The sequence below is a fragment of the Haliotis cracherodii genome, unplaced genomic scaffold (genome assembly GCF_022045235.1).
Source record: "Haliotis cracherodii isolate W230 unplaced genomic scaffold, xgHalCrac1.p SCAF_18, whole genome shotgun sequence".
NCBI lineage: Eukaryota > Metazoa > Mollusca > Gastropoda > Lepetellida > Haliotidae > Haliotis > Haliotis cracherodii.
The window spans coordinates 17,958,004-18,201,861 of NW_027266273.1; the positions used below are offsets into that span (position 1 = coordinate 17,958,004).

General features: G+C 40.8%; 14 protein-coding genes and 1 long non-coding RNA gene across 18 annotated transcripts; 9 read left to right on the top strand and 6 right to left on the bottom strand.

The window, feature by feature from the left end:
• Window positions 1–429: 429 nt before the first annotated feature.
• On the bottom strand, window positions 430–16,381 carry LOC139465841 (uncharacterized). Of its 3 annotated transcripts, none has more exons than XM_071247778.1 (8): window positions 16,295–16,381; window positions 14,497–14,632; window positions 13,036–13,172; window positions 11,908–12,040; window positions 11,401–11,540; window positions 7,988–8,062; window positions 7,257–7,378; window positions 430–6,139 (listed from the first exon to the last, which is right to left on the bottom strand). In XM_071247778.1, exons 2-8 carry the CDS (start codon window positions 14,606–14,608, stop codon window positions 5,938–5,940), a joined length of 921 nt encoding a protein of 306 aa, XP_071103879.1. In that variant the 5' UTR covers window positions 14,609–14,632; window positions 16,295–16,381; the 3' UTR covers window positions 430–5,937. The 3 variants fall into 3 exon arrangements, with proteins under 3 accessions (XP_071103879.1, XP_071103880.1, XP_071103881.1); XM_071247779.1 differs by lacking the exon at window positions 16,295–16,381 and adding an exon at window positions 15,998–16,035; XM_071247780.1 differs by lacking the exon at window positions 16,295–16,381 and adding an exon at window positions 15,931–15,974.
• Window positions 16,382–33,965: 17,584 nt separating this feature from the next.
• Window positions 33,966–35,458, bottom strand: LOC139465516 (schlafen family member 13-like). Its single transcript, XM_071247235.1, has 2 exons — window positions 35,338–35,458; window positions 33,966–35,107 (listed from the first exon to the last, which is right to left on the bottom strand). The coding sequence occupies exons 1-2, from the start codon at window positions 35,456–35,458 to the stop codon at window positions 33,966–33,968; spliced, it is 1,263 nt and encodes a 420-aa protein (XP_071103336.1).
• An 8,000-nt stretch (window positions 35,459–43,458) lies between these two features.
• On the top strand, window positions 43,459–47,884 carry LOC139465963 (uncharacterized). Its single transcript, XM_071247986.1, has 4 exons — window positions 43,459–43,554; window positions 44,586–44,987; window positions 46,178–46,441; window positions 47,726–47,884. Exons 1-4 carry the CDS (start codon window positions 43,459–43,461, stop codon window positions 47,882–47,884), a joined length of 921 nt encoding a protein of 306 aa, XP_071104087.1.
• Window positions 47,885–54,200: 6,316 nt separating this feature from the next.
• On the top strand, window positions 54,201–60,660 carry LOC139465334 (uncharacterized). Its single transcript, XR_011653166.1, has 5 exons — window positions 54,201–54,289; window positions 55,333–55,368; window positions 55,840–55,875; window positions 60,224–60,259; window positions 60,625–60,660. It is a non-coding gene; the product is annotated as an uncharacterized lncRNA (long non-coding RNA).
• A 1,497-nt stretch (window positions 60,661–62,157) lies between these two features.
• Window positions 62,158–69,006, top strand: LOC139466078 (uncharacterized). The gene is made up of 4 exons (XM_071248090.1): window positions 62,158–62,296; window positions 62,755–63,494; window positions 65,305–65,337; window positions 67,701–69,006. Exons 1-4 carry the CDS (start codon window positions 62,158–62,160, stop codon window positions 68,529–68,531), a joined length of 1,743 nt encoding a protein of 580 aa, XP_071104191.1. The 3' UTR covers window positions 68,532–69,006.
• Window positions 69,007–72,621: 3,615 nt separating this feature from the next.
• On the top strand, window positions 72,622–84,218 carry LOC139465335 (solute carrier family 49 member 4 homolog). The gene is made up of 11 exons (XM_071247039.1): window positions 72,622–72,970; window positions 76,375–76,465; window positions 78,040–78,203; window positions 78,984–79,047; window positions 79,962–80,053; window positions 80,422–80,551; window positions 81,286–81,394; window positions 82,796–82,863; window positions 82,954–83,072; window positions 83,242–83,424; window positions 84,046–84,218. The coding sequence occupies exons 1-11, from the start codon at window positions 72,622–72,624 to the stop codon at window positions 84,216–84,218; spliced, it is 1,542 nt and encodes a 513-aa protein (XP_071103140.1).
• A 3,069-nt stretch (window positions 84,219–87,287) lies between these two features.
• Window positions 87,288–101,348, top strand: LOC139465336 (solute carrier family 49 member 4 homolog). The gene is made up of 11 exons (XM_071247040.1): window positions 87,288–87,636; window positions 91,176–91,266; window positions 92,667–92,830; window positions 93,280–93,343; window positions 95,175–95,269; window positions 95,552–95,681; window positions 98,066–98,174; window positions 99,572–99,639; window positions 99,831–99,949; window positions 100,267–100,449; window positions 101,185–101,348. The coding sequence occupies exons 1-11, from the start codon at window positions 87,288–87,290 to the stop codon at window positions 101,346–101,348; spliced, it is 1,536 nt and encodes a 511-aa protein (XP_071103141.1).
• Window positions 101,349–106,021: 4,673 nt separating this feature from the next.
• On the top strand, window positions 106,022–120,960 carry LOC139465337 (solute carrier family 49 member 4 homolog). The gene is made up of 11 exons (XM_071247041.1): window positions 106,022–106,424; window positions 112,193–112,283; window positions 113,371–113,534; window positions 114,442–114,505; window positions 115,001–115,092; window positions 115,502–115,631; window positions 116,191–116,299; window positions 116,884–116,951; window positions 119,831–119,949; window positions 120,144–120,326; window positions 120,688–120,960. The coding sequence occupies exons 1-11, from the start codon at window positions 106,022–106,024 to the stop codon at window positions 120,855–120,857; spliced, it is 1,593 nt and encodes a 530-aa protein (XP_071103142.1). The 3' UTR covers window positions 120,858–120,960.
• An 8,570-nt stretch (window positions 120,961–129,530) lies between these two features.
• LOC139465338 (solute carrier family 49 member 4 homolog) lies at window positions 129,531–142,799 on the top strand. Its single transcript, XM_071247042.1, has 11 exons — window positions 129,531–129,879; window positions 130,661–130,751; window positions 135,544–135,707; window positions 138,745–138,808; window positions 139,054–139,148; window positions 139,570–139,699; window positions 140,605–140,713; window positions 141,106–141,173; window positions 141,338–141,456; window positions 141,578–141,760; window positions 142,421–142,799. The coding sequence occupies exons 1-11, from the start codon at window positions 129,531–129,533 to the stop codon at window positions 142,579–142,581; spliced, it is 1,533 nt and encodes a 510-aa protein (XP_071103143.1). The 3' UTR covers window positions 142,582–142,799.
• Window positions 142,800–155,665: 12,866 nt separating this feature from the next.
• Window positions 155,666–156,989, top strand: LOC139466079 (uncharacterized). Its single transcript, XM_071248091.1, has 2 exons — window positions 155,666–155,678; window positions 155,761–156,989. The coding sequence occupies exons 1-2, from the start codon at window positions 155,666–155,668 to the stop codon at window positions 156,954–156,956; spliced, it is 1,209 nt and encodes a 402-aa protein (XP_071104192.1). The 3' UTR covers window positions 156,957–156,989.
• A 1,271-nt stretch (window positions 156,990–158,260) lies between these two features.
• LOC139465842 (uncharacterized) lies at window positions 158,261–167,989 on the top strand. The gene is made up of 4 exons (XM_071247782.1): window positions 158,261–158,373; window positions 158,577–159,324; window positions 162,480–162,643; window positions 164,939–167,989. Exons 2-4 carry the CDS (start codon window positions 158,609–158,611, stop codon window positions 165,016–165,018), a joined length of 960 nt encoding a protein of 319 aa, XP_071103883.1. The 5' UTR covers window positions 158,261–158,373; window positions 158,577–158,608; the 3' UTR covers window positions 165,019–167,989.
• Window positions 167,990–169,711: 1,722 nt separating this feature from the next.
• On the bottom strand, window positions 169,712–215,929 carry LOC139465843 (extended synaptotagmin-2-like). 2 transcript variants are annotated; one of them, XM_071247784.1, is made up of 21 exons: window positions 215,573–215,929; window positions 211,272–211,313; window positions 210,329–210,466; window positions 208,902–208,978; window positions 207,289–207,355; window positions 205,081–205,170; window positions 204,288–204,343; window positions 203,089–203,209; window positions 201,775–201,874; window positions 201,342–201,412; window positions 200,178–200,263; window positions 199,087–199,135; window positions 196,676–196,765; window positions 188,205–188,285; window positions 179,643–179,804; window positions 178,837–178,986; window positions 177,960–178,228; window positions 176,903–177,004; window positions 176,561–176,695; window positions 175,468–175,623; window positions 169,712–175,111 (listed from the first exon to the last, which is right to left on the bottom strand). In XM_071247784.1, the coding sequence occupies exons 1-21, from the start codon at window positions 215,870–215,872 to the stop codon at window positions 175,051–175,053; spliced, it is 2,403 nt and encodes an 800-aa protein (XP_071103885.1). In that variant the 5' UTR covers window positions 215,873–215,929; the 3' UTR covers window positions 169,712–175,050. The 2 variants fall into 2 exon arrangements, with proteins under 2 accessions (XP_071103885.1, XP_071103884.1); XM_071247783.1 differs by having other exon boundaries at window positions 188,205–188,297.
• A 9,291-nt stretch (window positions 215,930–225,220) lies between these two features.
• On the bottom strand, window positions 225,221–227,437 carry LOC139466080 (low affinity immunoglobulin epsilon Fc receptor-like). The gene is made up of 3 exons (XM_071248092.1): window positions 227,206–227,437; window positions 226,023–226,196; window positions 225,221–225,441 (listed from the first exon to the last, which is right to left on the bottom strand). The coding sequence occupies exons 1-3, from the start codon at window positions 227,435–227,437 to the stop codon at window positions 225,221–225,223; spliced, it is 627 nt and encodes a 208-aa protein (XP_071104193.1).
• A 4,380-nt stretch (window positions 227,438–231,817) lies between these two features.
• Window positions 231,818–235,366, bottom strand: LOC139466081 (lectin BRA-3-like). The gene is made up of 3 exons (XM_071248093.1): window positions 235,135–235,366; window positions 233,564–233,737; window positions 231,818–232,056 (listed from the first exon to the last, which is right to left on the bottom strand). Exons 1-3 carry the CDS (start codon window positions 235,364–235,366, stop codon window positions 231,818–231,820), a joined length of 645 nt encoding a protein of 214 aa, XP_071104194.1.
• Window positions 235,367–238,227: 2,861 nt separating this feature from the next.
• Window positions 238,228–241,779, bottom strand: LOC139466082 (lectin BRA-3-like). The gene is made up of 3 exons (XM_071248094.1): window positions 241,548–241,779; window positions 239,975–240,148; window positions 238,228–238,466 (listed from the first exon to the last, which is right to left on the bottom strand). Exons 1-3 carry the CDS (start codon window positions 241,777–241,779, stop codon window positions 238,228–238,230), a joined length of 645 nt encoding a protein of 214 aa, XP_071104195.1.
• Window positions 241,780–243,858: the final 2,079 nt, after the last annotated feature.

Here is a 243,858-nt window from a genome sequence, read left to right on the forward strand (position 1 = left end):
CACAACTGATTTCTACATATTCCACAACTGATTTCTACATATTCCACAACTGATTTCTACATATTCCACTACTGATTCCTACTTATTTTTTATAAAACACTTTACAAGACATGATGATTTACCATTTATATCACATTTCCAGTTTTACTTGTTTTGTATGCAGGGTTAAGATTACATGATGTCCGATGCAAATTCCTATTTTGACCTGTAACATATGTTCACATGTGTATGCGACAGGTGCCACTGGTGAGGCAGGATATGTTCACCTTTTCGTGAACACCTGGTATCGTCACTATTTGATGGTAATTAAAAAACTCATGATACAGTCAGAATCCTGCAATCGACTCTGCTTTCAGCAGAGATTTCTTGCAGCTATGGGATGGCTTTTGTTTAACCTTGCCTATCTGCCAAATACCCACAACACTCCAATGTACATTAACAATTTATTCCATACACACAACAGATACATGTTCATCAGTTATGGCTACAAGAAACATATACAGTGTTAAACCTTTCCAGAAATTTAACAAAGATGACATATAAACATCTGTGGGAATAGAGAATTGAGTGATATGTTGAAAGTTGTACCTAGAGAAAGATAACCTGAGATCAACTCATACACCAAAAACAACCTATACAAATACCACATGGTCCCAGTGACTAGATGCTGCCAGGCACATGTCACAGACTACCAGACAAATCTGTATCCAGGGATGTTACAGATAACAGATGGATCTGTATCCAGGGATGTTACAGATAACAGATGGATCTGTATCAAGAGATGTCACAGATAACAGATGGATCTGTATCAAGGGATGTCACAGATAACAGATGGATCTGTATTCAGGGATGTCACAGATAACAGATGGATCTGTATCAAGGGATGTCACAGATAACAGATGGATCTGTATCCAGGACTATCACAGATAACAGATGGATCTGTATCCAGGGATGTCACAGATAACAGATGGATCTGTATCAAGATATATCACAGATAACAGATGGATCTGTATCCAGGACTATCGCAGATAACAGATGGATCTGTATCCAGGGCTATCACAGATAACAGATGGATCTGTATCCAGGGCTATCACAGATAACAGATGGATCTGTATCAAGGGATGTCTCAGATAACAAATGGATCTGTATCAAGGGATGTCTCAGATAACAGATGGATCTGTATCCAGGGATGTCACAGATAACAGAAGGATCTGTTCCACGGATGTCGCAGATGAATCTCTATCCAGGCATGTCGTAGGTTGATCTGTATCCATGGCTATCACAGATAACAGACCTATCTGTATACCTGCCAGCAGATTAATCTTGCAGACAACGATCAACACACTGTCAGTTCACATAAATACAAAACAAACACAAATAATCCAATGCCCCTATTATACACAATATTTCATTGTTATATATCCACAACGGGCAAACAGTCTAACTACCGTTACTTGTTCTATGGAGAGCCAGACACTGGGACCCATCACCTGTGTTTGTTCTGTGGGGGTCTAGACACAAGGCCCAACTACCCACATGTGTTGAAGGAGGGGTTAGAAAAAGTTCCAAATATCCACATCTGTTCTTGGCAGGACTAAACTAAGGTCCGACTTCCAACATTTGTTCTAGGAGGGACTAGACAAAGGTACAACCAACCACATTTGTTCTAGGAAACGCTAGACAATGGTCCAACAAGCATATTTGTTCTAGGAGGGGCTAGACTATGGTCCAAGAAGCATATTTGTTCTAGGAGGGGCTAGACTATGGTCCAAGAAGCACATTTGTTCTAGGAGGGGCTAGACAATGGTCCAAGAAGCATATTTGTTCTAGGAGGGGCTAGACTATGGTCCAACAAGCATATTTGTTCTAGGAGGGGCTAGACTATGGTCCAAGAAGCATATTTGTTCTAGGTGAGGCTAGACAATGGTCCAAGAAGCATATTTGTTCTAGGAGGGGCTAGACAATGGTCCAACAAGCATATTTGTTCTAGGAGGGGCTAGACTATGGTCCAACAAGCATATTTGTTCTAGGTGAGGCTAGACTATGGTCCAAGAAGCATATTTGTACTAGGAGGGGCTAGACTATGGTCCAAGAAGCATATTTGTTCTAGGAGGGGCTAGAATAGGGTCCAAGAAGCGTATTTGTTCTAGGTGAGGCTAGACAATGGTCCAAGAAGCATATTTGTTCTAGGAGGGGCTAGACAATGGTCCATGAAGCACATTTGTTCTAGGAGGGGCTAGGAAATGGTCCATGAAGCACATTTGTTCTTGGAAGGCCTAGGCAATGGTCAAAGAAGAATATTTGTTCTAGGAACATCTACAGACACAAGGTCCAACTACCAAACTCAGGGGTCAGGGATGAGTTCTCTCCAAAACATGAAGTGTCCAGAAACTACGCCAATGTCATTGGTTATTACTGTTTATGGCCAACCTGCTTTTAGTATACCACTGCTAAGTGTTATTCCGGATGCTGCAGTGCAGTATGCTGGGTACCATAACATGTCTAACTGGTACACGGATGCCAATATGTCAATGTTTAAACTTTTTTCTTTCTTTTTTCTTGCAAAGAGCGACAAATCAACAAAATAGTAAGCCCTAAACTTGTGAGGACACAAGGTCATGCATTCTATGTGGAAAATCCCTGTCAAAATTACTTACACACTGTCATGACTCAAAAGAGTTCTTAAATCGTATGCCAAGACAAATTAAGTGGTATGTCAGCACCCTCATTTCTATGATACAGCAACTGTTACCACAAGCTTAATGACGACAGGACACAGAAAGAGTATTGTAGTTCACAAATATTATACTAAACAGGAATAAAGCAAGATATGAAAGGATATTATGCACACAAAAGAACAAATGTATAAAACAATAACAATATTGCATTTCCACTTTCCAACTATAGTTGTCCGACATTAGACGGAACCTACAAGCATGGCATGTCCAATTGCTGTTAACAAATATTCCTCAGACGCAAACTGATAAATACATTTATCATCCAAAACTGGCTTCTCCAGGGGGTCGCTGGAATGTAATTGCATCACAATGCTTTGCAGACCATTGTGATATCATTGGTTACCATGACGTCAATATCAAAGGAGATCACTGATATCCCTGCCACCGAAGTTGGTTTGCTGTACTTTTCACACTCAAGACACTGGGTATTTCTGTTTACAAACTGAAAGGGTTGGAAGATTTTTTAATGATAAATAGAATCTCAAATTCATGTCTTTCGATATTAAATATATCAATATACTAGTAAGTTGTAGCAGGACCATTTGTGGTACCTGGGTTTTTTAAGCATCCTTGTTAGGTTTTATGAGTGATATGAAACCTAACGAGGGATGCATAAAACCCCATGTATCCCGAGCGATCCTGCTACAACAAATTTATCTCACTGACATGTTTTAGTGAGTGATTGAGTATGCTTTTACGCCGCTTTTAGCAATATTCCAGCAATAACACGGCGGGGGACACCAGAAATGGGCTTCACACATTGTACCCATGTTGGGAATCGAACCCGGGTCTTCGGCATGATGAGTGAACGCTTTAACCACAAGGCTACCCGACCGCCCCCCGACATGTTTTAATATGACATTGTAAATATATAAAAACAAATACAACATTGATAGAAAACAGCTGGTCGCTTAGGCTGAGGTGTTCTTGTGCTGTGTCACTTTCATTGACTCAGAAAAAGCATGCAGCTTTTTGCTTGGAAGCAAGATAAAAGGGATTTATTCTGCCTCTCAGAAATCCATGCACAGCCTATTAGATCATGGCGGGGAATAAGGGATTTATTCTCCCGCTGAGAAATTATTTCCCTCCATGTTGGGATACAAAGTATTTTATCAAGATTACGTGAACCAATCAGATCTCATAAATCTGATATGAAGGTATGAAAAAAAATCGAAAGTTTGAACTTCTTTTGACTCGTGTTGAAATATTTGATATCAAAAGACATGTGGGTGAGGCTCTATATATACCATAAACCAATAACCAATACCATCAAACAACAGAACATGTGTGTACATAGAGGATGTATAGAATGTATTAGAATTATGATACAAATATGCACTGGTAATGCTTTAGTTGTTTCTTATGGATGCTATGCAAACTTCAGGTTTTGATAAATCTTGATGAATTTTTGACAAAAAACAAACCAGGCATAACATCACCATGAGTGAACAAAATACAGTCATGACAGTCTGTGGTTGATAGCATGAGCAACACCCTATGTTGCCAGGTTACGAAGGCACACATCCAAATCCTATGTGAAAATACATTGGTCTCTGGATGTCATGGTACACCACTCTAACCTATTTTCCTTTTAATGTAAAATGTTGTCACTTAACGTAACAGAAGGAAGAAATAAACAATATTAATGAGCTACGAGGAATTATAGATCATCTGTTCCGAGTGAATAAACAGTGTTAATCCTGAAGTCACCAGTCACCAGTCACCAGCAACATTAATTAACAAAAGAAAGAGATTCTGTTATTTCCAAGTTTTGAGTAAGTTTACTTTATATTACTCATTTGCATTTTAAGAGAGAAAATGGAGGACAAACGTATGCAAGATGTCACCCATACAGAGGAACTTCGCTGAAGGAAGCCTTTTATTCAAGTGACGTAATGTAATCAATTTATAAAATTATGAACAATGGATGATGTCACATCGTATGTTTCCAAACAATGAAGCACTGTGATGTCATAAGACTTCAAATGACCAATCAGCATTGAGAATTGCAAAAAACGCACTTGAGCAAATATCGGGAAGCTATAACACACGATCATTCCACCATATGGGTAATATTATACAGATAGGTTGGTTATCAGGTTATAACACGCATTATATTACCATTGTCATGGGAAATGGGAGTTAAACAATCGGATATTATCATCATACTGATAAATATAAATATAGTCATCACATTTATATAAAAAGTAAAGAAAAGTGACCAACACAAATTTTAAAATTTCATTACATGAATACAATTCAAAATCCACATAGTATCCATATTTTCAGATCAAGATACAATTTCATTCATAATGTTCATATATACAATACATTTGTTTATGTAAGATCAGAGAATGAAGTATCAACTTATAAGAAAGCATAATACACAGAATCGTATGATAAAACATATCTCAATATAAAAAAAACATTTTGAAAATGAAGAGACGCTACAGTGTGTAGAACCCATGGACATCAGACAACAGTGAATATTCTTCACAATAATTAGTGCACATCGACATCAGGGACCTTAACTTGTATGGCAGGACAAAACAAACGTCTAATAAACATAACAGACACATTCAAGAATTCATCAAAAATGGAAAAATGTAAGTTCAACACAGGAGTCTGCAATATCATCACCAGATTATCTTCAGCTGGAGATCCTAAGACATGTCTTGATTGACAATTCAAATTACAGTAGAACATGGTTATTAGGAATGCAGATATACATACAAACATTTGTCAACAAAGGTCAATAACGACGCAAAGATTAATTTTCTTACCTGAGTACACCTGAGTTCCTTTTCAATTTAATTCTCGGGCTGCAGTAGTTTTTGATTTTTATTCTGTTACTATTTGAAAAAAACATCAATTTTTATGAATTTGAATATGAAATACATCCACAACTCTGTGAGTGAGTTGACATGTATATGAAGTGAAGGGGGTCGAAACATTTCAAAAGTCTGATATTGTTTATCATGTTTATAACCATGTTGTACAGTAATTGATTATCATAATAGTATTGACCTCCACCTTTTAATAGTTTTGGAGAGAATTTAAAATAGACCACTTCTTAAAAACTTAAACAGCAACACTTCTTTCATGACGCCAAAAATTATCGATGTTTTCGGTTCTTGACACGTTGTGAAAAGCAGCAGCCTATAAGCACCTGTCTTACTGGGGCGTGATGATACCAGCTCTAGGGGGTCATGTAGGAAGACTTGGCCGGGCTCTGCAGTCCGATGAAGACAGGGTTCTTGGCGGAGGAAATGACGCGGACACCCATGTAGGAGATAAAGCCCTCGGTGGTGAAGCCGAGCCCGTTAGAGCTGAGGATAGACTCGTACGCCTCTCCCTCCTTCTCATACTGGGTCAGGATAGCCTCCGCCTCTGCTCTCGCCCTGAGGACAAGCAAGGATGTTGTAGCTCCTCAGTATAGATGGCAAACACAGAAAAGAGTCATCAAAGATGACAAATCCCCCCGGTTCCCACAAATTCAAAAGAACATGTCATCTGACTGTTACTTTAAGTTGAACTTGATAAGAGAATTTCTATCTAATCTGTCTGTATACAAGAGTAATTATTGAGCTATCAAAACAATACTACGGAATTGGGATTCGGAACTTTGTATTTCTATGTCAGGTACACACAACTATGAACAGAAACGAAATGATTACGGACGGACGGGCAGGCAGACAAGGCATTGACTATATCTATCTATACTATGTATAAAAAGCATGCACGTTACAAGGTCAGCTGTTTGTTCTTAAATGATGCACTCAGCAAGATTCCAGCTAAACATCGACCTGTAAATAATTGAGTCTTATCCAGACACATCAGTGACTGATATCATGACCAATGATCCACCTTGTTAGGGTGCAATGACACACTATCCCCCAAGTCACCACCTGATCCATTAAGTAAACTTTCAGGACCAGCATAATAATAAGTGCACTTATAATCCGCCAGATTCCATTCACCAAGTGGATGCCCATAGCGCTACACTATTATTACCCTTGGCAATGGATCAGTGAGCACTAAATTTTCATTCTCAGCTCCCTGGGGAGTATACAACCCAAGCTGCCTGTGAAGGGCTAGAAGGTTAACAGCCACATTACCATCTCATCCTACCAGGTACCCACTCACTGCTGGGTGAACAGAGGCATATTTTGAACAAGATGACCTGCCTAAGGAAACACCACAAGTGGTACATGTGCTTCAGTTGGGCGCAGGACCAAAAGCCCTAGAAACTCTCAGGAGTCAAGCTGCTGAACGTGGTCACCCATCCAACTACTCTCTGAGACTGGCGTTGCTTAACTTCGCCTGATTTGTGATCTGTGCGCTGTGCACAGGACCACGTGCCACCACCACCATAGATGTCTGGGTACCAACTCTAACCCGCGGCTACCCATGGAGGGATTAAGACAGAAATGCTTACAATCGGAGAAATAACAAATCTTTGCATGATGTCAAGATGGAATGTGTTCCGTTACTCCCTGTAAGCAGGGGACTACTCACTGGTTCTCCAGGATCCTGGCTTCAGAGCGGGCCTTGTCCAAGATGATCTGTGCCTGTGTCTCTGCCTCTCTTCTCTCTGTCTTAGCCTCGGTCAGGAGACGAGGACGCTCATTTACAGCAACCTGAAGAATGTACAACTATAGTATAACTACCAATTCATCTTAAGCGATCTGCAGCTGACAATGGAAATGTTCCACCACCTAGATAAGCATGGTTTACCCGAGTATACCCGGAACTGATTTCCACTGCTAAACAGAGTGTCCTAGCAACTGATTTCCACAGCTAAACAGAGTGTCCTAGCAACTGATTTCCACAGTTAATCTGAGTGTCCTAGCAACTGATTTCCACAGCTGAACTACCAATTCATCTTAAGCGATTTGCAGCTGACAATGGAAATGTTCCACCACCTAGATAAGCATGGTTTTCCCTTAAGTATACCCGGAACTGATTTCCACAGCTAAACAGAGTGTCCCAGCAACTGATTTCCAGTTAACCTGAGTGTCCTAGCAACTGATTTCCACAGTTAATCTGAGTGTCCTAGCAACAGATTTCCACAGTTAATCTGAGTGTCCTAGCAACTGATTTCCAAAGTTAATCTGAGTGTCCTAGCAACTGATTTCCACAGTTAATCTGAGTGTCCTAGCAACTAATTTCCACAGTCAACCTGAGTGCCCTTCCATCCAACTTCCACTATTTAACTGTGTACCTTCCTTCTGATTCAGGCTACTGACCTGGATATCTTCTCTTGCTCGTTCCTTGCTTCTGATGGATGACTCATATTCTCTGGGACGCTCGATATTGTTTACCTGAAATAATTGAGCAACAATAAAACACTTACCAATAGATCCCATACAGAAAGTAATGCAGCTATTCCAAATAAGGTCAGACAAACTTACCCACAGGGCTTTCTTGTTTTGGGAAATGTCAAGATGGGGGCAATGGGGGCATTTGGTCAAGTGCTCAAGGGGAACAGTCTATAAACTCAGTCTAGAAACACATTGTAAGAAATGTCACTGACGAAAGGTTACTGACTGACTGAGTATGGTTTTATGCCGCTTTTAGCAACATTCCAGCAATATCATGGCGGGGGAAACCAGAAATGGGCTTCACACATTGTACCCATGTCAGGAATCGAACGTTTTAACCACCAGGCTACCCGACTGCCCCTCACGAAAGGTGAGCATAGCGTCTCATGTCTTGTTACACAGAAGCAGTTCCCCAGCATCATTCTGATGTCACCGTGTTCCATGTGACATTGTGCCATTCAGTTAACTCTGTACATCACCATGCACATACTCCATATCGACACAAGCATATCAGATGGACCTGGCAACTATGTATCGGCATACAGGATGTATATGTTGCATCTGCTTCAGGGAAAAGCGACCGCCTCTGTGGTCCAGTGGTAAAGTGTCCGCCCGGAGAGCGGAAGGTCCGGGGTTCGATCCCCGGCCGCGTCATACTAAAAAAGACTTTGTAAGATGGTACTTGTTGTTACCCTGTCTGGAGCACAGCATCAAGGGGCTAAAACAAGGACTGGTCGGCTTGGAGTCAATAGACTGTGTCTGAGTGGGGTATTCATGTTAAACTGCGGCATGGTGTCTCAGTGGGCTAGCACTTTAAATCAGCATCAGTCTGGACTAATACAAGCAGCCACACACACACACGTACATGCACGTTGCTGTATAAGTGCAATAATCTTGGATGCGACGTTAAACCCCATTTCACTTCACCTCACCTTCAGTGGAAAAGGGCAACTGCAACCTACCTGTCTTGATAAATTGCCAAAAAGAGTAACTTGAAAATATGTGACAAATATATTTCAATACTTCTCTGTGTTTTATTTGTGATGAATGTGATGGAAATATCATAAGTAGTGGCAACATATGAATTTCTGATCTGGGTGAAATAAACATGGAGATTCTGCAGTAACTCAGCAGGTGGACAATAACTTGTAAACCATGAGAACTTATAGACTATCTCTCCCAGGTAATCAATATTGTAAGTCTCTGGGCAAGAGAGTTTCAATATTCATTCATGCTGCACTCAGCAATATTCCAGCCATATGACAATGGTCTGTGATAATTGAATCTGGCCCAGAAAATCCAGTGATTGACATTATGATCATCGATCAACTAAATTGGAAAATGACATGCATGAACCAAGTCTGCGATCCTGACCACCCAATGCTGTTAGTCGCCTTTTACGACAAGCATAGTTGCCTTTTACGACAAACATAGTCACCTTTTACGACAAGAATGGGTTGCTGAAGACCTATTCTCTCCCGGTTCTTCACGGAGAATGGGTGCCTACACCCTTAATACATAATCTGGGTGAACCAGGATTGAACACTCTATCATACGTTTCTGGCATGCCTAAGGGACACAACTCCGCACAGCTAATTATGTCACCTGATATGACAGGGCCAGTATGTCCAGTGGGTTGTGTCCCTTATCATCCATGGAAATTTTGTAAAAACTGCATTCCCTGACAAATACCAAAAGCTGACAATATTAAATTAAATTTAATAAATTTAATTAAGTCAATGGTTTGTGGTATTAACATGATTAACGAAAATAATTATAACATTGTTAAAACATTGCTTACCATAAGGTAAAATACAATAAAATTTGTCAATCATGTCTAGTAACCATGGTAACCTACTATCTCAAAAGCTTTAGTTTCATTGGTGTTTGAACTAGATTAGTCTGTCACACTCAATCACTGACATCAAATATAACTCTCTCTTAATGCATGGTTTTACGATATAGCATATGCATCCCCTTTCTCAATTTTCCAAGAGCACTTGTGATGGCAAATATGGTACACTTAAAATAAATGCAATAATAAAATGAAACCATCACAATTGAGACAGAGACAGCTACGTTATCACCCTACAATGGGATGATGTCACATGTTTCTGTGATAATTGAATTCGCATGGAAAAAAAAATCAGCTATGGTACATCAAAAGTATTTCTGGTAAATATTGATTAAACATAATATCAAATTTAAGTATTTAGAAAAAGATTTTTATCAAGAAAAGTATTCATATGAGATGATGATGAGAAGAATGGTCATACAGATTTCCAGGCTCTGAATCCCAAGGAACATCACTTTTTAACCAATCAGATTGCTGCATACATTTCAATTGAAGTTGATTTTATATGGAACATAGCTAGCAAGATTGGCCTAGGCAGGTTTTGATGTATTAAATATAGATATCCAGATATTTCATAGTGCAAAACTATATAAGTCATCATGTTCAGGTACACTTTCCCTCAGTATCCTTCCTATCTATCTAGTATTAATGTCCTCTGTTGACACAGACTCTTGTTTGTTTGTCACAATGGTACGTGGTAATCGGGCTGATGTCATACATAGAGAATACTACACTCATTCTCGTTAGATACCATTTTTACGAAACGAGTGGACTTTCTATGGTATCTGACCGAGCGAAAGCAGTCACATGAATTACCGGTCCAAGCCTAATTTTACCTGTAATAAACTGGTAATTACCAGTCAACCTAAAGACCTATTCTTGCCTGGATCCTCATGGGTCTGACTATCTTGTTTGGTTTAATAAAGTGTTTGTAAATATCTCTCGTTCTCATGAATTTCTTCAGTTCTGCCTTGTAATCGCAAAATGAATGACGTCTCGCGATTTTTTCTGAATGAAAAAAGTAGTCCCGGTGTGACAGAGGTCACGGTTATCCAATCAAAACGAATAAAACAAGGTCAACCTTGTACGACAAACGTGTGACGTACGGATTTAGTATCTTACCACCTGTATCTTCACCACGTGGGTAATAAATAGTCATAAGGGGTTGACTGTCAGGTCACAACTCAACTTCTCCTGGATTACCAGTAAGTTTTTGTTTGTTTGTTGTCGGTAATATTCCAGCTATATGACTGCGGTCTGTGAATAATCAAGTCTGGATCAGACTATCTAGTGATTGAGATCACGAGCATCGATCCACGCAATTGGGATATGATGACATTCGTCAACCAAGTCATCGAGTCTGACCACCCGATCCCGTTAGTCGCCTCTTACGACAAGCATGGGTTGCTGAAGACCAATTCTAACCAGCTAACCCGGATCTTCCCAGTTCTAGTATTAATGTCCTCTGTAGACACACACTCACCTGGAGATCGGTGATGTCACACTTGAGAACATCGTATCTCTCTCGAAGCTTCTGTCTCACCATCTCCTGGAAGGCTCCTCGCTCGGCCTGCACCTGGGATGTGTTGAACAAGCTGCACGCCTCGTGGAGGGCTGCTGAACCTGCAGTTACCATGGTAACATGAATCCCACATCACATGAACATGATGAAGGATACGCCACATCCTAGAGCTTACTCCTGATATTTGTTTAGTCATTGTCTAAAGCCGCACTGAACAATAAATAATTAAGTCTGGACCAGACAATCCAGCGAAATTTTATAATTTCAATTTGATTTATCACTTATGTACAGGATTAAAATTTTACAAGATGAAGATATGCATGATTTTAAGAAACGCAATATTCCAGTATATTAGAAACATATTGTGATACATATTCCTTAGTATTTCATATCGTGGTATTGCGGTTATACTGTGCACATCTGCCAGTATGTAACATTGTGAGGCATGGAAGTGGAAAGGGAACACACCTGTATACTTTAAAATATCCTTGTAGCCATCAAAGTCTTTAAATTTGAGGATGATGTCCTTGATATGTGTGACCCGGGCCTTGTACTGGTACGCCACGTCCAGGGTGATGGTCACACCATCCTTGTTGAGGCACTGCAACAGTCAGGTGGATCGGTGATGCAGATGGGTGATGCAGATGGGTGATACAGGTGGTGATGCAGATGGGTGATACAGATAGTAGAGGCAGATGGGTGATGTAGATGGGTGATACAGTTGGGTGATGCAGATGGGTGATAGAGATGGCAGATGCAGATGTGTGATAGAGATGGCAGATGCAGACGGTAGATGCAGATAGGGTTTGCAGATGGGTGACAGAGATGGCAGATGCAGATGGTAGATGCAGATGGTAGATGCAGATGGGTGATGCAGATGGGTGATACAGGTGGTTGATACGGATGGTGATGCAGATGGGTGATGCAGATGGGTGATACAGATAGTGATGTAGATGGGTGATACAGGTGGGTGATACGGATGGTGATGTAGATGGGTGATACAGGTGAATGATACAGATGGGTGATGCAGATGGGTGATACAGATGGGTGATACAGATGGTGATGTAGATGGGTGATGCAGATGGGTGATACACATGGGTGATGCTAATGGGTGATGCAAATGGGTTACAAATAGTTGGAAGAGACAGATGACACAGATGGGTGACAGAAGGGTGATGAATATAGGTGATACAGAGACATCACACATGTACACACAGATCACACATGTACACACAGACCACAGACACATCACACATGTACACACAGACCAGACACATCACACATGTACACACAGACCACAGACACATCACACATGTACACACAGATCACAGACACATCACACATGTACACACAGATCACAGACACATCACACATGTACACACAGATCACAGACACATCACACATGTACACACAGATCACAGACACATCACACATGTACACACAGATCACAGACAGATTCCTGAAGCATTTAAACATGGTCATGGCAACAATAAACAACATTCACACAGAACAACATTCACACAGAACAACATTAACACAGAACAACATTAACACAGAACAACATTCACACAGAACAACATTCATCCAACAACTTACTGACAGAGATCTGAAGTTCATCGTCGTGTACACATTGGGGAAGATGATGAATTCAAATCCTGGAGGTCCATTGTGCAAACCTTCATTCTTCACTGTATCTGACAATTTCTTTTGAAACTTGTCATAAGCGATTCCAACTGTAAAAATTGTTACCATAATTACAACATGTACCAAGGGGAATAACATGTACTAAGTTTTCAGACAATAGAAAAAATGTGTTCAATATTCAGTCCAGGTAAGACTTGGAAATGCAGTTCTAGTGATGAAGCAATAAAGAACTGGTAATATGATATCGATCTGTTGGCTGCTTTTCAAACATAATTCTACCAGATTTTTTTTGTTCAACAACAAAAATTTACAAGGTACATGTACTTTATTTGCCGGTCCAGTCGCTATATGGCTGAAATAATGTCTGTGCGACGTTACATTTTAACTCACTCAGTATTTGTCGGTCCACAGGGACTGGCAGTCACATGAATTACCGGTCCAAGCCTAATTTTACCTGTAATAAACTGGTAATTACCAGTCAACGGGACCTGAAATATTTTGTTTTGTTTTGTAAATAATCAAGTCTGGACCAGACAATCCAGTGATTGACATGATGATCATTGATCCATGCAATTGGGAAATGATGACACGCATCACCCAAGTCAGCGAGCCTGACCACCTGAGTCGCCTCTTACAACAAGCATAGTCGCCTTTTACAGCAAGCATGGGTTGCTGACGACCTATTCTACCCCGGGTCTTCACGGGGAGACAAGCATGGGTTGCTGAAGACCTATTCCACCCCGGATCTTCACGGTGGAGACAAGCATAGGCTGCTGAAGACCTATTCTTGCCTGGATCCTCATTGGTCTGACGTGACATAAAATGGTGAGGATTTGCTCATCCAAATGAGGTCTTCAAACCATAAGTCACAACACATAAATCATGTAAATACAATGAGTTTTTCCAGTTTATACACATGAATATTTATGGTAAGGTGAGGATCCTCCATTTTGTCTAACTTCTGATGAGAGAATCAGTCAAGCATGTCCTGCTTGACTGTATTGATTTTGCCATCCATAAACATACATAAATAATCAAACCATTTTACCACTACATGTCGAGGATTAGCAAATATCTTGGTGTTACATACAGGTCACAGTTATAATGGTTATGTTAATAGATTTTGGAAAATTGTCATGAGTACTTGTATGCATGCAACTCAAAAGTAATTGGGGGGCATGGGTGGCCCAGTCATCTAAGGCGCCATTAAGCTGACACGCCGTGATATAACTGAAATACTGTTAAAAGTGGCGTTAAACCCAACTCACTCACTCAAAAGTAATTGGGTAATGGAAAGTTATTTTGCCTATTTTACACAAACATGGAGCTTATCTGGAGGTCTGGCATAAGTTCATGTTGATTTGATTGTTAGCAGGTTTGTGGTTGGTTATCTGGTTGTTGATATTTTCTTACCCTCGTTTGATGCCAGCTTCTTCAGGGATGTGGCTACAAGTGCGATAACCAGAACAGCTATAAGACCTATGCCAATCAAGACAGCGACACAAATCTTGCTACTGTTCGACATGATGACTCCTGGTTATATGAATCTCTGCAAAAGAAATACTGTAAATCTTGAAATTAACGTGAGCGCGTATTATATGCGAAAAATGTGAAAGGCCTTTGCGTGCATTATTAAACATCGCATTTATATAAAAATAAGACATTTTGGATAGCAGGAATACCAACTTAGACATATGCTGAAAACAAACAACTATGTATTTAACACCACTGTTTATTGAGCAGCTCTTGCAACGTATACTGTCAACAATGTCATTCAAACACTAATTACATCCTGTGTATTGTCACTGCTGAGGTCATAACAAGAGTTCTCTTCACTGATCACACCTGCAAGTCCAGACAGATGCCACCCACGCAACACAGTGTGTCTTATGTCTTTTGGTCCCACCGACCTTCACTTTCCGTGCAGACGACTTTGATAAACACACATGGTCATACTCATAACCAGGGTGAATCGCTATAATATAACGGTTGTCCGGTTTTCAATCATATTTTTCTGAGTGTTTTTTTTAAAAATCTTTGATTATATTTTTACGCGGAAGATGATTTTTTTCCAAGGACTACTGTTTTAAAAAAACGTGATTTTCCGCGTTTCCGCAGAGATTTCACATCCCTGAATATTTAAATCAATGTGAGCTACAGTGAACAACCAACTTAATCTGACATCATGTGTCACAAGGGGTAGCTCGGTAGTGTTAGCAACACATTGATACTGAACTATACTATTTATAGCATACAATAGAAATTGATGTAAAAATTAGACAATTTAGTATTAATAAACATCTTTAGCTGTATTATATCGTCAGATCATATGTTTTAGGACGGCAATGTTTATCGAAATTACTCATGCTTTAACGAAGGGTATGGTATCACACAGACATTGTAAATACTCAGATGAGGGCTTATTTTTAAGATAAACTTGCCTTTTATATATGTGAGTGAGATCTTTTACAGCTGTTCTTGTGATTAGCAAGAAAACAATGAATGTTTAAGCATCCAAAACCCCATACCATGGAGATACTATATATAGCATTCAGTGTTTCTCGTAGGTTTAATATACCCCAGTCATCAGGACCAGCAGAACAAGAACATACCAGACGGTGACAAATCTTGCTCTTCAGTTTCAGATTACACATTTTCGTTGACCTTTTGCATCCTTTTCGGAGGGTATGTTGCATATAAAATATCTCACTATTAATGCAATTGCAACATATTCCCATTATTCTAGTCGATTAATACACAAAAAGTTGTTGTTTCCTGTCAGATATGTATGGCAATACCGCCATGGTGTACTGCCCCATCTCCAGAAAAATTACATGTAGTACTTACTATGGGATTATCGGATTACAATGAACGTTATGCCGTGCGGCTTTTCATGTTGATAAGGAATTCGTACCTGTGAAATGCAGTGCTAACCTGCTAACTGCGTGTTGAAGGAACTATACCCTACATGTTTACGGATATGTAATTTGTAATTACTATTGCTTAACCAATGTGTGTTGGTTTCAAGTGTGTCGCAATTCGAGTCTTGACTTGGCAACTCATGCGAGCGCTCGGGTCACGAGAAAACATAACCACTCGTTGCGTCTTGCAGACCCGGCAGATATCATCTATCGTCATATTAGGGTTATTTTTTAGACACGCTATCTTTCCAATCCAAAGCCGTTCACTGAATTAAAAAAAACATACTCACAGCGACAGGATCGACTGTTTACAGTGGTGGCACCCTACCGTTTCCCTGTTGTTGCTGCACAGTTCTTGTTCGAGTTTTACAAACCGGTTTGACACACGCATTATTTCATTGGTTGATCCGACAAGGTCGTACCTTCATTTATCCGTACTACCACGTAATTAACGTTATTCGCCTTGTATGTCTTATTGGGGGTAACCGGTGCCCCTTAATCTCCACACATCATTATTGTGATAAACTCCCGACAGTGTAATGCTTCGTAGGGGTGATGTTGGTCATTGTACGAGAACACAACGATTAAACCTCAGCCCAGGGACGCCACAGGCCTAATCACCCTCATAATTACAATAACAGTAAACGACTTGACATTTGGCGACTGACATGCACAGTTTGTGTACCGTAAATTCTCTATGATCGTCCATCTTTAAATTGACCCCGTCCTTGAGTTTTTTAAGTGTCCTGCTGATAATGCCCCTTGCAACATAGTTTAATAAGCAAAAAGGACGATTATGAGCAATTACGAAGACAGCATTAGTTGTTGCACTACCGTGGTCATGTACTGAGAATGTACCGTGGACTTTAGTGTATACATGCGGTAAAGATCACTACGCACACTCACCAATGAATGTCAGAGTTGATGTGGTTAGATGTGGGGTCCCCACTATCGTAGTTGAATCAGGTCGATACGATCAAAGACGTATAGAGATGTATATATACACGTCTTTGATACGATAATGTTCCGAAGGTATAAAGTGTGTGCCCCATGTATCCTATAATAAAGTGGAAAACGCAACTGATCTTGGTATGACTTAAATTGTGCCCCATGTATCCTATAATAAAGTGGAAAACGCAACTGATCTTGGAATGACTTAAATTGTGAGTGAGTGAGTGAGTGAGCGAGTGAGTGAGTGAGTGAGTGAGCGAGTGATTGAGTGAGCGAGTGAGTGAGTGAGTATGGTTTTACGCTGCTTTTTGCAATATTCCAGTAATATCACGGCGGGGGACACCAGAAATGGGCTTCACACATTGTACCCATATCGGGAATCGAACCCGGGTCTTCTGTGTGACGAGCAAACGCTTTAACCACTAGGCTACCCGACCGCCCCGACTTGTGTTTGAAGACTGAAGACATGATATATAATGTATTACAAGCAGCAGTTGTCTAGCCTGTCTAACAGTCCCTGAATCATATAAGTTTCCTTCCGCCCTGACCTTTATGACACGCAAAAGCTCTAAATGAAGCCAGTCTAGATTTTCCTCAGGTGTAGGCTCAGCAAGAGGGCCAATACATATGCCTGTCATTTAAACCTTTATCTGATGTGTGTAGAATAATGTTATTTTGAATTGGTAAGACCCCAGCACGTGTAGATGCTATTAGTCTATGAATCTCCCTTTTCAATGGGGCTCGTTTTTAATTTAAATGGAGTTTTTGTTTCTATCAAAATTATGTATTTTCTGAGACTAAGCGTTAGTCTACCTGTTGTCCGACCATTAGAAATGTACAGAGTGCTTTTGGAAGACGTCAGGCATGACCATGATCGGTTGTCAGTGCTTTGTGTCAAACCCTGTTTTAAGATTGTACCAGGACAATATACATCGGTATTGTATCATACCATTAATTTATAATGTACATACAGTAAACTACGGTTATAACGAACTGACGGATATAACGAACTTACTTTTTTGTCCCGACTATTTGCTTTAGTTATGCTGTATATATGCTTATAACGAACTACTGTTATTACGAACTAAAATTAGTAGTCCCTTTGATTTCGTTATAACCGTAGTTTACTGTACTTTTATGTACAGTTATTTGAATTGTACCCGCAGTCCCAAATGGATTGGCTGTTGTATAACGTCAGTACGTTAATGAGAATAGTTTAATGTGTGTATAAGGTAAGACTTTCATAATCTCACTCTGTACAAATTAAGATGTTGTCTTTCCAGATAACCCGCCTTTGCTAAAGTCAACAAAGAGATTTATTTGGCGCCCGTACCACGATCAATAATAATGTAACCGTATGCTGAATATTGAAAACGTACTTTATCGTACTCAACTGATCGGGTAGTCTGTCTTACAGACCCTGATACAAATATATCAACTACAGCCCATGCAAGTCTATAATGTTTGGCAAGTCTATCTGAAAATGAAGAGAATCACTGGGCTCCCTTTTTATTATATTTTTATTAAGATAACTGAGCAACTGTTTTTTTCTGTACGATATGTTCATTTCAGAGACTATATGTTAGTCTACTGATCGGGCACTGCATGCTAATGTCAAACTCTTAAATATGTCATCATCATCGTCGTCGTCGTCATCGTCGTCATCATCGTCGTCGTCGTCATCGTCTCATAATAGATTAGACAGACGTAAACTTGCAAATAACTGACAGTTGTTAACCCTAATATCGCACAGTTTTCACAGAAATGATGCGAATGATCATACAGTCGCTAAATCGAAAACCTGTCTTCATCAAGAATATAATTATTAGTTGTGTATACATTATATATAATAATGGTTACTATGGGTGTGTAAATAGAATCTGATTTATATCTGACGAACGATATATTATCGCCAGAGAACACTACGGAGAGATGGTGTTACGTGATTTAGTGGTGGTGTTTTTGTGTAAATTGTATGAATACTCAAAACAACGTACTTCGTCTTGAGTTTGAATATTTACACAGGCACGTGACAGAGGTCTAAACATGTTTATCGAATGCCGTGTTGATGAACCTACACGTTTGCAGTGGGGGTCGGGCGGTAGTGGTATCGCTGCTTCCTGTAAACATAAGGTTATATAGTCCTATACATTACAGCTGGGCACCGCTATCGTTAGATCCGTTATCTATACTACTCAAACAAAGTTAAGGGCCACCTGATTCTTTCATATAACTATGGTTAATTTGTCATACCATTTTGTGTAACATAGTCTATTATTCCTGTTAAGAAAGAAGGCTTCATGGCTACAGTTGTATGCAGGGGAGTGAGTGAATATACGTTTATGCCTTTTTTAGCAATATTCCAGCAATATCACCAGAAATGGGCTTCACACATTGTACCCAAGTAGGGATTCGAACCCGGGTCTTCGGCGCGACGAGCGAACGCTCTACCCACTAGGCTACCCATCGCCCGTATGCTGAGGAGATACCTCATGTGCTAAATCAAATATAAAACGTGTTTATTAGTGAATCAAATATTTCATCTTTGTTATACAACATATTATCAAAAATTATTTACAGATTGCACAAGTAGCGCTTGTTGGAACCTATAGTGGAATTTAGTGGCGGTAATAACTGAGATAGAGCTATTGTACATTATACTTTAAATATGTGGAGGTGAGGTGAAATGGTATTTAACGTCGCGTCCAAGATTATTGCACTTATATAGCGACGTGCATGCACGTGTATGTATGTGTGTGGCTGCTTGTACTAGTCCGGACCGATGCCGATTTATAGCGCTAGCTCACTGAGATACCATGCCGCAGTTTAACATGAATACCCCACTCAGACACAGTTTACTGACTCCGAGCCGACCAGTCCTTGTTTGAGCCCCCTTAATGTCGAGCGTCAGACAAGGTAACAACAAGTACCATCTTTAAACGTCTTTTGGTATGACGCGGCCGGGGATCGAACCCCGGACCTTCCGCTCTCCGGGCGAACGCTCTACCATTAGACCACGCAAGCGGTCTTAAATATATGGAAGAGTTATGTGTCAGTGATATATGCTTGGTTTGTCATGAACACATGCTGCGAATGTCTCTGATGTCTGTTTGTTTGTTTGTTGTTTAACGCCGCACTCATCAATATCCCAGCTATATGACATCGGTTGTAAATAATCGAGTCTGGACCAGACAATCCAGTGACATCATGAGTATCGATCCACGCAATTGGGATCGATGACATCCATCAACCAAGTCAGCGAGCCTGATCACCCGATCCCGTTAGTCGCCTCTTACGACAAGCATAGTCGTCTTTTACTGCAAGCATGAGTTGCTGAAGACCTATGTGTAGTCCCAAGTTACACTGTCTACGTTACAGCATGACCGGATGTTGGTGAGGCCGGATCGACTAAGTGTCACATCCTTTGAAGATGAAGGAGGCTCCTTGGGCTATTGTGCATGTGTGCTGCATCATGAGATCTGTATTTGGATGAGCTGCGCCTCATAGACTGCTGATGCTGCACGTGTAGCAGGGCGTGACGTCATCACACAGATGTGTGTCCTTCTCTTGTCGGCTGGAGGATTGTGGGTCATCTCCCAGTTGTCAGACAGCTTATTTTAACTTAACAATTTTTTTATGATTAAGGGCACATCTGGGTACCGTTGTACAAAGCGATCTTAGGGCTGAGGTGATCGTACCTCCCAAACCTTAACATAGACTTACGGCAGTCATAGCACTAAAGTTGTTTTGTAAAACGACATCCAGATGTGTGATACATTCCCTAAATCCGAATAGACTATTCCTGTCGTCAACAACTGTCTGACAACTGGTACAAAAGAAAACAAAATTCATACACATGTTTATTCTTGATTTATTATTGATTTATACTTTGGATTATCTTGCTCCGTCATAGGAGTTGTACATTATACACATGAAGTATAATACGTAACATATACATAAAATATGACCATCAATCATTATGAATACAGTATTATCTTTGCTTCCACATCAATGTCAATGTACTGTCAGTCATTCAAGTCAGAGTTGGAATGTAACTTGCTGCATCTAGGAATAATTATTGTATTTAGGTCTTCACTCCCTGACGCAGTTTTTCCTTCAGGGAAATTCTGTCTGAACGGCTCGAATGGCAGCAAGTTCAACGTTTGTCTGGATCTTTTGAGGAGTGCGTCAAGGGTCGACGTAGTCGCTTTTAAACATCCTGGTTTAAGTTGTAGCCTGGCGATCAGGAAGCAGGACGAAGACAAGTCGGTCGGTGACAGATCCACTTCTATCATGTAGAACGTAGACTTGCTCCCACAGTTGTGAATGCAGCTCCTGCCATGGTGTGGTATCCATCTTTCTGATCACGTGTCTTATATAACATGGCTACACATTTCAGTAAAACAACTCGGATGAAACAACAAACAGTGAAAGATTAAAATATGAAGTGAAAACAAACATATGTATTGTTGCCAAGGTGCCCGACAGCTGATCAAAAGGTCCACGAACGTGGATTTTTTTATGGCCGCTACAATGCTGCTCATTTCACCAGCCATGTTTCAGGAGTCATGGGTCTGGTAAAACTCGCCGAGACGTGACAGAAACTTCTCAAATCGTCTTTGTCTCACATTGACCACGCCGTTTGTATTTAAATCTTCAATCGATCGTTTGCCAAGATCACGTACACCTTTGGCGTGCAACATCAAGACCGACTTATTCAATTATTCCGGAAATAGGTCTTGAGTTCACGCACGTGATTCAGTCAAAATAAAATTAACTCGCAACTGCTATATATGTATTTGCAAAGTTTTCCCATACCGACGTGTGAGGAGGCGCAAGAAGATAGCATGACCGATCTAGGTGTGTTGGGGCGTAAGGAGATAGGGAGACAGATCTAGGTGTGTAGGGGCGTAAGAAGATAGGGAGACAGATCTAGGTGTGTAGGGGCGTAAGGAGATGGGGCAACATCTAGGGGTGATGGGGCGTATGGAAATAGGGAGACAGATCTAGGTGTGATGGGGCGTAAGGAGATAGGGAGACAGATCTAGGTGTGTAGGGGCGTAAGGAGATAGGGAGACATATCTAGGTGTGTAGGTGCGTAAGGAGATAGGGAGACAGATCTAGGTGTGTAGGGGCGTAATGAGATAGGGAGACAGATCTAGGTGTCTAGGGGCGTAAGAAGATAGGGAGACATATCTAGGTGTGTAGGGGCGTAAGAAGATAGGGAGACATATCTAGGTGTGTAGGGGCGTAAGAAGATAGGGAGACAGATCTAGGTGTGTAGGGGCGTAAGGAGATAGGGAGACAGATCTAGGTGTGTAGGGGCGTAAGGAGATGGGGCAACATCTAGGTGTGATGGGGCGTATGAAAATAGGGAGACAGATCTAGGTGTGATGGGGCGTAAGGAGATAGGGAGACAGATCTAGGCCTAGGTGTGTAGGGGCGTAAGGAGATAGGGAGACAGATCTAGGTGTGATGGGGCGTAAGGAGATAGGGAGACAGATCTAGGTGTGCAGGGGCGTAAGGAGATAGGGAGACAGATCTAAGTCTAGGTGTGTTGGGGCGTAAGGAAATAGGGAGACAGATCTAGTTGTGTTGGGGCGTAAGGAGATAGGGAGACAGATCTAGGTGTGTTGGGGCGTAAGAAGATAGTTAGACAGATCTAGGTGTGTAGGGACGTAAGAAGATAGGGTGACAGATCTAGGTGTGTTGGGGCGTAAGAAGACAGGGAGACAGATCTAGTTTTGTCAGGGCGTAAGGAGATAGGGAGACAGATCTAGGTGTGTTGGGGCGTAAGGAGATAGGGTGACAGATGTAGGTGTGTTGGGGCGTAAGAAGATAGGGAGACAGATCTAGGTGTGTTGGGGCGTAAGAAGATAGGGAGACAGATCTAGGTGTGTTGGGGCGTAATGAGATAGGGAGACATATCTAGGTGTGTAGGGGCGTAAGGAGATAGGGAGATAGATCTAGGTGTCTAGGTGTGTTGGGGCGTAAGGAGATAGGAAGGCAGATCTAGGCGTAGGTGTGTTGGGGCGTAAGAAGATAGGGAGACAGATCTAGGTGTGTTGGGGCGTAATGAGATAGGGAGACAGATGTAGGTGTGTTGGGGCGTAAGGAGATAGGGAGACATATCTAGGTGTGTAGGGGCGTAAGGAGATAGGGAGACAGATCTAGGTGTCTAGGTGTGTTGGGGCGTAAGGAGATAGGAAGGCAGATCTAGGCCTAGGTGTGTTGGGGCGTAAGAAGATAGGGAGACAGATCTAGTTGTGTTGGGGCGTAAGGAGATAGGGAGACAGATCTAGGTGTGTTGGGGCGTAAGGAGATAGGGAGACGGATCAAGGTGTGCGTGGACGGGAAGATATAGGGAACGAGATCTCGAAGAGAGAAGATGGGGAGGGTTTGGGGGAGCTACAACGCTTCACTGTATTGTAGCTGAATACAAGTTACCAATGTCTTCACTCCCAGAATGAAAACAGCCATTCGAAAAGATCAACCCGTGCGTAGCACTCCGCTGGCATGCGGCTTCCTGTCTCCTCCAGGTATGACGTAACTATCTTCTGTGAGTGCAGCTGTTTTGAGTAAAATCGTCACTGAACAACAACCAACTGCTATTCTGGACAGTCAGATAAACAGGCGATCAAGATGAATTTGGTAATTTCAGGCCAGTATTCTTTGCCAGGGACTAGCAAGTCCGAAGCCCCATCACGCGCGCCACTGTTTGACCACGGATTATTAGTGAGGAGAGACCTGTTAAACCATACATAAGTTAAACACAACTCAATTAGGGCACTGACTTGAAGCTCAACACATCTTATTTGTCTTAAACTTTCCACTGTTTGACCAATGGCCTTGTGTGACATGAATGGAATACCTACGAGATGCGGTTCGTTAAGGGGACAGTGGCTGTGTACCTTGTATATAGAGGGGGCAATGGCTACAGCGTGGAGCATAACCGTGTATGTTGTATATGTACTGAGGGGACAGTGGCTATACCGTGAAGTACTACATGTTGTATATTATACACAGAGGGGGCAGTGACTGTCTTGTGTAACATCACTCGCTGATTGTCATACTCAGAGGGGACAGTGACTATCTCGTGTAACATAACTCGATGATTGTTATACACCGAAGGGACAGTGATTATCTCGTGTAACATAACTCGATGATTGTTATACACCGAAGGGACAGTGACTATCTCGTGTAACATAACTCACTGATTGTTATACACCGAAGGGACAGTGATTATCTCGTGTAACATAACTCGATGATTGTTATACACCGAAGGGACAGTGACTGTCTCGTATAACATAACTCGATGATTGTTATACACCGAAGGGACAGTGATTATCTCGTGTAACATAACTCGATGATTGTTATACACCGAAGGGACAGTGACTGTCTCGTGTAACATAACTCGCTGATTGTTATACACAGAGGGGACAGTGACTGTCTCGTGTAACATAACTCGCTGATTGTCATACACCGAAGGGACAGTGACTATCTCGTGTAACATAACTCGATGATTGTTATACGCCGAAGGGACAGTGACTATCTCGTGTAACATAACTCGATGATTGTTATACACCGAAGGGACAGTGACTGTCTCGTGTAACATAACTCGCTGATTGTTATACACCGAAGGGACAGTGACTGTCTCATGTAGTATAACTCACTGATTGTCATACACAGAAGGGGCAGTGACTGTCTCATGTAACATAACTCGCTGATTGTCATACACAGAGGGGACAGTGACTGTCTCGTGTAACATAACTCACTGATTGTCATACACAGAGGGGACAGTGACTGTTTCGTGTAACATAACTCGCTGATTGTCATACACTGAGGGGACAGTGACTCTACCGTGAAGTACAGCATGTTGTATATTATACTCAGAAGGGGCAGTGACTATCTCATGTAGTATAACTCACTGATTGTCATACACAGAGGGGACAGTGACTGTCTCGTGTAACATAACTCGCTGATTGTCATACACTGAGGGGACAGTGACTGTCTCGTATAACATAACTCGCTGATTGTTATACACCGAAGGGACAGTGACTGTCTCGTATAACATAACTCGCTGATTGTTATACACCGAGGGGACAGTGACTATCTCGTGTAACATAACTCGCTGATTGTCATACACAGAGGGGACAGTGACTGTCTCGTGTAACATAACTCGCTGATTGTTATACACCGAGGGGACAGTGACTGTCTCGTGTAACATAACTCGCTGATTGTCAGACACAGAGGGGACAGTGACTGTCTCGTGTAACATAACTCGCTGATTGTCATACACTGAGGGGGCAGTGACTGTCTCGTGTAACATAACTCGCTGATTGTCATACACCGAAGGGACAGTGACTGTCTTGTGTAACATCACTCGCTGATTGTTATACACCGAAGGGACAGTGACTGTCTCGTGTAACATCACTCGAAGGTTTGTCATACACAGAGGGGACAGTGACCATCGTGTGTATATCATGACTACATTAATGCTAATTAAAACGTGTAATGGATAAAACCCTGTCTTACGGATACGAAAACCCGATTCGTTAGTTGAAATCAAGATAATGCAACTTATGCGTTGGTCAGCAAGTTCCCCAAGTTAACTGGATGGTTGGTTTGTTGTTTAACGCCGCACTCAGCAATAGTCCAGCTATATAACGGCGGTCTGTAAATAATCGAGTCTATATGTGATCCAGTGATTAATATCATGAGCACCGATCCACGCAATTGGGATCGATGACATGCATCAACCAAGTCAGCGAGCCTGACCACCCGATCCCGTTAGTCGCCTCTTACGACAAGCATAGACGTCTTTTACAGCAAGCATGGGTTGCTGAAGACCTTTTCTACCCCGGAGTTCCCCAAGTACCTCCAAGGGATAGAGGAGGGGGAATCGTTCCATCCATTGTGACCATAACTGGCACTGTCTGTCTACGATGTATGATGGCTGACAAATTGGTTCGATATGCTCTAGGATTATTGGCAGACAACCCGAGTGTCATATAATAAAAATTGTATTATAAATATTGTTGGCGTTTTATAAATAAATTATCATACGTTGAACGAGAGGGTAAATGTTTCAATGTACGAAATAGGAATGATGTTCACGTAAAATAAAGGGGGGTGGGGTGGGGGTGGGGTGGGGGGGGGGGGGGTTTGGGAGTCCGAAACACCCTTACATTATACGAAAGCTACATATAGTGTACGTTAGGGCGTCTAGAAACGAGGGTTATTACATTCGAGGGTACATTTCTACACATGGTTCACAAGTAGCACATCTTCATGCATGGCGTAGTAAGCACAGTTGTGATCTGATATAATGTGTTATATTTACACTTTACAATTAGGCGAAGAATGTGTTTGCAGATTTGCGGATATCAATATTTATTTGACGCGTAAAATCATTTGGATTATAAGTAATTACAAGCAGAATACTAAATCGAAGTTGTTGTCATAAATATCAGTAGAATCTAACATGGAATAAATGCGTAATTTATTTCGCCTAAGCGACACGGAATTTCAAAAGCTGTACTTAGAAATAGCCGGATACCTCAGTGCTTATAAACAGTGACTTCTTTGAGAGGCATTTACAAATTAGAGTACAAAGTAAGGATATTAGGATATATGGATGAAGGATTTCTTTATTACAATTAGGAGCGACACCTATACCTACACCGAAACGTCGCTCCTAATTGTAATAAAGAAGTTGTTCATCCATATATCTTAGCCTCACACCAGTGTTAAAGCCTGAGGATTTTACGGATCCCAATCAGATAATAGCGCAGACTAACATCCGTTTAACAATAATGTGCACAGTACTGAAATATGTAGTACTTGTACCACACTTAGGTGATGTTTCCATTAAAAAAACCGCAACTATGTCTGTGTAAGGGTACACTTGTGATAGTCCGCCTCCACGGCTGAAAAGCGATCTGTGATTGGCTTGAACTGGCCACGTCTCTCAGTAGCGACTTTGCAATCACATGGCACCAAACCATAAAGACACATAAAAAAACCGATTTTATAAGTTCATTATACCCGACGTTTATCAAGTAATTACTTAAGAAATGCAAATCCGATTTTGTGTAGCTTTATAAATCTTTTGATTAATGAACAATAATATTCTAAAGTATAGGATACGGGTATTGAACGTGTAAAAAAGTGAAAGTTTCATTTCTTGGCTATTATATAAGTCTATGTACCAGTTCTCCAACATGCATAAAATGCAATTATGTTAAAACTGCTTTTGTTAAAAAGCAAAGAAATGTATAAATTATATCTTATACTGTTTGCACCTTAATTGTATTTCGTCTGTACAAAAAGGCCCGTGGCCTACAAGTACTGAAATAAATAAAAAGAAGTTCTTAATATACAATCAAAATTATCAGAAATCATGTCATGGATGTTTTGTCTCACGTCATGTTGCCGAGGTTTTACGATCTTCATGAATTTACGATGGTTGGCAAGTCTGAACCCGATTATACTTATGCTCATTTACGAAATTAATTTCTCTCTAAATACGTTTTATCCTGCTTTATAAAGTGAATCACTCGGAGTATGTCATGTATGGACATTGCCGGGTTGCTGCACTTTTGCTAAAACAAAATGTTTTTATCAAAGCGTTACAATGAGAGCGCGTTTCTCCGACAGTTGGTCAAAGTGTTTCATTGTCTGGATGTCTTGTTCAGATATTTTGTCACTTTTTGCTTGGTTTTGTAAGGGCGACAACGCGATACTGCGACAATGTCCTGCCTAACGTTCAATAATATTGCGTGTTACATTGATATCGTGGTCGACCGCCTCCGTGGTCTAGTGGAAGAGCGTCCGCCCGGAGAGCGGAAGGTCCGGGGTTCGATCCCCGGCCGCGTCATACCAAAAGACGTTTAAAGATGGTACTTGTTGTTACACTGTCTGACGCTCGGCATTGAGGGTCTAAAACAAGGACTGGTCGGCTCGGAGTCAATATACTGTGTCTGAGTGGGGTATTCATGTTAAACTGCGGCATGGTATCTCAGTGAGCTAGCACTATAAATCGGCATCAGTCTGGACTAGTACAAGCAGCCACACAAACACACACACGTGCATGCACGTCGCTATATAAGTGCAATAATCTTGGACGCGACGTTAAATCCCATTTCACCTCACCTCACCTGATATCGTGGTCATGGACTAACCTCGTGACGTTCCACTATAACCAGAATTATGCACGAAGGTAACGGCGATTTTACTTGCTGTAAGGGTAAGAGCTGACTTGGTTGATGCGTGTCATCGTATCCCAGTTGCGTAGATCGATATTTATTATGTCGATCACTGGATTGTCTGGATTTACAGACTGCCGTCATATGGCTGGAATATTTCTGAGTGTGGCGTTAAACAATAAACAAAACAAAAACGCAGACAACGAGAGTCACACCAGAAATATCCTGTAGTGGAATATTTCCCCCTTGTACTGAGTGTGCAACTGGTTGTGTTAGATTCATGATACATAAACACAATCATACCAGATCTTGCCTACGGAGTGGTATTGATGTTTGTGCACAATGCATTGCTCATTGTCGTGAAGAATATTGTGTTATCTATTTGAAATCTAATGTTTGTATGATGTGATAACTATTAGCCATAAGACGTTCGGGCCATTGAGCACCCGTATATATTTCAAATGCTGTGATCTTTAGTTTCTGTTCACCGACCGAAACCCAGCTGAAAATGTACTGTGCGTGCTTACAACCACAACAGGTTTTACCATTATTGAACTATATCAAATCATCATCATATCTGAAGCTTAAGTTAAACTTCCCGGTCATATTCCCTTGGTTTGATTTTACTAATCCGAGCAGAAATTCAATTCACATACATAAAGAAACCCAACCCATTTGGTACCCAACGGATGTCTTTTGCCTACATTTTGTATCCCCAATTTTTTACATATAATTGTTTTGCAGTGCTATTTATAGTTAAACAATGTTGTATTTGTATTACATTGTTTAATTTAGATTCCAAAGAAGCTCATAACATTTAGCTTTTAAATTTAGATTCAGTAGAAGCTCATAGCATTTTGCTTTTAAATTTAGATTTAGTAGAAGCTTATAGCATTGTGCTTTTAAATTTGGATTCAGTAGAAGCTCATAGCATTGTGCTTTTACAATTATCAGTTGTCAAGAATATAGTACTATATAATGTAAGCAGTGGTGTAGAAGTTATTATATTCAGATGCGTGTGGGATCAAGCGTAATCTATAAACCACTGGAAAGATGTGTGTGTGTGTGCTTGTACTGGTCCGGACTGATGCCGATTTATAGTGAGAGTACACTGAGATACCATGCCGCAGTTTTACATGAATACCCCACTCAGACACAGTATACTGACTCCGAGCCGACCAATCCTTGTTTTAGCCTAGCCTAACAGTAAGTACCACCTTTTAACGTCTTTTAGTATGACGCGGCAACTCTCCTACTACTAAACCAATAAGGCGACCGGAAGGGAGTTAGACTATGTACAGGGGCATAAGTGTGCCTCTCTCACCTCACATTACCTCTCACATTACACTTGCGGATCATTACGCCTCATGTTATTAATAAGGCTTTGGTAAAGTCCTCACCATGGTTGGGTGGCCTAGGACTATTAAGTCAGGGCTCCAATTTCATGTCAGGTGTTTTCCAACAGGCTATGCAACAGTTAGGCATAACTATGGTTAAGTCCTGTACATATGATCTTGATCAGACTCTTAAGAACATGATGAAGACTTACTGTTTTAAGGCTGAGAAAAATTGGGACGAAGGCATTCATTTATTGTTGTCTTCTGTGAGGGTGCTTGCTGTGAGGGAGTCAGTACAGGAGTCCCTGGGTTTTAGTTCCGTTCAACTTGTCTTTGTCAATAACGTACGTGGACCTTTCAAGCACTTGCAAGACAAATGGTTTCATAATAGGTCTGAGTTTGTTTCATCATTGTTTCATCATTTCGGGCTCGGCTTTAATTTCTAAAGCTTGTGTAGTTGCTAGTCATAATCTGAATCTAAAGGTGGAATCTATTTCAAATTTCTCACAAAGTCCTACAAAACAAAACAGAACTTTGATTTCTGTGTATTGTAAGTAACTACCGTAAATTTTGTCAGAATTTCTCACATGTGGTAGTCCGTCCCGCTAATGTGCTGGGCAAAAAGGTGAAATTTGTTTGGGACCGGAATTGTTAGGCTGTTTTTGAGAAAATTAAATCCATTCTCATGAATTCTCCTGTTCTCTCAAGCAAGTCATCTGTCATCTGAGCAAAAGCCTCTAGTGTAAGAGTTGATTCAATATGAAGCCAATCAAGCTTGAAGCTTTGAATATCCAGCAACAGCCTAATTTGGAAGCACGACCACTGTTGCTGCTAGGTGAATATCATCACTGCTTTTATATTTGATACTGTCATTGTACTTATATTGCTATTGTTTTTTTTGTACTGCTTCTCTATTGTGTACTGCCATTGTAATTGCTGTGCAGACATTCGTATTAATGTGTAAACTTAGTTTATTACATAACACAATTGTAAATTGTATACCATTTATTTGTTGTTTGTTCACACCGAATTCTTATGCAAGAGAGCTATACAAGGACTTTCATCCAGAGGATCAACTCAGCACAAATATATTTTGTTTGGAGATGTTTGTTTGTTTGTTGTTTAATGCTGCATTCAGCAATATTCCAGGCCTTCGGTGTTTGACGACAAGCAATCAAGCAAGTCACGGAATATGACCACTCGGTTCTCTATAGTCGGCTCATACAAGCATTGGGTACTGGGACAAATTCTTCCTTCCTTGGCATATTTGACGAATCTGGAATAGTTTTAAAAATTACAAACAATAGGAAGTCGAGAATGTCAATTGTCGATTTGTGAAAACAAATAAATCAGTTTTGCATTTCATCAGTTCTGGCTCTACTGTCATGACCCAAACCAGCATCTTGTGTGGCATAGTAACCATGATGACATGATGATCTATTTCAGCCAAACACCATTGTTTTCTAGGCGTTGTAATGCCTTGTGTTTTGTGCATTCACCTGAAAGTACAGGAAAAAATATGCCTTTGTTAATTTTCATATGTTGTAATTGGCATTAGGTGCGTAAAGATATGTTCGACTGTTAACAGAAACCTGGGATGTGAAAGCCTCAATTACAATCTCCAAGCACTCGTCCTCACACGTTATTGTTCCTGTCATATAACTGCTACATATAACAGGTTCCTTGACATCTTACTATCTGAAGAGAATATGTTGACAATCGATCTACGCATACATAAAAACTATTCATCAAAGAACCCCTCAGTTTACTTTAATTAAGTGCATCCTGAGTAAATGACTTGTGATCCATTTAACATGCCAAAGCAATGATGATTGCGTTTCAATCACAAAGCAATGTACCTTTGAGTTTGTTTGATGAGCCATCGCTGAGTTGCAGAGGACGATGGAATCTCTGTGTTTTTATCTCATGTTGATCGCTGTAATATAGTAGTCAATGTTGCATTTGAACAAGAAATAAGCGATTAGCCTTCAGTATGTCTGTAGAAGCAAATCTTTTTATATCAGTACATTGAAATATTTTGAAATAAAATAATCAATATTGAGATGGATTATACAACCTTGTGTGCACCTCTGCAAATACATTGTATTATTATTGAGTGAGTGAGTGAGTATGGTTTTACGTTTTTAGCAATATTCCAGCAATATTACAACGGAGGACACTAGAAATGGGCTTCACACATTGTACCCATGTGGGGAATTGAACCCCGGGTCTTAGGCACGACGAGCGGACGCTTTAATCACAAGTCCACCCCACGGCCCCAGTGTATTGTTTTTACATACTAATAGAAATATTGTATCTCGTTCTGTAACCCTACTGTTTGCAACAAAAATGCCAAAGCTTGGTTTTACCTTTTCATTGCATCCACCATATTTTTTCCTGTTTTGGAGAGTCGTTCATCCAGCAGTAACTGAAAGCTCTCATCACTGTGAGATACATTTGTCCTGTGATGGGTTGAATCAAGATGGAGCATCAGTTTACAGTACATATCAACAGGCACAACATAGTGGGATGCCTTGCCAACATCCTCATCAACAGCTGGCAATAAACGATGGTCGGATAGGGCAGACATCATGATGAAGGCCTTGTGGATTTTCAGACATCGTTCTTGAGACATCAACAAATTACTACCAATACTATATTTTGATGTCTCTTCTTTTAAATTTGACAGTCTCCTGTTAAATGTTTCTGTTGTCTCATTATCTTCAGACTTGATAATTCCGTAGATCACATCAAAGTGTTCATCAGTGAAATAACATGCATGCATCATTGCCTTGGCTACGGATTTGTTGTACTTTCTTTCCTCCTTGTCGTCTATTCCCTCAGCAGTAGAGACGCTGGCAATATCCACTTCAGCATCTTCTTTGGCCTCTATAAAGGTGAGCAGTGTTGGGGGAAGGGATTGGGAGATCAACAGAGCATCACAGATAACACTATCAGGACGAGCTTCACAGTTCTTCAAGTTACACGTTGCAGCCATTGATCTGCCAACAAGTGCGATACCTGCTTTTCCGATGAACTCTCTCAGACGTGACGTGAGGTTCGTGTGCTTCTCTTCTGCTTCAAATGTCTTAAACATTTCTGACGGGAATATTCCTTAAAGGATGAAAAATATTTGCCTGAACTCAATGCAGTGAATCAGAATATAAGAAGGGCTATTCAGAATATTGACTGAAAGAAACGTTTGGATTCTCCTTTCAGAGAAAACAATTGCCATCGTGATATAAGAGGTACATGTAATAAATACAGGGTAAATGAGGTGACATAATTTACGAACCTTCTAAGGGTACTGATTCAAAAATCTCCTCCAGTGAGTTTCCCCTTTCCTTCACAGTCGGTGGAAATGCTGATACTGAGGTGTACTTAATGTCAGTGTATGGGAGGCCAGCAATAGCCGTAGGTTCTGTATGGAGCATACGAAAAGTAAAATACTCATTTTATATTTGTCTGTTTTGTTTGTTTGTTGTTGAACGCCGCACTCAGCAATATTCCAGTTATTTCAACACTTCACCTCATAGTGCTGAATTAACAGTTACGCTGCATACGCTAGAGTAACGTATCACCCATAGAGGAACTCTCATGTGATTGCCTTAAGGGATAACTAGCGAGGAGACTTGACACGTTGAACGGCATAAATAAAAACATACGTAAGAAGACAGACACATGAATCTCAGATCAGCCGAAATTTTTACGACAGAAGGCGACCTCTTAAACACTTGAAGCAACAACAACAGACAGAAGGATTGCATTAAGGCTCATTGATAAGGAATAACCAAAATGAAGTTTAAGGATTTATTTACACAAAGCAATAAACCAAGCTAAAACATTACGGTAAGCAGTTACATTTTAATAAACGCGACAAAATCCATGTTCATACTAAATCTCTGCCAAAGACAGATTGTATGATTCCGACTATTTCATGAACATGCGTTTATGAATCATTCTCAAAATAGTAGAGATACAAGGTGCCTGCCATAAGGTGAGCGTTTCCTGCCCCACCGGTTACACCCATCTCAAACACATGCAAGGGCAAGTCAAAGGTACACCTGAAAAAAAACCACGGGAACAAAAGGTACAAGTCAAAATAGGGAATTTCATCGGACATCATTTTTGTCACTGATGTGTCAAATGTGAAAATGTCCTCCACATGTCTACCACTTTTTTAAAAATCTATACTGAAGCCTTGAATGTTGTAACCTTGATCAAACACCTTCGAGGCTGGAGTTGCATAACACTCTTTAAAATATTGGTATAAAGAACATGCTCGAGTGTACTAAAAGTAGTTAAACGAACTGGCGTTGCAGTAATATGTTTAAGACGTCAACCCTCTTGCCATACAGTCTTGTGGAGAGTATTTTGGGTGACCAAGTCACTCAGAGGTCGGTGTTTCAAATGTCCAAGGGCAAAACAACAGATTCGATTAACATATGAAAAGTTAATACGATTTTTTACATTACAGAATGCTCCAAAACTTTCCGACGCCATTCCTGTGGTTCAACACGGCGGATACAATTGTTCTCATTAAGACGGAATGAGTCCGGACCATCTCTGTCGAAAAACACAACTCCACTTAAAGAAGGCACATATACCTCAAGGACATAGGTGTCTTCTTGGCCTTCCACTTTGTGAAACGTAAGCTTCGGAGACCTTGTTACCGCATCTTTGGAAATAAGGGACCTGTCCGGCGGAAGAAACAACACCTTTGAAACAATTTGGTCCAGTATTTCTGATTTGAGAGTCTCATGATCTGTTTCGTTCAATTCGAATCCTTCAATGGATACCTTTCTTGTGCTGTAGGTGTCTATTTCTCCGTCGTCTTGTTCAGCAACTCCTAGGAAATAGTACCCACCTTCTTTCTGGTTTGCAAAGGATGAAATGTATTCCCTCAGACGAAGCCCCTCCATGATGTAGGGTGCCCATTCAGCCCTCGCCACATTTTGTGCTTTTCGGAAGGATTTCATTTGCACATTGCTCGCCTCTTGCAGTTTGTGGAGCGACTTCTCTTCATATTCCCCACATGACCTGTCGTTACTCAGGATGTAGCGCATGTTTAAAACTGTGGGTTTAGCAAAGCCTTTATTGAGGTTGATGTGTGTCTTGTAGTTTGTGGTAGAAATAGTCGATGAAGGGTTGCACGTAATGGAGAGACAATTGGGTTCTCTTTTCAGCCAGTCTCTGAAATAACTGTCATGGAATAAGGTTCCATCCCCAATCAGTTCATTTAGCCTGTCATCAATCAGTTCATCAAATCGTCCAAGAAACTGGTCGCTGTCGTCCATATGTGTAAAGTATATGAGCAATATGCCACCCCTTGAGTTTCTCAGTGCACAGATACGCTGAAAAATACGATCCTTTTCCTTGTTTTTTCTGTCGGTCTTTTCCAGGTTAACTTGCTTTTGGCTTTTACTTTCTTCACCATCCTCCTGTTGTCTGTAAGGTTTTACTTTCTTGGACGAGCCTGTCTTTGCTTTCAGACTTATCGCTGAATCTTGTGTCTTTGGCGGGCAGATGCTTCTGATGTCAACATGCATTGAGAGGACACGCTGCGAGCTCTTGATACCTCTAACAATGGTCTTGCATTTTGAACAGTCTGAAAAATCCACATCTGGAGTTTAGATGTACTGGGCGACTTGGACGTTTCTTAAATCCTCACCTGTTCATATATGCTATATGTCACAATATATTATTTATGTGTTTTGAAATTATACAAACTCTTGGAGAAATAACATTGTACAAATGAACTAGTTCTCATTTCACAAATTACCATTGATACTTGAGGGCCACTTTCTTTTGCTCATAGTATTTTTACATTCACGTTACCTTCATCATTTGTGCTATGTCCATTGTCCATGGAGGTACGACGCTTTTGATTTTGATCTTGTGGGGTTTCAGCAACATCCTCAAGCTTTCTCTTCTTTCCTCGTTGGGTGGCACCACTCATCGTGAGCGCATACACGTATATGTCGTGGTGCTGTCTATCTGACAATACGCATGTATACGTGGGTCACGATAACAAATGAAAATATTTAGACTGTAACTGTTCTAGATAAGCTGTGCGTGTTTCAAAGCATTATAATACCTCAATGTTAGAATGATAAGATCTGATTGGTTCACGTGATGGTGATAAAAATACAAAATATCCCACCTTGGAGGAAAATACATTTCTCAGTGGGAGCTTCAATCCCTTACACCCCACTTTAAAGCAAAATGCCTCACGCTTTTTTCGAGTCAGTGATAGTCACCTCCACTCATTCAAACAACTATTTGAAGAATTTGATTTTAGTTATTTTACAATGTCATATTAAAACATGTCGGTAAGATAAATTCTTTGTAGCAGGATCACTCGGGGTTCATGGGGTTTTAATCGTCCGTCTTTCGTTGTATAAAACCTAACGTTGGACGCATAAAACCTCAAGAACACTGAGTGATCCCCAAAAAACTTATAGTGCATGTTGTATACAGAGGGGGCAGTGCCTATCTCCGTGTTGTATAACACAGTGTATGTTGTATACAGAGGGGGCAATGACTATCTAGTGTAGTATAACACAGTGTATGTTGTATACAGAGGGGGCAGTGCCTATCTCCGTGTTGTATAACACAGTGTATGTTGTATACAGAGGGGGCAATGACTATCTAGTGTACTATAACACAGTGTATGTTGTATACAGAGGGGGCAGTGACTTTCTCGTGTTGTACAACACAGTGTATGTTGTATACAGAGGGGGCAGTGACTATCTAGTATAGTATATAACACAGTGTATGTTGTGTACAGAGGGACAGTGACTATCTAGTGTTGTATAACACAGTGTATGTTGTATACAGATGGGGCAGTGATTATCTAGTATAGTATATAACACAGTGTATGTTGTGTACAGAGGGGTCAGTGACTATCTCGTGTTGTATAACACAGTGTATGTTGTAGACAGAGGGGGCAGTGACTATCTCGTGTTGTATAAAACAGTGTATGTTGTATACAGATGGGACAGTTACTATCTAATATAGTATAACACAGTGTATGTTGTGTACGGGGAGGCAGTGACTATCTTGTGTAGTATAACACAGTGTATGTTGTATACAGATGGGGCAGTGACTATCTCGTGTTGTATAACACAGTGTATGTTGTATACAGAGGGGGCAGTGACTATTTAGTGTTGTATAACACGCTGCATGTTGTATACTGTGGGGACGGTGACTGCCCCGTGTTGTATAACGCTGTGTTTGCCATCCTGAATGTCGCAAAGGCGTTTAGAATCGCGTGTCATAATACCACTTTACGTGGATTGCATTATAATCGACTATGCACCCGCCTGCCTGCTATAGACCTGCTTCCCTTTTACAACTCATAGCGATGGGGGTAGTCTAGTGGTTAAAGCGTTCGCTCGTCACACCGAAGACCCGGGTTTGATTCACCACATGGGTGCAATGTGTGAAGCCCGTTTCTGGTGTGCCCCGTTGTGATATTGCTGGAATATTGCTGAAAGCGAAATAAATCCATACTCACTCACTCACTTTCACAAACCGCTATGAAATAGGCAAGATACACGTATATGAGCGCATACACGTATATGTCGTGGTGCTGTCTATCTGACAATACGCATGTATACGTGGGTCACGATAACAAATGAAAATATTTAGACTGTAACTGTTCTAGATAAGCTGTGCGTGTTTCAAAGCATTATAATACCTCAATGTTAGAATGATAAGATCTGATTGGTTCACGTGATGGTGATAAAAATACAAAATATCCCACCTTGGAGGAAAATACATTTCTCAGTGGGAGCTTCAATCCCTTACACCCCACTTTAAAGCAAAATGCCTCACGCTTTTTTCGAGTCAGTGATAGTCACCTCCACTCATTCAAACAACTATTTTTTATCACTTTTGAAGAATTTGATTTTAGTTATTTTACAATGTCATATTAAAACATGTCGGTAAGATAAATTCTTTGTAGCAGGATCACTCGGGGTTCATGGGGTTTTAATCGTCCGTCTTTCGTTGTATAAAACCTAACGTTGGACGCATAAAACCTCAAGAACACTGAGTGATCCCCAAAAAACTTATAGTGCATGTTGTATACAGAGGGGGCAGTGCCTATCTCCGTGTTGTATAACACAGTGTATGTTGTATACAGAGGGGGCAATGACTATCTAGTGTAGTATAACACAGTGTATGTTGTATACAGAGGGGGCAGTGCCTATCTCCGTGTTGTATAACACAGTGTATGTTGTATACAGAGGGGGCAATGACTATCTAGTGTACTATAACACAGTGTATCTAGTGTTGTATAACACAGTGTATGTTGTATACAGAGGGGGCAGTGACTTTCTCGTGTTGTATAACACAGTGTATGTTGTATACAGAGGGGGCAGTGACTATCTAGTATAGTATATAACACAGTGTATGTTGTGTACAGAGGGACAGTGACTATCTCGTGTTGTATAACACAGTGTATGTTGTATACAGATAGGGCAGTGACTATCTAGTATAGTATATAACACAGTGTATGTTGTATACAGAGGGGGCAGTGACTTTCTCGTGTTGTATAACACATTGTATGTTGTATACAGAGGGGGCAGTGACTATCTAGTATAGTATATAACACAGTGTATGTTGTGTACAGAGGGACAGTGACTATCTCGTGTTGTATAACACAGTGTATGTTGTGTACAGAGGGGTCAGTGACTATCTCGTGTTGTATAACACAGTGTATGTTGTAGACAGAGGGGGCAGTGACTATCTCGTGTTGTATAAAACAGTGTATGTTGTATACAGATGGGACAGTTACTATCTAATATAGTATAACACAGTGTATGTTGTGTACGGAGAGGCAGTGACTATCTTGTGTAGTATAACACAGTGTATGTTGTATACAGAGGGGGCAGTGACTATCTCGTGTTGTATAACACGCTGCATGTTGTATACTGTGGGGACGGTGACTGCCCCGTGTTGTATAACGCTGTGTTTGCCATCCTGAATGTCGCAAAGGCGTTTAGAATCGCGTGTCATAATATCACTTTACGTGGATTGCATTATAATCGACTATGCACCCGCCTGCCTGCTATAGACCTGCTTCCCTTTTACAACTCATAGCGATGGGGGTAGTCTAGTGGTTAAAGCGTTCGCTCGTCACACCGAAGACCCGGGTTTGATTCACCACATGGGTGCAATGTGTGAAGCCCGTTTCTGGTGTGCCCCGTTGTGATATTGCTGGAATATTGCTGAAAGCGAAATAAATCCATACTCACTCACTCACTTTCACAAACCGCTATGAAATAGGCAAGATACACGAGACCACTGCATCGTTTGCTAATACGTACAATGTACACAACAATGGTAGTGCAGAGTTCTGTCCCTTAGACGTTGCAGGATCCTCCTGACATGGATTCGAATCCTGGATCTTCTTTCTCACCGCGAGGTAACTGAAATACTGTCCAAAGTTCTAAAATCCCAATGATATTATATTGGTCATCACCACATTAATGCTAATTAAAACGTGTCTGTGTAAATACATGGATATTGAAGTAAGTCCTGCTTTTCTTAGTTGTAGGTTTTAGCCCATACTGAAACGTATGAGTTGGTCAGCACCAATAAGGCCAACGTGCATCCTTTCAACCAACTGTTAACAGCCAGTGAACACGCGTTTGATCCACTCAATAGCAGTGGCGAGCTCTCTGCGGGATTGACCAGGTAGTGGCAACTTTAAGATGACTTTCAACTTTTAACTTCGAGCGTTCAGTCCTCCTCCTAAGTACATAGTGTGACTGCTGCGGGAGACGCTCTACGTGAGGTGCGCGCATAGTAACATATGGTGTACAGTTGACTCTGTATAACACACTGCGTACTGCCTGGTCAAAAACTGGAACTGTCAGTCTAGGACGTAGGATGACCGATGGATTGGCTCGATATAACATAGAGCGAATGATAGACAAAACAGGTGCGATATGAACTGCCGGTAGTGGAGAGTATACTTGAAAATTGGATTTACCGAAAACGTACAAACGTTATCGAAATGCTATTAGGCTGAACATAGTCACTGAAACACTTCAAACTTAAGGCCAAAAACACAACGATGATACCCGTATAAAATACATAACGATCGAATATCCATTTCTTGTTTGTTTCATGTTTAGTCACCATGGATTATGGGGGCATACTTTCTTTTGCTCAGCAGTTCAGGAAATATTGTATAATAAATATGAATAAATTAGTATGCTTCGAATGAGTGAGTAGGATGTATACGCCGCTGATAGCAATATTCCAGAAATATCACCGAGAGGGATAGAGAAATTGGAATTCGCGCAATGTACCCATGCGGGAATTGAACCAAGATATTCTGTGTGACGAGCCAAAGATTAACTACTAGGCTACCCCACTGCCCTTTGTTATTAAACTCTTGGCTCTTGATAACACATTTCTAAAAGGAACATCTGAATTTATTGATGTTTGTTTTTCAAATAGTTTGAATATTGCCACACACGTTTGTAAACTGATTTGAATTAAGTTGCAGTATGTCCATCCGTATCGATACGTTCTTACTGTTTTTTAAGGTACGGGCATGTATTTATAAAGAAAACAGTTAAAAAAATAAAACATAGCCCCTGTGTCTGTAATGTATATGTTTCTAAAATTAATAAACATATTTGTGGACAGTGAAGAATTAATTATTACAGTAAATATCAGGTGTAATACATTGCAATGTAATTGTAACGGACAGTACTCATCGCTGCGTTGAAGACATAAGACAATTCACTTTGGGTTTTTTGTTCAACAATAGCTATTTGACGGTGGTCTGTAAATGATCGAATCTAGACCTGACAAACCTGTGATTGGTATTATGAGCAACGTCCAGGGAACACTTGGTCGCCTCTTAAGAAAAGCATGCATTGCCGTGGACTAGGCTGGGACGGGTAGCTCGGGTACTCGGGTCGGTGGGTCCTGAGCAGGACTCGGCCGCGGGTACCCACAGGACTACCCGGACACGTGGTTAGTCACGTGATATATTGTTTCATGACAAAAATTATCTAAAACTCCATGGTTACACAACAAATGTTCCCCTTTCTTTCTGGCAATGCACTCATTCCTTCTGACTTTTACATGTCACAGTGTGAATAAAGATAAAGCTTTATGCAATAAACTTTAGTATATACATGACCAGATGGTTTTACACGTGTATCTAAATACATTTTGACAGGGCTACGGTCAAGCTTTTCGAAATCGGACAGATTGTACCTATCTCTAGGTATCTACAATGTGTACCCGGGCAAGGTCGGGTAATAGGGTGGTGGGTACCCGGGGAGTACATTTGGACTACAGTAGACCCATATCCACCAAATAACCCAGTTTGGTGTTTACTGTTGTGTTACATTCAATACGTCAGAGTGAATGTAAGTCTCTGTTCGTAATGAAAAAGGCAATATTGCTCATATAGGAATGTAAACCTTATTCCAGTGCGTTAGATTGTACCCTTTAGTAATTGTAACATTGTTCACGGCATTCCCGCATGTTTGAGACATTTCTCAAAGTTTCAGTGACCGCACCTCTTCGCGAACACTGGTGCCATGACTATTCAATAGTGATTCATAAAAAAAACAGGGGCGGTCGGGTAGCCTAGTGGTTAAAGCGTTCGTTCGTTACGCCGAAGACCCGGGTTCGATTCCCGACATGGGTTCAATGTCTGAAGCCCATTTCTGGTGTCCACCGCCGTGATATTGCTAATATTGTAAAACCATACTCACTCACTCTTAAAAAACATGTCATAGTCAGAATCGTACTATGGACTCTGATTTCAGCAGCTCTTTCATATAATCATGAACAGTTTTGTCGCTCTTATATTTATAGTATCGACATTGACGATATGCCGCCATAATCAATCATATCCAGACTAGGGCAATGCTCAGACAAAATTGCTGAGAAGGGTCCCGATCCTTTCTGAACTGCAGGGCAAAACAAAGTACACACTCATGTTTGATGGTTATTGTGGTGTATTTTAGACGGGTATCATAGACAATAAAACATGCATCATATCAATGAGTAGATCACCACAGGTCAACATTGTAACGGTGTATTGTTGTTAGTAATGTATTGGTCAAATACAATTTTAAAGTTTATACACTGTATAAACTTTTTATGTACTTTCTTTTCCCTGACAGTTTTTTCTATTAATAACTGACAGAACATGCTTCGTTAACGAGATGCGTTGTGAAGTGCAATGAAATATCAACTTAGCTTGTCTTTCATTCGGAAGAACAATAGATATAGATAATAATTTAACTGCTCGTTTTCCATCATGGTGGAGTGACGACAACATGCGAGCTGCCAGTTTAATATTTGTGCATAGATAATGAAAGATTCAAGGTGCTGTTTAAATGAAACGGAGGTTTTGTTTATTTTATTTGTCTGGTTGTTGTTTAACGCCGCACTCAGTAATATTCCAGCTATATGACGGCGGACTGTAAATAATCGAATTTGGACTAGACAATCCGGTGATTGACATCATGAGCATCAATCTACGCAATTGGGATATGATGACATGCATCAACCAAGTCACCGGGCCTGACCACCAGATCCCGTTAGTTACATATACCCGTAGTTTGTATTAATTGTTTATTTCTCTTACACAAATGAAACCTGTCCTTTCTTTATCTTACGAAAACGTTGACACATGATTTTCTAATTTACAAATTATCATTGTTGACAATTGCTTGACATTAGTATTCCACATACGTTATGAGTTTAAATCAACATGGACAACAACCAGAATAACCTGAGGCTGATCACTTCGCAAGGTTTCGAGAAGCTCCTCCCATGCGCCATGCAAACAAACTTGAACTCGGATGATCCTTCAGTCCAGATAGAGGTCTTAAAGTCTACTCTATACTTTCTGTTTTCACATTGGTTTAAATTAGAAACTTTCAAAGACAGAAACAAAAGTCAGCGAAAGAGGCATCAATCACACGTCTGTCACTTTGTCCTCATGTGACTTGGACGCACAAGTCAAACTGATCTGTCCTCGCATAATTGGATTGTTTAAGGTGACAAATCATCACCGCCAACGGTCCACAATTCGGACAAAGGACTGGCCGGTAAATGACAAGCTGCGTGCCGTCACAAGTTACCGTTTTTTCCACTTGTAAGAAATCCCCACATTTGGTCAAATTACGACAGGTGAGGTGGGCGGGTGTTCATTGTGAGTGTAAGATGTTGGGGTGGATTGTCCGAAGGGGATGTAGAGTGCGTGTTAAATCCCCCGCTAGATATAAAAGTGTTGGCGGTGGGCACCTAGTCAGTGACGGTTCCTGCCTCGCTGTTGACTACACAAGATACTGTAAGTTGACATTCAAGTTTTGTTTCACTTAGTTGTCATCCATACTTTTTCGCAAGGAAGCATTGACAACTGACAACTGCATATGTTTTATTGGGTTGTTTAAGACCGCGCTCAGCAATATTCCAGCTATATGACGGCAGTCTGAAAATAATCGAATCTGGACCAGACAATCCAGTGATTGACACCATGAGCATCGATGAGATACGATGACATGCATCAACCGAGTCAGCGAGCCTGACCACCCGATCCCTTTAGTTGCCTCTTTCGACAAGCATGGGTTGATAAGCTCGGACATGCTTACGCATTTCGCGAACGCCCGATGTCATCAATGATTTTCAACGATCCATTCATATAATTGTCTCTGCTATTTTGCCTTTTACGCCCAACGTTACTGAGGGATAATTGAAAATAGTTATTCTCTGTTCCTTTCATCCGTCTAAAAGCAGTTGTTACCCCTTCACTGTATTTGTCATTAATGTTACGGAATAATCTTTTCCTTAGCACTATTACTGATTGTAGTTCATACGTGTAGCCGAAACAACCAAAACTGTTTAGAATAGAGCCCTGGATGGTTTTTATTGTGAAATGTAGACGTTTGTTCTTCCTGCTCCAGAACGATGGTCTGTCTGCTGCTGTTGCTATGTCTCGCCCCTGTGGCGCTGTCCTGGGAGAGAGAGGATGTTCATGCCCTGCTTCAGAAGGCCATGTCCAAGGTAGGATCAAACAGACACTGGAGCACACCTGCGGGATTGTTTGATTGAACACCGCTTTCCAAGCCTTAAAATAGCATAGAGTGAACACCCATTCCAAACATCCAATGATTCCCATGTCTCCAAACGAGCCATGCCTCTCTTCCTAGATCATTTTCAAATGATGTAACTTTTGGTTACATTAGAGTATTGTGGGGATTAGTAGGTATGGTGCCTGTTTAACTGTATAACCACAACTATGAAACACATGTATTTTCGATCAACTACCTTTATCATGTGTCTGACTATAGTTTAGGAATATTCTATCCAATGTTCATTCGGATGAGGCGGTGGGATAGACTAGTGGTTAAAGCGTTCGACCATCACTCCAAAAGGCCCGGGTTCGATTCTCCACAGAGGTGCAATGTGTTATAAGCAGACTGTGTTTTTTTATTCTACATATCATATATTAGGAATAGGAATTGTATTATGCAAGCCTTTGGTGTTCTTCGATTTAATTTGTTGCTTCTCAAGCCATTGCGATAAACCCATGATGACAAAATTTTTGTCACTTTTGTCACTTGTATTTGTATGTGCGTTCCCACATGCTTAATAATCTGAACGAATGAGGGGCTTTGGGGTAGTGTGGTGGTTTAAGCGTTCGGTCGTCACGCGAAAGGCCCGGGTTCGATTCCGAACATATCTGGAGCCCATCTCTAGAGTCACCCGCCTTGATATTGGCGTAAAACTAAGCCTACTCACGTGCCCACTCCCAAGAATTAACCACTGAGCTGATCCTTCGGAAATTGGTGAAACCCGAGATGTCATGTAAGTTGGTGCTATAAGATTAAAATATGAGCATGCTCCTATTACATAGCGTTCATGTAAACCATTAACGCACCGCTTTTAAACACACAGATATTTCATATCTGAAACCTTGGAATACATGAGTTAATCACATAGTACCATATAGACTGAAGATGGGTTTAACCTGATCTATCGTTATGACCGACAACGACGTAAGGTAGTAAGCTTGTCTGGTTGGTCATCCCCAGGATGCTGACGGTGAGCTCGAGGGTTGGCAGATGGAGAAGCTTCCGGACTTTCTCAAGTGGTACAGCCTCCAGAAACAGATGGAAGGAGAAGAAGGTGACGACAGGAAGATGAGCGAAGGTGAAGATCAGGAAGAGCCGAAGAAACATGCCAGCCATGCCGCCCCCTGGGACCGCCCCGGACCCTTCTCCTGGTGGAGACTTCATCACAAGTACGACGTGAGGCAGTGGCAGGAGGAACAAGCGCGGAAGCATCATGAGCAGGTGGCCATGTGGATGCGAGAGAGGAGGGAGAAGATGGAGAAGTTCGAGCAGTTCGAGAAGTTCCAGGCCGCCATGAAGGAACACAAAGAGAAGGCGGAGAAGATGAAGAAGTTGCAGGGGATGCTCAGACTCCATGCTCAGGTAAGAATTCAGAGACGTTGGGGGTAGGAGGCGTGAGTGAGTGAGTGAGTGGGTTGGGTTTAACGCCGCTTTTAACAGTTAATCACGGGATGTGGGGGAGGAAAGCCCAAAGGGATGCATTTCTCAGACGTTTACCACTTCGGTGAAATCCCTGAGCATGGGTATGGGGCTGACAAACCTAGAAACATACTAGGGGCGAAAGGGGATTCGAACCCACAATCATAGGTTTCGGGCGTGCCCAAGGGACGCAACTCTGCACAGCGAATTGCAGCGCCTTAGACGACTAGGCCACCCGTGACCCCGGGAATAGGAGGATCAATGGATAATTCAACCATCAAATAAGTTTCTTTATACTTGTTTCGCAATTAGTATTATTATTAGTATTATACATGTATATACGATGATATCCAGGTACAAGTGCAGTTTTATTTGTTCCCCGAACAGTGGATCCGTTTGCATTCCATTGAACTGACCAGAGAAGTAACATCAGTTTACTCTTTGATGGGCATTTAGAAGTTGGTAGAATGGTAGAACAGGAAGACATGAGACGTTGTCTGGTTAGCAACTTCTGTTTTCTTTGTAACGACCTTTCAGGGCTACTACTTGCCCCTTCATCTGGTCAATACTGAGAAAGTGTTATGCTGGTTAATGATGGGCGATGTTTGGTATGTACCAATACACCTTCACGAAACGAGAGCAAGAGGTAATATAAATAATGTTCATGCACTTGTTTAGTAAGGGGGCACGGGAGGCCAGTCGCCATTTGGGAACCCCAGAAAACTATGATCGTGGGTTCGAATCCTGGTTCGCTACGATTATGGTTCTAGATTTGTCAGCACCATTCCCATGCTCATGGGTTTCAACAACGTGGTAAACACCCTGCATTCCTCCACATTACGCTGACTCGCCGTGATATAACTGGAATACTTGTCAAAGCGGAATTGAACCCAACTGACTCACTCACTTGTTCAGTAAGTTCAGTCATGTTACATTTTTGCGTGGAGGCTGGGGCATTGCGACGTCAAATTATACCTACCTCCCTCCATTTATCACTCACTCACTCACTCACTACGATTATGGTTCTAGATTATGTTTCTAGATTTGTCAGCACCATTCCCGTGATCACTCACTCACTCACTCACCCACCCTTCCACCCACCCACTCACTCACTCACTCACTCACCTTGACAGGCCCACAAAGAGCAGGAGTTCGCCGAAATGATGAGGACCTTTACCGAGAAGAAGAAGCAGTACGTCTTCACTATTGTGTTTGAACTGATGAAGTTCTGCAAGAGCAGTGAGTCTATCATGGACCTTCAACGCTTCTTCAATCCCGACAGTGTGCGCAACATGAACGAAGTGAGCAGCAACAACACTGACGTCATGGACATCGACGAACACATGGCCTTCCCACACCCAAGGACTCAAGAGGAGGCCAAGAAAATGTTCATGAAGGTAAGTTCAGTTTGCCTTGGGTCCATTCTTGTTTAAATTACGTAGGCCGAACATGTGTCACTATTGTGCTGGGCAAAAGAAATCATGCTCATGATAGTGGCTAGAAGTGAAACCCTAGACCTTAAGTTTACAGTGTTTGACTTTTTTCAACCTAGTAACGTTTTGATAAATTTGTAATAGTTTGGTCAAATTCAGTTTTTAGCGTTTTCTTTCTGTTGCCTGGTTGTATATTAAACAGCAGCATTTGTTCCATGTGGACATATATCAGTGACGAAAATTATGTCCGATGCATTTCCCTATTTTGACTTGTACCATATGACTTGTCTTTGCATGTGTTTGTGACGGGTGTCACCGGTGGGGCAGGATACGCTCACCTTTTAGCGTAATACCTGGTATCATGACTGCTTATGATGTAGTCGGAATCATACAGTCGACTCTGTGTTTACAAGATATTTCTGATGAATATGGAAAGGGTTTTGTCGCTTACTTTTCATTAGGGAGGAATTAGTTTGAAGCAAATGTGAATGTCCAAAATTATTCCATTGATTGGCATCTTAAAGTTGGAAATGTAACTCATGTCAAATAGTATTTATGGTCAATATATCTTGTCACTGGTTAGAAACAAAAATAGGGGGCACGGGTGGCCCAGTCGTCTAAGGCGCCGCGATTCGCTGTGCAGAGTTGCGTCCCTCGGGCCTACAGCAACCTATGATTGTGAGTTCGAATCCCGGTTCGCCCCGATTATGTTTCTAGGTTTGTCAGCACCATACCCGTGCTCGTGGGTTTCACCGAAGTGGTATACGTCTGAGACCTGCATCACTTCGGGCTTTCCTCCCACATTAAGCTGACACGCCGCGATATAACTGAAATACTGTTAAAAGCGGCATTAAATCCAACTCATTCACAAGAAAAATAGAGTTAAAATCACACTAAAGCGGTATTGGGAGAAGGCCCAATTGAGGCCCATTATACGTTAGTTCTGTTATGCAGTTTCCAATCAGCCACGTTCGGTAAGGTGAGGGGAAATGCTGTTTAATGTCGCGTTCGAGATTATTGCACACACGCTGGTGAAGCTGCCGGACAAATGCCGATTATGTTCTGTGATACAATGCCGTAGTTTTAACATGGATACTCACTCAGGCACAACATACTGACCCCAAGCCGACCACTTAATCCTCTTAATACCGACCGGTAGGCAGGGTAACAACAAGAACCTTCTTTTAACGTGTGTTGGCGTGACGCGGCCTGGTCATCTGAGATTACTATACATTGACAACGTTGCAGGGTCTTGTGAAGACGCTGTGCGTGAGCTCCAAGGAGTACGTGCATCACGTGAGGATGTTCGCCGCCCATCACCTGGCCCATCACTTCGCCATGGAGACCGCAGGGGACGCGCAGCCAATGGGAGACAAGAGTCCTGCATCTGGGAATTACGGCTTCTAGGTAAGACTAATACCCTATGGCGCTATATTCTTCGTTTTCTCATTATCTCATTCAAGTGGAAAAATACTAAGAGGTTTAATGATGCGGGAAGAGATAATTCCAGTAGGTATCTTCTTCATAAACATAGTATAAATAAAATATATTATTAAATCATTCAGGTACGATTGCATATTCCTGTTTATTATCAATTTACATGAACGAAAAAACACATTAAGCGTTTCAGGTTTATGTGGGAGGTAAGCCTTAATTGATGCAGGTCTTTGACGTTTAGCACTCTTGTTAAGCACGAGCGCGGGTATGATGCTGACATGTCTAGAAACATAATGGGGGCTAACTGGAATTCGAACCCACGATCAGAGGTTTATGGCCTGCCCAAGGGACTGCAACTCTGCACACAACATGGCGCAGAAGGGTGTCTTGTGGCTGGGACGCAGTACTTTATACCTCGGGACGTAGCTAGGTGATATAATTATGTCGGATCTGCTGAATCTCGCCTTATTGATGTTAAACTTCAATTTCAGATACCGAGAATCACAGAGACACGTTTTCGTGATGCATAGTGACGTGAAACACGGAGATGTGAAGCACAGAGACGTGAAACACGGAAATGTGAAGCACAGAGACGTGAAACACGGAGACGTGATGCACGGAGATCTCGTGTACTATCGCCAAACAGTAGACTGCACCTTTCTAATCACGCGTGACTATGCACATCTGCTCAACACTCTTATTGTATCGGTTATAAATAAATGTTAAAAGGGTCAAATATTGCATTCATGGTTTTATTTATTGTGTTCAAACACCATGTTCAAACGGTGTAGGAACACATTCAGAAAACATCAAGTCCAAAACAGTTTGGTGTTTTCCTCAATAATCTATCCCGTAGTTTCTCCACAAAATACCGAATATTGGAACCAACAACGCACTTCAACCGAGATTGATATATGGGGTGGGTGAGTGTGGTTTAACGCCGCTTTTAGCAATATTCCAGCAATATCACGGCGGGGGACACCGGAAATGGGCTTCACACATTGTATCCATGTGGGGAATCGAACCCGGAATTTCGGCGTGACGAACGCTTTGCCACTAGGCTATTCAACGGCCCCTGAGTGACAAATGGATTGAAGGATAGGACACATGCGTTCCTATTGATGCATGGCAAGTCACACGATGCGTGTAAGCATGCCTAACGCTGGTGCCATCATATCGCCAGAGACATAACATCAAGCTTCTGTATGGAGAATTAGTGGCACTTCTGCGTGTGAATCTTCCGTATCAGTTGTTGCTGCCTGATACATTATGTGCGCTTTATTCAATATCTGTGCAAAACTTAGGAATCGCATGACTGCACGCATTCCTTGCCTTCTGGCACCAGTATGTGTGTGTTTGCCCATTCAAAGGATTATAGCAAGTTATTTATTTAAACATTCATTGAAACAAAATCTCCTACATAAGATTCATTTGTTTGTCGTTTAACGCTGCACACAGCAATATTCCAGCTATATTACGGCGGTCTGTAAATAATCTGTCGACAATCCAGTGATTGACATCATGAGTATCGATCCACGCAATTGGGATACGATGACATGCATCAACCAAATCAGCGAAAATATGAAATTTTGGAGCTCGATAGTCACATGTTGTCTATGTACAAAGGCATTGAAAACTGTTCATTGTCATGTCACTTAAGGCCACAAGATTGCGCTGAGCTCAGTATCTCCTGTGACTGCCTCGGGCAGTAATCACGGCTCTGCATCTCCTCGGCACTGCCGGGATAAGTGCACGAATTCTGTCCACCGGAATTCTGCGCCATTCTGCTTGTAACACGTTGACCAGTTGTGGGAGTGTCTGCGGCGCGTTCTGACGTTGAGGTACACGTCGGCCGACTTCATCCCAGAGGTGTTCGATTTGGGTTCAGATTACGAGATTTCGACGGCCAGGGCAAAACGTTGATGTTGGCATTATACACGTTGTCTTCCATCTCATCGGTGATTCATCGATAAACCACACTCGTCTGCAGTTTCTCAAATGCCAAGGCTGTAAGGTATGGCATCAGCGCGTCGCAGTCGATGGATCTGCTGCAAAATAGGGACGATAACTGGTCTTCTGGGTCGGATTCCAGCCTCGCGAAGATGGTTCCTGACAGTCTGGTCCGATATCCTCTTCAAACCAGGGTTGCGTCCTGCAGCCTCCGTAGCTGTGGCATTGCGATACGTACATGTAGATGGAACAGTCGAATGTAGCGATCCTGTGCAGGGGTGGTAACTCTTGGTCGGCCGGTTCTCGGGCGGTCTTCAGTGGAATTGAACTGTGTGTATCGATCCCAATGGCGGCAAATGGTCTTGTGGTGGGCGTTGAAGTGGAGTGCAACGGAAGACTGCGATTTCCCTCTTTGGATACGTCCTGTGGCGATGTTCCGATCGGCAGCGCTGAGTCTCGGCATTTTCGAACTTGAAAAATGTTGCCAATAGCCTGTACCACGAGGTACGAATGCCATAACTTGCACGACGTCGTGCATTTTGCTTTTCTATTTTCCTCCATGACAGTTTTAAACAAGTGTGAAAACAATGCCGTTCAAGACATTGCAAATCGACAATGGCTGCGTTTTGACGCACCGTTTGTCGAATATCAGGCAACCAACTTTTTCCAATAACATATATTCAATTTATATATCGTTTTTTGTTTTTTGTGCAGTCAGGTTCAATGAAATACATACGACTTGTGCGCTTTCTTTTCTTGAAGAGTGTATATAATCGCGTGTGTGTGTGTGGCTGCTTGTACTAGTCCAGACTAATGCCGGTTTTATAGTGCTAGCCCACTTAGATATCATGCGGCAGTTTAACATGACTACCCCACTCAGACACAGTTTACTGACTCCGAGCCGACCAGTCCTTGTTTAAGACCCTTAATGCCGAGTGCCAGACAGAGTAATAACAATTACCGTCTTTTAACGTCTTTTTGTATGACGACCTTCCCCTCTCCGGGCTGACGCTCTACCGCTGGACCACGGAGGCGGTCGCTTTTCCTCTGAATGAGATGCAACACATACATCCTGTATGGCGATACATAGTTGCCAGGTCCATCTGATATGCCTGAGTCAGACACAGTATACCTGACTCCGGGCTGACCAGTCCAGGCGCCAGTCAGGGTAATAACAAGTACCATCTTTTGACGTCTTTTGGTATGACTCAGCCAGGAGATCGAACCACTGATCTTCCGCTCTCCGACCAGACGCCTTTCCCACTAGACAACGGAGCTGGTACGTTTGGATCCCGGGTTAGAATTGGTCCCAAACACTGGCCGTATCTGGTCGAATGATGGCCGCGATTTAGTGGTCCAGAATCGATTGTGTACAAGCAGATTGAAACGTAAAAAAATTGCCCACACATGACTGACAAAGGCTGATACACATGTAGCAACGTGCTTTAAAACCTCTTCAGTATAAGGTGTAAATACACTCAATGGTGTAGTCATTACTATTGAGAGAGGCTTTCTCTCAGAGGTACACATATATTCTCGGAGAGTGTTAAGGAGTTCTCAGGAGTGTTCGGGCGTTCCCCGAATGTGCAGGTATTCTCGGGGAGAGTTCGGATATTCCCTGAGAGTGTTCAGGTATTATCGAGTAGAGCGAGTAATATCTGACAGTGAATACGCTCATCACGTGCCGAGTTGTATAACTGGTTACCTCTGCACGGCTATTCTATTGTGAATAGACCTTAGCACTTGTAATATTCTGCTTAATTTGGGTGGGCAATATAGATATAGTTGGCAAATGAAAGCACGAGAATAACACCCGGCACCCGTAAAGGGACTTGAAATATAGCATTGCAATATGTAAGAAGGAAAACTCCATGAGGTATGCGATAACCAAAATGTAAGACGTGAAATATGCACTTCCCTATGCAAAATCCTAATTGCCAACTCTTACTTGCTTCTAAGATTGTGTGTGTGTGTGTGTGTGTGTGTGTGTGTGTGTGTGTGTGTATGGTCTGTGTGTCTATGTGTATGTATGTGTGTGTATGCGTGTATGTATGTGTGTGTATGTGTGTATGTATGTGTGTGTATGCGTGTGTGTATGTATGTGTGTGTATGCGTGTATGTATGTGTGTGTATGTGTGTATGTATGTGTGTGTATGCGTGTGTGTATGTATGTGTGTGTATGTATGTGTGTGTATGCGTGTGTGTATGTATGTGTGTGTATGCGTATGTGTATGTATGTGTGTGTATGCGTGTATGTATGTATGTGTGTGTATGTATGTGTGTGTATGCGTGTGTGTATGTATGTGTGTGTATGTATGTGTGTGTATGCGTGTGTGTATGTATGTGTGTGTATGCGTGTATGTATGTGTGTGTATGCGTGTGTGTATGTATGTGTGTGTATGCGTTCGACTGAATGCATGTTTGTGCGAGAATCTATGTTGTTGACAGACCTGTATGATTGTTCTCATAAGGTTTTGGTATACTTCATGTTTTAATTATATATTGAATGTAGGGACTGTTTGTCATTTGTACTTTCTTAACTTATTGTTGTTCTGTGATATTTTAGATTATAGTGTCGCATAGGCCATATGGCCGGGTGCTTTTTATCATTCTATGAATGTACATTTTGTATATTATCATATAATATGCACGTGACACTTAAATAAACATTCTCTCTCTGTGTAATGCATGACAAGTGCATTGTGTAACATGTAATACATGAGATGATAGCCGTGCAGTATGTGCACCATGCAATATGCAATTTGCATGAATCAGCAATGAACGATTGACAGCCACGGAATGGAACAATGTTGACCTCAACGGAACAACTCCATTCACAGGGGAACTTCATGAATTCATCCGCCATACTTAGCCAAACTTTCAGAGCATACTAAGTGTGTTTGTTCTGGGATAAAGTTACTTTGTAGTGGACTAGGGTGTAGGGATTTCAACATTGGGGATGCTATCGAAATATCATCTTTTATTCCCACCAGTAGTGTCTTTTAAAGAAGCCATGTTAACATCTTATAAGTAGGTTTCTGAAATCCGTTCAATTTGGAAACAATTTTAACAATTCGAACACTTTAATCCATACTTGCTTTTCAATTTTCTGCTTTATTCCCTTGTCAACATCGTGTATTATTATCTTAATCTTGTTCATGATAAAAACACCACTATTTTAAGAGGTCGAACCCTTTTATCCATAAGTTGTTTTTCAATTTTCTGCTTTTTTTCACGTTAACATCGTGTATTATCATCTTAATCTTGTTTATGATAAAAAAACACCACTATTTTGAGAAGTCGTACACTTTTATCCATAAGTTGCTTTTCACATTTCTATTGGTATATTTCCATGTTAACATCTTATTTATTTAATCATGTTCCTGTTAAATATGACAACTTTTTCAAAGAATTCATACACTTATATTCATAAGTTGCATTTCAATGTTTTATTGCTCAGTTAGACATTTTAATGTGAAGTGCTATCGTCGTTGTATACTCATATATGTCTTGTTACATATCATGTTAATCTTTATTTGTGTCCGTATTTATGTTCCATGTATTTATGATCCTGTCTTAAATGTAAATAAAATTCCCAAGTCAGGTAATATGGCATTATCTTTCTTATGTTATCACTCAGGTTATTATATTTATCAAAATATCATGGTAGTGTTATAAGTCACACATGAATATAAACTATTGTCAAACAGGTATGCGTGAAAATAGTTTCAAATCGCTAGTGTATGGACAATGCCTGGTTTTGCCACGGGATTGTATTGATTGTCACGTGTGTATAAAGCGTCAAAACAATTCACGCATGAAAGCTGAGTTTGGCTTTCATCAGATTCATTCAGCGCAGTGAATCTTCATTCAATGCGCCAATGATAGCTGCACACAATGTGAATGCATGGCTTACATTTGTTTGTTTGAGGAGAATTTAAATGGGGTTTTACCTCCCGTGAAAGACTAGTGTACTTATATAGCGACGTGTATGCACGTGTATGTGTGGCTGCTTGTACGAGTCCGACTAATGCCAGTTTTATAGTGCTCGCTCACTGAAATACCAGGTCGCAGTTTAACCCCACCCAGGCACGGAATACTAACTCCGTGCCGACCAGTCATTGTCTTTTTCTCTCGTTGCCAGAGGGACAGGCAGAGTGACAACAAATACAATCTTTAAACGTCTTTATGTACTTTGTGTAAATGTAACGCCAACAAGGTGAATATTGAATGACAGTAAAGACCCCGCGTCATGTAATGTGATTCTGTCATGACGTAAATAACATATACGTCCGCTCATGCGTGAAGCGCCTTCAACTCACACGCTAAGTATATTCGACAAGTTAGGTCCGGATTGATGATTACACAGGTGTAGGCGGTTAACGCTTCATGTGCACACCGATATACACTACTGCAAATAATAAGGTATGTTTTAATCTTTGTAAGTCATCCAGATACGCAAATGAGTTGTTGCTGGCTTTTAGGTAACAGAGAAATACCACTAAACTTTACGATTTCTCCAAACTCAGACACTATGGCAAAAACGACGGGACACTTGTAAGACTTACACGTGGACATTGTACACTTACACCAGCACATTGTACGACTTACACGTGGACATTGTAAGACTTACACGTGGACATTGTACACTTACACCAGGACATTGTACGACTTACACGTGGACATTGTAAGACTTACACGTGGACATTGTACACTTACACCAGGACATTGTACGACTTACACGTGGACATTGTAAGACTTACACGTGGACATTGTACACTTACACCAGGACATTGTACGACTTACATGTGGACATTGTAAGACTTACACGTGGACATTGTACACTTACACCAGGACATTGTAGTGAGTGAGTGAGTGAGTATGGTTTTACGCCGCTTTTAACATTAACAATATTCCAGCAATATCACGGCGGGGGACACAAGAAATGGGCTTCACACAGTGTACCCATATCGGGAATCGAACCCGGGTCTTTGGCGTCTTTTGGTCTTTAACCACTAGGCTACCCGACCGCCCCCCAGGACATTGTAAGAATTACATGAGGACATTGTAGGACTTACGCGAGGACATTGTAGGACTTACGCGAAGACATTGTTGAACGTACATGATGACATTGAAGGACTTAAATGAGGACATTGTAGGACCTACACGTGGACATTCTAGGAAGTACATAAGGACAACGTACTGCATCGGTAAAATAGTAACGATGAAATATATTTCTGTGTATTATTTTAAAACGGTTAAAATTTTGTTAGTTAAAACAGTGCTGTATAATGCAGCATATTCTTCATACACGAACATGTACATTTTAAGACGTACACAAGACCTCGTAGGGTAACAACTGACTAACTTGACGTCTCAGCTTCAGAAACGTCTTATTTCATGTTCCGTCTCATGTGTGCACCCATGTGAAGCAATGTTTACATGTTTATTGTATATACTACTTCCAGATGACGGATTCTGAGGCTGATTCCATGATTGAAAAGGTAATTTACAAATACAGTGAACATCGATAGTGTTAAACAAAAAAGCTTGGTTGCTCTCTCTTCGACGTCCTGATACCTGGATTCAGTTCACTGATACTGGATTTCAACTTTCTGGTACCTGTATATATACTTAACGCCAAACGAAACGCGAATACCACACACACCTCGGTTTGTATATGAAGACTTAGTCATATTCAAGAGATATTAGTTTGGTTCGATGAAAAAACGAACATATTGGTATGTTGTGTGAACCGATGCTCATGAACGCATCACATGTGACGTCATAGACTCGGGATACGACAATTTCCTCATGTTGTAGTGAGTGAATATGGTTTTACGCCGCTTTTAGCAATATTCCAGCAATATCACGGCGGAGGACACCAGAAATGAGCTTCACACATTGTACCTCCTCATGTTGTAGTGTTCATTAACTGAATGTGTTTGTTATGATGACCCAATGCTTGTTTTCAGGACCCTGATCAACCGGCGGCAACCGGATCAAACCCTGTAAGTTAATCATTCTCTACTTGTCTTTTCGGAATAACCTTCATGTATTGTAATATTAGCTGTTTTATTTTTTTAATATATTTCATCTTGTGTTAATAAGCCAAAAGAAGTCGGGAGAAAATGGCAATTTTTATGAGTGGCTAGTGGTGGCAATTTCCCTTTGTTTTGTTAAGTTTTACCTGTTGATGCAAGTACCTGATACTGTCACAAAGCGCACTTGTCTAACCAAGTAGATAACACAAATTGTAATTTACATGTGGTACCTTCAGAATAAGGAATAGGAATATAACAAAAGTCAGTTTAAATATTTATGTAATATTGAAGTAGAAACAAATATATTATGAAAACAAAACTAGTAATATGTGTTCTCAACAATGACTTCCTGGAACATATATTATTGTTTGTTGCGTATGAAGTTGACACAATCATAGTGGTGTACATGGTGGTTAAGTTATTCATAATTATATATTAACCGTCATCTGGTATGTCCGTCCGTCCATTCACCCGTATTTCGTTTCCGGAGCATGACTCGACAACCATTAAAATTAAAATAAATTCATCGAAACTTGGTACATGTCTTAACTAGTGGAGCCTTTTGCTATTAAGGGATTTTTTATAGATTTTTTGTTCCGTTCCCATGGCAACAAATTGGTATTCTTTCTTAAAACCTTGCACACAGAAAGACCAGGATGTCAGCTGCTCCCTTTTGCTCTTTTTTGGATTTTTTAAAATGTTAATTTTTACGTGAGATGTTGTGTACCTGACGTAGAAATACCAAGTTCCGAATCCTAATTCCATGGCCTTGTTTTGATAACCCAATAACTGATCTTGTATATTGACAGACATATTAGATGGAAATTCACTCATCAAGTTTGGCTTACTGTAACAGACAGATGGTTTGTTCTTTCAAATTTGTTGGGACCGGGGGAAATTTATCATCTACTGATGACTCTTGTAACAAATCGGGATTCTCCACAGTGTGAACGAAACTTCACATCAACATTCCAATGTCGTCTTTCTAAAACAAGCCATGATGTCAAACAAAAGGGTGTCAATATTTTAGTAATTCATAAATGTTTATCATAAGCCTTGTACTCTATTTATAATTGTCAAATTACACTTAGTTTTACACAATCAGGTGAATGCAGGAATCTCTATACTAATTTCATGTTAGATGGGGCCATCTATTTCGCTATTAATTCACGTAGTAAGATTTCATAATTTCATATGGTTTGTCTTATACTCAAACGTATGAGGCTTCAATATTGATATGTTGTTATAGTCGGGTTCATCATAAACAAAACACTTCGAAAAATATTGTCGTTTTGTTTGACCTTAGTATGTTGATAAAAGTGGCTCAAGCTGAGCAAAGTATATGTATTTGTTTATGAATTTCTTCTGTAAGCACTGTAGAATCTCTTATTGTCAAGGTTATGAAACTCACGAAACCGCGGATTTCTTCTTGTGGGCGTTGCCAGGATACCTGTCTCAGCGAGGACCCGGATGTTCCTTTATGCACATGTTCTTGTGGTCCTTGTTCAGATAGTTATGCTTGTTCCTTCCGCTCGTTTATGCTTTCCCCGTTGTTTTTCGAAGATACTTTCCAAGTGGTGTCTTCAGGATGGTTGCTCAGCAGCAGCATAAAAGCCATTGCTGCTCGAGTCCAGAAAAGTGATCCACCGGAAAATCTCTTTTCAATGGGATCTTTAGGCATGATCTGTGAATTTGTGAATACCCTCAATGGTTTAGTCCTAGTATTGAGAGAGGCTTTCTCTCAGAGGTACACATATATTCTCGGAGAGTGTTAAGGAATTCTCAGGAGTGTTCGGGCATTCCCCGAGAGTGTGCAGGTATCCTCGGGGAGAGTTCGGATATTCCCCGGGAGCGTACAGGTATTCTCGGGGAGAGTTCGGATATTCCCCAAGAGTGTTCAGGTATTTTCGGGGAGAGTTCAGATATTCCCCGAGAGTGTGCAGGTATCCTCGGGGAGAGTTCGGATATTCCCCAAAAAAGTTCAGGTATCCTCGGGGAGAGTTCGGGCATTCCCCGAGACCGTACAGGTATTCTCAGGAGTGTACGGGTATTCCCCGAGAGCGTTCAGGTATTCTCGGCGAGAGTTCGGATATTCCCCGAGAGTGTGCAGTTATTGTCACGAGTGTACGGATATTCCCCGAGTTTGTGCAGGTATTCTCGGGGAGAGTTCGGATATTCCCCGAGAGTGTGCAGGTATTCTCGGGGAGAGTTCGGATATTCCCCGAGAGTGTTCAGTTATTTTCGGGGAGAGTTCGGATATTCCCCGAGAGTGTTTAGGTATTCTTGGGGAGAGTTCGGAAATTCCCCGAAAGTGTGCAGGTTTTCTCGGGGAGAGTTCGGATATTTCCAGAGAGTGTTCAGGTATTCTCGGGGAGAGTTCGGATATTCCCTGAGAGTGTTCGGGTATTCTTGGGGAGAGTTCGGAAATTCCCCGAGAGTGTTCAGGTATTCTCGGCGAGAGTTCGGATATTCCCCGAGGGCGTACAGGTATTCTCGGGGAGAATTCGGATATTCCCCGAGAGCGTACAGGTATTCTCGGGGAGAGTTCGGATATTCCCCGAGGGTGCAGGTATAATCGGGGAGAGTTCGGATATTCCCCGAGAGTGTGCAGGTATTCTCGGGGAATATCCGAACTCTCACCGAGTGTGTGCAGGTATTCTCAGGGAGAGTTCGGATATTCCCCGAGAGTGTGCAGGTATCCTCGGGGAGAGTTCGGATATTCCCCGAGAGTGTTCAGGTATTCTCGGGGAGAGTTCGGATATTCCCCGACGGTGCAGGTATCCTCGGGGAGAGTTCGGGCATTCCCCGAGAGTGTGCAGGTATTCTCGGCGAGAGTTCGGATATTCCCCGAGAGTGTGCAGGTATCCTCGGGGAGAGTTCGGATATTTGCAGAGAGTGTTCAGGTATTCTCGGGGAGAGTTCGGATATTCCCCAAGAGTGTTCGGGTATTCTCGGGGAGAGTTCGGATATTCCCTGACGGTGCAGGTATCCTCGGGGAGAGTTCGGGCATTCCCCGAGAGTGTTCAGGTTTTCTCGGCGAGAGTTCGGATATTCCCCGAGAGCGTACAGGTATTCTCGGGAATGTACGGATGTTCCCCGAGAGTGTTCAGGTATTCTCGGGGAGAGTTCGGATGTTCCCCGAGAGTGTTCAGGTATTCTAGGGGAGAGTTCGGATATTCCCCGAGAGTGTAGAGCGAGTAATCTCTGACAGTGAATACGCTCATCACGTGCCTAGGTGTATAACTAGTTACCTCTGCACGGCATATTGTGGATAGACCTGAGTATTTTTCCGAGATAGTTGTTGTTGTTGTTGTTGTTGAGGAGAAGTGAAATGGGGTTTTAGGTCCCGCGAAAGACTAGTGTGCTTATATAGCGACTTGCATGCACGTGTATGTGTGGCTGCTTGTACTTGTCCGGACTAATGCCAGTTTGATAGTGCTCGCTCACTGAAATACCAGGTTGCAGTTTAACCCCACCCAGGCACAGAATACTAACTCCGAGCCAACCAGTCCTTGTCTTTTTCTCTCTTAATGCTGAGGGACAGGCAGAGTGACAACAAATACAATCTTTAAACGTCTTCATGTACTTTGTGTAAATGAAACGCCAACAAGGTGAATATTGACAATTTCGAATGACAGTAAAGACCCCGCGTCATAAAATGTGGTTGTGTCATGACGCAAATAATATATAAGTCTGCTCATGCGTGAAGCTTCTTCAACTCACATGCAAAGTAGATTCGACAAGTTAGGTCCGGTTTTGATGATTACAGTGTAGGCGGTTAACGCTTGATGTGCACACCGATAGACAATACTGCAAATAATAAGGTATGTTTTAATCTTTGTAAGTCATCCAGATACGCAAATGAGCTGTTGTTTGCTTTTAGGCAACAGATAAATACCACTGAATTTTACCATTTCTCAAAACTATGAGACACTATGGCAAAAACGACGGGACATTTGTAGGACTTACACGAGGACACTGAAGGACCTAAAAGAGGACATTGTAGGACTTACACGTGGACATTCTAGGAAGTACATAAGGACAACGTTCTGCATCGGAAAAATAGTAACGATGAAATATATTTCTGTAGATTATTTTAAAACGGTTAAAAGTTTGTTAGATGAAACAGTGCTGTATAATGCAGCATATTCTTCATACACGAACATGTACATTTTAGGACGCACACAAGACCTCGTAGGGTAACAACTGACCATCTTGCCGTCTCAGCTTCAGACACGTCTTATTTCATTTTCCGTCTCATGTGTGCAACCATGTGAAGCAATGTTTACATGTTTATTGTATATACTACTTCCAGATGGCGGATTCTGAGGATGTTATCATGACTGAAAATGTAATTTACAAATACAGTAAAAATCGATTGCGTTTAACAAAAAAGCTTGGTTGCTCCCTCTACGTCGTCCTGATACCTGGATTCAGTTCACTGATACTGGATTTCAACTTTCCGGTACCTGTATATATACTTAACGCCAAAAGAAAGTCGAATACCACACATGTTGGTTAATATTTGAACACTTGCTCATATTCAAGAGATATTAGTTTGGTTCGATGAAAAAACGAACATACTGGTATGTTGTGTGAACCGATGCTCATGATCACATCACGTGACGTCATAGACTCGGGATACGACAATTTCCTCATGTTGTAGTGTTCATTAACTGAATGTGTTTGTTATGATGACCCAATGCTTGTTTTCAGGGCCCTGATCAACCGGCGGAAACCGGATCAAACCCTGTAAGTTAATCATTCTCTACTTGTCTTTTCGGAATAACCTTCATGTATTGTAATATTAGCTGTTTTATTTTTTTTATATATTTCAGCTTGTGTTAATAAGCCAAAAGTCGTCGGGAGGAAATGGCAATTTTTATGAGTGGCTAGTGTTGGCAATTTCCCTTTGTTTTGTTAAGTTTTACCTGTTGATGCAAGTACCTGATACAGTCACAAAGCGCACTTGTCTAACCAAGAAGATAACACAAATTGTAATTTACATGTGGTACCTTCAGAATAAGGAATAGGAATATAACAAAAGTCAGTTTAAATATTTATGTAATATTGAAGTAGAAACAAATATATTATGAAAACAAAACTTGTAATATGTGTTCTCAAGAATGACTTCCTGGAACATATATTATTGTTTGTTGCGTATGAAGTTGACACAATCATAGTGGTGTACATGGTGGTTAAGTTATTCATAATTATATATTAACCGTCATCTGGTATGTCCGTCCGTCCATTCACCCGTATTTCGTTTCCGGAGCATGACTTGACAACCATTAAAATTAAAATAAATTCATCGAAACTTGGTACATGTTTTAACTAGTGGAGCCTTTTGCTATTTAGGTTTTTTTTATAGATTTTTTGTTCCGTTCCCATGGCAACAAATTGGTATTCTTTCTTAAAACCTTGCACACAGAAAGACCAGGATGTCAGCTGCTCCCTTTTGCTCTTTTTTGGATTTTTTTAAATTTTAATTTTTACGTGAGATGTTGTGTACCTGACGTAGAAATTGAACGAAACTTCACATCAACATTCCAATGTCGTCTTTCTAAAACAAGCCAAACAAAAGGGTGTCAATATTTTAGTAATTCATAAATGTTTATCATAAGCCTTGTACTCTATTTATAATTGTCAAATTATACTTAGTTTTACACAATTAGGTGAATGCAGGAATCTCTATACTAATTTCATGTTAGATGGGCCCATCTATTTCGCTATTAATTCACGTAGTAAGATTTCATAACTTCTTATGATTTGTCTTATACTTAAACGTATGAGGCTTCAATATTGATATGTTGTAATAGTTGGGTTCATCATAAACAAAACACTTCGAAAAATATTGTCGTTTTGTTTGACCTTAGTATGTTGATAAAAGTGGCTCAAGCTGAGCAAAGTATATGTATTTGTTTATGAATTTCTTCTGTAAGCACTGTAGAATCTCTTATTGTCAAGGTTATGAAACTCACGAAACCGCGGATTTCTTCTTGTGGGCGTTGCCAGGATACCTGTCTCAGCGAGGACCCGGATGTTCCTTTATGCACATGTTCTTGTGGTCCTTGTTCAGATAGTTATGCCTGTTCCTTCCGCTCGTTTATGCTTTCCCCGTTGTTTTTCGAAGATACTTTCCAAGTGGTGTCTTCAGGGTGGTTGCTCAGCAGCAGCATAAAAGCCATTGTTGCTCGAGTCATGAAAAGTGATTCACCGGAAAATCTCTTTTCAATGGGATCCTTAGGCATGATCTGTGAATTTGTGAATACCCTCATTGGTTTAGTCCTAGTATTGAGAGAAGTTTTCTCACATATATTCTCGGAGAGTGTTAAGGAATTCTCAGGAGTGTTCGGGCATTCCCCGAGAGTGTGCAGGTATTCTCGGGGTGAGTTCTGATATTCCCCGAGTGTGTTCGGGTATCCTCGGGGAGAGTTCGGATATTCCCGAGAGTGTTCAGGTATTCTCGGGGAGAGTTTGGATATTCCCCGAGAGTGTGAAGGTTTCTCGGGGAGAGTTCGGATATTCCCCGAGAGTGTACAGGTATTCTCGGGGAGACTTCGGATATTCCCCGAGAGTGTTCAGGTATTCTCGGGGAGAGTTCGGATATTCCCCGAGAGTGTGCAGGTATTCTCAGGAGTGTAGGGGTATTCCGCGAGAGTGATCACGTATTCTCGGGGAGAGTTCGGATATTCCCCGAGAGTTTTCAGGTATTCTCGGGGAGAGTTTGGATATTCACCGGGAGTGTTCACGTATTCTCGGGGAGGGTTCGGATATTCCCCGAGAGTGTTCAGGTATTCTCGGGGAGAGTTCGGATATTCCCCGAGAGCGTTTAGGTATTCTCAGGAGTGTACAGATATTCCTCGAGAGTGTTCAGGTATTCTCGGGGAGAGTTCGGATATTCCCGGAGAGTGTGCAGGTATTCTCAGGGAGAGTTTGGATATTCCCGGAGAGTGTGCAGGTATTCTCATGAGTGTAGGGGTATTCCCCGAGAGTGTGCAGGTATTCTCGGGGAGAGTTCGGATATTCCCCGTGAGTGTTCAGGTATTCTCGGGGAGAGTTTGGATATTCACCGGGAGTGTTCACGTATTCTCGGGGAGGGTTCGGATATTCCCCGAGAGTGTTCAGGTATTCTCGGGGAGAGTTCGGATATTCCCCGAGAGCGTTCAGGTATTCTCAGGAGTGTACAGATATTCCTCGAGAGTGTTCAGGTATTCTCGGGGAGAGTTCAGATATTACCCGAGAGTGTTCAGGTATTCTCGGGGAGAGTTCGGATATTCCCCGAGAGAGTTCAGGTATTCTCGGGGACAGTTCGGATATTCCCCAAAAGTGTGCAGGTATACTCAGGAGTGTACGGATATTCCCCGAGTGTGTTCAGGTATTCTCGGGGAGAGTTTGGATATTCCCCGAAAGTGTTCAGGTATTCTCGGGGAGAGTTTGGATATTCCCCGAGAGTATACATGTATTCTCAGGAGTGTAGGGGTTTTCCCCGAAGGTGTACAGGTATTCTCAGGAGAGTTCGCTTATTCTCCGAGAGTGTGCAGGTATCCTCGGGGAGAGTTCAGATATTCCCCGAGAGCGTACAGGTATTCTCGGGAATGTCCGGGTATTCCCCGAGAGTGTTCAGGTATTCTCGGGGAGAGTTCGGATTTTCGCCGAGAGTGTAGAGCGAGTAATCTCTTATAGTGAATACGCACATCACATGCCTAGGTGTATAATTAGTTACCTCTGTACGGCATATTGTGTATAGACCTGAGTATTTTTCCGAGACAGTTGTTGTTGTTGTTGAGGAGAAGTGAAATGGGGTTTTAGGTCCCGCGAAAGACTAGTGTATTTATATAGCGACGTATATGCACGTGTATGTGTGGCTGCTTGTACTAGTCCGACTAATGCCAGTTTTATTGTATTTGCTCACTGAAATACCAGGTTGCAGTTTAACCCCACCCAGGCACAGAATACTAACTCCGAGCCAACCAGTCCTTGTCTTTTTCTCCCGTTGTCAGGAGACAGGCAGAGTGACAACAAATGCAATCTTTAAACGTCTTTATGCACTTTGTGTTTTGTGTATTGACAATTTCGAGTGACAGTGAGACCCCGCGTCATGTAATGTGGTTCTGTCATGACGCAAATAACATATAAGTCCGCTCATGCGTGAAGCTTCTTCAACTCACATGCAAAGTAGATTCGACAGGTTAGGTCCGGTTTTGATGATTACACAAGTGTAGGCGGTTAACGCTTGATGTGCACACCGATAGACGCTACTGCAAATAATAAGGTATGTTTTAATCTTTGTAAGTCATCCAGATACGCAAATGAGTTGTTGCTAGCTTTTAGGCAACAGAGAAATACCACTGAATTTTACCATTTCTCCAAACTCAGACACTATGGCAAAAACGACGGGACATTTGTAGGACTTACATGAGGACATTGAAGGACTTAAATGAGGACAATGTAGGACTTACACGTGGACATTGAAGGACTTAAATGAGGACAATGTAGGACTTAAACGAGGACATTGAAGGACTTAAATGAGGACAATGTAGGACTTACACGAGGACATTGAAGGACTTAAATGAGGACAATGTAGGACTTACACGTGGACATTCTAGGAAGTACATAAGGACAACGTACTGCATCGGAAAAATAGTAACGATGAAACATATTTCTGTAGATTAATTAAAAACGGTTAAAAGTTTGTCATATATGACAGTTGTATAATGCAACGTACTCTTCATTCATGACCATGTACATTTTCATACGTACACAACACCTCATAGGGTGACATGTGACCAACTTGCCGTCTCAGCTTCAGGCACGTCTTATTTCATTTTCCGTCTCATGTGTGTACCATGTACAGCAATGTTTACATGTTGACTGACACGTCATGTATATACTTCTTCCAGATGGCGGCTTCAGTGGCTGATATCTCGTTTCGAGAGGTAATTTAAGAATACAGTAAACATCGATAGTGGTTAAAAAAAAGTCTGGTTGCTCATAACTGGATTCAGTTAACTGATTCTTGATTTCAACTTTCCGGTACCTGTATATATAATTAACGCTAAAATAAACTCAAATACCACACATGTCGGTTAATATATGAAGACTTACTCATATTCAAGAGATATTAGTTTGGTTCGATGAAAAAACGAACATACTGGTATGTTGTGTGAACCGATGCTCATGAACATGTGACGTCATAGACTCGAGATACGACATTTGTCTCATACAGGATTAGTGTGTAAAGATTGGAAATCACGTGCAGCATATCGTGATAAGAATAAAGTCACCCTGTGGTAAAAAGAGATTCTACTGAGATTCGTATGAGATAAGCCTCTTCACGTTGTAGTGTTCATTAACTGAATGTGTTTGTAATGATGACCCAATGTTTGTTTTCAGGACCCTGATCATGAGGCAACCGGATTAAACCCTGTAAGTTACACATTCTCTACTTGTCTTTTCGGAATAACCTTCATGTATTGTAATATTATCTGTTTTATTTTTTTAAAACAATTCAGCTTTTGTTAAAAAGCTAAGAGTACTCGGAAGGAAATAGCAATTTTTACGAGTCGGTAGTATTGGCAATTTCCCTTTGTTTTGTTAAGTTTTACCTGTTGATGCAAGTACCTAATACAGTCACAAAGCGCACTTGTCTAACCAAGAAGATAAACCAATTGTAATTTACATGTGGTACCTTCAGAATCAGGAATAAGAATATGGCAAAAGTCAGTTTAAATATTTATGTAATATTGAAGTAGAAACAAACATATTATGAAAACACAACTAGTAATATGTGTTCTCAAGAATTACTTCCTGAAACATTTATTATTGTTTTCAAGGAACATAGGGTATTAAGTTGACACAATCATAGTGGTGTACATGGTGGTAAAGTTATTCATATATATTAACCATCATCTGGTATGAGACCGGAGAGCGGAAGGTCCGGGGTTCGATCCCCGCGTCATACCAAAAGACGTTAAAAGATGGTACTTGTTGTTACCCTGTCTGGCGTTCGGCATTAAGGGGCTAAAACAAGGACTGGTCGTCTCGGAGTCAGTATACTGTGTCTGAGTGGGGTATTCATGTCAAACTGCGGCATGGTATCTTAGTGGGCTAGCACTATAAATCGGCATCAGTCCGGACTAGTACAAGCAGCCACACAAACACACACACGTACATGCACGTTGCTATATAAGTGCAATAATCCTAGACGCTCAACCCAATTTCACCTCAACTCATCTGGTATGTCCGTCCTTCCGTCCGCCCGTATTTCTTGACAAGCATTAAAGATAAGTTCATCAAAACTTGGTACATGTTTTAACTAGTGGAGCCTTTTGCTATTTAGTTTTTTTTAAAGATTTTTTTTGTTCCATGGCAACAAATTGATATTCTTGCATAAAACTTTGAACACAGAAAGACCAGGTTGTCAACTGATCCCTTTTGCTATTTTGGGATTTTTTAAATTTTGTTTTTTACGTGATATTGGTGTGTACCTGACGTAGAAATACCAAGTTCGGAATCCTAATTCCATGGCATTGTTTTGATAACTCAATAACTGATCTTGTATACTGACAGACATTTTAGATGGAAATTCACTCATCAAGTTTGGCTTACTGTAACAGTCAGATGGTTTATTCTTTCGAATTTGTCTGGACCAGGGGAAATTTATCATTCTCTGATGACTCTTGTTACAAATCGGGATTCTCCACACACTGAACGAAACTTCACATCAACATATCAAACAAACCATGACGTCAAACAAAAGGGTGTCAAAAGTTTAGCAATTCATAAATGTTTATCATAAGCCTTGTACTCCATTTATAATTGTCAGGGGCGGTCGGGTAGCCTAGTGGTTAAAGCGTTCGCTCGTCACGCCGAAGACCCGGGTTCGAATCCCGACATGGGTACAATGTGTGAAGCCCATTTCTGGTGTCCATCGCTGTGATATTGCAGGAATATTGCTAAAAGCGGCGTAAAACCAAACTCACTCACTATAATTGTCAAATTACACTTAGTCAGGTGAATGCAGGAATCTCTATACTAATTTACATGCTAGATGGGGCCATCGATTTCGTCATTACTTCACGTGGTAAGATTTCATAATTTCTTATGATTTGTGTTATACTTAAACGTATGCAGTTTCAATATTGATATGTTGTAATAGTTGGGTTCATCATAAACAAAACGCTTCTAAAAAATATTGTCTTTTGTTTGACCTCAGTATGTTGAAAGAAATGGCTCCAGCTGAGCAAAGTGTATGTATGCGTTAATGAATTTTTTCAAGGATTGCTCATTCCTGTGTCCAAAGACAGATAGCATTCCTAGGTTACCATCGCCCGCCTCAGACAGTACGGTGGCTGCTGTGGTATGGACACCTTGGTTGGTATATATTCGGTATTAGACCCCGGCAAGGAGATGGTCGATATCCTCCTGCCATATGTCTTCCCAGGGAATAATCTTCCCAAGGAATAATATTCAAATCTTCGACAAGTTAAAGAAACTATGCCATCGATCATTAATCGGTGTGGATGGCATCTTGACAAGAATAACGGAACAATGTTACAAAGGATACGTCAGATCACGTGGAGGTAATTTGAACTCGTCATAACGTCAGACCCATTATGACGTAACGCAAAACAGATTTTAGACAGTACCTAAAAAGTATAAATTGAGATATGAATTTGAAGCATGTGTTGCGCGTGTGTGTGCGTGTGTGCCTGCGCGTGTGCTTGCGTGCTTGTTTGTGTGTGTTGAAGCCGGTATTGGATAATAGAATTTTCTTGTTCTTGTTTCAGCGCCAAAAGATCTCTGATGATCTCAAAGAAGACCACCGCAACAACTTATATTGTGTAATGATATTTCAGCTTGTTGGTGCCACTGGAAACGTGTTAGTCGTTGTGGCATTTACGTTCATGTTCAACCCAAACCTTTTTCACTACTCTGACTACATTGCTGCGTCAGGGTCTGCCGTCTCGCTGTTGTCTAATATCGGAATATTGTTAGCGGACCGTAAGCTACGATACGACTACAGAAAGCTTGTACAAAACGATCTTCTCGAAATGATTACAGGTGGCAATGAAAATTCACAAATAGAATTAAACTCCCAAAGTCTGAAGACCCTGATAGATATTTCTGTACGTCCTGAAGAATCTCTTATTATCAAGGTTATGGAACTCATGAAACCGCGGATTTCTTCTTGTGGGCGTTGCCAGGATACCTGTCTCAGCGAGGACCCGGATGTTCCTTTATGCACATGTTCTTGTGGTCCTTATTCAGATAGTTATCCCTGTTCCTTCCTCTCGTTTATGCTTACCCCGGGTTTTTTCGAAGATACATTCCAAGTGGTGTCTTCAGGGTGGTTGCTCAGCAGCAACATAAAATCCATTGCTGATCGAGTCCAGAACAGTGATCCACCGGATAATCTGTTGTCAATGGGATCCTTAGGCATGATCTGTGAATTTGTGGAGCTGACACTTGCTGTACTGTCGGTTTTCATAGTCATCGCCTTCTCATTTTATCAGTGCTGCAGTCGTCAAAAAGACGAATTGCCAAAAATCATAAAGAAAGTAGACGAATTACTCGGACAAGCTTCCGAGGATCCTCCTAGCTCAACCTCCAGTGTTTAACAGTAATCAGCAGAAGTAGCGCATGCTAATCTAAATGTGTAGGAGTCAAGCTTGTTAGTTCTTGACATTCATTTGATAGATTTGACTTTGGGTTGATTGTTTGTTTGTTTGTTTGTTGTTGTGTAACATTCCAGGAACATTCAAGTTATACGAGTACAATATGTAAAGACCATTTCTGGTGTCCCCTGTCGTGATATTGCTGGCATTTTGCCAAAAGCGGCATAAAACCATACTCGCTCCCTATCTCCAGCTTTATGACTGTAGTCTGTAAAAAATCGAGTCTGAACAAGACACTCGAGTGGATGACATCATGTTTTAGGTTGTAGAGCTAGTAAATAACGTTGATATTTATTATCTTTAAGTTCATATCAACCGTTAGGGGTGATTTAGCCCGAAGTGTAATAATAATGTCAGATAACAATTCTATTAATTGTCAAATACATGTTCATGATCATTCGTTAAGATATAAAAACTGTAGAGCAAAAACTGTTTATTGATCTATTTCATATCCTGACATGGAAAAATGTGGATTTTGACGTAGCACGCAGGTTTCTCTCCATGGTGATCGCTGGGAAGAATAGTTCCCCAGTTGGGATTTATGGGTAGAATATGTGGTCTGTACCCTGTACTGTCACTCCGTCGGGAATACCGGGAAGAATATTAGGGATGTACCCTGGGGATGTACGAGCACAATATGCGGCTGTGTCCTATACTAGTCGCCCATTGGGGGATACCTGGCAATGTTGTGATATTAGCTATAGACCTTTGTTGATCAACACTCTCCGTGTGATTCACAGAGGCTTACCAGGGTCAAGTACACAACGATGACGACAGTCACAGGCCAGAGATGGGTCGAGGTTGTAACCGGAGGATGAATCAAAATCACAAACACTAGGTCACACGCAAGAGAAAGATCAAGGTTATAAGCGGAGGACCAATCAAAATTACAAACACTAGGTCACAGGCCAGAGAAAGGTCAACGTTATAAGCGGAGGACCAATCAAAGTTCCAAACACTAGGTCACAGGCCAGAGAAAGGTCAACGTTATAAGCGGAGGACCAATCAAAGTTACAAACACTAGGTCACAGGCCAGAGAAAGGTCAACGTTATAAGCGGAGGACCAATCAAAGTCACAAACACTAGGTCACAGGCCAGAGAAAGGTCAACGTTATAAGCGGAGGACCAATCAAAGTCACAAACACTAGGTCACAGGCCAGAGAAAGGTCAACGTTATAAGCGGAGGACCAATCAAAGTTCCAAACACTAGGTCACAGGCCAGAGAAAGGTCAACGTTATAAGCGGAGGACCAATCAAAATCACAAACACTAGGTCACAGGCCAGAGAAAGGTCAACGTTATTAGAAGACCAATCAAAGTTAAAAATGCTAGGTTGGGTGCAGGTTTTAGACAAGTGACGATCTTTCAGAAAACGAAATTTTACGCAAATCGTGTCTTATTTTGGCCATAAATGGTGTGGCAGAATCACATCTTGTTGGAGAAAATGAACTAAAAACTCAAGGTTAGACATGGTTCGGCCATCGAAAATGCGAAGTGCGGATCTGGGCCCACTTGCACAAAGCGATCTTAGCGCTAAGACGATTGTAACTCTCATACATTAACATAGGCTTACAATAGTCGTTATATTTCTAATGTATTAGTATTAGATAACAACTCGGCATATGAAGGGACTGTGTGGTTACAACTCTCACACAAAGGAATGACCAGTTGTGTATCAATAATGTTTGTTTTATTTGCCAACGGAATAGTCAACAACACACGTTGATGCGGCCCAGTTTTACAAATTACTTGTGCAGAATTACGCCTATAAAATTACATTGTCAATATTTATTATATCTATGGCGATTTCAACTCGATTTTCGATTACATTGAGGGTGTACATTTCTTGCTTGTCTCAGAGATCGATGACACTGTTTTTATCTATTGACAGTTCTTATCTGACTTTTTATTGAATGTCAATAGGCGCAAGGGTATTAGTGATTTAACGTATGTTTCATCTCAGACGCTTCTGTGGTTGTGAACTGCTTATGCATTATCAATTGTTTGTTTTTTTAACGCCGCACTCAGCAATATTCCAGCAATACGATGGCGGTCGGTAAATAATCGAGTCTGGACAATCCAGTGATTGACATCATGAGCATCGATACAGCAAGTGGGATACGATCATATCCATGAACCAAGTACAAACATGGATTGCTGAAGACCATGTCTAACCCGGAATCTTCGCGAGACTAATTATTTGATAGTATTTCACAATTTCAGGTAATTCGCCCTAAGTGTCTGGTGAATCACGCTGGTCATGCCTGCGAGGTTTATGCTAAAGGTGTAGCTGAACTAGACCACCCTGTTTTAACTTTGACTATCTGTACTGAATGTTACGGTGAAGAACTCCATGCGAAGTCAGGACCAATAACGAGTGTTATAACGTGTGATGTACCGGACACTTATCTATCATTTGTCGACAATATTGATATACTTAATGGCATCATGTAAAGACGGGAAGATATAGATATGCGACATTACGATGTAGGTAGTGTCATTCAGTCGTTTAGGAGATCAGTACTGGGCGAAATGAAAGGCAAGTTGCCAACATATATATCAACATTTCTATATTCTAACAGTAATAAGCTAAATATCCAAAGGTAAAGCTGAAAAGGCTTGGCTTCTTTAGCATTTAGAAGTTGGAATACTAAGTAAGGATAAGATTAATGAATGAACAACTTCCTTATTAAAATTAGGAGCGACGTTTCGGTGTAGGTTCTAACACCGTACAGTGAGTGAGTTGGGCTTAACGCCGCTTTTAATAGTGTTCCAGTTATATCACGGCGTGTGTGCTTAATGTGGGAGGAAAGCCCGAAGTGAAACAGGTCTCAGACTTTTACCACTTCAGTGAAACCCACGAGCACGGGTATGGTGCTGACAAACCTAGAAACATAATGTGGACGAACCGGGATTCGAACCCACAATCATAGGTTTCTTGCGTGCCCAAGGGACGCACCTCTGCACATCGAATCGCGGCGCCTTAGACGACTGGGCCACCCGTGCCCCCCTAACACCGTACAATAGAGAGGAGAAGTCTGGTGCTTCTACCCTGCCTGGCATCGGCATAAACGGGATAAAACAAGGACTGGTCAGCTCTGAGTCAGTACACTGTATCTGAGTGCAGTATTCATGACATTGTTAAACTGCGGCATGGCATCTCAGTGGGCTAGCACGACCGTCATTAGTCCGGACGCACGCACGCACGCACGCACGCACGCACGCACACACACACACACACACACACAATAAACACGTCGCAATACGTCGCAATACGTTGTTCTTCACAGCATGTATAGGGGATATATTCTAGGCATTAATCGATGTCATCTAAAGATATCCAAAAGGTACATGGATGATAAGAATTTATGAACATAAATAATGGGTAGAGCTTAACATTTTTACAGGTTTATATATGGCTGCCCCAAATGTGCACTTGTGACACGCGCTACTATACTATGCGACGAGTTCTCTAAACTGAGATATTGAGTCTGTAAGTGTGAAGTTTAGGGACGACATTCTACAAAATCGTACAATGGCGAAAAACGTTTACATTGTATTGCAATTGATATTTTGTAGGAACAGTATATTGGCCTACAGCAAAGACTGAACGGGTCGCCCAGTCGTCTAAGGCGCCGCGATTCGATGTGCAGAGTTGCGTCCCTTGAGCACCCCCGAAACCTATGATTGTGGGTTCGAATCCCGGTTCGCCCACATTATGTTTCTAGGTTTGTCAGCACCATACCCGTGCTCAAGGTTTCACCGAAGTGGTAAACGTCCGAGACCTGCATCACTTCGGGCTTCCCTCCCACATTAAGCTGACACGCCGTGGCATAACTGGAATACTGTTAAAAGCGGCGTGTGGTGGGTATAAGTTATCTCAATGTGTGCACAAAGGGTCATTAAAGACGATAACAACTGACATGATTTGCATACGTACACTGACTAACTTGGACACTCAACAGCTGTCGCCCATTCAAGCCGCATGACAGGAGGAAAAACGTTAGTAATCAGCACATGTTCAGAATCGCAAAATGGAGGACGAGAAGTGTGTTGATGATCACATACCTCCGTTAGAAGGAAACAAGGTACTCAGAGCACATATACCTTCCAATGAACCCCTGAAAGTATCAGATGAAGACTCTCATCTGCTGGACTCCATGGGGAACGTTAAGTCCTACAAACGCCGGTGGTATGTTCTGATGGTGTTCTCGTATGCTGCTCTTCTTCAGGCTGGGGTGTGGAACACTTTCGGACCTATTGCTCAGTCAGCTAAGGCTGTGTTCGGGTGGACGGATGCCAATATAGGCATGCTGAACAACTGGACAAATATTGTTTACATTATATTCATGTTTCCAGTGGCCTGGTTGCTGGATGTCAAAGGTAGGGATCTGTACTTGATGTAACACACGTTTGAAAAGGTTATACCGTACAAGCTAATATTCATTGGAATCTATCCCATTATGAATATGGAAAATGTTATGAAATTCATTAAATAGACTAAATTCTAATAAGCATAGAAATGAGTGAGTGAGTTGGGTTTAACGCCGCTTTTAACAGTATTCCAGTTATATCGCGGCGTGTCAGCTTAATGTGGGAGGAAAGCCCGAAGTGATGCAGGTCTAAGACGTTTACCACTTCGGTGAAACCCACGAGCACGGGTATGGTGCTGACAAACCTAGAAACATTATCGGGGCGAACCGGGATTCGAACCCACAATCATAGGTTTCTTGCGTGCCCAAGGGACGCAACTCTGCACAGCGAATCGCAGCGCCTTAGACGACTGGGCCACCCGTGCCCCCGCATAGATATGAACTGCTAACAGCAATGAACCAATTGAGATCATAATAACTTGCAACAAGTACCTCGATCAATGCTATAAAATGTGAAAAAGCATACTTCTGCAGTAACGTTGCTTAACCCTCATGTGTTGTGTGATGAAGTATAGTTTTTCCCTGAGCTATCATTGTACGAAGGGAGATAGCTTGAACAGCGACATGGCGTCTACCCAATATAACTAAAAACGTATACTATGTCGCAGGAAAAAAATATAATCGGCACCTTTGATCTTTTAAAGAAGCATCTTAGAAATATATAGCCAATGCGCGAGAAGAGGTGTGGTGAGTGAGTGAGTGAGTGAGTGAGTGAGTGAGTGAGTGAGTGAGTTGGGTTTAACTCCGCTTTTAACAGTATTCCAGTTATATCACTTCTTTCGGTGGCATTTAGAAGTTGGTGTAATGAAGTAAGACGAGTTCTATGGATGAACAACTTCTTATTACAACTAGTGCGACATTTCGGTGTAGATCCTAACACCTTTATCCAGCAAGTGATCACTCGTCTTACTTTAGTTATATCACGACGTGTCAGCTTAATGTTGGAGAAAAGCCCGAAGTGATGCAGGTCTCGGACGTTTACCACTTCGGTGAAACCCACGAGCATGGGTATGGTGCTGACAAACCTAGAAACATAATGTGGGCGAACTGGGATTCGAACCCACAATCATAGATTTATGGCGTGCCCAAGGGACGCAACTCTGCACAGCGAATAGCGGTACTTAGGCAACTAGGCCACCCATGCCCCCTATTATTTTTCTAACCAGTGACAAGATATATTGACCATCAATACTATTTGACATGGGCCGACCAGTCCTTGTTTAAGACCCTTAATGCCTATGCCAGACAGGGTAACGACAAGTACGATCTTTTATTGTCTTTTGGTATGACGCGGTCGGGGATCGAACCCACGACCTTCGGCTCTCGGGCAGACGCTCTATCCACTAGACCACGGTGGCGGTCCCATTTATTCATAGTAATAAAGATGAAATAAGTTGGTGTTGCTTTGTACGGCTAGAATACGCTTCGCTTTATCGGATACCTTCTGATTAACTTATTTTACAGCTACCAAATATATCAACAGTTGCACGTCATATGGCGAATAACATGGTATATCGGAGTTGATATACCGCCTTGTTGGTATCATTTTGCAAGCATACTGGCCTTCCACTGGCAAGAGAACACCCAACACAGTGTACTGCATGCAGCGATCATACCATTCAGCGATATGTTGATGTATTGATCGTTAGAAAATAAGCAGAAATCCTGCTCTCATTAACATGTTTGGCCTACACCGAGCACACGCTTAATTTGATTACACACCAATAACAGTAAAAAATGGTAAATAATTGATTTATTAAAACAAAGGGAAAAGGAGATGACAACTGTGACATCAGTCAAGAACTCGTGGTCTTCCTCCTGAACAAGTTTCAACTTGACCAGTGACATTTTTATAGCCAACCCTCTCAGCCTCTCAGTTCAAATCTTGCAAATTCCTGCATGTGTTTGATGTTGCAATACTATGTTATCAATCAGATATTTTCAAACTATTGGTTGGGTGGGGTGGGGTTTGGTTCGGGGATATGAATAATTTTGATGCGCCTGCTGTCAATTCACCAAATGCGTTTAGGCCAGCTATCGTAATGTTTTAGCAACGTATTACTCCAATATCACTTCCACCCAAACACCTGAATACTCGACTGTAACCAGTAATAAGGAATATAGCAAACAGTTGACGGTTATGTGTACACGGACATAATGATCATTAAGTTGTTCAAATATGACCAAAGGTCAACATATTCTTCATATTCAGCGAACATTTTATCAAAAGTATTATCAAAAAGGTGTATCAAAAACGCCAATATAAAGTTACAATTAATGGTTTCAGTTATTGCTACACTGGAACATACTTCTATTGTATGTACATGTCTTGCAGCATGAAATGGAATTAATATATTACTGAAGTATATACTGTCATACAAATACGCGTCGTTATACCAAGAAAGCCTCAGTTTGTTCACTGGTGACATATCTTTTGGAAAACTCTCACTTGTTAGCACATAATCAAAATGAACATACTACATACACCAGTCTCCATAAGTGCATGATAGAACACTGCCTTTTGTAGACGTATGCAAGGAAGGCATTAAGTTGTCATGTACAAAATGATTTCTAACTTGATACATAAACACATATGTGAACTGTTGTACTCAACTGCATCTTGATTGAAACTGTGTTAGTATCGTTATGTCTACATCGCTAGAGTATGTTATTCAATATTAGAGTGGAAAAAATGAGACGTCAGAAACATTTTCTTTAGCGTTTATAACGTCGTTTCAGGGCTTTTTTTGGTCCCTTCATGCGATGAATTACGTCAGAAGCTGATGAGGTAGTCGTTGGAAAACCGGCAACTCTCTATCCAGGATGTTTAATTACTATCCGTATATTGCATCTGTATCAATAACAAACGAAAAAGTGAAAACGTAAAACCATGGCATATTTCAATTTATGTAGATTTAAAAATATATTTATCAGTATTTTGCAAGGCCATCAATTCAACAGGTGTGATGTGGGATATATCTTATTCCAGGTAACCTGGATTGTTGCTGTTAATATATTTCTGAATGGATGATTTCATGAATATAAATGTCCACAGACAAATATGAATAGTCAGGAATATACAGCAAAATAGTAAAAAATAGTCAGTAAAAAAGGAGTCACAAAATCTGAGAACCAATAAAAAGTAGGGAAAACATTGTATACAAGTGAAGGGCTGTATGTTTTATATTCCAAAGTTATAGTACGATACGACATGTTTCCACACACCACAAATATTTCATCACTGGACAAATGTGAGCCTCTGTGCCTGTGGTTGTGAATATAGAAGAAATCTAAATATTTGCTAGTTATTGTAACTGAGCTTTAAGACGTATTTATCCCATTCTCTCGCTCCAGGACTGCGGATATCAATGCTGTTGTGCGCTGCGCTGATGGTGTTTCTCACGGCCATAAGATGCATCACGAGTGAAGCAGTACCAGCAACATGGTCAGTACCGCACCAGCGAATATTGAATGTGGGAACACTGCCTTTTGCATAGCCTATCTGATGGCATATCATATTATTGTGACGTTCTAAAGGTTTCGTACACTTAAATCTACAGCAAATATATTATTTCTAACATATGTTGTTATTCTGGTGTTAAATAACGGCCATAAAGTGCATTACGAGTAAAACAGCAGTACCGGCAACATGGTCAGTAACGCTCCAGTGTATACTGAATGTGACAGCCCAGTGCAGGCCACATTTTATGCTATAACATATGATATCATATACTAAGATCTCCAGCGCATATATTATTCCTAACATAAGTGTATAGATGCCTGAACATAATATATTTTCTGACAAAACAATGAAACAACCTTTCTGTAACAGCACAAGTCAGAAACCCAAGCCAGGGTTATCTAAGTCAAAGATTGATTATCTGAAAACTCTCAAACTCTCAAACTCTCAAACTCTCAAACTCTCAAACTGTCGGTGGAAAAGCAATACCGCTGAGTCAGCATACATGTATTTAAACAATAGTAAGCAATCCTTCATGTGTAACATTTTTCTGTCAAAACACTTTATTGCATAGAAGAAAGGTGACATCACTGTCGACAATAACACATATGTTAACAACATATATAGTATCATATCTTTATATACTCACCGCCAAAACGCGAATACCATAAATGTTGGTTAATATCTGAAAATTTACCCATATTCCACAGATATTTGATTGGTTAGATGCACAAACGAACATAATGGTATGATGTGTGAACTAATGCTCAATGACCGCATCACATATGACGTCATAGATCCAAGATAGAGATGCACTATTTGCCTCGTGCAGGATAAGCGTGCAACGTTTGGAAATTATGTGCAGCATATCGTGAGAAGAATACAGACACTCTGTGGTAACACTTGACTGATTGTTAGTTTTGTCATTAATTGGTACACTTCCGAAACATCCCTTCTTAACGTACATATTTCTCGATATGTTTCTATGGTTCGCGTTTCTTTTGACGGTGAGTATATTTTGTTATATAGTGCTTTATATTTTGTTAAAGTTCTAACATTTCGACGTTGTGTAAGAAAGTATGTTTTCAATATCATTAAAGTTTTATCGTTCATATGTAAACAAAAGCGGCAAAAACATTTCCTTATTCACAAGAAATATCAGCCAAAAGCAGAGTCGTTTGTACGATTCCGACTATATCACGAGCACGTGTTTATGAATCGCAATCAAATAGTGATGATACCAGGTTTTCGCGAAAAGGTGAGCGTATCCTGTCCCACCCGTCAGAAACACGTGCAAAGGCAAGTCAATTGTTCACCTAAAAAAACCCGCGTCAAATTTGGAAATGTCCTCCACATGTCTACCATAACACATTTTTGCAAGCTTTTCTGAATCCTTGAATGATGCAACCTTGATTTTCAGATTCAATTTGTATATTTCCCTCAGCTAATCCGCTATCACTTCAAACAGATACATGAATGTTATATATTTTTAGGTCCATGACGTTCAACTTATGATACTATGAAAGCTTTTATGCTCTGTTATTCAAACCTACTTTAAGGTTGATAAACATCTCAGCTATTGTGAATGGTGTGGTTGGCACTGTGCCATTCGGCGGCCCCGCCCTCCTCTCCGCCACGTGGTTTCCCACCAAACAGAGGGCCACTGCTACAGCCGTGTCAACTGTGTTCAGCTACCTCGGCCTCTCTGTCGGCTTCATCATTGGTGAGTAGGGCGTTTAAAAGTCACCAGTACAGCTTCTGATGGACAGAATCAAGATTAGAGATATGATACAGATAATATCATGTTACAAGGCATTTAAAACCTAAAACTAACAGCAACTGATGTAATAAAATGTCACCAGCTACATACAAAGGGATGACGGGAACTTCGAGGTTTCAGCAGGATTTCTCATCAAGATGACATATGACATGAATGCTTCACTGAAAACCTAAATAATACTCGTCTTGATGTTTCAAAAGTGTTGCATTATTTCATTAGGGCATGTAGAGTACTAGTGTTACACCAAAAGGTGCTCGCGTAGCGTAAGGAGATGCAACATATTCACAGAGACCAGTTGGTCACCCGTTTCAATCCATTTTCGTAGCTTTGATGACAAAACAAATACTAGCTAGAATAACACAAATAAAGTATTAAACTATCTAACAACCTTCTTGTACATACAGTGTTGCAAGTTGCATGTAAATGAGAGATGGGTATTTACCCAGTACTTTCTGTAAGTGCAAGATTACAAACATATGCTAAACTATGATGATTCGTAATTTCCATGACTCACGATGACGTTTGTAGATCTTCTTTATGTCCTAAAGGTTGCAATATTTCATTTTAGATTTATTTCCTTTGTGTGTACGTACTTCATTGTAGTATGAACCTCTGTAGTTGGGAATCTATTTAACTGATGACATCACAATGGTCTGCAAAGCATTACGATGCAATCTCCACTGAAAGCCAGTTTTGGATGAAAAATTCAATTTATATCTATAGGTCCGCACTTGGTGCCACAACCAGAAGAACCATCCTTGAACATGACAGATATACTACACATGAAGTAAGAAACGTCTCCATTCCTCATTTTTTGCAATGAGTATGACTACACAAGAGGACATGCATTTTCCTTCTCAATCTAATTACTAAATGTGAACATATTTAATGGACATTCTTACATTGTCTATATTGCAAAACATTTTTGCGTTTTTCCACAAAAAATGTAACCATCAGAAGCGGTTGAATTGAGTGCAGATGAATATTGATTTTTGTCTACCGCTCATATCCAGTATACCAGTGGATATCATTGAAATAAATAATTAGATGTAAGTTTGAGAATATGATTTCATGATCCCATCAATGAAGATAGGACTGACTGATGGATTTTAGCTTCTTTTAGTATTTTTCCAAAGTGACTCTTTGGTGCAGATGCTACTATAGTTATCGGGACATATTTGTGGGTTGTTTTTTAAAAACCATGTTTATGCAATCGTGTGACCTGATATTTGAGTGTCGTCGCACAAGAAAAGACAAATGTCCTGCTCCCCTCTTGGCTCATTGATCTTCATGATCTTACATTGAAAACCAGAAGCAAAACTCACTCACTTATATTAAACTCGAGTGTGTCAAATTTTGTATCTCATATTTCATCAGTGAATGCATAATCAAGCAGGTGCTTCCCAAGGTACAAGACTTGAAGTTAAAGATGGATCAAAATCATCAACTTTTAAAACGTTATGTCTCATGTTTATGGTGATTTTTTTACTTTTGACTGAAGGCCTGTACCAGCTCCCCATCACTCCACCTCTGTCTTTTAACTTCCATCTCCACACAACCCCCCCCCCCCCCCCCCCCCCCCACACACACACACACACACCATCCCTCCTACACAACTACCCAACTGACTATTTTCAATTGAAAAAACATTGCCATTGCTATACCTGCTTTATAATAGAAGTGACATGTCCGTTGTTGCAGTTCGTCAAGTCGGGGGAACTCCACTGCGTTCTGTCTGACACCCGCCAACCTGTCCGAGGTGAGAAGCGGTATCATGAGACTGATGTATACAGGTGATCAACGTTTTCTGCATCCACTGAATCAAACCGTTTAGAAATACCTTTTTAAGCATAAACCGTATTTACTATTTTTTCTCCCTTGTTATGCACATTCGTGCATGTCTCCTCATTGCGTCTTGTAGTAGTCTTGTGTTTAAATTGTGTCGTCGCAAAGAGTTGGGTTCGATTTCCATTTGGATACAATTTATGAAGCCAATTCTTTGTGTCCTAGTGATATGGGTATTAGTGATATGTCGCATCTTCTGCATTTTGGAATAACAGTTTTAGTCTTACTTAAATGAGTGGAACTGCGTGTGTCATGTTTTATGCTTCTAATGATATTATTATTTCTGTATTCCACGTGTTAACTGTGCTGTATACAGAATGTGCGGCGTGTGTGCTGCTGCTGCTCCTTGTGGTGGTGTACTTCCCCGCCAAGCCCCCCTCTCCCCCCAGTCTCACAGCGTCCATGGAGAGGACAAGCTACCTACAAGGGCTCAAGGGACTATTTACGTAAGATGGTAGTGATGTTCTTTGAAAGTGCTACACATATTCAGAGCCCATTTCCTTACTGTCAGTACACGAGTTACTGGGGTTACCTTAAGGGCTACTGCTCGATTGGTGAAACAGGAATGCTGATATGCTCTGTAGGATTTACAACGCGTTTATATACATACGACCGGCTGCAAATCATATGTCATCAAAAGTGTACTTTTCATTTCTTGATTGAACAAGGCGATCGTTAATCCCTATTCAAATTACCCTTTTGATGATTGTCAGTCGAAGTTGTTGACGTCCACTGTAAATCATGCAGAATATATTGGTGGACTTTTCTAAAGGACACATACACATGTGTAGCCTCCAGGAATGACATGCAGAACAGCTTTTAACAAACAATGATTGAGTGAGTATTGATTTTAAATTCGTTTTGAACCGTATTTCAGTTATATCAAGGCTTCTCAGCTTCATGTGAGAGAAACCGCGCAGAATTGCTATTCTTAAGCGTTTATCACTGGTGAGATCCTCGAGCAAGGATATGATGCTGACAAACCTAGAAACATAATATGAAACGAATCTGGGATTCGAACCCATGATCACAGGTTTCTGGCAAGCTTAAGTCGGCACCTTGTGACCGATGGACGGGTGAGAGGCTAGAGTAACCGCGATCAGATCACAGTGGGACTTGAGTTGTGTTTCATTAATCTGTCCGCTGAATTATTTTCAAGATTGATATTTTCCTTGTGCAGGCATAAACGCTTCTTGGTGATCCTGGTGGCCTTCAGTGTCCCGACGGGAGTTTTTTTGGTGTTTGGAGCTGTACTGGATGTGGTGCTTGACGGTATCGGAATAACGCAGGTAATGATAGTAGATGATGCTAATAATAATGGACAGTATTATCCACACATATTGGCACACTTCCACGGAGTTTTCAAATAATTTGTGTCGGAGGCGTTCACTTTGAGTGATCTGGTCGTGCAGTCGTGTGTGTTCTTTCATGAACAAACGACTTCGGAAGCAATGTCACAAAATATGCTTCGAAGCAGGACACTGCTGGCACAACCTGACTATAAAACGTAAGCCTAGGCATCTGTCGAGATAGTTTAAACTAACTTCATTTCAGTACGCTTTACCTTTCACTTTAAATCAAATTGAAAGTCGCGAAAGTGGTCGGGTGCGTCACGCTCACAGGGACCCTAGAACTATCGGTAGATATTGCGTATGGATATAGCTCGATTATGTTATGTACGCAAGTAGCTCTAACTAATATAAAATGTCAAGCGAATTTGATGCGTGTGACGATCTTGTTTGGTGTAACAAAGTGTTCGCTTACATGAGATTCCTTCACTTCTGCCTTGTAGTTGTAAAGTGAATGACAATCAGTCAATCAGTATACAGTTGAACCTGTCCAATTCGGACAGGTAGCAATGTCCGGTTTACGTCGAGGACCACATTACACAGAGTACAAAAAGTTCGACTGAAGACAAAACGACACATTAAAACATTTTTTTCTTGTAAAGTAATTGAAAACGGACAGCTTATGTTTCTGATAAATGTTTTTCAAAATGTGTATTTGTATATAATAACCGGGTTCATTTAGGTTGGGTTGTCCTGACAAATAATTCATGGCTATTTTTCCTTTAAATATACGCCCACTCAACAACTGGAATGCTTATTCTAATCTGTAGGGACTTTGTAGGAGCCTAGAGCTCGTTTCTAAGGCTGAAGCCCTGGGTTCAGTGATCCACGGGGGCACGGGGGACCTAGTCGTCTGTGGCGCTGCGATTCGCTGTGCAGAGTTGCGTCCCTTGAGCACGCAAGCAACCTATGATTGTGAGTTCGAATACCGGTTCGCCCCGATTATGTTTCTAGGTTTGTCAGCACCATACCAGTGCTCTTGGGTATTACCGAAGTGGTAAACGTCTGAGACCTGCATCACTTCGGGCTTTTCTCCCACATTAAGCTGACACGCCGTGATATGACTGGAATACTGTTAAAAGCGGAGTTAAACCCAACTCACCCCCTCAGTGATCCACATGGAAACAATGTGTCCATTAATAGCATTCAGCCTGCCTCATGATTGCTGGGATAGTTCTGCGTCGTAAAACAATACGCATTCACTTCCTGTACTCACAAGGTCGAAAAGTTGAAATGTTTATTCAGCGTGTTGGATTTGCGTAATGTTGTATGATGTGCTACTTCATGAAGTGCCATGCCAGCTCTGTTGGAATTGTAAAAGCGACATTATTTTTCTTTCAGTACCATGCCGGTTGGATGGGCTTTTATACCACGACAGGTGGTTGTGTAGCGGCACTACTGATGTCCAGGTATGTACGTGCATGTCAGGGTGGACTTTGAGACAGAATAAACGACGAATATCGATCATACAACGTGAATGCTGTGTCCTTTACTTTAAGGATATCTGATCTGTGTCTGCGTCGCATGAAGATGCTGCTGTTGGTCCTGTTCATCTTAGCAACAGCTGCCACAGCCTGGTTTGTTATGCTGCGCTTGTCCTTCATCCCCTTCAGTATGGGTGAGTCAGTCTGTGTTTATTCTATGTAAATAGTTCAATAGATTGATATATGATATATTTACTCTATTTTGTAAACGTGCATATACGTGTCTGTTGAAGACCTGGAATGAATTCAAGTGTGATATTAACTGGATATGGTCTGCTTGTATCTCGTGTTCTCCTCTTTCAGTGTCGCTGTACCTGTCTTGCATCCTGATGGGAGTCTTTATCATTGGTTCTCTCCCACTGTTCTACGAGCTTGGGTGTGAGGCTTCGTACCCTATTGCCGAGGGGGTGACGGTCGGTGTTCTCACAATTGCCAACAACCTGACTGGTGTCATCTTTCTATCTGTGCTTCAGATCCCAAGAATAGGTACACCGTCATCTTCACATCTTAAGTAGGGTTACGAATAGTGTTATTTGGGGGCCGGTAAGTTATGTTTAATGCAGCAATGCAGACAATGCAGACAGAAACACAAACACACAGACAGACAGACAGACGCACAGTAATAGGCCACTGGAATAAAATACAATCATTGTATGAGAAGCCTGCGCACAATTATTATTGTGTGTAAATATATCTGAATGACCGTAGATGCAAAACGTTAGATATAGTATTGTACTTGATTTCTGGTATTTCTTGCCTTAATAATTTTCTATGTGATGTAGCATTAGAGCAGTGTAACATGTGACATTATAGTGTTCATTTACTTCTGTTACAGCACCTTCAAACAAGTTCAAATTAAAGTTGATCGATCAACATAAGCAAGTGATCTCAACATTTAATGTGACATTGATTTTAATTCTGTTTGTGGCATATGTGGCAAGTGAAACTACATATGTGTCTCAGGTTCACATTAGTAAAAACTTAGATATGATCTACTTTGCAGTTTCGATATTATATTGTTCAATCTTAATGGTTTAGAATGCATCCAAATATGTCAGTGTGAATCAACCACAGACTATTCATGTGAAGTCCCCGTATCTCTTGCAGGTGTTCTGTGGATGAACTGGTGCATCCTGGGATCTGTAGCAGCTGCAGTACCCCTACTCCTGTTCTTCACAGAGAACTACACCCGGACTGACATCGACACACAGGAGATCACAGTTCCAGAGCCCGAAAAGGGTGGTTCTGCTTTAATCAATACAAACAAGAAACTTGGTTGATAGTAAGCATCACACACGCTGACACCGTATATTGTGTATCTGAGTACTCCTTTGATAGGCAGATTATTGGTGAATCGGAGCCTAATCCAAACGTAGAACTTGTACTAGTACTACAGCCCATGGGTGTAAGTAGTTTATCTGATACGTTAATAAATACAGCTATCTGATTGGCCTTTAGTCAGTGAGATGGTGTACCTGAACGAATGGTATGGCATCCTAGTGTTTGATGCGACGTCATTTACTTACTTACTTACGTTACGTCTGACCCTGTCCACACTTCGAGAAACCTAACTGAGAGTCCATTGATGGTCACCATATAGATTAAACCGTCACACATAGATATGTTATCGAAAATATGTCTTGTCGAGACGAAAGGTTAAATAAGTCAGTTGTCTGTTGTATGTGATTTTACGAGTTCATGTGCAACATAACACGACCTTGAAACATTTAATGCTCATCAACATAATGCTATACACGAACGACGTGTACAGACACATAAGTGTCTTGTCGATTTTACCAAGCATTATATCGTGACGGAGAACATTCTATTGGCCTTGACGTTGGCTCATCATCTAGGTTTTCCAAAACAGGGATACTATTCCGGAAACTAGGTCTTGGTGTTTAAAGTTATTGTTGCATCATGTGCATGTTTTAATCAATCACAGTCCAATTGGATTTAATGTCACTTTGAACAGTATTCATCAATCCAACAGTGTGTCAGCTGGATGTAGAAGGAATTCACAGATTTCATGTATATACATCCCCACATTTGCGCACAAACAGGAAAGTATGGAATACTGTAAGGGACATTCTCGCGATCTCGCATTCTCGCGATCTCGACCTTTGGAAACGAGGTAAATATGCCAAAAACACAAGAATACGAGATCGTGAGAACGCGAGATTTTGGCCAAATCTCGCGTTCTCGCGATCTCGCATTCTCGTGTTTTGGGCATATTTAGCTCGTTTCCAAAGGTCGAGATCGCGAGAATGCGAGATCGCGAGAATGTCCCTTACAGTATTCCACAGTAAAGTGTAAGCTGAAATATTATTCAATGTAGTGATGGGTTCACTATGCTCTGATAAACAAAAGGCACCCATACCATGTGAAGATAATTGTATTGTGGGCTTGTAAATAAAACAATATATAGTAAATACTGATGCATTACAAGGCAAATTCATATTTAGTAATACACTAATGCGACCCAAACTAGTAATATTACCAAGAGTTAGACGATATGCAACGAAAGATTACAGAATTGAAAATGTCCTCTTGTGAAGGAGGGTGATGTAAATGTGGTACAACTCTTGAATACATGTTTACAGTGGGTGGACTGCAGCTCAAGGAGACAACGCATGTCTCGTTATTCCGTTGAAATGAGTTTATTCTAAAATAGTACATTAAAAATATGACCGAAGCTGTGAAACTGTGAGTTTATCTGTCATCACATTGCTTGACCCATACATCTAATTGAAATCAAAGCACATTTGTCAACGTTATGTAGAGAAGTAGAAAGAATTATAAAGTTCAGTCTACCATGTCATGTTTTTCTGCTTTTGTCATTTGTTTGCGTCTGATGTGCTCTGTTTTGTCTTAGTTGGTTCCATTAAATTGCACTCACGGATTTGACTTTACTCTTTGGTCAAAAGCATATTGCTCCTCAAAGTGTGTGTGAGTTGGGTTTAACGCCGCTTTTAACAGTATTCCAGTTATATCACGGCGTGTCAGTTTAATGTGGGAGGAAAGCCCGAAGTGATGCAGGTCTCAGACCTTTATCACTTCAGTGAAACCTTGAGCACTGGTATGATGCTGACAAACCTAGAAACATAATCGGGGCGAACGGGGATTCGAACCCACAATCGTAGGTTTCTGGCGTGCTCAAGGGACGCAACTCTGCACAGCGAATCGCAGCGCCTTAGACGACTGGACCACCCGTGCCCCCTAGTGACATGCTCCTCAAAAGATTACATGAAAATTTCGTACGACATTGTTGTGGGACAAATGGCATCACGGCGCGTCAGACAACTTCATTTCGATACCTCTATGCTGGGATGTTGTAATTTTGATTTGAACGATAACCAGTCTCGTCACGAGGATTGAGTCACCAGACAGGCCCAAGATAGCTCAAATGAACTTTGGAGCCGAGAATGATGATATGACATTTACATGTCTGGCTATATTATGTTAATATGAAAACGTTCTAACTCATGTCAAATATATTGTGAGTGAGTGAGTATGGTTTTACGCCGTTTTTAACAATATTCCAACAATATCACGACGGGGGACACCAGAAATGGGCTTTACACATTGTACCTATGTTGGGAATCGAACCCGGCTCTCTGGCGTGACGAGCGAACGCTTTCACCACTAGGCTACCCGACCGCCCCCATATATTTTGCACATGTTAGAGATATTAAGATGTGAAAATATAAATCATTATGCTTTTACCATTCAGTGTTTCTTTTTTTGTATCATAACACTAGTCAACATGGGGATAAGGAACTAGGCAGGGGATTAGCTTCCCGTTGGACCATTAACATGTTGGTTACAGCCTGTAGATTTTGAGTGAGTGAGTGAGTTGGGTTTAACGCCGCTTTTAACAGTATTCCAGTTATATCACGGCGTGTCAGCTTAATGTGGGAGGAAAGCCCGAAGTGATGCAGGTCTCAGACGTTTACCACTTCGGTGAAACCCACGAGCACGGGTATGGTGCTGACAAAACTAGAAACATAATCGGGGCGAACCGGGATTCGAACCCACAATCATAGGTTTCTGGCGTGCCTAAGGGACGCAACTCTGCACAACGAATCGCAGCGCCTTAGACGACTGGGCCACCCGTGCCCCTGTAGATTTTGACGTTACCTGTGGTTGTGAAGAAGGGGGCCCTGCACGCCCACCCGACCGGCCACACGTGTTCATGATCCAGCTGTGTGAGAGATATTGGATGACGATAGCGATAAGATAAGTTGTACGTGTACACTGAATAGCCTGGACAGTCCACAGCTGACACCAGTCAGGCCTCATGACAGGGTGGGAAACGATGGTAATCACAACCAGTCTTGAGTAACAACATGAAGGACGAGGAGTGTGTTGATGACAGTCTACCTCCGTTAAGAGGAAACGGGACACGTACCCCACATATCATCTCCAATGAATCCCCGAAGGTATCAGATGAAGAATCTCCTCTGTTGGATTCCACGAGGAACATTAAGTCCTACAGGCACCGGTGGTATGTTCTGGTGGTGTTCTCATTTGCTGCCCTCCTTCACACAGTGGTGTGGAACACTTTCGGACCTATTGCTCAGTCAGCTAAGGCTGTGTTCGGGTGGACGGATGCCAATATAGGCATGCTGAACAATTTGGCAAATATTGTGTACATTGTATTTATGTTTCCAATGGCCTGGTTGATGGATGTCAAAGGTAGGAATCTGTCCGTGATGTAACACATGTAAGAAAACGTTATATATACAGTACACGCTCATACTCACTGGTCTATATTCCATTATGACTGAATGCAGTGAATACGGATTAGAAATATGTATGAAAAAAATGTCAAAGATAGAACTGTGTCTATGATGTAACACATGTGCTAAAACGCTCGTTGCGTTAAAAAAATGCAATACACGCTCATATTCGTTTGGGTCTATATCCCATTATGACTCACCTGCATCACTTCGTGCTTTCTTCCCACATAAAGCTGACACGCTGCGATATAACTGGAATACTGTTAAAAGCGGCGTTAAACCCAACTCACTCACTCACTCACTCATATTCATAAGAAATCTCTAAACAGGTGCGAAGCATCATAACACAAGTCTTACAGTATGATGCACGTGTATGCGCGCAGGCCCGCATGTGTGCGCATGTCATGGACCACACATGCAATTGAGCTTAGCAAACGTGTAAAAATGCCTCCAAGGCAGTATCCCGATGAAAAGAGGCAATTGTAAGTTATTGGGACAATAGAGAGTGAGACGTCAATATCAAATGTTGAGTCAGATGTAACTCTGACCTTACACTTAGGCTTAGTCTCTGATAATATCAAATTTGATTGAAACAAACAACTAAATTGAAAAGAAGCACCAGTGAGGTGAAAGATTCGCCTGAACCTGTGGACAATCTAGACTTCCTTCATTTATAACTATAGCATTACAGTATGTGTTGGGCGGAAGGTAAAAATAAATACATAATAATGGTTCAGGGACTGTGAGACAGTCTACACTGGCCTATAATCACATTGTTTGATCAGGTTAGTTTACACCTGTGATAGCAATGTAGATAACATAAGCTGGTGTTGCTGCGTAAGACGCCTCGCTTTGTCATTAGGAGCTAGTTGCAGATACCCAATACATCCACAGTTTTCAATCGGCTTAATTTAGAAAGGTTTGTAGGTCAGCGGGCAATATCATATAGTGTTACAATAGAGACACGTCATAGGCAGCATTATAACGTGTGCATTATGCATATGTGACGTCAGACGGTGGGTGCACGAGGAATGACGTAATACATTGTGCATCTCGGCATGCAGTTACCATGTACACAGCGGAACAAGCCAATTACCCTCGGAATGTTTTACAAATTGCAACGCCATCTTGTGTTCTTTATTGTCAACGTCCTTTAGCGGTTCAGTGTCCTTTCCTGTGCACACGCGTTCTTTAGTACACATTGTTCTTTCTATATTCGTAACATTTGACTATTTTTGTGTTCTATTTGACTGGACTGTTCTGTGTTTTCTTCACACAGAAAACGATACCACCAGATAATAGATTATAGTGAGTGAGTGAGTGAGTTGGGTTTAACGCCGCTTTTAACAGTATTCCAGTTATATCACGGCGTGTCAGCTTAATGTGGGAGGAAAGCCCGAAGTGATGAAGGTCTCAGGTCTCAGGTCGCCACCCGTGCCCCCTAATAGATTATACTTGATTGTTCTAATAAACAATATGTAGTGAAATCGCTGAAAATATCATCACCAATGTTATCTGTACAAGATTTTGTTATTCCATACATATCAACAGTATGGGTAAGACGCGACTAACGGGATCGGGTGGTCTGGCTCGCTGACTTGGATCATCCATGTCATCGATCCCAATTGGGTGGATCGATGCTCATGTTGTCAATCACTGGATTGTCGATTACTTACAGACCGCCGTCATATAGCCGGAATATTGCTGAGTGTGGCGTTAAAAAACAAACAAACAAAATCAACAGTATGGAGAACGTTCATGAAGTCTGTATCACCTATTTTTGTTGATAAAATAGACATATATTACAGAAGAGAAGATTGGCGTAGTTCAGACACTGATTATCAGTTAATGAATACTGGGCACGGGCTCATCGCTATCGCATATCTGTAGTAGTCAGTTGGGCAGGCTTGTCGTTTGCACGTAGACGTCTACGATCCCGACCCTTACCTTTGTGATGTGGAGTAGTGTCGTCTGCTATTGTAGGAGTCGTTTTGTGTTCGCCCGTTTCCATGTACTTACTTCGCTGATCGGTGGATGCTGGATAGTGTTGAAGCTTGACCTGGGGATAAGAGATGATGAGATTTCTGTTATGGCACAGTAAACTACGGTTATAACGAACACACTTATAACGAACTAACGGATATAAGGAACTTTTTTTTGGTCCCGACTATTGACTGTAGTTATGCTGTATATATGCTTATAACGAACTACGGTTATAACGAACTAAAATAAGTGGTCCCCTTGAGTTCGTTATAACTGTACTTTACTGTAGTTGAATTTTCTCTGTTCCTTCAAGTCGTGTTGTGTGCTCCTCTGCAGTTTCGTCAAATCGTTTGCTATCCCTGAAGCATTTTGTCTCTGACTGTTCCTGTTCCTAGCGCCCATACACAGTACATATTAGCAAATATAGGGCGAGGTGTCTTGCTACTACTGGGTCGTACAAATCCTAAGCTATGTGCTGCAGGTAATGCCCGCGGCGTGATAGACCCCTCCTTTTCTGTAATACAATTATTCAATTGACAGAAATCAGTTCTTCATGTCTTTTTAAAGATACATCACTATCATTCCTAGGGCAAGGGTTTAATTCAATTATATGTAATATAATGTGGCCAATAATAATTACTGTTATTGCTACAGTGAAACATAATTCCATCTATTATATAAGTGTGCATGTCTTGCATCATGAAATACAATTTATCAAGTTATCCTGAAATAGAAAATGTTACTTTCCATCAACAGAGTACTAATACGGACAACAATTTCTTTATCGTTTAAAAAGCCATTCCAGGGCGGACGAGGCAGTTGTGTGACAAATAGTAGCTCTCTAGCAAGATTATCTAATTACTATTTAGCAAATGGAATCATTATCCATAAAAACGTATAAATTATTGTAGTTTAAAATCTATATATGATGCATTTTGATCATCAATGAGCAGGGGTGATGAGGAATATACTTTATTCCAGATAACTTGGATTGTTATTATATTTTTGAGTGTGTTTTCATAAATGCCATAGATATCAGGAAAATATGACCGTGGAATATACAGCCAGATTCGCAAAATGGTATCATAAATGGCCTGTGTGCATATAGAAAGTGGGGCGGTCGGGTAGCCCAGTGGTTAAAGCGTTCGCGTCACGCCGAAGACCAGGGTTCGATTCCCGACATGGACACAACATGTGAATCCCATTACTGGTGTCCTCTGTCGTGATATTGCTGGAACATTGCTAAAAGCGGCGTAAAACCATACACACTCACATATGGACAGTATTGAAAACAACCATTGTATACAAGTGAGGGGCTGTATGTTTTATAGTCCAAATATATAGTATGACACATTTATGTCTCTTCACCCCTCAAATATTTTATCACTGGATAAAGGTGAGCTCCTGTGCCTGTGGTTGTGAATATAGTAGAGATCTAAATATTTGTCATGTCGATTGGCTTCAGAATGTAACTGGGCTATATGACGTATTTATCCTACTCTCTCGCTCCAGGACTGCGGATATCAATGCTGTTGTGCGCTGCGCTGATGGTGTTTCTCACGGCCATAAGATGCATCACGAGTGAAGCAGTACCAGCAACATGGTCAGTACCGCATCTGCTATATTGAATGTGACAATCCAGTGCATACCGTATGTGATGCTATAAAATGTTAATGTGACGCTCTAAAGATTTCGTTTACTTGAATCTGCACTAAATATATTATTTTCTACATATGAATTTCATATTTCACTTGTATGTGAGCATTATTCAGCCCTAGGAAATATGTATCTTAAACAGTATATCAAGTTTCAAACTGTAACATCTTTTACTGAAATCATTTCATCAGAAAACTTTGATGTCGTATTTAACACATGTTTATATCTATATAAAGTCCAACGGCAAGAGAACTTAAATCGATTACTTCCATGGCATGCGCAGTTCATGCAATCAACCATTGTCTGTATTATGGGCCTATGGCCTTCTTACTGAATAAACTGTCTGTCTGTCTGTCTATCTGTCTGCTACATATGTTGTTATTCTGATGTAGAATGACGATCATAAAATCACGAGTAAACGGCAGTACCGGCAACATGGTCAGTACCGCTCAAGTATATTGAATGTAACAGCCCAGTGCAGTCATAAGATATATAATGATATGACAATCCAAAGTTCCATATACTTTAATCTCCCGAGCATATATGTTTTTTAATATAAGTGGCTATTTTTGTGTAGAAGTCTGAACATAACAAGCAACAATACCACTATAGGTCACGATACATATTTTATGAAATAGTTACAATTTTTTATTACTTGTCTGAAAAAACACTTTATTGCATTGAAAAAAGGTAACATTCCGATGGATAACAACACAGTATCCGTTTTGTTAAGAAATGTATTTGGTAGTGTCGTAGTTTTAACATAACACAAACATTCTGTAAACAAATATGCTTCATATGTTATTAAATAATTTACATTCAGATGTAAAGAATTATATTAACACACCGCATAATATTACAAAAGCTTTCTGTTGATAAACGTAGCTGAGAACATAACTGCACAGGTACTGCACTGACCAATATTACTCAACAGATACAAGCAGTCAACTCACATGGTCGCGGGTGAGGCAAGGTCCAGTAGCCTGACAAGTAGGACAGTTGCCATCACCACCAACAAGCTTTGACGCAGATAGATGCACCATGCAATATATACTCAATTGGCTCTTCCGTTTCCAATATGGACACTAGTCTATAAAATGGCTTCATGCTGTACTGCAATTTCATGTACTCGTAACCTTCATCCTTTTCATTGTTACAAGGTAGAATCCACAAAACGCATCACGGATCACAAGTTTCAGATTCACGTTTGTATATTTTCTCCATTTAATCAATTTTTTTCCATGAATTCAAACTGATGTGTGAATGTTTTAATTTCATCGAACAGTATGACATTACCGTATGATATTATGAAAGCTCTTAAGCTCTGTTGTTTGATCTTCTTCTCAGGTTGATAAACGTTGCAGCTATTGTGAATGGTGTGGCTGGTACTGTGCCATTCGCCGGCCCCTCCCTCCTCTCTGCCACGTGGTTTCCCCCCAAACAGAGGGCCACTGCTACAGCCGTGTCATCTGTATTCACATATCTTGGCCTTTCTGTCAGCTTCATCACTGGTGAGTTTGTTTGTTTGTTGTTTAACGCCGCACTCAGCAATATTCCAGCTGGATGACCGCGGTCTGTAAATAACCGAGTCTGGGCCAGACAATCCAGTGATTGGCATCATGAGCATCGATCCACGCAATTTGGATACGATGACATGCAGCAACCAAGTCAGTGAGTCCGTAGTTTGAGGCCAAACTGTATGAATGTCTGGGCTTGACAAAACTAGTTCAAAGTGGCGTTAAACCCAACACACACATACTGTAACCCGAATAGCTTCACCAACCAGCTTCAGTGACAGAGAGATTAATGATGTCATTTGATTGTGACGTCAAGGTAACCGATGGCGTCACAATGATCTGTAAAGCATTGCAGTGTAATTGCATTGAAACGATATGTAAGAGACATTGCTTGATCTCACCCAAACCCGATTTGGTTGATAAATACGCTTTTTTACCTTCAGGGCCCCTCTTGGTGCCCCAACCAGAAGAACCATCCTTGAACATGACGGACATCCTACACATAAAGTAAGAAACGCATCCATTCCTCATTATTATGCAATGAACATGATTAACACACGATGGCATGCAGATTCTAGCTGTATTTAATTACTGTAAACATGTCATGGACCTTCGTTCATTGTCCATATTCCAGAAATGTTTTTTTTTCTAATTTTGTCCAACTGTTTGCACAGTATGGGCAACTTGACTACCACCGGTTATATTTTCACTGTGACACATTAAAATATCTGGCCTGGCAACCATCAAACACAGATGCTTTGAGTACAGATGATTATTACATTCTGAAGACTGTACATATCCTACGGAAGCGTAGTGGGACCACGGTGAATTTTTTTTGTCTATCTCCTACGTAGGACTTAGTATCTCCTACGTAGGACTTAGTATCTTCTACGTAGGACTTACTATCTCCTACGTAGGACTTACTGTCTCCCACGTAGGACTTACTATCTCCTACGTAGGGCTTAGTATGGCCTAGAATTACTATCTCCTACGTAGGACTTAGTATCTCCTACGAAGGACCGTTTGGAATAGAATAACTATCTCCTACGTAGGACTTAGTATCTACTTAGTATCTAAGTTGACGTAGGAGATACTGATTCGAGGCCATACTAAGTCCTACGTAAGAGATAGTAAGTCCTACGTAGGAGATACTAAGTCCTACGTAGGAGATACTTAGACAACAAAAATTCACCGTGGCCCTACTACGCTTCCGTAATATCCAGCATATGCCTGGTAACCATTCAAGTTAACGGTTAATACTTTGATGCACGTTTGAAAACACACCACTGAGTTATTAATATCATCTTCTCTTTGTATTCTTCAAAATGTGACGTGTCGGTGCTGATGCTTCTACCGTTATCAGGCAATTGGGCAGAAAATGGTTAATAACTACGGTCACACATATGCATCGAGCTTAACAGAAACAGGGCAACACGTGTGCAAATTGACATAAATACCAGTTTCTTAATGCCACTTAAAGAGACATGTACCTGATCAGTTTCGTATGAGAAACATACAGAAACAGATCAGCAAGAAGGGGAGCACAAGTTGTGCCCATGGCGATGTCTGAATGTCTCACCCCAAATTTTACCATTTCACTTATTGGTTTCTCAGTTAACTTCAGATGTCATTTGCTTTCATTTTTGACAAATTGTCCGGATCCCCTGGCGATAAATATGTAACTATATCTATGGCTACTACTCTTAGTAACAAATACCCCATGGATCAAGCACTAACGTATTTTCTTACGTTTATCATGTGGGATAGTTTTGACATAATTAAACCCGGTTCTTTTCTGAAACTGTTACCAGCAAATCCAGGTTTTGAGAATCCACATGGTATTAATTCCACTTGTCTCCAATACGTTCTGTGAATATAAAGAAAGTGATTCCTTGATAGCATTAAGTATCCTGGCTACACCTTGAGACATGGATTGGGAGGAACATTTGCTGTATTCTCTCCCAAGAAAAGACAAATGATCTTACTCTGCAAACGAAAAGCAAAAGGTGTTTGACGAAGGTGTCATTATTTTATTCAGAACATACAGTATTTCATCACTGAATACATAATCAAGCAGGTGTTTCCAAATAAATAAAGAAAGAAAGAAATAGCAACCACCAAGAGAGCAATTCAGGATTAAGTGTATGGTATATAATCCATATTACCCATTAGTACACAAACTTAAACGTAAAAATCAAATTCATAAATTCTTTTACAACGTTATGTATCGGAAGTTAATGGTTCCAACCATTCCCCGTGTATCAGGTCACTGTGGTTATGTTTCAATTAAAAATATGGTCATACCTGCTATACAATAGTGACATGTCCCTTGTTGCAGTTCGTCAAGTGAGATGAACTCCACTGCGTTCTGTCTGACACCCGCCGCTAACCTGTCCGAGGTGAGAAGTGGCATCATGAGACTGATGTATATAGGTGATCAACGTTTTCTGCATCCACTGAATCAACCGTTTAGAAATACCATTTTAAGCATAAACCGTATTTACTTCTTTTTCTCTCTCGTTATATGTGCGTTTTTTGTGAAGCCAATTCTTGCTGTATTTTACAATTATTACGTGGTTATTACTGAAATGTCGCATAGAACAGTTCTATTCTTACGTCAATAACTTCTAAAATGAATGTATGTGCGCCATGTTCAATGCTTCTAATGACGATATTATCTCTCTGCGTTCCACGTGTTAACTGTGCTGTATTCAGAATGTGCGGCTTGTGTGCTGCTGCTGTTCCTGGTGGTGGTGTACTTCCCCGCCAAGCCCCCCTCTCCCCCCAGTCTCACAGCGTCCATGGCGAGGACAAGCTACCTGCAGGGTCTCAAAAGACTATTCACGTAAGATGGTCTTGTTCATCTCAGAAAGTACTACTCATATTCCGAACCTATCCTGTCAGTAATCTGACTGGGGTTACCGTGACTGCTGGCGGCTATGTATCGACGGGCTAGAAAGGTGTGCCTATCTGCTCTGTTGTATTTACAACCCATGTATACTTAAACGATCGGCAGCAAATCACACATCATCAAAAATGTACTTTGCATTCCGGATTGAGTGAGTGAGTGAGTAGGGTTTTTAAGCCGCTTTTAGCAATATTCCAGCAATATCACGACGGGGGACACCTGAAATGGGCTTCACACATTGTACCAATGTCGGGAATCGAACCCGGGTCTTCGGCGTGACGATCGAACGCTTTAACCACTAGGTTACCCGACCGCCCCTTCATTCCGGATTGAACAAGGATTACCAAGTTAGAGTGTTTGTGGATGTGGACCTTTCTAAAGGACACATCTGTTGTCCCCAGGACTGACATACAGAACAGCTGATAACAAACAATGATGAAATCAGGGCGTATCAGCGTCATGTGAGAGGAAAACTCGACGTAATACAATTCTTAAACTTTTATCACTGATGAAACCCTCGAGCAAGGACATGATGCTGACAAACCACGTAAAACAATCTGAAACGAATCGCAGGTTTCTCGTACGCCGTATGGTGCACCAGAAGTTGATTGTTGATTTCCAGTACAGATGGTATGAGGTTGGGGTGGTTGCCGCCACAATCCTGGTTGTCTGCAGACGTAAGCGAAGGGAAGAGGAGGACCAACGCCTCGATCACGTCCAGCGCAGGGTTTAGGTGAGGACTTGGCTTCTATGTGGTGTTGCGTGGTGTGCTATTGCCTCGGTAATCACCATCATCATCCTGCACCTCGACCTCCGGCCTGTTGTCTGTGGCGACGCATTTCACTGTACAAAGTAACGTTCCTTTGGTACCCAGAAACCTATGATCTGTTCGAATCCCAGTTCACCCCGATTATGTTTCCATGTTTGTCAGCATCATACCATCGTGGGTTTCATCCAAGTGGTAAACGTCGGATACATGCATCACTTCGGACTTTCCTCCCACATTAAGCTGACACGCCGTGATATAACTGGAATACTGTTAAAAGCTGCCTTAATATCGAATTCCTCCTCGTCCCTACCCTTCCCCCTGAAACTCGTTCTGAAGGACTGTGGCTGGTCCTCGGCCTAGCCGTCGTCTTGGCTCTGTGTGGGTGGGGTTGTTGGTGATCTCTCCAGACTGGGACAGTGGGGTATGGGCTGGTCCTTGGCCTGGTCCTGGCTATGTGTGGGTGAGGGTAACCTCTCCCTTTCCTGGGACTCCTCTCCTCATCCGCTGTCTTGTCCCTAGCCTTCTTCCAGTCTTCCTTCGAGGTGGCTTACTGATATTTAAACACCGAAATCCCGAAACGTGCTTCTAATAATTAATATTCAACTCTGGAAACCCATTGGTTTCTTCAGAAACTCTCTGTAAGCTGCCGAGGGACGCGACCTGTATTTATTTACGTGATGATCTTGCGTCCCCCGCGCGTCCCCATGTGAACATATCGTCGCGCATTTGCGATAAGTTCGTATTCAACACGTGATTATCGTAGTAAGTTCGTGGTACATCGTAGCTGACTCGTACTATGCACGTGTCTAAATCGTATAAACATCGTATCATACGTAGTTTGCTCTTCCCCGTGAAAATTAAACGTGTTGTGCTCGTATAATCGTGGGGCGGTCGGGTAGCCTAGTGGTTAAAGCGTTCGCTCGTCATGGGTTCGCAGACCCGGGTTCGATCCCCGACATGGGTACAATGTGTGAAGCCCATTTCTGGTGTCCCCGTGATATTGCTGGAATACTGCTAAAAGCGGCGTAAAAGCATACTCACTCACTCACTCACTCACTTACTCGTATTATCGTACCCACATCCTGTCTGTCGTGAAGACCTCGTGTTCACGTCGGGTCACAAATACCACATGAGGTCATGATGAGTGTAGTACGATAACAACGACCTAACAACGAACAATACCGGGCACACCATGAGTTTAGCACGTACAGGACACGATGTAACACGAGTATTCGAGATATTTTAAACACGTATAGTGTACGATCTATCACGAATTATCACGAGCAGATAAGGAGCAAATTTCGAGGATATCACGCGCTAATCACGATTTATAACGATATTTCACACGAGCTTAACATCGAGATATATCGCGGCGAACATCGTGAATGTGGGCGGGTAGCCTTATTCTGCACAGTAAAATCCGGCTCCTTGAGATCGATGAACGGGTGAGGGGCTGCAGTAACCGCGATAAGATCACAGACGGACTTATATCCAGTGTTTCATCAAACTGCCAGTTGAATTATTTTCAAGCTTGTTATTGTTATTTATGCAGACATAAACGCTTCCTTGTGATCCTGGTGGCCTTCAGTGTCCCGACGGGAGTGTTTGGCGTGTTTGGGGCTGTACTGGATGTCGTGCTGGACGGTGTCGGAATAACGCAGGTAATGAGAGCATATCATAATAGATATCAGTTGTGCATCATATCCACCCACGAATATGCACATAACGTTGTAAAGGCAATTATTGTGTTGCCCTTGGAATTGTACTTTGTCTTGGGCACAGTGAGTCGGTGCTGCTGCTCTCTTCGAAGACTTCTTGTATATATACATGTAGAGGTACATTCTATGAGAAAAGTATCTTCAGATAGCCAGCATCATATTGTTGTCGTTTAGCATCCTTGTAAATTAGTCTACACCTGGTAGTTACAGTTCGCTCCCAGATGAGATCATCCAACAATTGAGCAATAGTATAAAACAAAATGTAAACTACGGATGGTTCAGTAGACAATTGCCTATATCAGTCGTACAGAACTCAATATTTAACAAATGCTTCACATGTATTAGGATTATTTTAATAACAGGGAATATGGTTTATCGAATATTGCTTCAACAAGTTTTACGGTAAATCATATGACGTCGGGTGATGTCGGGTGCAGCATGTGTCATGACATATACATTTTGTGTCCTGTGATAACAAACGTAATTTTATCTGAATTGTATAATGTATTCGGGTTTGTGTCAACTCAACCATATCATATCGATGTACTTTCAACCTCATCGTCAATCCGTATATTAGTAATATAATAACTGGGTTCATTTGGGTTGGTGTTATTGACAAATACTTAATTCTTAGCTATTATTTATTTCAATATGCACCACTCACGAACAACTGAAATGTTTATTCTAATGTGAAGGGACTTTGTGGTAGCCTAATGCTCGCTTATCACGGCGAAGCCCTTGGTTCAGTGATCCACATGGAAACAATGTGCCAATAATATTCTCCCGCCTTATGATTGCTAAAAGCGGCGTAAAAGTACTCATTCGCTCCCTGTATAACTCACTAGGTCGAACAATTGAAATGTTTCTTCAGCGTGTTGGATTTGCGTAGTATTGTATGATGTGCAACTTCATGAAGATTCTCATGTGCCAAACCAACTGTGTTGGAAATGTAGACCGCCTCCGTGATTTAGTGGTAGATCGTCCGCCCGGATAGCGGAAGGTCCGGGGTTCGATCCCCGGCTGCGTCATACCAAAAGACGTTAAAAGATGGTACCATATGTCTGGCGCTCGGCCATAAGGGTCTAAAACAAGGACTGGTCGGCTCGGAGTCAGTATACTGTGTCTGAGTGGGGTATTCATGTTAAAACTGCGGCATGGTATCTCAGTGAGCTAGCACTATAAATCGGCATCAGTCCGGACTAGTACAAGCAGCCACACACACACACACACACGTACATGCACGTCGCTATATAAGTGCAATAATCTTGGACGCGACGTAAAACCCAATTACACCTCACCTCACCTGTTGGAAATGTGAAATTGAAACTGTTTTCTTTCAGTACCATGCCGGCTGGATGGGCTTTTATAGCACGGCTGGCGGTTGTGTTGCAGCACTATTGATGTCCAGGTATGTACATGCATGTCAGGATGGACTTGGAGACAGAATATACGACAAAAACTTACCTCGACCATTCAACTTAGGCACATTATGCTTTGAACTTGACACATTTGACTGTGAGGAAGCGTCAGGTATAGGATTAGGTATATGATGTTCACAGCCATTTACCCATTGTTGAATTCTGTATCCTTTACTTTAAGGATTGCTGATCTGTTTCTCCGTCGCATGAAGAGGATACTCTTGTTCCTATTCGTCGTAGCAACAGGCGCAACTGTCTGGTTTGTCCTGCTGCGTCTGTCCTTCATCCCCTTCAGTATTGGTAAGTAAGTCTGTGTATAGAGTATGTTAATAAGCGAATATGTCTAGATGAATGTACAGTAAACTACGGTTATAACGAACTCAAAGGTACCATTAAGCTTAGTTCGTTATAACCGTAGTTCGTTATAAGCATATATACAGTATAACGACAGCAAATAGCCGGGACAAAAAAGTAGGTTCGTTATATCCGTCAGTTCGTTATAAACGTAGTTTACTGTTTTCACTATTTTGTCAACATGCATACAAGGAAGTGCCTGAAGTGGAATCAATGTCAGTGCGTGACATGGTCTGCCTGTATCTCATGTTCTTCTCTTTCAGTGTCGCTGTACCTGTCCTGCATCATGATGGGGGTCTTCATCAACGGTTCTGTTCCGCTGTTTTACGAGCTGGGATGTGAGGCGTCTTATCCTGTCGCCGAGGGAGTGACGGCCGGGGTTCTCACCATCGCCAACAACCTGACTGGTGTCTTCTTCCTGTCTGTGCTGCAGATCCCGAGAATAGGTACACCCCCTTAAGTACGCTAGGTCGCAAATGGTGTCATGTGGGGGTCTGTAAGTTGCGTTCAACGCCGCATTGAACGTCGTATCACGGTGTGTCTGCTTCATGTGGGGGGAAAGCCGAAATTAGCGTAAGAGCCGACGTTTTTCACTTTAATGAAACACTGACAGACCACATGTTTTAATCCTGTTCAATAATTGATTCGAACCAGTATCCTGACACGGCTAACATACCATTGAACCACCCGTATCCCAGTGGACATGGCTATGGTATATTAGAGTTAATATATTTGAATCCAAAGTTTTATTTACGTTTATGATGAGACAATTTATAATCGTTATTAAAACACATGCTTTAATGTGTATAAATATATTATTTTCTGCACCTAATGCAAAGTAACCCATATTATGAAACATTCCCCATGTAGATATGTGATAAAACTGCATAACGAGAATTATACAAAAAAATCTTAATTTATGTCAAAAAAGTAAAGTTGTCAATGAGAGTCAGCCACTGAACAAAACAACCAAGTATCATTTATTCATGTATATATAAGTTAAACTATATATGTGTCTCAAGTTCCCCTTAAGAATAAGCTTTAAATTGATAAATTATATTTTACATCATAAACTGTTTTGACGTTAAAGTATTCAATCTTAATGGTTTAGAATGCATCCAAGTATGTGACTGTGTAATCAACCACAAACTATTCAAGTGAAGTCCCCGTATCTCTTGCAGGTGTTCTGTGGATGAACTGGTGCATACTTGGCTCTGTAGCAGCTACCGTACCCCTACTTCTGTTGTTCACAGAGAACTACACCCGGACTGACATCGACACACAGAAGATCATTGCTTCAGAGCCCGATAATGATGCTGTGTCGAATCCATCAATACAAACATGAAAGCTAGTTGATAAGAAAACATCACCAGATGATTGGTGAATCGGTGCCTAATCCAAATGCAGACCTTGGTACTAGTATTACTGCACATGGGTATAAGGAGTTTATCTTTACTCATTAATGAATCCAGGCCTGAAGAAATATCTTGAGATGCTTTTGTTTAATGCGACGTCATTTGCTTTTTACGTTACATTCGAGTTTCCTAACCGAGAGCCCAATGATGGTCACAATATAGATCAAACCGTCAGACACAGATGTGTTATTAAAAATATGCATTGTGAATACATAAGGCTGAATTCGATACACGAGTCAGTTGTGTGTTATATGTGATTTTTGTGTGATTTGCTGCGTGTGGTTATGTGCGTTCCTCGTCTTTCGAGGGGCGGTCGGGTAGCCTAGTGGTTAAAGCGTTCGCTCGTCACGCCGAAGACCCGGGTTCGATTCCCGACGTGGGTACAATGTGTGAAGCCCATTTCTGGTGTCCCCCGCCGTGATATTGCTGGAATATTGCTAAAAGCGGCGTAAAATCAAACTCACTCACTCACTCATCCTTCGATGTGATGGTGTCCAAGATATGTGCAATACTCATCGAGTTAAAACTTTCCATCTGCTCTTCCTGAAACTTACGTTTACTAATATTATACGATCGTGTGAAGGTGTTAATGATCACAGTTTGGATTGAATGTCTCTTCAAACAGTTTCCAGTCCTCCCACCGTGTGTCAGCTAGATGTGGAACTTCAAGGATTCACAGTCTCTACATCCCTACATCTGGTTTGCAAAGTTCACCATGCTCTGATTAACAAATACATATCATGTGAAATGTACTGTTGACTTGTCAATAAAACAATGTATAGTAAGTCCAAATGCAAAAAGAGACACACTAATGTCCTCTGGTGAGGGAAGTGAGTGAGTGAGTTGGGTTTTACGCCGCTTTTAACAGTATTCCAGTTATATCACGACGTGTCAGCTTAATGTGGGAGGAAAATCCGAAGTGATGCAGGTCTCAGACGTTTACCACTTCGGTGAAACCCACGAGCACGGGTATGGTGCTGACAAACCTAGAAACATACTCGGGGCGAACCGGGATTCGAACCCACAATCATAGGTTTCTGGCGTGCCCAAGGGACGCAACTCTGCACCGCGAATCGCGGCGCCTTAGACGACTGGGCCACCCGTGCCCACGTCAAGGGAAAGAACCTGAATCCCATTCTTGTACCATACGTGAGTTTTCTAAACAAATAGAGCTGTTTGAACATTCCTGAATGACGTGGTACACATCACCAGCATATAACGTCGCATGACATGGAACTGCTTCATCATCCATTGGTGCCTAAAGCGAAATAGTTCCCCTGATAACGTCAGGCTGTGAATGAGAATACAAACTGAGAACGTACTAGCTATTCCTGTCCAAACGTTAGTGCGAAAAGCGAAACTGTAAAACGTAACACTAACCAACATAAAAGAATATTAAAGAATTTTAAGAAATTCTAGTATTGTATACCGAACATTCGTGGAAAACAAACTCCTAATCCTGTCAAAACAGACAATTGATCATGTGTTGAGTCATGTTTCAAATATGGTAGAACCCGTGAAGAGCCGGGATAGAATATGTCTTCAGCAACCCATGCCCTCCGTAAAAGGCGACTATGCTTGTCGTAAAAGGTGACTAACGGGATCGGGTGGTCAGGCTCACTGACTTGCTTGATGCATGTCACCGATCTCAATTGCGCGGATCGATGCTCATGATATCGATCACTGGATTGTCTGGATCATTTACAGAACGCCGTCATATAGTTGGAATACCACATTAGACTTTCAATGACAGCTGGCTTGAATAACAGATACTCGAATATTGTAGGACCGCTTCCATCAGCTCAATTCTACTGTTCCCTGCCGTGATATTACTGCAAGCTCCGACGTTCACACAGTTGGCCCCCACTCTATGAAGGTTCATACTCCAGTGAACTCACAAAAAGTCAATTCTTAAATAAAATATTGAATCTAGTTAGTATGAGATACTGTTTCATCACATGTGAGCCATGTGGATCAATGCTCATGCTCCCAACCACTGGCCAGACTCAACTACTGGCCAGACTCAACTATGTACAGGCAGCTGTAATCTTACTGCCTGATTAGTAAAAAAAAAACATCGGTGTTCTCATTCATCCATATTTACACACAAGAAACAACGTAAACATGGAAACGAAAGAATGAAAACCATTGTCATGTGACCTATTCCTAGCTCCCGTTTCACAACCATGCGTTTGTTAATCACTATTTAAACCTTTGGTCCATATACAAAATGTAAACGTCAGCACATGCTTCCAATTTGAACTGCCAACTCCACAAAGCTGTCTTCTGTAATGAGCATAATCTGTCCAGTTCAAGGAGTTTCTTGATGCTGCTCATTCCATAGCATCTGCCTTACCTTAAATCACAGTTCCTCTGCTTTCAGAGTAAAATCTCTCTGAAACAGTTTTGATTTCACTATACTACAATGGTGAGTGAGTGACTGTGTTGGGGTTATCGCCGCTTTGAACAGTATTTCATTTATATCACGACATGTGAGAGGGAAGTCCGCGGTGTTGCAGTTGTTGACGTTCAAGACTTTGGTGTAACCCTCGAGTACGGGTATGGCGCTGACAAACCTAGAAAAATAATCGAGGCGAACCGGGAATCGAACCAACAAGCATAGATTTCTGGTGTGCCCAAGGCATTCAATTCTGCACAGCGAATTGCAGCCCCCAACACAACTGGGTCACCCGTGTCCCCCTATTCTATAATAACTTAAACTGTATACTGTTATATCTTACATTTAACAGTTTCTACGTTTTATGCATCTTACCCATTTATACACCTAATTACTACTACTATCTATTAATGGTAATACATTGATTGCATCATTACTGCAAACCTATTCAGATTTAATATATAGTAAATTCAAAACGTGAACGCCATAGAAAACCAGTCTCAACTATCTGCCGAAACAGATTCCATAAGACGCAAAAGATGTAATAGCGTTGAGCATATTATGACATAAGGTGTTCGCGAAAAGGTAAAAGTGTCCAGCTCTACTGGTAAGCCTAGCCCCACACAAAACAATATCGAGTACCAGTGAGTGTGGCATGGCCTGCTCTACCCGTAGCACCCTCTTGCCACCCAAATCTCGATGGATAGAGGGTTATTAAATATGTCAATCACTGAATTGACTCGATTATATACTTATTGCCGTCATATAACTGGAATATTACTGAGAAGGGCGTTAAACAATAAACACAAACGCTGAACAAACAAAAAAATTGCACTGAACTATTAAAACCTCAGAGCACTTGGACGCAAGTGTCCCCGTGATGTTGATATAATAGTTCAGGACAAACCTATGCAGTGCGTAGGATGAGGGACGAGACATGATAAAATTGCCTGTAGTCTCCACAACACTATTTCTGAAAGCTTACTGTTTTGGGGCACATCATTTTGACAACTCAGAAAAGTGTAAAACGGATATTTTATATTCATAGAATGTAGTATCGTTGGTTTTGAGCTATGTCACTCGTAATGTTTCGGTTGAACATGTTAGTGAATCTTTTGGCAAATGTCTTGTTTCCATCTTCTCAACACCTCTGGCCGAAATGCGGGCCTTGGGTACGATTCTTTCAGGGGTTTCTTCACGTGTACAAATCCATTTTATTGAAATGCATCTTCGTCTATCACTGTGTTGATCGTATGAGGCGACCAAACAGATCGGGTGACTTTGCTGATTACCCGACTGAGAGGATCGTTGCTCCCAATATCGATGAATGGATTGTCTTGTCCAGATTCGATTATTTTCAGGCCGCCTTCATGCAGCTTGAAAATTGTTGAATACAGCGTTAACAATAGATGAACAAGCATTGTAAACTTCTCAAACACATTATAGACATGGCGATTGTGGCCATGACACCAACACCACAGTGTCATAATATAAACTAGACCATGAAAGATATAACGATATAAAATCATATAACGCCTTACAAATCTAAATTGCAGAAAAATCATTAGAAGATGAACTTGGATCAAACATCATGTTATCACGTCACTCCCTCAGGGTAGCTCATGTAAAGGCGACCAAACAGATCAGGTGACTTTGCTGATTACCCGACTGAGAGGATCGTTGCTCCCAATATCGATGAATGGATTGTCTGGTCCAGATTCGACTATTTTCAGGCCGCGTTCATGCAGCTTGAATATTGTTGAATGCAGCGTTAATAATAAACGAACGAGCATTATAAACTTTGCAAACACATTATAGACGTGACGATTGCGGCCATGACACCCCAGTGTCATAATGTAAACAAGACCATAACAATCATATAACGTCATACAAATCTAAATTGCAGATAAATCATTATAAGATGAACTTGGATCAACCATCCTGTTATCACGTCACTCCCTCAGGGTAGCTGATGTAAAGTTACAAGGCATCAACGAGAGGAGGGAGGGATGGAGGCTGCTTATTAACTAACTGGCTGTGAAGGCAAATGTAACACCGCTGTGTGTAGTTGATTTATCTTCGAGGCAGTTCGTGACCTCTCTAACGTCAGTAACCTTGGATGGTGATAACGATTAGAGATACCTTATATATGAAACGTATATGAACCACTCCAACAACAGACAAAGATTAAAACTTCATGACAAGATGGAAAACGTTAGTAAAACACAACCAGTTCTGTATAACGATAGGATGGATGGGGAGCATGTTGATTACCATCTACCTCCGTCATCCATCTTGCATAAAGGAAACGAGATACCTCGGGCACACACAGTCTCCAATGCATCCTCGAAGGTATTAAAGGAAGAGTCTTCCCTGTTGGAGTCCACGAGGAGCATTAAGTCCTACAAACGCCGGTGGTATGTTCTGGTGGTATTCTCGTTTGCTGCCCTTGTTCAGGCAGGTGTTTGGAACACTTTCGGACCTATTGCTCAGTCAGCTAAGGCTGTGTTCGGGTGGACGGATGCCAATATAGGCATGCTGAACAACTGGGGGAATATTGTGTACGTTGTGTTCATGTTTCCAATGGCCTGGTTGATGGATATCAAAGGTAGGGATCTTTACTTGATCGTTCATGCTCATGTTAACAGTCATTATGAATAATCACAAAATGGTTGGTTGATCTGTTGTTTAACGCCGCACTCAGCAATATTCCAGCTATATGACGGCGGTCTGTAAATAATCGAGTCTGGACCAGACAATCCGGTAAATGATATCATGAGAATCGATCCACACAATTGGTGAGTGAGTGAGTTGGGTTTAACGCCGCTTTTAACAGTATTCTAGTCATATCACGGCGTGTCAGCTTAATGTGGGAGGAAAGCCCGAAGTGATGCAGGTCTTAGACGTTTACCACTTCGGTGAAACCCACGAGCACGGGTATGGTGCTGATAAACCTAGAAATCGGGGCGAACCGGGATTCGAACCCACAATCATAGGTTTCTGGCGTTCTAAGGGACGCAACTGCACAGCGAATCGCTGTGCCCCAGTGCATAATCTTGAACGTGACTTAAAAAAACCATTTCACCTCACCTCAAAATCGCCTTACACTGAAGAGAGAACATCCTACACCCTATATTGCTTGCAGCAATTGCTATTCAAGAAATAAATGACTCGTACAATATAACGTTTTATTGTACGATATACAACGACCACGCGTCGTTTATTTCTTATATGATATATCAACATTATGTACAGCCTCTTTGAGTGTGTTAATCAAATGTACAAACTTTTACAATATTTACCTTAATTTTAATACTGATGACTCCCTGAATATAATCGGACAAGTACATTTTACGAACAGGTTGGTGGAGTTTGGTATTTCCTCACATTCCTCACGTCGATTAACTGTACCTTTTCTCCTAATGTCAATTGTCATATCTCTTCAACTTTTGGATGCGATCGTATATCTAACCCTAATACTAACCCTAAACCTTGGTAATTGATTGGGCCTGGCAACAAATTGTTTTATGTAAGACTTTGAAGGGTTGTCGTGAATTTATTACCATGTGTACGCGAAGTGTTTTTGTTTTGTACTTCAGTTATGGCTTATGTGGGACCAAAACAAAATATAGAAACAAAAACGTGCAATAAATGTTTTATTGGGTGCTACCGGAAGGGAAGAACATATCTACCCTTGTCGCGAACACCTGGTGTCATCACTGATTTTCAGTGATACTTTCATACATTGCATATTTCTCACTCCTATTTCGCCTGGCTATGCTCTGGCGTTGACGTTTTCTATTAACAAGGTTTCACAAATGTTTGAAATGAAACCATTTGTGTCAAGGCTGTAACAGAGACTTAATTTTAGAATTTTTTTGCGAGTAAAATATTATAGTTTCTGGGCTTTGTGGAAGGGAAGGAAGCCTTGTTAATGGTAGAATGTGTTGATGTTGTTGATTATTGTTTCCGTCTGTACACATTCTGAATGATCAAACAATACTTGGATACTGAAATGATAAGGACGATAAGAAAATTGAGCATGTTCGTCGTTGTGTATTTCTTTTTGAAAGAAAGGAAACAAATCATGGTAATGATGACATTGAGTATTTCAATTTAACTTTGTGGTACCATTTACAGATAAATAAAAGCGACAAAACCCTTTCCATATTCATAAGAAATCTCTGCCAAAAGCAGAGTCGATTGTAATTCCGACTATATCATGATCGTGTGTTTATGAATCACTTCGAAAAGTGACGATACCAGGTATTGCTTTTAATATGATAAAAACGACGAATAGTTTTTTTGCTAGTTCTTCTTCTGGAGTATTCCACTGAAAGACACAATATTCTTCTGTTGATAAACACCACAGAATAGTAACAACATATGTGGCATATGGACAATGGCGTACTAAAAGAGAGTACTAAAAACGTTACAAGATCAATCCACTTCCATCAGGGTTCACAAACGAGATCGAAAATAGTTCCAACTTTTTTGGCGAACGGTAAAGAGTAAAGAATTTTTATTTAAAATATTAGTTCAACCAAACTGAACCCATACATATTCCTAACATGTTGAAATGGTATGTGGTGTAGAACCCGCATTCAAATTGGAACATCCCCCATGTACAGCCATTTGTATACATTCAGCGTGTGTCACCAATAGCGAAAGAACTAAACAGAAAATAGAATTGTCAGGAAATGTTAATGCACAAATTGTCCAAGCAAGTGCCAAGTTCTCTTAACCGACGTCAAGGAGTCTCTTCGCGACATGACTACATTGAGCTATGACTCGTGGCCTTGAACTTTGAGCAGTTGCGATAAAGGATATCACCACTCTTAGTTAAAATACTGGTCGTATTTGTGGCATTATTACATATGCTACTTATACCAAGTACTGTGATCAAACAGTTAATGTGGTTGTGCTAACATGTAATGGTTATGTTATTAGAGTGAGTGAGTGAGTTGGGTTTAACGCCACTTTTAACAGTATTCCAGTTATATCGCGGCATGTCAGCTTAATGTGGGAGCGAATCGCGGCGCCTTAGACGACTGGGGCACCCGTACCCCTTATGTCATAAGAGGCCTTGTCAGTAGAACAACTAGAAAGGTTGAATGTCGGGCAGGACGAAAGCTGGCAAGGACAGAACTGGTTTATTCTACCCCGCCACGAAGTGGGGCCTCGGATATAGGAACGTCCGTCCGTCCGTCCGATTCTCAATGGGGACAAATTTTCTCAAAAAACTATTTAAGGTAGAGCAATGGAAGTTTACACACTGATGTTACTGGTCACGATCGCCATTGACGAAAATTGGTGTCTTAAATTCATTTTACAGAGTAACGGCCCTTGATCCATGTTATTTTACTTCGCGCATAGTGTTTGCAGTGGGGTCAGGTTTTCTCAGTAACTATCGAAGTTACATGAATGAAACTTAGCAAGCTTATCCAAGAGATACTTGTCAAGACTGAGTTTGAAAAGTGGTGCCTTGAATTATGTTATTACACAACGATAACGCTGATTTCTTGTTCCTATTCTGTTTCTTCTTTTTCAGTAATTGAATATGATTAGTATGTGATACTGTTTCATCACAGAAGAAGAATAGGAATATTTTATTAGTGTCGCCCGTTGTACATATAAAATGACAAGGCAAGAATGTAAAAGACTCATAAAAACAATATTTTATGTATGTACACACCACATTTAATAGTAATTATGAAAATAACATTTATAATATTATCCCCCATACAAGCATCCTATATACACACAACCACATCAGTTTCCACATCCAATCCTTCACTCAAAGCAGCTTACTCAAACCACTCAAACACACCCGCTCATTCAATGACAAACACACCCGTTCAATCACATCCGAACCCTCAACCACACCGTCACACATTACCCTCACGCACACCCAATTTCTCATACATACCCTCACCTGTACCCATTCACGCATCAATACTAACTCCCTTATCTGCATTATTTATCAACCACGTCCTCACTTGCATCCACATCCTTTCCCGCATCACACACGTACAAAGACTTTCTGCCAAAAATTAAGTCTTAGATCTCTATAACAGTCACGCGTTACCAAACGGTGAACTTCATCTTCAACGGTTTGGCCGTTACATAATTTACAGACGCGTTCGGAAACAGGAGTGATGGATGTGGATCACTGCTCATACTCCCAAACACTGGTTTGACTCAACTATGTACAGGCGGCTGTAATCTTACTGTCTGATGATTAAAAAACATCAGTGTCCTCATTCATTCCAATTTAAACACAAGAAACAACGTAAACATGGAAACTCAAGAATGAACCTGACTTCTGAATTGAGCATAATCTGTCCAGTCCAAAGAGTTTTGAAACAATTTTGATTACACTATACTACAATGGTGAGTGAGTGACTGTGTTGGGTTTATCGCTGCTTTGAACAGTATTTTCATTTATATAATGACATGTCGGCTTCATGTAAGAGGAAAGCCCGCAGTGTTGCAGGTTTCAGACGTACAAGGCTTTTGTGTAAGCCGCAAGCACGGGTATGGTGCTGACAAACCTAGAAAAATAATCGGGGCGAACCGGGAATCGAACCAACAAGCATAGATTTCTGGTGTGCCCAAGGCATTCAACTCTGCACAGCGAATTGCAGCGCTTAAGACAACTCGGTCACCCGTTTAATCCTATTCTATGATAACTTAAACTGTTAATCTGTTAAACTGTAATCTTACATTTAAAAGTTTCTGACTGTTGCCAATCAACGTTTTATGCATCTTACCCATTTATACACCTAATTACTACTACTATCTATTATAGAAAACCAGTCTCAACTATCTGCCGAAATAGATTCCATAAGGCGCAAAAGATGAGCATATTATGACATAAGGTGTTCGCGAAAAGGTAAAAGTGCCAGCTCTACTTGTAAGCCTAGCCCCACACAAAACAATATCGAGTACCAGTGAGTGTGGCATGACCTGCTCTACCCGTAGCACCCTCGTTGGTTTGGAGTTGTGTCACTCGTAATATATTGGCTGAACATGTTAGTGAACCTTTTTCCTTTTTGCAAGTGTCTTGTTTTCCATCTCCTCAACACCTCTGGCCAAAATGCGGGCCTTGGGTACGATTCTTTCAGGTGTTTCTTAATGTGTACAAATCCATCTTATTGAAATGCAATCTATCACTGCGCTGATAGTAAGAGGCGACCAAACAGATCAGGTGGTCATGCTCAGTGACTTTGCTGATTACCCGACTGAGACGATCGTTGCTCCCAATATCGATGAATGGATTGTCTGGTCCAGATTCGACTACTTTCAGGCCGCGTTCATGCAGCTTGAATATTGTTGAATGCAGCGTTAACAATAAACGAACAAGCATTGTAAACTTTGCAAACACATTATAGACGTGACGATTGCGGCCATGACACCCAAGTGTCATAATATAAACAAGACCATAAAAATCCTATAACGTCATACAAATCTAAATTGCAAATAAATTATTATAATGATGAACTTGGTGCAAACATCCTGTTATCGTGTCACTCCCTCAGGGTAGCCCAGGCAATGTTACAAGGCACCGGCGAGTGGAGGGATGGAGAGTGCTCATTAACGAACTGGCTGTGAAGGCGAGTGTAACACTGCTGTGTGAAGTTCATTTATCCGTAACCAGTTGGTGACATCTCTTACGTCAGTAACCTTGGATGGTGATAACGATTACAGATACCTTATGTATGAAACGTATATGAACCACTCCAACAACAGACAAAGATTAAAGCTTCATGACAAGATGGAATATGTTAGTAAAACACAACCAGTTCTGTATAACGATAGGGTGGATGGGGGGCATGTTGATGACAATCTACCTCCGTCATCCATCTTGCATAAAGGAAACGAGATACCTCGGGCATACACAGTCTCCAATGCATCCTAGGAGGTATTAGAGGAAGAATCTTCCCTGTTGGATTCCACGAGGAACATTAAGTCCTACAAACGCCGCTGGTATGTTCTGCTGCCCTTGTTCAGACAGGTGTTTGGAACACTTTCGGACCTATTGCTCAGTCAGCTAAGGCTGTGTTCGGGTGTACGGATGCCAATATAGGCATGCTGAACAACTGGGGGAATGTTGTGTACATTGTGTTCATGTTTTCAATGGCCGTATCTGTACTTGATGTATCTTTCAAAACAGATACCGTACATGCTCATGTTTACAGTTCTATATTTCATTATGAATATTCACAAAATTCAGGTAAAAGCATAATATGCTGATTTTTATCCTCACCTCACCTCACCTCACCTCACCTCACCTCACCTCACCTAACAATGATTAGCTACGAATGTTTAACTGAATGAGCTTTTATAAGTGTGTTTTCCACTCTCTCACCCTAGGTCTTCGGATATCAATGCTGTGTTGCGCTGTGCTGCTGGTGTTTTTGACGGCCATTAGGTGCATCACGAGTGACCCAGTACCAGCTACATGGTCAGTAACGCTCAAGTGTATATTGATTTCAGTGTGTACCATATTATGATATGATAATCCAGTGGTAATTATAAGTGATTCTCCAGCGTATGTTACATATGACGCCCAGAGTATATTATATAAGACACCACAGGCTGCAATTTTGAGACGCCCAAATGAATACCATATGTGCCACTGCAGAGATTATTATATGTGGTATTATTTTTTATATAATTGGTGACGCCACAATGTTCATTATATACTATGCAAAAATAGTAGGGGATATTTTGTTTTGAGGTGAAACTACAGGAAAATACACCAATGTCTGGCAATGAAAGTAGGTAATTTAAGTGGCAATAACATTTCCGAAGAAATCAAGCTCCAAATACAACATTGTGAGAGTCATTCGGCACGTAACCTTTGACAGCACGTACAAGGGGTGGGGTGCAAGAATTGCCATTGTCACTCAGACTCGTATTGTTTTCTTGGAACCAAATGCTCAAAGACACTTTACAAAACACCTTTAATCATTGAGGAAGCAACAGACATGTTGTGGGGGTGCACACAGAATATCGTTGCCCAATCTCTGCAAGTTTCTCAATCTGTCATCAGCAGATTGTGGGCCGATACCCACATAATTGTGCTGGATGCAAGGGCAACAACTCCAGCCTAGGACAGAACGATGGCATTAAGAAATCGGTTGCAAACTGCCACTCAGAGAAGGGACTGGTTGCAACAGGCAACTGATGTAAGAGTACATGCCTAGACGGTGCAAAATCGTCAGCACATCGTCAGTGGCATTTGTGTGCACGACGTCCACGTGTTATCCCACATCTTACTGTACGCCATTGGAAACATAGGCATCAGTGGTGTAAGGAACGTCATGTCATGTTTTCTGACGAATCAAAGTTTACTCTTGACTTCCTTGACGGAAGGAATCGAGTTTGGAGACGTCCTAATAAGCGTCCTTCACCTTTTAAATGTTGCTTGTCCTTATAAGGCAGCATCCAAAGCAAAACAATAATTAATTAAAAACAGATTCATGATTGTATTTCCTAACTTCTGTGATGTTTATCTTGAGATGAAGGCACAGTTCTTCTGCTCTCAGGTTGATGAACACGGCAGCTATAGTGAATGGTGTGGCTGGCACTGTACCTTTCGCCGGCCCCGCCCTCCTCTCTGCCACGTGGTTTCCCCCCAAACAGAGGGCCACTGCTACAGCCGTGTCAACTGTGTTCAGCTACCTCGGCGTATCTGTCGGCTTCATCATTGGTGAATAGACCGTCTGAAATCCGCAATTGATTAAAACTTCCCTTTGAATCCGTAACAGAAGATCTGATTAGTTCATATTCCGATGAATGAAAAATTGTTTGAGATATTTTCCAAAATTAAGAAGAACTAATCAGGACACATATACATGTTAACAACCTTACCAGATTAGATATAGTATTATCAGATATAGGGATTACAGTGAACTGATTAACTCTTTGTTAGGGCATTGGCATGATTACACATCTAGATAACATACAGGACTGGTTCATTGAACGTACCTCGAGTACTTAATGATAATGTAATTATCGGCCTATAATATCCTCTCCCAAAAAAGTATGAGCCATTCGAAAATATGAGACGACTGCAGAAATACAAAGTGCTATAGTGTGATGGTAATTGATTGATAAGAACACACAAAGGTTAGGTGTAACATGACAATCAACAGAAGATGTTGGCAGTGTATCCTAAGGGCGTAAACAACCAAGAAAGACGACAAGGGTGTGTAGTCAAAATATGAACGTTTCCAATGTTCTGATCAATAAGAGGGCATGCCCCCACGATTGATCAAACATTCGTTGTTGGTTTAGGTTAGTCTGACCCTGATTTTTCACAAAAGTGACAACAATTAGGTCTGATGCAATTCCCTATTTTCACTTGTTTGTTCAGATATACAATTGACTTTCAAGTGTTTATAATGGGTGCAACCAGCTTGGCAGGATATAATCACCTTTTTGGCACCGTTACTCTTTGATGTTATTATGTTAATGATATAGTCCGCATTGTACAATGGACTAATGCCCTTTTGCACAGATTTCCTATGAGTATGGAAAGGGTTTTGTGGCTGTTATTCAATTAAACCAGTTCACAGCTTCGTTAAACTCATCTCACTCAATCCTTATATCTACAGGACCCCTCTTGGTGCCGCAGCCAGACGAACCATCCTTGAACCTAACTGCCATACTACCTTTAAAGTAAGAAGTGCCGCAGTGTCAACACGAAAAACCTTCATATGTTATGTAAATTTGATACATGCTGTGTTTAAAACCCGCACCTCTAGTTCCCCTTCAGCTCTGTTACTTCATCCCTCAGTTACTTTCCCTCACGACAAACCTCTATTCCCAAAGGGGCAGTCGGGTAGCCTAGTGGTTAAAGCGTTCGCTCGTCACGCCGAAGACCCGGGTTCGATTCTCGACATGGGTACAATGTGTGAAGCCCATTTCTGGTGACCCCTGCCGTGATATTGCTGGAATATTGCTAAAAGCGGCGTAAAACCATACTCACTCACTCTATTCCCAAGTCTCCCAACTCTATCTCTTTTCTCACACCCCCTCACCTTTATCTGTTCTCCCTTCCACTTCAATTTCTTTTCCTCTTTTCATTAACGTTTTCTCCTTCCTTCTGTATTCCCACATCACCGACCCATATCATTATTACACTTTCTGCATTGGTCGTGTCCTTGTTTGCAGTACGTCAAGTCAGGGGTACTCCACGTCCAGTCCAACACCAGCCACTAACCTGTCCGAGGTGAGAAACGGCATCATGAGACTCATGTATGCAGGTGATGAACGTTCTCCCTCTCACTACATTGAATCAAACCATTTATAAAATCCATAAAGATGATGTACCATTTTAATCGTAATCTGTATTCATGTCTGTTCTTTCATGTAATACATGCACCTTTCCTCTTTGGTTCTTTGGCACAGTCCAGTGGTATACGTGTTCCCTCGTCAGATCGACTACCGCATGGCTTCAATTTGTGACACCCATTCTGGGTGTCCCTTCCAAATGTTGCCTAGATATTGCTTTAATGTGGCATCTTCTGCTCTTTGGAATAATGGTATTACTTTCATGTCAATTACTTCTAAAACAAGTGTAGTTGTCTTCGTCGATCATTTTTATACTTCTCACGCAATGGTATCTTGGTGATATTACTACTAAGTTGATACTGTTAACTGTGCTCTATACAGAATGTGCGGCTTGTGTGCTGCTGCTGCTCCTGGTGGTGGTTTACTTCCCCGCCAAGCCCCCCTCTCCCCCAAGTCTCACAGCGTCCATGGAGAGGACAAGCTACCTACAGGGCCTCAAAGGGTTATTCACGTAAGATTGTGAGCTGACTAACCCCTATGAAATGGCTACAGTTTTTTAGGTGAATGTTGAGTCTTTCCTTATGATACATTTTTCATGAAATAGATATGATGAAGTGGTTTGCATAAATTAATATTAATTTAATTTGTAGTCCATCGGAAATGCAGAAGTGTGCTGTAAATATGTAGTCCCCAGTAGTGACATATAGAAAACCCCTGTGTCATTTATTGTATTGGTTGGTTTTTATGATCATCAAGTCTGATGGGCGTTTTGGAAAGCTTAATAACAACCTGTATGGAATAGTTCTAGCAGACATGTTAAGTAGCATATCCCTTCTCTGTAAACTTAAGTATGTTGCTCATAACTGGATATATGTTATCAATCAGTAATGACATTTTTATCATCATTTGTCGGTATGAAAGCTTGGCAACACCTGGGTGAGGCTTGGGAGTATATAAGACCCCCTCTCCCCTCCCCCGTCGATGAACGAATTATGATCTACAGTGACCTCAGATCGATGACTGCTAGACTGTATCATTCAGATATTTGTATGATAGTTTAACTTGTGCAGGCATAAACGCTTTTTGGTGATAATGGTGGCCTACAGTATACCAACGGGAGTTTACTTGGTGTTTGCGGCTGTACTGGATGTCATCCTGAACGGTGTCGGTATAACACAGGTAATAAAAGAGTTCTACTGTATGTTATTATGGTATATTTCAAAAGTGCCTGATATAGAGTATTGCATAGTGGACTTATACATACATTGGAATGTTGAAATGTTGTATGAAAGATGAATTACTGGAGTGGCTGGCAAACAGTCTGTGGTTTGTAATGGCACATTGTCAGAAACTGAATTTTTAAGGCTGGTGTACAACAGGGATCGGTATTAACGAATAGTTCGAGACTGGTTAATTCTCTATTACACCAGCAAAACACACTCGGTTCTTTTCTCCACTGCATCAGCTTCAGAAGTGTATGCATAGTGGCAGTGTGTTGAAGAAGATTTATGTTATGTTTATTTGTCCACATTTTGATTTGGTTAGATTTTCCTTCTCGGTTTACAGCAAGGGTGCCACAGTTTATACAATAGGAAATATTCTGAAAATACAAAAGCACGGATTGATCATTTCATATTCCCTCCATCATTATTATTCTTAAGAATGTTGTGAACGCAAACAGACCTCATTCCTTAAGGAATACTTGAGTGCGAAATCAGCTCTTTTGGAAGCGCTTGTTAAATCATTCTACAATTGCCTTTCAGTACCATGCCGGTTGGATTGGCTTTTATGCCACGATCGGCGGTTGTGTAGCTGCGCTGGTAATGTCCAGGTATGTACATGCATGTCAGGAAGGACAAAAATCGAGCATTCAACATTTGATGATATAAATAAAGCGACAAAACCCTTTCCATATCTACCAGAAATATATGCATAAAATAGAGTCAATTGTGCATGAATCACTGTCAAATAGTAATGATACCAAGTGTTTGCAAAGAGTTGAGCGTATTCTGCCCCATCGGTTGAACCCGTCACAAACACACGCAAAGGGGAGTCAATTGTCCACCTGAAACAACATGAAAAATTATGGTACAAGTCAAAATAGGGTATTGCATCGGACATCATTTTTGTCACCGATGCGTCAATTTGGAAATGTCCTCAACATGTCTACCATGATACTTTTGCCATACAGTCTTGTGGAGAGTGTTTTGTCACTCTGAATCTTGATGCATAGATCTAAAATATGAAACAGATGAGGCTGTATCACTGGTCTCCTTTATTTCTAGATCATCCAACAAATAAAGTGAGTGAGTGAGTGAGTGAGTATGGTTTTACGCCGCTTTTAGCAATATTACGGCGGGAGACACCAGAAATGGGCTTCACACATTGTACCCATGTCGGGAATCGAACCCGGGTCTTCGGCGTGACGAGCGGAAGCTTTAACCACTAGGCTACCCGACCGCCCTAACAAATAAAGAGTGAAATATCCTAGTACACAGTTATTGGGTAATCATATAGGACCTTAATTACAACGTAAACGGAAAGACGCATGCGGTCACGGGCATGGTGTGCACTAGGTGCTTGAAACCCCGTGTTTGGATGTATCGTGACAGAATTGTTGCACATCATTATCAGAGAGCACAATAACGTTTGTGACTGAGGATTGCAACAACTGAATGTTCTTATGCCCCTCAGCATCTAAGACCTCGTTTTACGACCGAAAAAGTAGGCAGAAGCATAGTATACTTGAAACTGGGTCAACACAACGTCACGTTGCAAAAGTCTTTGGTGTCAGCGAAAGTATTTTATAGCACAGCATAGAATCGATAACCAGCGACAAGCAGGTGGTCAACACCATTTCACCAAACAGCGTGATGACACCTGCCATCACACTCAGTAATGACCTGCCGAAAGCCGGTAGTGTTAACGTTTCAACTCAGTGCGTCATCGTTTCCTTGAGGCTGGTCTCCGATCACTGAAATCATGCATTCGCATCCCACTGACCCAACATCACAGGCAGGCACGTCTGGACTGAGGTGAAGATTACACCATTTGGACAGACCAGTCCTGAGCTCCTGTACTTTTCACTGATGAATTGAGATACTTTCTTGACTTCACTGATCCTCGTACGTAGACAAGGAGAAAGATTTCAAATTTTCAAAATAGCCGAATTGACCGCTATTCAGAGTGACTCAATCATCATTTGGGATGGGATCAGAAGGGCTGGAAGAACCGATCAACATGTCCCGTAGCAGGGCAGGGTGACAGGTGTGAGCTACAGGGGTGACATTCTGGATGTGTATGTAAGACCGTATGCTGGTGCAATCGGACTTCATCCTTATGGACGATAACGCACGAACTCATCGTGCCAGAGTCTTTGATGCCTACTCAGAGCAGGATACCATTATCCGTATGAAGTTGCCAGTGTAGTCTCCAGACCTCAAATCCATGGAACACATGTGGAACTCACTGCAGATCTCTCTCTCACGACGCCCTGTCCTCCACAAGAGTGGGCTAAAATTTTACGTCACATGTCCTCTACAGGCTCAGCATGGCTCTCAAGAGTGGAACTACACTATCTTCCCATGGCAACCATTCAGACACCTTTCGAGAGCATGAGACAACGGTGCCAAACTGTGATCGCATCACGTGGATCACATATTCGCTACTAAGAGTTGTATACTCTCCTTTTGACGGGTGATGTTGTTTCTTGGTATTGTGTTTCTAATGGCAACCGACTTTGGTTCATTAAACATGTCTTCGTCTTTGTAAGAAAGATTTGGGAGAGACTGTACATTTGGATAAAATCCGTTGTGGTAGGAACCATTGATTTAAACAGGGAAAATGTTTTTTTTGGATTTCAAGGCAAACACAACAACCCATTGAATATTGTACTTTTAATAACAAAACAAGTAATATACAGACAATGTAGGAAACGATTACTGCCACATTTTGAACACATACAGCATGAGATAATTAGTTATTGCGATGTTACAAAGGTAATGTCATTTACAAATTGTAACTATGCAAACTTTTTGAGTTTCTGGTTTTCCTTCCACTGTTTGTTTAAAAACTAATTTGTAAGACACACTGATGCAGTACGTTGACTTCCCAGGCAAGAATTTATATGTATGAAAAGATGTACCTTGCTTGAATACCATGTACCACAATTGTATTGGCATGACATGTATATATATGCTGTACCTGCTGAGATGAATAGAGAAGGGGGAAAAATGTCTTCGTCTTTGGCCATTTCACCAGAGGCACACAATTTGATGTATTACTTATTAAATTGGCCATCCTTTGCTAACTTTGGTGTTTGTTTGTTGTTTAACGCCGACCTGAGCAATATTCCAGCTATATGATGCTGGTCTGTAAATTATCGAGTCTGGACCAGATGATTGGCATTATGAGCATCGATCTCGGCAATTTGGATTCGATGACATGCATCAACCAAGTCAGCGAGCCTGACCACCCAATCACGTTAGTCGTCTCTTACGACAAGCACAGTAGCCTATGCCGTAAAGGCAAGCATTGGTTGATGAAGACCTAGTCTAACCCGGATCGTCACGGTGTGCAAACTTTGAGTAGTAGCATTTTACTTAATACTTGACACACTGGCTGTTGACAACGCCTTAGGTATATCGGACCAACCCTACTGCCATATTCGTAGCCACTCAACTATTGTTTAATGCTGTTCTCTATTTCAAGGATTGCTGATCTGTTTCTACGTCACATGAAGATGATACTCTTGTTCCTATTCGTCTTAGCAACATGCGCTACTGTCTGGTTTGTCCTGCTGCGCCTGTCCTACATCCCCTTCAGTATGGGTGTGTACATATGTGAATACTTTATGTAAAAAGATACATATTTCGCTATCTTACACCATAGCCCATATGGCAGCCCATTCACTGTGTGTGTGAGTGCGTGCGTGCGTGTGTGTGCGTGTGTGTGCGTGTGTGTGTGCGTGTGTGTACGTTTTGGTTAACATCCATATCCGTACCTTTTGATTTTACCCCGTCAGTGTCGCTGTACGTGTCCTGCATCTTGATGGGGATCTTCATCAATGGTTCTGTTCCGCTGTTCTACGAGCTTGGGTGTGAAGCAGCATACCCTATCGCCGAGGGGGTGACCGCGGGTGTTCTTACCATCGCCAACAATCTGACCGGTGTCATCTTTCTATCTGTGCTACAAATCCCAAGAATAGGTATACCACCATTTCCTCATCTGAAATGTCGCAAATCTGAGAAGTTCAGCATTTTCATAAAACGCATGAGCACTGTGGTGAAGCTCTAAAACACCAAGGATCATAACCTTGATCAACTATGGATTCCTTGACGTCACCATTGAGCAACGTGTATCACTAAAACATTTTCAGTGTACAAACAATAATATATTTAAATTCAATGAAAATTATTTTAACGTTGAATAACGATTATGATAGGAGACACACGGTTCGATGCTTTTTGTTTTATGTATCTATACGTAAAATTCCGCAAATTATGAAAAATCACCGGTGTGGAAAAATAAATAGCAAATAATCAATTATACTACTGTATCTCTTGCAGGTGTTGTGTGGATGAACTGGTGCATGCTTGGCTCTGTAGCAGCTGCAGTACCCCTCCTTCTGTTGTTCACAGAAAAGTACACCAGGATTAACATCGACACGCAAGAAATTATAGTTCCAGAGCCTGGTGAGGGTGGTGCTGCGATCAATCCCGACATTAAAGTTGATTAATAGGGAAATATCACACATGCTGACAGTGCATTGAAATACTAATTTGACTCGCAGCTGATTGGTGAATCGGTGGCTTGCGGTTTCATGATGCGGATCTTTTGTACTGGTTTTACTGTACGTGTGTTCAAGGAGATTTACCAACTTGTAACCATGAAGGAATGCTCTGACACTCTCAATCACTGTTATGAATAGACCTTCATTGCAGGCATACTAACGACAAGTTTGTCAACATAAACCGTGTACTGATGTTTTGTCCATTTTCAAAAATATATCTATAAAGACTGAGGCTACATTCACCTATTTGGGTTGGTGGTTGAGTCCAAGCGTTTGCTCTTTTTGCATTGTGCTGCTCTGATCCTAACAGGGACTCACTTCGAGAAACCTGTTCTTGGTGCTAACAGTTACGTTCAACAATAACGTTACATCATGTTGAAGGGTTGATCAGGGTAATACTTAATGTTACCTAAAGTTAATGTACCTTTGAACAAAGTCAGTATTGTCTCAGCATGTCAACTTGGTATGGGAGGAAGACTCAAGGTGGCAAATATATTTCATTTCCAAAGTTTTTTCATGAAATAATTCATATTCCTCGGAATTGTACATACTGTCTATTCCTGAATCCTTTTTCTATAAACATATATATACTGCTTCAAATGATTTCTTGGCATGTTCACCATACTCTGTTCCAAAGAATAATCTCAAACTTAGAGAAAAGTATTGAAAATGTATGGCTTATAGGTTCCGACAAAATATATAATTAGTACACATGTAATAACCGAACAATAGCTTGATTAATACATCAATATGTCCGCAAATCATTTGAAGTAAAAGGATGGGCAATGACTGATCCGCAGATCATTAGCATTACTTGAGGTGAAAGGATGAGCAATGACTGATCCGCAGATCATTAGCATTACTTGAGGTAAAAAGGATTGGCAATGACTGATCCGCAAATCATTAGCATTACTTGAGGTTAAAAGGATTGGCAATGACTGATCAGCAGATCATTAGCATTACTTGAGGTAAAAAGGATGGACAATGACTGATCCGCAAATCATTAGCATTACTTGAGGTTAAAAGGATTGGCAATGACTGATCAGCAGATCATTAGCATTACTTGAGGTAAAAAGGATTGGCAATGACTGATCCGCAAATCATTAGCATTACTTGAGGTTAAATGGATTGGCAATGACTGATCCGCAAATCATTAGCATTACTTGAGGTAAAATGATGGGCAATGACTGAACCGCAAATCACTAGCATTACTTGAAATAAAAGGATGGGCAATGACTGAACCGCAAATCACTAGCATTACTTGAAGTGAAAGGATGGGCAATGACTGATCAACAGATCATTAGCATTACTTGAGGTAAAAGGATTGACAATGGCTGATCAACAGATCATTAGCATTACTTGAGGTAAAAGGGTCGGCAATGACTGATCAGCAGATCATTAGCATTATTTGAAGTAAAAGGATGGGCAATGACTGATCAGCAGATCATTAGCATTACTTGAGGTAAAAGGATTGGCAATGACTGATCCGCAGATCATTAGCATTACTTGAGGTAAAAGGATTGGCAATGACTGATCCGCAGATCATTAGCATTACTTGAGGTAAAAGGATGGAAAATGACTGATCCGCAGATCATTAGCATTACTTGAGGTAAAAGGATGGGCAATGAGAGATGATAGAACCGAAATGATGATACGTAACAAGATCGGAATTAATGTGACGCAACTCTTGCATACACGTTTCCAATATTTGGACCACAGCTCGAGAGGGGCAGCTACTTATGCCTGCTTACACCTTAAAAAAGAATGTTATTCTAAAACATTTACTTGTGTCCAGAGCTGAGAAATGCTGGTTTGCCCCGCTCTTTCATTACATCGTTTGATTCACCCGGAAGTCCCTATTTCGTTAACACCATTGACACTGTAGAAACCCTTCTTAAGTACGTTAGAACAAATATAAAGTCATAAATCTATCCTATCATACTGGTCTCCGAAATATCTTGAGAAAGTCTCAGCTTTTGGGGTATTGTGGTTTCTGAGACGTTTGTTGAAGACTTTGAGACTTCATTCTTTACAGTAAATGCAAAAGACGTTCTCTTTCATCGATCACTTGATTGTCTAGTTTGTTACAGGCCGCCGTCGCATGGCAGGAGTACTGCTATGAGGCGTCAGACAACGTACACTAACATTTTTATGCCAAGTGTGTGAGTAGTGGTAGGACAGGACATGCTTACCCTTTTCGCTGGTGTCATTGTAGTGGTCCATTTATATGATTTTCATAGCAGTTGTGCCCTTTACGTCAAATAAGTTTGTTTCTGAAGATAATGTAGACTGGTTATTCTCTTGCATTGACAATGACTGTGTATTTACCAATTACAGTTGTAACATTAATTATTTTATTAAATTTGAATCAAATTCAATGTTGTTTCTGTACAGGTTCATTTTTCATTTTGCGAAATTACAACTTAAATGTTGATTGTATCGCCCTGAACCAATCTGTGTCCTTTCATGGTGCAAGACATCCTCCTTAAAATCCAGAAATATCTTCAGAAATCTCGGCAAAGAAGCATAATGTTAACAAGTCGAATGTTTCTGGACCTACAATAATCTCCCTTGGATGTTCAGTAACTCCGACAACGTACCCCTGTGGACGTTGCTTACAATATCAAGATTAGTCATTTGCTCTGTCTCGTCCAGATCTGGATTATTTACATGACTTTTATATAGCTGAAATGTTGCTAGTTGCGGAGGTAAACAAAACACATATTTCTTTCTTTTAAATGTTACATTTGAGTTTCATATAAGGATAGAATATACACAAATTCGGTTGAATGATTATATTCATATTGGTCTCATTGTCTAGTCCAAACATTAATGATGTACATACGAGGGTTGGTTGATAAGTTCTAAGCCTCACAGGTGCACGGGTGGCCCAGTCGTCTAAGGCGCCGCTGTTCGCTGTGCAGAGTTGTGTCTCTTAGGCACACCAGAAATCTATGATTGTGGGTTCGAATCCCGGTTCGCCCCGATTATGTTTCTAGGTTTGTCAGCACCATACCCGTGCTCGTGGGTTTCACCGAAGTGGTAAACGTCTGAGACCTGCATCACCTCAGGCTTTCCTCCCACATTAAGCTGACACGCCGTATTATGACTGGAATACTGTTAAAAGCGGCGTTAAACCCAACTCACTCACTCACTCACTCTAAGCCTCACACAGAAGAAGTTGAGTAATAGTGAAATCTTTTGTAGTGGATATAACATGATGTCATAAAAGTGTTTCCTCACAAACTTAAGTCAAATTAGCAAACTGTTTCTCGTTGACATGTCAGTAAAATGGGCCGGTGTCTGTGACCTTTAAAAAATGGATAGACTTGACTGCCACGACAGTATGTGTATGTTCTGAGCTCCCAAGAAAATCAGTACATTTTCTTAGCTTTGATGTGTGTGGACATTTTGATCTAGGACTGTTGGTGTGATACGGGTCTCCCAAACCATGGACGATTTCTGTTGTCCCCACATTACAGTTATCCTGCCCAAAATTGAGAAATTATGCTCTGGGCAGCGTTGAATGCAGTTACTTTTAATTCACAAGCTCCAAATCTACCAAAGGCCTTATTTCTCGCATTATTGTTGAGACTTGGCATGACTTATTTCAAAGTTTCTCAACTGAATGAATTCTGAAAACGACGTGATACATGGTGACAAATGCAATGATTTTAACTATGTATACCATGAAGTACCCTGCCGGAAGTCCGGGTCATCATAGGTTCCTAGCTCAATAATAATGGTTCTTGTAAAAGCTAAAATGTGTAGCTTGTGGCCAAAATTATCATGTTAGACTGTGTCATCGTCCCGACGATGTGGATCATTGTTCATGCTCCCAACCACTGGTCACACTCCACTATTTACAGGCGGCAATACTACAGCTCCAATCTGGCGGACCATTGCTCATGCTCCCAACCACTAGTCACACTCCACTATTTACAGGCGGCAATACTACAGCTCCAATCTGGCGGACCATTGTTCATGCTCCCAACCACTGGTCACACTCCACTATTTACAGGCGGCAATACTACAGCTCCAATCTGGCGGACCATTGTTCATGCTCCCAACCACTGGTCACACTCCACTATTTACAGGCGGCAATACTACAGCTCCAATCTGGCGGACCATTGCTCATGCTCCAAACCACTAGTCACACTCCACTATTTACAGGCGGCAATACTACAGCTCCAATCTGGCGGACCATTGTTCATGCTCCCAACCACTAGTCACACTCCACTATTTACAGGCGGCAATACTACAGCTCCAATCTGGCGGACCATTGTTCATGCTCCCAACCACTAGTCACACTCCACTATTTACAGGCGGCAATACTACAGCTCCAATCTGGCGGACCATTGCTCATGCTCCCAACCACTGGTCACACTCCACTATTTACAGGCGGCAATACTACAGCTCCAATCTGGCGGACCATTGCTCATGCTCCCAACCACTAGTCACACTCCACTATTTACAGGCGGCAATACTACAGCTCCAATCTGGCGGACCATTGCTCATGCTCCCAACCACTGGTCACACTCCACTATTTACAGGCGGCAATACCACAGCTCCAATCTGGCGGACCATTGCTCATGCTCCCAACCACTAGTCACACTCCACTATTTACAGGTGGAAATACTACAGCTCCAATCTGGCGGACCATTGCTCATGCTCCCAACCACTGGTCACACTCCACTATTTACAGGCGGCAATACTACAGCTCCAATCTGGCGGACCATTGCTCATGCTCCCAACCACTGGTCACACTCCACTATTTACAGGTGGAAATACTACAGCCCCAATCTCTCGGACCATTGCTCATGCTCCCAACCACTGGTCACACTCCACTATTTACAGGCGGCAATACTACAGCTCCAATCTGGCGGACCATTGTTCATGCTCCCAACCACTAGTCACACTCCACTATTTACAGGCGGCAATACTACAGCTCCAATCTGGCGGACCATTGTTCATGCTCCCAACCACTGGTCACACTCCACTATTTACAGGTGGAAATACTACAGCTCCAATCTGGCGGACCATTGCTCATGCTCCCAACCACTAGTCACACTCCACTATTTACAGGTGGAAATACTACAGCTCCAATCTGGCGGACCATTGCTCATGCTCCCAACCACTAGTCACACTCCACTATTTACAGGTGGAAATACTACAGCTCCAATCTGGCGGACCATTGTTCATGCTCCCAACCACTAGTCACACTCCACTATTTACAGGCGGCAATACTACAGCTCCAATCTGGCGGACCATTGCTCATGCTCCCAACCACTGGTCGCACTCCACTATTTACAGGCGGCAATACTACAGCTCCAATCTGGCGGACCATTGCTCATGCTCCCAACCACTGGTCACACTCCACTATTTACAGGCGGCAATACTACAGCTCCAATCTGGCGGACCATTGTTCATGCTCCCAACCACTAGTCACACTCCACTATTTACAGGCGGCAATACTACAGCTCCAATCTGGCGGACCATTGTTCATGCTCCCAACCACTAGTCACACTCCACTATTTACAGGTGGAAATACTACAGCTCCAATCTTGCGGACCATTGTTCATGCTCCCAACCACTGGTCACACTCCACTATTTACAGGTGGAAATACTACAGCTCCAATCTGGCGGACCATTGCTCATGCTCCCAAACACTGGTCACACTCCACTATTTACAGGTGGAAATACTACAGCTCCAATCTGGCGGACCATTGCTCATGCTCCCAACCACTAGTCACACTCCACTATTTACAGGTGGAAATACTACAGCTCCAATCTGGCGGACCATTGTTCATGCTCCCAACCACTAGTCACACTCCACTATTTACAGGCGGCAATACTACAGCTCCAATCTGGCGGACCATTGCTCATGCTCCCAACCACTGGTCGCACTCCACTATTTACAGGCGGCAATACTACAGCTCCAATCTGGCGGACCATTGCTCATGCTCCCAACCACTGGTCACACTCCACTATTTACAGGCGGCAATACTACAGCTCCAATCTGGCGGACCATTGTTCATGCTCCCAACCACTAGTCACACTCCACTATTTACAGGCGGCAATACTACAGCTCCAATCTGGCGGACCATTGTTCATGCTCCCAACCACTAGTCACACTCCACTATTTACAGGTGGAAATACTACAGCTCCAATCTTGCGGACCATTGTTCATGCTCCCAACCACTGGTCACACTCCACTATTTACAGGCGGCAATACTACAGCTCCAATCTGGCGGACCATTGCTCATGCTCCCAACCACTAGTCACACTCCACTATTTACAGGCGGCAATACTACAGCTCCAATCTGGCGGACCATTGTTCATGCTCCCAACCACTGGTCACACTCCACTATTTACAGGTGGAAATACTACAGCTCCAATCTGGCGGACCATTGCTCATGCTCCCAACCACTAGTCACACTCCACTATTTACAGGTGGAAATACTACAGCTCCAATCTGGCGGACCATTGCTCATGCTCCCAAACACTGGTCACACTCCACTATTTACAGGTGGAAATACTACAGCTCCAATCTGGCGGACCATTGCTGATGCTCCCAACCACTAGTCACACTCCACTATTTACAGGTGGAAATACTACAGCTCCAATCTGGCGGACCATTGCTCATGCTCCAAACCACTAGTCACACTCCACTATTTACAGGCGGCAATACTACAGCTCCAATCTGGCGGACCATTGCTCATGCTCCCAACCACTGGTCACACTCCACTATTTACAGGCGGCAATACTACAGCTCCAATCTGGCGGACAGAGGGGTAAACTACCTTCAGTGAACCAGTTCAACTATTTGCGTATTTACGCAACAGAAACAATGAAAACGAAAGCATAAAAAACATTGACATTATTCCTATTCTCAGCTCCTGTTTCACCACCTCGCGCTGGTGATTACTATTTACACCTTGCTTTTGACGGGCAACTGTCTGCCTGAATTCGAAATCTTATTTTTTTTTAATACAGATTAGTGCAGAGGCTGCCATAATTTCGACATATGCATTTTAACAGATCTACAGAAGACACTGAAAGGTTTCATTAATGTTGTTGTGATTTCCAAAGAAACTAATGAAGAAATGACCATGACTTACGTATTTCCTGCGACTCTCATGACCGTACGTGGTAAATCTGCTACGTCCGTTACCATAGTGATTTTAATGTGCTGTTGTTCATAATATGAATAATGTATTATTTGAAAATAAACTTTTGTTGTTTTAAATATGTGTTTTGTTATAACAATTGATTATTAGTAGTGTGAATAGTATATGTAGTGATAACCTATTTACACAAAACCCGAACCAGGTCGCAGGGTTTACATACACATGTTAACTACATTTTCAAGCTTGATTTCCTAAGTTCGTTACCCGGTACACTGGCAGCGGTAATTGAGTTTAAATGTGTGACAACCCACGGCACTGTTCAGGCACTTTCACTTTGTGATCACATTCCTCTCCTAGCCCATATGGGGGCACGGGTGCCCAGTCGTCTAAGGCGAGGCAATTCGCTGTGCAGAGTTGCGTTCCTATGATTGTGGGTTCGAATCCCGGTTCGCCCCGATTACGTTTCTAGGTTTGTCAGCACCATACCCGTGCTCGTAGGTTTCGCTGAAGTGGTAAACGTCTGAGGCCTACATCACTTTGGGCCTTCTCCCCACATTAAGCTGACACGCCGTGATATGACTGGAATACTGTTAAAAGCGACGTTAAACCCAACTCACTCACTCACTCACTCACTCCTAGCGCATATAAAGTCATCCACGTCACTTGCTATCATAATCCCACGATTCTTTCAGTGCTCTATCTTAAAATCTAGCTTATTGAAACGTTATATCATTGTAAATGTCCCACCTCGATGATTCCGGGTTAAAATAGGTCCCCGGCAAGATAGGGTGATCATAACGATGGCGTCAATGAAACCCCAGTTCGAGTGAGTGAGTGAGTGAGTTGGGCTTAACGCCACCGTGTTTGATGAGTGTTCCAGTCGCGACGTGTCAGCTTGATGTGGTGGGACAGCCCAAAGTGATACAGGTCTTAGACGTTTTCCGCTTGGTGAAACCCACGAGCACGGGTATGATGCTGATAAACCTAGAATCATAGATTTCTAGCGTGACTCAATTAACTTATTCTAAGATTAAGTCCTTATTTATATTAAATCTAAATTATCCTTACGTTTGCTTGTCGCATTATGTGTATACCATCCTTGGGTTCCTTGACAAAATTATCAAGATTTTGTTGATAATAATATATAATTAAAGGATTGAGAATGAGAAGTGTTTAGCATGAACCCTGTAAAGACACACTGGCAAAAATACTGTTATTAAATCTGAATAAACTGCTTTTGATAGATCAAAAGGCGGAATAAGTTCATTAGCTAGCCTGGCTTGGAAGATAAATATGAGCTTCGACGCACAGTCACTGCTATTATAACGTCATGGGGAGAACTTGAATTATATTGTAGGCAGCTGGCACGTCACCCTTCATTGCGATAACGATCAGAGAAAAACGTTGTATATGTGGATTGATTAACTCTGTCAATCCTCATGACATGATCGAAAATGTAAGTAAGTCTGAACCTGTTCTGAATATCGAAATGAAGGACGGGGAACATGTTGATGACAATATTCCTCCGTTGGGAGGAAACGGGGAACGTAGAGCACATAAACTTTCCAGAGAACCCCCGAAGATATCTGATGAAGACTCTCCCTTGTTGGACTCCATGGGGAATATTAAGTCCTACAAACGCCGGTGGTATGTTCTGGTGGTGTTCTCGCTCGCTGGTTTTCTTCAGGCTGGGGTGTGGAACGTTTTCGGACCTATTGCTCAGTCAGCTAAGGCTGTGTTCGGGTGGACGGATGCCAATATAGGCATGCTGAACAACTGGGGGAATATTATGTACGTTGTGTTCATGTTTCCGATGGCCTGGATGATGGATGTCAAAGGTAGGAATCTGCACTTGATGTATGTTACAAACGTTTACAGCTACTGTGCACGCTCATATGCACTGTTGTACACCTCATTATGAATGGTGACACAAACAGCTTGAAAACATAATAATCAACATGACTTGCTTGTAGAATTGAAACTACTGCGTTAATGTGTAACTCCTATATTTTATATGTGCACCGTTTGACATGGAGAAAATGATTCATTATAAAATAGATAAGATTTATTGGTTTGGTATGAATACGCTACGCTTTGTCAGACACGCGGCGTGTTGGTACAAGTTGGAGCAGCCACACACATATACACACGCACACACACACACACACACACGCACACACGCACACACGCACGCACTCACTCTTTATTCTCTTACATGAATGCCCGAACGCACACACACTCATATTTGAAGGGTCGCCTTCCAATGACAAAAGAGTGAGGGAGTATGATTTTATGCCTGCTTTCGCAATATTTCAGCCATATAACGGCGAGGGACACCACAAATGGGCTTCACACATTGTAACGTTAATCGAACCCGGGTATTCGGCGTGACGAGCGAACGCTTTGACCACTGGGCTACCCGACAGCCTACATTGACAAGAAAACATATATACTGATGTTATATTGGTCACATACTGAAGATGCTATTGGTATTTTTTTCATCTTCGAAATCATTCTTTCTTTTTCACATTTGTAGATTTGTTAAAGATTTAGATATGTGTCACGGTGATTAGTCACTTATTCTTAACAGAACTTTAAGACGTATTTATCCTACTCTAGGACTGCGGATATCAATGCTGTGTTGCGCTGTGCTGCTGGTGTTTTTGACGGCCATTAGGTGCATCACGAGTGACCCAGTACCAGCTACATGGTCAGTAGTCAGTGTGACAATGCGTACCGTTTGTGACAAATACATAATAATAGGATAATTACATTATATTTGGCGCCAGTGTGAGTCTCATATTTGATACTCAATTTTATTTTATATTTGACGCCCTTGAGTATATTTCGTGAAACGCCCAATTGAACAGCAATTTGACTCTGCAGTGTATATCATATTTAACGCTCCAGTGTATAGTATAGGTAACCCTTAACGTTTATTTTGTGTGACGCTCGAAAGAATAGCATTGTTGACCCTCCAGTGTATGTTGATAGAAATATTTTCCAAAAAATGTTTGTGTGTTAATTGTAACATATATTTATATATTGTGAATATGTAAGTAGTGCTGGAGATCTATGCGACTGATTGCAACTGCTAAATAATAGTGAAACGTTGATAACTGTTTGATGGTATTGTGTATTTAATTGTATCGTTTACATGTGTAAAATGCGATGTAATTCAGGACACGGTAGAGCAGAAAGATGCGATGTTCATAATGGAATGTATGTTTATGTTGTTAATTCGTATTTGTGTCGGTTCGCATTCCGTGCTCAAAATTAATGATTACAAAATATTTTTTTAATATGATGGATGAGACAAGCAAATTGAAAATGTATGTTATGATGTATTTCGTGTATGAAAAGAAACCAATTACCACCATGATGACATACGGTCTTTTGTCATAAAAAGTCGTTGCAGCATTCACAAAACATGACATTTGATGTTCTATGTTGAAACAATCTATAAACACTCAATCGTGTGATACAGTTAATAACTTAAAATACCCAGAGATGTTATTCTCTGGTGTCACGTGTCGATTCCCAAGTGAAACAGTGTGCTTACCCAGCAATGTGTACGTAAAAGAAAAACAAAAACAAAAATGGAATACAATCAACAAATATATTACAGAATTACATAATCAGTTCACAAAAAATACAATTTGCAATTGCAATGGCAGTACACAATAGAGTGGTAGTACAATATTCAATGACAGTAAATGATATGATGGCAGTGGTCAGTATCCATTTTGGCAGGAAATCCGGGGTGATGAGTGATCTTCACACGAAAGCTGGTCTTGATGTTATGAAATGTGTGTGAGACGAAATGTGTAAGAGATGCAAGAGGCACGCTCTTGTTCCCTCATATACAGTCTCACGAGCTACTTGAATTTTTCCCACAGTGTCATCACCAGTCCAGCGGCACTTGAAGATCACATAATATTCCACACCAGTCCACGCTGTTCTGGGCGTTACAACATCACATAAGCATCTATATATAGTAACCTATTCAAGACTGCTTACATTAAACAGTACTTGATTTCTTGATTTCTAATCACTGTCGAGATACAACGCAATGAGCTTCTGCCAAATCTTAACAGAAACAATGTAATACAGTTACAATCGTCGTTTAACAATAAAAACACAAACATATTACACTGGTAATAATTGCATGGTATTGATATGAATTGTCAATGCAAGAGATGAACAGTCAAGATCATCTGCCGAAACAGATTCGATTTGACTTAAAATGCAAAATAGCTGTGTAAATTATATGAATGGACCACAGAAATAAGTGATGACACCGGGTGTTCGCGAAAAGGGTAAGCATGTCCTGCCTAACCGGTAGCACCCGCCATTCACACAATGTTCATAAAAATGTAAGTATTTATTGCTAATAAACGAATTGGGTACACAGTACAATCGGTAGTAAAGTGTGACAATGGGTGTTATGACCGCCAAATTGATGATGGGAGTAAGAGGGAGATGGCACAGTTGACGTTTTTGGATCAATAGTTGTCAAACATTCATTCAGTCGACGAGGCATGCTGAGTACGAGTTTCCTAGTGGCAATTTGAGGAAGTCTATCCCACTGCTCTTTCATCGTCTGGTCAAGTTCAGCCAACGTGGTCTGCGGCCTATGGCGTTGACGCACACGTCTCATGCCCCAGACGTGTTCAATTTGGGAAAAGTTTGGGCTTATTGCTGGCAAGGCATTCTATGAATGGTGTGCTGCTGCAGGTGAGCATTTGCGATTCGTGCACGATGAGCACGGACGTTCTCGTCCTGAAAGACGAAATCAATCAATCAAATCAATCAAAAGAAGTTTATTGTACACAAGGCCTCCGGCCAATATACAAGAAAGAGTTAGGCATGTAGATACAATCATAAATATTACACATTGGGATATACAAGCTGTTTGATTAATGCATTTCTTTTGGCTAATGCATGCTTAATATAAAGTGAAAGATTTAATATATTTGATTCGTTCTTTGTCGTCTGCATAACTACAAAGGCGTTTATTGGTGGCATTGCTTTTAAATAATCTTTTATATATTTCTTTCGGAGATCATTGTAAAATGGACAGACAAACACAAAATGAATTTCATTTTCTATCTCTAGATTACACAATGGACAAACACTTTTCAGGTTTTGGATGGACAGTTTTCTTCCTTCATTTACAAATAGGTCTAGCACACCAAGTCGATATCTAATTAACTGTTTTCTTAAGTTTTCCGTTGTGAGTACTGATAAATATATTTCTGGTTGAAGTAAAGTCTTGAAAGTTTTGTAATATTCATAACGTGAACTATCCTCTAAAGTGGAGTGCCATTCTTGGTAGAACATATTTAAAGACCGATTCCGGAATTCATTAAGAAACATATTTACATTTCCAACTGACTGACATAGCCATATAAAACCAAAATCATGCGAAAATAAAAGATTTTTTATATGCGATGTCCAAGTATTCTTTCCCATGTTATCTAAATGTAGAACAATGTTATGAGCTAATTTGGGGAGACATTGTTCATGCATGTGAAGGATTTTCAACCAGTATTTTAAACATCTAATCTGAGCATTAAACTATAATCTACCACATTCACCATACACCATGCAATTTTGTAACGTTGAAATCCCCATACTTCAAAACCATACAATAAAATTGGTTGTATCTGGGTATCAAAAAGCTTAAAGAAGATACTAGGTGACATCGATCCAACTTTATGAGCAATATATATTACACTTATTAACGCTCTCTTTGCACGCAAGTACAGGTCAAGGGCACAATTTTTTTCCAATTCATTGTGTGTGAGAACCAGATTCCTAAATATGAATAGTGATCTATTATATTGACTGACTGACCATCGAATGACCATCTCTCTTTCGACGCTATTGGACCACCTTTTCTGAAGATCACAATTTTAGTTTTTTTCCAAATGTACTGATAATTTCCATTCTTTCGTGTATGTACTTAAAATATGTAATTGCCTTTGTAGACCAACAACAGTATCTGACACTAGAATGACATCATCTGCGAAAAGCAACATTAATATTTCTATCAAATCTGGAAACATTTGGATACCATGTTTACCACTGGCAGCAATTTCGTAATATAATTCATTAATGAAAAATGAAAATAAGATCGAACTCAAAATACAGCCTTGTCTTAGTCCTAAAGGACAATCAAAGGAATATGTTAAACTATTCCCACAGCGAACACATAATTTCACACCAGAATATATTGATTTTAGAATAGTAACCATTTTCCCACGTAAACCAGCTTTTCGTAGACATGTCCATAGCTTAAAGTGATTTACAGAATCAAAAGACTTTTTAAAATCTACAAATGCTACATACAGTTTTCTTAAAATGACTTAGCCACTGCGATTTTGTTGTGTAATCTGTAGCAGAAGATCTATTCTTAAGAGATCGTACTTGTTTCCAGAACGCAGAAGGATTGTTAATGGACTTTTTCAATTTATCTTGTCTATGTCTGCGCATATCAAATTTGTATTTCTGAAAGCAACTTTTATATATATTCTACTTTCGCAGTATTTCTTTCTGTCAAGACTTGTACGAGTTGCACATCCCCACAGACTACACTGATAGAATCTTAAAGCTTCGACTGATTATTTAACATAAACTCTTCAAGATGATCTATACTACAGTTTGAGAGGAGATGGTTTTAATACGGCGAGCCAGCTGGTGGTATGTATGTACATAGCAAGTTTACGTTCTTGTCAATTGTAAGTAACACTTTTGATATGTTCAACCACAGGAGATAATCAACATCTGATTTAATTAACTTACACAATTTACTGACGGATTGATGGACACATACACAAATACCACCTGACAGCCTTCCGTAGTCACATAATTTTATTGCTGGACTATAATAAATATCATAACCAACTAACCAGGTATTATCAAAACTACATTCGACAAAAGTTTCCACAAGACATGCTATTTTAAATTGTTGTATGTATGATATAGAATCAGCATCATCGATTTTGTTTCGAAATCCATTAATATTCCAACTTAGATAGGTGAATGTGTCGCTTGGACAATCAACGTTTAACGTAACACCACTTTCCTCAACTTCGGAACACTCAGTCTATCACACTGAAGTTTATAATAAATGCATTAATCAGAATGTAGTATGTTGTTGCTATTATGTTGCAAGTTGCAAAATCATTTACTGTAACAACTTGAACTTATGCATAAAACGAGGGGGGTACCTATGTTTTAAGAGTTGAACACATTCATGTTTTAATGAAGCTTTTGAATCCAGTACACAAGCGGAATGAACATGTTTTCATGTCTTAGGGTCATGCCAGAAATTCTTTGTACAGATGCACTGACCCGTCATGGGTTTGGCAGATTTCAGAAGAAAACATGACATCAATTCTTTAGGTCAGTCACATATTCTAGTTGATTGAAAACAAATTCATGTTTTCATGAAGCTCTGAAGTTTACCTTGTGATATTGTGTTTTTCTGCTTTCAGGTTGATAAACATTGCAGCAAGTTTGACCGGTGCGGCTAGCATTGTGCCCTTCGCCGGCCCCGCCCTCTTCTCTGCCACGTGGTTTCCCCCTAACCAGAGGGCAACTGCTACAGCCGTGTCAACTGTCTTTAACTACTTCGGCATCTCTGTCGGCTTCATTATCGGTAAATAAACCACTGACAAGCCAGCTGTACATCAGCTTTTGTTTCAAATACGTTCCTTTGATATCGTAACAGGGGGCACGGGTGTCGCGATTTGCTGTGCAGAGCTGCGTCCCTTAGGCACGCCTGAAACCTATGATTGTGGGTTCGGGTCCCGATTCGCCCCGATTATGTTTCTAGGTTTGTCAGCACCATACCCGTGCTCGTGGGTTTCACCGAAGCTGTAAACGTCCGAGACCTGCATCACTTCGGGCTTTCCTCCCACATTAAGCTGTCACACCGTGATATGACTGGAATACTGTTAAAAGCGGCGTTAAACCAGACTCACTCCTTTGATATCGTAACAAATGTTCAGATACAGAAAAAGGACAGAAAAAAACAGACATAGTACAATTTTTTAAAGAACCAAACCTGACTAAATATACATGTTACTAGTCGGCACCTGATATGGTACATATTATACTATTCGGTACGTCTTGGCATATGAAAAACAAATTTCCTTTTTACACATTCGTAGTTCTTGCAGTAGTTTATATAAGGAGGGCGTGATATTCATCTTCAGTATGTTTACTATTACTATTAATATTTATGTTCAATGTTATTAAACTAACCTTTATAAACAGAAACGTAGTTGGAGAATCGAAGTTGTTGTCTAATATTTACAAATCGTAACTATTTTTCACATTTAGGATGTTGTTTAAACAGTGAATACAGTACGGTATATTTACCATTCATTACATTTTCACTTCTCCTTTGTTGAAAGCAATTTTTTTCTTTTTAGTGTACAATAGATAACAGATCATGCGTATCCCAGACCAACCTTGAAACGTATATACTCGATAAATGTATCTCAGTTATTTTTATTACGGGTACCCCGTGTGATACAACCTTTTTAATACCTCCAATGGTTAACGACATGGGCATGACTATAAGGTTTAAGCCAATAGAAAAAAACATAAACAGGAAATCGTCCATATTCTCCAAGCACAATATCAGTTTGTGTGGGGCTTTGTATACCAAAACAACGCTTACATGCTTGTAAAGGTACAAGTCTGGTCATTTGTACTTTCGAACACCCCACGTCTCCCGTTCATACAATACAATAGGCAGTCAAATACTTTAAAGTTGATATAAAAAGATGAAATTTCAAATTTTAAAATATTTCTGTGCTGTTATACGTACCTTCTTTGCTTTTAAACCACATATTCTACTGATGATTGCCATGAAAGACTTCTAGGAAATAACATACCTAAACAATTATATGAAGGAAATAGCTTCAACGAAGAACGTTCATTATTCTGTTTTTGAAAGTTTCCCGCATATTTCTGAAAACAACAATTTTTACTTTGTTTAGTTTAAAATGTTATTACCATGAAACATAGCTATGTTCTAAAATGCCAATCTGTTTTTGGAGTCCAATTGCAGTTTCTGACAAAAGAACAATACCGTTCGCAAACCAAAGGAGAAACAATTCCAGTAGGTCTGGGAGTTACTGTATACCATTTGTACATGTCTATGTAACTTCACGTAGTTTGTAGTTTGTGATAGGACCTGATGTTGATTGCTGCTACCAAATATAAGAGCCACTGTATGATTGTAAACCCAATGCTGTGTATTTCAATATAACTTTATTGTTTATTGATCTTGTGTTGGTATTTACTGATTTCTTAAACTAGTTTATTATGTACCGATTTCTGGATCAAACTTCGCCTTTCAATTTGAAAATCAACACGTAACAATACAAACTCTGTTACCAGATACATTTATTGGTACTACGGGGGACTGTAGTACTTCTCGTACGGGCCTTGTAGGATTACACATACAGATAAAATATAAACCTGGCTCATTGAGCTTACCTTGAATACTTAATGTTTCTGTTAGTCTCATTACTATGTCCCTTGTGTTTTAAATGGGACATGTAGAGTGTTTCCCCTTACTCAAAGGAACACAGATGGTCACGTTGTCTAAAGATATGCTACTCCTTGTGTAGCGTTGTCCCTCTTATCGGCTAGGACCGTCTGGGTACAATGCTATAAAAATCAGATCTCGATTCCCGCTACCGCTAAACAAAGATCTGAGGACATTCCATTACGGGTCACGTCAGAATGACTTTTCGTCAGTGCGAAGCTTACCAGATCGTGAAAGTGACAATCGGAATGTGTTTTCTAATCATGCAACCTCGAAGAGGTTCACAAGTGGTATTCTGAACAACATTTATGGGCTGTTCGACTGATTAGTCAAAATCATTGTCAGTCTCTCAATGGAAAAAACATTCTAAACGGACTAGACTTTTCATAGCCCGTGGGAAGTACTGCCATACAACCACGGCTATGTTTTAGACATTCCAGAAATTAATTTTCTTTTGTACAGTTTTCAAATTTTGAATCACTATTTTTCCAAGGTTAGTTTAGAATAGATGTCGCCATGTTGAAACCAGTGCCGGAAAGCCCGAGAAAGCTGATTTCTGATTGGCTGATGTCGAGTTCTTGTTAGTCGGTTTTATTGGTCGGTCAAAGTTTGCGAAAGGTCGTTCTGACGTGACCCGTAATGGCATGTCCTCAGATCTTTGTTTAGCGGTTCGTTAAAGCTTCGTTCGTAGCTTTTGAGGTACAGTCGAGCATGCTCTTTCTTTGGAACTTTTAAGACGTGTCATATTTTCTTGTTTGGAGGTTGTTTGTTCGGGGATACAATTTTCAAAGCTTATCAATGACGCTTTCAAAACGTTTAGTGAAAGGCATGTGGAGGACATTTCTAAATTTGTCGCATCAGTGACAGAAATGATGTCCAAAGCATTTCCATTTTTGACCTGTGTCGTATATTACTGTGGTTGTTTTTCAGATGATCAATTTGTGGTTGTGACGGGTGCCTCTGGTAAGGCGGGGTACGCTACATATATCTTATAGAACATTGGATATATTCACTATTTAATATTGATTCATGGACACATGCTTACGGCATCGTACAATGGACGTTTTATATGATTGTGGAAATAGTTTCGTCGCTTTCTTTATTCTCATCTCAACAATCCTTGTGTCGACAGGTCCGCTCATGGTGCCACAACCAGATGAATCATCCTTGAACATAACCGACATGACACCTATAAAGTAAGAAGCGCCTCCGTTGTGTGTCACATACACAGCCCACCCCTCCATGTCCACGCCCACTGGTTCCCCTGCAGCTCAATGACTTCATCCCGCAATTCCCATCTGTAGTTCCTCATCTCGGACCTCTATTTATCAACCCTATCACCTTAACATCATTCCAACTCCCCTACCAGCCACTCTCTATGTATCCACGTACCCTTCTATTTCTTCACACTTGCCGTAATAGTCAGTGTTCCTTGTTGCAGTTCGTCAAGCCAGGGGAACTCCAATCCATTCAGTCTGACACCACACGCTAACCTGTCCGAGGTGAGAAGCGGTATCATGAGACTGATGTATACAGGTGATCAACGTTTTCTGCTTACATTGTGAATCAAACCTTTATAAATAGCAAAATGATCGGGTGTCATTTTAATCATACAATAAATGCATTTCCTTTCTTTCGCGTTATACATGCACATCTCCTCATTGGTTCGTTGGGGTAGTCCATTGGTAACGTGTTCCCTCGTCACACCTCAGATCCAGGTTCGATTACCGCTTGGATGTAATTTGTGAAACCCTTTCTCAGTGCCCTTTACATATATTGTGTAGATATTGCTTAAATGTTGCATCTCCTGCCCTTTGGAATAACAGATTTACTCTTACGTCAATCACTTCAAGAACGAGTATATATTTCTGTGTGTGTCATGTGTAAAGCTTCTTAACACAATGATATTTAGGTGATATTACTACGAAGTTGATACTGTTAACCGTGCTGTATACAGAATGTGCGGCTTGTGTGCTGCTGCTGCTCCTGGTGGTGGTGTACTTCCCCGCCAAGCCCCCCTCTCCCCCCAGCCTCACAGCGTCCATGGAGAGACCAAGCTACCTACAGGGGCTCAAAGGACTATTCACGTAAGACATTCATCTGTTTGACAGGAAATCCGTTTTGCCAATAACGATTACCGTTTTTTGTAGCCATACATGTGAAGAGGTTTACATAAGTTACAACTAATTTAATTTGTAGACCATCTTAAATGGGAAAGTGCACTGTAAATCATTCGGCCCAATAAAGTCAGTCAGTAGTGAAACATAACTATTAGAAAGGTCCTGTGGTGTCATGTATTGTTTAGGAGGTTTGTATGATCAGCACTTCTGATTTTTTTATTTTTTTTAAAACTTTTAAACAACCTATATCCCCACTTGAACAGGTCTTACATGACTAACCTATTCCTTCTTAGGACAGTCAAGTGTATTTGTTTTTACTAAAAACTGGATTGTTATCCACCCCCCGTGATATTGTATAGGACCACCTCCGTGGTCTAGTGGTAGAGCGTCCGCCCGGAGAGCGGAAGGTCCGGGGTTCTGTCCCCGGCCGCGTCATGCCAAAAGACGTTAAAAGATGGTACTTGTTGTGATCCTGTCTGGCGCTCGGCATTAAGGGGCTAAAACAAGGACTGGTCGGCTCGGAGTCAGTATACTGTGTCTGAGTGGGGTATTCATGTTAAACTGCGGCATGGTATCTGAGTGAGCTAGCACTATAAATCGGCATCAGTCCGGACTAGTACAAGCAGCCACACAAACACACACAATAATCTTGGACGCGACGTTAAACCCTATTTCACCTCACCTAACCTGATATTGTATAGCTATTTGTCGGTAAAACAATCCTCCAGTGTGAGGCTTGAGAGTGTAAACCATCGCGACAAAAGGCCCCCCTTTCCCTGGAAGAACGTATGATGGGCCGCAGCTAAAGCTACAGCTAAATCAACTCCATACTGTGTCATTCAAATGTATGTGTGATAGTTTACCTTGTGCAGACATAAACGCTTCTGGGTGATAATGGTGGCCTACAGTGTACCAACGGGAGTTTACATGGTGTTTGCGGCAATTCTGGATGTCATTCTGAATGGAGTCGGTGTATCACAGGTAATAATAATGAGGAGGAGGAGGAGGTAGATGATGATGGTTGACATAAGTAGTGCGCCATATCCGATCCCGAATGCAATAATGACAGTAAAGACAGTAACGAATTTTTCAAATACTGTTTTGAAACAGACTGGAGAATTCCAAAGTGTAGCAGCAGTATAGGCAACTGTTTCGTGGGCTCGTTTTGTGTAGTATACTCGTGTCAAACAACATTGGGTGTTAAATGGTTACAATGTATGAGGCCCGTTTCCTATGTCTTTCGTTATATTATTGGATTACAACCAAAAGCGGCAAAAACACTCAATCGATAATGAATATGTCAATTAAGTGCGAAATCAGCTGTTTTTGGAGCACTTGTTATAATCTACACTCATTTTAAAATTGGTTTTCAGTACCATGCCGGTTTAATTGGCTTTTATGCCACGATAGGCGGTTGTGTAGCGGCGCTGGTGATGTCCAGGTATGTTCAAGTAGGTCTGGGTAGACTTTGAGACAGACCTTGCGACAAAGGTCGAGCATTCATTTTATGCACCTTGCTCAATATTTGACACATTAGATTTAACAGAGCCTTAGGCACACTTGTTTGCGGCCACTATTGTTTAATGCCGTGTCCTTTACTTAAAGGATTGCCGACCTGTGTCTACGTCACATGAAGATGATGTTGTTGATCCTATTCGTCTTAGCAACAGCATCCACACTCTGGTTTGTCCTGTTGCGTCTGTCCTTCATCCCCTTCAGCTTGGGTGAGTAAGTTTGAGGTTTGATCTGTATACGCTTTTTCGTAAACATTCATATACGTGCTTGCGAAACAAGTTTTTGACCATGAACCCACGTTATCTTCGTCGAATTGATCTCTTCTATCAGTGTCACTGTACATCTCCTGCATCTTGATGGGAGTCTTCATCAATGGTTCTATCCCGCTGTTCTTCGAGCTTGGGTGTGAGGCTTCATACCCTATCGCAGAGGGCGTCACGGGCGCTGTTCTCACCATGGCTAACAACCTGACTGGTGTCATCTTTCTGTCTGTGCTGCAGATCCCAAGAATAGGTAAACCTCCAAACAAATCTTCCAAACTGAAATGTCACAAATCCCAGGTGGTGAGGTGAGAGAAACGTCGCGTTCAAGATTATTGCACTTATATAGCGACAGGCATGACGTGTGTGAATCTGCTTGTACTAGACTCGGCTAATCCGATTTTATAGTGCTAGCCTACTGAGATACCATGACGCAGTTTAATATGAATACTCAGACACAGTATACTCCGAGCCGACCAGTCCTTGTTTAAGAGAGAGACCAATGATAATAACAAGGGTCACGTTTGACTTTCTTGAATCCTTCCACGGCTAAGATACCACTCAGCTACATGTGTCTCTAAAATTTTGCTGTACAAACACTGACATCCTCAAATTGTATATAACTGAATCCAAAGTTCTATTAACGGTTATAATGAGGGAACGCATAAAAAAGCGTTACAGACACACAGGTTTTGATTAACATAATCAAAATTGTTTTCTATCTTTAAATCCAACATTCCGCAAAGAAGAAACATGCCCACTGGGGAACAGGACTGTACATCCCCCCAAAAAATGAATAATAATAATAAAAAAACCATAAAAAACAACAACATATTTATATATAAAAAAAAAAAATATTATTAATAAAATAAAAATAATAATAATTATTATTTTATCGCTTTATCTCTCGCAGGTGTTGCGTGGATGGACTGGTGCATGCTTGGCTCTGTAGCAGTAACAGTACCCCTACTCCTGCTGTTCACAGAGAAGTACACCAGGACTGACATCGATACGCAGGAGACCATTGTTCCAGAGCCTGAAGAGAAAGCTGCTGCGTTGATCAATACAAACTAGAAAGTTGGTTGATACGAACACAACACACATACTGAGAGTGTATTTAAATATGCCTTTGACTCGCAGCTGATAGATGAATCCGTGGCGTACTGTTTCGTAATGTGGCCTTTTCCTACTTTTTATGGAGATTAACCAACATGCCGCCAGGAAGGAATACTCTGACACACAATCACGCATTAAGAGACCTTCCTTCCAGGCATACTCACGACAAGTATATCCAAATAAACCATGTCCTGACTGTTGTCCATTTACGAAAATATGTATTCTACAAGACTGAGAATACATTCATCTATTGGTTTTGGTGTTCGGTAGCCAACTGGTCGCATTTTGCTGCTGTGATGGGACATACTTCGAGAAACTTGTTCTTGGTGCTGACAGAGATACACGCGTAATTATTACAGTGATATGACCACACGTCAGGTAACAGGTGGATAATGAGAGAACTGCAACGATGACCTCTAACGAGCGAGGTTGAAATTAACGTGATACTTGCTGAAGGTTTACAAGCGTTGAATACCTCTCGGTGTAGATAACGCTTGCCTGCTTACTTCCTTAAATGGAAGCAGATTAAATGTCGATCGGAAGGGACGTGTGTTGTATGTACTACTCTGTCAGTTGGCTTTGTTTGACCTAATCACGCATATTTTTTTATTGGAATAGCTGATACTAAATATTTCCTGCTATGATTTTAAACAAACATCTACAAGCCTTGGTCTAATGATATCTGTGAAATAGCTGACCATGATATCTGTGAAATAGCTGACCACAGGAAACCGATAGGGAAACCGAGTTGGACAAACTTCAGAACCGTCAGAATTGGTTGAACTTCTTACAAATGTGCCGTTATTCAGCGGATCGTGTGTTCACCAAATAACTTTATACTTTTAATTTTGATTCGTTCACAGTTATTGTAAATTTTAAAATGGGTTAAGGCAATTTGTCGAAATAATGATGTGGGGATTCCTTGATACTGAAAATACCTAGAGTGAGTGAGTATGGTTTTATGCTGCTTTTAGCAATATTCCAGCAATATCACGGCGGGGGACATCAGAAATGGGCTTCACACAAGAAAATACCTAGAATAAAGCACCAAGCAGGGTAATGTGATTGCACCTGGTTTGTTTAATATTATGATAAATGACCTACTATAATCTCTATCTTTTAATGTTGATGCATTTCAGTTAGCTGATGATGGGACCTTCTGGAGACGCTTAGGACACTTTCCATTTGGCCAGGACTCTGTACAAAACCTCCTGCGCACCGTTCCACAAAGCGATCTTAGCGCTACGACTATCGTAAGCCAGTGTTAAAGAATGGGACTTACGATCACCTTAGCGCTAAGATGACTTTATGGAACGGGGCCGTGAACGTAGTTCATAGATGGTGTTGTAAATGGGCTTGTAATATATCTCATACTAAGACGCGGTGATGTTAACTGGGAGAAATACCCTCATAACAAAGACTTATGGTAACGTAATCAACTTTGTTTAACAATTCAAAACTTTCAGGCATATACTTTGATGAAATGCTGACTTTCTTTTCTCGTATGACCAGTATCATTACCAAGCGTAACAAATTGCTATATAAAGCTTTGATCCTGTCAAGGGTAGACCTTGTATGTAATATGTTCATCAATGCCTCGAAATGCCATCTCATAGAACTGGCATTCACTCAAAGGCACAACGACTTTGTATTGGAGTATTCCTGACAATTTCAACAGCTATTGTACAAGTTGAATGTTCGGAAATGCCTTTACACCTCTGGCGCCAAGAACTGACATTGAAATACTACCTGAAAAATAAATCAAGGAACAAATATCAATCTGCAACTGAGCGTGTAGAATATGTGACGTGTGATTCGGCTGATGGTACAACCCTCAATCATCTTTGAATCTCATCTCATCCTCGCGAGTCATGAGATTGTGACGATATTGTTCGAATGCAATGTGTGATTGGGCATTAATATGCTGAAATTAGGATGTCGGGCAAAAATGCGAGACATCATGCTTTTTATTTGTCTCGTGTGATAAATATATATGATGCTTGTTTCTTTTCTTCATTATAGTTCAGTGACATATGAGCATACAATAGACAAAAGTACAGTCAACTTTATATCACTGACTGCCTCATTAATGCCAGCTACTTCATGCCCAAATCACTGGACGATGTTTACAAATATTTGGTTTACATCAGGATTTGGATATGCAATGTGGATGTGGGCAATGTGAAGATATTTATTCATCTCTTGAACAAAGATTATTTAATAACCTTCAACAATCATGGTGTTGTTTTCTCAATAGCATATATGATACCTTTAATAGGACCGAAGCATTTTTAATCCCTGTTAGATGTAAAAAAAGATCTTTTATTGAACATGAATTTCTTATATTGCTTGTGTGTGAGCGTTTTTCAGCTCAAAGAAGAATATCAAGTCTCAAACTGTAACATTTTTGACTGAAATTATTTCATCTGAAAACGTTGATGTTGTATATTACACATGTTTATATTTCTATAAAGTCCAGCGCCTAAAAAAACCTTATTGATTATTTCATTGGCACGCGTAGTTCCTACAATCAAACAGTGTCTGTATAATGGGGCTGTGGACGTTTTACTGAATACACTGTCCGTCTGTCTGTCTGTCTGTCACATCACAATTATCATCTGATGTTTATTTCCTTTCTTCATCTTTCGCTTGAATCACATACCTACATATCCAGTTCAACTAGGGTCCTACATATCAAGTTTCAGGTCTCCCTAGCTTGGTCTTGTGTTCTGAGAAAAAGTTTCTTAAAGATTTTCAAACTTCATTCATACCAATTCCTAAAAAAAGTATTTTATTATGTTATTAAATCTGAGTTCCACTGTTACACACATACTTCTAATGTTTCCGTCTCCAATTTAACACATTGTGGTTTCTTATTTTGAGTTTTGATTAATACAATGCAATATGTTGATATAAACCCACATTTGTCTGCTATCCTCCCACAAATCTGTCGTGAAAAGAAGATGTTGGTTGTTGTAAATTGCAATGTCAGGAACATCCTTGTTAATCTACATTTTGAGCAGGAAACAGGGCTTGTACATGAATGATATAAATCGCTTTAAGTGTATAAGCTGTTCCAAGATTTCCTTTACAACCGTGATGCCATGAATTGTTTGATAGGCATTTCTTTCCTGCCATGTTTTAGTTCGATCCCACGAATGTACCGGCGTGGTCCTTCAGTGGATTAGGAATCTGCTCAGACAAGGACCGTGACGCCTGTCTCAAGCAGCCTATACATGCCGTAAGAATCGTCTAAGTTAGTCGGGGGGTCAGGCTTTGTGACCTGGTTAATTGCGTATCATCGTACCCCTTTTCGTCATAATATGAATCACAGGAGTGTCTGATTCATGATGATTTTACCAATTTCATTCGCGGTCAGGCAAGATTGATCAACCTTTTCAGGGACGCTTAACTTATATATCCGTCATTAATAATTAGCCTTTCAAGGTTTCGGAGTCCGCGGCTTCAGTATGGCATCTCTGGAATGCTGAAACTGGTGGACGGGTAACTTGGTTAAGATTGGATGTTACAGCGGCGCAATTGTTAACTAAACAGGACTCAACAATGTCCATGCGACAGCTGACATGCATTGTATCACTTGACTCCGCTTGACCCGCCATATTTCCAACGTCAGTCCTGACCCTACAAACCACATGGATTCCACCATCGGGTAAACCACATCAAGCCGAAAACAAATTGAGTTAATTTGAATAAATAGTGATCTTCAGTCAATAGTCAGTATACTGACACCTTCATATCCTATTGACATTCTGAAACACCTTTCGGTTTCCCCTTTAGCTAAAGGTACGACTAAAATGAGGATAAATATGATGTGACACTTGCTGCACCGTGTGATCATACCCAGACGATGTGCATAGCTGCTCACGCTCTCAAGCACTGGTCATACTCGGCTAGTCACACTGCGGCATGGTATCTTAGTGGGCTAGTACAAGCAGTCACAAACCACAGACACACACACACACACACAGAGAGAGAGAGAGAGAGAGAGAGGGACATACACACGCGTGCATGCGCGCGACTCTATGTGAGTGCAATTATCTTGAACACGACATTAAAATTAAAATAAGTGACTGTCGAATATTGTAGGCCCGCTCCCAACCGGTCAGCTAATTGATTCCACTGCCCACAAACGCCAATGTGTAAACCTGTTTACTAGTTGATCCCCAAGTTGAAACGCGTCAGTTTACCTAGAAATCGGTTCATACAGAATTACATTGTAAAATCCGTGAATAACCACAAAAGAGTGTTTATGGTTTAACGCCGCACTCAGCAACATTCCAGTCATCAGGCAGCCATGATACAGCAGTAATATTGTTGACCGAGGGATAACCCAACGTCAGTGCACTCACTCAACCCTATTTACAAATTCACAAGGAAACAGAGACAATGAAAATGATAGAAACAAATTACATGAACGGATGGAGGACATTGACAATGTCATGATTCCGTTTCCTGTCTCATATTTCTTGACAATGGATGAGTGGTGGAAGAAGTCCAAGAATCAGTCAATTCCTGAAAAAACGAGACGAGGCCTGAATGGGTGTTCCAAATTTTAGACTTATACAAAACATGTTTTTCTCGGGGGGTGGGGGTTGGGGTGGGTTTAAAAAAAAATAATTAATCAGTACTATCTGTTGTCTGCAATTACATTTTCTGAGTGGTCCATGCCCGTCGAATGCGTTCTCTGTTGCTGATTCACGTGCGCCATGCGCTGTCACGAATTGCTCGTCACTTAGTAGATCTGAACCATAGTTAGTTTCCCTCTGCCCAGCACTTACTGTATTGCTGAAGCCCTAAAAGAAGGAAGTCTAGATTTCCCCAAGGGTTCCTTTTCCATTTAAATGGAGATGTTTGTTTCTTTCAATATCATTTATTTTTTAGACACTAAGCGTTAGTCTAAATGCAAGGTACAGAGTGGTTGGGTTCTAAACGAGTGACCGCCTCAGTGATGTAATGGATAGAGCATACATGTATGTCCGGAAAGCCGAAGGGCCGTGGTTTCGATCCCCTGACAGGGTCATACCAAATAACGTTGTGTGTGTGTGCTTGCTTGCCAAGGCATTAAGTAAAAGCGACAAATTCCTTTCCATAAATATGAGTCCATTGTACGATTCCGACAATATCTTATGCATGTTTTTATGAATCCCTATCAAACACATGCAAAGGCAGACAAGTGTTAACCTGAAAATGAACGAGAACCAGTGGTACAAGTGTAAATAGGGCATTGCGTCGAACATCATTTTTGACACTGATGTGTCAAATTTGGAAATGTCCTCCACTTGTCTACCATAAGAATTTTTGAAATCTTCACTGGTTTTTTGTTTTGGTTTGTTGTTCAACGCCGCACTCAGCAGTAAATAATCGAGTCTGGACCAGACAATCCAGTGATTAATATCATGAGCATCAATCCACGCAATTGAGATATGATGACAGGCATCATCCAAGTAAGCGAGCCTGACCACCCGATCCCGTTAGTCGTTTTGCTGTAATTAACACCCCAGATTTCAGAGCCATAGCACAGGATAGAAGTTACAATAATATCAATAATTTTGATTTAATCTTTGCATGGAATATCACCAAGTTTCTTCCGATATCTATTTATGGCAAACACAGCTTTGGAACTCTGAGCAGCTAAACATGTTGAGCCTGGGTCCACAAAAGTTTGGGGGTGAACATAATTCCTAAATATCTGTAAAATGGAACAACATCAATGCTTTCACTTCTTAGGGGACCACCATTTCTAAATACCATTACTTTTGTCTTCTTCAGATTGACTTTCATACCAGTTTGTAAACAGAATAAGTGTAGAGCATCAATGTTCTTTTGTAGTTGAACTGCTGAACATGATACAGAAGAAACATCATCTGCAAACATTATGGCAGAAACATTTTTAAAATCTTGTGATATAAAAACACCTTCTCCTCCGCAGTCTTCAAGTTGAATTAAAAGCTTGTTTATGAATATTATAAATAGTTGCGGACTCAAACTACAGCCCTGCCGGGTGCCAATATTACATTCAAAATAATCAGTTAGTCCAGTTGAAGCCCTTACACAAGCACGCAGACTTGAATACATTGATGAAATTATACTGAACAGTTTACCCTTGATCCCAACTTCATGTAGGCTTTTCAGTAGATTATCATGTCTTATACAGTGGTGTCAAATGCCTTTGAAAAGTCAACAAAGAGGCAGTCAAATCTCCCCTTTCTTCTACAGGCATATGTTTGTGTCATTGCCTGCAAACTAAAAATATTGTCAATAGTTGAATAATTGGACCTAAATCCTGCTTGTATCCGAGCGAGATTCAGAACCTGAGGGAAATCTAGACTTCCTTCTTTTAGGGCTTCAATCAATTATGTTATTTTTCTCACAAAAATTCTTAAGTCTCCAGTTTATGATAGCGGTAAATATTTTACACAAGTTATCAATCAAGGATAGTCCCCTGTAGTTGTTTACATCATGCTTGTCTCCAGACTTAAAAAGAGGGCAAATGATACTTCTATTCCTTGCATTTGGAAACACACCATTGTCAAGTATTTCATTAAAGAAGGCAGTCAATGTAGGTAAAATTATATTTTTTGTATTCTTGAAATATTCAGAGACAATACCATCAGGTCCTGGTGATTTATTATTTGCAAGCTTTTGGATATGTTGTTCAACTTCTTGATTTGTTATAGGTTGATTTACTTCTTCATGAGCCGGGGTATCATCAGTTACATAATTATCTGTGTCCATTGGTGGAGGTAAGATGCTGCGTTCTCAACCTGATAAATCGCTTAGTGTGTGTTCGATTGGATTCAATAAACGTGGTTAAGTGAACAATCGTCGTGTTGTTCCGTGGGTGTCTTGAAATCTGTGTACACATAACATTAACTGACTGTCTCTATTTGCAGAAGGAAAATAAAGCAGAAAACACTTTTTTAATTCAGTTTAATTATTTGATAACGAAACAAATATTCCAAAAGAACATTCATTATTTATTAATTGAGGCCACTTGTGAACATATCGAGTGTTAAAGAAGGAGAAAGGAAAAACGAATAATCGAAATATTTAATAATCGTGACGCCACACAAATACTGCCAAAAGGAGGGATTATACCAATCGCGCCCCATGAAGATCCGAGTTAGCATTGGTCTTCAGCAACCCATGCTTGTTGTAAGAGGCGACTAACGGGATCAGGTGGTCAGACACGCCGACTTGGTTGAGGCATGTCATCGTATCCCAATTGCGTAGATCGATACTCATGACGTCAATCACTGGATAGTCTGGTCCAGAATTGAATATTTTCAGGCTGCCGTCCTAAAGCTGGAATATTGCTGATTGTTTTTTGTTTAGAAAAAAAACAAACAAACAAAGCACTGCAGCGCGTGATATTGCTAAGCTTTCGGCTGGAAACGAAATAACCCTGGAGCGCGTCAGTAAATGAGGATATAACACACGTGTTTTGCTTTGAATGAAAATAACAAAATATTTCTCAAAGATGACATACAAAACCAACGTGCTATTTAGCAAAGGACTGAATGAACACGATTAGTTCATCTAATCGAACACACCTTGTACTAGAAAAATGAGTTTCTAGGAAGAGCTTGTCTATAAATAACCTGACACGCATTATGTTGATACTTATTGATAGGGGGCTTTCGTGGTATTTTATCCACAAAATATAACATAAGTTACTCACAAACTACTCGTACATTATGAGACATTATCCCACAGAGGTGGAACTGGTATGTTCAGTCAGATCTACGTTACGTTTGCATACAGCGAGTAGATCACCATATATGATGGTGGCCGTTCTCGGAATTCGCAACTTCTACTTTGAGTTCTAAGAATAAAGATAGATTTATTTCTTGGTAAAACTGATAAAGGCGTTTCTAGGAAGGGTTTTGAATTGATTATGGTTTCCATTTCTCTGGATATAGACAGGAGTTATGTGGGGACTATGTTCGTGTTCACTAGCGGGATTGACATGTATGTGGCACACATTTACTTCTCCGGAATATATATCTCGTCTCACACTGCACATTTTATATGTGTGGTGAGGTAGGCGAGATATGTACGTTCATGATTATATTAATCTGTCTGTCATCGTGACACTTGTAATGCATTAGGTATACGCATGACGATTGTACATTTATTCAACAAAATAGTTTTATAAGTTCGATGTCAAGTGGATCCAGATACTGTGAAGTCACACTATTATTATAGTTTACTGTAGGCGTAGGTTTTCCTTTTTGACGAATACAAATGTCTACTGTCGTATATCTATAGCACATTATGTTTGTATCTGCGAAAGATTAAATTTGTGTTTAAACGTGTTTACCAAAGGACGACACTCACTGCTTAGTCTAGTCACTGACACAGGGTTACGACTCAAGCCTTCATAGAAGTCCGATTTGCTGATTTCGCATCGATCTTTACTAGCTCCAACAGAGTGCAAATTTACAAAATATCGTTCTATTTTTTGGTAGCACCTTTTCGCCAAACCATTAACACGGTCAAACCTTTCCCTTCTTATAAGAGCTATGAGTTTCAAACACGAACAGGTCCAGTTTACTGCCGCGTTGTCCGTGTATATAAATAGAAACAACGACCGGGGCCGGAAACGTGACCACTACTTCAATGCGAAAAAATCTTTATGCAGAAAACTTAATTATCATATATGAAGTGAAGTGAATTGTTGATAAAATATTATTGTAATGCAAGTTAATTTTAACCTACTACAGAATAATTCCAAAATCGCGTGTCCCAGTGTGTGTGTTCCAAAGCGTCTTCTGTTCCCATGTGTGTGTTCTGTGTCCCGATATGTGTTGCCAAGAGTCTTCGGTTCCTTTGTGATGTGTTCTGTGTCCATGTGTGTGTGTTCCCGAGTGTCTTCTGTTCCCTTGTGTGTGTTCTGTGTTTTCCCGAGTGTCTTCTGTTCCCTTGTGTGTGTTCTGTGTGTTCCCAAGTGTATTCTGTTCCCTTGTGTGTGTTCTGTGTGTTCCCAGGTGTCTTCTGTTCCCTTGTGTGTGTTCTGTGTGTTCCCAAGTGTATTCTGTTCCCTTGTGTGTGTTCTGTGTGTTCCCAGGTGTCTTCTGTTCCCTTGTGTGTGTTCTGTGTGTTCCCAGGTGTCTTCTGTTCCCTTGTGTGTGTTCTATGTGTTCCCAAGTGTATTCTGTTCCCTTGTGTGTGTTCTGTGTGTTCCCAGGTGTCTTCTGTTCCCTTGTGTGTGTTCTGTGTGTTCCCAGGTGTCTTCTGTTCCCTTGTGTGTGTTCTGTGTGTTCCCAAGTGTATTCTGTTCCCTTGTGTGTGTTCTGTGTGTTCCCAAGTGTATTCTGTTCCCTTGTGTGTGTTCTGTGTGTTCCCAGGTGTCTTCTGTTCCCTTGTGTGTGTGTTCTGTGTGTTCCCAAGTGTATTCTGTTCCCTTGTGTGTGTTCTGTGTGTTCCCAAGTGTATTCTGTTCCCTTGTGTGTGTTCTGTGTGTTCCCAGGTGTCTTCTGTTCCCTTGTGTGTGTTCTGTGTGTTCCCAGGTGTCTTCTGTTCCCTTGTGTGTGTTCTATGTGTTCCCAAGTGTCTTCTGTTCCCTTGTGTGTGTTCTGTGTGTTCCCAGGTGTCTTCTGTTCCCTTGTGTGTGTTCTGTGTGTTCCCAAGTGTATTCTGTTCCCTTGTGTGTGTTCTGTGTGTTCCCAGGTGTCTTCTGTTCCCTTGTGTGTGTTCTGTGTGTTCCCAGGTGTCTTCTGTTCCCTTGTGTGTGTTCTGTGTGTTCCCAGGTGTCTTCTGTTCCCTTGTGTGTGTTCTGTGTGTTCCCAGGTGTCTTCTGTTCCCTTGTGTGTGTTCTGTGTGTTCCCAGGTGTCTTCTGTTCCCTTGTGTGTGTTCTGTGTGTTCCCAGGTGTCTTCTGTTCCCTTGTGTGTGTTCTATGTGTTCCCAGGTGTATTCTGTTCCCTTGTGTGTGTTCTGTGTGTTCCCAGGTGTATTCTGTTCCCTTGTGTGTGTTCTGTGTGTTCCCAGGTGTCTTCTGTTCCCTTGTGTGTGTTCTGTGTGTTCCCAAGTGTATTCTGTTCCCTTGTGTGTGTTCTGTGTGTTCCCAAGTGTATTCTGTTCCCTTGTGTGTGTTCTGTGTGTTCCCAAGTGTCTTCTGTTCCCTTGTGTGTGTTCTGTGTGTTCCCAAGTGTATTCTGTTCCCTTGTGTGTGTTCTGTGTGTTCCCAAGTGTATTCTGTTCCCTTGTGTGTGTTCTGTGTGTTCCCAAGTGTATTCTGTTCCCTTGTGTGTGTTCTGTGTGTTCCCAGGTGTATTCTGTTCCCTTGTGTGTGTTCTGTGTGTTCCCAGGTGTCTTCTGTTCCCTTGTGTGTGTTCTGTGTGTTCCCAGGTGTATTCTGTTCCCTTGTGTGTGTTCTGTGTGTTCCCAAGTGTCTTCTGTTCCCTTGTGTGTGTTCTGTGTGTTCCCAAGTGTATTCTGTTCCCTTGTGTGTGTTCTGTGTGTTCCCAGGTGTATTCTGTTCCCTTGTGTGTGTTCTGTGTGTTTCCAAGTGTATTCTGTTCCCTTGTGTGTGTTCTGTGTGTTCCCAAGTGTATTCTGTTCCCTTGTGTGTGTTCTGTGTGTTCCCAAGTGTCTTCTGTTCCCTTGTGTGTGTTCTGTGTGTTCCCAAGTATATTCTGTTCCCTTGTGTGTGTTCTGTGTGTTCCCAGGTGTATTCTGTTCCCTTGTGTGTGTTCTGTGTGTTCCCAAGTGTATTCTGTTCCCTTGTGTGTGTTCTGTGTGTTCCCAAGTGTATTCTGTTCCCTTGTGTGTGTTCTGTGTGTTCCCAAGTGTATTCTGTTCCCTTGTGTGTGTTCTGTGTGTTCCCAAGTGTATTCTGTTCCCTTGTGTGTGTTCTGTGTGTTCCCAAGTGTCTTCTGTTCCCTTGTGTGTGTTCTGTGTGTTCCCAAGTGTATTCTGTTCCCTTGTGTGTGTTCTGTGTGTTCCCAGGTGTATTCTGTTCCCTTGTGTGTGTTCTGTGTGTTCCCAAGTGTATTCTGTTCCCTTGTGTGTGTTCTGTGTGTTCCCAGGTGTATTCTGGCCCCTTGTGTGTGTTCTGTGCCCCGGTGTGTGTGTTCTCAAGTGTACTCTGTTCCCTTTTGTGTATTCCGTGTGTCTCGGTGTGTGTGTTCCCCGGTGTACTCTGTTCCCTTGTGTGTGTTCTGTGTCCGGTGTGTATTCTATATGTTCCCATGTGCGTTTCCTGTGTTCCCAGGGGCGTCTCCTGTACCCCAGGTGTGTTCTATCCTTTGAGCACTCGTAATGATTGATATTCATTATATTTGTCGGTAGCGGGGTGTACGGGATTTTGCAACACTCGTCTCGTGGTCACACATGTAACACATACTACATGCCTAAAGACACTTAAAGTGCAGGTGAATCCCCTTCCACACACAGACACATATTCTCACACAGTATATCTTGCGCGCTGTTCGTGGAAATTTTCAACTCACGGAAGAAACGTATTTTCCTCGTCACAGGTTGGTCTCATTGACTCTGAAAGATACCGTTGCCAGTACCAGGAAGTCCATGGTAGAAAAACACACGCCTGAATCGATACGTTATTGGTTTGGTCAGGCACAGGAGACGGGGTAGTTTACCATTAGTTTCTAGGTAGTTTACTCACCTCTTACCTCATACAGCCTGGGTACCTGCTAGACACAATACTGGTTACATATGTAAGTACAGAATATGCCATTGAACTTATGGGAACACGGGTATTCGTTTCAGAATGCGAGAGGTTGTAAGTGTATACTAATCCTATTTTGCCCTGCTGAACAGCGACTTAATACACGTGAGAATAGGCGAATGCACACATTCCCGCGGTAAACACTGAATCTCCCCCACGTTATTTCAGAAAGAACGTGTGGATGTTTTATTATATATTATCTCACCACTGATGTTTCTAATTTAGGTGGAGATGAGCTACACCGGGAAGAGGAGGGCTGATTCAAGGGGTAGGTTGGCGAACAGAGCTAACAACCATATTATGCCGCCAGTGTAGCTTCACGTCCGTTCGTGTCGGACTGCCAATGTAGCTTAACGTCCGTTCGTGTCGTACTGCCAATGTAGCTTCACGTCCGTTCGTGTCGTACTGCCAACGTAGCTTTACGTCCGTTCGTGTCGTACTGCCAATGTAGCTTCACGTCCGTTCGTGTCGTACTGCCAATGTAGCTTCACGTCCGTTCGTGTCGTACTGCCATTGTAGCTTTACGTCCGTTCGTGTCGTACTGCCATTGTAGCTTTACGTCCGTTCGTGTCGTACTGCCAATGTAGCTTAACGTCCGTTCGTGTCGTACTGCCATTGTAGCTTTACGTCCGTTCGTGTCGTACTGCCATTGCAGCTTTACGTCCGTTCGTGTCGTACTGCCAATGTAGCTTAACGTCCGTTCGTGTCGTACTGCCATTGTAGCTTTACGTCCGTTCGTGTCGTACTGCCAATGTAGCTTTACGTCCGTTCGTGTCGTACTGCCATTGTAGCTTCACGTCCGTTTGTGTCGTGTACCTAGTATTCATGATAACAACATCATATATATGACACAGGGAGAACAAACGTCACGCGCGGGTACAGAATTTATTAGGAATATTCAATATTCTTGTGTAAGAATAATCTCGTATTGTGTTTCTGGACAGTTGGACGACGTTCACTGGCATTCATGGAACACAGTGGTTCTTGTACTATGCATGAACTTACATAACTTACTCGTGGTAATAATACACATACAGGAAGATATAAAGACGAAAACCCAGAAGGACGATGTTAATATTGTACAAATTTTGTATCGGGCGAAAATGAATTATACTATTTGTTGTTAGTATATTGTCAACGATATTCACAATTACGAACTCGCTTTCTTGATTACGCTGTGAAACTTAAAATGGCACGCCACATGTAATTTTGGTCACGTTATATGTTAATATTCTTTAATAATTACAAAATGTGTTTTTATGCATATGTGCCTATGGCCTTAGAACTCATTATTGACTTATAACCTGACTTAAGTAGACATAGATATATGATGGACATTTACGGTAATAAAATACATTTCCTTTTTTCCTACATTTTGTACTTTCCACATGTAACATGTATAACTTTCTTTCTTGCCTCGAATAGCATCACCACCACCTAAGCGACCAAGACGTGAACCGCAGATTACTACAAGAAGCTCAGGACTAGTGACCCCGCAGAGATGCCGTGATTGTAGAGACGCCTGTAAAAAAGCAAAACTGCACATTCAAGAAAGCAACTTCTTGTGTATCGACATCCCCGTTGGTCTGTTGTATGAACCAATACGTAACACAAGACAGGGAGTCATTCTCTCGAAGGAACAACGTGTGAAAAAGAAGAAACTTCAGAGTGAGTTTCTTGAACAGGCTTGTGGGCTCCGTAATTCCGGCGGGGGGATTCTCCTGGTGCATCTGGTCGGGCTGAGCAGCAGGGACAAATATCCTGGAAAACTTGACGAGTTCACCGACGACCTTCTGGTTAAACTGATCGACGACGGGACTCTCTTTGTGGACTGCTTCACTAAGAAGTGGCTGGATGTAAAAAAAGAACTTTCAGACTATTACGATTTCATTAGCATTACTGTTAGGCCAAGGAACCAAAGCGTAGTGACAGTTAACTTTATGACCAAGATCCCATTTGATTCCAAGATCGAGGACCCCCGTGCATGTAATATCCAGGGGTTACTGAGCACTCGTAAAACGTTCCGGAATAAGACACCACGGGTACGTGGACAGGAAGGCAGGTACCTATTGTTACACGAATCAAGGAACGTACAACACAAGGCCTTCAAGGCGGAGAAGGGGAACGAGAAGAAGCTGAAATCACTACAAAGAGACATACCTGCGCTTGGGCAGCACATCTGGGAAGATCAAAGACTCCGTGAATATATCACTTCATTTTCCAAACTTGACCAAGGTGGCTCATATTTCTTTGGAGTCGCGGAAGAGAAGCGTGAATACAGACGCAAAAATTATGTTTCCATAAAGCTTGTTGACTATGGTATTGATTTGTCAAGACGAGATTTAAAAGCTCTTAAACACAACTTGATAAGGAAGGTACAGTCAGATATTTTGTGTTGTTCGTACGACGGGGAGACATTGAATATTGAAGCACATGATCTCGTCGTCATTGACCATCATCTCACGGAAGACAACAACTACGTTATCGAAGTAGCCGTTGGTGCCGTAGAGGGGCTGGTCTTCTATGATGCACGGGGGCCAAGGTCCTTTGCGATCAAAGAAGGGGAATTAACACGGATTGCATGTCGTGAATGGTTTAACACCTTCAAAGTACAAGGTTAACTCTCGCAGTTCTGATACCAACCACTGAAACAGGAAAAGGTAGGAGTACAAGAAATGGTTTCTCAATGTTTATTATACAGTGTAAATACAAGTGGGATTCCGGGCTGTGACAAGTCCAAGATGACGATCAGGTGGTTAGATATGACCCGGCTGGTTGCGTATTATCATGTTCTGATGGCATTGATAGCTGCTCATGCTATCAAACCAACTATTTGCGACCGCCGTGTTAAAGCTTAAATATTTGGCGTAAAACTACATTCAACCATAGATTTCGAAAATGCTCGATTGCTGTGGTCAATCAGAGTTAAAATCACAATAACCGCCTCTGATTGAAACAGCTGATTTGTCTGTTGCAAGTCTTATTGACAACATAACAGTTGTAACATGTGGCACGAAGTATCAGTAGACCATGGTGATCACGGCGAGGTTGTCGCTTAAACCTGCAATACACTCTCTTCCCTATGAATCTGTCTGTTTTCTTCCCAAAATGAATTTCCATACCAGTTTGAGTACTCTTGTTTCGTTTTTGTACCTTTTTTGACAGAAAGAGAATTTCTTTTCCCTGAGTATTAGATTCCGTTAATCTTTTAAATTTGTCATATCAGAATGATGATATACATTTTTTAACGTACTGCCAAGTTACCTAAAGATTGTTAGATCTATTTTCCAGACAATGAACGTCAAGAACGGATACATTTCAAAACGCCACCATCGGAAAGGAATAGTTTATTTAAAAGGTTAGTTAACACCTTTTTATGATGAATCTATGGGTTTCTTCCAATTCTAATTTATATAAAAGGAATGATAACGTCGCTAATGTAAAAGAATTTGTAAAAACTGAAACATTCATTTAAAAAAGTCTGACAATTCGTTATAATTATGTTCATGGGTGTACATATATCCATTGGGCGGGTATTATTATCTTCAGAAACCAATGCTTGCCTTAAAAGATGACTATGCTTGTCGTAAGAGACGACTAACGGGATCGGGTGGTCAGGCTCGCTGACTTGGTTGATGCATATCAATTGCGTGGATAGATGCTCATTATGTCAATCATTGGATTGTATGGTCTAGACTACTAGATTATTTACAGACCGCCGTCGTAAAGCTGGAATATTGCTTGGTGCAGCCAGACTCGATTATTTACAGACTGACGTCATAAAGCTGGAATATTGTTGAGTGCGGCGTTTAACAACAGACAAACAAACAAAACATAATGGGAAAAACTTCTTATTATAGACCAGGATATACACCTGGCCTGTGTTTTTCTTGATCGCAAATATTTTGTATTTGAATGTAGAAAAACTGAAGGGGCAGGTCGGAAATGTGGTCAAGCTACCAAGTGGTAACATATTCGCTAAACCAGCGAAGCAGCTGGACAACTCTCTTGATGACATTCATGTCTTACTTACAAAAGGTAGGTATAACAAGAAGAAGGTTCAATGCTACAATCCCCAGTTACGTAGCCCTTGTTTCAGCAACCAATGACGATTAAAGCGCTCAACCAAAAAACTATCAATTGATTTTGTAAATTCTTTATTCTCAAGTATGACATTTATTTGAAATGATCGGTTTCAAGTGTACACAATTGTGATCCAGCTTTTGTTTATTTAATTTCAGACAAGCTTGGGATACACGCTTACCCCTCGTACATGGCGGAGCTGGTTAAAAGGCAAACTGATTTAGAGAACATAATCAAAGAGACGTTCCCCTCTGGAAAGGGTGGATTAGTCTATCTCGCGAGATCACTAGGGGTGTCACTTGACCTCGATGTTCGAATGAAACAGCCTGATGACGTCATGTTTGACGTATGCGTCATCCTGCCACGTGGCGCTCCGATGGTGTTGAGTGTCATCCAAGAAGATTCCAAAAAAAGAAACGCGATCTCCAGGTACAACATTTATGTCACCAAAGCGCTTATCAGAGCAGTGCGCAAGTTCACAAATGAGAACTTTAATGCCTTATATGGAGTTGTCACATACGGTGATATATCATCAGCAGCAAGGTTTGGGAAAGCATATGAGACCATTGAAGAAGAATCGTCTTGTTTCTGTATCCCAGAATCGCTGTCAATGTCGGATGTGAAATACGTCAGCATCACCAAAGCGTTCTCTGCCGTGGCGTCCTCTACGAAGGTGGTCCAGATGTTGAGTTCTGACAAAAGCCACAGTGACATGACCCAGACGTGGGTACTGACGCAAGAACAGTTTGTTGCGCTGTCAGAAAACATTGATAAGGATGTTGTGACCGTGAAAGCTGACTCGGGAACAGGTGCCACCACTCTGTTGCTGGAGGTGGCCTGTCGCCTGGAGAGGTCGGGCTTCACGCTGCTGGTCTGTTCATCGCCAGATCTCTGCAAGAAAGTCAGGTTTGTTTGTTTGTTTATCGCTTAACGCCGCTCTCAGCAATATTCCAGCTTTATGACGGCGGTCTGTAAGTAATCGAGTCTGTACCAGAGAATCCAGTGATTGACATCATGAGCATCGATCCACGCAATTGGGATGGATGACATGCATCAACCAAGTCAGTGAGCCTGACCACCCGATCCCGTTATTCGTCTGTTACGACAAGCATAGTCGCCTTTTACGGCAAGTATGGGTTGCTGAAGACCTATTTGTGTAAGTGATACAACCCTTTGCAAGTAAACCACGTCCTCTTCCCATTGTGATATACGATGGTCACTTTCTTCATTGTAAACATAAATTTGTGCAATTCTGAACATGGTTAAGATAGTAGTTCAACGTTGGCATGAAATGGGTAAGTTTCTCAACTGGTTAAAGCCAATGGATATTAACGGTATCCTTTGGGGTAATTTACGGTTAAATATGCAAATATAAAAGGTCAGGTACTTTTTTCAGTGTTTAAAAACATGTCGTCGACCTCAGCTGTCGTTGATTGAGTCAGAATTAACCATCGGGGATCAGGACAAATTACAGGAATAATTGTTATCATAATCAAAATAATAGTCAAAGATACCGAGAATCAGTGTGTAAAGAAGTGGTAGCTGGGGCCTTTTTACAAGACTTAGTGAAGGCAAATTCAACATAAGTTGCGAAGTAATGTTAGCGAGGACGCTATAGCGGGGAACAGTTTCCATATCTGTGACTGAAGACCTCTGCGGCTTGGGGTCGACTTCAGGAATTTATATCAGATTTGACAGGAAGTTTGACCTTGTTTTGTTATGTCGCTGTGTGGGACATCTTACTGCCTTTCGTAAGGTTATATGACAGGCTAGACAAGACTCAAGACAAACTTAAAATAGAGTGAGCTTCCGTTGGGCAAAGGATCATAACTCCTTAAGTTAGGCGATCACTGACATTGAAAGATTATGTATAGGCAGTTGTCTTGTTGTCTATATGGTAATTACGCCACTGTTTATAGATCAAGTTACAGTTTGAATTGTGATGACTGTCGTAACTGTCCGTCTCACAAATATCACTGAACTTGTTACGTATTACATAAATGCGCACATTCCAGTAACACTTACAATGTCTAGGTATCTTTTGTCTGAGATGAGAATATTTGTTTCGAGGATAGCATTTAAGAATGACAATGTAGGTTAACACGCCTGTGAGCATTGGGATATTTTAGAAATAACCACTATGAATTAAGCTCGAGCTCAAATAGTTAAATTCAATGTTTATTCATAATGCAGGATGGGACGGTCGGGTAGACTAGTGGTTAAAGCGTTCGCTCGTCACGCCGAAGGCCCGGGTTCGATTCCGCACATGGGTGCAATATGTGAAGCCCATTTCTGGTGTCCCCCACCGTGATATTGCTGGAATATTGCTAAAAGCAGCGTAAAACAATACTCAATCACTCCTAATACAGGACATGATTACCTAACCAAACCTCGCATAACCTCTGAGTGCATAAAGGTCGTTTTGAGGGTTCCCTTACAATGTCACTAAATATACTGAACAACCAAAGTTCCTGTGACATTGAATAAGATTTAATGCACAGTTATTTTTTTTACCAAATCTGATACAATTTCGGTTTGCAACAGATAAAACACTCCTGTAAGTGTTTAAATGGTGTAACTTGCGATACTGACTTCAGAAAATGCGTGATTTAAAAAAAATACACATGAACATGCCAAAATGTCAATTTACAAATCAATTGCGTGTGTGTCCATCTCCGGTTGCGATGCAAGTAACACATCTTCGTCTCATGGAATGGACCAGGCGTCGCACAAAGTTCTGTGGGATATCTGTCCATATCTGCTGGAGCATGTTTCGAAGTTCCTGGAGTGTCTGTGGAACGTCGAAGGCGCCGAGCCGGTCAGAGGATGGTATTCACGTTGTTTTGTTGAAGAGAATCCTGAAAAAGTCGAGCAATATGAGGTCGGGTGTTGTCATTTGGAAAGGTAATGCCTGGGCCATGACGACGCAAAAATGGTAGAACAACAGGGCCGACGATCTCGTTGCGGTAGCGCTGTCCATTGAGATTTCCCTCTACCACTATCAAACGGGTCCTCTGTCTTGCTGTAATCCAACCCCATACCATAACACAGCCGTTCCCGAACCGATCTTCTTCCCTGACACAATGATTGACGTAACGTTCACCTCGACGTCGGTACACTCGAATCCGTCCATCGCAGTTGAAAAGGAGACTCGCCAGTGAAAAGAACTTGCCCCCCACTGCACGGCCGTCCAGCGTAGACGCCCTCTGCACCACTGTAGACGTGCTTCACGGTGGTTTCCTGTCAAAATGGGACGTCTGGCGGGTCTTCTGGCGACAATCCCTGCACATCTGAGGCGGCGACGTACGGTTTGTGAAGATATTCGTCGAAGGCCAGGGATGCTTCTTACAGTCACTGTTGCTGGCTGGAATCGATTTCGAAGGTGTTTGGTTCGAATCCAGTTGTCTTGTCGATTATTGGTTACGCGTGACCAGCCACCCCGAGGATGGTCTCTGACTGCATCCGTCTGTTGCCAGCGTTGCCATAAACACCAAATGGTGTTTCTGTGGACGTTTAATTGTCTTGCAACATCACGTTGACTCGATCCTGCTTCAAGCATACCAATGGCTTGCAGACGCCCATTTTCGGACTGGCGTGGCATTTTGTAATGTTGAATAATTGCGTATTTTTAAAAATGATTTAGTGGTTGGTGTCAGCACGATGCTAAACAATGCATATGGAATTCCGTTAACGCACATGTTTTCATACCCATTCTTGGGTAGTAAAATACCTGGGGCTTGCATAAAAGACAACTTCTGCATGGAATGCATGCTTTTCTGTAGCAGTTGCGTTTTTGTGACTTGATTCCATACATGTACTACAATATTGAAAACCAAGCTTTACTTGTTTGAAAAATACACTAAAATATTGGTTACACGGGAACTTTTGTTGTTGAGTATATTAACACATTTTTACTATTGTGTTAAGAATTCTGAAAGACGTATAATTTTCCTTGTGGTCAGACTGACAATGTCGCTTGAGTGTAGGAAATTGAAAACGAAATTAGGAGTTTCGATGAATTTCACAAGGAGTATTTTAGAACTGTGTGTTTCTCCTTTCAGGAAGCACAAGTTGTGTTCACGTGTGATGGTCGCTGACGCCTTCTGCAAACACATGAAACAGCACAACACCCTGCCTGCACGTGTGAAACATGTGGTCTGTGAGGGAAGCTGGTCACCCAGGTTTGACCCCGGCGGACATGTATGGTGCTTCCCCGCCAAGAGAGGTTTGGGATATATAGAGGTTATTACAGTATGTGTTTGCCATACTGCGTTTACAACACGAGGGTCAGAATTATTGAATTTCCCGAAATGACGAAATTACAATGAAAGCCCTTTAAAACGGACTTTTTCTGTTGGTACGAGGCGCGTTCAATACGTTTTGCAACTTCAATATAAGACCAAGTCGCAGAATACCCTTTGCACTTTTATTTTTGAATATAATCTCCATTCTCCTCAATACACTTATTCCATTTGTCCTTCAAGCTTTTAATACCACTTTAATAGAAATCCGAAGATTGGCCCTCTAACCACGCCTATGTGGCAGCCTTTATGTCCTCGTCATCCTGGAAGCGTCTTCCACGGAGGATAGATTTCATTTGCCGGAACAGGAAATAGTCGCTGGGGGCTCATTCTGGGCTGCAGGGTGGGTGATTAAACTGTTCGAATCCACATTCACATATGGCGGCCTGTGCAATTCTCGACTTGTGAATCGGAACGTTGTAATGCAAAAGTAGATTACCACGTGTTAACATTCCACGACGTTTCTGGCGAATATATTTTCGCAATGCTTTCATTACATTAGCATAATTACTGTCCATTGATTGTAGTCTTTGGTGGCATGTAATCAATCAGTAATATGCCTCTTAAATTCCAAAATATGGTGGCCATTTAGCTTGCCAGCCGATGGTTGAGTGTGAAACTTCCTTGGGGCGGAGAATTTGGGTGCTTCCATTGCATGGATTCCAACTTTGTTTTTTGGGTCCCAGTGGTTGATCCATGTTTCATCACCTATCACTAGACGAGAGAGAAATCCGGCTTCATCAGCAGTATGGAGATCCAGGAGGTCTCGACAACTTTCAGTTCCCTGGTGGCGGTCTTGAGCTCTGGGGTTTCTAGGTACCCATCTTGCAGATACCTTGGACATACCAAGATGCTCATGAATAATGGTTACAACAATTCCAACTAATATTTGGTATTCCCTAGAAAGTTCAGATACTTTCACTCGTCAGTCAGACAAAATTCTTCTTTCTATAGCAGCAAAGGGTTCCGGTTGGGTGGCACCTGAAGGCCTGCCTGACCTTGGGTCATCGTCTATGGACTCCCTACCCCTTTCAAAGTGAGACAAACGGCAAACTGTGGAATAGTCAGGGGCATCGTTACCCATCACTTCACACATGCGATCATGGATTTCTTTTGCTTTGCATCCCTCCTTGGTTAGGAACTTTATTACAGCGGGTTGTTCATGTTTTAGAGAATCCATGATTGTGATCACCCTCGGGAGAATGAAGCCATCACATCTAACTTCTTGTTGTGACTGGAAGTTGTTATGACACGTGTCAACCTGATGTTTTGACTAGTTTACATTGTTTGTGTAAACGCAAATGCCCAAGGATCAAAACTTATTGAACGCCCCTCGTAGCTTGGATTAAACGTACATGTACCTGTACAAATGGACTACTCCTATCCTTGATTCGTTAATTATGAAATTATAAGCGGTTTGATGATGGTACAGATCCCAATGTCAGATTGACAATGTTCTACTTCTCGGACAGGTATCTTAAATACAATCACTAATCCTTTTCACCTAGCAAAATATAGAGTCTGGGTAGTGAAGACACACATTCCTGTGACTGTGCATTTCTATTAGACATTATATTGTACAAAGAATCTGACTCTCGTTTCGTACAAAGCATTACGAAGAACACATTCATGTACTAATCTCTGTAAGTAATATGGATAACCATTACTACGTTATTTACACTAACTAGGTAACATAGCTGTCGTTAAAGAGTGCGTGCGTGCCTGCCTGCGTGCGTGCGCACGCTAGTCCGGACTTATGCAGAATTTATAGAGCTAGCCCAGTGAGATACCATGCGGCAGTCTAACCCCACTCAGACACAGTATACTGATTCCGAGCCGATCAGTCCTTAATGCCGAGCGTCAGGTAGGGTAACAACAAGTAACATCTTTTAACGTCTTTTGGTTTGACACGGCCAGGGATCGAACCCAAAGAGAGACGTTCAGGTGGCCTGGTGACTTGGCTGGTTGCATGTCGTCGTGCCCTGTTAACGTGTACGTTACTTATGCTTACAATCACTGGAATTTCTGGTCAGGATCGTTTACAGGAAGCCGTGATATGGTTGGAATATTGTTAATCTCTTGCCTTAAACAACATTCGCTCGTTGTAACGATACTATTCATACCCCCTTTGAAAATGGTGGATCCGCCCTTGAAAGGCCACATGATGCACCGTAGCTGTGTATGTCTATTGATACAAATGCTAAGCTTTATTCTTACAGAATCCGGGGAAGAAAAGCTGTCGGTTCAGGATTGTGCCTCCCCGGAAACGCCGCCATATTCACCCGTCATGTCGTGTTGAACACGTGAGATTCTGAACAGAACATATTACGCAAGGCCTTAGCATCGGTCTGATACAGAGACTAGACGTCTGAACAAAGAGGCACTTGGCAAAATCGCTGTGTGCAAATAGCATCCACATATCAAGAAACATTCAGTGCGATTACACATCAGAGATCATTGTAGTATTAATGTGCCATACGATTCATAAAACTACATAACCTGAACGTGCCAACATGAAAAGGCAAGTATGGCTTTGACGCTTTGTATACAAATGATTAACCTTATGTCGTGTTTACTAATCGACTTCTGAAGATCTCAACATCATGTCCACATGCCGCTAAACAGTATAGCTAAAATGGATGGAATTATCATTAAACCGCCCGAATGTTATCAAAAATGAGCGGGCCACTCTAATTTGATAATGCCCTCATTATCACGCCCGTTGTTAGGTTACGCCATAGGATAGGGATAGCTGACGTCACGTTCAATAGTGACGTCATCTGGTTTGTTCTATGACGTTTCCATATTTGTAAAATGGGTCAGTGACATTCGTGTTGATTGCAATAATTTTTTCAAAACGTCGGGCAGTTAATGGAAGACCTCGGGCTTCTGCAAATGATAATGCCCTGAAAAATATCGTTACCCTTATTTTTTAACGCAACTCATAGAAACTGCAGCAGCACGTATAATGCCCGGAATGCCCAGAGCAGCTTTTGGAGTACTACTTATCACTGAATTGGATGTTCTCTTATTGCGAACATGGGAACATAGGGTTTTTTAAAAATATAAATCGCCGAGCACTGCAGGGTTCAAGACAATGTGGACATGTATAATGGACAACTAACTTTCTTGATAGTGGATCATATTAGCCGTGAAGGCACATTTGTGTTTAGTCTTAATGTTGGATTGCGCACCAGCAATTGTAAATGTGGAAATTGTCTCAGGCAATTACTATAGTAATCAAGCTGCATGTTATCAAGTATTTGTGTTCGATGACTCTTTTTACTTGAAGATAGTTGCTAATTCGATACCAGCGATTGAAAACTACCAATCGGTTATAGTCTTTTTGTGGACCCCATGGTATTTTGCTTTAAGATTGTTTTAGATTATTGTCATGTAGCTGAAGTTCGTTAAAAAAAGGTCAAATGAAAGTGTTAACATAACTCAGAGTTGCCCCTTACTGCATCCGCGAGTGAAATGTAGAATGCGTGGACGCAGTCCTTTCATTGTATTATATGTGGTAATTATATATTATCCATATGTCTCATTTGCCCTTGGTACTTATGTACTTTTTCAGCTATTGGGAAATTATTTGCACCTTTTCTTACAAAGAATATTTACATCTGTTATTTAATGTTTATTGACATATTTCTTTATCTTTTTTAATATTTTGTGATTTCGTTGCCGTGTTCGTGCCGTGTTTGTGGTCAGTTGAAGTTAGTTTCTATATAGTTCATCTTTACGTAAAGTTGACCTTATTTGGTGCTTAGAACATGTAGTCTGAAAATGAGATTTTCAACAAATGGTGAGGTTCTTGATGAAGGTGAAGTGTTTCTTGTGTCAAGTGTATAAGGACAATAATATTATTCTGTGGTTGGTCGGTAGAAAGGAAACAAATGAATATAAATACAGCTGATTTTAGAAAATATATACCTCTAATCACTGTTTTATGTTGATGAAATTATGTGCAAACGATTTGGTTCACAATTCGAAGGCTTTACCTCAAAACATTTCCAAAAGCGTTTGCGCTAAAAGAATCAATGGCAGCCTAATTGTATGATACTCGTCGTGCAATGGTTATTCTATCGGCGAAGAAAGCTTGCGTGAGTTAGGTTTATGACCGCTTTGAACAGTGTTCCAGGTATATCACGTCGTTCAGCTCAATGTGAGGGGAAAGCCTCAGGGTGGAAACTGGACTTTTATAGTCAGTTAACTCCCTTGCCTCGGGAAGATGACACAATTTAGCTATTTACACTTATTAAGCAATGCGTTTACGCCTTTTGAGTGTTTCTGTTCTCTTTCATGTAACTCTGTAATGTAGGATTGTCATGTGGCTTTCGCAACGAAATGAATACAGATTGATAGATAGAAATATATATCACCAACTAGCAAGCCCTGTTCACACAGCTCATCGCTGTTTTGTAATATGATTAACATAATTAAGAAGGTGCAATCAAAGGTTCAGTGATTGTAGTGAGTATGGTTTTACGCCGCTTTTAACACGTTGTACTCATGTCCGGATTTTCGAACCCGGCTCTTCGGCGAGACGAGCGAACGCTTGAACCACCACCTCAATGATTGTAATACCACAAAGATGTACCAAAGACCTTTTTGCAAATACCAGTTAATAATATCATTATTATATATATTATTAAATTGTTGCATTCATAGAGAAATATATCTATGTTTGTGTTTCTATATACCAATTACCTGCCATTGTATGTACTACAGCATAATTCTATTATGTAGATACTTTAACACCTGAAGCTGGATTTTGTAATGTCGATACGTTTCATACTTACATCTCTTATTCATGGTTTTCATATCTTATTTTATAGTGGACTATATATTATTTAAATGTTTTTTGGATGTTATAAAAGAGCAATCATTATTGATGTATGTAGTCTTGGTAACTGAATGAGTCGAACTTTGCCAATCATCATCTTCACCTACTGTAAGAGACAGACTATTTAACATTCTGAAGCTGGCAGTCGGGTCAGGGAGCAGGCATTTTTGTTGAGACAGAATACTTTTTTCAGTAAAAGCTTAAAAACAAACAAATTTTATTTTCACAAACTAGCATGCCCAAAGCAAGATTAAATATTTTGGGAAAACACGAGGACAAATTATTGTTTTCCTGCATTTTTGAGGAACAGATTATTTTTTTAAAACTAGAATCACCCACCTGGAATATCAAATGGTCAGCCCCTGAACTGACAATATATTAGGGAGCCGTAAAAGGACGCCCCGTATTGCTATAATGTTAAACATGAAACAAAATTCGGAAAATTCCCAAGAATGCCCATACTTACACGTTCTGACATGGGCATGTTTCAATGACAAGCAGTCAATTGTTAAACTTGTGTATCAGCAGTAGTTCGAACATGCATTGACTAACATCACATGGTAATATTTTCTTGTATTGATGCATAATTATATTTGAATCACGTGATACGATCTCATTAAGTGACAATGTCATCTGTCAGGGAATTGCATCTTTTAATAAAAAACCTTACAAAATAGGATATAAGAATATGTGATTTCATTATTAAACATTTCTCAGACTTGTTGTTTCACCCCAGGCAGGAGCACCTGAAGACGATTATTCATATTATCATAATAGCATAACATACTCATCATGACTTCACCTTATTTTATCCTGCTCACCTTATCGTAAGCACCTGGCCGTCATGTTCATGATATAGTTTAAATCTTACAATGGATTCTAGGTAGAGATAAATCATTATTACTGCAACATTCCAGCAATAACCCCCTGCATAATACCCTACAAGTGGGGTCGTTATATATAAGGAGTAAAAGGCATTCCCTTGTTCTATTCGAGTGTGTATGGTTTTACGCCGCTTTTAGCAATATCACGGCGGGGGACACTAGAAATGGGCTTCACACATTGTACCCATGTCGGGAATCAAACCCGGGTCTTCGGCGTGACGAGCGAACGCTTTGACCACTAGGCTACCAGACCGCTCCTTGTTCTGTTCACCACATCCAGAGTGAGTGACTGATGCTTTGTTCCACAGCTGGACTGCATCCAAGCAGCTTTCTGTGAAAGGTTGATTCAAGCACACAAAAAACCCAGTTGGTTGATAGTACGGGCCACACTCCATGCAATCAGGTCATGATGACACAATCAGGTTGCCCATTGCATCCACTGGATCCTGTTCTGAGCCAGGTCATGATGGCATAGTCAGGTCGGCCATTGCATCCACTGGATCATGTTCAGAGCCAGATCATGATGACTTAGTCAGGTCGGCCATTGCATCCACTGGATCCTGTTCTGAGCCAGATCATGATGACACAGTCAGGTCAGCCATTGCATCCACTGGATCCTGTTCTGAGCCAGGTCATGATGACACAGTCAGGTCGCCCATTGCATCCACTGGATCCTGTTCTGAGCCAGGTCATGATGGCATAGTCAGGTCGCCCATTGCATCCACTGGATCCTGTTCTGAGCCAGATCATGATGACACAGTCAGGTCGCCCATTGCATCCACTGGATCCTGTTCTGAGCCAGATCATGATGACACAGTCAGGTCGCCCATTGCATCCACTGGATCCTGTTCTGAGCCAGATCATGATGACACAGTCAGGTCGCCCATTGCATCCACTGGATCCTGTTCTGAGCCAGATCATGATGACATAGTCAGGTCGCCCATTGCATCCACTGGATCCTGTTCTAAGCCAGCTCATGCCAGAGCCATGCTAACAAGTTCTGCCTGATTCCAGTATGTCCTGAATTTGTTAGTGCAAGTGAGTTGGTTTGGTTTTAAACCACTGCTTTCAGAAGAATATCAGTTATGTCACACCATGTCATCTTGATGTGGGAGGAAAGCCTTAAATGATGGTGGTCTGATGCATCTGTGAAGCCTGTCATTGGGGTCAAAGGTCACCCACCCCCCAATGAGGCTATACAATATTGCCACAATGTTGTCACGTGCACTGTGCCATGCAAGTAATAACACCTTCCCAACACATACTTTATTGAGTATTTTATTAGGTATTCCCTACTGAGATACAGCCTCAATAGGACAGATTACATGAAAACGGTTTTCCTCTGCAGAGGCTTCAGACAAGGTGCAAGAACTGTTTACAATTTTTGTCATACTTGGGACAATTGACCATCAAATAGATAGCAACTATAGGACCGTGCTTGTGGTAAATAGTTCCATTCAAAAATACAGAGAAACCCTGTCAATCTGAATTGTATCACTCCCACTGATTTTGTCCAGATAAACAAACAATTGGACTAATGAGCTTTCCATGTAATCTATTTCAAAGTCACTGGTCTAAGGACTTGAAAACATAAAACTACATTCCAATGACAAAGATGACTTAAACATTATCTGTTTCCATGCCAGTGAAAAAAAACAACATTTGGATTGTAGTAACAAGTTAAAACAAAAAGGCACAACCAGACTGTGGCAATAAAAATGAAACTTTTTTCACATATATATAACTACAATAAAAATGATATAAAATGAAAAATGAGTCAAAAGTGCTATTCCTGAAAAATATTACATGGTTATTCAAATTATATTGGCTAAAAAACGAAAACTGTATTTCAAAAGATATTAGCAAATTAAGAGACTAACACAAACGTAGAGTCCACTTAGAGAATCTACTGTAAAGGCATCTTTTACCTGTGTTTGTCTACATCTTGTAAATTTATTTCTAACAAGAATAGCACCGATAAATAAAACAAGATGATAGACAAGAGGAAGAGAATGTCCACATTAACAGTCAGTGCAACATCAGTCCACGATAGTCCCACAAAGCAATACGCTGGATCAGTAACCAGCTTCTACACATACATTCAGAATGAGTGAGTGAGTTTGGTTAAAGGACCATAAAAAAACATCAGCATCACCCTGTCAGCAATGTAGGAAGAAGGCCCAAAATAATGCAGGTCATAAAAGTTTCTGAAAACCAAAACCATAAATATGGTGCTTACAGACCAAGGACTCTGATCAGAGCAATTCAGGATTTTGAGACCAACCACTTGATCCTGCAACATCTAGGGGACATAACTCTGGATAGAGTGTCCAAATTTTTTTGACAAGGCTTTTAATTTAATAACATAATTTGTTTTGAGTATTTTTCAAATTTCGATACATGTACCTTTTCCACATATAATATTAAAATTGACAGGTCATTCAGATACACATGAAAATGATAAACAAGGGAGCTTGCATTATGCTAGGCACATTAACACAGCAACTTGATCCAAAACATTAAATACTATATGACATAAAACTGACAAATTGTAGATTTAAAGTGCATCATGATTACAAACATCCCGGGCTGTGAAGTACAAAAAACAGCTAAATGTGCATAGCCAATGCGGTAATAGTCTAGCACTCTCAGACAAGCATAATATATTTATGCATACAACTGTCAGGGATAATTCAATGATCGACTGAAGTCAGTTTCCCAAGGTAATCTCAGGGATCCCTTAATAACGTTAGCATTAGCTTCCTTCTGCAGCAAAAATACTGATTGACACATCAGTCTTAGTAACGCATCATGAATTCTTTTTCAGGCATTTCATTTGAAAAAGGATTTAGATTCTTTTTCAACTATCAATGTCCAATCCTCGAACTATCCCTGCAACTGTGACACTATCACCACCAACAGCATAAACAATCCAGCAAGCTAAACTTGATACATTACTCAAGCAGGTGTATATGGACAATAGCTAATAAATATACTAGGTTATAACATCAGTTATAGCACAAGTAAAGACATAATCTGACTTTATGTGAAGTATCTATGTTATCATTTCTCCATTAAGTACTTCACAGTTGTGTCGTTGCTAAGCAATGATATGTTGCATGAGATCACAGAAATAATCTACACAGATGGACGCGATAATCTCTACCAGCGTCATTGGAGAAACGTGATATGTAACTACTTTCCTTTTAAACTAAAAATAATTTTTAAAAACAAAAATGAAAATTATCTTCATTTGAAAAAAACACTTTCATATCATTTCACAATATGAAAGAGACTCTTTATTGTGAAAGAAATGATTCTGATTAATGCCATGTCTCAAACCTGAATGTGTTACTTACTAAAGAAACTGATAAAACGTTACACAAAGCATACAGTGTGATAGTGCAGACTGGACTATTAAATCAAAACTACAATGAGCCTAAGCAATTTTTTTACAACATTAGTTTTCACTTATTTTAATTGAGTTGCATAATTTGGACAATTAAGATGCTTCATATCATTGAATCACTTATCAAAAAACATAATTCACATGATCATCATTTTAAAAAAAAAATATCATCCAATTTTCAGATATTTCAGTATTTGCAAAAATATTATTATAAGTTACTTTTTTGTTTATACATATCACATTAAGCATATTTCATCCAAAATATATAGTACCTGAATAGACAATGGCACATTTTGCATACATGGCATACGGGATGGAACTGTGATGTGTTGAAAGACATTGAAGACTGCACCATGTGATGTCAGCTATAGAAGCCCCGTGTCTACAACGTCACAACCTACGCATCACTACAAGAAAAACACACTGCAGTGATCGGGATACGAGCAGACTAACAAGCACATCATGTACAATGAACCCAAGGTTAGCACCGGTCTACCAGTGACACAGAATACCACCCATGATCTGGAGATCTGGTCCATTTCAGAAAGCGATCATACCTCTGCGACTACCATATTTCCATACTTTATCCTGGACTTATGGTAGTCACAACACTACAATTACTTTGTGAAATGTGTTCTGTGTTCAGCACAATCACAAACCCATATCGTGAGCTGGATTTTACTGCAACTTTGAACAATACTCCAGCTATACCATGCTGGTCAGCTTGATGGAGGGGGAAGCCCAAAGTGATGCAGGTCTGAGACGCTTACCACTTCGGTGAAACCACAAGCATGGGTTTGGTGCTGACAAACCTAGAAACACAATCTGGGCGAACCCGGGATTTGAACCTGTGATCACAGGTTTCTAACATGAGTAAAGGGACGCAACTCTGCCTTGTGAATTTCTGAACTTTAGATGGATAAGCTCCTTTAACCCAGATAATGAAAATGACTGAAACCTGATTAATTAAAATCAAAGTCGTTGAAAATAATGCTGCTAAGGAACAAAAGGAGTTAGAAGTGTCCAACGATGGACGATACAAACACGATTATGCTGACTCGTAGGACCAGTTTTAAATGTATATGTAAGTATATGTAGCAGAATGGTCCAGCATGGATTTAACATCTAAGGCTTAAAAAAATAAAAGAATTGGTTCTCAGGAAATTGTTTTTGAAAATATAGTGCAGGTGGTGTCTTTTTGGGGGGGGGGGGGGTTGTATAAACTAGTATGTAAACATTAAACAGTTGTGTAATCAATAAATAATTGTGTACAATCAACCTAGTAAATGGGCCTCCCTACAGAAATGTATTTTTTGATGAGTAAAATACTGGAATTCAGTATTTTTACTACCGTTAGACTTGGAATATTTAAGGATTTTTTGGTGTGTTTTTTTAAAATGGAAATAAAAACAAAACCTGCAGGGAACTTTATGATGATGCAGACAGTGCCTGAGAACCAAGATGATTATTTTTTTAGCCTTAAATAATGCAGACAGATGCATGAACAGTTTATGTTCATCATAATTGCAACAATGACAACCAGCATCAAGGAAAATGGACAATGAAACAAAAATAGATATAAAATCTAACATCATACAGATCTAAAGTACACATGAAATATTATGATGGTGAACATTCTGTGCAATTATATAAGATGGCAGCACTTCGTAATAAAATACCGAGAGACTACCGCAGCAGTTACACACACCCCAGGCTAAGTCTGTGTGCATGAACTATGTTCAATTAAGAGGACATCAGTCAGTATTTATCCTCTCAGTCCAAAGTGTCCACTCCAGTCAGGGCTCGACAAGTGTGATGTTTTCAGCCAGGCAACAGGACCAGCCTCACGGAAAGGCAAGTGACTGGGCCCACAGAACATTTGACATGTTGCAAAATATGTTCTAAAAAGTTATGTCCTGCTTTCTGTCAATAAACAAACTAAAGCAACAGACTTTTCGTATTTTCCAAATGTCATTTTGCCCTTCTCGATTAAAAATTGGTCCTTTTATATTGTAATTGTGTCTATCTATTGGAACAGCATATTTGTCGAAACCCCTCACATGAACTTGATACACAAGATAATTATCTATATAAAAGCATTTTTCAAATTCGTAAAAATTCTTCTGACACTGAGGCATGTTTTATCACAACAATAAATGTATCGATGCTTTTAAACGACAATTTGTTACTGCACAGTAGCAGTGGTATGAAAGTTACTAAATCGTTGAATGACAGTACAGATATTTCCTTGTAAGATATAAATAACCACAACGCTGAACTGCACACAATTGCACTGATAAAGACAGAACCACATTCTAAAGCAGAATCTCCTCGAAATGGAACACGGCTGTCCTACTCAAACATATTGCTTCCTATTTCCGGTCAGTACAAGACCTGTTCTACTTTTACATGCATGGATTATCTAGGCCTGCTCAGAGGCTGATATTCGGCCCCAAATCAGAACCAAATGTCAGTCAAAATTCCCAAACTGGAATTAAGTATTTGCCAAGTCATGTTATTTTGATAATAACTTATGTTATTGTTTTGCAGAAGTGATTTGCATCGCACAGATAACCGGACCAACAAACAGGAAGAGGCTTCATGTTTTAGTTTTACAATTTGCTATGAAGGAAGTCTTTACAGACCCCTGAAATTTTTTTTAAATTAGTAACAAAATAAGCTTTTTTTTCCCAATTTGTCTGACAATGGCACTTGGCTTGGAATCTGAGATAAACCCCAGACATGGCGACCTATATGTATGGTTCCAACACAACAACGTTGACTGAATCAGGTACATCCCCATCCTACCACCAGACATCCGCCACATACTAGTCCTCAGGAAAATATCATTCATTGATAAGTAGGTCACATCGAGAACCAGTGCAGCTTGGCTATCAACACTTGTAGAGGTTTGGAGTATTATAAGCAGTAGCAGCGTAGCAGCACTCGACAGACTGTTCGAAGCATTGTGTTCGCCACAGAGTATTCACCTTAGGCATTTCCATTTAATTACTTGGTTTACAGATTTTTTGTCACCTTTTTTATTGCAAATTATTTATTTAAATTTGACCTGGTAAGAATAAAAAATATCACAATTTAAATTTAAATTTATTCCTAATTTCGAGTCAGATCCGTGAACCAAGTAATAAAAATTGAAAATCACCTCAGCACTTTACTTCAAGGTGTTGCAAGTCACACGTCAGACTCCACCAGTGAAATCTTCGCAGTGTTATCCTCGGGACGCAAGTCAAACCTGAGGACACAAGAAAGTGCAGCGATGTAAAGCTGTTATCTTCCGAACATGGACTCGTACCATCCTTCTGGTGTACTTGGGGTAGTGGGATAGCCTAGTGGTTATAGTGTTTGCTTGTCATGCTAGGTTTGATTCCTCACATGGGTTCACTTTAAACTTGCCATATCACTGTCAAGGATATGTAATAGCATGTGGATGCTATGGCTCATTGAAGAGATATACGAAAAATAAGAAATTACAGAGAAAATGAGAGAGAGAGAGAGAGAGAGACAGACAGACAGAGAGAGGGAGAGACCCTCAAACCAGCTGGGGTCACACATCCAGATTGGATAGTCTACTAAAGGGAGGTAACTCACCACTCTGTAATTGCCTTTGAAGTGTCCAGGTTCTTAAGGTCGAGGTTGACGACACCCATGATCTTCTTGCTGCTGGAGAACACCCCAACCTCATTCTTCACACAGATCTCCAGCGACCGGCCACGCAACTCGGAAGGACCTACTGGATATTCAAACCTGCAATAGAAAAACAGTACCCAGTGAAATAGTGAATGGTTCATAAAGCCCATGTCAGTAAAACCTACAGACTGATGTGAACCATGGAATAATGATGGGCCAAGTATCAGATATGGAGGGCCGTATGATCCACATAAAATTACTCTGAAATGAAGTAACATGCCTTTTTATTTCTAGGCTGTAAGTACTTGAAGAAGTACCACATATCGTCTTTTTTATCATCTTTTGATAGTGCCAAACAATCTCTCTTTTTCAAAGAACTAAACCCAAGATACCAGGCAATCCAATGACCAGCTTCTTTGTGCTCAACATACGGCAACAGTGTGTGGAAGTTGCTCATAATATCAACCACAGGTTAGTCTGGCCCAGACTTTAATATTTACATGCCACTGTCATACAGCTAGAACATTGCTGACCAAACAAATCAAAGGAGAAAGAAATTAATAGCTGTAACAGTGTTCAAAGACTTCCAAACTCAAATATGTCAACACTCATCAAAAACAGTACAACTATCCCCAGCAAGCAAGTTTTTTCAAACAACACTGACATTAGGGATGAGAATGAGTATTTTCCTTTTCAGCTGAAACTTCCTTTCAATGGACCGTGGTCCATAAGCTGGAGGTGTTTATGGACGTTCAGGGCTGCTTGGCTCCCTGAAGCCCCAAGATTTGTTAAAATGTTGGGCTCAAAATTTGTGGATCTGCGGAAGATTATAACCCCTGTGAAATATTTGATCGTGGGAGACACGCAAGTGAGGTTCTCTATTTAACAGAGTGTTTTCTTGTAAACTCTGGTTGAACGGACAAGATGTAAAAGCCATCCAGTCCATATAATCATGATAATCCAAACATTAATTTCAAGTTTTTCTAAACAGTTACATATGGGCTATGTAACTGTTGTAAGCTTGCATATACTGAGCATATCAAGGTATACTCACGTCTCATCAAATACAGGATTGAGGTTGTCCTTGATAACTTGCGTCTTTCTCCGCGAGGAGCTGGACTTCTCAGGCAGCAGGTACATACGTACATAGGGGTCTGACAGATGGTTGCTGTCCAGTGGGAGCAGGTTCCTGTCAACAAACAAGATTTACCTTAATATTGTGATCGTTTTGTCAAACTTTTAGTTCAAATCTCCAATGTGTTTGGGTGTGCTTGATATCCGGTTTCATCAGTGTGTTAAATTTACATGTGCTTCAATCTGCTTTTGTGTGTTCAGCTAAATAAAACCCTTACACAGGAGGACATCTGAGGACAGACAAGAAGTGTGGTCTACTTACACACATTTGTGCACGACGATGATAAGAGTTTGTCGCTGGGCGCTGTATCGGAACGTCATCTGGATACGTCCATTTCCAAACTCCCCCCTCGTGTCCACAACTCTGCAATGATACAACATCCGCCTTACAAGCAGGGAAATAGAAAGCAAAAAAAAGGTTTTAAAAAAGTGTTGATCATCCTTGTGTAAGTCATTTTCAAACATAAATGTTAATGTTGATAAAAAACTTTGATTGTCCAATACAAAAATGAGCTATATTATATGGATGACAAGCTCTTTATTCTATTTTGATGAGATGTGTCGGTACAGATCCTTATACCCTTGTCAAGCAATATCATTACTCTTAACAAAATCAAGGTGTTTGATTGGCCAGACTCCATCAGTAAAAAAAAACTCATGTCTGTTGGCCGTCCTGTATGGAGATCATGATGTGTTTCGTATTAAGCACCTACTTCTCATGTCATACTTGATCTGTTCACAGTAAGAGTCACCATACTGAAACGACTGGTTGTCGTAAGTCAGATCTGATAATAAGAGGGGCGGTCGGGTAGCCTAGTGGTTCAAGCATTTGCTCGTCACGCCGAAGACCCGGGTTCGATTCCCGACATGGGTACAATGTGTGAAGCCCATTTTTGGTGTCCCCCGCCGTGATATTGCTGGAATATCGCTAAAAGCGGCGTAAAATCATACTCACTCACTCACTGATAATAAGAACCGAAAAAAAGTCTCTGTACTGGTGAACACAGAGTGAAAAATTTGCTACAGGTATCATTAGTGGCGTGTTTTTGGGATTTTACAGGCTGAACATTCATGTACCACCTTCAACCTTCTGTTTCCTGGTGTACAAGCCCATTCAGCCTGTGACATCCCGTACACCCATCACTGACACAGGTAACTCATTATCCAGACAACCTTATTTTGAAAATTTGTTTCTAACGAGAAACATGGCTAACTCATGAATCTTTCGTTGCCTTTTCCTCATAACACAACACTAAACGTCAATGCCAATAGGAGTTGTAACAGGACAGTTACTGCATGCCTTGATCTCATGAACTCACTTCTGTTGTGCAGGTGCCTTCCTCTGTCGGAGATTACTCTCAGCATCCACGGAGCTGGAGGCGGGTGGAATAACTTCATCCACTGCAGGAGCAGGCTGGGAGGGTTGAGATGGCTTGTCCACTGATGTCCCCTCAGGCTTCTTCCCCGCAGGTGCCCCGCCTGCATCCCCTGCCCCCTCCTTCCCTTCTCCCTCCTTCTTGGGGGGTGGCTCGGTGATAAGGGGCTCACATTCATCCAGCCAGTCAGGGTTTGAGTTGGGGGTCAGCACCTGTAACATAAACATGATTCTATAACTGCTTCTTTAATTCTAAAGAAAGTAAATCACTTACAGGGAAGTCCTACTCCACAAAGCCTTAAAACCAAATTATTTCATGAAGAAGAGCTAATGGATTACTTCTTTAGTCATAAGCCCATTAATTAATAGTTAGTCATTATCTTAGCCTTATTGTGAGTATATTGTATACATATGGCAGTGTATATGACAGGGTATATGGTAGTGTGTATGGCAGTATATATGGCAGTGTATATGGCAGGGTTTTTGGCAGTGTATATGGCAGTGTAAATGACAGTGTATATGGCAGTGTATATGACAGTGTATACGGCAGTGTGTATGGCAGTGTGTATGGCAGTGTATATGGCAGTGTATATGGCAGTGTATATGACAGTGTATATGGCAGTGTATATGACAGTGTATATGGCAGTGTATATGACAGTGTTCATGGCAGTGTATATGGCAGTGTACAACAGTGTATGTGACAGTGTATGACAGTGTTCATGGTAGTGTATGTGACAGTGTACAACAGTGAATGTGACTGTGTATACAACAGTGTATGTAACAGTGTGTACAACAGTGTACAACACAGTGCATCATCTCACCCTCAGAGCCAGCCTCATGTTCAGCACTCCGGCAGGCCCGTTCTGTTTCAGGTCAAACTTCTGGTCCAGTACCATGTCTGAGGCTGAGAGCAGTTCCTTCAGCTTGATGGTGGCGGCACCGATCACCTTGTCATTCTTACTGTCCCGCACCTACAACCACGTGGGAGGCAACAATCATGGGGATGTTCAAGTGAGGACTTTATCCCTCAGCTTCATTCACTACATTAATAAAGAAGCTGATATCCTTATGTTTGAAGCAGTGTTCAAAACTGAGGGGGTCAGGGGGTCCTTGAGGTATGGTGATTGAGTGAGTGAGTGAGTTTGGTTTAACTCCGCTTTTAGCAATATTCAAGTTTTATCACAGCACGTCAGCTTCATGGGGAGGAAAGCCTGAGGTGATGCAGGTCAGACGTTTACCACTTTGGTGAAACCCACAAGCACAGTTATGGTGCTGACAAACCTTGAAAAATAGTCGAGGCCAACTGGGATTCGAATCAACAATCAAAGGTTTCTGTCATGCCCAAGGCACTCAACTCTGCACAGCAAATTGTGGTGCCTTAGACAACTGGGCCACCCTTGCCCCCTTGAAACATAGTATAAGTAAATCGTGTAGGAAAAATTCAATTTTATGCAAATTGTTATTACTTAGATTTGCAGAACACTGATATAAAATATTAAAAAAAGCTACAGATCTAATCATCAGATGGCAGATAGCTCACCGCCACACCAGGAGAATATTTCACAACAAACACCTGACATCTTCAATATCAAGACAAAGACCAAGTATTATCTCCATGCTCTCTCACCTCAACATCCAAGTTCTGGTAGTTGGGGTTGTGGATGAGGAAGCGGAAGTTCTCCTCCCAGCGGGGCTCATTTGTGTTAGCCCTGATCCCGCTCTTGTGCTTGCTCTGGCCCACATAGAGGTTCACTTGGGGGGACGGTTCAGACAGTGTCTTCTTCCCTCGCTGCAGAGTGAGGAGATTATCAGAGTGAGGCTGACATATATCAAAGTGAGGCTGACACATATGGAACTGACGGACATTGACAGCAGTGTACCTGACGGCCATTGCATTGAAATAAACATGGTACAAAAATTAGTCAAATGCTGAAAATGGAATATAAGTTGGTGCAATTTGGTTCAAAGTCACTTGTTAACAGTTACTTAATGACAAAAAGCAAATTAAAAGAATAAACCAATGACTACAAACTGAACGACTGCAAAGAATCAAAGCAAACATTTTTGTGGTTTATCCCGCATGATAAAGAGTTACTGAGCAGTTTTCTGTGCACACATTAAAGAATAAGTACATAATTCATGACTAACAGCTTGCACATAGCAACAGAACAAACAAGCAGATACACCAGATGTACGTACAAAAAAGAAATTGTGCATATCATTATTGGAAACACATTATAGGAGACTTGATACTTTCAGAAAAAGGAAAATATTCATTTACACATTAACCAATTTTTTAAAGTTCCCAAACCACACAGTTATTGCCAATATGTTCAAAGATTCAACACCTCGCCAGGGCAGGTGGGAGGAGGACCATCACCCAAGCAGACACAAGTCACCATATATCGGATGATGGGGAAGAAGGAGCGTTTTGATTTGTTGCTTTACGCTGCACTCAGCAATATTCCAGCTATATGACGGTGGTCTGTAAATAATCGAGTCTGGACCAGACAATCCAGTGATTGATATCATGCGCATCGATCCACGCAATTGGGATCGATGACTTGCTTCAACCAAGTCAGCGAGCCTGACCACCTGATCCCATTAGTCACCTCTTACAACAAGCATAGTTGCCTTTTACAGCAAGCATTGGTCAGGGGGAGGGAAAGGGAGTGCGTTCCTGTCCTGTTGCTGCAACAACCACATTCACATCCTGTCATGCTTACATCATAGGACCACATGTCACATCCTGTCATGCTTACATCATAGGACCAGCTGCCAACCCCTCCACATGACCATCCTCAGTTATCTAGGGTATTATATTCTCATATAACACACACCCAGGACCCATTCACTACCACAGCTTTGTTTTGAACCCTATTTGAATGGCATGATGCTAAAAATAGCAGTCCAATCAAACTACTGTCCTGAGCAAAAGAAATTCTGTGCTAGGTTAGGGATAGGACCGATGTAGGTAGTGATGTCACTTGCAAATGTAGCTGTGGTGCTGAGTGTGTCCTGGGTATGTGTCCTAGGGGAATGGAGAGAAAATACACTGGATGGTTGAGGATGCCCAGAGACCTGCTCACACTGCTGGACCCTCTCAGCCACTGCCAACAGGAGGACCCTACCAGTGTCCATGTTGTCAGTGGCTGAGATCTGGAAAAAATGGCTTTGCAGTGTCGTGCTGTTTACACTAGGGCTGAAACATTTCACCTAGATCACAATAACATACATATCACCAGATAGTTTGGTTGGAACATGAGAAGATGAACAAAGGCAACCTTTAATTAACGTGATTACTTTCCGATTTGTCCAGTGTCAGTGTTGGTTTCAGCTGGGAGTATCGTATACGGCATGGTATAGCTATACAATGAGGGATGGTATAGCTTCTATACAATGAGGGATGGTATAGCTTCTGTACAATGAGGGATGGTATAGCTTCTGTACAATGAGGGATGGTATAGCTTCTGTACAATGAGGGATGGTATAGCTTCTGTACAATGAGGGATGGTATAGCTTCTGTACAATGAGGGATGGTATAGCTCGTGTACAATGAGGGATGGTATAGCTCGTGTACAATGAGGGATGGTATAGCTTCTATACAATGAGGGATGGTATAGCTTCTGTACAATGAGGGATGGTATAGCTTCTGTACAATGAGGGATGGTATAGCTCGTGTACTCCCTGGTTCAAAACAACACTAATGCTGGGATACTTGAGCAGATTGAAAACTTTGGTCAGTGATATAAAGACCAATTAGTATAAATATATATTATGATATTTCATTTGACAACTCATTAACCAATGAGAAGCTAGTATCTTAATGTGAGGTGAGATAAAGTGTATCATGATTTGTGCTGCTCAACAGGACAGTATGACATTGTGGTGAACAGTTGCAGCCCTAGGAAGCCCAGCCTCCACAGTCTGGGAGTTCTCACTCACACTGCCAGGTCTGCTAGGGAAAACAACAGCATGTGGATCGTAAGCCTCACACCACAGCTCCCTGTTGTGCCTTTAGGTCTCTGGCACAGTGATGGGTAGCCCTGACACACACAGCGAGGAATACCCAAACACACACACAGCGAGGAATACCCCAACACAAACACAGCGAGGGCTAGCCCCAACACACACAGCGAGGGATAGCCCCAACACACACACAGTGAAGGATAGCCCCAACACACAAACACAGCAAGGGATAGCCCCAAAAACACACAGCAAGGGATAGCCCCAACCCCCACACACAGCAAGGGCTAGACCCAACACATACACAGCGAGGAATACCTCAACAACCACACAGGGAGGGATAGCCCCAACATACACACAGCGAGGGATAGCCCCATCACATACACAGCGAGGAATACCCCAACACACACACAGCGGGGAATAGCCCCAACACACACAGCAAGGAATACCCCAACACACACAGCGAGGGCTAGCCCCAACACACACACACACAGCAAGGGATAGCCCAACACACACACAGCAAAGGATAGCCCCAACACACACACACAGCAAGGGCTAGCCCCAACACACACACAGCCAGGGATAGCCCCAACAACACACAGCAAGGGATAGCCCAACACACACACAGCAAGGAATACCCCAACACACACAGCGAGGGCTAGCCCAAACACACACACACAGTGAGGGATAGCCCAACACACACACAGTGAGGAATAGCCCAACACACACACAGTGAGGAATACCCCAACACACACACAGCGAGGGATAGCCCAACACACACACAGCGAGGGATAGCCCAACACACACACAGCGAGGAATACCCCAACACACACACAACGAGGGATAGCCCAACACACACACAGCGAGGGATAGCCCAACACACACACAGTGAGGAATACCCCATCACATACACAGCGAGGAATACCCCAACACACACACAGCGAGGGATAGCCCAACACACACACAGTGAGGAATACCCCATCACATACACAGCGAGGAATACCCCAACACACACACAGTGAGGGATAGCCCCATCACATACACAGCGAGGAATACCCCAACACACACACAGCAGGGAATAGCCCCAACACACACACAGCGAGGGATAGCCCCAACACACACACAGCGAGGGCTAGCCCAACACACACACAGCAAGGAATACCCCAACACAGACACACAGCGAGGGATAGCCCCATCACATACTCAGGGAGGAATACCCCAACACACACACAGCGAGGAATACCCCATCACATACTCAGAGAGGAATACTCCAACACACACACAGCGAAGGATAGCCCCATCACATACTCAGAGAGGAATACTCCAACACACACACAGTGAGGGATAGCCCCAACACACACACACAGCAAGGGATAGCCCAACACACACACAGCGAGGGATAGCCCCAACACACACACACAGCAAGGGCTAGCCCCAACACACACACAATAAGGAATACCCCAACACACACACAGCAAGGGATAGCCCAACACACACACAGCGAGGGATAGCCCAACACACACACAGCAAGGGATAGCCCAACACACACACAGCAAGGGAGAGCCCCAACACACACAGATCGAGGGAGAGCCCCAACACACATACAGGGAGGGATAGCCCAACACACACACAGCAAAGGATAGCCCAACACACATACAGGGAGGGATAGCCCAACACACACACAGCAAGGGATAGCCCAACACACACACAGCGAGGGATAGCCCCAACACACACACAGCGAGGGATAGCCCAACACACACACAGCGAGGAATACCCCAACACACACACAACGAGGGATAGCCCCAACACACACACAGCGAGGGATAGCCCCAACACACACACAGCGAGGGATAGCCCCAACACACACACAGTGAGGAATACTCCAACACACACACAGTGAGGAATAGCCCCAACACACACACAGTGAGGAATAGCCCCAACACAGACACACAAATAGTTGTTTTCCCACAGACCTGCCAGATCACCACCCATGTCCACCTCAAGACCGCACAGTCCACTCACTAACTTATTCCACACTTTCGAATTTTCTGGAGTATAAACTACAGCCTGAAATCAAAGATAAAAGTGCTTTGTTCAACAGGTGGCACACAACGCTAACATCAGGTGTGTAACGATACAGTGAACTGGCAATATGATACAAACTGTGATGCTTCTTCTATAGTAGCTTGTGATGTAGAGAGTACCTATCACAGAATATGTTGACTGAAACCATGTTTCATTCCATGCATTCTGTTTGATCTAATGATTTCTTCTCAAAATACTTTTCATAATAAATACAAACCACTGTTCTTGGTATACTTATGGTAACACTTGAGCTATAAACATATGGGTCCAACCATAATAATATTACCTAGATCATAATCTAGAATTTTAAAAAATAAACGGTACCACAAAATTGTAAAAAGAACATTTGTCCTCATGCTTACAAACAAAATATTTTCCCTGGGCATGCTGGCTTTTCTGAAAATTCTGTGTTTTGGGTCCCAAATATTTACTGGAGTACATACTTCTGAAACAAATAATCAAGCACCCCCTTAGAATCTAGAATAGTCTGTCCCTAGGTTTTATGGTATCGCCATACTATTTGCAGTGATATAAGTACCGTATTGTGTGCCATGCACTGATACAAAACAAACTGTAGGATAAAATAGCTAACACAAGGATATATTTTTCAGCATGAAAATAAACACTGAAAGAATTTACAACAGTTCTGAAATCATTGTTATTAATTGTTACTTGACCAAATTTGGTTTGGTTGGGTCTTTAATCACCTCTTTAATGACGAAACATCACAAGGTTCAGTTTCAGTTCATTGTAGCCTGGCACTGTGACTGTATCAGTAAGACATATCTTGCATAACAAAATGTAGGGATACATCAAGGCCTACCTGCAAGTTAAGTATTGTATCAGGAAAGTTTCACCATCATTGTATCGTTACATTCCTTTTCTAACTCACACACAAGTTTACCACACACTGACAATCTTCTTGTATATACCTCCCCAGCTTCATTGTCAAATCAGCCTGAAAGCTCATGCTTGATTATCCAATGAATTATATCTTCTTTCTGTTATGATAAATACCCCAGTCTCATTCGCCATTGTATGTTTGTCATAAGTCCCAAATGACACTATGCTCAACATAGGCATCCAATCAAATTACACTGTCCTATCATGATTGAAATAAGTATGCCAGTCATCAGTAATCAACGTGACTTTTCAGTGACATCTCAAATACAGCCACAGCCTTGTTGCATAAGGACTTCCTCCCCTCTCTTGCAATAGCTCTAATCAGCTTTACATGGCTTTCTGTTAGGTTAGGTAGGATTGTGATGAGTAGTTGGTTCAGCGAAACATCCCACAACATCTCCATTCATTTGTTTAAGTTGCTGATTTCACAGTAAGTGAACTAACTACATATAAGGGAGACAAGAGCTGTTGAGTATGGTAAAGCATATGAAAAACTTAGGTACTACACCAAATCAGAACCAGTTGGGACAGAGCATTTTTCGTAGGGAGCCTTCAGTGCAGATCAAGAGATATCTGTAGGCTGTGATAGGAGGATATTCTGTAAGATTTTTGTCTTATAAATGTACATCCATCCAGTTATTAAAACTGACCATGTTTTTCTATATTTAGTACTGTCTTTTTCAACATGATGACATAAATGCTGAATGTGACCACAGCTATTTTCACGTAGGTAACATTTGGTGTGAAACTGGGGGTGTGTGTTTAGCTTCCTGTACTCGGAAAAGGAGCTGACTAAGCTGGTCATTTTTTTGGTTTTTATTGCTGCTCTAAGGCCAAACTGTGCACACAGGTACAGATAATAGCTGTTGAATGCTTAGTTATTTTTTATAAAAATATAATGTTACTATAGAAGTCTATAGGAAAACATTTGGTTGTGTGTAACCCTAAGCAACCATGTGATCTCATGGTGTAGGTCTAACATAATGCACACTGCCTAACACCGACTTTAGCAGCATTATAACATCAGCTCAGGCAAAGCTACTTATTCCTAAAATCTGTCAAAGAAACAAAATCAATATTACTGAAGTAATTTGTACTTGACAGACTGAATATTTCTTCAACAAACACACCTTCAGCAACACAAACATGTGGCAACTCTGACAAGAAAACTCAACTGCACGCTGATGCTAAAATCACAATCATCAATTTTCAATACATGAACAAATTTGAACTGACTTATAATGTGCATTCTCTGTAGTAAGTCTCCAGTGCGAAATAAAACAACGATTTCAAGTGGACAATCTGGTTCCTACTGGCAGTGTGTTTCTACGGTGACCATCCAGCTTAGGAATGTCACATAGTAATGGAAATAATGTGAATGTGCCAGTCCAACAACAAACTCACATTAGCACAAAAATGTTTGCATTATCATTTCAACAACTGTTAAACACAGCAATACAACAAGTTCAGGTTAGTCAAGAACTGAACACAACATTTACCCAAAACCCATCTCGCTTAGGGCTGCCCTGCAGACAAAGGTCAAGTTAGTGGGGTCAAGGTCATCTCAAAAAACAATATACAAACAAGGAATGATTTAATACAGTGACCATCAGACCACAAAAACATCGTCCATGCCGGGGGAACATACCACACTAAATGTTATCAGCTTTGTTACAGGATACAGCATGGAGATGGTTGTTAGTTTGATATCTACCAACACACTGTATTAACATAAATAATATGTGTTGTTTCTTCGAGGGATGATGTAAAGAGTGACGAAGCGGGGCTCTAACAATTCATTATAGTATCACTGCTTTACAATATTGTGTGCTGCTATTTGGGCAGCTTGATGCCAAATATCCCTATAAAATAATACTAGTAGGACATCATATCAGGCATTTGAATTGTAAACTTGTATCATTTAGCGAGAAATCTCAAAGCACTATTGGTTTACATGACTAAGTCTACGAAAACATTTTGTTTGGACATCTGTGGTCATTTCTTTAAATGAAAGTTTGTGAAAAGTGTTGACTTTTTATGTTTCATATTGTGTGTCTTATCAAGACCTAACTATCAAGATTAATATATCGTAAAAAGAGAGGATCGTTGCTGAAGCAAATTGTGATACAGTGACAGAGATACAGTGTATCTCTACATCCTTTAAAAATAGCAGAAGAGAAAGAAACGTGAGAGCGACAGAAAGTCATCTGTACTGCTCAAAAGAAGTTAAGGATACCCAATTCTTTTACATTACCATAATTATCTGTTTTGAAGAATTGGGTCGGCATTAACTTCTTTTGAGCAGTATACAAGTTAGCAGGAATGTGTGACTGTATTCTACTATTAATATTATTGCAATGTGTTATACCCAAGCACTGTATGTCTAGTTATATTGGGCCTTGCAATGCATCAGCAGTCTTACCAATAAACGATCAGGCCTCAAAAATTCAGGCCTGGATTCAGACACTTTCTATCAAGGGTGAACAAAAGTTACAGTTAGATAAAAGAAGTGTTCTCAGTGACAAATACTTCTGAGAGGATTAGTTCAAAGGTCAGGCAAAGCACATTTGGCTACATGACCTAGGTTATATTGCTGACAATGTAAGTTACATGCTTCAACAGGCATTACACTGTAGAATTGTGGTATTACTATCAGGAACCAATCTCATTAAAATCAGATCCTACTTCTCGCTATCGCTAAACAAAGATCTGAGGACATCCCATTACAGGTCACTTCAGAACGACCTTTCATCCAACCAATCAGAGCGTCGTTTACCAGATCATGAAAATGACAGACGGAATGTGTTTTCTGATCATGCAACCTTGAAATATTTAACAGAGAGTATTCTGAACGACAGTTATGGGTTTTATGATTTTATCCCTACAATCTAGGCCATCTGTAAGCCATTCCAGAATGTTCTTTTTATCAGTTTTAAAGTTTTTAACCGAGAATACGTCAAAATATGTTTCGAAGCGTAGTCGCCAGTTTGAAACTAGTGTTGTAAAGCTTGAGAAAGCTGCCTTCAGATTGGCTAATGTTGATTTCTTGTCAGTCTTTTCATTGATCGGTCAATGTTCCCGAAAGGTCGTTCTGACGTGACCCGTTATGGGATGTCCTCAGGTCTTTGTTTAGCGGTAGCGAAAGCTAAGATCTGATTTTAATGAGATTGACAAGGAACAGAAGCAACATTTAATGAGGTAATACTAGAATATGAGCAAGGTTGATGAGACTTACTGGAAGGTCCCGGGCGGAGTCGAGGTTGACCAGCAGGATGCAGGAGGACACGCTCTCATCATCCTTGTTCTCTTCCTGCACCTGTTGGACCACCTGGAGGCAGATACAAGATGGCGGTTATACATGATGTTGATGCTGCAATATCCTACTGAGTGATACCATGGTAACACAATGACACCAAGACAATGTTGCTGTAATCATTTTGAAACAATGTTGCAATCATACTGAAAAAAAATGTTATTTTACACAATCGAAAAAAATGTTGCCATACAAAAACAGTTGCTGTACCTAGCATGTGGATACACTGTTCCTCAACCATACAGAAACAATGTTGCTATTGACATATTACTAAAACACTACAATACTGGTCAAATATGACATTTTTACAGATACACTGTTCCTAATTCCTGTGATACAAAGTGTTACTGCAAATCTTGCAGCCACACCTCACAAAAATCTCATTCTTTTCAGTTCTAAGCAGTAACCATAATGTCTTCATTTTGATCGGCTCTTTTGACATGCATGGCGTACAGGGGATCATTTCTGCACCAGAATCCCCACTGGGTCTTGTTTAAGTTTGTTTGTTGTTTAACGCCGCACTCAGCAATATTCAAGCTTTATGACAGCGGTCTGTAAATAATCGAGTCTGAACTAGACAATCCAGTTATTGATATCATGAGTATCGATCCACACAATTGGGATACGATGACATGCATCAACCAAGTCAGCGAGCCTGACCGCCGGATCCCGTTTGTCACTTCTTACGACAAGCATAGTTGCCTTTTACGACAAGCATGGGTTGCTGAAGACCTTTTCTACCCTGGATCTTTACGGGTCTCTTGTCCAAGTAACCAGCTGACTTCTCTGTGCCGAGACAGATAAACTGGGTCAGTGAAAAGGGTCACTGGAAAGGAGTTTATAGTAACCATGGTTACTGTGACAATTTCATGTTACATGGCAGAAACTAAACATAGCTGTCTGACGATCATCTGAAGCTAACTAAATAAAACATTGGAAAGAAATACTCAAATCGGTCATGAAGACAAGTACCAGTGCTAATAATTGGGTTAGGTCACTCTGACTAAAAAGGATGCTATATTATTTTGTATAAACTATTCTGTAGTTAAAAATGCTAAAAATATAACTATTATCATAATGAAACAGTTTGTATAGTTTCTATTTAATTTCATACCTTCACTGACTTTGTAAAGAGAAACATTGATGCCAAATCGTTCAGACACATGAAGATAGAGAAACTAAAATATATTATTGATGTTTTTTTACTGCATAAACATGTCCACAAACTAATTTCTTGGCCATGACACCAAAGCAAGTGAGATAATAGATCATTTCACAATGAGAATACCCATGTCACAGTTGCTGGAAGAACTGCCTCCACAATTGTACCCATGCTTTATGATAAATGGAAGATCTACAAATACAGAACTTGTCTGAATGCATTGTGTGTACCGGTACTCATTCAAGGAAAGTATGTGAGTGCATTGGGTACAAAAATGATGTGTAGTAAGAATGTGTAAACAAAATTCCAATATTAATAAGCATGTAAACTTTACACAAGTACCAAAAATAATAACAAATTAATTTCTATTAAACCCATACAATAAAAAAAAAGAAAATATTCAATATGATTTCTTCATTAAAATCAAAAGAACACTCAAAACAAGGTTCATCCAAACACTGTGAAACAGTAATGCTGGACTGTATGAAAACTTGGCTTATGAGTCAGTCAACTCACAAAAATTGAAATCTGTTGAAAAAGAAGACATGAAAAGCAGTTTGTCTTTTTTAAATTTCTCCTTCCATAAATAAGTAAAATGTTTAAAAGAACCACCTCATTTACTGTCGCAATTAATATAAATAAAATATAAAAATATAATTAAAGCCTGTTGCAAATATATCTTTAAAAAATTAACACACAACAAAATAAAGACAAATCATAAAAGGAATTAGAAAAATATACTTCAAATTGGAATTCTTATAATTTTTTCCCCTGACCGAAAAAGAATAAAAGTTTGGCATAAACTAATGACATAAATATAAATATAAATGATAAATACATTTTTCCAAAGTTTATAAACAATAACAGTCTATTGATCATGTTGATCATCTTCATCAAATTAATCAAATATTGTTATTAAATATGCATACTCTGGTACTCTGGTACTCAGGTCATATTTAACATTAATTGTGTCAGATTTATTACTGTCATTGTGATGTCACACACATGCTGTGTTAGATTGTTATATATCACACAGGATGGTATGAAATGTGATATGTGCAATAATATACCACTTGCCACAGAGTGTACTGTCTGTCTTATGTCATACACTGTCTGTGCTATATGGCATATATCACACAGGATGGTATGAAATGTGATATGTGCAATAATATACCACTTGCCACAGAGTGTACTGTCTGTCTTATGTCATACACTGTCTGTGCTATATGGCATATATCACACAGGATGGTATGAAATGTGATATGTGCAATACTATACCACTTGCCACAGAGTGTACTGTCTGTCTTATGTCATACACTGTCTGTGCTATATGGCATATATCACGCAGGATGGTATGAAATGTGTGATCTGTCCAATAGTATATCACATGGCACATCTCATACATAGGTGGGATGGTGCGATGGTGTGATATCTGCAGTGATACATTACATGGCAGTGAACTGTTTGTCTGATAACAGTGGGTGTTAGATCACACATATACAGTCAAACCCCGTTAATCTGACATTGTTGGTTGCTTAAAATTATGTCGGATTAACGAGTATGTTGGATAAACGGAATTAGGTAGTATCAACGTTTGACGTTAGTGATCGAAAATTGGACAACTACACGATAGATAACGATTCAAACAGGTCCTTCTGACGTGACCTTTAATGGGATGTCCTCAGCGGTAGCGAGAACTTGTAATTGACTTTAATGAGATTGAGGTAATCTTGGTATGTGATTAATCCTGTTTTGTTTATTTAAAGCAGAAATTGTTTATTGTGAAGGAAGTTTATTTCTGCAGCCATTGAAATATGCAGCTACTCGCCAACTCGTCTCGCATCAAAACACGGGGCTGTGTACTCGCGAGCAGATGACCACGAAGTACGCTGATCACTGTGTCGGATTAACAAGACAATTCGTTGCAAATTGGGTGTGTTGGAGTCGGAGAGCGAGACTGTCGGATTAACGGGTCTAAATAGCACTGATTTGATCGGTTCCCATCATTTGTGTCGGATAAAGCCGATTGTCAGATTAACGGATTAACGAGACTTGAGTGTAGGCAGGATGGTATGACATGTTATTGTGTGATCCATGCAATGATACACGAGACAGTATATACATATGATAGTGAACTGATACTGTGTAAAACTACTTATATCACACCATATGGTTTGAAGTGTCGCATAATATATGCAATAATATACCACATGCCACATGTGTACTGTCTGTTTAATGTCACACACTGTCTGTGTCATATCACACATGCAGGCAGGATCATATAACATGTCATGTGATATGTGTAATGATACATAGCACTGTCTGTCTGATGTCATGCACTGTATCGTTACCTACAAGGGCAAACATATCGGGGTTCATAAAAATGACATGTGCCCTAGGGTCATATCACGCCACGAGACAACAGAGTATTGTTTCCGTCATCCGGCATTGTTGATGTCATTCGAATCTTATTGTGACGTGAGGTCAGAATGACGTCACACTAGAAACGACAACATAGCTGAAGATTGTTGATGTCATTTGACAATTTGTTGTTTTCTAAGACAGTGGTAGTGATCAGTGCAAAACATTTTCTAAATTCGTCTCTATATATAGACATCTTCTTCGGTAATAAATCGAACATTATACTCATGTTCATGTCATACGATGTTTACGACACTCGTGCCAAAATTCCGGTATTTAGACACTTGTGTCGTAAACATGGTATGACATGAACACTCATATCACATATACATGATACAGCCAGGATGTTGGGACATGTTATATCACACGTGCAGTAACACACCAAATTACACACAGGTGGAATAAAAAATGTAAATTAATAATTTCTTTTTAGTTTTCTACTTTACAGGTCGGCTGCTATAAAAAAACAAAAAGGGTTTAATGTGTGAGGAGAGCTACAACACAGCTTGTTCTTTAAGCAATGCAAACCTGACGAGTCAAGCAGGAACACTGTTCAGACTTTAGAGAGTTATTGTCTGCACTATCAGTACAGTCACAAATACATATTTGTTTCAAAATTTATAACAACCTGAACATGGCTTGTCCGGAGATACAGCCAAAATTTCTTGAATTTGTAGATTGTTCATGTTACGGGAAATTAAGAGGACACTGATTCAACTACCAACTGAAGTGCACTCTGCCTCCACCTGGGCCATTTAAAAAAAAATTTGATTCCTGTTTGAAAAACATGACTGTCAGAAGAGTGACAAACACTGCTGATCGGCAAAGGGAATTGGAGTAACCTCCCTTCCCTCATTCAATAATGTATATGATAGTTCATCGTTTGCCCAGTAGGTATCAGGGCGCTGGGAGTCTGAATAATGTTTATATCGATCGTAGCAAACACATAAAACTTCTTTACATTTCTACACAAAAATCTTGTTTGTTTCGTAAAATTGATGCGAAATTATTAATAGTTGGTCCTTGTTTAGAAAATGTTTTTTGGGTGAAATATGCTATCAGTTTATCAGCAGGATAAAAAACACCTGACCAAAATTCGGAATTATTCTTTTCCATTTAAAAAAAATTATTCAGCAGATCCGTAAAGCAATAGAAAAAGAAGTGTAGAAGGTTGTTGTATCACATAGGTGTACAGGATATTATGATATTTTCCTTGTGATACATGCAGTGATACACATCATGATACACAGGACTGTCAGCTCCGGACATTATCTGGATGGAGCAGAGTAGAGGGCTTCATCTCATGTCAGCTGAATAACTGATAATCAATGTTTAGTATCAGCAGTTATATGAGATATACAACCACAGGAAAATCAATATGATGCTTACAAGCACCTGCTCAACTGTGTGATTGAAGTGTATAGCTTTAAAGATCTTCCAAGCTCATCCTACAAGCATGTCAAGTTTATCTGTTGGGATGCGTGATGGCTGTCTGGCTAAGGCCTGCTGCTGGATCTCTGCTGAGTCATGACCGACCTAGATGTCAATCATCTCACTGAGCACAATGTCCCTGTGACCACACCTCACCTTCTAGTGGCATCTGGTTTAACCTGCCATTTTGTGCCGTTTGTTTAATTTTGAAATCAATGGTTGGCATGTAGCTAGTTTAAATGTCCTACCGGTGTCTAGATTTCATTCTACTGTTTGTAGGTTATTTTACTGTTTGTTGGTTGGTTGGTTGGTTTGTTGTTTAACACCGCACTCAGCAATATTCCAGCTATATGACGGCGGTCTGTAAATAATCGAGTCTGGACCATACAATCCAGTGATTAATATCATGAGCATCGATCCATGCAATTGGGATCGATGACATGCATCAACGAAGTCAGTGAGCCTGACCACCCAATCCCGTTAGTCACTTTTTACGACAAGTATAGTCGCCTTTTACAGCAAGCATGGGTTGCTGAAGACCTATTCTACCCCGGGTCTTCCCGTGTTTTTACTGTTTGTAGATCACCACATGGCACATATGTTTGCATCATCTGGATCAGACACAGACCATTCTACGGTCTAACTGCCTCAGTCTGTAAACATGGTAATAGTTTGGTATGCATCATGATACCAATTCTTGATCTCATTGGTTTAAACCTGTGACCACCATCCTTACATGTAAGTCAGTAAGAGAGGATCAATGGTGGACATCATATGACCCACGTAAAATTAACAATAATTTGTGCTTGTTTTCATGAATTGTTTAATTCTATGACTACATCTGGATCTAATTCCTACATTATTAACATAAATAACTACAAAATCCATGAAACTATGAGGCTACGTTGCTTTATCACCATGAAACAAATATTGTCCACCTCATACTTTCAAGGAAAACAAAAAAAAATAAAAGCTGGTCAACATCTATCTACTACTGCTATTTTTCAAATAATAAACTAAAAATAATCTGGGATAAACATGATGAAGACTTTCTTAGCAAGTTAACAATGATTCATGACATAAAAAACACAAGTGACTGCTTGATGTTAGCATGAGAAACAAGACAATTAGGTTTGCATGTAAATTACCAAGCAGTAATGATGTACAGTAGCAGCATTGTTGGAGTGACCATCACGGATACAACTTGTACTAGCCCCCCAAAGGCAAAGAAAATTCTACTCATCCTTAGAACACATTTAACACTAGGCAAACTGACTTGAGCAATTGAGGTAGTATTAAGTTGCACTTTGGAGTGCAATAACATAGTTTTACGATTTAAAGTATAAGAAACTGACCATTTATGATATATAAAGTCATGATCAAATTGATAACAAAATCCCTGTTCTGGGAGAGTCATGGCCTTAGTGCATGTCCAAAGTCAAGACCATATTTGGATAGTGAGAATATCATGCACATGATGTAAGCAAAACTGTCCTTTGTTATTGTTGCTACAGTAAGTACCCTGTCCACTCCAATAATGTCTGCATACAGTTAAAGCATTATAACAGTGCAATAAACTTGAAGTGAATGAGATGAATTCATGGCAAGCAATCACACGTGATAACATAACTTACCACAAGACACAAGCAGAAGTGTTGTGTGACGCAGAGGAAACAAAAAACAAAATAAATATGTGCAGTACATTACACGGTACAGCAGGTACAAGTTCTGGGCAGTGCTCTACATAATACTCATCTATACTAAACTACAAATAAAACAGTAACAGGATTACATACATGGGGGCCACAACTCTCGACTGGACACTCTACTCCCTCTAAACCCTACTTATGTGTGGAGTCCACCTTTCTTGTACTGACTGAACCAGAAGGGGAGATAACTCTTGTCTGCACATCCAAACCTTAACTTTGACTTTGTTTTTTGTTTGTTTGTTTATACACCGCACTCAGCAATATTCCAGCTATATATTGACAGCCTGTAAACAATCACAGCTTGGACAGGCAAACCTGTGACAGATATAATGTCCGACTTAGTCGGAACTCAATGAAGTTACCGCACCTCAACACTGACCTGTATAGCTGCCTCTAGATCTTACGACCAGTGGAGGTTCCTGTGTACATAGTCCCTGGCATCCCAATGGGGGCTTTGAATCAATAGTACTTGCTTAAAGTAAGTAGTTGTGTACACTACGTTGAGACCAGACTGAAACATTTACAGCGGCTGACTGCAAATCAGGGGTGTGGAAAATCAAAGCTCTGCCCGTACGTGAAAATCACCGGACATTCACTGCAGTTTTGATATTCCTTTCCTAAGAATTCATTACCAATACATGAAAATATCTTATCAAATATGAAGAAATTCAATTTAGGAACAGAAAACATGAAATAACTTCAATGCTCTTTCAGCCTTACAGATAATTAGGGGATAAGTATTTTTTTCTGATACCAATTGTTTCAGGAAGGATAAAATGCTCAGGATCTTTAGCCTGATGGGGAGGTGCCACTATGCAGACTACCTACACTCATGCACACAAGCTCCTGGTTTACCCTCTACTGCCAGTATGTACACACTGGATTCTCTTGGGAAATCTCACTAAAATCGGATCTTTTAATCCAATTTGATACTTATCGGTCAAGATCTAACAAGCCCACCACAGGGAATAGGAGGTCATGTCAGGTGAACTGCTCCTCACATCATCGTGGATGCTTCTAAATTGTCAGCACAAGCAAAGGAAGCATTTTGAACAGCTTCTTTAGCTTTCTGTGTCTCCAAAATGAATGTAAGGAGGCAGTTCTGAATGGAGAATAGTAAAGGCCATGCTATTCTCACATTGTATCTGAGCACCATGGATCGCCTTTACTATTGAGGGATCATTTATGTTCCGTGTGAGCTTTCTTGAGCAAAGGTTAAAATTTCTGATTTGAGATGGTAAAGAAAGGAAGCCAAATAGTTTTAGGAAGCTGACATCTAATGTGCTAGGAACCTATCAATCCTTCACTGATTAGGTGGTCCAAATTTGCAGAAGATCTAGACGGAGAAAGGTAGTGAATCAGAGAGAGTAAGATCTCATTTTAACGGGATTGTAAGAGCTTGTAGCTTGTGCTTAAATACAGCTTGTGACAGTGTTGCATTTGTAACATTCCTGAAATCTCAATCAGTCTAGAAGGAAATCTCAATAATTAACTGCACATAAGTTTTGGGCCAAATGGTGTGAATTGTTAAATGTTTCTTAAGCATATGATTAATTTCAATAATAGATAATCTTAAAGCAATCATATATATATTGTTATAAGCTGTAGCGGTGTTTGGTATTTCTGTTTTTGTAGGATGTAACAGTTATAACAGAACACTGAACACTCACCCTGTCCAACTCCAGTGGGTCGTTGGCCAGATACAGCCACTGCAGGCGGACATGGACAAACCCCGTCTTCACGTTCTCCAACTGCAACCACTGAAACAACATCATGTACCCTTTGTAAGTTTAGAGTGAAAGACTGGCATGTACCCTTTGTAAGTTTAGAGTGAAAGACTCATATACCCTTTGTAAGTTCATAGTGAAAGATTGGCATGTACCATTCGTAAGTTCATTGTGAAAGACTGGCATGTACCCTTTGTATGTTCATTATGAAAGACTGGCATGTGCCCTTCGTAAGTTCATAGTGAAAGACTCATGTACCCTTTGTAAGTTTAGAGTGAAAGACTGGCATGTACCCTTCGTAAGAGACTGGCATGTACCCTTCGTACGTTCATTATGAAAGACTGGCATGTGCCCTTCGTAAGTTCATAGTGAAAGACTCATGTACCCTTTGTAAGTTTAGAGTGAAAGACTGGCATGTACCATTCGTAAGTTCATTTTGAAAGACTGGCATGTACCCTTCGTAAGAGACTGGCATGTGCCCTTCGTACGTTCATTATGAAAGACTGGCATGTGCCCTTCGTAAGTTTAGAGTGAAAGACTCATGTACCCTTTGTAAGTTTAGAGTGAAAGACTGGCATGTACCCTTCGTAAGTTCATTGTGAAAGACTGGCATGTGCCCTTCGTATGAGACTGGCATGTACCCTTCGTAAGTTCATTGTGAAAGACTGGCATGTGCCCTTTGTAAGTTCACAGTGAAAGACTATGTACCCTTTGTAAGTTTAGAGTGAAAGACTTGCATGTACCCTTAGTAAGAGACTGGCATGTACCCTTCGTACGTTCATTGTGAAAGACTGGCATGTGCCCTTCGTAAGTTCATAGTAAAAGGCTCATGTACCCTTTGTAAGTTTAGAGTGAAAGATTGGCATGTACCCTTCGTAAGAGACTGGCATGTACCCTTTGTAAGTTCATTATGAAAGACTGGCATGTGCCCTTCGTAAGTTCATAGTGAAAGACTCATGTACCCTTTGTAAGTTTAGAGTGAAAGACTGGCATGTACCCTTCGTAAGAGACTGGCATGTACCCTTCGTACGTTCATCATGAAAGACTGGCATGTGCACTTCGTAAGTTCATTGTGAAAGACTCATGTACCCTTTGTAAGTTTAGAGTGAAAGACTGGCATGTACCCTTCGTAAGAGACTGGCATGTACCCTTCGTACGTTCATTATGAAAGACTGGCATGTGCCCTTCGTAAGTTCATAGTGAAAGACTCGTGTACCCTTTGTAAGTTTAGAGTGAAAGACTGGCATGTACCCTTCGTAAGTTCATCGTGAAAGACTGGCATGTGCCCTTCGTAAGAGACTGGCATGTACCCTTCGTAAGTTCATTGTGAAAGACTGGCATGTGCCCTTTGTAAGTTCACAGTGAAAGACTATGTACCCTTTGTAAGTTTAGAGTGAAAGACTGGCATGTACCATTCGTAAGAGACTGGCATGTACCCTTCGTACGTTCATTATGAAAGACTGGCATGTGCCCTTCGTAAGTTCATAGTGAAAGACTCATGTACCCTTTGTAAGTTTAGAGTGAAAGACTGGCATGTACCATTCGTAAGTTCTTTGTGAAAGACTGGCATGTACCCTTCGTAAGAGACTGGCATGTACCCTTTGTAAGTTCATTGTGAAAGACTGGCATGTGCCCTTCGTAAGTTCATAGTGAAAGACTCATGTACCCTTTGTAAGTTTAGAGTGAAAGACTGGCATGTACCCTTCGTAAGAGACTGGCATGTACCCTTCGTAAGTTCATTGTGAAAGACTGGCATGTGCCCTTCGTAAGTTCATAGTGAAAGACTCATGTACCCTTTGCAAGTTTAGAGTGAAAGACTTGCATGTACCCTTCGTAAGAGACTGGCATGTACCCTTCGTAAGTTCATTGTGAAAGACTGGCATGTGCCCTTCGTATGAGACTGGCATGTACCCTTCGTAAGTTCATTGTGAAAGACTGGCATGTGCCCTTCGTAAGTTCATAGTGAAAGACTCATGTACCCTTTGTAAGGTTAGAGTGAAAGACTGGCATGTACCCTTCATAAGTTCATAGTGAAAGACTCATGTACCCTTTGTAAGTTCATAGTGAAACAATGTCCTGTACCCGTCGCAAGTTCAGAGTGATGCACTGTCATGTCACCTAAAGCTAGAGTTGTTCCAATATTAGGATGCCGTATCAATAAGAAAAACTTCAATTTAATTTAGCACTTTAGTGAAGAAAAGGATCATGAAATAATATCAACCCACTTAAATGCGAATTACTACAATCATGGATTCATTGTAAAACAATATTTGCTCACTTCAACACCACGAGGGAAAGAAGGTTTATTTCTCCACAGAGACAGCAAGTTGCAGGTGCCTTGCAGTTGAACTTACCTCATCCACCATGCCCCTCTCAAACACATGAGATATGTCAACTGAAGCACTGCAAGGACAAGAATGTACAATGTTAACATGGAGGTGGAGGTGAGGTTAGGTGAGGTGGGGGCGAGGCGAGGTGAGGTGAGGTTAGGTGAGGTGGGGGCGAGGCGAGGTGAGGTGAGGTTAGGGGAGGTGGGGTTTAAAATCACTTTCACGTTTATTGCACTTATATAGCAACATGCATGGATATGTGTATGGCGGTAATATTCTGGTCTAATGATATGTTTATAGTTCTAGCGTACTGGTTTTTGGTTTGGTTTGGTTTGTTGTTTTACGCCGCACTCAGAAATATTCCAGCTATATGACGGCGGTCTGTAAATAATCGAGACTGGACCAGACAATCCAGTGATTTATATCATGAGCATCGATCCGCGCAATTGGGATCGATGACATGCTTCAAGCAAGTCAGCGTTGTTTAACGCTGCACTCTGCAATAATCAAGCTTTATGACAGCGGTCTGTAAATAATCGAGTCTGAACTAGACAATCCAGTTATTGATATCATGAGTATCGATCCACACAATTGGGATACGATGACATGCATCAACCAAGTCAGCGAGCCTGACCACCCAATCCCATTAGTCGCCTTTTACGACAAGCATAGTCACCTTTTACGGCAAGCATGGGTTGCTGAAGACCTATTCTACCCTGGAATCTTCACGGGTCTCTAGCCTACTGAGATGCAGTGCCATATGTAAGCCTATGTTAAAGTATGGGAGTTATGATCATCTTAGCCCTAAGATCGCTTTGTGTAAGTGGGCCCAGAGTGCCGTTGTACAAAACACCCTTAGCGCTACAACTGTCGTAAGTCTATGTTAAGGTAATGGAGTTACGCTCACCTTAGCGCTAAGATCTCTTTGTACAACGACACCCAGGTCTTCAACATGACAGGTGAACATATTAACCATGGTACGAGAACAACCGCCCTTAATATGATTAAAATATGACTGTAAACATATCACAGAACATTCAAAGGTGATTAATGTCTCTTATATGTCAGTGATCTGGAAAGATAACCCATGGATATGCTGCAGTGGGAGTACATACTTTCCCAATGGGTCATCCTTACTCCCTGGGTCATCGTCCAAGACGTCAACCTGCAGGCACTGTCCCTGAGCAACATCCACGATAGCCTGTGGGCAAGCAAGTGTTTCAGGCTCACATTTCAAATTGAACATTTTGTAATGATCAGGAGAGTCTGTTAGTACAACTAAAATCATAATCATAAGATATTGTCATCATAAAACATTATCATAAAACATTCATACAAAGCGTAAAGTATAACTTAACTGTGTGTCTTAAATGTGCTAAAACGAAAGTAGAACCAGGTGTCCCCTATCTTCCCAAGGCAAGAGCGTCCACTCGCCTTATTATCAAAGTCCTTTGCATCCACTCTTGCCACATCAAGCCCACTTTCCTGTGCTAAAAATGATTGGACTATTGCATATATGGATAGTCCAATCAGAGAATGTTTCACAAAATCAACATCCATGACTGGTACATATTCGTATGAAAATGATTTACGGCTGCCTGTCTTTGTTGACACGAATATGTGTTTTTCATCTCTGTCAGGGATGAAATCGCAAATGCTTTTTTTTAGCTGATCGACTATATCCGTGTCTATGGTAGTCATCATCTTTGTGAAGCCGTACAACATAAGAACAGCGATCTGATTTGATATCGCGTTTCCATTACAAGGGGCACAACTCGTGATCTACTCGAGGTGGCTCAAGGTCGAAAGTGGCCTTGACGTGGCAAGGGTAGAAACTAGGCATTGATATAGGTTAGTGGACACGCTTTCCTTGGCAAGATGGCTGTCCCCATGTTTCCTTACTGAGAGACTGATGACAAACATTCACATATTAAACTCAACTTAAAGCTTGTCCACAATTCACATCTTTGTTTACTGACTAAGATGAAAAAATAATGGCTTCTGACTTGTGGACCCCCTTCGTATTGAGGACCGTCTATTAAGAATAAGAGTGTGAGTATTGTTCACTACTACTTCCAGGAACATTCCAGCCTTACTACAACAGTTGACCGAGTTGGCTTCACATTGTATTTTCATGTAGGGTATGAAAACCATGTTGGTATGACAAGTGAACTCAGCTTGGCTACCCTACCTAGACTGCTAATATACAAATATTGATCATGTTCATAGTAAGTGCAAAATCACCAGTTATCAGGGTTTGAATCGTCCCCCACTCTTACCTCGTACGTCATGTTCCACTGAGGACAGATGGTGTTATTGATTGCTTTGGTCTTGAAGGTTTGGGCTCCAACTGAAAAGAAAGTTGAGCCCTAAATGTAATGCCAGATAATCTAAGGCAAAATTACATATATGCACTTTCAGATTATTTCATTACCCCCAGCTGCCGTGATGTTGCTGGAATATTGCTAAAAGCGGCATAAAACCATACTCACTCACTCATTACCCCCAGATTTCTACAATCTCACAGTCATCAAGACAAATGACATGAATGAATCATTGGAAGGAATCAATAAACTTTTAATACCAAAATCAAAGTGAGAAATGGCATCCTAGCTTTTCATATTTTTTGTTGTGAAAATAAAAGGTCAGAAAAAAACTTAAAATGCCTTCATACCTAATGTCAGTGTAACCATGGTAACCAGCAGAACTCACCAATAGCAATGGCATATGGGTCAGACTTGCCCTTCTTCATCATCCCAATATCTGCCCTGACCAACTCCTTGGCCTCCAGGAGATGGATCCTTAACACACCCTGAAACACAACAGGCGGATTGTCAACATACCTGACACACAACAGGCCGATTGTCAACACACCTGACACACAACAGGTAGATTGTCAACACACCTGAAACACAACAGGCGGATTGTCAACACACGTGACACACAACAGGCAGATTGTCAACACACCTGAAACACAACAGGCAAATTGTCAACACACCTGACACACAACAGGTAGATTGTCAACACACCTGACACACAACAGGTAGATTGTCAACACACCTGAAACACAACAGGCGGATTGTCAACACACCTGACACACAACAGGCCGATTGTCAACACACCTGACACACAACAGAGAGATTGTCAACACATCTGAAACACAACAGGTAGATTGTCAACACACCTGACACACAACAGGTAGATTGTCAACACACCTGACACACAACAGGCAGATTGTCAACACACCTGACACACAACAGGCAGATTGTCAACACACCTGAAACACAACAGGCAGATTGTCAACACACCTGAAACACAACAGGCCGTTTGTCAACACACCCGAGACACAACAGGCAGATTGTCAACACACCTGACACACAACAGGTAAATTGTTAACACACCTGACACACAACAGGCGGATTGTCAACACACCTGACACACAACAGGTAGATTGTCAACACACCTGACACACAACATGCGGATTGTCAACACACCTGACACACAACAGGTAGATTGTCAACACACCTGACACACAACATGCGGATTGTCAACACACCTGACACACAACAGAGAGATTGTCAACACACCTGACACACAACAGGCGGATTGTCAACACACCTGACACACAACAGGCAGATTGTCAACACATCTGAAACACAACAGGTAGATTGTCAACACACCTGACACACAACATGCGGATTGTCAACACACCTGACACACAACAGGTAGATTGTCAACACACCTGACACACAACAGGTGGATTGTCAACACACCTGAGACACAACATGCGGATTGTCAACACACCTGAAACACAACAGGTGGATTGTCAACACACCTGACACACAACAGACAGATTGTCAACACACCTGACACACAACAGGTAGATTGTCAACACACCTGACCCACAACAGACAGATTGTCAACACACCTAACACACAACAGGTAGATTGTCAACACACCTGACACAACTAGAGGGAATAGCAAATTCAATGTCCCTCCCCAAATGGGGACAAAAGGGATCCTTACCTGTGGCTGTGGGTAGCGGAGCTTGTTGAGGTTCAGGCCCTCGACCATGGAGATCGGGATGCGGTTTGGCAGCACCATGATGTTGGCGATCTGCTCGATCACAATCGTGTGCAGCATGTCACTACAGACAACAATTAGATGTTAATCCCTGCACTTGATATACCCTGCACTTGATATACCCTGCATACTATGTACAGGCACAGCCAAAAATATCCATGGGCCATCATCACTTTTAATTCACCTTCACTTTCAAATAATTGATCTTTAAAATCATGTATTATTTCAGCATTGAGTAGTTGTTAAATATGACTGCAGAACTTTCAGTGAAGAACTGACTGACCCCACTCATACATGTCATGCAAAAAAGAAACAAGACTTTGAATACATAAATAAAGGCATGTGTGTGTGTGTGTGTGTGTGTGTGTGTGTGTGTGTGTGTGTGTGTGTGCGTGCCTCTATATATATCAAATATCTGGACTGTTTTTTTCTCTATTTAATACTTATACACCTGATACACCTTGTTATAGATATATATATACATAATGGCACGTAACAAATAACCAGAGGATGCATGCTGGACCACACATGTTCAGCAGATATCATTTTGTTTTCACAGTGGTCATCATACTAGCTGTCATAAGCAGACCTGAATGACTTCTTTTGACTTTTCATGAAAGTCTCCAAGGCTGATGTGGACCCATGACAAGCAGAACAAGGCAGAATTTAGGGGAAATATGCTCAGACAATTTTAAGTAACCCATAGCAAACCTGGTATTTAGATTAAAAAATATAATCAAACAATTAAGAAAGACCGTAAATATAAAATCACAGCCTTTAAAACAAGCATCACAGCATATATGTTTATCATACTATGTTTACATGACCAAAATTATCATACACAGAAGTAACATGCGAAGATATGGAAGATACTGCTTGGTTCACAGATTCACTGGGATTTCTAAAACGGGAAACAATGCTAAAAATCTTTTCATCATCCTGCCAATTCCTGTTTGCAAATTAAAAGCCCAGAACACCTGTCACAGGATTTTAGAAGTAATTTTATGTTCAAAGAAACACCAAACACCCCCCACAAAGCCTATAGAGGTTTTAGAATGGAACTGCACACCAAGTCATTATAGAAATCTGCCATAAATACATGCAGGGCAAACAAAGGAGGACAGAGAGACAGGAGGACATACTTCAGACCAGGAAGATCAAATGCATTGGCCAGGCTGGTCAAGTTGAAGTCAACAGTCTGAAAATGAAACAGGCAATACAAGACAATCACTTACAACAAAACATTCTTAGACTCAAAGTCCAGACGTATATTACAAATTACTGAGATCAGTCACATGGCCTTTGAGCAACAGAAGGAAAAAAGTCATAACAAGTCATTCAAGATAATAGAAAAAACATTAAAAAATTCAAAAATGCTGTTTTATGCCCCATTCAGAAAGGTTCCAGCTGTAAATAACTGACTCTGGGCCAGGCAAACTAGTGGTTGATAGCATGAGCAACTATCCACATCATCAAGGGGGACCTGACCTGTGCTGCAATCTCGACAGGGAAGTGCATACGCTTGAAGAACCGGTTCTTGCTTAAAAAATTCATCCAACAATGTCTTCAGTCAAGTCGTAGCAGTATTGACAAAGATATCAATCAAGAGGTAGAGAAGCTCATCCTGTCAGCCAATATAACTCACTAGCAAACAATGCTTTAAGTGATTTTTTCGACATGTTCTTGACTCAATTCTTGATGAAGATTTAACCTTTGTGCACAGGTTTTGAGACATAAGTTTTAGTCGATTTCAAATAGAGAAACCAAATAAAGCCAATCTCTTCTGCCCCTATTCACTTCCTATGGATATATCATTACCATGTTCACAAGATTAATTGAAAATTGCATTCATTTCCCATCTAAAAATACAGCATGTTTCGCGACAGATATATCTTCACGAATGAGTGCAGTGTCAGGCTGCAGGGCTGCACTCACGGGGTTGTTGAGGAAGAAGACGGAGATCCCCCCCATCAGCGGCATCTTGCTGATGAGGGGTTTGAAGACGACCCGCATGATTCCGTGAAGCTGAAGACAAAAACAAACACCTGTCAACATCATCTAAGCCAGGTTTGTAGCATTAAGTCTAAGCTACATGCAAAGTTAACATTCTGAGTATATGTATAATATATAAATTGCAAGTGATTCCATGGCATTTGACTGGCTAAATAGGCAATTCTTGAGCATATATATTCATATTAGGCCACGCCGCCTACCAGACCACTGTGTTCTGATAATTGTGTGGGCATGGCATGGTTTGCATTGTTCTCTTGAACAACATTACCTGATTACTGATTTCTTTTTCTTTTTCCGCTAATGCTTAAATAAGCAGACGTGAACTTATTATTATTGACTTGATTATTTATACGAATTGACTTTAATGTTTTGCACTTATGAGGTATAAGGTAAAAAAGGCTTTGTGCACTGCAATTTTTACCAAAATTCCTCCATAAGCGCAAAAACTATTGAGTGAGTGAGCTGGGTTGAACGCATCTTCCCGAGGCAAGAGAGCTAACTGACTTTAAAAGTCCAGTTTCCACCCTTGCCAAACTAGGCTGGAATTCCTGGGCTCGATCTAGCGCCACCAGTGGTTATTACAAGTTATGTCCCTTCTAAACCTCTCCTATGGACCAATCAGATTCCACCTCCTACATTTGATTCAAACAAATCTGATTGATAATCAAGATCTATATTGTGATATAGTGCGAAGTGCATCAAATCATGTGAGCACCTTGATTAAAATCATGAAAAGATTTGAAAAATATCTGTTGGAAGGATGATAAGGAATAGCTGGAGTGCGGTGTTAAACAACAAACAAATAAACAGGAATTCCTGTTGACAGTGAGTAGTGTCTTCTCACCATATCACCAAGTAGTGGTGTCACGATCAATAAAAATATCGATATATTGCTATTGGTAAGCACTTAAAGTCAATAAATCAATTGTTAAATCAGTTTCCGATCAATAGTATCGATTTCAGTTAGGAATATTGATAGTTTCGATTGTATTTACCATATAAATAAAATACATGTTCAAATTTGTTTTTCTTTTGATCAGGAGTGGTAGTAATTTACATATGGTAATGTGGAAGTTTCTTTTTCTGAAATTATTAGGGTAAAGAAAAAACAAATCGGTACGTAATATCCCAAACTTCACTTCTTATTTGTTGCTATGGTTATCACATTCAAAGGAAACTTCAGTTACAAGGTTTAATTCATCTTTAAAATCTATCTAAAATGATACACTGAAAACAAACGATATTTATTGCAATAGTTGCTTGCAATATCAATAGTTATCGCAATAGTTTCTTTCAATAGCAATAGTTATCGCAATAGTGATTTCCACACCAATAGTCACCCCTAATATTAAGCAATAATACAACGGCAAAATCACTTCTGGTCGTAACTGACTATTTCAATAAACATCTGCCTGGTTGAACAGGTCATTCTATTACTTGCCCGTGAAGAGATCACCCGTTTAATAAACATACAGCTGTATTACACATAGTGTAATACCAAAACTCGTGCTTATGTACTCTGGGAACTACGTTTTTACGAACAAATGTTGAAAGCTCTCAACATCCCTTGGCTTATTCAACGACATTGCGTGTGGAGTTGATAGATCACTGAGAGGATCTTATGCACACTCGATGACCCCAGCAACCTTGTTGCTAGGCTGACATCACATGGCATTGTTTCGCCGATGGATCTTGCAACAAAATTCCACAAATTACGTCATCGGGTATTGTGACATTATTGTAAACTTTGAGGTGCAAGGCCCGTTCCACAAGCCGATCGTATTGCAGCGCAACGACAGTCGTCAGTCTGTTAAAGTATGTGAGTTGCGATTGTCTTAGCCCTACGATAATTTTGTGAATTCTAAAGGTGGACCGTTGTATGGTATTAAATTAATATGTGTCAACTTTAGACGTGTTTGAAGTATTATTCTGTGTATAACTCAATTGGACTATGCCGTGGATCGTGTAGGTGTCAGCCTGTTCATACTCAACAGAATAATTATAAAAACGTTATAAATGGCCAGTAATAAATAAAATACAAAACTTTCGCTCATCAGATACCACAACTATTCACTTGTTTCATAAAATTGGTATTACACGGGAGCTCGTTTAGTATTCTATATATCTCACCTGCAAGTCTTTGATGCCTGCATTGATTCCCTTCACCTGAACAGCCACATTGGAATCGCTGCTGTACCTGTGAGGTAGAAGTATCAACATGTCACTGACATATCCAATATCGATGAACTGAATGGTTCCAGCCAATCAGAGATTAACCTAGCGACAACCGAAAGAACCAATCAGAGCTCTCCTCTCAAAACACATCAGTGAGTGAGTATGGTTTTACACCGCTTCCAGCAATATCACAGTGGGGGACACCAAAAATGGGTTTCACACATTGTGCCCATATGGGGAATCGAACCCGGGTCTTCAGCATGATGAACCAACGCTTTAACAACTAGGCTACCCCATTGCCCCCAAAACACATCAAAGATGCTGAGTAAACATTGAAAGATGCCTGGAGTACAGTTCTAACTAGACACTGTCCTAGACTTAACAATGGCTCCTCTACAACATATACTACTCAGAAGAAGCAATAATACCTTTTTTGGGGGGTGTTAATGCTGCACTCAGCAATACTCCAGCTATGGCAGTCTGTGAATAATCAAATCTGGACCAAACAATCCAGTGACTGATATCATGAGCATCGATCCACAAAATTGAAATGCGATGACTTATAATCAGTGAAGTCCCCAAGCCTGACAACCTGATCCAATCAGTTGCCTCTTAAGGCAAGCAGAAGTTGCTGGGGACCTATATTCTTACCTACAGTCCCAACTCAGGAAACCCAACATGAGGAAAAGTATTAGGTAAATTTTCAAACCAGTGGTTGATAAGTTGAACAAAAATCCACACTGACACATGAATCATACACACACTTCCTCTATCCATCAACCATTATCATACCTCCATGTCAGAATGATGAGATCGGATTGCCATGAGCAAGTAAGGCTGCATGTGAATTTCTGAGAGGAAAAATAAATCCCTTATACCTCGCATCAAAGCAAAAAGCTGCACGATTTTTCTGTGTCATTTGACATAGGGCAAGCTAACCTCAGCTCAATGGAACAGCTGTTTTCAATCAATTATGAATTTGTTTGAATTCTTTTACAATGTCATATTTAAACATATTGGTGAGATAAGGTTAGGTTGTATACCACTCGATCCCAGCCCCTAACCCTCCGGCTCGTGTTATAAAACCTAATGTGGAACGCATAAAACCCCATGTACCCCCATCATCCGGCTATAACTTATATTGTAACCCTGAGAACCACAATACGCTCAATCTCATTAAAATCAGATCTTAGTTCTCGCAATCTAGACCATATATTAGCCATTCGTGAATGTTCTTTTGTTCAGGTTTCAAATTCTAAAGCGAGAATTTGTCAAAATATGTTTCGAAGCGTAGTCACCAATTTGCAATTAGTGCCATAAAGCACGAGAAAGCTGCCTTCTGATTGGCTAATGTCTATTTCTTGTCAGTAATTCCATTGGTCGGTCAGAGTTTGCAAAAGGTCGGTCTGACGTGACCCATAATGGGATGTCCTCAGATCTTTGTTTAGCGGCAGCGAGAACTAAGATCTGATTTTAATGAGATTGCAATATGCTGAGTCAACACTGGAGGATCATAAGGACATATTCTGCCCCACACTCCACAATGGATTCCCTGCTAAAGAACTTACACAATCTCCAGGTCCATGTAGATCTCATCTCTCCGCACATTCTGAGTGTACACCTTCACTCCACCAATCCTGGGTGGCTACAAAAGAATCATTACAACCGTAACAAGAAAGAACATCTTATGCTATAGGTTTTCCAACAGTCAGTCCTTTAAATTAATGAGTAAGTTGGAAATTGATAGAATTATCTCAAACTTCACCTCAGTGTCAAATGACAATGACGGCCCAACTAACAATCGCGACATGTAACTGAATAACACAGTGATCCAATGATACACCCCACACTTCTGATGTTGGCCGCAGTGATGAGACGCAAAACAATCATCATGAAGCGTGGTTGCTGTCCGGTAAGTAGGACACAATAGTGTGTACCGTATTCGACGCAATAAGCGCCCCGCTCTAAAGAGCGCCACGGCGATATTTCTTAATATATTGGCTAGTGAACAATCCAAATCAGCACCCATTCCGATTGATCAATGTACAAAAGACTTATTAATTCGCGTATAATACGCACTCGTGTCTTATATGCAAACTTAATGATGGGCAATTAAATTCTGGAAGAATATATATGTTGTATATATACATTTCAGGCTGTCCGCATAAACCACAAAATTTATCTTTCAACTCTGTTTTTTCACCAAAATACTATTCTAATAAGAGCCCCCTAATTTTGAGAGCGCCCTGGGCACTTATTACTTCGAATGTGGTATTTTGCAAGTTTGTTGGTACCAGTAATTCAAATTCACTGTCCAGATGTAGAAACCAGATTTCTAGACAAAAGAATTATTTTATGTTGTATTTATTTTGTTTCACATAAACATCATCCAAGCAAGGTTTACGGGTATCTTGGATCCCGAAAAGCAGGTTCCCAGGTATTTATCTAGACTTGCTCAGTGGCTGATTTTCAGCCCTAAGTCTGCAGTAAATGTCAGTTAAAATTCACAATTGACCACTTCCTGCTGTAATCATTAAATCAATGTGATAACTTGGTAAAGTTGACATGTCTTCCCCTGTTAACAGGACAACAAAGTGGGAGAGCATGCAATGATTGTACCTACATTATTGTATTGATTGCAATGTCAACATTCCCCTGAATTTAGGAAAATAGGATTTGGAAGAAACATCGCAAAAAAATGAACAAAATAGAAATGTTTTCCCGATTTACAGGCTAAAGGCACCTGGTTTGGAATCCTTGATAAATTCCTGGTTCCACTGCAGCATTGCTAAAAACTTTGTTATTTGCAACTGAAGTAAACTGCAAAGATTTGTTTGTACAAGCAGAAAAATTGGTAATGTTCAAAGTGATGAAGAAGATTCACTGAATTATAGTGAATATATCATGTTATACCACATACTACTTCATCTCTTCACAGGATAAATGCCAGTGCCACAATGTGAAGTGAACTGGTTTGTATGGTCATATGACTCACAATATCTCCGATGTCGATCTTGCTGAACTTGAAAGACGAGAGGGATGCGGGAAGACTCTCGCGAATTTTTGGCTCGATGGACTCTCTGAGAAGTTTGTCGACATAATCCCCTATGTAGGGCCACAACTGGTCGATCATCTGTTGCAAACAAAATTTTAAAACATAAAGCTACATCTAAATACATTGTTAAAACCACTCACGAATACTAAATGTACAACAGAGAGATGGAAATGGTTTCACTCAGTATACAGTAACTAGATCCATCAATGTATCATGGAGATGATATTCACACCATGCTGTCATCATGGTCAAAATTTAAAACGCAGGGAAAACCACCCATCGCCATGGTTTCTGCCCAACAGCTAACAAATTAAATATATGTAAATGCCATGCTTTCCAGACTTTGCAACTGAAAATATCTGAACTTCACAATAAAAAATTCTGGATTTAGAATCTCATTATCAGGGGTAGAAACTAACATTTTTAGTCCACTAGTCCTTATAATGGTAACATATAGCAAAACCCTTAAAAATGGCAAATTTCTACTCGTCCTTATGATACTTTAACTATTGGGCAGTTTGGACAGGACTACAGGACTAGTGCCAATTTCTAACGCTGATTATGAAAAATATATGCGGCATTCAAAACATAACATGGAACTTGGAAGTCAAAGAAACTTTGTCATAAGTGTAATGTTGAAAGTTAATGATTGAGGAGGTCTTCAAATTAAAACACTATAGCTGCAAATATAAAGGTCCCCTCTCAGATCTTTGTTTAGCAGGAGGGAGAACTAAGATCTGATATTAATAAGATTTTTTTACAATTTGGTCATAGACTTTGATTCATACACAAATAATACCAGGATATCATTCTTCATGAAGCTGCGAGTCACAAACATGTCACGTCATTACAAACGCACAACAAATGATTTCAGAAAACTGACCTTGTTCAACCATTCTGCTCTCTCGACATCCGGGAAACATACCTGCAAGTATAAACACAGTTTTATTGACATCAATATTACCTGGATGTGGATTACACATCACATCATCAGCCATGGGTGATGCATCCGGCAACAGGTGGGGACGTGGGGAGCACATCATCCCACGATGACAGATGAATCATTCTCCCATAAAAAACATCAGGGATGATGACATAGGAAATATATGTCAACTATGCTTAGTATGCAAAAGGTCTTGTCAAAACATTGAGGAACAAGCACTGCCATTTTTTAAACGAGTCTATTTTGTTAACAAAATTAACATACAAGTGTGTTTGGTAGTCATGCTATTTGTAGAACAGACAAAATAAACCAAATGAGTTTTGTTATAAATGTCTAAATGACTGTTTATATATTATACAGGGAGGGGTGTGTGGGTGTGTGTGTGTGTGTGTGTGTGTGTGTGTGTGTGTGGGGGGGGGGGGGGGGTGTTTGAGGGGATTGGTCTTAGGACTGTAACACATTTTGCTGAACTAAACCCCATATTAGGCTAAAAGAAATAAGACCGGTAGTCTTGTTTCTCAGGCACCGACCACATCATCCTAAAGTCTGACGCACTTTTCCTTTTTATTTCCCTTTTCTAAATCTAATACTTAAAAACAATGCAATCCAAAATAGCATCCAGTTACTTCCTGCTGTACTGTGCATCGCCTGTTATGGTCATGGGAGTTTGTATGCTTGTAATAGGAGTTTGTATGCTTGTTTATGTAGGGAGGTCCTTTCCCTGGTTGATGGTACACAACTGTTTATCTGGTGACATACTAGTTTGAAGAAGAAAAAAAAAGACACCACCCGTCCGCACTATATTTTCAAAAGTCATTGCCTGAGAACCAATTCTTTTATTTTTTTTTAGGCCCTATGTAACACTTTTTCATGCCCCCTCCCCCACCTCCTCCTTGTAAAGTGGTTGTTGTACGAGTCCTATGACCAGTCCCTACAAATGACCTATCCCTCTGTACACAAGTTCGAGGGTAGGAGGTTGGAGGCCCATTTAGTTTCTTTGTTCACAGTAATCACAGTGACATTATGAAGCTGATGTTGAAGTTGAGGAGATGTGTACATGTTTTTATCTTTTTTCAGCTACATGAAGGCGGTCTGTACATTATCAAGTCCGGACCCGACAATCCAGTGATTGACACCGTGAGCTTCGATCTACAAGATTGGGATACGATAACATGCATCAACCAAGTCAGCGAGCCTGACCACCGATCCTGTTTGTCGCCTATTACGGGAAGCATGGGATGCTGAAGACCAACTCTAACTGGGATGTTCATGGGGCCAGACTAGAATGTCTAATATATTTCCTGTTGTAATTGATGTATTACATACTTTTCAAATATGTTCTGAAATTGTTCAAATGATGTAAGGGTGAGCGTGGGGGTCACAATAGCAACAAATTATGTCAGTGTTTTCACTCATGTTCCTCAATCTACTGACAGCAACTATGCTTGTTGTAAGAGGCGACTAACGGGACCGGGTGGTCAGGCTTGCTGACCTGGCTGATGCATGTCATTGTATCCCAATTGAGAGGATCAGTGCTCATGATATCAATCACTGGATTGTCTGGTCCAGACTCGATTATTTACAGACCGCTGTCACATAGCTGAAATATTGCTGAATGCAGCGTTAAAACAACAAACAACAACAAGACCCCCGGACATTTCGCACTGAGAAACACTTGTCCACAACTTAGTGACACTTGATTTTTGTACAGCCATTTTGAAATAAGTACATATCAGTTCATAAACCTTGGGTTCATACAGTTAGGCATATAGCAATCAAATGTAACTATAGAGGGATAAACCAACCTATTATGTTTCAAAGGACACTCTTTAAGAGAAATAAGTATTCCATTGACAAATGAGGCAAACAAAAGCATTCATAAAAGCTAAAGTTTCTTTACATGCTTTATCAATTCTGAATGGGTACGAACATTGGCACTTCATCTGATGCTCATGTCTATTGGTCAATATATTAGGGCTGGGACGAGTCCAAATTTACTACCCCGGTACCCGACCCCCTATTACCCGACACTACCCAGGTACCCGCTGTAGGTCTCAAGAGTTAGGTACAAAATCTCTGATTGGGAATTACATTTTATTGGAGCCTTGGCAAAAGGTATTTAGTTACACATACAAAACAATCTGGTTATGCGTACACTGTAGTGAAAAACTAACAAGTCAGAAGGAATGGGTGCATAGTCAGAAAGAAATGCAAACATAAGTGTTGTGTAACCGGCTGGTATCCATGGGGTTTTAGTGAATTCTGGTCATAGAACAATACATCATGTGACTAACCACGGTCCAGGAAGTCCTGTGGGTACCCGGGTCCTACTCAGTACCAACCCGACCCGAGTACCTGAGTTACCCATCCCAGCCCTACAATACAGTGATAGAAACTAACAGTTTTAGTCTACTAGTCCTTTTATTGATAACATATAGCAAATCCCTTAAAAAATGCAACATTCTACTAGTCCTTATGCTACCTTAACCATTGGGCAGTTTTGCAAGGACTATAGGACTAGTGCCAATTTCTAACGCTGCAACATATGCATTGTATCAAAATGTTTTGTTTGGAATTGACTGCAAATGATTGTTGTATTTTGTGACACAGATCATCTAGTTGATTGGGGTCGAGTTGGGGAGGGGCAGTAAGAATTTTCACAGTTATTGACAATATTTAGAGGCCCTTGGTGGCATGTCCTTCAGTATAAAATGTTCACATTTGCTAAACAAATAATCTTTTTCTTAGGATATGAAATTTGACATTTTTAGCATAAGATCAACAGTGTGATTATGAACAAAAATACTTGAGTCTCACAGCTGTGTGTGTGAGTTGACATGTATGAGTGTACTGTTTCTCAGCTATTTATCTACTACTGTATCCTCATGATCATGAAACAATAACATAGTATGACTCAATATTATTGCAGACACTTTTATTGCGGTATGGGTAAATTTTGTAATCTACACCCCCTGTCGACTGGTTACTTTAGCAAATCTAAGCACAATATGTCATTGCTTGATTGAATACAGAACTTGTTCGGTATGTCACGTTTACTCGTAAGTATACACATTATCACTTATTATCTTTTTTAAGTTAGTTTCTGGAATGTTTTTGAAGTGGAATTACCTCTACCTCCATTCATAATTGATTAAAACAGAACCCATTTGTTTGGACGAAGTCCCTTAACCCAACCTAGGTTGTATGCATACTGATTATGCATAATCCAAAACAGGAAGTGATGTAAAGCACACGTATCATACCACAAAATAGCCATACCGCGATAACAGAGTTGCATGCCCTTAAGTCAATAATTACAGGTACTTTTTTTACCAAACTCGGTAGAGAAAATCAGCATTGATCTATCATATTTGATGTATTATAAAAGTTGAACAAAGAACAAGAAACATTTTGCGTATGACTTTTTTAATAGTGTGCACCATTACGATCCATCATAAATTAACCATCGCGATAATATAGCGTGTCAGTGCATCACATAGCTTTACAACATTGATTGCCTATTACAGTCACAAGTTACATTAATCAATCCATTCTATTTCAAAACTTACTGCAATAATGTCATACATTGCTGTGTTTTACAGTTTTTTACTTTTTGCATTTGGACCATTTACAAATTTGGGAATTGCTGTACGTAATCATGGCTTTGGGAATTGCTGTACGTAATCATGGCCTTGAGATAATCACCCCCTGTGGCAGGAAACTGGGCAATGCCTTGATCGGCCAAGCATTACCAGTGTATTGTCGTTCAGTTGCCTGAAGGGTTAGTTTGACCTAACTTCCTAATCTGCTGACAGCTACTGCTGTCACGCTTGACACCAACATAGGATAAATATGTCGTCCATCTGTATCTACTGGCGACCAACTTGACGGCCGTGTAAGGAATGCAAAAAGGCGATGCACCCACACAGTCAGTGGGCGTGACGAAATTAGTGACAACAGGCATGTTTTCGACTGGACGACCCTGGTCCATGGCTTTCAGTGCAAGGAAGAATCTTTGAAATCACATCAATCCGAAATGTCCACTCACCCATTACCCAAAACTGTGATAAAAAAAATGCTCCATTCATCTTATATGTTGGACAGAAAACAGCACGAGGTTGAACCACAATAACGTGGACAATCAGTATACCTTTACCGCGGTTGAGGTAACCGAATCGAACACCTGTCCAACTGTTTACTGTTAGCCTTGAAACAATAATGCAATGTTTTCTCCAACTTACCCATGATGGCAAATCTTCTACTCTGGCCAATATCTCATTCTTTTCATCCCTGGCAGTGCGTTGGTTGATCTCGATTTTCAGTTTCTTTTCACGAGTATGCTTCTCCTTCCAAACATAGACCACTAGACCCAGGAGGAGCCAACTTGGGGAGAAGGCGAAATAGCCAACAAACCATACCACTAAAGCGAGACCGGCTAGTTTGAAGTACTCCGTTACAACATTCAGAAGTAATGTATCGTCAAGTGCAGTCTTCCGTTTGGGGGATGCAGGTTTCCCAGTTTCTTCTGCCGGTGCAGACATGGTGGATGTCAGGGAAGTTGTGCTCACATTCCACAACACATCTAACGGGAAAGCTTCGCTTCGCTGCTTTTTGCAGCTCGTTTCCGCGCTCCTTTCTTTATCGACTAGTATAACCTGCTAGTCAGGTTTGATGTGGCAACATTTCTGTTGAAGCTATTATTTGGAACCTAGATAGGTGTTTATTTCATCTGGGCAGATTAAAAATGACACGTTTTCTTTACATTATGTATTTCATTATTGAAAATATGCTAATTGTGTCTATGCATCCAAGGTTATTAGTTTTTAGTTCGGTTAACACAACTAGTAGCGTTTACCAATTAGTATGGCGGACAGCTTCATTGCTATTTATAGTAACAGATGTATAGCGCGAGTAGAACAGTTCCGCCACTCATCAACTATGTCACGTCACTGATGTGATAGAACATGTTATTTAACAAGAAGAGACAACTGTTCTATATATAAATAAGCTGACGAATTATGAGCTAATGATGATTCTATTATATGGTCTCTGGTATTAGGATCTACAACGAAACGTCTATGGAGTTACGTTGGCTAATAAAGTTGTTCATAATATATATATCAAATCATTATCCTTACATTCCCCAAATTCTAATATGGCGGATAAAAAGTCTTAACAGGACGCTGTGCCTCAAAGCGATCTTAGCACTATAGGCTTACGATCATCGTAGTGCTAAGATCGCTTTGAGGAACCGTGTGTGTTAGATTTTATTTGTAACAAAATGTGGTAATCTATAATGACAACTGAAATTTGAACAATAAAACGAATCGATAATCTTTTTTTAATATGTTTTTACATGTTCATTCATAGTATGTGATGGTTATTTATTTTTTCATATTTTGACGCCAGCCGAAAATAATTGTGAGAGCGCGGTTTGCCTACATCACAAACCATCTACCACTAAGATCATATGCGTAAAGATTCCGATTTTCAAGTAAGACAATATATACTGAACATCATTTAAAACGCACCAGCAATAAATCTTGAAATATTACAAAAACAACTTGCACAATGACCGATTTTAATTAGACGGATTATTAAGAAAGACGACAAAGGAAACAGGAATACCACACAGTAATTACATTTACGTCATCAGTGTAGGGAAGACACATAGGGTTAAAATGAAAAGTCAATACCTGACATGTCCGCCATTGGCAGCAACACAGGCCATGCAACGTATCATTGATCGAATAAGTCTGCGAATAGTGTTCTGGGGCATTCCACTCTTGACGTAGTGTATCTTCAACTTACATCCATTTTCATGGTGGTGCGTTTTCAATGCTGTTCAGTATATATCAAGTTCGACCGTGTAGAGTTTAAATTAATACTTTACTGCATAAATGGTAAACTGAGGTTTACTTGTACGAAAAATGTGCTTTTGGGGGTATACATTTTTAGGGGGTGTTTTATAGGTGTAAGCAATTGCCTTTCTGCTACAGTGGTAGTTACGCCACTGTTAGGTAAACACGATGGAACAGCCCGTACTTCCGTGCAACGACAGGTCAATATTAAAATCGTTTAGAGGAAGCATCACAGAAATACGACTACCACAGCAAATATTGTGAATATTATCCTTAATCTGTACTCAAGGTTAAATAACCATGATAATGATCTTACGTTTCATAACGTATTTACTTAAAATATACATGCCCGTAGGAAGGAATTTCATAGCGGGGGAAATGGATCGAAACTCGTCAATAACATGTTTATTACACCGTGCGGGTGACCTGACCATGATATTTTCATGCCTTTTTAGATACCATATGTTCTACACATACATATGTGTATGGGATATAAGATAAAGAATACATAATATTATATAACCCATGCTTTTCGCAAAAGCGGACTAGTCGTAAAAGCTGACTTGTAAAAGCCGATCGGGGGGGGTCAGGCTCGCTGACTTGGTTGATGCCTGTCATCGTATCCCAATTGCATGGATCGATGTTCATGATGTCAATCACTGGATCTTCTGGTCCAGACTCGATTATTTACTGACCGCCGTCATATAACTGGAATATTGCCGAGTGCGGCGTTAAACAAGAACCAAACAATGTTTAATGAAATGAGTCTTTTCGCATTACATCAGGACATGTACCTACCATCTAACACACGAGAATGTGACCCTGTCACTAAAGAATGGGGGAGCGAAACGTGTTCCGTATCAATTATGAAATACCTGAATACGCAAAATTGTCTGTGTAAAATTTCGGAGGCACGTGCGTTGACAAAACTAGCCAAATAATGACAGGTTGCACGGAAGGCCGTTCTTTGAGCAAAACCTAAATATTAAACTATTAAACTAATTAAAACTTTCTGCAAAGCGACTTACCTTGTTTTCGGAGGACACATCCCATACCATCTTTGTAGATACAAAATTGTAACTTTCCTTCTTTGGACATATTTAGGGGGCACGGGTGACCCCGTCGTCTAAGGCGCCGCGATTCCCTGTGCAGATATGCGCCCCTTAGGCATGCCAGAAACCTATGATTGTGGGTTCGAATCCCTGTTTGCCCCGATTATGTTTCTAGGTTTGTCAGCACCATACCCGTGCTTGGGTTTCACCGAAGTGGTAAACGTCTGAGACCTGCATCACTTCGGGCTTTCATCCCACATTGAGCTGACACACCGTTATATAACTGGAATACTGTTAAAAGCGGCGTTAAACCCAACTCACTCACTCACTCATAAACGAAGGCTGTAGCTTAAACATGTGTTAACGCCAGTAAATGTACTGCTACTATCTGATGAGAGTGAGTGAATGAGTATGGTTTTACGCCGCCTTTAGCAATATTCCAGCAATATGATGGCGGGGGACAACAGAAATCGATTCTCCACATTGTACCCATGTGGGGAATCGAACCCGGGTCTTCGGCGTGACGAGCGAACGCTTTAACAACTAGGTTACAACTAGGCTACCCGACCGCCCCCAATATAAGTACACATTAAGGGTGTAAGTTAATGTATAAGATAAGACTGAGTGGATATATGTAGTACATTGCGAATGTAGATTAGTAACGTTCATAGAACATATACAGTAAACTACGGTTATAACGAACATGCTTATAACGAACTAACGGATATAACGAACTAACTTTTTAGTCCCGACTATATGCTGTAGTTATGCTGTATATATGCTTATAACGAATTTCGGTTATAACGAACTAAAATTAGTAGTCCCTTTGAGTTCGTTATAACCGTAGTTTACTGTAGTAACAAACTGTATTTCTACCGGCGTTTGAGGATTGTCACCCCTGATCTACTATGTACAAATAAACTTTACACAGTCAGCAAATGCATGATGATCATTCTGATAAACTGCCGAGGCATTGTCTTGTTTTTAGACTCTTTCCTGGAATGGATTCATGTTTTGGTAGTTGAGGGGGAACTGCTCTTACTTGTTTATCCATAATTGGTTGGGCCAGATGATTTTACCTGGGATTTCTTCAATACAGCTTATACATCGTGACCCGTGAAGATCCGGGGTAGAAAAGGTCTTCAGCAACCCATGCTTGCCGTAAAGGGTGACTATGTTTGTCGTAAGAGGCGACCAACGGGATAGGGTGGCCAGGCTCGCTGACTTGGTTGATGCATGTCATCAATCCCAATTGCGTGGATCGATTCTCGTGATGTCAGTCACTGGATTGTCTGGTTCAGAGTCTATTATTTACAGACCGCCGTCATATAGCTTGAATATTGCTGAGTGCGGCGTTAAACAACAAACCAACCAACCAACCAACCAACCTTGTAATTCATGAACTTATAGGCAAATTCTCAAGCCTGAGAATGGATGATTTGGCCATGCTTACAACAAACAAACATACACATGGATTTTAACAACACGTAGGCATGCTCTTAAGAAAGGTAGGTTAAACTGTGGAGGGAGTTAGCGATAGTTTCGTGACCATTCATGTTTAGAAATTACATTTGACGATTATGTAAATCGGTCTAAAACATCGACACTCACGCATTGTGTTAGACACAGGCAAATGGCTTCAAAACTGTCGTGTTCTTAACATCAGACCGAGTAATGATTTCAGCCAAATTCAGTAAAATACAGCCCTACGATTGCGACCTGAGCTCTTAGGTTGGCACACCGTATCAAAATTGAGCTGCGGTTGCTGTGTTCAACAGGAGCAGCTTCACACTAAGATAACCTCTATTCTACCTTATTCGTTAAGGTTAACCCCAGCTTAAGTTGATTTGTGTAAAGGGACCTTGACTGTCGCTGATGTGCAATCATTCCAAGAATAGCACAAAAGTAACCCACCCACCCCACCGTTCCTACGGACCTGACCTATAGAAGCACATATTCACCGTATCCTTATTGGTTAATTATCCAGATTGGATTATTAACAGACCGCCGTCATACAGTGACAGAATATTGCTTAGTGAGGCGCTAAACAAACAAACAAACAAATAGATACAAATAATTCAAAGTGTGATCAATAAGGACTTATGTAGTTTGTTGACTTGTTGACAAAAATACAAAATTCATATTCTGCTTCGCAATGTCTGTGATATTTGCATTGCTTACGGCGAGAGATCTGTTTGTAGTCATTCCCTAGTAGATATATAATGTACAGCATTTCGAAGGGTAAAAAGGTTCCGGCTTGACTACCCGCTGCATTTGTGCATGGAGTCACTTCCCGACTACACGTGTGGCTATTCTGTGTAGAAATGGGCTTCATGCATTGTGCCCCTGTACGGAATTGAACACGAGCCTTTCGCGTGACGACGAACGCTTCAACCACAAACTCCCCAACCGCCACCGCTGGGTGAGAGCTCTCATTCGGAATTAACACCTTGAACAGGTAACAACATGTGCGTGACATTAATGTGTGTCAGTACCAGCAGCAGCAATATTAATTTGATCAAGTGGAGAGTGGGCCACAAGGGTCTCTTTGCCTCCAATATTTTAGTGCCACACCATACGACTCTTGGAATGACGCTTCCATATACTTGGCAGTGCTGTTTATGCCACAACACTCGCATCATTCAAAAATGAAAGCAAATGTCAAATGACGTTTATTGCGAAAAACAATATGGAAGGCTGGACTTCCTCATTTATATCATCTGTGTAAAATTTGGGGATAAGACATTTAGTCAAGAATCCCGTTAACGCACATGTTTTTATACCCATTTTGGGGTAGTGAAATGCATGGGGCTTGCATGGAATGCATGCTTTTCTGTAGCAGTTGCGTTTTTGTGACTTGATTCCATACATGTACTACAATATTGCAAACCAAACTTTACTTGTTTGAAAAATACACTAAAATATTGGTGTCACAGGAACTTTTGTTGTTGAGTTTACAAAGAGCACAAAGTAAATGTTATGTGCAAAGTTAATCGTTCTACACAGGCTTGAAGATTAGGATGAAGGGAAACAGGGCTGTGGATCACTCCCTGCTAATAAAATTAAACGTCTAGAATCATTCAAAAAGCAAAACAACTGATGATCATATGATGACCCCAGTTTTGTACACCTCCATTTTTTTATATAAATGCTTTCTACCGCTGTGGTTGATGCTGCCCTTGTCAGAAACAGTGAGTGAGTGAGTGAGTATGGTTTTACGCCGTTTTTAGCAATATTCCAGCAATATCACGGCGGAGGACATCAGAAATGGGCTTCACACATTGCACCCATGTCGGGAATCGAACCCGGGTCTTCGGCGTGACGTGCGAACGCTTTAACCACTAGGCTACCCGGCCGTCCCTTGTCAGAAACAAAATTGGATCCGCGAGCATGTTCCATGAGCCAAGCTTATTATGGCCAACTTGCTGTCGTTTGAACCATATTTGACCGTCTAGAGGCTTGCAGAAATCAGCTGGTCTGACTGATATAAATCTCATGTACGCTTCAATAGGACTCGGGTCTGGATTATCCGGAATGGCCCAAAGACGCGGAGGAAGTTTCCGGTTATCTCTGATATTTGATCCAGTGCGCGTTTCGGTTTGTCGTTCATTCATCTCCATGGAAACAGTACCATGGGTGTCCGTTTACCGCAAATGTCTCCCCAACACCTTTGTCTATGTGTTATCACCGATCCCATTCGGTATACGATGTTGTTCCACCACAGCAGGCTCAATAAGGATTCGGGATTGGATGTACCTAGTTGACCAGGTAACCACAGTTTTTTTCCAATTCACCATCGGATATTGCTCCCGCATTGTACAGCAAGTTGCCATCGCCTTCGTTTTATGTCAGTTTCTGTTTAGATGTCAATACTTCGAGACACTGTCAAAAAAGGCCCTTACACAGAGAGAGCTTCCATTGTCTAAGCTAACGGTCAAAGCTCGATAGCAGGGATCTGAGGCTTCTGGGTTTATATTCTTGTCTGTTTCTTGACTCCAGTCTGCAACATTACTATGTTTGTCGTAAAAGGCGACTAACAGGATCGGGCGGTCAGGCTCGCTGACTTGGTTGATGCATGTCATCGATCCCAATTGCGTGGATCGATGCTCATGAAGTCAATCACTGGAGTCTGGTCCAGACTCGATTATTTTACAGACCGCCGTCATATAGCTGAAATATTGCTGAGTGCGGCGTTAAACAACAAACAAACAATAAAAAAATCGTCATTTAAGATATCGTTGATCACTTTTTGTTGTATATCTACACCAGGTTCGTTATTTTCATACGTCATTGATGCTGTCTCTGGCACAATTGTAAATCGAAAACGGGACACTTGGATGATTGTTCTGGCTTCGTCCGATTCGCGAAGTCACAGACCGATCCTAACGGTTGCATGGCTTCGTCCGATTCGCGAAGTCACAGACCGATCCTAACTGTTGCATGGCTTCGTCCGATTCGCGAAGTCACAGACCGATCCTAACGGTTGCATGGCTTCGTCCGATTCGCGAAGTCACAGACCGATCCTAACGGTTGCATGGCTTCGTCCGATTCGCGAAGTCACAGACCGATCCTAACGGTTGCATAACTTTGTTTTCCCATGATTTTTCATAACAGAGATGACATGAATAGGCGAAAGTGTAGCCCTATTTTCGACTGCGACTATCGTCTCCAGTGTAAACAAGTCTCACTTAAATATTTGTTCAATAAAATATACAACAAACTCGCAGATATACTAAATGTTACCATGCTTTATCAAGTACCTCAATCCTACTGGTTAGCCAGGATAAGATGAGTTGTGACCTGACAATTAACCCCGTATGAATATGTATGAGGTCCGCCCACTGGCGCGTACCATTGTGAAGAAAGGGGAAGTGGGTGGTCGGCGAAAAGCCGTCCGATGGATTTGTGCGTGTCCTGTCTCAGCTAACAACGAGTTCCAGTGGCGAGTTCAATAGCACATAATAGTACGTGTTGATGTGACATACCCAATGAGTGTGAATACGGTGACAGCAACTTAGCACAGGTAACAACAACTAAGAAGTATCCCTGACAATGAAGAAAAGGGAATGCTGTCTTTTACCCCAGAGAACACTACTGAATAGAGTCATGTCATTCCCCAAGGCTGGATGCTGAACTTACAGGCAAATTCTCAAGCCTGAGAATGGATGATTTGGCCATGCTTACCTTACTTTGACATGTTTATTGTTTGTAATTAAATTCTATCAACCATCTTGGAGAATCGGGAGCGTATTAATCGGGAGCGAGAATCGGGAGCGTATTGACCTGCACGTGCATACCCTTTCTACCCTTAACCAACCAAATATATCTACCCAAATTCTGTGCACCGCCTACTTGTCTCAAACGCGTTTTGTGAGTTAGTTCAACTTATCCTGGCTAGCCAGTAGAATGACAATTCCGGCATCCCGTTAATATGATTGTCAAAGTTATGAATGAGAAAGACTATTTTCGTTAGTTTGAAGTAAAATTTTATGAATGAAAGAAAAGTAGTCCGTCATCAGGGTCGCTGGGGTCAAAGCTGCTTTTTAACCTATCAGCTACAGTGTACTGCACATGAATTGATATTTGCGCTGGTGCATATACGATTTTTATTAACTCTGTAGTATCTAATAAGTTACATTTTTCACATACATGTAGGTTAGAAATAACCGAGTAAATAAAACCGTATGTGCGCTAAGAGTAAATATCAATTCACGTACATGAGTGTATTGTCGACATCATCCGGGCGGCATTGCCGACGTCATTCGAATTTTATTGCGACGAACGGTCGGAATAACGTCACACGAGAAACGGCGTCATGGCTAAATGCGTCATTCGAAGATAGTGGTTTTCTAAGACGGCGGTGGTGATCAGTGAATTTTTCTAAAGGTGAGCTTTATTCAGAAATAATGAGTAATTATTACACTCGCATATGTGCCACACAAACTTTTAGGAAACTCGTTTAAGAATTCATGTATTACCCTCGCTCTTGCTTGGGAAATACAAGAATTCTGACACAAGTTTCACTATGTTACATGAGTTACGGCTTGAACAGTTTGGTAAAATTTAGGCACTACAAACAGTTCTATCCCATCATGTAACGTAATCACTTGTGTAGCTTGAATGGTTCTATACATTGCTTCAGCAACATCGGGTTGGGTGCGCAATGATGTGTTCTGTGAGAAATGTTTTTTAATTGTTAAGCATTTAACCAACATAGAAACGGTATTTAGCTGTGTACAGAATTAACCGGCGTTAAGACTGAATGTTCTGTTTGGCCTCTTACCAGCTCTTGTGTTATAGACTTCAGCATTTCTAATGTGTGCATTGGATCCAGAGAGTGATCACATAAAATCATAACTGAAATAGGTGATCTGTTTTCAACATTGTTCACTTTAATAAAGACAATTACAAATACGATATTTGGAATGTCTAAGACAGCCTCTGAACAGTCTTACAGTGCTCGCTGAGGTGTTTTACACAAAACTAAACATAATGAGTGAGTCCGGCCAGTACAGTAGGAAAATACAACACTCTTGAGACTCACGTGCCTTCTGTACAATATATTATCACTACCATATTTGCAGATACAAAATTGTAACTTTCCTTCTTTAGATATATTTAGGGGGCACGGATGGCCCAGTCGTCTAAGGCGCCGCGATTCCCTGTGCAGATATGCGCCCCTTAGGCACGCCAGAAACCTATGATTGTGGGTTCGAATCCCTGTTTGCCCCGATTATGCTTCTAGGTTTGTCAGCGCCATACCCGTGCTGGTGGGTTTTACCGAAGTGATAAACGTTTGAGACCTGCATCACTTCGGACTTTCCTCCCACATCAAGCTGACACGCTGTGATATAACTGGAATACTGTTAAAAGTGGCGTTAAACCCAACTCACTCACACGATATATTTAGTAGTGTATACATTCTATTAAAGAGATACAGAATAATGAACATCGATATATCTTGACACCAAAGTGCCTAGTCAACCCCCGTAACGTCAATCTCACAGAGAGCATGTAACTTCCCTTTTACGGCATAGGCACCCCATACGCCAGAAACAAACATCTTGCCATAAATCTGCCCAGTTGCATTCTGCATCAGGGGATTCCAGTTGGTGTAGGGCCCAAGATACTGTCCGTTTGTCCAGCGCCAAGCTACATCGATGTTAGCACGTTCCAGACCGATCCACACAGTTCTGTCTGTAGACATGAAAACAGTCGTGCTGTGAATTTGTGATTTAATGCCCATATTGTGTTGTACATATAAAGGAACATGCATAAAATCCATGTAATGGTACCAGGTAACCATTGAATAATGTGAATTATTGCAAATCGCTCACCTTAGTAATCGTTCACCAATACCACAAAGAAAGATTTTGTTTTTCGCCACAGTCAGCAACATCATAACGAACCAGGGCTGCTTTGTAACATACGTGCACCTTGTAGATTAACATGACGTGACATAATAAGTCAAAACATGAGTACGTATCACGAGGGTATTGACACCCATTCTCTGTGAGAGAAAAACAACGTGCCTTAGGATTGTCCCACTGAGTCCCGTCTGTATATTACATATATCAGGGGGGGGCGGTGGGGTAGCCTGTTGGGTAAAGTGTTCGCTCGACACGTCAAATACCCGGGTTCGATTCCCGACATGGGTACAATTTGTGAAGCCCATTTCTGGTGTTCCCCGCCGTGATATTGCTGGAATATTCTAAAAGCGGCGTAAAACCATACTCACTCACCCACATTTATCAGGTGGAATTATGAGTTGCACTTACCGTTTGCAACAATGGAAGCTTGTTTGTTGTCCTCCTCAGATTTTATGAAGGCGAGATGTCCTGAGTTCTCCATACACAGTATCTTGGCGTCTGGAAAACGCATGCTTGAAGATGTATGCTCCCTGAGACACTGGTTTGTGAAACGACTGTAGATGTAGGTGGCGGGACAAGCACCTGGAAGAAGACAGTTGTAAGTTTTAACTTCGCAAGACATATTAGAACTTGTTTTTAGTCTAGACTTGATAAACAATCTTGGAAAGTGTGCTGCATTGAAAAGTGCTGGTTCTGTTCATGAGAATCATGATCTAAAAATTAGGATTACATCTGAACTCTAAAAATCATTTTAATTAGCCTCTTTGTGTCTGAGGAGATAAGGCTTTAAATTTTCAAAAACTGAGGAAGACGTTTTCAATTTTTTTTAAAATAATAGAATTGTGTTTTTTTATAATAAGGCGATTCTCAAATATTTTCATTATTACATAATTCTATTTAAATTTTACTGGCATGAACAAATCTGAAACCAAAGCTGCTGCAGATCATATCAATGTCAAACATTCCTGAACCTTGCAGTTTTTTGGCAGAAAATGAAGCTGAATATTTTCACAAAGTGTCAGTATTATTTCTTCAGCGGGTGTGCAAGTGAAGACATTAACTTACGGACAGACTAAAGGAAAGATGACGGATAACACACTTAAACCTTTTATATATTTGACAGAACGCATCTATGGGATGTCACTTAAACTTGTCGTATATCCGATGAAGTGTTGCTAAGTTGAATCATAAGCTACAATTGATGAAATATGGTCAGAAATACCCTGTTTATTTTTATAGATATACTAAATCAAGCGTGTTTATGTCTCGTATCCAGATGGTTACAACAACCACCCGTCATCCTGTATCAACAGGGCGTTGCAGAGGCTATATTGGACATTAGGTAAACATGCTAGAAATTGTTTTTGATGAACGAGAAAATGACATTAAAACGTCTAATTAAAGATTCAGTCCATTTTCAATGGCAGGATAGGGAAAAATTAGAGTTAGAAATGAAATGAGTTATCAAAAAAGTACTTTCAGTGACGCAGTTTAGCTTCATCTTTTTTCCAAGTTTGATGTGTACGTTTCAGTAGAAAATGTTAACAATTGTGAAGTAAAAGAATACAATTTTGGATGATAACACACTTACTGTTTCTCAGAGAATAGTATTGAACACCACTCCGATCCTGGAGCTGGTGACTTGCACCGTACACATACTTCTCCAGGTAGCACTCATGAGTGTTGACATCATAAAAGAATGAGGAGCAGTTTGGATGGTTTACACAGGCTTGTGCGCATCCTTCCTTGACGGTTACACGAGGCAAGAATGGGCCAATGTTAGCCACGATGTACCCAGTGAAGAACAAGGAGAATGTGAACATGGTGGCGTCCTGTGCAGCAACGACTTAAGGTTCTCATATGCTGTGGCCTAAGTAGTAAAGTACATCACACAGCTTGATATTGACAATATTTGTGTTTCCATTAACGAGATAAATGCCGTTTTCGCCGAGAGTCCATTTAACTTCATATCGGAAATAGGATGTTTGCACAGGGTTTTGAAAGAAAACATAAGGCAAAGTGAAAAATAGATGTCTCAACTGATCAAGAGTTAAGTGTATTTTTTATTGTTAAATATTATCCAGGCAACATGGCAGCCTCCATGCTTTTACCTTTTATGTCAACAAACCATATTAACTTTCAGCAATAGTTAATGAGGTTGAAATGACTTAGGGCCGTCATCAATAGCTTATAATTATGCTTATACGAGATCAATTGATTTTTTTGTTGATAATGGAGATGGGTTATGCTCAGGCGTTGACGTTTTTTAAAAATTTACTGGAACTGGGTCGATGTTTCTATTGGTGGTGTGTGTGTGTGGGTGCGTTCGTTCGTGCGTGCGTGCGTGCGTGCGTGCGTGCGTGTGTGTGTGTGTGTGTGCGTGGTGGGGGGCATGCTATTATTTCAGGGTCTAATGTGTTTTTTCTTTCTGATTTTCCAGTCACATTTCAAATTCTACATGGAAGGATGTTGTAATTGTCTCACTATTCACTTAAACATAACAACTGCACGGAGGAATGTGATTTGAAAACAGTCCCTGGATTTTATCGAAAACAAATTGATTGTTAAAGGAATGGGGCGTGGAGGGACATGGGATTCTCTCCAAACAGATCAGTTTAAAATGTAAATATATACTCCTCAAACCCGATTCTTTCACATGACGATGGTTAATCTGTCCCAGCTGGTAGGTGTTGTAAAATACAGTCTTCCAATGTGTGTGTGTGTGTGTGTGTGTGTGCGTGTGCGTGTGTGTGTGTGTGTGCGCGCGTGTGTGTGTTTCCATCTGTCTGTGTATGTATGTAGTAGATATTTAGACATCTCAAATCAGAACAACCAGACAGTTTAATAAACAAAAACAAAACTAGTAAAAAAACTAGTAACTCCCTTTAAATGGGCAATTTGGTTCAACAACAAATTGCAAATTATCCGTAGACTTTCTATGGAGTTTTTGTATAATCACGTAAAAGTGGGAGACTTTTCCCTTGTAGTATGTGTGGTTCTTGCTATTGTACTGCAATACAACAAAGTAAAGACATGAATTTATGCAAACTAGATAGCATTCTGTATCTATATCTGAGACATACATCTACTACAAAAAGTTGAAACTCTCTGGGACAAAAGGCAACATACCTGTGAAAATTATAGGAGTGGATCACTGAATACCATCAAAAACTGTTTGATTGACGGCATTAAGGGCATTATCGCTACTTTTTTCGTATCTTTCTATCGCTTTCTCGTCTGATGCTATCGCTTTCTCGTCTAGTGCTATCCCTTCCTCGTCTGGTGCTATCGCTTCTCCTTCTCATGTTGTCGTTGTTTTTGTCTTGTGATATCGCTTTTTCGTTTCATGTTCTCGCTTTACCGCGGCCGTAATTAAAGGCGATAAAACGATGTCCCCTCTAGGCCGACATGCCCTTTCCATATTCATCAGAAACATCTGTCAAAAGCAGAGGCGATTTTACGTGTCCGACTTTATCAATATCATGTGGCTATGTATCAGTATTAAATATGACGACACTAAGCGTTGGCATAAAGGTGAGCATATCCTGTCTCACCAGTGGCACCCGTCACAAACACGTGCACAGGCAAGTCAACTAAACCCCCTGAAAAACAAAGGAACAAAACACATCCTGCAGATGTTAACCATACAACTTTTTGAAAGCTTTATAGAGGCCTTAAATTGTGAAACCTGGATCAAACTAATTTTGAACAAGAGTCGTTTGACACTCCCTGAGATCTTAGATAGATCAGCAAGAAGCAGAGCACAATTGGTTCCCACGAGGATGCCTACTTCTTGCCTATATGTCTTGCACCAAGATTTTACATAGATGTTATCAGCTTGTTTTCTCAGTAAACATAAGATGACATTAGTTTTTGGATAGGTTGTCCTGATCATTGAAGATAGATGGCGCAAATGCAACCAAATCCTTTGAGTGTTTAAGAATCAACATGGTCTTAATTACACTTACCTTCTGTGAATATTGACAGAGACGTTCCTTGATTGCAATATGGATTATTGTTAATGCGGGAGACACGGTTCTCTTCTTGTACAGACTTCTATGGACTTTAGAAATCCAGGCCAACCGCTGATAGTACTGATGTGTGGTTTCAGCGATTTCCTTTCTCAGTTACATTCTGGCCATATATGTGACATTATCAGATTTGTCACTTTTACCAAATTCTATGATCAAACAATAATGTTGTGTTGCCAACATGTAATGTTCTTGTTATTTGAAGCCTTGTTAGTAACTACACGCAGCTACAAACTTACATGTATCGTTAAGTTTATTCCAATTCTGTTTCCTATTTTTCAGTTTGTGTATTCTACCAATGAAAACAGCATGCACTGACACACTCAGAAAGACATTGGCCAACAGGCTGGTGGCACTTTAATGGGTTTTGGTAGCAATATGTAATGGTAACACCATGAGAAGCCTCTGCACTGATAACATTGCTACGTATAGGGGTGTTGTCTCAATAGAAACACAGCTCAAGATCCACATTTTCCATGATTCTGAACACAGTATCAGTGAAGCAATCCACACCTAATATAGTTGGGTTCAGGCAGTCAGAGAGTTCCAGATGATATTAAGGCATCACAGGGGCACTAAGATATTATGTCAAGCCACACACACGTCAGGCAACGGGCATCCATGTTGTCCTAGGACCCTGTAGAAATTCTTAAGGCATGGCTTCTTGAGGCATGGTATCCGTTTCGCAATCTATTAAAGCAAGGGAATCCAGGGTCCACCTACACAGAACAATCTCAGCGCTACAATTATTGTAACTCCTTACGATCGCGATCTTAGGCTTCGGCTACAATCACCATCCTCTTGCCCAACGCAGTTGTAGGCTGAGATTATTGTAAGCTACAATCGAAATTTACAATAACTATTGAGTCGATAGCTAAAAGTATCAGTCTCAACTGACTCAATGCTGAAAGAAGTTTGAAACAACTACTCAAGAGATAAATAAAAACGTAAGTTGTCTGCAAGCGATTACTAACGCCCGTGTCCTTTTGGATAACTCAAGGGCGGGTTATCTTAGTTAATACTCTAGATGGGAGTGGTTTCCCTTTGTATACGCCGTATAAGTTGAGGAGCAAAACCATACATTTTATATCATAAATCGAGTGGGACGAGGGGCGAACGGTTAATATATATTATTTTTTCAAAATATACTATTCACCAAATAAGAAATGCATTTGTTAAGGCAATTGAATCTTGTGTTAAATAACACAAAATAAGATAAATGTAAATATTACCCATATATATATTGGCTACTCTCTCACAACTTCGGTCAGAAGGTTTCGAATTTACACTGAATTTATACTGAATGCCCAGAGTATTTCAGGGAGATGAAACAGCCTAGTGGAGTCACAAAGTGTGAAGTCTTTTCATTGGATCCACGAGATACGGCTGAAATAGTTTTAAAAAGCAGAATTTACCCTACCTCACTCACAAGTTGTTTCTTTGTGAAAACACCAAATTCTACCCTTACCGTTATCAATGTTCTCGTGTGTGAACTAGATGTCAGGCGTTTCCCATATGTGTTAGAGGTCTAGCTGTATATAAGTTACAGTAACATGTGCTACGGTTTGAGCATTTAGGTCAACTTCAGGTACTTCAAACAATTCTATCCCATTATCAGGAAACGTACATCACTTTCGTACTTGGGTACTATTCGCTGTTGGATTCTATACATTGCTACAGCAACATCGGGTTAGGTATGTTATGGTGTGTTCTGTGAGAAATGTTTTTCAATTGTTATGCTTCTTACCAACACAGAAAACGAATTTAGATGCGAACAGAATTAACCTTCGTAAGACTGGATATTCTGTTTGACCTCTTACTAGCTCTAGTGTGTTATTAAACGCATTGTTGTGTGCATAAGATCGAGAGAGTAATCTTCACACCAAAACATAACTGGAATACTAGTACTTGTTTGACATTGTTGACTTTATTCACGACAAATACAGACATTGTGTTTGGAAAGCTTAAGGTAGCCTCTGAACAGTGTTAAGGTGGTTGTTGTAAGTGTTTTGCACAATACTGAACATAATGGGTACAAGACTCGTTATCACGCTTTCTGTGCTATATAATATATCACTACCCTGTTTGTAGAAACAGAATTGTAACGCTCCATCTTCAGACATGGTTGGTAGTTCATATATTATATTCAATACATACATAATACATGAGCATCTATTTGCACCAAGGTGCATCGTCATTCACCTCAACGTCAATCTCACAGAGAGCATTTAACTTCCCATTTACGCCATAGGCACCCCATATGCCCAAAACAAACATTTTGCCATAAATCTGACCAGTTGCATTCTCCATTGTGGGGTTCCAGTTGCTGTAGGACCAAAGAGGCTGTCCGTTTGTCCAGCGCCATGCAACATCGATGTTAGCACGTTCCAGACCGATCCACACAGTTCTGTCTGTAGACATGAAAACAGTCGTGCTGTGAATTTGTGATTTAATGCCCATATTGTGTTGTAGATATAAAGGAACATGCATGAAATCCATGCCATGGTACCAGGTAACCATTGAATGAATTAATGCAAATCGCCCACCTTAGAAATCGTACACTCATACCACATAGAAAAATATTGTAAGATTTTGTTTTTCGCCACAGTCAGCAACATCATAACGAACAAGGTCTACTTGGTAATTACATTTGTGACACACGTGCACCTTGTAGATTAACATGACGTGACATAATAAGTCAAAACATGAGCACGTGTCACGAGGGTATTGACAACCATTCTCTGTGAAAGAAAACAACGTGCGTCAGGATTGTCCCATTGAGTTCCGTCTGTATATTAAATAACAGCGCACTCAGCACTTATGCACAGGGAATGCAGCACTATACAACTGCATATATTATCATCCTCAAAACTTACAGATTAAATTTTTTTAAATGAAGCAAAGAGGGTTTGTGTGATCCTGGCACGGTCAGGCAGGCTCGTCATCAGCTCAGGGCTGACAGCGATGGGACTTCTTCCAGCGTTGTGTTGTCAAACCCACCCAGAACTTTTCGGAGAATGTGAAGACTCCCCAACACTACAGCTTTCTGCATTACCCAGATTGTCAGAAGGGCTGTATTCATGGTAGCAAACCCGGGTACTCTCACAATGTCAGTCATGACAGACTGGGGGGTACCAAACCTAAGGCAACGAGAACAATGGGGAGTCGGGCAACGTGGTACTTGGGATGCAAGCGTGACATTTCGAAAGCAAGGTCCGCATATTTGCCATGTTTTTCCTCAATTTTGTCAATCACATTAGTGTCAAAGGGGACAGAATTCAAGTCAATGACATAAATGATTTCATTGGATATTTCAAGAAGGACAAGAGCTGGTTTTTGACCTTGAGACGTCTAAGTCTGTAAATCGGACTATTCCAAAGAATTTTGTATTGATCATTTTCCATGACGCATTCTACATATTCCGGGTCGAACCATGGGTGGACCTCTGTGTCAAAACCACAAGCATGGCAAAGACGGTAATAAAATGATCGAGCAGCTCCATCATGTCGTTTAAGATACTGTGTTTGTGCCAAAGCTGGGCATCCACCGAGAATGTGGCAGTCTCATTAAAATCATATCTTAATCTGCATTTCATATTTATATTTTGATGCAAAATCACACATTGACGGTTTCGAGTAGGAAGTGACTGGTCCTGAGCAGCAAACAGAAAGCCTTCTGTTTCACCTTTCAGGCTAGACGACTTCATCCAAGCAAAGGACTCTGCAGGATTGCTGATCTTCTCAACACAATGCACATTAACTCGATGCAGTGGTCTTGATAGCCTCTCCTTAAGTCTGGGCCGACTTGATATTGCACTTCGCTTAGTGGACAATCATTTCTGTACCGTCCAGCAGAACAGAACCATCAACAAAATCAACACCGATATAGAGATCAGGTATAATTTAGAGTTGCACTTACCGTTTGCAACAATGGAAGCTTGTTTGTTGTCCTCCTCAGATCTTATGAAGGCGAGATGTCCTGAGTTCTGCAGACACAATATCTTGGCGTCTGGAAAACGCATGCTTGAAGATGTATGCCCTCTGAGACACTGGTTTGTGAAACGACTGTAGATGTAGGTGGCGGGACAAGCACCTGGAAGAAGACAGTCGGCACTGACTGACTGTATATCGGTGAAACCCCATATAGTTTATAAACACTAGATTAATTAGTTTCATTCATTTAAGTAAGGCACATATTTGTATTTTAGACGCATTTTAGACACACAATGCATTGCTAATATATTGTTACGAATGGTATGTTTCATTTGTTGAATGGCTGAACGGCAATACGAGTTAACAAAGTCCAGACATTTCATACTGATTATCATGGGTCTGTCATTTGCGTGTGCGCCAGATGCCTAAAATGATGAAAATCCTTTATTGGAACATAAATGTACGTTTTAACTTCGGGAGACATTAGAATTCGGTATGTTCTTTTAACAGTCCTTTTTTACAGTATGTCCTTGTTTTTAGTCTAGACTTGATAAACTATCTTAGAAAGTTTGCTGAATTGAAAAGTGCAGGTTCTGTTCATGAGAATCATGATCTAATAATCAGGATTACATCTGAACTCTTACAATCATTTTGATGAGCCTCTTTGTGTCTGAGGAGATAATGCTTAAAATTTTCCAAAATTGAAGAACACGTCTTCATTTTTTGCTAAAAATGATAGAATTGTTGTTTCTTATAATAAGACGATTCTCAAATATTTTCAATGTTACATTATTCTTTTCACATTTTACTGGCATGAACAAATCTGAAACCAAAGCTGCTGCAGATCACCATATCAATGGCTAACATTCCTGGACCTTGCGGTTTCTTGGCAGGATATTTTCACAAAGTGTCGCTAATATTTCTTCAGCAGGAGTGCAAGTGAAGACGTTAACTAACGGACGGATTGAAGGAGAGAGGACGGATAACACACTTAAACCTTTTGCATATTTGATAGAACGCATCTGTGGGAGGTCACTTAAACTTGTCGTATATCTGATGAAGTGTTACTAAGTTGAATCATAAGCTACAATTTCTATAGAGAAATTAAATCAAGCGTGTTTATGTCTCGTATCCAGAAGGTAACAACAACCACCTGTCATCCTGTATCAACAGGGTGTTGCAAAGGCTACTTCGGGCATTCAGAAAACATGCTAGACTGTGTTTTTGATGAACGCGATAATGACAATAGAAGTTTAAAAAGTCATATTAAAGCTTCAGCCCATTTTCAATGGTTTAAAAAATACCCTCCATGTATCTTTCCCTTGTTGATTAAGACCAACATAGACCACAGGTGTTCATTCAGATACTGCGTTTCAAGGCCACGTGAAGAGGACAGGGAGAAATGAGAGGTAGAAATGAAATGAGTTATTAAAAAAGTACTTTCAGTGACGTAGTTTAGCTTCATCTTTTTTTCCAACAATTTGATGTGAACGTTTCAGTAGAAAATGTTAACAATTGTGAAGTAAAAGAATACAATTTGGAAGATGACACACTTACTGTTTCTCAGAGAATAGTATTGAACACCACTCCGACCCTGGAGCTGGTGACTTGCAACGTACACAAACTTCTCCAGGTAGCACTCATGAGTGTTGATGTCATAAAAGAATGAGGAGCAGTTTGGATGGTTTCCACAGGCGTGTGCGCATCCTTCTTTGAGGGTTACACCAGGCAAGATTGGGCCAATGTTAGCCACGATGTACCCAGTGAAGAACAAGGAGAATGTGAACATGGTGGCGTCATGTGCAGCAACGACTTAAGGTTCTCATATGCTGTGGCCTAAGTAGTAAAGTACATCACACAGCTTGATATTGACTATATTTGTGTTTTCAGTAACGAGATAAATGCCGTTTTCGCTGAGAGTCCATTTAATTTCATATCGGAAATAGGATGTTTGAAAGCAAACATCAGGCAAAGTGAAAAATAGATGTCTCAATTGATCAAGAGTTAAGTGTATTTTTTATTGTTATATATTACCCAGGCAACATGGCAACATCCATGTTTTTACCTTTTTATATCTACAAACCATATCAACTTTCAGCAATAGTTAATGAACTACTGGATCATTTGCTTTTTTTTGTTGATAATGGAGATTGGTTATGCTCAGGCGTTGACGTTTTTTAAATTTACTGGGTCGATGTTTCTATATGGTGGTGTATATGTGGTTCCCACGAGGATGCCTACTGCTTGCCTATGTGTCTTGCACTAAGATTTTACATAGATGTTATCAGCTTGTTTTCTCAGTAAACATAAGATGACATTAGTTTTTGGATAGGTTGTCCTGATCATTGAAGATAGATGGCGCAAATGCAACCAAATCCTTTGAGTGTTTAAGAATCAACATGGTCTTAATTACACTAACCTTCTGTGAATATTGACAGAGCCGTTCCTTGATTGCAATATGTATTATTGTTAATGCGGGAGACACGGTTCTCTTTTTGTACAGACTTCTATGGACTTTAGAAATCCAGGCCAACCGCTGATAGTACTGATGCGTGGTTTCAGCGATTTCCTTTCTCAGCTACATTCTGGCCATATATGTGACATTATCAGATTTGTCACTTTTACCAAATTCTATGATCAAACAATAATGTTGTGTTGCCAACATGTAATGTTCTTGTTATTTGAAGCCTTGTTAGTAACTACATGCAGCTACAAACTTACATGTATCGTTAAGTTTATTCCAATTCTGTTTCCTATTTTTCAGTTTGTGTATTCTACCAATGAAAACAGCATGCACTGACACACTCAGAAAGACATTGGCCAACAGGCTGGTGGCACTTTAATGGGTTTTGGTAGCAATATATAATGGTAACACCATGAGAAGCCTCTGCACTGATAACATTGCTACGTATAGGGGTGTTGTCTCAATAGAAACACAGCTCAAGATCCACATTTTCCATGATTCTGAATACAGTATCAGTGAAGCAATCCACACCTAATATAGTTGGGTTCAGGCAGTCAGAGAGTTCCAGATGATATTAAGGCATCACAGGGGCACTAAGATATTATGTCAAGTCACACACACGTCAGGCAACGGGCATCCATGTTGTCCTAGGACCCTGTAGAAATTCTTAAGGCATGGCTTCTTGAGGCATGGTATCCGTTTCGCAATCTATTAAAGCAAGGGAATCCAGGGTCCACCTACACAGAACAATCTCAGCGCTACAATTATTGTAACTCCTTACGATCGCGATCGCTTCGGCTACAATCACCATCCTCTTGCCCAACGCAGTTGTAGGCTGAGATCATTGTAAGCTACAATCGAAATTTACAATAACTATTGAGTCGATAGCTAAAAGTATCAATCTCAACTGACTCAATGCTGAAAGAAGTTTGAAACAACTACTCAAGAGATAAATAAAAACGTAAGTTGTCTGAAAGCGATTACTAACGCCTGTGTCCTTTTGGATAACTCAAGGGCGGGTTATCTTAGTTAATACTCTAGATGGGAGTGGTTTCCCTTTGTATACGCCGTATAAGTTGAAGAGCAAAACCATACATTTTATATCTAAAATCGAGTGGGACGAGGGGCGAACGGTTATGCTATATTATTTTTTCAAAATATACTATTCACCAAATAAGAAATGCATTTGTTAAGGCAATTGAATCTTGTGTTAAATAACACAAAATAAGATAAATGTAATTATTACCCATATATATATTGGCTACTCTCTCACAACTTCGGTCAGGAGGTTTCGAATTTACACTGAATTTATACTGAATGCCCAGAGTATTTCTGGGAGATGAAACAGCCTAGTGGAGTCACAAAGTGTGAAGTCTTTTCATTGGATCCACGAGATACGGCTGAAATAGTTTTAAAAAGCAGAATTTACCCTACCTCACTCACAAGTTGTTTCTTTGTGAAAACACCAAATTCTACCCTTACCGTTATCAATGTTCTCGTGTGTGAACTAGATGTCAGGCGTTTCCCATATGTGTTAGAGGTCTAACTGTATATACGTTACAGTAACATGAGCTACGGTTTGAGCATTTAGGTCAACTTCAGGTACTACAAACAATTCTATCCCATTATCAGGAAACGTACATCACTTTCGTACTTGGGTACTATTCGCTGTTGGATTCTATACATTGCTACAGCAACATCGGGTTAGGTATGTTATGGTGTGTTCTGTTAGAAATGTTTTTCAATTGTTATGCTTCTTACCAACACAGAAAACGAATTTAGATGCGAACAGAATTAACCTTCGTAAGACTGGATATTCTGTTTGACCTCTTACTAGCTCTAGTGTGTTATTAAACGCATTGTTGTGTGCATAAGATCGAGAGAGTAATCTTCACACCAAAACATAACTGGAATACTAGTACTTGTTTGACATTGTTGACTTTATTCACAACAAATACAGACATTGCGTTTGGAAAGCTTAAGGTAGCCTCTGAACAGTGTTAAGGTGGTTGTTGTAAGTGTTTTGCACAATACTGAACATAATGGGTACAAGACTCGTTATCATGCTTTCTGTGCTATGTGATATATCACTACCCTGTTTGTAGAAACAGAATTGTAACGCTCCATCTTCAGACATGGTTGGTAGTTCATATATTATATTCAATACATACATAATACATGAGCATCTATTTGCACCAAGGTGCATCGTCATTCACCTCAACGTCAATCTCACAGAGAGCATTTAACTTCCCATTTACGCCACAGGCACCCCATATGCCCAAAACAAACATTTTGCCATAAATCTGACCAGTTGCATTCTCCATTGTGGGGTTCCAGTTGCTGTAGGACCAAAGAGGCTGTCCGTTTGTCCAGCGCCATGCAACATCGATGTTAGCACGTTCCAGACCGATCCACACAGTTCTGTCTGTAGACATGAAAACAGTCGTGCTGTGAATTTGTGATTTAATGCCCATATTGTGTTGTAGATATAAAGGAACATGCATGAAATCCATGCCATGGTACCAGGTAACCATTGAATGAATTAATGCAAATCGCCCACCTTAGAAATCGTACACTCATACCACATAGAAAAATATTGTAAGATTTTGTTTTTCGCCACAGTCAGCAACATCATAACGAACAAGGTCTACTTGGTAATTACATTTGTGACACACGTGCACCTTGTAGATTATCATGACGTGACATAATAAGTCAAAACATGAGCACGTGTCACGAGGGTATTGACAACCATTCTCTGTGAAAGAAAACAACGTGCGTCAGGATTGTCCCATTGAGTTCCGTCTGTATATTAAATAACAGCGCACTCAGCACTTATGCACAGGGAATGCAGCACTATACAACTGCATATATTATCATCCTCAAAACTTACAGATTAAATTTTTTTTAAATGAAGCAAAGAGGGTTTGTGTGATCCTGGCACGGTCAGGCAGGCTCGTCATCAGCTCAGGGCTGACAGCGATGGGACTTCTTCCAGCATTGTGTTGTCAAACCCACCCAGAACTTTTCGGAGAATGTGAAGACTCCCCAACACTACAGCTTTCTGCATTACCCAGATTGTCAGAAGGGCTGTATTCATGGTAGCAAACCCGGGTACTCTCACAATGTCAGTCATGACAGATTGGGGGGTACCAAACCTAAGGCAATGAGAACAATGGGGAGTCGGGCAACGTGGTACTTGGGATGCAAGCGTGACATTTCGAAAGCAAGGTCCGCATATTTGCCATGTTTTTCCTCAATTTTGTCAATCACATTAGTGTCAAAGGGGACAGAATTCAAGTCAATGATATAAATGATTTCATTGGATATTTCAAGAAGGACAAGAGCTGGTTTTTGACCTGGAGACGTCTAAGTCTGTAAATCGGACTATTCCAAAGAATTTTGTATTGATCATTTTCCATGACACATTCTACATATTCTGGGTCGAACCATGGGTGGACCTCTGTGTCAAAACCACAAGCATGGCGAAGACGGTAATAAAATGATCGAGCAACTCCATCATGTCGTTTAAGATACTGTGTTTGTGCCAAAGCTGGGCATCCACCGAGAATGTGGCAGTCTCATTAAAATCATATCTTAATCTGCATTTCATATTTATATTTTGATGCAAAATCACACATTGACGGTTTCGAGTAGGAAGTGACTGGTCCTGGGCAGCAAACAGAAAGCCTTCTGTTTCACCTTTCAGGCTAGACGACTTCATCCAAGCAAAGGACTCTGCAGGATTGCTGATCTTCTCAACACAATGCACATTAACTCGATGCAGTGGTCTTGATAGCCTCTCCTTAAGTCTGGGCCGACTTGATATTGCACTTCGCTTAGTGGACAATCATTTCTGTACCGTCCAGCAGAACAGAACCATCAACAAAATCAACACCGATATAGAGATCAGGTATAATTTAGAGTTGCACTTACCGTTTGCAACAATGGAAGCTTGTTTGTTGTCCTCCTCAGATCTTATGAAGGCGAGATGTCCTGAGTTCTGCAGACACAATATCTTGGCGTCTGGAAAACGCATGCTTGAAGATGTATGCCCTCTGAGACACTGGTTTGTGAAACGACTGTAGATGTAGGTGGCGGGACAAGCACCTGGAAGAAGACAGTCGGCACTGACTGACTGTATATCGGTGAAACCCCATATAGTTTATAAACACTAGATTAATTAGTTTCATTCATTTAAGTAAGGCACATATTTGTATTTTAGACGCATTTTAGACACACAATGCATTGCTAATATATTGTTACGAATGGTATGTTTCATTTATTGAATGGCTGAACGGCAATACGAGTTAACAAAGTCCAGACATTTCATACTGATTATCATGGGTCTGTCATTTGCGTGTGCGCCAGATGCCTAAAATGATGAAAATCCTTTATTGGAACATAAATGTACGTTTTAACTTCGGGAGACATTAGAATTCGGTATGTTCTTTTAACAGTCCTTTTTAACAGTATGTCCTTGTTTTTTAGTCTAGACTTGATAAACTAACTTAGAAAGTTTGCTGAATTGAAAAGTGCAGGTTCTGTTCATGAGAATCATGATCTAATAATCAGGATTACATCTGAACTCTTACAATCATTTTGATGAGCCTCTTTGTGTCTGAGGAGATAATGCTTAAAATTTTCCAAAATTGAAGAACACGTCTTCATTTTTTGCTAAAAATGATAGAATTGTTGTTTCTTATAATAAGACGATTCTCAAATATTTTCAATGTTACATTATTCTTTTCACATTTTACTGGCATGAACAAATCTGAAACCAAAGCTGCTGCAGATCACCATATCAATGGCTAACATTCCTGGACCTTGCGGTTTCTTGGCAGGATATTTTCACAAAGTGTCGCTAATATTTCTTCAGCGGGAGTGCAAGTGAAGACGTTAACTAACGGACGGATTGAGGGAGAGAGGACGGATAACACACTTAAACCTTTTGCATATTTGATAGAACGCATCTGTGGGAGGTCACTTAAACTTGTCGTATATCTGATGAAGTGTTACTAAGTTGAATCATAAGCTACAATTTCTATAGAGAAATTAAATCAAGCGTGTTTATGTCTCGTATCCAGAAGGTAACAACAACCACCTGTCATCCTGTATCAACAGGGTGTTGCAAAGGCTACTTCGGGCATTCAGAAAACATGCTAGACTGTGTTTTTGATGAACGCGACAATGACAATAGAAGTTTAAAAAGTCATATTAAAGCTTCAGCCCATTTTCAATGGTTTAAAAAATACCCTCCATGTATCTTTCCCTTGTTGATTAAGACCGACATAGACCGCAGGTGTTCATTCAGATACTGCGTTTCAAGGCCACGTGAAGAGGACAGGGAGAAATGAGAGGTAGAAATGAAATGAGTTATTAAAAAAGTACTTTCAGTGAGGTAGTTTAGCTTCACCTTTTTTTCCAACAATTTGATGTGAACGTTTCAGTAGAAAATGTTAACAATTGTGAAGTAAAAGAATACAATTTTGGAAGATAACACACTTACTGTTTCTCAGAGAATAGTATTGAACACCACTCCGACCCTGGAGCTGGTGACTTGCAACGTACACAAACTTCTCCAGGTAGCACTCATGAGTGTTGATGTCATAAAAGAATGAGGAGCAGTTTGGATGGTTTACACAGGCGTGTGCGCATCCTTCTTTGAGGGTGACACCAGGCAAGATTGGTCCAATGTTAGCCACGATGTACCCAGTGAAGAACAAGGAGAATGTGAACATGGTGGCGTCATGTGCAGCAACGACTTAAGGTTCTCATATGCTGTGGCCTAAGTAGTAAAGTACATCACACAGCTTGATATTGACTATATTTGTGTTTCCATTAACGAGATAAATGCCGTTTTCGCTGAGAGTCCATTTAATTTCATATCGGAAATAGGATGTTTGAAAGCAAACATCAGGCAAAGTGAAAAATAGATGTCTCAATTGATCAAGAGTTAAGTGTATTTTTTATTGTTATATATTACCCAGGCAACATGGCAACATCCATGCTTTTACCTTTTTATATCTACAAACCATATCAACTTTCAGCAATAGTTAATGAACTACTGGATCATTTGCTTTTTTTGTTGATAATGGAGATTGGTTATGCTCAGGCGTTGACGTTTTTTTAAATTTACTGGGTCAATGTTTCTATATGGTGGTGTCTATATGGTTCCCACGAGGATGCCTACTGCTTGCCTATATGTCTTGCACCAAGATTTTACATAGATGTTATCAGCTTGTTTTCTCAGTAAACATAAGGTGACATTAGTTTTTGGATAGGTTGTCCTGATCATTGAAGATAGATGGCGCAAATGCAACCAAATCCTTTGAGTGTTTAAGAATCAACATGGTCTTAATTACACTAACCTTCTGTGAATATTGACAGATCCGTTCCTTGATTGCAATATGTATTATTGTTGATGCGGGAGACACGGTTCTCTTTTTGTACAGACTTCTCTGGACTTTAGAAATCCAGGCTAACCGCTGATAGTACTGATGCGTGGTTTCAGCGATTTCCTTTCTCAGTTACATTCTGGCCATATATGTGACATTATCAGATTTGTCACTTTTACCAAATTCTATGATCAAACAATAATGTTGTGTTGCCAACATGTAATGTTCTTGTTATTTGAAGTCTTGTTAGTAACTACACGCAGCTACAAACTTTCATGTATCGTTAAGTTTATTCCAATTCTGTTTCCTATTTTTCAGTTTGTGTATTCTACCAATGAAAACAGCATGCACTGACACACTCAGAAAGACATTGGCCAACAGGCTGGTGGCACTTTAATGGGTCTTGGTAGCAACATATAATGGTAACACCATGAGAAGCCTCTGCACTGATAACATTGCTACGTATAGGGGTGTTGTCTCAATAGAAACACAGCTCAAGATCCACATTTTCCATGATTCTGAACACAGTATCAGTGAAGCAATCCACACCTAATATAGTTGGGTTCAGGCAGTCAGAGAGTTCCAGATGATATTAAGGCATCACAGGGGCACTAAGATATTATGTCAAGCCACACACACGTCAGGCAACGGGCATCCATGTTGTCCTAGGACCCTGTAGAAATTCTTAAGGCATGGCTTCTTGAGGCATGGTATCCGTTTCGCAATCTATTAAAGCAAGGGAATCCAGGGTCCACCTACACAGAACAATCTCAGCGCTACAATTATTGTAACTCCTTACGATCGCGATCTTAGGCTTCGGCTACAATCACCATCTTCTTGCCCAACGCAGTTGTAGGCTGAGGTCATTGTAAGCTACAATCGAAATTTACAATAACTATTGAGTCGATAGCTAAAAGTATCAATCTCAACTGACTCAATGCTGAAAGAAGTTTGAAACAACTAATCAAGAGATAAATAAAAACGTAAGTTGTCTGAAAGCGATTACTAACGCCCGTGTCCTTTTGGATAATTCAAGGGCGGGTTATCTTAGTTAATACTCTAGATGGGAGTGGTTTCCCTTTGCATACGCCGTATAAGTTGAGGAGCAAAACCATACATTTTATATCTAAAATCGAGTGGGACGAGGGGCGAACGGTTAATATATATTATTTTTTCAAAATATACTATTCACCAAATAAGAAATGAATTTGTTAAGGCAATTGAATCTTGTGTTAAATAACACAAAATAAGATAAATGTAATTATTACCCATATATATATTGGCTACTCTCTCACAACTTCGGTCAGGAGGTTTCGAATTTACACTGAATTTATACTGAATGCCCAGAGTATTTCAGGGAGATGAAACAGCCTAGTGGAGTCACAAAGTGTGAAGTATTTTCATTGGATCCACGAGATACGG

Bases quoted from the DNA above. Each gene is read 5' to 3' on its own strand.
- LOC139465841 (XM_071247778.1), bottom strand. From the start codon at position 14,608: ATGTCGAACAGTAGCAAGATTTGTGTCGCTGTCTTGATTGGCATAGGT. The intron at 8,063-11,400 runs GTGAGTGTGTGT...CAATTATTTCAG, and splicing joins GTGACATCACCGATCTCCAG to GTAAACAATATCGAGCGTCC. The intron at 7,379-7,987 runs GTCAGTAGCCTG...TACATTCTTCAG, and splicing joins GAGCAAGAGAAGATATCCAG to GTTGCTGTAAATGAGCGTCC.
- LOC139465516 (XM_071247235.1), bottom strand. From the start codon at position 35,458: ATGAGTGGTGCCACCCAACGAGGAAAGAAGAGAAAGCTTGAGGATGTT. The intron at 35,108-35,337 runs GTAACGTGAATG...TGGATTTTTCAG, and splicing joins ACATAGCACAAATGATGAAG to ACTGTTCAAAATGCAAGACC.
- LOC139465963 (XM_071247986.1), top strand. From the start codon at position 43,459: ATGGTCTGTCTGCTGCTGTTGCTATGTCTCGCCCCTGTGGCGCTGTCC. The intron at 44,988-46,177 runs GTAAGAATTCAG...TCACCTTGACAG, and splicing joins TGCTCAGACTCCATGCTCAG to GCCCACAAAGAGCAGGAGTT. The intron at 46,442-47,725 runs GTAAGTTCAGTT...ACAACGTTGCAG, and splicing joins CCAAGAAAATGTTCATGAAG to GGTCTTGTGAAGACGCTGTG.
- LOC139466078 (XM_071248090.1), top strand. From the start codon at position 62,158: ATGATCTGTGAATTTGTGAATACCCTCATTGGTTTAGTCCTAGTATTG. The intron at 62,297-62,754 runs GTGAGTTCTGAT...AGGTATTCTCAG, and splicing joins AGTGTGCAGGTATTCTCGGG to GAGTGTACAGATATTCCTCG. The intron at 65,338-67,700 runs GTAAGTTACACA...TTCTTGTTTCAG, and splicing joins AGGCAACCGGATTAAACCCT to CGCCAAAAGATCTCTGATGA.
- LOC139465335 (XM_071247039.1), top strand. From the start codon at position 72,622: ATGGAGGACGAGAAGTGTGTTGATGATCACATACCTCCGTTAGAAGGA. The intron at 80,552-81,285 runs GTAAGATGGTAG...TTCCTTGTGCAG, and splicing joins GGGCTCAAGGGACTATTTAC to GCATAAACGCTTCTTGGTGA. The intron at 83,073-83,241 runs GTGAGTCAGTCT...CTCCTCTTTCAG, and splicing joins CTTCATCCCCTTCAGTATGG to TGTCGCTGTACCTGTCTTGC.
- LOC139465336 (XM_071247040.1), top strand. From the start codon at position 87,288: ATGAAGGACGAGGAGTGTGTTGATGACAGTCTACCTCCGTTAAGAGGA. The intron at 98,175-99,571 runs GTAATGAGAGCA...GTTTTCTTTCAG, and splicing joins ACGGTGTCGGAATAACGCAG to TACCATGCCGGCTGGATGGG. The intron at 100,450-101,184 runs GTACACCCCCTT...TATCTCTTGCAG, and splicing joins GCTGCAGATCCCGAGAATAG to GTGTTCTGTGGATGAACTGG.
- LOC139465337 (XM_071247041.1), top strand. From the start codon at position 106,022: ATGGAAAACGTTAGTAAAACACAACCAGTTCTGTATAACGATAGGATG. The intron at 115,632-116,190 runs GTAAGATTGTGA...TAACTTGTGCAG, and splicing joins GGCCTCAAAGGGTTATTCAC to GCATAAACGCTTTTTGGTGA. The intron at 116,952-119,830 runs GTATGTACATGC...CTCTATTTCAAG, and splicing joins GCTGCGCTGGTAATGTCCAG to GATTGCTGATCTGTTTCTAC.
- LOC139465338 (XM_071247042.1), top strand. From the start codon at position 129,531: ATGAAGGACGGGGAACATGTTGATGACAATATTCCTCCGTTGGGAGGA. The intron at 129,880-130,660 runs GTAGGAATCTGC...ATCCTACTCTAG, and splicing joins CTGGATGATGGATGTCAAAG to GACTGCGGATATCAATGCTG. The intron at 141,457-141,577 runs GTGAGTAAGTTT...CTCTTCTATCAG, and splicing joins CTTCATCCCCTTCAGCTTGG to TGTCACTGTACATCTCCTGC.
- LOC139465842 (XM_071247782.1), top strand. From the start codon at position 158,609: ATGGCGGAGCTGGTTAAAAGGCAAACTGATTTAGAGAACATAATCAAA. The intron at 159,325-162,479 runs GTTTGTTTGTTT...TTCTCCTTTCAG, and splicing joins GATCTCTGCAAGAAAGTCAG to GAAGCACAAGTTGTGTTCAC. The intron at 162,644-164,938 runs GTTTGGGATATA...TTATTCTTACAG, and splicing joins GTGCTTCCCCGCCAAGAGAG to AATCCGGGGAAGAAAAGCTG.
- LOC139465843 (XM_071247783.1), bottom strand. From the start codon at position 215,872: ATGTCTGCACCGGCAGAAGAAACTGGGAAACCTGCATCCCCCAAACGG. The intron at 211,314-215,572 runs GTAAGTTGGAGA...TTATACTTGCAG, and splicing joins TAGAAGATTTGCCATCATGG to GTATGTTTCCCGGATGTCGA. The intron at 175,624-176,560 runs GTGAGTATACCT...TTTCTATTGCAG, and splicing joins AATCCTGTATTTGATGAGAC to GTTTGAATATCCAGTAGGTC.
- LOC139466080 (XM_071248092.1), bottom strand. From the start codon at position 227,437: ATGTTCACATTCTCCTTGTTCTTCACTGGGTACATCGTGGCTAACATT. The intron at 226,197-227,205 runs GTAAGTGTGTTA...GTCTTCTTCCAG, and splicing joins ATACTATTCTCTGAGAAACA to GTGCTTGTCCCGCCACCTAC. The intron at 225,442-226,022 runs GTAAGTGCAACT...TCATGTCTACAG, and splicing joins AGCTTCCATTGTTGCAAACG to ACAGAACTGTGTGGATCGGT.
- LOC139466081 (XM_071248093.1), bottom strand. From the start codon at position 235,366: ATGTTCACATTCTCCTTGTTCTTCACTGGGTACATCGTGGCTAACATT. The intron at 233,738-235,134 runs GTAAGTGTGTCA...GTCTTCTTCCAG, and splicing joins ATACTATTCTCTGAGAAACA to GTGCTTGTCCCGCCACCTAC. The intron at 232,057-233,563 runs GTAAGTGCAACT...TCATGTCTACAG, and splicing joins AGCTTCCATTGTTGCAAACG to ACAGAACTGTGTGGATCGGT.
- LOC139466082 (XM_071248094.1), bottom strand. From the start codon at position 241,779: ATGTTCACATTCTCCTTGTTCTTCACTGGGTACATCGTGGCTAACATT. The intron at 240,149-241,547 runs GTAAGTGTGTTA...GTCTTCTTCCAG, and splicing joins ATACTATTCTCTGAGAAACA to GTGCTTGTCCCGCCACCTAC. The intron at 238,467-239,974 runs GTAAGTGCAACT...TCATGTCTACAG, and splicing joins AGCTTCCATTGTTGCAAACG to ACAGAACTGTGTGGATCGGT.